The 236206-nt window shown below is 38.2% G+C and overlaps 1 protein-coding gene across 3 annotated transcripts; it reads left to right on the top strand.

Moving 5' to 3' along the window:
• Window positions 1–53845: 53845 nt before the first annotated feature.
• Window positions 53846–188011, top strand: pcdh11 (protocadherin 11). 3 transcript variants are annotated; one of them, XM_085170540.1, is made up of 7 exons: window positions 53847–54611; window positions 60791–61371; window positions 67432–69939; window positions 109227–109286; window positions 129280–129315; window positions 140112–140310; window positions 183648–188011. In XM_085170540.1, exons 2-7 carry the CDS (start codon window positions 60832–60834, stop codon window positions 184100–184102), a joined length of 3798 nt encoding a protein of 1265 aa, XP_085026666.1. In that variant the 5' UTR covers window positions 53847–54611; window positions 60791–60831; the 3' UTR covers window positions 184103–188011. The 3 variants fall into 3 exon arrangements, with proteins under 3 accessions (XP_085026673.1, XP_085026666.1, XP_085026680.1); XM_085170547.1 differs by lacking the exon at window positions 109227–109286 and having other exon boundaries at window positions 53846–54611; XM_085170554.1 differs by lacking the exons at window positions 109227–109286; window positions 129280–129315; window positions 140112–140310; window positions 183648–188011 and adding an exon at window positions 75299–76598 and having other exon boundaries at window positions 53849–54611.
• Window positions 188012–236206: the final 48195 nt, after the last annotated feature.

The raw sequence follows: 236206 nt of genomic DNA, 5'->3' as shown, positions 1-236206 counted from the left end.
ACACTCCCTGGGACTCTGTCTGCGCTTACTTTTCCTTCCAAATCAAAATCATCATATAATTATTAGTTATCAGTACAGACCTTAAGTTACAGTCCCACACAGTGACATAAATCCCCATCCTAATGACGAGAGACACACAGTCTTTCTTTTAGTGCTTAAGTAAGGTAATAATCGCCACTATGACGCTACTGCAGAAATATGCACAGGTATAAACGGAGGCCATAACTTGATTGATCAGCCCTGCCTTTTTACCTGTTGAAGATCACGCTCTGGCTGTTGGACCGGGGTTAGCATATGGTCAGCTTTAACATCGCTCCAGGTTCTTCTCTGGTATTGTGTTAGCATGCTGTCTGTGCAGATGTTTGCAAAGACCTGATGCTGTGTTAGCAGTTTCATGCAGTTTTTTTTTTTTTTTTTTGCTATCGTGCTCTTGTCCATTCATGCTGTAAAAATAAAAGTAATGACTGCATCTCCACTCCACAAAATTAGGAGACCTCTCCCTCGGTTTCCTTACCCCCTGCACACAAACTGAAATCAGCTGATTGCAGCACAAGTGGGGAGAGAAAACGGCATATTTGATGTTTTTTTTTTTCTTTCTGCCCACTTTCTGTGCAAAGAACTGAAGAACCGTTTCAACACAAGGGATTACTTAATTGTAAGTGTAATGTGATTACTGAGAACATTAATGCATTACATTAATGTGTTACAGAAGAATGCAATGTTATTATAGTAAGACAGTACTTTGGAATGCATTACGTCCACCACTCACCACAATGCATTCAGAATTGCGGTCAAATAGTTTTGTTTAGGAAGGTTCCTAACTGAGTGAAGTACTTACAAGGCAGCCATAATAAGATGCTTTTGTGTTTCCTTTAATATTTCATTTAGCATAAGTTACACTGAAGCATGTTTTATGAAAATAAAATGGATAGTTTCATCCCATAATTCAAAGTGTCGTACCATCGGATTGTTCATGAACATAACTAACAAGTGGCACAGATCACATCATTATTAATTATAAGTAATGCAAATGTTCCATAACTAAAACTGATCTATGACAATAATGCTATTGTATAATATGTTCTTTTAACTATGTGAACATTTGTTTACATTTTATTAAAGTTCACTATATTTCAGTTTGCTTTACATATATCTATTTTATGTTGCCAACCTTTAGGATTATCATTAATTAATTTTACTATAGAGGATCCAAGTACCAAGCTTTTCCTCAGTGCTCAGAAAGTACCCTTTAGACTTTTGCTTGACCTCATGACATCTGGAAAAGGAAAATTGATTTGAAAAAGAGTTACAAGGTAATAGGAAATAAAAAGAGTGAAAAGTTTTGCAATATGTTTTACTTTGATCTGGTAGAAATTTATCTTGTAAGCTACAGAAAGACTGAATATCACAGAGGTCTGTGAAATATGGTTAGCTAGAAGCTGCCTGAAAGTTTAGTTGCAAGAGTTGGTTCATAAATTAAAGAAGTTAAATCTTTAAAGTTAGGGAATGTGAGGCCATACCATTGTTATTCACTGTAAGAAATGTAGCCTTGGACAAATAGTCAGTTCAAAAGACTGAAATGCCTGTTTATATAGATATATGCATTCAAGAACAAGTATGAGAAATATAAAAAAACAAAAACCTCAAAAATCTTAGTTTTCTTTTTTTTTTAAATAGGTCTTTCTGTGTCTATTCCCTGAGGCTGGCCGCACAATTATCCCCTCTCAGACCACTTCTAAATGTCATTTTGAAAATCGGGACCAACAAGATTAGGTCTGTTTCAGCTGGGCTCCGTTAGTGTCATTTTGTTTCTTAAGAACCAACCAGTGTGAAAAGATTTTTCAAAAAAGTATTAGTATTTATCAGGGGCACTGTTGCCAGGGATACAACAGTAAACAGAGAGAGAAGCAGACACGAAGTACATGAAATAACTGAAAAGGAAGAAAAGTTTTTGCAACAGATGAATGGCTGCGTTGCACAACACTGAAGATATAGCACGGCGAAACTGAAAAAGGAGCCTGGCTACAGTTGCTGAACCTTTGCATAAACTGCATAAACAAATAAGGATGCAGAGACAGAGGCACTGTTTTTAGATACTATCATTCCTCTCCAACATTTTGCAAATCAGACATGTTATATGATTTACATGTCACATGACTGTAGCTGCTGTATAGTATGAAAAGTAACTTATTGTTTTCACGTCATGAAACTTTACAGCATTATGAGATCCATGGATGAGTATGTATTTATTTATCATTCAGGCACAGTATTAAACCAGTGACAAATAAATAGCATCTGCCATGTCATCATCATCATCATCAGCATCATCATGTAATGTTCTGCTGCAAAACCTTGGCTCCTAGAACTCATTGTTACTGTGACATGCACTCCTGACAACTAAACATTGTTGAAGACCAAACACAGAAATGACAGAGGCCTCTGCCAGCAGAACAATGCTTGGCACACCACAAAAGCTTATCAGAAGCAGCATGATCAAAACAACAAAGAGCTTTATGTGAGCTCTATGTTTTGAATAATCCTCCAAACATCCCAGGTCCTAATCTGATCAAATGTCCGCACGCACCCTGCAAGTCACAGTAACCAAATGAGCCACTGTCACTACTGCCAGTTAGTCCAGACTTCCCATGTACTTGTCCCCACAGATGAGAGATGTTTTAAATGCAGGAGGGGACCTGGCCAATAAAGTGGGCGCTTTTAATGTTCTTACAAGCTGGTGTATGCAGTGTTTGCAGATGAAGGTGATGACCTAAAACAAATGTACCCAACTCTGTTGGAGAAAACAGCATTTAGCTTGCTTGGTGTATTTTCTGAGTAGTGAACCTATTTGAGAAGAAATACATAAAAAAAAGAGGTGTTGCCACTGTGTGGTTGGAGTAACAGCTCGGTAAACAGGTTAAAAATCCATTGAGAAATATGTGCTTTTGATTATGAATAGAGGCTATATAAATATTGTGTAGGATGTAAGAAAACCTTAAACGTGGCAGGCTCAAAGATAGAGACTTGATAGTGAAGGAAGGCAGGTGAAAAGATGCGTAACGCTGTGAAAGAGACCAGAGAGGCATTGATTTTTACAGTATGTGGTGTATCATGCAATAAACAAGTGCAAAGTTACTAAGCCTGTCACATTTCATTTGCAATAGAAGTGTGCTTATAGGAATCTGTAAGACAAACACGATAGCACTTCAAAAATTGCTGCAGTTGTCCTTGAATAACATTTTAAACTCACATTTTTAGTTGCAGGGGTGAAATTAGGACTAGCTCCTTTAGGAACTAAGGAGAAATATAGCAGGCTGCAAAATCCAAGACTGAGTTGATTGAGCAGCCAAGTATCTTGTATTCTTTGGATTTTCTCAAAATCCACACATTTTCATGCACACTTACAAGGTATTAATGGTAAAAATATTATTTGATTACTTTACCACAAATGACAAAACAGAAATAGAAACTTAAGTTTTGTATCATTATTTTTTGAGACATTTAAGAAAGAGCTTAGTGGGAAAGTCCATCACCACCCACACCTTTGCCTGTTCTGCTCTAAGGCTGCTTTATCTCTAATTTATGTCTTCATATGGTCTAGCTTTTTGAATTCATAGTAGTATTCTGAACTTTTCTTTGTAGCATAATCCATCAATTAAAAAATCTTTGAGAATGAGGAGCCAGATGACAACCCTCTTGATCAAGATAAGTTTTTTCCACTCATTCTGAATATATAAAGCTTGTGCGTCCTCCTATTTAAGACATTTAAATATGCTTGAAAAAGAAACAAAACGACAAAGGCAAATTTTTTATTTTATGAGATTTTTGCAGTTCTGTAAAAAACAAAGCAAACTGCATTATTCAGTAGTTTCTAGAAACATCTGTAGCAGCAATAACTTTAATGTTTTCTGTATGACTTTATCAGGCTCTCATATCATTGTCATTGAAACATTGTTCCAATTCATTTAGATCTTGACACAGCATTTTGGTCAAGCTGGGGTCTGGACTTTGGCTGAGCCACTACAACAACTTAATTCCTTTCTTTTTCAGCCATGCTGTTGTGCATTTGCTGCTGTGTGTGAAACCACTGCTGTGTTTTTGATGCAATTTTGGACAATAATTGCTGTACAGATGTCCTTATATTTGCCACTAGAAAGCTTCAGTTTTAAGAAGAGTTCATGGTTAACTCAAGGACTGCAAGGTGCCTGGGTTCTGTGGTTGCAAAACAAGCCTAAATCATTACCCCTCCACCAGTGTACTTGACACAGTAGTTGAATTACTGGTGTTAGTTTTCGCTAACGTTGCCAAATGATACCATGCATTATGGCCAAACATATCCACTTCGGTCAGGTCTATCCTAAAGATAATGCTCCAGAATTTTTTTTTCAGATGTAATTTTTTGTAGTCTGTAAAATCTGCGGAATATATCTGAGCATTGCATTGCACAGTCTGAACTAGAGATGAATTTGCTCAGATGTCCACTCCTGGGACACTGACACTTATAATCACATAATCAAGTGCATTTGATGCAAAGCTGTTGAAGCAGTTTCAGCAAGCTGAAAAGGAAAAAAGAATATGAATAAGAGCAGGATTTTATTATTATGTTTTTTACCAGTAGTAACACTGAACCTAACCAAATTCAAAACCAGTGAAAAAAACTGTCAGGACAGAGACGAGGAAAGATGCCAGCCTGGCTTAGATATTATTGTGATGTTGTGGAAGCGCTAAAAAAAATCATGTAGACCACTCACGTTTGATCCTGAAGCTTGCTTTTTATTTTACTTTAAACAGTATGACATTTCCCAATTGACCTTTTCAATGCAATGTCATTGATTGTTGCTGAATGACACTAATTCTTTCTCAGTTTCCATTCTTCAAAAAGTTCCACTTAACTGGTAACCTTAACTTAATCAGCCCGCTCAGCAGGGACTTCATTTGGTTGAAATTATGCTTTCATAATGTTACTTCTTACACACTTCCTAAAACATTGGAACAACATCGCAATGAAGCGACTTCAACATAATCAAGTTATCTTTCAATTAAATGGATTTATTGAATGGTGATATGTATTTGGCATCTTTGACTTCATTAAAAATGACAATTTGGAGTTGGTCGAACAAAAAACTTGAAAACTTGAAAAGGTACAAAAAAAAAAGTGTACAGCCTAGCAAACAGAAATCTTGATGACATTCCTGTAAGTTTTATCACAAGTGTTCACAAATAATTGTAGGTAGGCATCAAATGTAGAAGATAAAAAATGGTTTTCTCTCATATATTTGTGCAAGTATGGCATAACTAAAGGATGCACTAACTTCATCAAGGCCACAGTTAACTAAAGAATACATCAAAAGGCCAGTGTTAGTTATTGCACTGCTGTACGGAGGGCCATTATATGTAACTGTGGTTTTGAAAATATTGAGTTTTCTTCAGCTTTCAACTGGCGCCGTCTCTCACAATGATCAATATGAATTCACAAGTCAAAAACACAACAGATGAAAACATGAAAGAGCAAAAATTGTTTATATTTATTTAACTTTTAACTCTTTCTTCTTCTTTTTTTAAGTGAAAAGAAAACTGAGTTTGTTTGCTGGCGAGCATTAAGCCCAGTAAATATCTACATTTTCATTGCTACCAAGTGATTATTTTTCTAATAAGCATGTCACATCAACTGTTTTTTATTGTCACCAGAGCAGCAAATTGATTTTAATTAGTACAGCCATTTTACAGGTAGTGCAACTGATGACTTTTAAAGAAGCTCTTTTGTTTTTAACTGCAAAATTAATGTGGACATGATGTAGTACACAAACAACTGTATATGTGTCTTGCAGTTCTGATTTTGTGTAAATACTCTGGGTAGATATTGTGCTAAAATTGCCTGAGTGGAGATGAATAGACACATTAGTGCTGGGACTCTTTAACGATTTGTCAAAGGAAATTAGAGCGACTGCTCTTTATGATGGTGCTGCATAGGAAAGTAACTGGGGGAGAATAATTCAGTCTCAATTCATTTTATGCTGAAGGCAGGTCAGGGTTGAATTGCACCATTTGGCTTTCAAAACTAATGTCCATGCATATCTTGATTGCCTGTGCAAAAGCTCAGGGTGGCCTTTATGGATCCTGGACGACGGGTGTGGGGAGGGCTCAGCCTGTAATGCTCATTGCTGGAGATGATCACTGACAGCTATAACCTTAAGGCACTATTACCACCAGCAGCAACCATCATTTGGTTATTACATTCAACAATCTAGTTTAATGGGTTTGCCATCATAGCTGTGCTACAGTATGCTTCCTCACCAGGGTTGGCAATTGCTGACAATTAACAGTTTGGTAGTCTTTTATATTTTTGTGGCAGAGGAAGCGGTTGTTCTTCCTCTGTTTTTCAGACACAAAAATTAGATGTAAAAAAAAAAAAAATCAGCTTATTTAAAATATAACATTTAAAAAAATACAGTATCACTTTTCCTGTAAAAAATATATTTCTGAAATTCTGGCTCAAATTCCTCAACAGTAACGCCTCTAGGACCAGATGCAACATGGGACAGTGTCTGTTAAAGTGGGTGTGGGTGGCAGATAAAGATGCGCTAAGGCAGGACTGTTTTTACTCATTTATTGGCCTTTATTTTTATTCCATGATGGTTTGTTTTTGGCCAAGACGTGTAAAACAAAGACCTCCTTAAAGTGATCATGATGCAACAGAATCTAATACCGACATTCTGTTGGTTCACTGAGTTTCACATTTTGTCTTTAATTATCAGCCACTTGATGAATTTGCAGTATAGCAACTGCAGCATACAGTTGGACATTTTCTATTATACTGATTACTCTAAGTGCTTCCAGGTCTTTTAGTGTTGCTAAGTAGTGCATTTCCTCTTTTTAAAAACGTAGCAGATTGTTGATTTGACCACTCGTAACATTTTTGCAATCGTTCCAATAGGGGCAATTTGGTTTTTCAGCCGAATGATGGTGTCCTTCATTTGCGTTGACATCTCTATTGAATTCCAGTGAAAAGATACCAAATGCGAATTCAAACCCAGATCTTTCATGTGCTTAGTTTATCAGGGAACCAGCCTCACCTGGCCATGAAACTGCATGTCAGTCAATTGTTTAATTATTTTTGTATATAAATATCTCACAGTTAATATAATAATTTTGTTAGCCCCCTTGAATCAAAGATTAAAGTCTATACTTTAGTGTCATGTTGACTTATTTAACTTAAACTTTAACTAAAAATAGCCAAAATTGACCTAACAGTATCACTGAAGAAAAATAATTTTATTAATGTCTTTTCAAAAGAGTCCAAAATTCCCTTTTTACTAATTCCCTTAAGTATAAGCTGCAGTAAAGGCCCAGCAGAGCCTCTCAGGGGAGGAAATAGCATTTGGTAGTCCTTGGATTCTACACTTCAGGGAGTCTTTGACAGCAAAGAATTTGATCCAAATATTAAAAACTATGCCAGATGTGCTAGTTTTTCCAATTAATTTTGAGCCTCTGAAAATGGGGCACATTGTATAAAAATGGCTTTAATTCCTAGAGAGTTAGTGCCACCCCTTAAATTAAAGCTGAAACCCTGCTCTTTGAAGAACATCTCAGTGTTTTGACTTAAAATGACCAAAAGAAAATCTGTAACTGTCCAAAGATTACAGACTTAACTGTATATCTATTGCTTACATTTTGATTTCACACCTAGCCTGTTTGGTTGGGTTCATTTAGGCTGGTGTGAAAGCTGTTAATCAAACTATAGTGCAGACCTAACAACTGAGACAGCTTGAAAAGGTGGGTGGTTTGTTTGTGGTGTGAAAGCAAGCTAGGATTTTCTGCAGATATGTGATTTCAAAAGCTAAGCTACTAATAAGTCCATCTGCTGATTGTGAAATCTGTTTAGGAAGCAATCTCATACATGATCTAATGCAACACATAAACACATAATTTTAGGATTCTTTTCAGGCTGTAGCTGTATTTGAGAGGCTGAAATGTTCTTACAACTGATTCTACAACTTCAGCAAAAAATTGACACCTGATTTAATTTTGGTCCCTTAATATAAATGTAATTATTTGTTATTTGACATTTTTATTATTGTTGTAAGCGATTTCTAGTTGTTGGCATAATTTCCTTTTACAGTAAACTATTCATATTACAAATGCCACTGAGATATTAAACGTTGCCCCATGCTTTAGAATCCAAACATTCTGTATTAGTTCAGTGGATACTCTAAAGCATTTTAAAAGCAATCAGCATTCTCGTTCTTTCTGCTTCAACACTTTTTATCTGGAAAATGAGCCATCCCTTAGAGGACCAGTGCACCCAATGCAGCCTCCGATTAGAGTTCACTCTTCACATGATACAGAACAGGGTGATATTGACTGCTTCCACTTCACTGGAGTTATCTGAGATTGACATATAATGAAAGCGCAGCAGGGAAGCGAAAACAAGGAGAAAAGTATATATGCTTCCAAACAGTCTCTCTTTACTATTAGCTGCAAATTAAAAAAAAGAGCATATGATTGTACTTTCAGAAGTATCCATTTCTCCCATTTCGGCTGATAAACAGCTCATTAATATTTCTGCTTTCTGATTGTTGATGAATAATAGGTTATCTTGTACCCAAAGAAACATCTACACAGACTCATAAGATCATAAACAGGCTTTTAATTGACTTGGAAAAAATGGGTCTTTAGCATCCATTCACTTTAAAGCAGGTGTGAGACAACAGTCTTACACTAAAAATGGCCACCTCTATCACTCCTATCAAAAAGGGACATGGAACAGTTGGTGCTACAGCTCTTGGATGGCTTGTATACATGAGGCAGATGTAACCAAGTTATTGCAATGAAACAGCACACATGAGAGCGTGTATGTAGATTACTACTATGAAATCATAAAAAAAGTTAGCAGATTCTTGATGAATATAAACAAGAAGAGTACAAAGACAGGTATAATTAAGCAAGAGAAGTGACTAAGCACAGGCAATAGAGTTCATCCCACTATACAAAGCTCATATCAGCACATTACAGCCCACTGTAGAGCATAAGATTATTTAGAAATCTATTATTGTCTTTATCACGCTACCCCTAGAAAGAAACCTGTGGAATATTTGTATGTTTTTCATATTCACCTTACAATGTTCAAGTCATAAATCTTTCTTCTAAACGCTGCCCAAAGTCCCACACACACAGATGTAAAGCGCGGCGTTAAGCCAAATAAGGAAGTTCTTACATTTTCAATGGGTGGAGGAGAGTCAAATTGCCTGAAACCCACTTCAAGGTCATCGTCTTCTAAAGGAACTAGAGAGACAGCTGGATGTTGCCAACAAGCACAGTTTGCAAAGATCCAGGGAGCTTTACATCATCATTATGCCTTATTAAAAAATATATATTTCTACTGCTGCAGTGGTTGAATTTACAGAAATACCCTGCATTCAAGAGAGGAATGATGTACAGTACAGACTGCAGGATTAAACCTTCAATATAGTTTATGTAACAGTTTTCTATAGAATATGTGAGGTGTATCAACAACAGATATTTTGGACTGCAATCCATTAAATCATTGTACACTATTAAAAGAAGAATTTCAGCTATAGGTTATATTCATATCTCTAACAAAGAATAATCAGACTAATGCGACAAAATAATTATTCCCTTAATTTAAACAACTTATAATTAATGGGACTGGAAGTCTTAAAAGAGCTAATATTTCATTAATGTGTTATTACTGTATCAGGCAACTGACCTGCTGTCTTAAATTACTGCAGATGACACAGTCTGAGGTGTAATTAAAAAACAATTAGGGAAATATTGCAGGCTAAGAGCACCTTCACCTCCCCTCAGCTAAACGAGGGAAGTAAGCATGTTGGATATGACGTTTACAGATTATACAGGTGTGTTTAGGCAGTATTTGCAACAGCTCGACGAGGAGCGTCTTAACTTTAAGATGCCAAACTGTAAAATCATCTTACATGGATTCTGTTTTGATAAAGATACAGTAAGTAGAATATATTTGTCTTGAAGGTCTCTAAATTCTGTATTTTTTTATAGTATCAAAGTGAAAAGTTCAGCTTTGTAGACTAAAACTAAAAGCTGTGGACAAATATTAGTTATAATGATAATCCTGCCAGAGAGTCACTGTAAGTCTCTAACAATGTAAGGTATGCTTCTTCTACATATTACTGTCATTGTTCATTTTTAAAATAAGTTTTCTTTTCTTTTTTACAATTGAACTCATGTTGTGTTCACATTTTTATTGAAAATTCATGTCCATCCACTTATACAAGACATTTTCATAACGGTGCTGGAGCCTATTCCAGCTGATATCTGGGGAGAAGCAGGGTACTCCCAAGGCGCAACCACTGGAGTGGAAAAGTGAAGGCAATGCGAAAGTGCCAAAAAACTGTAGTTTCTCTACATCCCATTTGACTCCAAAAGGGAGTAAAGACCCATAAAGTCTAAAATTATAATGCTCAACTTTACCTTTAGCCTGGCAAAAACTTTTTGGTCACTATGGTTGGTTTTCTTCTTCATAGCAACTCTGAGTGTGGTGATTTTTTTTATAACCTACTGATTGAATGGTGTCTTTATACATACAGTTGTAGCCAATCAGCTCTTGCTGGCCTTGTCCACTTTTTCAAGTCATTAAACAGAACCTATTTACTGTGTGTATGCTGTTGGAGGCTTTTGGAACATCCTTTGGTTTTGGAGAGTAAAGGGTTTGGTTTTTGGTTTTTTAGTCCATTTCTTAGTACTGACATATGTGTCTCAGCCAGTGTTGGGGAGTAACGGAATACATGTACCGCCGTTACGTATTTAAAATACAAAATATGAGTAACTGTATTCCGTTACAGTTACCGTTTAAAAATGTGGTATTTAGAATACAGTTACTTTGTTGAAATAAAGGATTACACGGCGGTACTTTCCTGTTTCATATTGTGGCGGGTCAGGCCTGTTTGGGTTTTGTTTGACAGCTACGTTCTGTTGTTCCAGGTGGCAGCGTTACGGTTGCCATGGTTACAGGGTGATGCTCTCTCTCTGCGTGTTTCCTGGGTGAGAGAGGCCTTTTTGTTGTTGTTGTGCTAAGCTAATAGGCAGAATGCTACCGGTATAACTCTAAAGAATGTAGCATCATAGGCAGTGTAGTCCGTGCTGCAGGGAGAATGGACTGCCATACCCGTTATGTGTCTGTGAGCGAGGGAGGGAGAAAAAGGAAATGTAGAGCTGTCATCGAGCAAAAACGGGAGCTGGAAGTATGTAAATATAATAATAACCACTGCAGCCAAGAAGAGAGCCTGACGAGCCCAGTTGTAAGTAAGCTATTAAGACTCGACTGTACACCGTGTTCGTGTTCTCCTCCAAAAACAATAAGTTCCGTTGAAGCAGCCTTTCAATGCCTCTCTCTGTCTGTCGCTAGCAAAGTTGACCCAGACAACAAAGTAAAGCTAGTTTTCGGCTACGAGCCCATACAGAACCCACCGTATTAGCCAGAGGTCCCTTTACTACGGTTCGGAGCCCCGGACATTCAGTAACAGTAATAAATCACAGCAATAGTACATTCATGTAGTTGTAAACAGCATGATAATATATTAAGTAATTCAAAGTATTCAGAATACGTTACTCTCATTGAGTAACGTAACGGAATACATTACAGAATACATTTTGGGGCATGTATTCTGTATTCTGTAATGGAATACATTTTAAAAGTAACCTTCCCAACACTGGTCTCAGCATTGTAAACATGCAGATGTAGGTTGCTAACCAAGCTTTTCAGCTTAAGCTCCTAACTTAGTACACCGTCCTTTTATCCATACTTCAGGCTTGAAACAACAATGAAAACATCATGGTGGCAGCCAAAAAAATGATGCTGAAGCTTTAAACGTGGAGTCCAGACACAATGGCTGATGTCACAGTGGCTACATCCATCTTTTATATGTTCTATGGGTATTCCCAGGATAGGTCAGCAGACTATCACATTTGTAATACAGAGAGACAGATAACCAATCATATTCAGTCACCCAGGGAGAACTCTCAAATTCCACTAGAAATCCAGCCAGCTGGCAGGTTTGAACCCAGAACCTTATTGTTGTAACTGTGCTAACCACTGAACTGCTCAAAAGGCTCTAGTACCCTCAACGTCATGATTTGCAGGTTTTCTTTCATTGCTTGTTAACTCTTATTTGATTTTGGGTCAGGTCATGATGAATTTCACTCAGTCACTTTGATTTAATAATGTTAGTTTGACTTTTGTCTGAGATTAATCCATTTTCAGGGTTTTTACTTTTTGACTTTGATCTTTGTTAATCACAGTTTCTGACAAATAATTCACAAAAATTACAAAATCGGAGGAGACGTTAAAGGGATTTGAAGGTACAATTCATCTAAAAGTTTACCACTGTTACCTGCTGGTATTTCAATATAATATGCTTCTTTTTATAACTTTAGACAATAAAAAGCAGCTAAAAATATAAAAGAACATTTATATTACTAGTCATATTCATTCATTGCTCAGAGGCATTTTAAGAAATCTTTAGAGACTTTCTGTTGAAACCAGCTTCCTTATTGCCCTCCTTGTTTAATTTTTCAACCAAAGGAAATGAAGAGGAAAGTTTTTTTTTTTCTAGTGTCTGCTCTTTTTGTTGCTGTCTTCATACCCTCCAGCATCGGTAAAGTCCATGATTTCAGTGGCGTATCACATAGACTTCTCATTTTATTGGCAGTTTTTTTTAAATTAAAAGTCACAATCTGACTGTCAAGCAATTGTTTGTGCCTGGTAGCAGTGAAGTCATCAGCTATTTAAGTGAAGATGCATGCTGTTTGTTCTCTACATGAATAACTGTCAATTGTAAATTCATATCCTTTTGCATTAACAAGACTGGAGCGCAAATTGGCTTTAAATCGGTGCTCAATTCCTTCCTGTACTTTCCAGTCTATTTTTCTTTCATTTTTTTTGTTATGTAGTATACAACTGTCAAACACAAGCTTGTCTGGCTTTAGGTTGGGTCACAGTTCACAAGTTTTGACAGTGATCTGTGCATGCCCTTTAAGCCAATGTCCATCTTCACATGTGACCTACAGTACACTGACATTGCTGGTGTTTCACAGCAGGACAAGTCATATCATCAGTCTTTTTTCTGTGAAACTTACCCTGTAATGGTGCATGACTTCATTTGGTTTCAGGGTTTTTGTTTTGTTTTGCAAAATCTGTGAAAATGAAAATAAAAATCACGTGCCTCCTTAAAATAGCATTGCTGCACAGCTAACAGTATACTTGGACAGATTTACATTACAGTAAAATTTAAACATATCTAGGTACTGTGTGGCTAAGCAGAATGACCGTTACTGTCAGCATGTACTTCACAGCTGCTGGAAACATGTGGAGTCACATGACCTGCACTCACTGCCCATTTTTAAATTGCTCATTAACAGATGATATTTATACAGCCAATCGCGTGACAGTAACTTAGTGAATTTAAGCATGTAGTCATGGTCAAGAATAACTGCTTAAGTTCATACCAAGCATTAGAGGAATATGGCTCTACTGCTTCAGGCTGGTAGAAAAGAACTTCAAACCTTGAAGCAGATGGGTTACAACAAGAGCAGTCCATTACCACATGCAGTGCTTGTCAATTAAGAACAGGAAACTGAGGCCACAGTTTATGCCAGCCCACCAAAACTGGACAGCAGAAGTCTTGATTTTTGCCGCAACATTTCGATGACAGTGTCCGAATTTGGCATAAACAAGATAAAGGCATGAATACATGGTGCCTTGTGTCAGCCGTTCAGGCTGCTGGTTGTAGTGTGGGAGATATTGTTTTGGCATTTTACATTACAGGGTACAAGTCATATCCATACAAATCCACATTATCTCACCATAATTGCACCATATTTGGATAATTTCCATTCCAAATTGTCTTTGAAGATACAAACAATCTTTTTTTTTTTAGTTTATTTATCAGGGGGGGAAAAGCTTTAGTGTACTAATAAATATACATTAGTGTGTAACTACGTCTTTCAACAAATTGCTATATTGCCCTGACATCTTGAATACAGTGACTGAGACAAACATCTTTGTTCCACCTAACTGTATTTATCTATGTAGCTGAAGACTCGCCGCATATGTAGTATGCCAAAGGTGAAGGACAAGTAAGTTCTGTACTTCTTTTGAGAAAAGTATGTACAGTACTGTACTCAGACTCAAGATATGAAATATTATACACATGTCTTATTATCTAAGAAGCAGTCCCCCTCCTCTCCAAAAAAGCAAAAATGCAAATAAAAGAGACCAGGATCTAGATAAAATGTTATCCTCTTCATCTGCACCTAATTATATTAGAGCCCTGAAGTGAAGACAGGGACCTGACACATGAAAACATGCATCAACATGCTCATTTATTCCTGATTCCTTATATTGCCATAATTACTTTTTGTCATCATATTGGACATGGGACACTTCCAACTCTGGACAGCTGACATGGAGCTTACTAAACAAACTGCTGAGTATATGCTAACGTTACACAATCCTTCTAAAAAAAAAAAAAAAAAACCCTTTCTACAGATTGATTACATTCTCACGTCTAGTGAGAGTCCAATGTGAGATCCACTTCAAACAATGTTTCACTAACACCAGCTAACAGAGTCTACCAGTGGCAAATAATGCTGCACTTACCAATAGAAAAGTTCAGGATATCTCCAACAACTCACCTTAGTCTCTTCCAGAGTAAACAAATGTGGACACACTGGCAGCTGAGGTAAAAAAAAAAAAACAACAACAACAAAAGACTGACATCCTACAGTCCCTATAGCTGAACAGCAGCAAGGGTTGTTTGTTCTACAGTGGTCACCATAGCCAGGATTGTAGACTTAAATTGTTAGGGTTTAATAAAACAAAATTTAGTCTACCAAAATCTACTGATTTCAAGTAGTGAGATTTTCATATTGTAACTTTAAGCCACTAAACATTACTGTTTCAGAGTAAAAAATACAAATAATTCAATAAAAATACAACAACCAGATTTGGACCGTCAGGAAATTTACAAAATAAATAAATAAAAAAATCCTAGAATTACCTGATCCTTCACATCATAATTCTCTAAAACTGAACTCTTTCAGTTTCTTCTTTCAACATATGGGTTTGCAGAGCATTCAGGTCTGCCATCTATGACATCCTACAGTTATGAAGGGCATCTGTGAAGAAATTACATGCATGGTTTGTTGGCTTTGCGAGTAATGGTGCAGCTGCCATGAAAGGCTGACAGTGGGAAGCAGCACTACTCCTGAGTGAAAAGATCAACTCCAAACTGAGTATCATTCCCTGCATCATTCACAGGTTAGAACATACAATATTCTGATGCTGCAGAGCACATTACAGACCAGAGGTATGTTCACATATGTATTACATTAACCCTTAAACTCAGAATTTCTGGTGTAAATGTAACAGAGTTTCTTCCTTCTCTATATTGACACTTGCCAATGTCGGTAAAGGAGGGTGGCAGACTTCACAGTAAAGCAGAAATATCTGAAAATAAAAGTAGACTGTTTTCTTGGAAATCTAGCATAGAGGAATATGCATATATATTACTATTCATTGTCTTCACTCAGCACATGGATAAAATGTTTGTTTATAGGTAGAAAGGACTTTTTTAGTCACCCACTATAAAATGCCGGTATCTTTTAGTGGAAACAGCCACTGTCTGTTCTTTCGACAGAATTTTGGCTTTTTAAAGCTTTATTTTCTTCAATAAAAAATATTGTGTCTGTAATGGTGGATTTTCATCCCAGTCATGGAACACTGGACCAGTTCTTTACCCTTTCGAGGATACTTGAGGGTGCATTCAAATTTGCCCAACCTGTCTACATGTATTTTGTGGACCGCATTCAACCATTTCCCTCGGAGTATTCTGTGGGAGGTGCTTCGGGAGTATGGAGTGTCTGGCCCGTTGTTATGCGCCATTTGATCCTTGTGCAACGGTTGCAAGAGCTTGGTCCACATAGCTAGCAATAAGTCAGACTCATTCCCGATGGGTATTGGACTCCGCCAGGCTGGCCTTTGTCACCGATTCTGGTTATAATTTTTATGGAGGTGTAGCCAAGTGGCGGGAGGCTTTCACTTCGTTGGTTTCAGTATCTCATCAATGCTGGTTCATCAGTTGGTAACCTGCAGCTGGTACTGGAGTGGTTTGCAGCCAAGTGTGAATGCCATTGTCCTCAGCCAGCAAAAGGTGGAGTGCCCACTCTGGGTCAGGGACAAGTTACTGCTCCGAGTGGAGATATCTCAGCATCTTGTTCATGAGTAACAGGAGCCAAGTGTGAAGCATCTTGTTCATGAGTAACAGGAGAGGAGATCGGGAGATTTACAGACAGATTGGTGCTGTGGCTGCAGTGATGTGGTTGCTGTACTGGTCTGTTGTGGTGAAGAGAGAAGATCTCGATTTACCGCTCGACCTACATCCCTACCCTCAGCTTTGGTCACTAGCGTTGGGTAGTGACTGAAAGAATGAGATCGCGGATACAAGTGGCAGAAATGAGCTTCATCTGAAGAATGGCTGACCTCTTGCTTAGAGATAGGATGAGGAGTTTGGACATACAGGAGGAGCTCAGAGTGGAGCTGTTACTCCTCCACATTGAAAGGAGACAGTTGAGCGGTTCGGGCATCTGACAAGGATCCCTCCTGGGCGGCTTCTGGGTGAGAAGATTTTGTAAGCAATGTTGCTGAAAATTTGAAGCACAGACATACTTATAACAGAATGCAAATTAATTGTAATTAATATGCATACTTTATGCTTGTGTGTAATTAGCAGTGTCATGCAATCAACACACCCGTGGCACAAGAGTTTGTATTTCTATCTGCTGCAACTAAACTTTTTCTGAAAATGTGTTTGTATGCAGTTTCAATCGAAGGACAATTTCACTGCTACCATTATTGGTGTGTCACTGCTCTTTCATATATATATTTAAAAAAAAAACGGAAGTAATTTGATTGAAAACATTAACGTAGTGCTGTACAGTATTCATTAAAAACTGGCTGAAAAAAGTACAAATTGTTTTGATGAGCTGAGACATTCAGATATGAAGTGTTTCAGCACAATAAGAAATATCTTTTGCAGTGAAGTATGCACAGAAACTATGCACAAACACAAATAGAAATTGCTAACACTGGTGAGGAAATGACTGATTTGAGAACTGCATTAAGAGTAGTGAAAATGATGTTTCTGATATGAGAACTGCATTAAAGTGATTTAGGAAAAACTGTTATCCGGAAAATGAGGTAGAAGGCCACTATAAGGTCTCCTCAGCAGTAGTTGTTGTTCTTTGGCTTTACTCTTTCACAGTAAGTGATTTTATCAATGTATATGTCAGGTTGAATGGTGATGTTTGAGGTTATATGCAGTGTTGGGGAGTAACGGAATACATGTACCGCCGTTACGTATTTAAAATACAAAATATGAGTAACTGTATTCTGTTACAGTTACCGTTTAAAAAGGTGGTATTTAGAATACAGTTACTTTGTTGAAATAAATGGATTACACGGCGGTACTTCCCTGTTTCATATTGTCGGGGGTCAGGCCTGTTTGGGTTTTGTTTGACAGCTGTTCTGTTGTTCCAGGTGGCAGCGTTATGGTTGCCATGGTTACAGAGTGACGCTCTCTCTCTGCATGTTTCCTGGGTGAGAGAGCTTTTTGTTGTTGTTGTTGTGCTAAGCTAATAGGCAGAATGCTACAGGTATAGCTCTAAAGAATGTAGCATCATAGGCAGTGTAGTCGGTGCTGCAGGGAGAATGGACTGCCATACACGTTATGTGTCTGTGAGCGTGAGGAGGGAGAAAAAGTTGACCCAGACAACAAAGTAAAGCTAGTTTTCGGCTATGAGCCCGACACGAACCCGCCATATTAGTCAGAGGTCCCTTTACTACGGGTTCGGAGCTGCGGACCTTCAGTAACAGTAATAAATCACAGCAATAGTACAGTCACGTAGTTGTAAAAAGCATGATAATATATTAAGTAATCCAAAGTATTCAGAATACGTTACTCTCATTGAGTAACATTACGGAATACGTTACAGAATACATTTTGGGACATGTATTCTGTATTCTGTAACGGAATACATTTTAAAAGTAACTTTCCCAACACTGGTTATAAGGTTATATAGTAAGTACATATCAAACTGCTATGAATTAAAATTTAAGAAACTTTCTTTAATGCATGCAAAGAATTAAAGACCAAGCAAACAGAAGCAGTGCAAAAGTGGGTAGGTACAAAAAAAAGCCTGGTATTCGATCTTATCTTGCTTGTATGTAATACATTACAGCAGCATGAAAAGACAGAAAAGGATGCGTTAGAGGACATTTAACTGATACTAAAGACTGTCTTGAGTGTTATGAGTTATGGTAATTCATTTAAGATGTTTTTACCTTAAATCTGCTTCTAACGAAAACTTACAACAAGAGAAACAATACAATGCAATATTTTTCATGTTATTCAGCCTACAGCCTGTATAGGAACTTTGACTTTCTTAAGGTAACACAGTATTTTATTACTAACAAAGAAACCAATGTCTTTGTTATTCTATATTTTTCAATTACCATTTTAGTAAATGTTCAAAAATGCTTTAGAATGATGGTAACTTTAAAAGCCATTACTCTGCAACTGAGTATCTCGCTATCAAAGACAATATTTTGCTGTGTGTGCTTTTAATTCCCCCAAAATGTATCATAGACTTACCATGTTAATGTACAAATTGGGTTATCCTTCTTTCAAGGTCTCCAGCCTTAAATTAATATGACATCTTTGGCAAGGAAACTGGAATGGCTTTTAGAAGAATTTAATAAAAAGCATCACTGATGAAATTAGCTAATGCCCATTGACATTTTATCCAGAGCATTAAAAGAATAACTGGTTCCAGTGATCATATTTCCCGTGGTTTCTGATGTTGCTGTCTAATCTATATTTCAAAATGTAAGCGAAGAAATCGTTTTAAGCTCAGGAGTGGCACCGGTGTTTACTATGAGCCAAGAAAAAAAAATGTACATTACATTTTTTCTTAGTTATTTGTAGTTCCAAAACATTGGCAGTAAAACATTTAGTAGAAGAATTTTCTAGCTTAACTTGGAGATACAACTACCACAAAAGAGTATCAGGCAATAAAGATTTGTGCACATTTGTATGCACAAAGACTGCTCGCAGCAAACAGCAATTATAAATCCAGGTCCCCTACCAACAGTCATATTCTTTCCATGCTGGACAAAATCTACTATGAATCACTTTACTTTTTTTGAATCACATGTCAGTTATAATGATGGAGACCCACACAGAGCATTCAGCAGACAAAAACAGCAGCAACTGCATGTCCACGGTAAATCCCATGAGAGCAGCTGCATGTGAACAAAGCAGCCTTCAAATTTGTCATTTTCTCTGCGGTTGTTGGTATAGTTGCAATGATTTGCCATTAAAATGTCAGCAAGAACCACAGTTTTTGAACTTTTCAAGCTATCTGAAGAGTTCTAGTTGGAGTTTAAAGCTAGTGGTTGTCTTCACATGCAGAGCTGTTTTAAAAAAAAAAAAAGCAAAGGAAAGTAAACTTTCTTCATTTCTTCCATTATTTGTACATTAAAACATGATGTATTTACAGTTTCTTTAGTCATTTTTATAATTAAACATGAATGATTTAATATCATATCACATGATATGTTTGATAACTGTAATTCAAGGCGCTTGCATTTCGTAAGGCATTCTGTCTCGATGAAATATGGGGTGTGATGTCACACTTTTAATGTCAGTGTAGGATTGTTGCCTCCTTGCCTGTATACCCAAACTTTTTTGACACTTGATGCTGACACATGCATACAAATGACTTATCATCTAACACAACTCTAATTTACATTTGCAATTATCTTTTGAAATGGCTGTGAGTCATATGCTGACAGTGTTATGAAACTAATAGTTTTTTTTTCAAACTCAGAGAAAGAGCTACACTTTTCTCTTTTTGTAATAGTCTTCAAGGATACCTTATTAAACCATGCTTCAGCCATGGTTTGCTGACTTTGAGCTATCATATCAAAGATTTTGACAAGTTCTCTTTAAACGTGATTCTAAAGTGCAGTCACTGCCTCACTGAGAGCCCAATTAGTATGGGGAAAAGAATACCAGAGCTATAGTCAAAAATAAGTATTATAAAACATTTAAGAGTAATAATCTGCATCTAAGTCATAACTCCTTTTTAAAAACTGTTTCATTTACTTTACAAACTTACTGACATCAGTCTAATATTTCTATATTATATTCTATATTTTAAAACATTTTATAGCAAATTTTAATTAGCTGTAAAATAGGTAGCTCAACTATATGTGTGTAGAATTTGCAAAATATGAGATTGATGAGTATATGAGTGTAGGAGTAGATAATGAATAGGTAGCGTATGAAGCAAAACACTCATTCTTTAAGTTCACTTAAAGAACAGAAGAAATGCTGGAGAAAGCCAATGAGTCAGCACTCAGTCTGCCTGTGAAATGAGAACAAAACATATAACTGTCATTTTTTTTATTGTTATTTATTATGAAATTATAAATGGCACATGCTTTTTTTAAGTTTACCAAAACATTATATAATTAATCTAAACTATATAATGGTTCAATTCAAATAACATCCTCCAGCTTTTGTAATTAATTTTTGAAGGAAAAGAAACTCTGCCTTGTTAGTAGATGTAACATAAATGTTGATGCATGAAATAACACAATAGATGCGATCAAAAATGTCTTAATGTTTTTGTTTTTCTATTTTGGGGTGCTGGTTATGTTTACACAAACTGATTTTTGAAATAAACCAATGGATTAGCATTGTAGACCAAATAAATTGCACAATTTCTGCTATCAAACTCATTGATTTAATAACACAGCTGTGCTAAACCATTAATACAGCTCACTACTTTGCCTGCTTTACACACAGAAAAGTGGCAATACTACCTCTTTTTAGTTTTCCTGTTAAGGATGGCACTTTCTTTCCATCCACCTTGTGTCATTTCTATTTTCTGTATAAAATTATCGATATATAAGTTGTAGTGGCTTTTCAGCCTGTTATTGTGTACACTGACAAGCCACAATATGAAAACAGGCGAGGCGAATGGCATGGCTCATTTCTGCACAGTTCAAAATTCTGCCCAAAAATTGTATTCAAGCTGACATTACTTTAACAATCAAGAGAATGTTGCACACCAGGAAAATCCAACACCCCGCACTACAGTGGCATTTTTTTTCCAATATCAGTGCCACCCACCCACACCGCAAAAACCTGAAGGGTTTAAGGCATTTACCTGGCCTCCAAAGTCCCAAGATCCTAATCCAATTGAGCATCCGGGGAATGCACTAGATCAAGCCTTATCCGTGAAGGCCCCACTCAGCAACCCACAAGGCCCAAAGGATCCACTGCCAATGCCCGATACCAGAAACTGCAGCACACCCCCAGAGGTCCCGATGGGTCAGTGCTGTTTTGCTTATAAGAGAGACCTACACAGTGTTAGGCAAGTGTTAATAATATATCCACCTCTTCGATGACAAATTCCTGTAGAGTCTGTAAAGCTTATTTTAAACTTTGTAAAGCCTATAGTGTAACCTGTGTAAGTGGTCGACATCATTGTCATTATTTATGCTTATATGTGAATTACCTTGTGGTCATGTCTCTGTAATTAACATAAACCTTATATGCAGTGTCAGCTGATAGAAACACATACTTTTTTCTCCCTTCTTGGTCCCCACTCTTTGTTCTGGACAGTTTTCTTTATTTTTTTATTTTCCAGGGACAAACATATTTTCCCCTCAAGTTTTTTTCATTTCTTTGCATATTCCCACATGTCCATTCTCGTGGTTTTATCTTATCTTTAATCTTTCCGGGAATTTGCTGATATTTGTGAGTCCTTACATTAATGCTATGATTACCGTTTCTTAAATTGAAACAATGACTGCAGTTCAAAAACTGCAGGGAAAAAATAGCCAAACTTTTACAGGTGTAGTCAGCTATATTGAATAGGCTAATCTCAATAGTTTCAGGCTGAATGAATAATGTTACATTCATAGGGAGTTGCACATTAGGTTATGCCGTAGGTCACGTTGTAGGGGTTTGCTGTTACAATGTAGCTATGGCATAGATTGTAGCTACATATATTGGGGTGGCTATAGCTCTGGAGGAAGACCTGGTCATCTGCTAATTGGAAGCTTGGTGGTTTGATCTCTGGCTGATCCAGTCTGCATGCCCAGTATCTTCTTTGGGCAGGACACTGACCACTAGTTCCTCTGTGATGCATCGATTTAAGTATGAATGCGTGTGAATGTTAGGTGGGAAGCACTTCATAGACCTAGAGATGTTTATGTAGCCAAGACATGTAATCTGTCCTTGGGCTGCACAAGGGTCTTATCCTCATTTTTACATTCTACTATATATGTAACAGATTTAATACAAGTAAAAGCAGAGACGTGCACACATGCGCTGCTGAGGAAAATAAGCAGAGGCGCTATAGTTTTCATTGCTCACCCCTTGTAGGTGCCCAGATGTCTTTCTTGTCAGATGCCAGAACCTCCTCAAGTGGCTCCTTTTGATGTGAAGGATTAGTAGCTCTATTCTACCCCCCCCCCCCCCCCCCCAAACAACTAAACTCCTCACCTTTCCTTTAAGGGAGACCCTAAACAACCTCAAGAGAAAGCTCATTTTCATTACTTGTGTCCGTAGTTGCAATCTTACAGTCTCTACTCCCTTTCCTACTCTTATCAATTTCTTTACCATAAAAAAAGGGTCTGCATTATTCCAAACGCTGCAGAAACCCATGTGTCAGTATCCTCCCTAACTCTCCCCATACCCCAGGATACTTAAATTCTTCCACTTGGAGCGGTGGAGTTGCTTTTTTTAAAAACTTGTATCTTTAAAATAATAAATACTAGAATTCTTGTCATGGAATTCTTAACCTCACTTTGGTGCTACATGTTAAGTACATTTCAGTAAAGATCCACTGTGTCATCAAAATACCATTGTTTTTTATGGCTAGAAATATCAGGGCTAAACTATAACCATTCAAAGTGAAGAATCGGTGATGAGTCAGAGGTAGGGTGATCTGATCTCATAAAAGAAATTTGGGGCACAGGAGTAAGATATAACCTCAAAAGTTGATGTTCATGGCACTGGTCACATAAAAGATGTCTACTGATTAATTTCTTTACCAGCTTTCATAGCCTGAAAATACACAAGTAAACTGTCAAAATGTCACGGGGTGCCGAGGCAGGCCGTGTGTGAATATAAACGGACCGAAGATACAGACTGCGTAGTAGTGAGCGAGCTTTATTAACACAAGGGTGAAGTACAACACAAACAAAAGGGTGGCGAGGAACAGAACTGAAAATACTCTAAACTGGGAAAACTAAAACTTAAACAACAAAACCAGAACACGAATGAGAGTACCTTGCAGGGAGAAAGTCCAGGAAGACGGAGGAACATACACAGAATGACGGAGGGGAAGAACACAGACGAACCAGCAACGAGGACGGGTGAACACACACTATAAATACACACACCAGTAATCAGGGGATGGGGAACAGGAGGGAAACACACCTGGGAGACATAACAGCTGACGAGGCAGGGGAAACGTAAAGAGAACACACTGACATAAGAATTTCCTGTTTTACCTTCAAAGTAAAACAGGAAACACATATACGTAATGACACAGACTCAGAGACGCGGACTAAACACAGAGACCTACTACACTAAGGGGATACACAAGCAGGGAAGACACCAAACAGAGGGACCACAACTAAACCCTAGGAAACCCAAAACAACAGTCATAATACAAAACTATCAAAAGTAAAAGTAGGGGAGACCGGGGATAGTTGTAACATTTTTGACATTTCTGTCTGTAAATTGGAGCTCTTTTAAGGTAGTGGATTCAAAATGTAATGCAAAGTATTTACATGTCTCTGCTATTAAATAGTGCAGCTATTTTCTCTGCAGAACAATTACCCATTGCATGGTATGGTCTCAAACACAAAGAGTGAAATGTTACAATTAACCCCATAGTCTGGGTTAGTTGTAACATATCCTGGGGTAAAATGTAACACAATGAAATAAGGGTACTAACAAAACATTAACATGTAATCTTTATTTATTCAACACATGAATGCACTTAGAGCCATTTATGTAACTGTGTGTGTGTGTGTGACAGAATGCAGAAATCTAGCTTTTGAACATATTCCAACCCCCCCAAAAAGGCAAATTATGGAATTTTCTGCAACTGAATATTTCATTAATTTTGGTTGGTCTTCCTTGAGTTTGGCCTCATTGGCTCAGTGGGCATTATAACCCACAACTCTTGCACCAATTTTGAACATAACAATGAAGCTGTAAAAATGTAGTTGTTCACCAGCATCGCAATTCCATTACTTTTTATCATGGCTTACCTCTGTGTGGTTTGCAAAGTGCTTCAGAAAGATGAGGAAATCTGTTTCTTGCACCCATCCTGATCTATTTCCACTACTTCCTACTGGTCCATCTCTGACACAGTGGTCTGCATAATGTATGTGTGGGAACACAAACAGTGGAGGAATTGTGTTGCCAATGGCATTAACCGCATATACAAAAGCGACCAATGAACCTATCTCTGCTGATGTCGTTGCCCCAACTTGTTTAATATAAGTTAAAGTAATAGTGTGGTAAGTTGTAACATCTGCATTATTGTTACAACTAACCCAGACTGTTGCTGTTACAACCAGTGTTGGGACTAACGCGTTATTAAGTAACGCGTTACAGTAACTACGTTATTATTGTGGTAACGAGCACGGTAACTAGTTATTATGCCAAAATCAGGAACGCGTTAGTCGTTACTGGGATTTAGATAGGGTCGTTACTCGTTACTTCGTGTGGTGGCTATCGCGGAGCTTCCACAGATTCTGTAACATTAGCAAGTGGTGGAGGCCAGCAGGTGGATGAGGGAAAGGGGACGCAGAAGGAAAAGAGACCCGAGGCGGCCGCCGGTCCAAGTGTGAACTGAACTTCAGGTAAGAAGTTATGACCTGCAGTCTATCTGGGTCAGATATAAACCAAGTTTAGGTGGAGTTTATTTTCGTTATTCTGACTTTTTCCGTACTGCGTACTAGCTAGCATGACGGCGTTTCTATACAGTTGGGTGGGTGCTATGAAGTTAATGATGTTGAACTTTATTTTGTTCATAAGTTATTAGAGTTGCCAACCGTCCCGTCTGGTATTCAGAGAAATATTACGCGTTTCTTATTGAGGTGAAAAGGAACAGTTTGTCCTGGACCTACAATGAAAAAGACACAAAGCTGGAGTTATTCTGTGTCTTTGCTGCACAGCTGCCTCTTCTTCTTTCATTCTCCCCCCTCCCTCTCCCATTTCTACTTCAATCATGAAAACTGATCAATGATCAGCTGATCGGCTTTTCTCTCTTGTTTGTTTATCGCCCACTTTGCGCCAGAAAGAAACCAGCCGATGTCGCGTTAAACAACAGCAGCACGTTTAAGCTTGATCAGCTGTTGTTAAAATTTATTTAATATTAATTTCTAGTATCAGCTGATGTTTGCTGGAGCCACAGCTGCAAAAAAGCTGCTGGTCATGATATCGGTTTGGTTATCTGGTGAGAGGGAAACATGAAGATGAAACCAGGAGATGTCCTTACTGAATCATCAGAGCTGAACAGGTGATGGAGAAACAGGTTTACCTTTTAGGTGACATGAATGAGTTGAAGGGAAGTTATGAACTGTTTCTGAGAGACAGATAACCCCAGGATCCTTTTTAGGTAGCTGACAGCTGGTAACTGTGCAGGTGCGGGTCTAGCAAAGTTTCGCCAGGGGGGCAGGTAGGGCATTAACAGGAAGAGGGGGGCACAAAGAAATACTTTCCTTTCTTATTCTCATTTAAAATGTCTTGCTTTTAAAAAATAATTATCTGAATCTTACAACAAACGATTGATAGATTGATGCATATATACCATCAAAACAATGTACATCACTGTCACAACAGCGTTTGTTTTCATTCAAAGGCTTTATGATTTTTCCTATAATGGTGGGCCGGTCTCTAGTCAAAATGCCCGGGCCGATTTTTTGTCCCAGTCCAGCCCTGTGTGCAGCTCATCTGCAGTCTGGTGTTACCTACATCTTCCTATTCAGGAGGCAGAATTTCCAAGTTCTGAGTATAATCAAAGCACCACGATTGCAGTTTTTGTGTTGGATGTAAAAGGCGCACATGACGCTGTGACGTAGGCTAGAATTATGGCAGCAGTCAACGACGGTCCAGGCGTGGGATTTCTCTCGTGGAAATATGCACATTATATTTTCCTTTCTATTGGTAGGTGGCACAGTGCACTTGTGGCAAGTAAGCAAGCTAGAAGACTGGCAAAGTTATGGAAGCAACACATTAACAAGATAATTCTGAGTAAAACCAAAGTTACTTTCCCTAGTAACTAGTTACTTTGAAAGTAACGAGTAACTTGAAGTAACTGAGTTACTTTTGATAGAAGTAACTAGTAATGTACCTAAGTTACTATTTTAAAGTAACTTACCCAACACTGGTTACAACTGACCCAGACTCCTATAGCCATGAACTAGCTAACATTACAGCCAACGGCTAAAACATTAGCACTAAAGACCTACGCAGAATATATCCCCATAGACATATAAATAACATAATTTAAGTTTGATGAGTTTAACTGCAAAGCAGATAATGCTATTAGAAATTGAAATAAAGTAGAAAAACTTACTTTTTGGCATACAAATTACTTTTTTTCATGTTAAATTGTCTGTGTTTGAAAAAATGTGCGGATTTTTCACATGTGATAGCAGAACTGAATTGGGCATGCACAGGATGAGTCACATCATTTGAAACTTAGCCCTGATTGGAGAAATTGGAAGTGTTACAACTGACCCACGTTACAACTATCCCCGGTCTCCCCTACATAACCAAAAACACTGGGTCACCAACCCAGGACCATGACACATAATATACCAGTGGTAGTAGAAAGGTCTCTGTTTTCACTTTCTTTGATATTTTCACATTTGAATATCGCCATAGCATTTGTTGTTGTATTTACAAGGAATATAGTCAGGGCACTCATGAGATTGTGTCAATATTGACTTTGCAGAAATATTCCCCAAAATGCCAAAATAATATTGCAAAAAAACCAGATCTATTGTTAGATTTTGTCTGGTGCTGTCAGCGTTAATCTCGTTAAAATGACGTTGCGTTATAACTGCATTAATGCGGCAAATCTCCATTAGCGAGTTAGCGTGGATCGCCCCGTGCGAGGGCTGCACAGTTAGCTCATTAACGCGTTAGTGCCGCACGCAAGGGGTGATCCGCGCTAACTCGCTAACGGAGATTTGCCGCGTTAATGCGGTTATGGCGTTAACGTCATTTTAATGAGATTAACGTTGACAGCATTAATTTTGCACTTGTGCCAATTTCCAGAAAAAGGCTTCCAGTGATCTAAAAATACCAAATAATGGCAACATGGAACTTGGAAACAGTCAAGGACAGTTCATAAAGGAATTTCTGCAAAAATACAAATCTGGCATAGTTTAGAATTTTAAGAACATAATCCCTTAATGTTGTAAATGCATCTTTCCGTGTTTACATCTATTCTCACAGTTTTCCGTTCTTCTGAAAAGGTACAATACTCGATAGATGAAGTGCACAGAAATAGCAGTGATGGTGATATTGCCAGCAAACGACTCACGTGCTGTTTAACTGGTTTGGAGATTTATTTAGTTTAGCTTATGTATACTTAAGCAGTCCTTCTAAAAGTAGGACACCAGCAAAGATTTTTTTTTTTATCTCTGTGTTTGTGTTTTTGTTTGTTTTTTTGTTTTTTTTAATATGCATATTGTTTATTCATTTCCTCTTCTTTGCAAAATGCAGAAGGCAAGAAAACTAAAACCAAATGTAGAGTATTCATCATCACTAAAGCTGAGGTCATCGTTCACTGTGCTCATCTTGCCTTGGCTTCCATTGAAAGCAGATGCTTTCAGAATCTATAAAAGACCACGTGTAAAAGTAGTGGTAGATTCTAGAACATAAAATACAAGAGAGGTATAAAAAAAAGAAAAAAGAAAAATGCCTCTGGGCAAATGTCTGTTTTACACAGGCTGAGCCTCTGGGTCGCTGCTGGCAAGATACTCGACAAATGACAGCACTTGGTTGGTTGTTTCGAGGCCATTTGCCTTCATGTGACAGGTTGTGTATCTTTAACTACACTCAAAAAGGAACTGGTTATAAGCTTGTTTTAACATTAGCAGAGGATAAGATGACATTTTGTACTTTTCCCTCTGTTTTCCTCATTTTGTGTTCCTTTTTTGCTGTCATTAGGTTAGCTACAGGCCTACAGAACGGCTATGGTATTTGATAGATACCTTTCATGACATAAATTTTCAGTTGTACTAGTAGAGAATACAGCTCCATTAACTGTGCCAGCAAGCAATGACAGTAACCCAGCATGTACAATATCAGGTCCTCCCCTAAGGCTAATGCAGTTATCTTTTAATATGCCTGTGTTTTCCCCATGATTACGTGTCAGAAATCTAAACATCACACTTTACATCGCATTACATTTCTATCTGTACCTTTTTAAACATAAGAAACATTCTGAACACAAACACAGCACCTATGATGGCATAAAGAATCAAACGTGATGCATTAGACCACATGCTCAAATAGACAAATGCTTGAAAACACCATAGAAAGACAATAGCAGCTCTTAAATTGAAAAATCTAGGCAACAACAGTGACTATCCACAAGCAAAAAATGGAATCAGAAAGCCATTGTTCCTCAGAGAAACTCGTTCTGCTCCCATGGTTCTGGCTTGCTTAGGACAAACACTAGATTTTATGACCTGGCAAAGATTCTGTCTTCTCTCCAGTGACTCATTTTCACCCATAGTATCTGCAATAAACAGGACGAAAAACATCCTGGTGCTGTATGGTAATATTTTCAGTAATATAGTATCCCCTTTGTGGTTACCTGCAAGACTCATAAAAAGGTTTTCGGTTCTACATATTGTAAGAATGATTTCCTACTTTAGACTTTTTTTCTAGACGACTTATTGTTTAAAGAAATAGCTGCATTGCTACAGTATATTGTATTAAAATTGAAGCCATAATGTCCATAACATCTATAAATATTTTCATTGCCTGTTGGAGATTTCAGAAAGCTTACAGAGGTTACATAGAGGTTTACAGAAAGTTACGTTATTAAAGTTACAGAAAGTACATATTCACTACTTATTAGCGATCTAACGTGTAAAAATTTTGTTCCTTCTAAACAAAATTTTACAAATTTCATTTTGAGTTTTATAATCATTCATTTCTGAAGGCAAGGAAGGCTCATTTTTTGCAGACACTTTACACAGAGTTTGGAGTTTGATGGTTGTGGTGAAACAGACAATGTGGTGTAGATAAAGATATATCAATATAGGGCTTTTATTTTGAAAATCCAACACCTTAAAATATGCTGGTAAATTCCTGTAACTAACTGACTTAGATATTTTGAAAACGTGTGCAAATACTGGATGGTCCAGGCACCCTACAAGGATGAACACATTTTCATGAAAAACAAGCAGCAACTGGTAGAACTTGTTTTACAAATTTGCTAAAAATAAACATTGCATAATATGTCAGTTAGTTTATGTTTCATATACAACTTCAACAACGGTGAAAAAATTCAGAGAGTACAAGAAAATATACCAATATACCAGACAAAAATAGGAAAAGGTTAAACTGACCTAAATATATGCAAAAATAGCATTGTGGTCAATGTATACTATTATAGTATAATAATAAGATTATATAGCTGCTCAATTGTAGCTCAAGTCTATACTTAGGCAATCACCAATCTGCAGCCACCTGCTACTCAGAGTAAGACAGTGCACTCAGAGGATGATGTACACTCTTGATTTTCCTAGCTCGTCGCATTTCTGGACTCCTAAATGCAGATTATATGAGTAAAACTTGGGCATGCGCAAGTGCACGGACAAGCTCTTGCACATCTGCATATAAAGAAGCAAAGAAAGACTAAAATTTGTTGATGAGGCAGATGCACTGTAGCCACTGTCACAGCTGTACACCAAGTCCCTTAGGGAGCACTTTGCCAGCCACCCTGTAAAAAAACTGCTACAGCACATCTGGGTCACAGCAGGTGCTGTGTAGTCTCATGATAGAGTGCTGTTTGTTGCAAAACCTTTGGACTGGTGTCCTTGTGCGTCATATATGGAGCTTATGTTCAGTTTGCAATACCCTTCAAATATTGCAGTAAGATATAAAACTGAAGATAAGTTAAAGTACAGTACATAGACTACCTGTAAATAACACGTACCAAGAGTAAGATACAATGTATTATCCAAGAAAAAGAACAACCATTCTTGGAGACAACAACAGTTGTGATTGTGATGTCGCTGACACAATTCCTGCAGGCAAAATGTCAATCCTATTCAATCCTATTACAACAGTATTCTATCACATATTGTGAGATTTTTCTTTTTTGTTCTTTACACAGTTAAATATGACAAGTTGTCTCCTAAAAAAACATCAGTGTAAATTACAGGAGTGTTGCGTCAGTAGTTCTCAGTGTTTTAGGATAAACTGTAAATATTGTTTATTTTTTTACTGACGAGGGTGAAGGACAAAACAAGGATAGCCAAATGTCTGATCATGATTCTGTGGCGTCAGAGATAAGCAAGTGCAGTGTAATTAAAAAGATAACTTTCATTTCATCAAGCTCTGTTACTTGTCTGTGGCTCTTGATTGTAGATGTTCCCTTCACAAAGTAACTGACCTTCGCATCCCCTTTATCAAGCAAACCATCAAAAAGATCTTGATATCTGTGAGCAGCAGTGATAAATGATTGATTAGTGTGTCACAAGGTCTAATTATGTTCTATAAATATAAGGGAACAAGCTTTGGGGTCACAAGCCAGAAAATGTGTTGATTAACTAAGGCTTACAAGATATCAAATTATCTTAAGTCATTTTTTGTTATATGTGCTTTCTGATAATTGTCTCCTATATGTGAGTCTCATAGCTGACAGTGATGCTGAAATTAAAAATTTCCAATATACATAATATAGTTAAAAGAAATTAATCAAATATCGCAGTGAAACCGTTTTATGCCACTTCAGGATTCACCCTTGGTAGAGCTTGAAAGTAATGACTAGTACAGCCAGAGCTTCCAGCTTCTTTCATGCACTTGCCTGTCATCAAACATGTTTATAAAAGACATTAAAATGGCTGTCATCAAGTTGACACATGAAAAAGGAAGAAAAAATCCGTACGCTTAAAAGAAAATGTTGATAAGTGAAATGACAACGTTTGGAAAATTGTACTTCTGGCAGATGATTTTTCAGTCATGAAAGACAAAAGTCAACAATAGTGTAGGTGTTTGATTTAAATACTGCAGCGATCATTGGCATCGGTGCTGCTGATCAACTCCAGCAAAAATCCCCTATGGCAAGCTGTAGTGTTTTACTATGACTCTGGTGGCAGTGGGGTGAACGTGGGATAATATAGGATTTATAATATCCCACGTTCACCAGGATTTATGCCAATGATGGCGTCAAACTTCTGGAAATTACAATAAGATTATATTAAAGAATAGAGCCCTCAAAAATATCCTTAACGATACATAAAGGTAATCATCAAACTCCGATCCGAACTTGATAAAAATACATCTGACAAAATAATAATCTTAACAAACAGAAAACAAAAATGTTAAGGTTTTTTTCCTTTGTTTGTTTTTCTTGTTTTGTTGATCTGTGAAAGAAATATTTCCTAATAAAAGGCGTCAACTCTCTGACATGCTAAGCGACGATGCCTTAAAATACCATGGTTATTTAAAAAACTGTCTTTGCTTGAAAATCTTGAAACAATAATATTTTTGTTTTCTTTGAAGGGAGTACAAATTTGTAAATGCCTTTGCTGTTAACCTTGCAGGTTTACATAAGCGGGTCAGTTACGGGCGAGAACTTTCCAGTTTGGGGCATAGCTGTTGTAAAAAACAGCGAGAGCTGGCCCACGTTTAACAACAGCTAAGTGGAATTTGATTTGAACTCCGCTCTTCCACCTCCAGGTCTTAGAAAAACACAACGCATGTTTGTGCATCTGAATCCTCACCCCTTCAACTTGTCTGGGCTTTGATTTCTTGACATACTCCCTTGCGGCCTTCTTGCTTCAATGCTCAGTGCACTGTGTTGTCTCCCATCCTCTTGTATCCGTCTCCTATCTCATTCCACATGTGCTTGGCTCACAGTCTGCTTTCCATAAAGATAACATTGCTGAGTTAAACAGATGGGGTGTAAATGTTCTCTCAGTGATAAGTATCTGCGTCGACCAATGAGATAGAAAAAGATTTTTCAAGCGACTTAAATTTTCAAAAAATATATAGCACTCGGGGGTTTAGACAAGTGTAGAATGCATATCGATATGCAGGTTTCTTGTGATGAATGGGACTGTACATTAATAATGGAGAATTATGTCTCTCTGAAATGTGTTTTTCATCACGAGCTGTCCCTTTTGTGAAGCTAAGAGCCTTGAAAAACATGACTCTGATTTGTGATCGGCATGTCCCTGGCAAGAAACTTGCTAATTGTTTAAACAAGAGAACAAAAAATTTAACTAGTCTGCTGGTCTAAAAGACAGAAAACCCCCAGAAGACAGTTAAACTGAGCACACTTTAAATATATGAAGGTAAACACTATTTCAAGTGAATTTTAGGAGCTATATGAAACCATTAATCATGTTACTCATTCATCATATCATCTTTTAAATCTCCCTGAAATGAGTCATGAGGTTGCACAAACACACACAGTGTTTCTTCTATGGTAGTGTCCACATCCTGGTGCAGAATACGCTTGGTTGCATTCAATTTTATCCTGACAAAGCCTACATACGACTGCTTATTTTTTACATAAAAATACTGCAGAATTCTCTGTCAGGGCTGCATCTCCAGGTAGTGACCAGCAGTCACGAACCAGTATTTACTGTGGTACATCAATACAATAACAATAACACCTACTAGTATCTCTGTAGTCGATTAGCAAATATTTTTTTATTATTAAATATTTATTCAACTCGTCACGCACATCCCTAACTTCTGATGTTTTGCCAATGCATCTATGGAACCTACTTCTAGTTTAAGATTAGGAGTAGTGGAACGTCTTTCCAACAGTTGCGTGCACTTTCTATCAGAAAAAATTCAACTCAGAATAGACCAAAACAGAAACAGTATCGAAATTTAACAATGTAGGAACTATTTGAGTCCATGTAAAACTAAACCTTCATGTTTCTTACCATCCTGATCATTTAATCAAGATTAGATAGAATGTTGCTTCACAGATTTCACCTCAGATAAAACAGGCACAGGCATATGTATTAAATATGTACAGTCTGTACAGAGACGACTGACCCAGCTGTCCATTCCTAAATCTGTGCTGTAGTGGCATTTTTATTCCACCCTAGTCACTGCAACTTAATCCTAAGTGTTACTGAACTCCCTGTCAAACATTTTGTGTTGATAAATCTCCTAGTTATTCTTCAATCAATATAAGGGCAAGGTGGTGGGTGAAAAACCTTTATAATCCTTGCCCTCAGCAAGCCATTGCACACAGGCCAATTTCAGTCTGGTTTTATCATTTGAGCCTGACAGTTTGCTGTATGTTGAGTGGATCCAATCCATATTGTTTGATACCACTCTTGGCTCACACCCATAAAGTATTCCAATGAAAGTAGCAGCAATGTGTTTTTAGTGTCAGTGGAAAAACTTGTTTGTTTATGCAGTTGTAAGATTTTCAGATAGAATATCAATGTGGGAGGCAATTGAGCAAGTGCTAATCAATTTCAACTACCATGAAAAATGTTGCAGTGGCCTACTTAACAGTAACAGTAAATGTGGCCTAATTCACATTGGTTTATTTTAATTAATTGTGAGACATAATGCAAAGACGCTAAAATAAGAATAATATATGTGACCGATCGATGATTAGATAAACTATGCAAATAACCTGTATATGATTTTAACCACCCAGGAGCACAGCCAAAAGCATGTTCATTTCAACACCAATTTTTTTTTAAACATAATTCTAGCACATAGTGCATTCAAGTATGATGTATTTAAATGATGTATATTTAAATTCATGGTCCTGATGCTTTAAGTGATATTTGGATATTATCTCTGCTATTTCCACAAGTTATATGAATTATTCATAAATATATTGACATTTGTGCATTTGCTACCAACTAAATCATATTAAAAGTAATGAACAAATCTTGGTGTCTCATTGTTAAGAAGTAGACTGCAATAGCACTTGACTTGCAGGAATAAAAGCTTCTTTTACCAAACCACCCTTTATTTCCATCCTGTTGTTTTTGTATAAAAAAATATGAAATATGGTTTAAAGGGTGGGTTGTTCTGACTTTATCCACAGTAATACCAAACTTATAGGCAAAGAAATACGTATGTTTCCACCGCAAGAAAAAATATGATCAAACAATTGATATGTGAAGGATTAAAAGGGGTCTTACATATTTCATGGGTCTGACAGAAGGCAATTAGTTGATCTACAGCAAGACAAAAGCTCTCTTGGTTAAGCAAATTGAACATGTCAAAATAGTGGGGGGGGTGGAGGTTTTCACATTTCAAATACTGATTCGTGGTCAGTAAATCGAGTATATCACAGTGTATTGTGATACCCTTCTTATATTATCAACCTCTGATTTAAACCCTGTCATCGCTTCAGACTGGAAAACATATACAGAAGTATACAGATGGGGAATGCACTAAGAAAAGGTAATGCACTAAGCGCTTTGGAGATCCAAAAAACATTTACAGCACAAACCACATTACGTGACAAACAAGACAGCGCTATCTTGCGAGATGTCAAAACGGGGAAATACTCCATCTCTTTTGTCTGATGCGCATTATTTGCAATTTGGCCGAGCAGGTTTGCATGTCTTCGAGATGTTGTACAGTACATCAATAGGACACCTTGTTAGCATTTTTTCCAGCTGAGGCCCATCTCACAGGTTGTAAAAGACAGAAACAATCTTAAAAAGCTTCTGCTAGGCCGTGAGAAGCAACGTCAAATGAGTGAAGGGTCAGCACACCAACAGTTAGAGGGAAGCCTCGGGGACATGTATAAAATTGGATCTGCCATTTTCTGAAAAATGTGCTGTTGATTTGATACTTTTCGGGTCTGGGTTTTGTTCCTGAGGATGTCCATAACAGTTGATGAAGACAAATTACAGGTGCTTCCCTCTAAAGGAAAAGAAAGGAAAGGAAAGCAGAGGAAAGAAAAGGAGATTGCCCATACTGTACACAGACTGCTGGTCCATGGAAGAATAGACCAAGTAAAATGGCTTATTAAAAGGTAATGACAGACTCTTTAAGTATTTATAGATCATTTCAGTGTCCCAGGACATTTTGTGTGATGTCTCCGGACTTGCATCAGTCTTTCCTAAAGCTACACATCAGAGGCAGAACCTCTGAATTTGTGATGTCACTGCTGTGTAAAATTGGGGCCTGCTGATTTGCCAATGCTTACACTTTCTAAGTTCACAGTACAATGAATTAAAATTCTAGCTCCGTGAAGCATATTATAAACCTCAATGAGAGTGCAAGTCGTTGGCATCCCAGTCAAAGTCAGCTTTTAACAAACTGTCCAAGGGCGAAAATTAATAAATAAAAAATATTAAATGAAAAATAACGTAACATATCATTTGAGAAGTTCAAAAACGTTTTTAATTCCCCTTAGAAAATCAAAACCCTAAAATTAGTTTGTTAGCTGCCGCGTGCAGTTGAAAGGAGCCATAGTTTCTTTAAACTAGCCCAGTGAAAGTTAAAGAGAGATAATGCCTTTATGATACTGTAAGCTAAGACTGGGTTCTTCTTCAGAAAATGATGTGTAGACTGAGCGCTCAGAAGTAAAAGCATATTTTTCTACTTGCGGGTTGTGTCGTTTTCAGCACTGATGTGTTTCAGTGAAAGTCTGTGTTGTGTTGCAGTGCTGGCAAACAGCCTTATTTGAATTTTCTATAGTGGTTTCTATGAGCTTACTCTATTAGAATCACAGAGATTTTCCATCTAGTCAGCAGCAGCCTGCATGCAAAAGAAGTGTCCCTGGAGCCTCTGTTTACCAACCAAGTCGGATTTGCTGCTCTCTAACACAGCCAGGCTAAAGCTCAGCTACCCAGCAACCCCCCCTCCATACCCCCCACTCCCTCACCCTTCTGCTTGCCCTCACCACAAACAACCTCCCACCCCTGCCCCACACCACCCTACACAAACACACACACACACACATACACACCGCCCCCACCTTCGCTACCACCCGCTGGTCCTCGAGGCTTTCATTTTGTCGCTCATCCTTAGGCTACTTTTCGCCAGAATCTGTGCAAACTTTTCAGACTGCGAGCTGTTTATGTAAATCTAGCGGCACATAAAAAAAAAAAAACATTGTGAAGCCATGGTTACAAGCCATCCTTAAAAAACAAAAAACGAGACACTTCAAAGAAAATTGTTTAAGCCTCCAAATAAGAAAATTGAAGGAGAATTGTACTCCTGCTTTGACAAAATAGAGGGAGGGACTTCAAGAGCTTTTTAATAAACATTGAACACAAGCCCTTTTGCCTCCGTAAAAAATGTCTTCAATCTGTTTTTAAGGCAGAACAGAAAATAGTTGTTGTTGTTTTTTTATTTTATTCTTCACTTCTTAGAGGAGTTTCAGCATCAGGCAAGTTTAGTTATGTGATTTCAAGACATTCAGAATTTTTGGTTTTGGCACTTTGATAACCCTCTTTCTCAGTAGGGGAGTGTGAAATAAACTGTCTGTAAGAATTGTCTCTTGGTGTTAAAGAAAGCAATCCAGAAATGCGCCTGTACGGGAGGGGGTCTTTCTCATCTTCACATTTCTTCAGGGGAACAACTTCTCAAAGTTGATGAAGTTAGTTAACAACTTTAGCTTCTCGTGATGGGAGGATGGCATATGTTAGTTGTTAGTCTTTCGCAAACACGCTGCATGTGCTTGTGAGGATGTCATCAGATTTTTTTTTCTTCACTTTTTTAACCCTCAACAACCCTCTGTAGAACCATCTTAGTCTGAGTCAGAGCATTAGCCTGAAGTAGCTGTTTTCTGCTAGATTTATCAGTCTCTCCCAACACGTTCTCACTCCCAAAGCGTAACATTTTACGCTAGGTGACAAATCGTCAACATATTACGTTTTTGGCTACCCACCACGTTCCTAAATGACGACCTCGGAAAAATGAGGAAATATGACAACCGTTTGGACTCAATCTACACATGTGCGCTCTTTTTCTTCAAATCGCTTAGAAACACGCTATTTAACGTCATTAAAGTCCTGCTTAAGGTCACGAATAAGGTTAGGTTTAGGGCTGGAATACAGGGCTGGAACGTCTATTACCGCGGGACCGTCATTGCACTGGATTTCAGCCATAACCCGCCGCGGTCCATAAGAACGCCGAAGGTCTCCTTTTGCGTTCCACAGGAACGCAGCGGGACGTGACAAAACGTCGCCATGTTACGCCTTGGGAGTGAGAACGGGCTGGTCTCTCATATGGTTGTGCAGTAATTTTGAGCCAATCTTCTTTGCACATCATTGTTTCAGTACATTGAGTTTTGTTGACATTTGCTCATCCACAGCTCTCTTAAGGTCCCGCAACAAGATTTCAATCAGGTTGAGGTGTGGGCCATTCCAACGCTTTAATTCTTTTCTTTCTCGGCCAGTCTGCTTTAGATTTGCTGGTGTATTTGGGACCATTGTCCTGCTGCAAAACCCAGTTTGGACCAAGCTTTAGCTGTCAGACAGATGGCCTCTCATTTGACTCTCCAATGCTCTGATATATACAGAGGAGTTTGTGGTTAACTCAATAACTGCAGGATGCCCAGGTCTTGTTCATTCAAACTTTGCAAACCTAAGCTTTTCTGCCATGTTCGCTTTTAAGAGAGAAAAGTTGATCTTCTAGAAAACCGATCAAACAAGCCACTTTTTGTTTGCGTAACCAATTTATTATTTTATGTGTTTTTCAACCTACTTATTCTGCCTTTATCTGTTTCACCAGTTGTCTTTTATTTGTTTATTTGTTTATTTATTCATTCAGACTATTTTTTTCTATCCATTTATTCATTTATATATTCATATATTGTTTGTTCATTTTTAATATGGCCCTATAAGAGCTGGGTTAGGCTCCACTCATTTATTTAGTCTTTTTTTGTTTTTTGAATTTGCGAGTCCCATCCTCCATAAGCATCATGATATAGAAAATTACTTTTCTGAGAAAGCGTTATCATTTCTTTTTGGCAGCAAATATTTTGCATTTAACTTCAAAACACAATCTTGGCTCTCTGTTTATACATTCTGGCTTCCCCATTTGCCCTCATTATAAAAGTTTGACCTGCCAAAACACAAAAAACAATAAAAAGTAAATATCAACAGTCAGTAAGCAACATGGATGGCAGAATACCAAGCACAAAAGAACGGGACAAAACTGATACTACCATTTTCATTATTCTTAGCTTTTTTTGCAATTACTTGGCAAGAAGATTAATTTGAATTTACACAGAGCTGCTGTCTTGGCATCAGCAGTTGGCAAACTGCCACAAACTTGGCATAATGCTGTCATTCTTCTTATCAGAAATAACATAGTTATGAGTTCACCAATGCTACGCTACTTGGCACCTATTGCTTGCATGACATTGTCAAGAAGAAATTATTTTCTGTCTTTACAATAAACATCTGCTTGATAGTTTCTTCCTGCACCTTCAAAGCTGTTTCTCTTTTAGCTTTTGTCTGTCACCAGAACAGAGCTGAGTCACTGACTGTCACTTCCAGCTGCAGCTTGTAGAATCTCCAGACATGAAATCAATACAACATTTTCCTTTTGATGGACACATACTGGGGACAGACAAATTCACCTTACCAAGACTGCACTTGATTGAGCTCCAGTTAGATTGTGAATGTAATTGATGGACTGACACAGACAGCTCTACAGGAAGTTACTATTCACTGACAGCAAGGAGATGTATTTGAATAATGTTAAATTTTTTGCTTTTCCACTCCCTACAGTTTATTGTTTTATTTTTTTACACCTGTCCACACCACGGGGCAGCAGATGCTTTGATTTGAAATCACGTGACGTGCACAGCACTGTATTTGTAAGGGGAAGATTTAGCTTTGTCTAACTAGTAATGACTAATGACGAAACCACTGCACAAAAACACAAGTATTTGCTTGAAGAGAGTCTAAAATATATTGTTTAAAGCTCTCATCCAGCGTGACATGAGGCTCTCGCAATCATATTGAAAGATGATATGTTTAACAGTTTGCTGCTGTTACAAATATGTATGAACAGAACAGCAGAATAAAGATACTAGATAGATAATGTGTTCCCTTCATTACCAGAACACAGCTACAGTGAATAAAAGGGTTCTTTAGCTTAATATTTTGTTTCAAGTGTGGCTTTTTGTTGTTTTGTTTTTTTCTTTTTGGTTACAGGCCAGTAGTCTGCATATTTTGCAAAAAATGAAAAAAAAACAACAACAACAACATTACAGTCCTTTGTCAGTTAAAAGCAGCTTGTTGTTTTTAATTATTTTAAAGGTTAACCAAAACCACTGCTGCAATTTTGTTTTGCACTTTCCATCCCAACAGAGACCGAACAAGCCTAGTGTTAAAATCATACTGCAAGAAATTACTGTTTTAAGTCATTTTAAAAACAGCATACTAACAATGACTTACCAGGTCTTAGAATGCCAAAAAAAGTAGGTTAAAAATTCACAAGCTCTATAATGAACAAGATTTTTTTTATTACTTCCAGGGTTACATCATGTATTCCACCTGGCGATTGGATGGTGCGAGGTTTAATCTCACACAAACTTTTACAAGAAAAAAAAAGACCATGGGAGCTATAGTTTCTATAGTCTGCTTCGTCAAAGGAGATTGCAAAGAAAAGCATCTGGACTTCTTCAAGTAACTTAAAGAAGTCCAGATGCTTTTCTTTGCAAGCTCCTTTGACTACGATGACCTGGATGACTGAGAACCTTCACAGACATCTAGTCTGCTTCCTTATAATGACCCAATTCTTCTGACTGATTCATAGTTTATGTCAAATTTCACATATAAATAAGCATTTTTTCTCACCTTACATGTTCTGAATGACAAGTTTGCCTCTGCTTTCCTGGAAAATGATCGTCACATACTGAATACTGAAGAACACATGACAGTGTAATACTTACAAAGTTAAGAACATTATTGGTGCAGGTCACCGGGCTTACGTAATATTTAATTAGTATATATATTCTTAGTGCCATTTCACACTACATTTCATTTTGCTCTGAAACTTTAATTACAGGGCATACCACCACCTCCTACAAATAAAAGCAATACAATACAGAAAGCAGAAGTGGCCCTGAAACAAGATGTTGTCTCACACAATAACAATCTATAAATGCCATTGGTGCACACAGATTTTATTCATTTACTCATCAATGTCCTTTCAATGGCATTCAGGGTGCTGCCCTTCCTCTATTCTGTCACCATTCACTCCTCTCCCACTTCTCTTCTGTTACCTCCCTGCCATTATATCATGGCAAACTAATGTTGATAGCTTTAAAAAAAATCCCTTTTAGGCTATATCTATTCACACAGATTACATTAAACAACAAGGTCTAAGGATCAAGCTCAGTCATTCCAGTTTGACTTGTTTAACATATCCAACCTATTATAATTTTAGTCGCAATTACATTACAAGAAAGACATCTCAAGTGAGGCATCTATAATATATCTGGCATGGCAGTAATTTGGCAAAACACAGATCTTTCAAAATGAAAGTGTTATGAAACACACAGAAGGGCAATAACAAAGACAAATTGCCAGAATGGAGATAAATAGTGCAAGGAAAAATAGAATCAACCATGTTCTTTTTCACCAAGACTATACCATCTGTTAAGCTCCACGGCCTTAATCACTCTGCTGTGTGGAGAAGAGGTTGTAACTTTGCTAATAAAAAAAATACTTTCTTTTTTTTTTTTTTAAAGCTCAACCAATGGACACTCTTAAGGTTTCAGGTGATTCTTATCTAACCTGCAAGATTTCTATATTTGCCTCCTGTTCAGCCAGTTGAGCTGTTTAAGATTGCAAATGTCTTACTTTATTGTAACCCACATAAAAAATATGTGGGCATTAGAAAGTTAACTCTCTGCAAAAAAGAGACTATTTTATCGTTTGATATTATGTCTGCCTACCACTGCTGGTACCAGACACCACAAAAGGAAAGAGAGTAAACATATGTTGGTATCATTTTGCAGTGCGCAGGGTAGTCTTATAGGATCATTAGGAGCCTCCAACATCTGAGATAGATGCCATAAGACTTCAACAACTGTTCCTATTACTATAAAGTGTAACCGTAGGAAATGCTGGAAAAGCTCATTGCAAATGGTAAAACTTTGCCTTTTAATGTCCTTAAAATTCTGAAATAGAAAATATATCACCAGAAACAAAAGAATAAAACCAGCGGTCCTAGATAAAGCTCTGGATGCGTTCTACAGGGATGTCATATAATTGTGACACCAATCCCTTCACCTAACATGTTGCTTTTAATCTTTAAACATCTTAGAAATTGCAGCTAAAGTAGAGGTTCCCAAAGTGTGGGGCGAGCCATTGCAAGGGGGTGTGGTATGAATAAAAAATAAATAAATAAAAATGCTTGGACACTGCTAGCATAATGGACAGGTTTTTGACGGGGCTCCCACACAAACGCAAAGCAGAACCTGCTTCACCTGCACAAGTGCGAAGGTAGGTCTCCCCTGCAGAATTAGTTTCCCCTGCGTCAGGAGCAGGGGCTGGGCTGTCCAAATCACGGACAAACAGTCTCCCACATTCTGGATTTTTAGTTCACAAGCACTTCTTGTAATGACTAACTACTCCTGACATTTTGGAGATGTTAGCTCTTTATACAGTAAAGTTACTGTATAAAAGACCCTGTATAATGTTACTGTTAGTTAGAAACAGAACTAGGAAAAACATGTTTGGGAACCACTGAGCTAAAGAGATTTGTATGTCTGAAAATGACATTAATGAGTTGCTCTTGGTTTTGAATATCCCAACAAAGGGTTGCTGACCAGCTAGGCATGTGTGATGCATTGAGGAAAAACATCAAACTGACTTTATTCATTGATATGCACAGGATTCTACTGCCATGTTTACAATTTCCTCCTAGCATTTCAATAACAGAAATGATGCCAGAAGCTAAAAAAAAAAAACAGCTTTCTGGTGAAGATTTTACAGTGTATTTGTGTCTAGGACTCAACAGAGCTACAGTATAGGTTCCCAGAGAATGCTAACAAAATGGGGTCAGTGTTTAGAGTAGGAAAGTTGTCAGAGTTGTTGTGCACCATCTGCTTGTTCATTAGTCAGACCAGGGAAAAGGTGGAAGTGGATGGCCATTGTGGAATGGTGTTTTCTTTAAAATGACCATGCTAGTTATATTCCTTCCACCACTGAGGCCTGCTAGGCAGCTTACGGGGAAAAAGGAAATTCTGCTGTAACTCAGTCTGTGCCCACACACACAAAACCAAGAGAGTGGTAAGAGGGGCAGGATTAAGCGCAGTTTTGGCTTGAAAGCTTTTGGTTATCCAGTTTTGATTAGGACTTATAAAGCTTGGAGTCCTTGTGGCGTTAACAGAGAAATGTATATAGAAGGAAATGTCTCTGCTTGTTTGGGTTTTTACATTATAAAATATATATGCAGTAAGAAAATAAACAAACCAACACACACACACACACACACACACACAAAGATGCAATAAAACTGAATTTAATTTTTACCTATGGCAATTTTACGATCTGTCGATCATGTTGACATCTTATAAATCGCTCTTATATGATTGATATTCCCTTTATTTGATTTCATTTGTTTGCTTTTTATTCTTTGTCTCTGTCTGCATTGTGTTTAACTTTTGTTGTGTAACACAATGCATATATAAAAAGTAGTATGTCATTCATTTCTTTCTTTCTTTCACCTTTAGTGACCACACCAAGACATATTTAAGATCTAGACTGAAATGTGCTGATTTTAGCATGCTGAGCCCAGATGGTGACTGGCCAGTTAGTCTTACATTTGAGCTGGTGGCCTATTTTAAGGATAGGCAACACAGGCACCAGCAAATAGCTGTCGCAGTCACATGCTATCATGTTGTTAGCGTGCAGCTGTGGCAGTTAGCAAGTTTTTTACTGTGAGTGAGGGCGATTCAAAACAAGCCAAAGTAAACAGTGGTGGAACCACCACAAAAATATCTGTAACAACAAACCAAATAACACATTTAAATCACTATTGACCAACTGAGAATACCCAGACTGGAGAAAAGGGAAAGTGGCTAAAGCTAAAGCTAGCCAGAGTGTAGAGCCAGCTGCCTCAGTATGAACAACACATTGCATTGTGTAAAAACACAATGCAATTACTAACAAAATTATGGAGAGAAGTAAATATAAGAGGGAATACTAGAAACGGACATTTGTTTGGTTATATAAAGCTGTTGCACCTGCTGTTATTTGGTAAGCTAAAACAGACAAAGGTGTGTGTACAGCGCATCATTTTCAGTTAATTATTTATACCTCCTTCCAGTACCATAGCACTTTATTTTCAGAGTTGTTCAGCCGAAAGAACATCCTGTAAGTACAGTTGGGGAGAATTGTAAAGTTTAACGATTTCATTTATTAATAAAATAAAACTCAGCACTGAAGAAAAGTTTGTTCTTTTTGTATATGTCGGTATATGCTGTCAATTATAGCGCTTAGAAAGAAAATAGAAAACATAAAAATCAGTATCTCGGCATCCACCACATAGTTAATTGGTTCCCAGTTACCTAGTCTTGTGATTTCGTTAATTCTTGAGTGTGCGCTACAGCAGCTAGTTTTGTTGTACATGACTATGCACCTGATATTTGCAGTCATGCTCCATCAATTCTGTACTACATGATATCCATGGTCCATAAGGACATACATTTTATTACTTAATAAAAACAACCAAACAAGCTAAAAACAACAAGAAGATTATTTTACAAGGATGGCTATTAAACAAAGAAGAAGCTATTTAGTTAGTTAAAACAATAGTATCTGAAGTTGAATTTACAAAATGTACCCTTTTCGAAGTGTTCCCTTTGAAGAAAAGGCCTGGGCTGCAACCAAGACAGTGAATTCTGTGTCTCCTGAGACATAAAGGAAAGAAAAGGCTTGACATTAAAGTTAATGTGAAAAAGAATACCAAACCAGCAGAAAAAGGAGGAAGCAAGTGGAGGACAAGGACTACATGCACTGACAGCCCAAAGATGAGAGAATCATAAGTGCAACAGGGTACATGACAATGACAGTGATCACATTAGTCAAGAATGAAAGGGCTTAATTTGGTGGTTATTTAATACGTTAGGTCAATGCATTGCTAAATTAACTATTTTCATTTTTATTCACCATTAAATCTTTTAATAAATGCAGTTGTAATACTCTCGATTAAAGAATATCTTTATATAAAATAATATATATAATACATTTATATTTTTAAAAAATTCTTAAATGTTGTATGACAGAGTCTTTATCATTTCTGCTTACAAATTGTCTGGGGCAGTTTTAAAGGTATCCACAAATGAAAAATCCAACAAAGAAAATATTCACATTACATTTGTGCATACAGTTTATATACATATATAAAAACCTACCATTAGAGCAGCTTATTTATCTATGTCTAAGATCACTGATCACCTCTGTGATTCTTTTCCTTTTGAACTTCACGGAAATTAGTCTATTGGATTTACAAGGCAGGTAATTTTAGGTTATTAGGCACTAATCACTTATATATTTGTTCTGTTGTTAATTAACTTTTATATGTTGTCTGTTATTCAGTCAAATATTATCATATGTCTTGCCATCATTATAAAAAGAGTTTGTGTGACAAAAATCTTAGTAAACTATAGATTGCATTCTTTGCTTTAAATATTTATTATGAAACCAACTTTGTTTGTATTTGCATTTACAGTAAGTTTGCATGTTTGCAGTGGTGCAAACCCAGAAGAATAAAGCACTAGTGATTTATCTTCATAGATACAAGTGAATATCCTAGGTTAGGTGAGATGATGGATGCAAGAACACCTTGGGATTATATTATAGTATCACAATCCTCTAGAGCTGTGTTGGGCAATTAATTTTCCCAGTGGGCCACATGAGAAAATGGGACTGTTGTAGAGGGCCACACCAATAACATGAACTCAGTTCTGCTCAGTATTCATTTTATTTATTATTACTGCTATTATTATTAGATTTTTAATCAATATGACCCCAGATGTTAAGACAAGAAGCAGTTTTCCCATAGACTTCCTTTACAACCACAACTGTTCCTGTTCCTGTGGCCCAGTCGAAGTTTTGAGCTACTTGGCTGAAGTGCTGGGATGAGGCCTTAGGAGAACACCGGATAAAGTCCTCAAAATTAAATTTATTGAAGCAACTCTGTAAAGAAGAATGAGCCAAGAATCTTCCCCAATAATATGAGAGACTGATAAAGTCATACAGGAAATATTTACTTTAAGTCATTGCTATTATAGATACAAGCTATTGTATCTACAAACTACTCAATCATGGGCTACACATTTTTACACATTTTCCATATGCACCACTTCCATAGTGTTTTCATCCCTGATCTAGCCGTGTAGCTGTGTAGCCACTGAGTGAGAGCTCCCGATCATGTTTGTGAGTCAAGCCTCAGTCAAGCAGAAAAGAACCCACTTATTAGCTATCATCATTTTGCAGACTTAGTTACAATGTACAATGACCATGAACAAACTCACAATAGAAGTTCATGACACATACAGTATTATTATTACATATATACATGCATACAGACAGTCATGCGTCTGCATAGACTACACACAGTATTGAGGACAAAAGAATCACTTGGAACTTTAATTTGTTTTGTTTTTTCACCTTTAACTGCTTATTTACCAAGACGAGTGCAGAAATGTGGTTGATGTGATAAATAATAAATTTTATGTTCTGTTTTATGAGATTTTATACAGGCATTTTATGAAGAGTTTGAACCATTTTATAACATATTTTCCTGTTAAACACAGATTACTCCTATATTACGTCAAACTGAAAATCACATATACTCTAGCTCACCTTGAAATTTTGATTAGGCTGATAACTGTGCAATACATTTTACCTAGTACAATTCTGCACCAAGGTCACTTAAAGTAAACAGTGTGCATTCAGTAAAATCTTGTCTTGCTGAACGACATGATGAAAAGATGTTACTGCTTATGATTAAACACACTGATTCCCTCCTTGCCAGGATCCTAAAAAAAACTCAGCTGTTGGCTCTTTCAGTCCTCTTGAAGAAAAGTCTACACTGTAAATAAGCACGCTTTCATGTCTATGTGACCTGGAGCAGATATAGCAATGTAACTGTACTTAAAAATGTGATATTTTTGTGTGAGTACTATTTTATTTTACAAATTTACAGATTGTCATTTCAGAAATGTTGTTTTCCATTGATTACATTTTTATCAACTCAACCAGAACCTACAAACATAAACACCATATGCTCATGCAGATTTTCAAACGTATTAAGGGAAAGGCTTCTGGAATGGAAGTACATGGTTAGAATAGCAACTTACTGTATTATATATCAAACTCAAAAATAGGCTAAAATACATTTAAACAAATATACAGTTATAGCATAGTATGACCTAGGTCACTTTGTTTTGATTTGGTTCCTTATTTATTTGTTTAGGCTGTCCTGAATGACTTGAGGTATTATCCCCTTTGCCACTACATCGATTTTATGTGTACTTTTCTGTGTTGGAGTCGTATGTTAAAGTTACATTTTGGCCAGAAATTATTAAAGCTGTTGGAGTCTGGTACTTTAGTGTAGGACAGTGTGCCCAGAATTTTAAGTTCAGCTGTGGTCTTGAGAATCAGTATATTGGTAATGTTTGGATCAATATGTTTGCTTTTTGCAGATGATGCTGTCTTTCTGACTTTAGTGGAATTTTTTATTGAAGCATTTCGGAGCTCAGTATGATGAACTTGGAGTGAATGCCAGATCCTTGGGAATTTTTAAGCTATCTGCAGACCTTTGCTTCCATTCACCCATAAGAGCATAAAGCCCTGGCTTGCAATTGGTGTTCAAGCAAATCCACATATGTCTTGTACAGTTGCAGTGAGACTCTAAAGACATCAGTGAAGCTCACATTGGACTTCCCTGTGTGCACTGAGGTAGCCTACTTTAATGTCAAGAGAAAAGGGCTTTGTTTCTACAAATTTGAGGACACTAAATTATTAAGGTGTTATCTTATTAAATTTTGCCTCAGAACTAGACCACTAGCATTCAGAAGTATTGAGCTGAGAACCCCACTGTAGAAAAAGGTGACTTTTCCAAAACGATCCAAGTAGATGTATTCTGTCTACATTTGGTTAACCAAAGTCTCAATGGGCTTCTTGGTCCTTGATGGATTTATGAATGGATGGAGTTAAGTAGTTGGAAGCTTATTGATGGTGACTATTATTTAAGTTTGTGTTTTTAAAAACACTCAGTTTTATGAAGATTTCATTCCAATTTGATTACATTTACTAAAGGAAATCAAAAAGGCGTAATAAATTTCTATTTTGTGGCACTCGAAGACTTGGCCGTTACAGATTAATAAACATGTTTTCTGTCAAATACGATTGTTTGTGAACTGCAAGGACTCTCAAAATAGCAGATATAGATATCCCTCAGAAAATGTTGATGTTCCTGGAGTCTTAATTATTATTTGGTTGATGATGAGAAGTGTTTATCAAGTGCAACTATCAAGAGCTATAACACATTTTACACTTTCCAAAACAAAAAATTTCTATTTTTGTTACAGTACTTTTTATTTTTATTTTTTATTGCTTCTCTTAAGCTTCGAACTAAGGAGCGTAAAGTCTCAAGAGTGCAAAAGAGATGTCTGCACACATTGTCTTTGCAGTGCCATGTCTTTGGCAAGGGGGCATCCACAGTTTACAAGGCTTGCCTTCAATTTTACTCATCAAACAATGGTTGTGTACACAGCCCATTCAAGGCAGGGAAAATGCAACAGAACGTGACAAGAACATCAAGCATTTGGCCATCTGGGGAGGAAGATTGCCAAATAATCGCTCCTTAGTGATCATGGAACAGTTATTCTTATTCGTGCCTGTCACACCTTAAAAATAGTGGATGAAAGAGAAATATGTGTGAGCACTGATCTCACCATGTGTTTCGATGACACTGGTAGGAATCTCGCGTTGGGAAACATGCAATGTTCAATAGCTTTCAATATTGTTCAATATTGAAAAAGCTATAAATTGAAAGAAGCTGATTTTTAAACTCCTCCTCCAAGCCTTTAATTACATCCATACAATTTATTTTTCACTTCCTTTTGTTGCCACCAAGGCCAGTCTTTTTTGTGACCTTACAAAGATTCAGCATTAACCCTGAAATCTCTAAAAATGTATTTGAAATCAATTCAGTGACCTTCACAATGCAAAGGCAAACATGATGTCAAGCCCATCCCAATGTCAGATGATGTGCTAAACAAATGTTGCATATCTTTATTAATGAGTCCTCAGTGAGTACTACAGAAGAGGTTAACATTTCAACATGTTAATCTTTAGTTATTTTTATAAAAAGTTATCTTTTTCTTGCAGTTGTATCATCATCAACACTGTGCACTTTTTTTCAATCAAGGATTTTTCACAATTAGTGTGCAAAGAAATTAATGACTGCACAAATGTGCATGAATTTACACTGGGACTGCATACTGCCGACTGTACAGTATACAGCCAAGCAAACCACTCTCGTCTGACAGCGTTGCCCCGGGCTCTGTTTCACAGTAGACAGATGGAAGGAAACATCACCACAGCATGTACAATCGCCTTCATCAAACACACAAAGGGTGTTTTAACAGTCAGTTACTTCTTGAGAAAGGGAAAGCTTTCCAGGAAGCGGGAATTATATAGTTTATGCATCCATCTTAAAACGAGAAACATTTTCATACTGATCTGTTGACGTTCTGCAGGTGCTGTTGAGCATTTGTAATTGGTGTGTTTATTTTCAGCAAAAAATTGACAGCTGAAAGTGAATAGGTGAAACGTGTTGCGCTACAAATTGATCTAGCACCATACTATGAAAAAAAGCAGACGTATGATGTTGAAACAAAGCAGAGGTGCGAAACACTAGGAGTCTTTCATTAATAATGTAAACGCAAAGTCATGTCAGTGTATGTTGTCATTAACTGACACACTTCCCACCTGTTCTTTATCATATGATAAGCCCTTTTAGTTAAATCTATTTATAACCTGGAATACAGATCTTATTACCGCCGTGTGGTAAATAGGTGGCTCATAAATAATAAATAAGCACGACAAATTTCCTGTTAAAAAGCTTCTTTTTTTTATTTCCAATCCTGTCAGTACCTCTTTGTGAAAATATGGCTATTCTTCTAAACATAACAACATTCTGATAAGAGTACTCTTACTTGTTAGGTTGTCAAAAGCAATTAACAGTTCAGCTGCTGTCAAGGACAAACTTGACATGATACATTCACGGAGAAGTCAGCCTAATCACTACAGTGCTTGTATGCAGTTAGTTTAATGCACAACATTAACTAAGATTTGTATCATCACTCACACACATAAACACACACACATACATATATTAATTTGCCTGTGGAACATTAGGTGAGGACATGTAAATTGACAATAATCTGGTTCAAAGACTTTAGTCTAATTGGTGCATTCCAACTACATGCCACTCAGCGTTAGACCCCTCATTAGTTTTGAGAGTTCTTTGCTTAATGAATTCGGTCCTATTCTGTTATAACCATGCTTCAAACTTATCTGACAGGATGTTAGTGACATGAGTTGCCTCCACAATAGACTTTTCTATTTGGTATTAGGCTGACTGTTTTAATCAAACCAAATGCAAGAGTTTTTATAAATAAAATTCTGCTTGCTAATCTCATAAGCACTCTTTTGCTTATATGCATGGGAAATTGTTTAGACTTTTGATCATTTATGATTTTAATTCAGATCTTTTTAACCATCAGTTGATGGGCCAAAATGCATGTTTTAGCTCCAGTTGGGCCCCAGTTACCTGTGCCTAGAGACCATGCGGCAACCACTTTACACAAGGAAAAAAAATGTATATTCATTCTACAACTGGTTGGTGAGTGGTTGTTGGAGGTTGCTGTAGGAGAAATTGGTTGCAAGTTGTCAAACTTTCTAAAAAACTTTTAAAGAAATGTGGTGTAGACCGGAAATTCACCTTAAATGCAAACTTCATCTTTGCACTTTTCAGAGTTGGTGTGTTTCATGCAAACCACAGGCAACACCTGAATCTGCTACTAACCAAAGCAGTCACAAGACGGTTTTCTGTGCAGCACCATGTAGCTTTTTGTAACCACTTTCATCACTGCAACTGTCAGCAACCGCCTGCAAAACGTTTGCCAACCAGTCAGAGATTGCACATTTTGCCCTTGTGACTCGTGGTTTCCAGGTTGTTGCCAGCTGGTCTTTAGGTCTGCATGTCAGGGTTCCTCCCTGTTGGTCAGTATGATTTACTGTTGGTGTCTTGCTGCAAACACCCCTAAACTGCAGAGTCTGGTGTGTGTGTGTGTAGGAAACACACAAGCACACACAGTGCTATATCACTGAGCTTTAAGGGCACAATACTATTAAAGCAAAATCAGAAAACAAAGAGAAAGGACTTTAATTTAATGGTCAGTGTAAGTGAATTTCCATTTCTTCCTAAATCTCATCACCACTATGATAGCATTTGCAGTCTGAAGCAAATTCTGGAAAGTAAACTAAAATGCTAAGCAAACATAAAGTATGTGGCAAATACATTATGCTGTTTAAAATGATGATTTTTGCCATCATTCTTTTTGTTACAAAGAGCAAAGGCACAAAGTATAAAAGGCTGAAATGCAAGCAAATTTATTTTCATCTAATGTAGACAGATAATTCAGATTTTGTGTATGAATGCTAATATTCAGAAGTCTCAGGTGGACCCACTGCTTCCTCATAATATTTTCTCTTTGGTTTTAGCAATAATGTCACAGACATAGTCTTTTTCTATGTCTACTGCTCATTCATGCTGCATATTCATGCCCTATGGAACAGTTCAAATATTATTTCTTTCAGAGATTCTTTGTGTCTGTCCTGTGTTTCAACACTTTTAAAATTCTCTCTCGGTTGCCAATAAGGTAAAAGCAAATATTGAATTGTCCTCACTTCGTCCACTCCATCTTTCTCAAATCTTTTTCTTTCTCCAGAGATCCTTGAGAAAGTGGGAGAGAAAGACACAGGCAGGAAGAAATGAGGCAATAGCGATAGTTTCAACTCTTTGTGGTAAATCTCAGTGGTTCTTGAAAGTTGCCATGGATACAAACCCAGCCTGTATGGATGTGGAAAAAAAAATGTTTTGTCAGGATGTATCAAACTCTTCAAAAATATCTTCTGTATTTCTACAGACTACGCTTTAGACATATTTGCACTGCTTTCTTTGTGAGTGACATGCTGTGGGGTACTTTTTTCCTACCAGAAAAACATACGGTGTTAACAATTTAAGCTCAAATGTGCAAATGCAAAGGTTTTGTTTTTGTGTTTTTTTTTATATATCCATGGCAACTTGTAGAGTGGTGAACAAAGACAATAGCATAGCACAAACTCCATTGCTGTGTCTTTGGACAAGTTATGCTGTTTAAGCTGAAAGGATAATACAAAACCACAGAACATTATTGAATCAAGTATGGTCGGCAAAACCGCTGTCGTCTCTCAGCACCTCTGAATGTTAACGCACGACGACCTTGCTATTTAGCTCTGCAACCCATTCCTTCACCCATCCCTTTGCCCAGCTGTACCACACTGATAAGGTATATTAGTGAGTGTGCTCCTTCCATTTCTGCTACATGTGAGCATAACAAGTCATGGATTCACTGCGAGTATGATTAAAAGCAATGATGGGTAGAGTGTCAATTTGATCATATCTATAAAAAAAACAGAAAAGCAAGTTTTGCTATTTGAAAAATGTAAAGAAATTGTAGTTATAAGATTGTTGGAAATGACTGCAAAGTTCTATCTATCTATGTAGATACGCACACACACATATATATATATCTGTCTATCTAGATAGCTCTAGATCTAGACAACACTTTAGTTAGTATTTTGTGTTAATACTTGTTTATTACTCAGTAATAAAGTTGCATTCACATTAACATGCACAGTCCACAACTTCCCTGTCACAACACTACCTCTCCTAGTTAAGGAAAGACAAAAAAGATTAGGAAAAAACACATTGGGGTTTGGGTGATTTGACATTACTCTGAACAAAAACCTAACAAAAAAAACTGTGGAGTGGACATTTAAGATAATCAGCTTTGGTTAAGCTGCTGCAACATTATAACTGAGGATTTCTTTTTGTGCCAAGAATAATCAAGAAGGTTAAACAGAAATATGAACCAGTGTCAAATAAGTTTTACACCCATGGCTGTATTTCACGTTGAATTATATTATTGTGGGGATTCATCTTATAAAATTTGACATGAGGAATTATGTGCCGTCTGACAGATAATATTGCTTTTTGGCGTTCAGATACTGCAAATGCGTTCTTCAGAAATCCTCAGAGACAGTTAAATTAAGAAAACACATTGTGTATTAGACAGTGTTTTCTCAATAGGAAGAAAATAAATCACCCCTCGTTTCATAGTAAATTAAGAAAAAACAGCAGCCTGTGGTTTTTTTTATCCGCTGCTAAAAACAAGTATTATTTGGTCTAAACTTACAGTGGAATCATCTGGTGAAGTCCCTGTCTTCGGGGATGAAGAGCACAACAACATCCTTAGAAGGGAAACAGTGAACAGGTGAGGGAAAAGCACATAAAATCATGCCAGAGGCTAAACTTGTTAAAATGCAACAGCCATTTGTTGTATGAGGTGATGTCAGAGGGACAAAGGTAATTGGCAGTAACATGATGTTGGTCATGATGATTTGACCCTCTGCAACCATAACCCTTTTTGACCCCTGTAAAAGAATCTGTTAGAATCTACTGGAAGCTATTTAGGGACAGAAAACCCATCCATTTCACCACAGCAGGAAAGTAATAGCTTGGCAGTATGTGATTAGTAATTGGTAACATTACACGGATCCCCATCTGACAATGAGACTTGCACCTGCAACTGTATTTGCTGATATTTTGGTTCTAAAGTTAAAGAAATGGCATTGCTTTGCTAATACCAAATAAATGCTCCGTATTGTTTAAATGAGGTATACTTTTAGACAAGGCATTGGCATTTTTTAACTTTGTTCATTGTCATCTTGTTATTTCTTACATCTCAAGCATTCAAGCTATTCATGCTACTAAGATGGTCTTTTAATACTCATAGCCCATAGTAATTATTTCTGTATTTATAAATAGAAGTTGTGAAAAAATGTAAGCAAATTCGTAACCCTACTTTTCTTTCCGGAGTATGTCTCAGCTTTTATATGCTGACATCTCAGGAATGTCTGAAAAGAATTCAAATCTCAGATCATTACACAAATGTGCCATTGTTACAGTAGTCCCTTACTCTAGGCTTTGTATAAACGCGAACAGTGCCCCCCTCTTGCTTTCAGGTGGATTCCTGGAGCACTCTGTCTACAGCAAACAGCAGAGGCATCTGTGGTCCACGTATACCCCAACATCCACCTACTGTACATCTCAGTGCGAACATCTCTCCAACGCAGTGCGGCTTTAAGAGAACCGGGGCTCTTAAATCTGAGCTTGGCTCCTCCTACCTCCATGATGTCAGTCGGAGGGAGAGCGAGAGGGAGAGAGGTGAGCAGCATTGAGGAACTGAGTTCATACAATACTACTGAGACATCTACAGCTTAGCAGACAGATACGGTGAACCGCCTATCCCGGCTCCTGTAAGTGATGCTGCACTGAGGCACACTTTGATCCAACTCCACTGGGGGGGCGATGCGCTCTCTGCATCCCGCATTTAAGAGTTTTTTTTGGTGGAGAGCGCGTACAGCCTTGAATCAGTCAAAACAAGTGGTTATAACATTAAAATAGGTTTAAGCTTTCACTTTTTCATCAGAAGTCTCTCTCTGTTTTTTTTCGCCCTCTTGGATTTAAGTTTGATGTGCGGTTTAAGAGGCTTTTAACGCACACATGTGCAAGTTTGCTGCCAGCTGGCGAAAATAGGAATTTCAAGGCAAATTAGGCTAGAGAGACAAAGTTTATGTAAAACAAGCGTGGATCACTGCGTATCTCCGCCTGTGGGATTGTGAGCCCAATACATCCGAAGAGGAATTACAGCGTCCTTTAAGTTGATCGCTGTGCATGCCCTTTTTCTCTTGCACGCGAGGACCACATTTTTTTAGCACATGGATAAGTTTTTGTAGTGGATAACATTTTTTCTACGCTTCTTACCGATTTTGATGAGGATCCTTTCTGCCCGTTTCCCCCACTTCACATTAATTCATGGCACTTCTTTTTTGTGAATCAGTGATGTCTCTGCGCGACGGTACTCACGGTTGATTTTTTTCATCGTATTCGAACGGAAAGGTAAGCTTCGCTCTTATATACTACTTTACTGTTAAAAACAAAATGCATTTTACTTTAGCGCTCATTGAATGTAGGCGCATATGACCGCTCTATCCCGTGTGCGTATTTGGAGAGCTCCATACCCTAATTTATTTACTCTGTACGTACTGAAATCTCGGTAAGGGTGAAGACATGAAGTATATATATATAAAATGAAGGACAACAACATAAACTGGGCGAAAATCGGGGACTGTAAAGCCTAAAAGGTAGTTCGATAGTGTTGCGACAGTGGGTCATTTTGACGCTGAGTGGGTTTACCTAGAGCTGGTCCAAAGATATAATAGGCGTCCCCGCGAACCGAGTGTAAATACAAATTATCCATTTACACGGTGCATCGTGGAGCATCTAAGCGGAGTTGTCGCATTATGAATGTGTACCGCGTGGCCGGTCACGACTTCGGGCTTTATTTAGTCTTGCTCGTTGCTGATCGCTAGATAGATAGGCCCACTTTCCAAGAGCATCCAACAACAGGGACTTTTCAGCGCAGGTTTCTCAACAGCTTGGCCGCTGAGCTCGGTGCGTGGGTGCGCGGCAACAGCGCGCTCCTGGTCAAGCGGTTTAGCTGTCACAGACCATAACCTCAGGGGCTTTCATCCTGTTCACACTCCGACTCGGGGGGAGAGGGGGGGAAAGCAAACACGGAGTGAATTTGTTCGAGGAATAATAGTTCAAATAGTCAATATAAATTCCACTTCTTCCTAGAATTAACCACCACGGTGGGCTTTTGTGGATAATTTGCTATACCTGACCCGCATGTATATTATTATTGTGGCTGTTTTGAGAGGCCTGTTAAACTCAGTATTTCCTGGAGAATAACTTCAAACGGTAATGTGAAGCTCCCGAGATGTGCCAGATATTTTGGCATTATCCTCGGCGGTTTATATTAAAAGGGGAGTCAGTGGATGATGGAAGCAAGGTATATACTTTATTTGCAAAACACAAACAACTATTTTATCATTCACATCCACATTTTAAAATCGCCAAACGCAACTGAAACTGACTGTAGTCTTTAATATCCTTGCATGACATGCTCCAAATTTGTTTTATGGCTCTTAGAGGTTGAACTACAGCACTACCGAGTGCTGAGTTTTGGGAGTCATTAACTTGCTCAGGGACACACTATGTGTTCTGAAGAGCTAATACAGTAAGTAACTGCGGTGTCAGGGATTCTTACCAGGAATGGTGTCTTTCTGTATTTGCTTCAAACTCTTTCCACAGTTATAATTAGTTTATATAATACAGTTAATTAAGAATTTCTCCACAATTTAAGTTCATTTTAGTTCCTCTCTTGGGTAACTTTCTGATGACACACTGTAGCAGATAGCAGGAGGTGTCCTTTTCATTCTTCATCAACTATGACTTATTAAATTTGACTACCTGTATAAAATGTATCTTTTCTGAAATGATTTCAGAATCCACAATGGAAAACTTTTGAAACATTTTGGCACAATTCCACACCATTAAGAGAGACATTTATATTTTAGCACTTATTCATAATAGTGAATTTTTTCACAAGTTTTTCATAAGTTTTATTATTTTTGATGGTTTCTCTGACTATTTAGGATTGAATTTAGGATTAGTCAACCCAGACCCATAAATAAAAATTTAATACGATTTTAAAATGTACTTACAAGTTAAATTTAACTTGTGAGATGACTTAAAACTGCACCAATCGAATCGATCACTGATTTAGCTTTTGGATTTCCATGTATGGACTGCCCTCTTGAGGTCCATGATTACAGCACTGATATTTAGCTTGTCATCTTGGAAATAGCGGCGGTCATTTGTTTACCTGTGTAGTAAAAGTCTTCTTATGCTAGTTAATGTAAGTATTAAATTGATTCAGACGTGAATATGCAGTGGCTCAGTCAGCCAAACAGCATTGCTTGAATCTAGTTAAACATTATGCTAGATATTATGAATCAGAACTTTTTTTTATGTAGTAGGTAACCCTCTTTTTTAGTTGAACTTCACTCTACATACATTGCTGGTATTGTTTCCATATCGAGGATATTTTTTCTTGCAGTATATTACCTCGCACTATTGCATTGCCTAAGCACTACAGCTTAGGCAATATAGACATTGCTGAAGTTTCCCAAGAGAAAACAACTTTTGTTCCACCACCATGTGAAGAGAATTGGTCCAGCGGTGTGCACTAAAAAAGAACTGACTGATCATGACAGAAACCTGGTCTGTCAGACTGTCAGCGATCCTTAAAGCTGTTAAAAGGGAAAATGCTCATGACAATCAAACGTATTCCATCTACCGGTGCCCTCTCTTTAAAATCTCTTTGGATCCACAGCCAATATTGATATACAACTGTGGTAAAAACCTGGCTTTGACAGTTAAAGGACTCCAAATGTCAGAGTAACTACACTGAAAGTTTCCAATAAGGGTATCTTTTAGGGGTGAAGGTAGGAGGTGGCAGTAGATGTATGTCTCCTCTCCCGCTGCTCCCTTCAGCGGTTGCAAACCACAGGAAGACCTGTCCATCACACTGTCGTGGAAAGTGATCTCGGGCCAGCCTGCTCCTCTTCGCTGTGTTTCCCAAGAGGGAGGCTTGAGTTTGCCTACTGGATTCAACCTGCTGTCTGGGGCTCAAAATAGCATTTCAGCAGACTAGTGAAATGTAAGCAAAGGAGACACTCTGACTGACACCTAGAATCCCCCTCCTCTTACTTTTCCCCCCTCCAGCACAATTCCTTTCTCACCTAGCTTATCCCTTATGGACAGGTTTTTAAAGAAGTGTGACAAGTGAAAATCACTGCACTTGTTGGAAAATCATGGTTCAGAGAAAAGATCCCACATCAAATTAATAGAATACCAGGAGTAAATATGTTCAAGGGCAAGGTGTACCTCTCACGTGTTAAATAGTTAATATTTTAACTTCATTAGTTAAATAGCTACAAATGTATATTTATCCTGATGTATATGTATATCTGAAATAGAAAAAAGAGCGCATTTGCAACACCCATTAGCGATGCAAGGGTGTCTTGCTTATTACTACATTTGTACTCCTCCATGTACTGAATGAAAAACATACTACACGCCTTCATCCTGCAGCACATTATTGTCACTTACCAGAAAGAGGAGATCTAGATCATGCTTTGATCTTTTCTGTTTTTTTCACTTCAGCGAATCACATCCCATTTAAGGATGTAATTTAAACTTCATTTTGCGTCGTGCGAGCTCAGCCTTGCACTGCCTGGCGATCATCACAGTAAAGCAATTGCTGCTCACTCTAAGAAAGATGCACACTTCAAAGTAAAGTGTGTCACGGTTACTAATAGGATATATCTCATCGATATTTTGACGCGACAGTACAGCACTGCTAATATTGCACGTGTAGAATGAGTAACCCTCACACAGATCAATGTCATCTCGCTCTTTTTTTCCTGTTCAACTGTTCTTTAATGAGTCTCGTGCGACTGCTTTGTGAAATGTGGGAAGTCTGTGTCTACACATTTCATGAATGCCTTGCAATTGTTGGAGATTCAAAACCAGCTTAATTAAATTCTTATTTTTAATCAATTCCCCTTTGTCAGCGGGCAGAAAGCTTCAATAGCTATGAACGCTGTTGCCTTGCCAATTTAGAGGACCCCTGTAGTGCAGTTTAGGTAGTCATACTTTTTCTACAGAATACTGTCTCAAATGGATGGAAATTTTATAAAGTAGTTAATATTATACCTGGATACCAACAAGTCAGGTATGCATACAAATTTAAAGCAGAATCTGTAAACTGTGTCGTGGCTGTCATACACATTTGCCATCCTTCGAAGCTAATGTGTGTTTTATTTCAAGGCAGCCGCCTTGTGAATACAAATCGATATCTTGGGGATATTCATATAAGGTTAACAAACACTCACTGGGAAAGTTATTAGCTGTTAATTGTGCTGCAATGCAGATGGGTGGTTGTGGCTGTGGGGTGGGGGTATGCTTATAAGACTTTACCCTTACATGTGGATTAAAAACAGACCAGTAATATAATATTCCTGCCCCCAACCCCCCCCCTGAAAAAAAAAAAATTAGCAAAGAAGGATGCACTTTTGTAATAAGACTTAACTTCTGCCTATTAATGCACATGTGGCAAAAGCTCAGTGGAGACCAGCGCAGCTGTGGGTGACACTACGGAATACAGTCTCTTGAGTAAATCCAAGAACGTTAAATGAATGAACTCATAGAAAATGCTAGCTAGCAAATCACATCACACACAGAGTAACTCACTTAATAACAGGTGAGGGTTCAGGGGGCAACATGTATTTGGTGTCACTGGGCAAACAAATTAATAATAACCGTGTGGTATATTCAATTAAAATGCTCTCACAGAGATCTAGTCTCCTTCTCCTCTCCTATCCTCTTTCTAGGTTTTCAAACAATAGAAAATTTAGCCTGTGACTGCAGACTTTAGTACGTTAGTAACCTTATTGGACCAAATCAGGTGAGCTGTACAAATTAGTATAGAGAATGGAAAAGCCAAGATAGGAGGTATAACACAGTGGCGTAATGTGATAAGCAGGAGTAAACAGGGTTTGAGTTTTTGTAGCATATTGACATATTTTTAGCTTGTAGTATGTGCATATGTCCATGTGCTCAGAACTGAAAGGGGGGAGCTGCAGGAGGGCTGCCATTTTTAAAATCTGGCTTTTTTTTTTTCCCTGCAACCTTTTCTCACTTTTTGCCTACTGCAGCTTTAACCAGTGGAAAGCAGTCAATATTTATGCTACAATATGTGCTGAATTGTAAGGTATTAGTCAGGATCGTCGTCCGGTGAGCTACCTGGATTTTAGCAATCGAGGATCTTGCGCTTTGGCAAGCTTTTGTACTTGTACAAAAGAAAAATGTATAACAGACTCAAACGAATTGGGTCTCTGTGCTTGAAAAGTTGTCAGTGAATATTGTTAACTTATGTGAAATCAGCCTCACTGTGTTTTAAACATTTTTGCCTTGCAAACAGCAAACTGTGTGCAGTTTAAATTTAATGCTAGAGATAAAACATTTGCTAGCATGTAATGAAGGTCAGATTAAATTTCTCTAATTTGGCTAATGGTGGCTCTCGCAATAAATCATTTCACGTTGTTGTTTCCTTCCACTGCTCTTACTTAAAACAATGCTTTCATCATACTGTGCTAGTTTACGCACACGCGGATGTTCATGAAATATTTGAGAGCTCGATTATTTACATTCCAAACAAATGATGCTCTCCATTAATAGCTGCTGTCAAGCGGTACAACTCCAAGTGTCTGTGTGTGTGTGTGTGTGTGTGCGTTCATGCATGGAAGCAACAGTGCTTAAGGCTCATTTCTGCTTTTTCCAAATGAGCCAAAGCCTGCGTGTGGATGCGCTTTATAAGGACACTACTGTAGCATATTGACTTAGACCGACTCATATATGATGGCGAAACAGCAGAACGGTGGTTAGTACTGCCTCAAAGCAAAAGGGCGCCTGCGTGGGTTCTCTCTTTGTACTCTGGCTTCCTCCCACAGTCCAGAGACATACAAGTTAGTTAAATTGGTGATTCCAAATTGGCTGTAGGTGTGAATGTGAGCATGAGTGGTTGTCTGTCTGTCTCTCTGTGTTAGCCTGTGATAGATTGGCGACCTGTCCAGCGTGTACTCTGCTTTTGCCCTATGACAGCTGGGCTCCGACCCCCCACAGCAACTCTCAAATGGACAAGCGGTTAGGGAAATAGATGGATATAAAAGGAGCTTTTATCCATTTTTTTGGTTCTTTTTTTTCAGGCAAAGTAGTTTGTTAACAAGCTTTGAAAGCAAACTATTTCATTGTAACACTGAACCTAATTGCTTTCATATTTCTCAATAAAAATATTAAATGGTACATTACGGTGATGAAATGGATTGATGGAATGCATGAACTACTAACCTTTACGTGTTCGCTTGCTCAACGGATGTCATCAAAGGTTAATTGTGTAAAACTGCCATTAATTTGCTCTCAAAGACATGGGAAGGATGTTGGCTCATAACTAGTTAAGATGAAGAGGTCAAGTTGAAAACTCTCCATGAGGGAAAATAATACTAATTACAGCAGAACTTGAATACCGTGTAATTTTCTGCACTGACATTGTGCGTTCTGTCTTTCTCTCTTCTTCCCCTCCCCCCACCTTGGCTCGTCTGTCATGACAGATTTGCTGCAGTGAAAGTGAGGCTCCCATCTACTCTTGAGTATGGACTTAGCAAGTCAGGCTCATGTGCTGGTGGTCTTGCTCACCTGTGTGGTCTTACAATGCCAGGCCCAGGAGAGGGACTACACAGTGAAGGAGGAGCAACCAGAGAACGTCCGAATTGGGAATCTGCGCAAGGACCTGGACCTGAACCTAGACCCCAGCATCAGGCTATCCTCGCCGTTGCAGTTCAAGCCTGTGTATAAAACGGGCGATGTGCCTTTGGTGAGGGTGGAGGCTAACACAGGGGAGATCTTTACCACCAATCACAGAATTGACCGGGAGAAGCTGTGCTCCGGGGTCTTCAACGAGAAACGCTGCTATTACGAGATTGAGGTGGCAGTGTTGCCGGATGAGATCTTCAGATTGGTCAAGATCCGCTTCCTGATTGAGGATGTGAATGACAACGCACCCCTTTTCCAGTCCACTGTAATAAACATCTCCATCCCAGAGAACACAGCGATTAACACACGATACCCGGTGCCCTCAGCATTTGACCCTGATGTTGGGATCAATGGGATCCAACATTATGAACTAGTCAAGGTGAGCATTAAGCCTGTTTCATTATTGATATATAAAAAGAGAAAAAAAAAGGTATTTGAAATCATAATAATGTTAAAATGGAAAATCGAGTAAGGCAGTATTTCCTTATACATTAGTGAATTTTCAAAAGATTATTGGAAGTATTGGAAGAATCAAGTTTTTTAAATATCTGGTTCAAAGTGGATTTTGTAATGAGCTTTTTCATTAATGAACCTGAAATGTTTAACAGACCTCCGATGGATCTAATGCTTTTTGTTGGTTCTTCCAATTTCGGAAGTTGTATTTGATTCTTTTACGAATTATGATTTTGTTTCAAAATCACTGTGTCTGAGTCCCTAGCACTAATGTATCCCTGTTTTGTTTGATATGTGCTGAACTCTCAACTGTAACAAATTCATTAATAATCAAACACATCCAGGTAGCAGAAAAGAATTTCCACGTAAAGACTTCTTAAAATATCTACTTCACTATAATACTCCATGCTGGCAGCCTAAACTAAATGCTGTTTCTTCCAAATTAAATGTAGAGTAGTAAGTGACTGAAAGAATATAGCCCGAAGCACTGTGTTACTGGAACAGCGTTCAAGGTACACGTTTGCTGAAAGGACTAAATAAAATAAATATACTTTAATTGTCTGTTAGGTATGTAACTTTCCGAGCAGTTACAGCCACACATTTGAGAGATTGAAAACGATTGTAGTAATTTGTTTTGGAGAAACACTTTTAAAGAACAAACACACAATAGAAAGTATGAAATTAATTGTCTGACTTTCTTCGAAGCAAGCACAATATTCAGTGCTCACATTATTGATTAAGCTGTAACAAACTCTTATGCCTGCAACATGCCACCTGTGTACATCAGGTCTGAATAGCTGACTATTTGTTAATTAATGAGCTCTTACATCCTTTTTCTTTGTCTTTGTCTTTTTTTTTTGTAGACTTCATTTAATATGACTCAGATTCTGCATTAGCTGATTCTTTAAACCCTTTATAGTGCTGTAGAGTGTAGTTCTATAGTGTATATATGCATACTGCAAATGAATTCACAATTTGCATTGAAAATATGACCTACTTTTTCATACAGTGCAATATATTGGAGAGTCTAAAAGATTATATACCAGCCATTAATATCTCCATATCTTTTTCATTAGTAGAGAAGGCTGTAAAAAGGGTATGTTTTCACTGTGTATTAACAGAGAACATGTAGCAGAAAGTGCAGACACAGCATAAACTGCATGTCCAATTTCCAGCAACAGGTTACATATGCTAAATATAGCGCATTAAAGCAGGTGTAAAGGAATAAACTGTATTGTTGTAATATGCATCCAGTACAGGACTAGGAAAAGCCTTTTTTCTGCACTGTAATATTCTTTGTTACCTAATGAAGTCAGCTCCAAGTTGAGGATATTATCATGTGTTCTTCAATTACAGTCTAGACAACACTTTGCAGATAAGTAGTGAAGATTACATGATCACATAAAACTAAATTATATAACTGTAATAATTGTTGTACTAAAAGTTGTTGTACTTAAGGGAACGGTGTGAGGCAGCATGACAAGTCCACCGTGGAGTCTCAGATGACGTTAACATTGTGTAGGAATGAACAGAATCATTGCTGTCTGTGTCTGCCTTGAATACCAATTTGCATTTTTAAAGAGTCTCCCCACTGCCAAGACCTCTCCAGCGCAATGTCCTGAATTGTTCATGCCTGGAAAATCACCAACCAAATGTTCTGCTCATTACGATGATCATTTGCAATAATTTTCTTTACCCTTCCCACAATATGGAGCTTTCTAAAAACTGTACCTAGGCTGTGGTTGTGTTATCTTTTCCAGGAAAGTCTTCTTGCAGCATCCTTGGCTCCACAGCCCCATTTCGGTACTTCTCATTATATTCTCATTGTATTCAAGATTAATTTGCTTGTATCCCAGGTTCCATATGAGTAAAACAATGTAGGGTGAAGCATTAAAGTGAGTTGGATGCACTTTCAGCCTTTGGTATGTTTTATTTCTGTGGCGAAGTAGAAAGCCAGGGGTTTAGGGGGGAAGGAATGTGTAAGCAATTCCTAGAATAGCTCTTGGCCGCTAAGCCACCCTTGGACTATCTTTGTATGGTCCTGTGAGATTTGTCTCAGAAGCTCCCTCAGAATGATAGTTTGCCCAGTTTTTTTTCTCGTGTTGTACAGGGCACAGTGCTAAAATTGCTTCCATTGTGTAGCACAATGAGCCATACTCAGTGGTGTGTCACTCCACATGTAACTTGCCTGAGTTGTCAATATACAGAAGAAATGAAAGAAACATGGTGGCCTTTTTTGTGCAACTTTCTTCTTTTTCAAAGCCAAGAGGGACAACGGGTAATTTCGTCCTACACAGTGCTCCAGCTCCACATATAATGGTTGGTAATCATACTTTGAGCAAAACTCCACCATCAGTGCAGCGGTGTGTTACGTCACCTGAATTGAATAGAAGTTGTCCTAAGAAATGGTCAAGGTCAGAGAAAGTAATCACATGCATGACTGGAGAAGAATCCCCCACGAAGGGAGATTTGATCAATACATATTCACAGGATAAGTCGGGTCAACACAGAACGGTACTCAGGACTAAATGAGATTTTAGCGTTTGTTTTCCTCTCGCTTTTTACAATTTCAAAAGTTGGCACCGTTCTTTATTCCGGGGCTTGGTGCTTGACGCGTCCTTGCATTCATGTCAGCATCTTTCAGTAAATTTAAAACAGAATATATTTTGTTTAAATTTGATTCTGTCACTAGCTTGACTATGTTCCACTAATAAAACAATGTCTGTATTTAGGGCATTTATGCTTAACCTTATTCCAACAACACATTTTGTCTGAAGTTATTTCCAAGGCCAATCCACTATTATTATTTTTTTTACATTTCTAACTGAAATATACCTTAGATTTTGAAGTGGACTAGTCTTTTTTTTTCTGGTACTCTGAGTCTGAGCCTGACCAAATTCATTCCCAAACTGATTTGAAGATGCAAAATTTATTCAAGCTTCATTCCCATGTAGCAAGAAAAATGTGATTAATTCATTGCATGGTGCCTATAGGCATTGAATATTTGGGTGGAGAACTCACTCTCAAGCATTTCTACTTTTCATTAGCATCCTATTTTGACACATTTTCTTCTTCTAGGGGTTGACGAAAAGAGGCAAACACTTCCTAGGTTCCTTTGTCTTAATTATATGCATGAGATCATGGCCAGGGGCAAAAGGGGGTTGAGGGATAGAGAGAAAGAATGAGGAAGAGAGAGAGAGAGAGAGAGAGAGAGAGAGAGAGAGTTTCTATCAGCATTATAAAGAGGTGCTATAGCTTGTGATGAATACCTCTGCCTATTTAGTCCCATCCATGGGCATCACCGTGACTAGAGTCTTCCTGATATATTCACAGCCCAATCTGAGTCTCCTCTGAGTTTTAATAAGGTCATCAAATTGAGTGAAAGATGCATCTACTGATAATCTGAGGCACTGTCGGCAAAATGGGGTTCAGATTCATCCTTCCCTCATCATCTGCCACCTCTGCTTCTGTCAGTGTCCCTCAATCATTTTCATTTAAATTAGCCAACTCTGATTAGATTTTGTACTTCACAAACCTCACATATATGGTGCTCTAATCCCCCCCTCCCCCTTGGCTTCCAGAGAACCTGTGGCCCTGTAATGTGGGATGAAAGGCAAGTCATCAAAGTTCAAGAAGACATGTACCTGTACGGAATATGTGAGGTGGCAGAGCGAGGCATGGTCTAATGTGCACACTTGACCGTTTAGAGAGCTTTGTCCTTCTCACTCAGCCTTAAGGTTTCCAGTGAGTGATTCATGCTAGTATTTGGCCTTTTCTTAGCCTGCCCTAGATCTTATCACAATCCACCAGACTAATTCTGCATTCAGGAGGATGCACAGCCTGAGAGATAGCTCTCCCCGAGTTATTGAAATGCGGTGAGTGCTGCCTTGTCAGTTGTAAAATTGTGTGGAAAAAAGACAAAAGCATAGAGGAAACGCCGGCTTATAAATCATTGTGCAGCATTCCCTTTGACACATGCTAACTCAACATCCTACTATTAACATCGGGCTTTGCAAAAATATCAGCGTGCAGCTATACTGTGCCGAATCTGCAAACTATTCAAACGACTGAGGATTGAGGAGATCTGTATAGCTCGAGTAGTGCTTAACAATACAGCCCCTAGAATGTTGTCTTGGACTTTTCAGTTAGAAATACTTCTGCTGGGTACATAAAGATTCAGCAGAGTTTATCCATAAGGCAATTTTTTTTTCTACAGTTCCACGCAGAGTTTTATATGCAATGTCTGCTTATCCCTATATGACTTTTGCTTGCCAGAAGGATGACAAAATAAGGTCTGAAAGATCATTGCTGCAGTGTTGGCTGTTTTAAGTAGTTCTGTCAATCACTGACATGTTGACAACATTCCCTCTGCAAGCAATTTTTCAGAGTACACAATAATTTACATGCTGCAGCTGCACGTTTTCTTGTGTCGGCTACAAAGCTATGTTGGCACAAGGACAGTTCTAGATTTTGAAACCTACTGAGGACTCTTGTGCTCACAATTTGGTTGAAGTGTTTCTCCCTTGAATAAGCAGAATGTATATATCTTAATCTCATTTGATAGCTGTGCCTAGACAGAGTAATCTCTTCCAACATTATGTGCAGCATGAAGCTTATCTCTTTAAAGAGGATGCTTTTTCTTGTTTTACCATGAAACTGCTTCTGACTGAAAGAGCTTCAAAGGGCTTCTTTGTTTCATAATGTGCATGCAGCTCATTCATGGGCTTGATCGTCTTCTTATTTCCTCCCCCTACTCTCTCTCTCTCACACTCTCTGTTTTTTTCCCTCTCTCTCTCATACTAGTATGCTATGGTATGGATCCATACCATGTATTTGTCAGGACTACGAAAATAGTGAACATTAGTGCTAGTTTTTTAGGGGGGTGGAAGGCAATTACTCTTAACATTGAGTGCCAGGTCCTCAGGTTTATCATGTGGATTATTCATGTATTTGTTTTTATTATCCTCCAGATTTACTTTTGCCTAGATTTAGCTCCTCCTGAGTGAAAAGCATGTCTAATATGCAGAATTTTTAACTGTCTTTCTTTTTATGTATAGAGATTTCTTGAGGCGTGTGCAAGTGCTTTATTAGTGTGTCTCCATTCTTGGCTGTCTCTCACTCCTATGTCAAAGTTTAAATGTTTATAAAGTCAGCTGTTTCATTTTAACTTGAGACTGTACAGAAAGGTTGAGTGAAGTCTGATTTTATTGATAGTAGCAGAAACTGGATGATGAGGATAAAAAGGTAAACAAATCTCTTAGAGTAGTAGTTAGTCAAAACAGATCATTTACTAAAAAATGGACAAAGGATTTATAACCAAGTATTTCATATATTTTTTGGGATGTGTTTAGAAAGTGTCAGAAATGAACAAAAGCCTGAAAAAAAGCTGATGATTAGCATGTTTGCACATTTGCAGGGACCCAACTGAGATGAGCAGAGCAGAGCAAAGAGCCAGCTGCCTTTGTTGAAGAATTTCCCAGGCTGTTTAACTTGACATTCATCAGGATGCATAAGAAGGGCTACAAAGGAACCTGAATAACCTAAGGAGAAACCTCAACAAGATGTTTGTTGTTATAAGATAATTGAAAAATTTGTAATTTAAGAACAAAAATGCCCAAGGATGCCTTGGAATTGTTATCACATATTTCTTTGTTATTACCCAAGTCAAAATGTGATGTTCTTAGTTATGGTATTAATATATCAGTTGAGTCTGGTTTTATTGAAGTGGCATAGCAATTTTTGCACCAAATGAAACTCACACTGTCTTGTGCCAGACAGTATAAAGGGGAAAGCCCCTAAAAAACAAACAAAGAAACACAAACTTAAGGATAAAATCCTGTGAGAAATGTCATTTGAAGTTAAAAACAATGAGTGGACAAGTAAAATGCTATTTAACACTAACAAGCTGGTTTCATTTTGTTTCCATTATTCAAATAGGTATATAAAATCAACACCTACAATTAAATATATTGTCCTATCTTTGCAGAGTGTCAGTGAGTTTGGCTTAGACATCATTGAGACGCCCGAAGGTGACAAGTGGCCGCAGCTTATCGTTCAGCAGAACCTGGATCGTGAACAGAAGGATACCTTTGTCATGAAGATAAAGGTGGAGGATGGTGGCAACCCTCCCAAATCCAGCACAGCCATTCTCCAAGTCACCATTTCTGACGTCAATGACAATCGCCCCGTTTTCAAGGACAGTGAGCTGGAAGTCACAGTACCAGAAAACGCACCAGTGGGAACATCGGTCGCTCAGCTTCATGCCACGGATGCAGACTTGGGTTCCAATGCGCAGATCCACTTTGCCTTCAGCAACCAGATCTCTTCCTCGACCAAACGTCACTTTGCCATCAACAGCTCTACTGGACTTATCACTGTGAAGCAGCCACTGGACAGGGAGGTAACTCCTGTTCATAAACTCATTGTCCTGGCCAGTGATGGCAGCTCCACCCCTTCCAGAGCCACAGTGACTGTTAATGTAACAGACATTAATGACAATGTTCCCTCTATAGACACTCGCTACATTATCAACCTGGTTAATGGAACTGTTCTGCTGTCTGAGAATGCACCTCTGAACACCAAAATAGCCCTAATTACTGTTACTGACAAGGATGCAGATCTTTATGGCAAAGTAGCTTGCTACACTGACCATGATGTTCCTTTTCGATTGAAGCCTGTCTTTAATGATCAGTTTTTACTCGAGACAGCTGCTCCTCTAGATTATGAGACGACTCGAGAATATGCAATTAAGATAGTGGCCTCGGATAGGGGGACACCTCCTTTGAACACTTCAGCTATGGTCTTAATTAAAATCAAGGATGAGAACGACAATGCGCCCATCTTTCCCCAGCCAGAAATCCAGCTTTCCATACCGGAGAACAATGACCCCTCTACACAGTTAATAAAAATAAGCGCCACTGACGCAGACAGTGGACATAATGCAGAGATTATTTATACTCTCAGCCCTGATGCGCCTGATGGGTTTAACATTGATAGACGGTCAGGAATTCTCTCTGTTGGCAAACGACTGGACAGAGAGAAGCAGGAGAGGTACTCATTCACTGTCATAGCGAGGGACAATGGCTCTACATCCCTGCAGAGCAATGTCACTGTCAAGCTAATTGTCCAGGACCTTAATGACAACAGCCCAACTTTCACACACCCTGAGTACAACTTCTATGTGCCTGAAAACCTGCCTCTCTATGGAACTGTTGGCTTAATCACAGTAACGGATGCAGATGCAGGAGATAATGCTGTTGTAACTTTGTCCATTTTGAATGGGAAAGACAATTTTATCATTGACCCCCAAACTGGCGTGATCAAACCCAATATTACCTTTGATAGGGAACAGCAAAGCTCCTACACATTTATGGTAAAGGCAGTTGATGGAGGACAACCTCCAAGCTCCTCCTATGCCAAGGTCACTATCAATGTAGTCGATGTGAATGACAATCGCCCCGTGTTCGTCATTCCGTCCTCCAATTACTCATATGACCTAGTGCGAACCACCACCACCCCTGGTGCTGTGGTCACCAGAGTGTTTGCCATTGACAATGACACTGGTATGAATGCTGAGCTGCAATACAGTCTTATTAGCAGCATCATCATTACATCTAGGGTCTCCCCTCGAGGTCTCTTTGCCATCGACAGAACAACGGGTAACATAACACTGCAGGAGAAAATAGTTTCCGCTGATCAGGGGCTGCACAGGCTGGTAGTCAAAGTCAAAGATTTAGGCCAGCCGGAGTCATTACATGCTATTGCACTCGTTCACTTGTTTGTAAATGACTCTGTGTCAAATGCTACCTTTATACAAGAGCAACTGCGAAAAAGTATGGAGACACCATTGGATCGCAACATAGGGGACAGTGAGGTAGCGCCTCAAGCTAACGGATATGTGATTGTCGTCATAGCTATCATAGCAGGGACCATGACTGTCATCTTGGTGATATTTGTGACCGCTTTAGTGCGCTGCCGACAGACACCCAGACATAAAGTAGTGCAGAAGGGCAAGCAAAGTGGAGAGTGGGTGTCACCTAACCAAGAAAACCGTCAGATCAAGAAAAAGAAGAAGAGAAAGAAGCGATCTCCTAAGAGCCTCCTCCTGAACTTTGTGACCATAGATGAATCCAAGCCTGACGACCCCACACACGAGCATGTTAATGGTACTCTGGATCTCCCTGTGGAGCTAGAGGAGCAAACCATGGGGAAGTACAACTGGGCAACCACGCCGACCACCTTCAAACCTGACAGCCCCGATTTAGCCAAGCATTACAAATCTGCATCCCCTCAGCCTACGTTTCAAATCAAACCCGAAACACCAGTGGCCCCAAAGAAACACCACGTGATCCAGGAGCTCCCCTTGGACAACACATTTGTGGTGGGATGTGACTCACTCTCCAAATGCTCATCGACTAGCTCCGACCCATACAGTGTCTCAGAGTGCAGCTGTCAGGGGGGATTCAAGACTGCGGGGCAAAGCACCAACCGACAGGTAATTCATGACTTCCTTTTTAAACCCACCCACACTAGTCCCCACTCACGCTCCCCTTGCTGTCCTCTGGTAGGTGATGTTAAAGGGGGTGGGTGGGAGCATGAAGGAAGGGGATTTACCTACACAGACCATGACCATGTCTTCATGAATGTCATTTCCACCTAAAAATGGGAAGAAATGAAACAAACAAAAAATGAAAGAAAACGCAATTTGTTGCAATTAATGCAGCAAACCTTCCACTGTACTGTTGTTAATCCACCCTGTTTTCATTTTGACCATTTAAATGCAACCATAACTGTACAATCATTTACCATAAAACATGCTCAGCTTTCAAAATCCCATCTTTGAGCAATGGAAGCAGAACAACTACAGTGGCTAGCTGTTTTAAAATGGACAGGGAGTAGTTGCTGGCGGTGCAAACTGGGATATGCAGCAACTCTGAATTTGAGTTATTAGGATGAATGAAGCTGTGACTATTTGGCTAACATTGTCAAAGGCACAAGTGTGAAAGTAAAAGTGCGAAAAAATTTTAAAAAAAATGTGCTAAAACAACTTGATAAAGAAATCCCATATTTTTGTGGCTTCAGTCGTGAAAATATTAAGTCCTAGCTTAACTGTGCCAGTGATGCTTTGTGGGAGTGAAACTCATCTGAATGCCAAGGTATAGCAAAGGGCTTATGATTCCCTAAGAGATATTTGCCAAATGTGAAGTGCCCCAATAAATAAAAACTGGCAAAGGGAAATAAATGTAAATCAGAAGTAAGGAGAGGTGGCCTTGCTCTGTGCTGACAGCCAGAGCAGAGCGCTGTGGGAAAGACTGAGTACTGTTTGGGGAGGGGGGGTCACAGGGATCAAGGTGACGCAGAGCCTTGAGAACAGTATACTTAAACACCAAGGGAGCAGTCAAATAAAAAAGCCAGCCAGGCCAGTGTTGCATTTAGCCCATAAATGTCCTACTTTAATGACCCCAATTATTGTTATAAATGGCATATGTTGATTCAAATACTTTACATTTTTTAAATGGTCTCACATTAGAGAGGATCACAACAAAGGTTTGCCACACTGATTTGTTGCAGTTTGTGTTCGACAGGGTGATGTTGTTGTATTTCTAATACATGACAAAGTAATATCATGTTGATATTTGACCTGCTATCACTCCGACGATAGAATTAATGAAGGCTGATTGGTCTGTGCGTGGGGTTGTAATTTATTCATACCGATCTGTGTGTGTTGCCATAGTTTTCCCTTAGTGTCAAACATCCAGTTGATTTTTCTGGCTTTTCCAATCATTTCCTTGTGTTTCGTTTTGCTTTTTTTAAGATTTTTGATGATTCCCATTGTTGCTTGGTTGCACTGGCTTTCGTTTTTGTTACTGTTTTGATCATGACTTTCACAACTGTCATTCATGCAATTCTGGGTCAATTTCATGATATTGCATCAATAATTGATTTTGTTTGATGAGGTGCTTGCTTTTCTTTGTGTCTAGCATCATATTGCACACAGTTTCTCGATCTTTGGTTCACGTCTTTCTTTTTGCTCTCACTATGCTTCTATTTGAGATCTAGCAAGCTTTAAAATTCATCATAGCTTAGTTGTGGCAAATGACTGTTGATCCTGTGAAGTATTGTACTTAGGCTAATTTATGAAGACACCCACACAGACTTGATAGTCATTCCCTTCATCCACCTTTTATTTGAACCCCTAGTTAAAAGCTATGCTCTGCCATGGTACATTATACATAAGCCTGCTACATGCCCCTGCTACCAAAGATTTCATCCATAATGTGTTTATATGACACACTGACGAGTTGTCAGAATGATTTTCCCCTCTTACAAGTAGTGGCTGCCCTGAAATATGCAGAAATATTCAGCCTGTGTTCAAGCACCCTAAGTTATTATCCGTTATGAATTTTATGCATCAAGGATTGAAATTGATTTCCACTCATGTTACTGATCAGAGTGAAGAATTGTTATTTTTATTTTTATTTTTGCAAATAATTTCAAATCAATGAATATTTAATTAGTAAACATTCTGCCAAATCTCTTCGGCTATGGTTCTATCTGATTATTTCTAAGGTATATTTATCCACTCTTCTAATAGAACATGGGTTTAATATTCTCATATTCTCGTATTATATCCAACTAATATTTCAATATTAGCAAAAAAAAAATTGTTCTCATTGGTTTTCCTCAGCGATCCATCTTTAGTGATGTTAAGCTGGCAATATATCTATTTTTTTCTCTCTGTCCCCTTGAGCAATTGGCAAGTGATTCCTCCCACTTTACACATTAGATTTCCCACAAGTTTAAAGTGTGCTTATTTAAAGCCTATGTCATAGAAAAAAATAGCATGAAGCTTTGCCTGATGAGAATCATTGGCTGCAAAGGTTAATTAAATGCACCAAAGGGTTAATCACTCGTAATACAGTATGATTAAAATCACTCTAATTGGTTTGAGAAAGAGGCTGATAAGAAAGAAGAAAAAGGCAGCTGTCCTTTAAGATTATCAGGAGTACCATAAACTAGCCTTGAGTGAGTCCTGTCCTCAGGATCCAAAGCGATATGACAATAGATGCCTAGCAGCCCTGTTTGCTAAAGGGCTATTAAAATTGAATCTGTTTGAGTTTATCTTTACGCTTCTTCAAAGAAACTACGTTTTCAAAGTTTTAAATAGCACTTATAAACAACACTTCAAAATGTGTATGATTCTTGATCTGATGTGGTATAAACATAATGTTTGAGGACTTGTAGAGATCATTTGTAGTGTTGCTCTTAAAAGAAAAACTACATTTGGTCTGTAAGTGGCAGCTATTCACTCTCAGTTCAGCTTAACTTAATAAAAAAAACCTCCAAACGCAAAGATCATAGGTAGTTTTCCCTGTTCTTCATCAAAGTGACGCAGTTCTTTTGTGCATTAAAGTAATATCTAATTGTCACAGAAGAAGGTGAAAATGAAACCTAGACAAAAAGCCGAGCCATTGAATAACAATAGAGAGGGAATGCGGGAGGAGATAATTATGGTTGAAGGTCAACAAAACGTTTCCAGGGACTTTACAGATGTAGCTGATAAAGACTAAAGCTTGTAAAAATACTTCAGAGACTACAGATTTGTGCCACCATATGGCTTCATTATACAGTAAACGCAAATCTCCTCTTTTCCCTCCCTTCTCTTCCTATTTTTTATGCATCTCATCATTTTCTTTTAACCCCTACCCCCTTGATATTAGAGGTCAATCTGCCTCCAGTGATGAGGAGCACTTGTGAGCGTATGTGATTTAGAGGAATCAGATCAAATGACTACCACCCTGCTTAAGTGATCTCAGACATCATGATGAATAGGTTGGCTAATATTTTCTTATGTTTGGCCCATAATTCTACGCCCACAGTGCAGGAATTGAGATTAACATTTTGTTAGTGTCTTCTGGTACCACTTCACACAGTACTGTGCAAAGGTATTGAGCTCTCCTTGATTTCTTGATTTTTTTCATTCCAAGAAGCCAGACATTGTTCTCGATTTTAAAGTTGTCCTACGGAATAGTTCTCCAGGCTTCCGGAAGGTCTTTCAAAGTTTTTCTTTGGACATTGGCTGCTTTTTTTCTCTCTTTTTCAGTCAAATCCCTCTACCTGACCAGTTTTAGAGGAATGTTTTATTATTATAGCATAAAAAACACATAACTCAAGGGATAAGCCAGTGATGCCTCTACAATATAGGCCCTGTTTTGCTTAAATGTGACACAAAAACATGGTGCCAGTGGTCAATGGACAAATACTGAGGTATGTCAAATTACACAAAAACTGGATTGAAACTCAGTGGCGACAGGTCTGATGAATTAATTAAGCCAAATGTAACTTTTTTGTTTCAAATCATTGTCAGTATGTATGTAAAACATGGTGGAGGCTTTGTCATGGTTTTGGGATCCATTTTAACCAGTGGTTCTGGGAACCTTGTCAAAATTGATTACTAACATCAAAAAGTGTCATCAAATTTTGATCCACCATGCAATACCTTCTGGAAAGCATCTAAATAGCAATGGCTTCATTTTCCAGCATGACAATGATCCCAAACACACTGTCAATAATGTAAAAATAAACCTGGGTGGAAAAGCACAGAGTGGAACACTCGGTCATGGATTGGCTTCTCCAGAGTCTGGACCTGTGTGGGATCATCATGACAAAGAACAGAACAAAAGGCAGCCGACATCCAAAGAAGAGCTTTGAATGTCCTTCAAGAAGCCTGGAGAACTATTCATGGAGACGATTTAAAGAAATTACAAGAATGCTTAAGACAGTTCAGGCTGTCTTAGAGATTAAAGTTGGTCATACCAAATATTGACTTTGAAGCTGGTCAGAATTGTATAAGCATTGTTTTTGCCTTACGTGGATACTGTATTCCCATGTATCTTTGCACATTTTTTAATAAATTTCCAAAAATATAGCAAAATATCAAGAAATTGGATGACCACAGTACTGGACATTGAATAAATAAAGGTATTTTATAGATGTATTGGATAACAAAGGCAATATTAAACCTTATTTGTGCAAACATCTTTTATTTATGCGGGGGAAGGAATGGACCAGTCACACTTGCCACCTATAGTTTGATGTTTGATTGCAGGATGTTTGTGCTTAATGGTAGTGGGTGCACAGACGGGCATTAAAGCTATGATTTCACAAGGTGATCAGTTTCAAATCCTTGCAACTGATTATGGTTTTGTTTGTAGTAGGGTTTTTTGGTCATTTTTTGCATTTTATTATTATTATTTGTTTATTTCTGTTGAGTCATTGTTGAGTCATTGCATCTGTAATCACTGTGCTTTGTTAATGTGAGCACTATCAAGACAGATTCTTCCCAATCGCAGATATGTTGGTACCTTTGTGAGGAACAGCAAAATGTAATATTCTGTACATATCAGAGGACCCACTGGCAAGGGTCCGAAATAAAGACTGGGCCTAAATTGATCCAAATATATTTTTTTTCTTTTTTGAGGGGAAATGGAGAGTGCTGCACTAGTGTGGTGGGAGAGAAAAAAAAAGATAAATTGGGAGTGGTAATTGGATGAGATTGCATGCTCTGATAAGTACAGGAAAATGCACAAATGTGTGACACCTGTAGCATTCTTCAAGGAAACCTGACACCATAATGACTTGATTGCCAGCCGTACCTTGAAGAATGCTTTATTTTTTTATTTTTTTTATTTATTTTTTTAAATATCATCCACACTCTTTTTGGAGTTTTCTTTAATCAGTGTTCAACGTAGCCTCACACGGCTACGTTGATAAGGCTACAGCATAGGCTGCTCAGAGCTCAATGATATTGTAACTACAATCTCCCTATATCTGTCTGTCTCTCTATATTTCAGGAGATGGCACTGAAACCACCACACTATGGCACACTCTGTGGCACAGGTACAGCTCGCTCCCACAGGATTAAAATCAATCTCTAGCTCCCAAAAGAGAGAAAAGAAAGAAAAAAGAGAGAGTGAGAGGGCAGAGGGAGGAAAGGAGGAAGGCAAGAACTGAAGAGGTGAAAACAAGTACTTTACTGCCTCTACAGCCTCAAACCACACCTCTTCACACAATTGAGCGAAAAGATGAATTTAGAGGGGGTGGGGGGGAAGGGGAAGGGGAGTCTCAGAAAAGAACAGACAATGCTTCATGTTGCTGCCTGAAACTTGACAAAACCCTTCATGTGAATCTGTTGGAAGTTGGAAATGCTTTACTGAGTCCTCTGCTATTATTTACCTTATGTCAGTGGGGATGATATTGTATGCCCCATACCCTCCTCAAAAAATGTCCCACTCCAGCACCCACTCTGTAAAATAGGTGTCAAATACAGTCAGTAGATCTGTAAAGTATGTTTATATGTATGTATGTATATCTATCACAGAGTTGATGGTGTTTATATTTATTGATTGCCTTTTATTTGCTTTGTTTTCAAAACTGCCTGGTGGCCATTTTTATTTTCCTACTTTCTATTTTTTGTATCATTTGATGTTGCTCTATCTGGGCTTGCTCATGGAACTAATGACTTTTAATATATTTATGCTGCAAAGCCTATGATCTGTAGGCTTCCATTAGTATTGAGTCCGCTCACAGTGTATCATGTCTGTCACCCTTTGCCTCGTTTATTTCCACTTTTGCAGCTGATTACATTGTTGGTGACAAGTGTGGCTGATGTTGCAGATGCATGCATGGCCCTACAATACCAACAGATTCGCAGTGCTTTTTAGCTGTGCTACCGTTCGCCATGCTGTTATTACACTGGTAGAAATGGTAGGACAAGTTTAATACTTTGAGCTAAGCCACAATCACAAAGGACTAACTGCTGGGGTTATAATCAAAAGCTGTTTATGTAGGGCAGATTTGAAGAGCACTAAGCCTAACCTTTTGTGTGTCGCTTACTATTTCGAAGTCAGAACTGATTTAACTGTTGGGACCCATATTAAAATGACTCCAGATGGTTGGGGAAAAAAAATCGTAATTATAATCCTCTGGCAGTCATTAATATTTCTTGGGTTCAAGCAAAAAGTGCTTCACTTTGTACACTTATTTACACTGAAAAAAAGAGAAACGTATTTTCTGATGAGAACAACACTGAACACCAAAATAAATAGGTACTCCAGGATTGAGTTTAAAAACAAGCAATAAGTTAAGATTTGATTTAAAAAAAAATCCACTATGATGCACTTAATATTCAGAGCAACGCTTTTTTCTACTTTTTCTCCACTCATAGGACCATCATGACACATTATGTCTTATTGAATCATTTCTACCATGCACACCAGTAACTGGCTCGATGGATTTGCAGCGTTATTGTTCAATAATCCTGTTAATTGGTAAGCTAAACGTCTTTAATAGGTAAGGCCTAAAAGGCAACTTCAGTACAGAAATATAAACATAGAATTAGAGTAATTAAAATGGACAAAGTCTGTGTAGTCAGTTAGAGATGTGCGGCTTGACTTGGGTAGGTGCTGTTTTCCCTCCTATATATAGTTAAATGAAATGACTGCACAGACAAGATGCCTTTTTTTCATTTTGTTCCAGTCTTTGATCTGTCATGGTTGTACAGGCTGTGTCCATTTTAAAGCTTTTAATTTTATGTGTGTCACCTCTTTGTAAGGCAGGTTGTTATTATTTAAGGAGGTATATTCATGTAATTATGGTATCAAATGTATTCACTACTGCGTAGGAGCCACAGTATGAAATATACATAGCATCCTAGCACTGTGTAATAATTAGATTTGCCTGATCTTTGGGGAAAAGACAAAAAAAAAAAAAACATGCAGGGGAAAGCTTTTGTCCTTGTAAGGGAGACAGAAACCTCACTTTTATTCAATGTGAAGTACAATATGCACCTTACATGATCTTTGTAATTGACTTTGATTTGCCAGTGTGGAGAAAACTGTAAATGTTTTGTTTATGTATGTGTGCGCTTCTGAAATTTATTAAAGTCTTTTGCATTGTATTGCATATTTCGATGACTCTTCTTATTCATTGTTTTAAGCATCCAATATTAGTTTACATCACACAGTTTTCTGCACACGATGCCGTGTCTGCCTGATGAGAACAGTAAGACTATAATGAGGCCAGCACATGTTGTAGAATAATTTGTTGTTTTTCTCATATACACTTAGTTGGTGACATTAAGTATTGGTAAAACAGGCTGTGGCCTGTAAAAAATATATGTAGTTGTGTTGGTTGAGGCAGCATTAATAGTTCAATTTCAGCCACAGAAAAACACCCATACATTTCTTCTACATTTTGCAACAGTATAGCATTTAAATAGGCAAAAGAAACAAAAAACAATGATTTACATCGCTAATTAGGAACAGATTACAGATAAAAAAGTTATGGAAATTTCAAGAAGAACGTATCCTTTGAAGTGCAGAGACAGAAAACAGCCAAACAGGAGCTTTTTTTGGACCGACACGTTTTTTTTTTTATTTATCTTCCTTCCATGAGAGCTGATAATGATCATTCGATAAAGATAACTCTGCTGTTATGATGTACAGTAGGGCACGAAAACAGGGGTTTACACATCTGAGAGAGACTGATGCTAGAAAGTACAATAACCACTGCTCAAACATTGTGTTATGTGGTGTTTATGCGGATTTGATCCAAAAATACAGACTTGAAAGACATAAAACAAAGTCTGAGTCGAGACAACAGAAAATGTTTAATTGCTTATCAGAGTTACTTCATAGTTTGAAACCAAGCGAGCTAATCAGTTCCCGTGGGGAAAGTGTCCTTGGTGATTTGAGAAAGTGGTGCACACTCAAGAAAAGCGTTCTCCAATGGAGAGTGCATAAATGTCAACTTTCTATTAATAGATAAATGTAAACCTGATAAATGCATCGTCTCGGCATAAAAACAGAGAGCGTAGATAGATAATAAGGTAGATGTATCTCTTTGAGGAACAAAAATTCAGCTTGATTTTTTTCTTTCATATATAATTAGGCAATACATGTTTTCAGATGAACCATAAATAAATTTAACAGCCAACTATTAATGAGTATTGACATTTGTTCATGAGTGGTATGTGTTAGATGGAGTTTTTTCCAGCGTCTTGGTGCAAAGTCCAAATTAAGAAGGAAGAAAGAAACAAAAAAAGGAAATTTATTCAGTGGATGCTGGGTTCTAGCTCTGTCTGTGAATCACTGTTTTTCTTTGTTTGTTTTTTTCATTTTTTGGTTGTTAGAAAAGGCACACAAAATCCAGTACTTCTATCTTTTTATATGGCTATTAAAGCTCGCCCCATAGCTACATTACAGCGTGTCACTGAGCAAAGCATTAGCAGAGTTTCTTTGTTGACATATTGATTCATGATTTATGAGACGGCAGTGTTCAATTTCATTTACCAGGCCAGGAAGCAAGTTATATGTATTAAGTTTGATTACTTATTGTATAATGCAATGATACGTCTGCAGCTGGAGCATCATATATATGGACCAACATGCTGGGCTTTACACAGACGCACATGCGGCCAGTGGTTATGTTCGTGGAGAGGCTTGCTAAATGCCCTTCATTAAATTATATGGATATGTTTCTTTTTCCACTTTGTTTGCTTCATCATTTAGACAGTGGCTTCTTGTTTTCCTGTAATGTCAGCTATTCACTTCGTTATTTAAGATTGCATCCTAATAACTAGTTGGGAATACTTCACAATACTCAGAAAGTATGTGTGAAGTTTGTTATACCAGACAAAGACTGCATAGCTGGCCCAGTGACTTTCCTCAACCTTGAGAATGCATGGAATCAGTGCAATCAGTACATCAGCCCTGTTATCAGTTCTTTGCCTCTAATAAATGTAACATAAAACTAAAGCATGTCTGTTATTTATGTGGTTTAGATTGCAAAGGAGTAACTGAGTAGGCAAAAACCATTACACATTGATTTTACAAGTCACTCACGTTCTCTTCTGGGATCATTGATATAGGCTGTAGACGGTATAAAATTACAATTCAAGATTACAGATTTTTAAACCAAATGATTGCCGTAGTTGCTTTGTAAGTTCACTTTTTAAACGCATGGTGAATTCTGAGGATGGTATTGCATATATTTGATGTCTTTTTATGTTATAGAGAATAACAGAGGTTAAAGTGAAGGCATTTAATAGTTTGGTTGTCTTTGGGGAGGTGTAGGTCAATTTAACAAGCAGCAAGCATGCTCAGGGTATGATGTGAAGTTGTCCTGAAGCAATACTGACTGTGTAAGCAGAGGCTATTTATGCATGTGCTGTGCAGTGGTGCAGGAAACAAGAAGATGCTGTGTGTTTTTTTTCTGTTGCACTCCACTCAAGGCAACACTCCACACAATTGCTGCCAAATCTCTGCCAAACTGAATAATTCAATCATCCCCCATAGCTGCAGTGGTCTATCTACCTTTGTGTGTGCAACAATCAAATCAGTGTGGAAGCCTGCCGTGTGGTTCTTTCTGAGACACTGAGTAGCTCTACAGCCCGGAGATTGTTTTCATTGAAAACAATTGTGTTGATTAAACGAGGTGTGACTGTGGAGCAGGCATCTGAAGAACATCGATTGCTTGTACAATTGTTTGTTCCTTGTTAAAAGTGTGATCTAAAACAGTGGACACCGTTAGTGTGCAAGGAGCATATGGTTGGCTGGTGTGCCCTTAAGACAGTTAGTGTGCCTCTGTATTTCCAAAAATATCCCAGGTAAAGAAATCCATTGTGATCGCTTGTGTGGGCTTAATAATGCCTTTTGATTAATGACCACATAAAATTCTTAAATCACAGTTTCGGGTGGGTTAGCATGGCTTTATCAGGACCTGATTTATATTATTATATTTTATTGCATTTTATCTTTTGTGAATGTACATTACTTCATACAGATAAATGATCTTTACAACATTTTTCAGCAGATAGCAGCCTTCCCATTTCCCTTATCCCACAATTCTTTGAGGTACTCGTGTGGATTCAAGCTTTGCTTCGCCCATGTCCACTTAGCTCTAATTCCCCTGTAAAAAAAAAAAGAGAGTACTGTAAAGATTAGGCAAAATGTAAAATTGCTATTCTGTTTTATATTTTTGGCATAGCTGGACTGGCCATCGGGCATATCTATTTATTTTTATAACAGTATAAACAATGAGAGGTGATGGATTGGCCAGATGCTGGCAGATGTGTAAAAATAACTCAGTTGTTTGGTGGTGGCTATGGCGGAGCTGCCACAAGAGGCCAGGTGGATGAGGGAAAGGTGAGGCAGCAGGAGGAGAGACCCGAGGCGGCCACCGGTCAGAGTGTCAGGTGAACTGAACTTCAGGTAAGAAGTTATGACCTGCAGTCTATCTGGGTCGAATATAAACCAAGTTTAGGTGGAGTTTATTTTCGTTGTGCTGACTTTTTACAGTTACAATAACTCGTACTGCGCGCTAGCTAGCATGATGGAGTTTCTACAGCTGGGTGGGTGCTATGATGTTACTGATAGTGAAGTTTATTTTATTCATAAGGTTAGTTTGTAGAGTTGCCAACCGTCCCCTAAAAAACAATTTCTCTGAATTGTCTCGTATTCAGAGAAAATATTACGTGTTTTGTATTGAGGTGAAAAGGAACACAGTTTGTCCTGTACTTCAGCTACAATGGAAAAAGACACATAGCTGGAGTTTTTCTCTGTCTTTACGCTGTCAGCTGTCTCTTCTTCTCTCATTCAATCGTGAAACTGCTCAATGATCAGCTGATTGGCTTTTCTCTCTTGTTTGTTTATCGCCCACTTTGCACGGGAAAGAGGAAACCAGCGGTTGCCGTGCTAAACAACAGCAGCACGTTTAAGCTTGATCAGCTGTTGTTAGAATTTATTTAATATTAATTTCTAGTATCAGCTGATGTTTGCTGGAGCCACAGCTGTAAAAGCTGCTGGTCATTATGTCGGTTTGGTTATCTGGTGAGAGGGAAACATGAAGATGAAACCAGGCGATGTCCTTACTGAATCATCAGAGCTGAACAGGTGATGGAGAAACAGGTTTACCTTTTAGGTGACATGGATAAGTTGAAGGGAAGTTATGAACTGTTTCTGAGAGACAAATAACACCAGGATCCTTTCTGTGTAGCTGACAGCTGGTAACTGTGCAGGGGCGGGTCTAGCAAAGCTTTGCCAGGGGGGCAGGTGGGGCATTAGCGGGGAGAGGGGGGCACAAAGAAATACTTTTCTTTCTTATTCTCATTTAAAATATCTAGCTTTTATTAAATAATTATCTGAATCTTACAACCAAAGTTTTTATCTGATGTACAACGTATAGAAATCATACATAGACCAACAAGACAGTGTACATCACTGTCACAACAGCGTCTGTTTTCATTCAAAGGCTTTATGATTTTTCCTATAATACCTGATGGGCCGGTCTCTAGTCAAAATGCCCGGGCCGATTTTTTGTCCCAGTCCAGCCCTGATGTTTGGGTTTTTTTCTTTATCAGTTTTCGCTACCTGGGCATTAATGGTGCAATAACATGTCGTGGACATCTGCAAAAAAAAAAAAAACAAAACACTTACATAAAGGCTGTTTGAGTTTAAATTAGTTCCTCATTACCAGCCACAGCAGTGTGCTGATACAGAGTAAAATCAAGTGCTGGAGTCATTTCATCTCATTTGGTGTAATTTAACTACAAGAAAGTTATTCCTCAAAACGATTTGGAGTCAAATGTCATATTCTGCAAGTAACTTCACACAGTACTGTTTTTAGAAGACGTAAAATATGATTCGCAGCAGTGAGTGGATTTTTTCCTGCATCCTCAGAGGATTTTATCTGTGGACAAAGGTTTAAATAAATTGGGTTCTAATTTGCCACTGATATTATCTGGTGAAGGGTCATTAGTGTTACTGTTCTTTAACTACTTTTAGTGTTCATTGTAGTTTACTGTTGCTGTTGTATTTTTTTTCCTGTTAATTCAATAATGTCAGGGCATGCAGTCTGGGAAGTGTGTAGCTGTGATGGAGCGGGTGTGATCATTGGTCCCATTGTGAGAGAATTAATAGTTTTACTTTTTTTAAAGCATACAGTAGAATACCTGCATGGCAACCTATTGTGCTATTTCATTGCCACTTCCCACTATGGATCACTGTTTAATACTATGTGATGCTGTCAAAATTGTGCGAAGCAGATATTCTTTTCTGAAATGTAGCTGGGTTGCTTGACTGATGGCATGTAATGACTGGTGATATGCAAATCAGGGTTCAGCTGTCTGGATCTGAACACTACTCTTTTTGAAAGAGGCTAACAATACTTCGTGTGACAAAAACAACCACTCCTAGGAATAATGTCTTCGCTCAAGAGAATTAGTCAGTGTTAAGGATGTTGTCATGACAAGATGCATGAATTTTTGCAAGCTGAAGGTGGCCAGACTAGAAGGCGGCAACTTAAAGACAATGTCCAAGGAAGGCTATGTCTGTGCTCCCCTTAATCCTGGTAATCCTCCTGCAGAATTCTTGATTTGCTTTTGTAAAAGAGATTGGGAGATGATAAGATGCTCGTCCGCCTCCTTAGAATAGCTGATAATCTGGTTTGAACAGAGGAATCAGGGGGTATTTAGCTTGCCTTAACATTTGCCCAAGCAGATGGCGCTGACGGGGGAAGGCACAACCTTAACCTTCATCCCCCTCCCTCTCTGCTTGGTCTACTTTGAGGGGGAAAAAAAGAACAGTGGGATGATAATCAATGTTGTTTATTTTGCTGCTTGACTCTTTAAGTACTTTCAGCCAGATTATAGGCTTTTGCAGGGGATAATCAGGAGACCGCAGACAATTGCTTTTTTCCCATCCTCACAGTATCCCCCCACGAATGCGTAAAGAAGGCGATTTAAAGTAGATGCCAACTCTTAATTCCTGATTAGTCCCATTGCAAACCCTGTTAAAATTAACTGGACACTGCGCTAATCACTGCATTTTGAACACTTGCTGTTCTGGTGCAGTGGACATACCGTATCCAGTGAGTAAGACGACTTCCCACAAGTGATATATCCATTAACACTCCCTTTTGAGGCTTTTTCCTCAGTGTGGTTACACACAAACACACTACAAACCCCCAAAAAGTTCTTGAGGGTAATTGTAACACTTCAGGACTGAACCTCTAGTGGGCTGACGTATTATAAAAAGAGACAGAGACAAGCCAAGTTCCCATCAAAGTTTTAAGGTAATTAAAGAAAAGCCAGTAAACAGCCAATATTAAAAATTAATACATGTTAAGACTCTCTTCTCCCTGAAAATTGTAAGTATACAATTTAACTGTCAAAAAAAGGAGCAACAGTAACTTTTTTTGGTTTTTGGACTGCAATATCTTCAGTAGCATTTATGTAAGCTGTAAGCATGACGGCATGTAATCCATTAAGTCATTTATATTGGTTCCCTAAGTCTACCTCTCTAAACTTAATACCTCCGGCAATCTTCTCAGCTTGGACTGGACACCTGCAACAAAAGCATTTGAAGAAATGAGATCAGCCCATTGACTAATTAGAACTGTGCACGGCATATGCGAGCGGAAGGACTATTTAACTAAAGCATTTGTTGCATCCATTTTTTTCTTTGTCTCTGCAGTTGTGTGCTATAACAGGATATTGTGCATAGCTGTCAGGCTCAGTCTGGTGTAGAAGCACAAAAGACAAGCAGCCCAGAATCCATCCTACTCAAACATGTACACGGTGCAAAGTTAATCCACATATACACAATGACATGCTGATTGTCTTTGTGCGCTCTCACTTCATCCAGACACAAGCAAAAGAGTCAAGCGCTCTCGAACAAGCCTTTTGAGGGGAACGGTCATTTTCGAAACAATTTGCATGAGACGCACAAACATTATACATTGTAATTGCACCTATCAGCACAGCTTGATATCTTTGTGTGATACTTGCTGTAATTGATGCAGTTATTGCATTTGTTTCTTCTCGTCTGTGCTGTGCTATTTAAGTGCTTCCTCGTAATAAAATTTTATTCAATGTGATGTGCTTGAAAGCTGATGTCAGCAAGGAGGTATGTACAGAACCATTAACAGAGAATATTAGATGGTGAACCACATAAAGCTAATGCTAGGCTGTGGTAACACGCATCATGCAGCTCATACTAATTGCTTGGACCTTTCCTTGTACCAGAGTTAAGACGTCGCTGGCTCTTTGAGGTTCACAAAAACAAAACAGAACACATCAGTGCCTTTAACTTAGCTTTTTGACACCATGCCTTCAGAAACGGCTTTTATTATGCAGCAGCTAGCACTGAAAACTTTAGCTCCAGTGCTTGGAAACATATGCCACAATAAGAAAAGGAAAGAGACCAAGATCTTGAAATGCAAAAGGATAATAGAATCAAGGAAAAGTCTTCTTTAGTAATGTGTGAGAAAGTCATAGATTGGCACACAGAATTTCAATGCATACAGTATTCGAAAACAGCAGCAAGCCATTCCCAAGATCAGTCATACTATTTTATAGTATTCTGACAGTGTCTGTATTTTTTGAATGGCAAGAGACTCTTTATAAAATGATAAGGCTTCATGTCAGACACTTGTGCTTAACACTCACCTTTTAAGATAAAACTGCTGTTAAGACTGCATTATAATTGTGTTATGACTGTGTTATAAACTAAAAACATAAGTATAACAGAACGCTTTTACTCTATTTGCATTTTGTGCTGGTAAGATAATTCTGTTTCTCTTTAGCTAATGAAACCAAAAGGTAGGAGTTTGTACACATAGATTTGAACATCTTAGTGTCATACAGTACTGATCTTACAGAATGTCCACAATATATCTTTTTATATACACTTTTCGGCAAAAGAAATGGAATGGCACAACTTAGATTACCTGTAATCCACACATATAGATATGCACTCCCTGTGATGGAGCAGACATGTGTTCCAACCCAGAAATAATGGACAACACTTCAATGACTTCAGTGAATTGTGCCGACCTTTTTGTATTGTGTGGATGATTGTGTGATGCTCCCTCAGATAATGACTGTGCCCTACTTTGACTTTGAGGCAATGACCTGAAATAAGGCACACAAGTGAAATCTGAGTCTCGATGAACCTGGAAGTGATTAAGGTCACCCAGACACACCACATTTGTTTGCCGACTCACATCAGCCGATGTCTGCAAATCATTTGGGAGTGCATTGTGGAAATACTTTCCGATGCAAACAGTGACCAGCATGCTTAGGAAGACTTTCAGAATGATTGGTACTCCTGTATAAGTTTGAAGCAAGTCCATTCTGAGTTCAACTCTATAGATATGCAAGTTTGTTTTTTTTGTTTGTTGTCAGAGCACCACTTTCTGAATGGTTTTTCCTGAAAACTATAGTTTGTGACATACTTCTTAGACTGTCCAACAATATTAGCAATATGATGAGAGTGCAAAGCATCAAAACATGCAGTGACTCATGAGAATACTATTGCTATGCATTAGCTCTGGACACTGACTAAACAAAGGGAGACTTACTTACTCACAAACGTTAAGAAAGGGCTCTATTAGCGCAAGTGCACAGCAAAGTACAGTGGCAGTGAGTCAATGAAAGTTTTTTTTAGGAATATAAAGATTCATCCAAGTACTTAAGTATGCATCACATATAGGGAAGTAAAACATCAAGCAAATGAAGACATCACAAACGATGATGCATTACTGAATCTTGCATTCATCTCAACTTAACTCTATTCAGCACTTTGATACATTATTTAACAAAGTGACTGAAAAGGCTGAGTTCCAGACTCTGAGTCTCACTGACATGATGCACATATGACTTTGGGGAAAACATGGATAACATGAGATCATGTCTACCTCTTGAGGGAAGGGTGCACTGAGTGGATCTCTGGCTTGTTTTTGTGCCTTGCTATTCTGCTGGGGATCAGTAAACAGATTCTTGCAACAGCCATGGTAAAAAAAAAAACAAAAAACAAAACTACTCTTCCTCTGCTGTGTATGTAAATCAGAGTAGGGGGATGTAATGAAACAATGAATTCTCCCTAATTTATTTTTTATTTTTTTTACAAGAGGGACTTATGGGACTCACTATATTTAGATACAACAAAGAGATTGCCAGGGGTGTCCAGTCTCTCTAGTTAAGTTGTGGAGTCTTAGCCAACTTGTCAATGAAGAACTGCTTACTTCAATGCTTAAAGACATGCTGGGTAAAAATGGAGCTCTGTGTCTCCCTCCAGACAATTTCAATTAAGCCTCTGTGGGGCTCAAAGAATGGATGTGTCAATAGATGGTAATTTTTTCACCTTAATAGATTACGGATGTGATCAGTAAGATCACTGGAGTTGATTCTGAGTTATGTGCAGTGTGTATTGTATTGGCTACATGCATAGCAAGCCTGTAAGATGACCCGCCCTGCCAGCAAGAATTGCTTTGTCACTCAGACAAATACGGCAGATGAATGCTCAGCATGATGCTGGGTTATTTGTCATCTGGTGTTCTCTTTCTAATGGGTTTACTGTTTATGATCCAGGTCAGAGAAGGACAAAGCACTCCACACCAGAAGTTACAACATATTCTTAATAAAGATCACTCGAAAGAGCCTAAATTCTCCACTTTTTAAACTGTTTTATTATTCCCACTCTACTTCTCAACTTAACCTCCAGCAAAATATAATCATTTTGCTTTTTATACTCATTCTAAACTGCTTGGGGTTTTCTCTTCAGTAAGTGGGGTCTTTACCTTAAAATATATAATATTTTAAGGTAAATATTATAAACACCCAGCTTGCCCCTGCGGGCGGTTTATCCTTCAAGCTCGGGTCCTCTACCAGAGGCCTGGGAGCTTGAGGGTCCTGCGCAGTATCTTAGCTGTTCCTAGGACCGCGCTTTTCTGGACAGAGATCTCCGATGTTGTTCCTGCTGGAGCCACTCGCCTAGCTTGGGAGTCACCGCACCTAGTGCTCCGATTACCACTGGGACCACCGTTACCTTCACCCTCCACATCCTCTCGAGCTCTTCTCTGAGCCCTTGGTATTTCTCGAGCTTCTCGTGTTCCTTCTTCCTGATGTTGCTGTCATTCGGAACCGCTACATCGATCATTGCGGCCGTCTTCTTCTGTTTGTCTACCACCACTATGTCTGGTTGGTTAGCCACCACCATTTTGTCCGTCTGTATCTGGAAGTCCCACAGGATCTTAGCTCGGTCATTCTCCATAACCCTTGCGGGCGTCTCCCATTTTGACCTCGGGACTTCCAGGCCATATTTGGCACAGATGTTTCTTTATACTATGTCGGCCACTTGGTTATGGCGTTCCATGTATGCCCTGCCTGCTAGCATCTTACACCCTGCTGGATTGTCTCAGGGGCATGCACCAGCCTGCACCTGGGGTCTTGCCTGGTGTGATAGACCCCAGCCTCTATGGATCTTGTACTCAGAGCTTGTTCTTGTTCTGCCATGATTAGTGCCTCTGTGCTGTCTTTCAGTCGAGCTTTGTCCAGCCACTGGTAGGATTTCTGGATATCAGCCACCTGCTCTATCTGCCGGTGGTACATTCCGTGCAGGGGCCTGTCCTTCCATGATGGTTCCTCGTCTCCCTCCTTTTTCTTGGGTTTCTGCTGCCTGAGGTATTCACTGAGCACTCGGTCAGTTGGGGCCATCTTCCTAATGTATTCTGCTTAGCGTACAGCCTCAGGGTGCTGGACTTGGGGTGATACCCTCCATGCATGGTAAGGAGCTTTCTTGTCTTTATGTCAGTGGCTTCTATCTCCTCCTTTGGCCAACTTATTATACCAGCTGAGTACCTGATCATGGGCATATATATATATATATATATATATATATATATATATATATATATATATATATATATATGCAGGACATTCAATTCAATTCAGTTCAATTTTCATTTATAGAGCGCCAAATCAAAACAACAGTCGCCTCAAGGCGCTTTATACTGTAAGGTGGACCCTGCAATAATACATACTAGCTTAGGACGGTGTATTTTGTAGTCACTAAGAACTGCTTAACCATGATTTTATTTGACCGAAACTCTGTTAGGGATATGGGTTTATCCCCGTCATTTACTGTAACACCATCATCTCACATATTTTTAATATAACATTTAACCTTGAAAATATGATACTGCAGATGCAGAGAGACAGAATCTTTGCAAAGTCAGATATTTTCATCCTTACCAAGTAGGAAGGGGGAGTAATGCTGCCATGTTTGCCTTTTGGAGATAACACCTCAGAGGTCATTTGAATGACAAGTTGTAATGTGGGTCACATCAAACACACCAGGAAACCAACTTCCTGACATGTGAGATTTTTACTCTTTTGCATTTTTTTTTTTTTTTTTTACTATCGTTATATTATTATATAGCTGTGACTGGTGGAGTTCAATGCCACACATATGGGGCTGGGTGATAACACAAGAGGCTTTACACATCAGGTTTGCTCAATATTAAAGTTATAGAGACTTCCCGTTATCCCTCCATTAGATTTCTCATAAAAAAAAAAAAATATGTTACAGAAATGGAGCCCATAATCATATCCTTAACATTCAGGATTAGAATTCCTCCAAAACGAACTGTCCTTGACTACTTTAAAGGAAAACATGAAAGGCGGTGCATGTCAAGACACACATTCCCCAGCAACGTGAAGATTCTTGGCTCTTATCTGTTTGATTTTGCACTTAGGGATTTTTTCTTCATCTTTTCTCTTCAAACATCAAGTGCCAAAGTCATTTACATGTGCTAGGGGCAACCAGAGTTAAAACACAGACATACAACTTACTGCTGTCTAGAGGCGGTGTATGAAGAAAATAAGGAAGTTGTAAGGGATAGGTAAAATAAGGCAGCAGAGGAAGAGTAAAATGAAAGGAAGGCGAGGAGGAAGGGAGGAGAAAGAGAATGAGAGAAATGAGGACAGTAGGAGGTGAGTGCAGTGAAACACAGAGAGGGTAATTCAATTTGACTAAAACTCTGTCGCTTCATACAACAGGGGATTGGCCTAACCACCAAAATGAATTAAAATTCATGAACTTTTGAAGAGAGAGCTGCCAGCAGGAAGTGGAGAGGATAAGACACAGTTAAAGCAGATATTATTTTTTTCTAATTACAAATAAATGAAGCTATTAGTTTACCTTAAATTAAAAGCAGAAGGGTTCCCTAAGAGATATGCGATCCCATGTGTAAGTCATTTAAGACTGATTGGGCCCCTATTGAGCTATATACGTCTCTGTCAAAGATCTGTCTATGTGAAAAAATACATTTTGGCTATAAAGAAGTGAAACTGTTAGCCTGTTAGCAATTCCATCCTCTATGTAATATAATCATATACAGAGTCGTACATGTCTGCACGTGGAATTTGGCATAGACAGAACACACGCAGCCGATTATTTGTAATGCTTCCCAAACCAGACAATCAAAAGAAAATCCAGTGTTTGACTTTGATCCATGCACAATATAAATAACTAATTTATCAATTGTGCTTAAAGAGGCATACAATGGGCAGAACAGAGAACATTGTGTAGCCGGGATAATCCCTTAGAAGATTTATCCTGACGTTGCCTTGAGGGGAATAGTGGGAGCAAGAAGCAGATCCTATTCCCTCACTCTCTGTCTCTCTATCTCTGTGTCTCTGGATACATAGCCACTATCTCAGCTCCTGATCAGCCCTATTTAGTTATATTGCATTGTGTTCTTTGATATTCCAGTTAATCCGTCAAGTGAAGAGATTTAAGCTAAGATTACAATGATTCAATGAACTTTTGATTACTTGTGTCTGTAGCCCTATGGCATTTTCTTGATGCGCTGTATGTGCGTTCATATGCATTTGTTTGCCCGTATGTGTTAAGTGTGGGTGACTTTGACTGTTCCGCGTTAGAGTAGCAAGAGGATTGGAGTGATGTATCGATGGTCTGAAGCTAGACGGCTTCTCTCAGGGTACTCTGGGGCTATAGTAGGTGGTTCTAAATGTGAATAGTAGAGCAGATACATATTGTCCGAGAGTTTAATTTAGCCTAAGAGTTGTTGTTTGTTTTTATTCTAATCATTGTTTTTATTCCAATTGTCTCGATGTAAAGATGAAATCACAGGCTTCCACTTTACGTCTGCCCGGGCTCCCCAAATTTAGTATGCGAGCTTTAATCCAAGGTGAGCTCTCATGCCTGGGAACCACACAAACAAGCCAGCATAGATTTGGATAACATCTGTTTTCAGTTTTCTATCAGTTGGAGCATTCTGTATGTGCAATTACTTGAACCAATCACATGCAAAAGCTTTTTCAATCTGGCTCCTTGAGTGCTGTCACTAGTTATTACAGTGTGTGCTGTTTAGCAAAAGTGCTTTTGCAGTTTGAAGAGCATCCCAAGATATTAGTGGCATCTAATTGCATTACCTGGAGGAGACTGATGGCGCCAGTTAAAATGGCTGGAACCTTCTCAGACTGTGTTGAGGGCAAATGCTTCTTTACAACTTATACTACATGTTTCTGACTGGAATCTTTTGTCGACTAAGTGATATTCTGACAGCTTTAAGCCTCCACTCGCCTCACCAAATACCCTTATTCCCTCAGCAATCATATATCTTACCATTAATCCACTTTCATCCATGTGAAACTAAAACAATGACAGAATGATAATGGCAGCTAATGTGGCCAAATTTTGATTGCGCAAGTCAGTTTTGTTCTCATTAACTTATTCTGAATTGATTCATGCATTCATGCTTGTTTACCTAGCAATAGTGTAAAATATCCCTGCAGTGCAATCCATATTCAAGCAGGCCAGCTGTGAGGCTTGCTGCAGCACTTGTCCATTTAAGCTCCAAAAAAGCCAGATTGTTTTCTTGGTTTTTCATCGTTCAATTGCTTCTAAATAACCCTTGATCAAATCTTTACATCTTTTCAACAATCCATTACACTGCTGACATTTTTTCATGCATAATGTGCATAATAGAGATCTCTAAGTGGCTTCTCTTTGGCAAGGTGACAAAAATGCCTTTTTAAAATGTAGACTTTCCATAAGAATACAAAAAAAAAGTCATCTTGTGGGCAGCTCAACATCATTTTCCAAAGAAGCCACAGGCAAATTTTTATGACTGAGAAGACAATAAGGTGAAAACTGCCGAGTGACCCTCATGGGATGTGTCTCTAGCCCCTTCTGTCTTCCACTTCTAGATTTAGAAGGGACTGGAGGGGTTTTTAATGCACAGTCCTCACACAGTCCAGTGGGACTCTCATCTTGGGAATAGCATGCCAGTTTTATAGAGCAGGGAGTGGCAGTGGAGAGAGACAAGGGTCCTTAGAGACGCCTGGATGTTTTCCATATTAAACTGAAGAGAACACGACTTAAGATCTCACTAGTGAAATGACTCATTTTCAATGTGAAAATGCCAGTTAAATGATATGGAAATTAGCATAATTATGGAAACTGTGACATATCTAGGTCTGTTGTTGGGCTGAGATTTTATCCTACTTATACTATCCTACTCCCTCTTAGTCTCTTTTTTCACTTCCACGCCACCTACACGTTCCTCTAATCATTTCCCACCCTCACTTTTCCCCTGGACCCTTTTTGCACCACCACCCTTCTCACTAATTCCCCAACCTCTAACTCCCCGTTTTCTCTCACTCACTTCCTACAGAGAGTAAAATATCCATGGGCAGTTTAATCAAATTAATATGAGCAAAGGATGTGAGGTAATAAATCGCTTCTTTCTCTCAATGAGCTATAAGAGGTGGTGATAAAAACAACTTTTCTGTTGTTGTGCGGTTTTGCCTTGCAATGTGAAAAGAAGCTGTGTTTGAAGTTCAGATTAGTCTTCAGGGAGTCCCACCTATTGGGACTGTTAACCTTTAGCCATTCAGCCATAAAACAAGTGAGTTCCATTAAAATACATAATGCATGAAGTGCCGAGATTGCATGCCATTGATCAGCACTTGAATAAATTGAGTTGAAATCCTATTAACATAACCAGTTACACATAAAGTGAGATGAATAAAGTGCACTATAACACCTGCAAAAATTAGCTACCATCAGCCACAGTTTGTGATGGTTGAGGTGGTCAGGCTAACTGAAGCTAATTTAAAACTAAATTGTAATGAGCTATAATTCCAGCTATTTGTGCAGTGAGATGCTGGCGTTTTAGTCACAGTTTGTTTTGCTTTTTTTTTTTAACATATTAGTCTGGATTGAAATGCCCTTTTTCTATACAGTACACACTCAGAGATCAGGCTGTGACCCTTTCTTCGATTTAATTCTGGACAATGATTCCTCTGTATCACGACAGCAGAAGTTCACTTCGAGCAAGTAACACCGTTACATTCTTTTTCACCTTTTACTCTCTGTGTAACTAGAAATTGTTAATGTTTCGTTGTTGTTTATTGTTGGTTCTTTTGGCTGGGTTTGAAAAGTTGCCATGAGATATGCACACGAGCTGTTTAGCACGGTGCAGCGTGGCCTCCGAGGCAGCTTTGACTCATGGCGCCTGGCTGCTTCAGATGTGGTAACAGAGATTGCTTCCCCCTCCTCCCCCGACAACCACACGACACTCTTTAAAGCATGAGCATGTTCCTCCTTTTAACGCAATTAAGAGATGGCTTGTCATCTTGACAGGTTGCCTTCATCTCCTTAAATGCGTGCATGCTACAGCAATAAGTCTTTACGGTACTGAAACGCCACATGACTTTTTTTTTTCACCATTTTTGTTTTCATGTCTCAGACTCCCTGTCTCTCTTGTATTAGGAATAATTGGGGCAATTAATTCAGGTGGATGCCCATTACGCCATATGTGTTTTCAGATTAAGTGCAGAAAAGGCTCTGTCGCCCGACCCCATGCAGACTTGGAGATGACCCAAATTGAAGCATGTTTCCTCCCACCCAAAGCTCCCCCTTCCCTCCCAGATTTCCCCTCCGACACCCGACATCCCGACGTCCCCACCCCCCTTCCGGTCCCATGCCAGCATCTCAACAACAATGCCAGAGAACGTCTGCCAATGGTGGCAGCTCCTTAATGAAATAGTAATTGTGACTGTGACTTGCATGCATCAGTTGCTTTCCTGTTCTGTTCTGTTTCATTGCACAATACAGACAGGAGTCTACTGAGTTCCAGCTTTGTAATTTCATTAATGCTCAGTGTAGCACCTCTGCGCATGGTTTGTTTTCATTACTACTTTACATTAGCCGTGATTGCATTGCCTTATTGTTTGCAGACGTAATATTTTAAGACATGCAGTTTATACATAAAGTCTACCGCAGAGTCTACAACATGTATCTGTCGTAGAGTGACAAATAAAGTGGGGTATGCAAGAAGCAAGATTGAATATTGCCTAAAAATTGGCACAGCGAGTTTTTCGTGGTATGGTGGTGGTAACAGCTGTTCAGAGAGACACGGGAGCATGGAAATATTTAAGATCAATATATCTTTGATTTCACTGGGAGTCTATAACGGGCCTCCAATTGTACGCTTCATTACTGGACACAGGGGCCTAGAGTGCTGACCAATCCCACCTAATGAAAACAAATGTACTTGCAACCTGAAGAAAAGAAACACACTACACTGCCGTTAACATTCCACTGTCATTTTGTATGAGAACTGTGGCCGTAGTATATCCTGAACGGCAGACCTAGCAACTCAAGTGTGTCATTATGTGTGGGCAGGGAGAAGGAAAGCCAAAAAGTGCTCTAATTGCAGACTTCTGCTGGAACTAAAAAACAGATTCTATCTATCTATCTATCTATCTATCTATCTATCTATCTATCTATCTATCTATCTATCTATCTATCTATCTATCTATCTATCTATCTATCTATCTATCTATCTATCTATCTATCGTTGCAGATAGATAGATTATGCAGATGTTCATAAATGGTAGTGTCGTTGATCAGAGCACAAATGAGATCAGGACTATTATTTCCAAAGTGCCCATGCTGATCTAACATCAGTTTTAGCTTCAGATCATGTTGAAAATGGAAGAAAAACAAGGACATATTTAGTGATCCTAGATCAGCGTACTTTCTCTGAGGTGTTTGATGAGAGCAGCTCCAGATTAGATTAGAGGCCTTACCCTGATGAAGGTAATCCATCATCTTGTAAGCAGGAAAAAAATTATGACAATTTAGTTCCAGCAAGTCTGTCAGAAGCTCTTAGCTTTTAGTTTCTAGCGTTGCGTAACTACAAACAGAATAAAGAAGTACAAATGAAGGCTGGTGGCTCGACATGTTTTATAAAACTTGGGGGATTTTGATTTGTGACCATGACAGAGATTGAAAATACATCATACGCTGAAAGTACTTCTTTTCTATTTCCTGCTTTTTGTTTCTCTGTTTCACCTTTTGCCTTACCACTGCAGGCAAAACAAAATGCGTCCCGCTTCCATTTCATCTGCTAAACTTGGAGATAAAACACGTATAAAACTGGATGTTTTTTGAATGTTTCACCACTTTATATCAGTTTGTGAGACGACAACGTCTTTGAACTTGATTTTCCCCCCAACGGTGCAAGTGCTGTGTAGCCCATGAAGTAAGCCTTCTTACTGGGCACTGAGGGAACGAGCCGATCAGCCTCTCAACACAAATCTTTTGTTTTTGTTATTCATGTCATATTTCTGTCAGGTGTGGCAGCTCATCAAGCTGAAATAATGAGGCCACATTCCATGATTAGTGACAGACTCTTTAGATATTTATGTGACAGTAAACTGTTTCCTTTGTCAGACAGTTGGTTCTTGTCATTATTTCACCAAAGATCCTATTTTCTTTTTTTAATTATTATTATTCTTATTATTTGTGTTGCTCACAAGCAGTGGCATTTCTCACCACAGCGCTCCTTTTGCTTTTGTAGAAATACAATACCCCCTCTCCCATAAATAATTAAATAAATAAATAAATGTATACTGTCGGTTGAAGTCATAAATCCAGAAACCACTTTATAAGTGGGCGTATTAATTTAATTGAGGCAGAATCTGTTTTGTGACATGAAAGATTAATGTGGGTGGAGAGTTTTAGCAGCTTAGGAGTTTAAATGTTTATGCATTTTTTGGTTTTATAATTCCTAATACCCATTAAGTGACATTAAATAATGTAATTTGAATAGCAATTTAAGTATTCCAGGATGACGTTTTACTTTTCTCCCGCGGCACGTTCGTAGCATAAGGTGTTTATTGCTTGAAAAACAATACCTGTATATTTCTGACACAGCACCATTATTACGCTTCACACTGTTCTCAATTAGACTGAAAGTATGATACTGATAAAGGTGATTAGTGAGTGTCTCAAACATATCACGAATGGTGTGGTAAGAAAAGCCAAGCCACATATTTATTCAAGTGAATCCAAAAAAAGTGCAGGTTTTGGATGAACTCTTTGTATGCTGCCTGCACAGACAACAGCTTGACAGTTGGTTTCAAAGAACATCTCAGCACCTGAAGGGAGGTGTGCAAGGAAGGGGAGAATCACAAAAGTGGTTCAGTCATGCACATCACACTGTTCTTGTTTTTATTAATTCCCACTGTACATCTCTGCAGCACTTAAAACAGACTTTAGCGAGCACCCTCTAACTCGCATCAAAGTCAGCACTTGTTTATTGTGTCAGCTTTAGTAATAGACATTTGCCCAAACAACTGACAGTAACATTCCTTATGCAAAATAGGCAAGAGTGAATTTCCATTGTTCTCGCTGTAGGGTGGTACTGGTTTCGCATCAATTTACAGGTGAAAGAAAGGAGATTATAAAATTTCAAATCTGAAAACGGTAAATGTTATAGAAGAAAACCCGTTGTGTCCACACAGATGTTTGCTTGGATAGATTTTCTCTAGTTCTAATAATTTGCTTTGCTGTTTTACAACACTTTGCACCCAGGAATTTTCTTTATGGTGACAACTCCTGTTTCAATAATAGCTTATTTGAAGCTGATCCCTTCATTTTGGCGCACATGACACATTAAAACTTAATTAACTCTCCGTCCGCCATAATGAGGAGTGTGATGTGTGAGTTGAGTGCCAATAAGGCGCAGTGGGGAGAGCCCGGCAAAGAAAAAAAAAAAAAAAAAAAAAAATCACACTAATTTAAATAATTGACATTATACATGCTGTGTTGAATAAATAATTAAATAAATAAATAACACCTCTGGATCATAGCTTGGGTTTCTCATTAGAAGGCAAACTGTGCAACTCCGTGCTCAGGAATGAAAGTCAAGTGAAGCAATTGCAATAATTACAGCAGCAAGAAAAGTCTGTGCCTGTTGGGAAGGGTATAGGGGCTTCATGGAAGGCAATGAGGAGGGAGGCGCCGGCTGTCTACAGGTGCCTCTGATTAAGGGTAATCTGGCTAGCCCTCCCCTTTTTTATCTCTGCAACAAGCCCTGCTGCTTCTGGGTGCCTTGAGCTCCGTAGCTGCCTGGCGTAATGAGCTCCAAAGCCACACAGTAGATGCCCTGCAGGACAGTCCCTACAGAGCTATAATGAGCACTCCAGTGTACCAATTCGTGCTCCCCACCAAGGGGCCCTAGAAGCCAGCCTTCATTCAGACATGGGTGGGCATGGCTTGTTCACCAAACCTTCAATAGCCACCTTTCACTTCAACTCCCTTTCCGAGGTAATGGCATCCCATCTGGACTTAGTGTGATGCCGTTGCGTGTGTGGTATGAGGAATGGCAACATCGAGATCGGAGTGTAAGTCAGAGGCGGCGATAGAGATTGAGCTGCTGCAAAAATAAAGAGGAGGCAGGACATCAGAATAGAGTGCCAGGTAAAGAGTGAGGACAGCTGAAGTAGCTGGGGATAGAAAAAAAAGGTAAATGAAGGTAGAGGGATAGAGAGTACTATAACTGACAGATAGAGTGAGCATAAGAGAAGGAGCGGAAGGTGAATTGTAAAATGAGGGAGCTGCCCAGTTAGATGGGAGACAGAGGGGTGGAGAGAAAGAGAGAGGAGTATCCTGGTATAATGAGGTCTATGGAGGAGGGTGGGTAAAGAGAGGAGGGGTTGTCAGAGTCCAAGGTGAGATAGTGGAGGAGCAGGAGAGTGAGAGAGACTGAAAGAGAAAGAGAGGCTCTTTTGCCAAACAGCGGTCCCTCTGTTGGTGCTGGGGTGTATCTGTGTGTTTAAGAAACTGCACTGCTGTGCTTTTGCTCTCTTAAACAACCAGGAGGTGGGTGAGAGGATCGACGGGCCTGACCACAGAGCAGGGCTTTGAAGCTGCCTCACGCTGCGAGAAACTGTATTGGATTTAGAGAGACTGCCTTTCAAAATGAAAAAGCGGAGAATGAAAGACAAAAGAAATGGAAAACTAAAATAGAGAAAATATTATAAGAGAATAAAAAGAAATATGCATTATGCATGAAGTATTCCTCATACATGCACTTTCTGCAGTTATCACTAAAAGATTAGCATAACAATTAACATTTTATAATGGCCTACATGCCAATAGCAAGATGGGGATGATGAACATGATGTGGGATTATTCGCCATCATTATGTGTCCATAAACAATTTTCAGGGCTAGGAAAGATTCTGTTTATTTTTCAAATTAGTTGTCTTTTGCATCAAAGCCTTGTATTTTCCTGCATTTTTGCATTTGTGGATGCGTTTCTCTGCGTGAACGCCTGCGCGCGCGCGTGTGTTCTAAGATGTTTGTGAAGTCCACAAGTAAAAAGGCCCTCATCATCTTTCATCTGTGCTGCATTTATTCTACAGTAGCAGTGCAGCAGCTGTTGCAGCTATATTTTTTTCTCCTTTTTTCCCCCTTCACACGTATTTTGTATTGCGTATAAAATCTTGTGCATCTTCAAATAGCACGTTGTCAGATCACCAGTTGTACCTACTGGCAACTGAAAAGAATACGTTATCATTGTCTGAAGAAATACGCTTGGGAGGAGAGTAAGTGTACGGCATTGTACACGGATACACAATAGACACCGTCAAATGAGTAACTTTTTATACTCCAACAGCTACATCTGTATCAGAAAGGATTAGCATGGCGGGAAGGATTGGACAGTGTGTCTTATTTTAATTGCTGTGTATTTTAAATAAATTCCCAATGCTTTTCTTTTTGAATAGAACCTCTGTGGGGACCGAAACTGTCTTTTCTGAATATGGTTCCATATGGGAATAGGGATTACATTATTATTATTATCTTGTGAGGGATTAAGGATTTGTCTCATTTTGTCCCAGTGAGTAGTGTTGCCCTGCAAAATACAACTAAATCACAACACAGTGTAACAAAATACATATACTTTGTTTTCTTTTTTTTAATAACAGCATCTCATGCATGGAAAACCAGTAACATTTTTCTAAAAAAAGATACTGAAATTAAAAATGACATTTGGGCTCAGATTTCAATCCATCATAGAGGACAGATCAGTAAAATTTCCTGTTATCTAAATGCCCAGCTTGACATTTTATTTTTGCTGTCATATTCTTCTGTGTTACATCAATGTCATCCTATTGTTGGGAACACGTGATGAAGAGCAATGCCAAGCAGTAGATGTGTCTATATGAGAACTATGCAACACGTTTTAGCTTAAGAATGGAAAGAGTGTTCGCTTTCTACTGCACATCTAAAATGTACACAAATTGGTATCATTACTTGTTTCACATGGGTCACTTGGCTCCAGTGCAGTATTAACCGAGAGGACACCAGAACAAAGCGCCGCCCACAGCCACAATTGACCTTTGGGGTTCTGATCTCTTAATGTGTTTCTCTGTGTTGGTGCTGATAAAGCTTTTCTTTGCCTCTGTCCAAATCTATAAAGGTTTTTTTTTTTCAAAGATGCTGGCAATGCAAAGTGGGAGACACAAATACCCTCTCCATTCCACGGTCATAATCTCTGCCTCTGCCATCGATAGCTCTAATAGGTGTTTAGAAGGCCTTGTATGTGTCTCCATTTGATAGCCTGCTAATGGTTCGACATGTCATTCAGAGAAAATGTTTTGTTGTGTTGAGTGGGCGGGATGGAAGCAAGATCAGAATTCACAACAGGAGGCCTTGGCTGAACAACTGAAACATGTAATCAAAAGCCCCCCAATAAACCCCAAAATCTTGTAAAACAGAGTATTTTCACTAAGTTAATCTATATTCCCACCTGAAAGAGATGAAAAGATGTGCATTCATGCTCAAAACACCCAACTTATTTTGTCATGGCTATCTGGTAATTGACAGGGCAGCCTCTTTTAAGAAAGTCCCTTTTAAATGATTGAATCTGCCAAACGATTCACTGCTACATTTAGTCACTGTAATTATGAACTCACCGCCCCAGCATAATGCTGTGTTTTTGTGTATTTGACAAGCCATGTGTGATTCAAAAAAGGTTAAAGCCAGTTCTCAAATGTACACTTTGTACCATGTTAGATCTAAAAAGAGAGACGTTGGTGTCGGCGATGTGATTAGCTTCAGTCCCAGTTGGGCTGCAGAGAATGGAATACATTAGTTGACTAGTAGATATGTGAATTATATAATATTAGATTGATGTGTCCAATTGGATTTAAATGACAGTTATATTGTGTCTAAATCATATTTAAAACTGAGTGTCATATTGGATTCACAAGAGCAGACAGTCTCCCATTGGAGTACCTGCCAAAAAATAGATGAATCTATGAGTTAATTCTTAATCATTGCTAAAATGGATTTTTTAAGATATCTGAAGTCTCGTCCTGCAATTTTTTAACATTTTTCATTTCTTCGGTTGTTCATTCATTAAGAATTGTTAGATATATTTTGTCCTATAATAGTCACATTACATTTTACAGCGAGAATTAGTTCGGCGGAGCACAGCAAACAATGTATATAAATATAAACTGTAAAAACAATATGACTTTTTGACATTCAACACCACCATGGATTAATTATATCCTCTTTCCCAGAAAGAAATCCATTCATAATACTTTCTGACTTAACTCTGCCTTTTACACCAGGCTTCAGCAGCCTGCTGCTGCTACTTGGCCACAGAAGTTCTCCACTGAGGTTTAATGCAACCAATGAGATTATTTATGCTTGCATAGCAGCTCTGTGTCTGAAAAAAAACATGTTTGTATTGCTAAAACCCCAATCTGCCTACAAGTCCTGGTTCATGTGTGGCCGTGACTCCCCAGACTGAAGGTTTGGTCGAGGTCTCTCTTTCTGCTAGTAGTGTGGAACACATGCCTGGCACGACCAGTGCCATGGGGGGAATGGCACACAGCTGGTTTGATTGGACTCTGGCCTTAATCGCCCATGTCTCTGCCATCAGCGCTCAAGGAGCAGTAACACACATGTTAACTGTGCTCATACAAGGGAAACTGATTGGAGCCTTGTAGATTTATTCCTAATCAAATACTGAATTGTGCCCAGACAGATAAAATGCTGGTGTCGCTTTCCAAGTCTGGTATCAGTGTCTAACGAGAAAGTTTGGGCTAGGTGTTCAACAAGCTACTTTGCGATCTCAATTTTTCAGCAAATGAAGGGGACTGTTGTCAGAGAGCTGATTGTAGGGTGCAAAATACTGGGTGACAATCTGCGTGTCAAGATAAATACAGCTGCTCCTGAGGAAATGCCATTAGCCATGCATATTTTAATCCTAAATAACTGTTATAAAAGGTTGCAAAACAAAAACACAAGGATCTAAAAGGTCAGTATTGAGCAGCTTAAACAAGAGGAGACTGCTCATCTAAACGAGAGCATCTCGCCTGTAACTGATGAGAAGTACAAGTTGGAGACTTTTTCTTTAATTCTCGTTCCTCGGATGTACTGTTATACATTCATCATTCTGACCTCTTTTGTCAAACAGCAGTCAAATCAGAATGCTTTTTTTTAATAACACATGCACTGAATAATATAACTTGCTAAGATGTTAAATATTGTCATTTATCAAAAAAAGCCATTGCCTGACCATGAGAAGAAGTCAATAACAATGTGTAGCTAATGTAATTTTGAATACACTTAATGCTCTGCTTAGCCGACTAGAGAGGGGACTGCAGTAATAAATCGGTTGACTGTTACTGATAAGCTTAACAGCAAAGCAGCATCCAAGCATTTGAATGAGGGCATTAATGGTTGTTTAAAACAGGAATAATGAAGTGACAACAGCAGTGTTGTGTTGCCTCTTGCTCTTGAGAGGAACGTCTGCCAGTGGAGGAAAATGGTGACTTGCTTACTTCTAAAGGACATCAGCAGAGAAGTAGTACTTCCAGTTATCAGAATTTGGCGAATTCTATAACTGCAAATGACAAAAACAAACAAACAAACAAAAACAAAACAACGTGGCCTCATTTCAGCGTTTCATTTCATTTGTGTCAACAGCTTCTCGTGCATGCGCACAAACTTAAAAGCGTATGCACAGGGAGACCACTCTTAATCTTTTTGACGCACACATGTGCACTCTCATGCACGTTTGCTCGCGAAATACACATAGAAGCTCATATGCAGTGCACAAACACAAAGCAAATGTCCTCACAAAGTAGTTGAGCTCCATTCTGTGTCGAATCGAAAGCATCTGCAAAGCCAGTTGCTCTCGGCCGTGGAGGCGTGCATCAGCCGGCAGAGGCGCCTGCTTGGTGTCCCAGGGTGGCTCGCGTAACACTTGGCCTGCTCCCTAGCCACTGCCGGGATCAGAAAGGCCCACTGCTATCATCCGGGCGCTGGCAACAGTGAGGCTAGGCTTAGAATGACAAATTGGTTTGAGGGAGTGAGTGAGGAAGAGAGCAAGCCAAGAAATATACTTTGAAGAGAGAAATGCATTCCGGGTTTCGACAAGCATGCCATATTATATGGTCAAGTGTACAAGTCTGACTCCTGCCACGCGGATTGATCGAGATCCCAAAGACACTTAAATGAGGCGAGGGTCTTTCATCGTGACAATGCCAAAGAATTTATCTTAGAAAGTCACCCAAAATATGACTGGATTAGAGAGCTTTTCAGCATGCGGTCTCTCGTCTCGTGGCCTCAATTTTCATTGAACCGTCCTTTTATTTTTAGCAACAATAATTTATCCAAAGAAACCCGAATTATCGTGTAAATCAGGATGTTTACATACAGAAATGCATTTGAGATAATTGCAGAAATAATCTGAAAAAAATATATGTTGTGTAATACATGCTAATGTAATTTTCTCTGATGGATTATTGATTCAGAATGTATTACTTGCTTCATATTTCAACAAACTCATCATTGCCACCATCATCAGTGATTACAGCCAGTGAATAATGCTCTGTGTTTATGGTTTGGGAGAGTTATTCTTTTCAAATGAAACACGCAGGGAAAAATGGTGGTTAGTGAAACGTTATCTTTATTTTGGACTGAAGTAGAGCATGAATTGATATTTGGCCACTAAATATTGCATATATAATATGTGGCATGTATAGCATGTCACTATTACAAGTATCAGCTTAAAAAATTGTGTGTCTGTTTTCTGTATGAAGGTTCTGAAAACAAAATCTCCTAATGCAAAGTCAGAGCAATAAAAACAATATTAAGCTTCTTCGGCATATTTTAGATTATCGGAAACCCACATTCGGTGAAATCCGACTGTTGTTAATCCACAACAAAACTGCATTTGTAAAAAAATAAATAAAAATAAAAATCCATTTTACCAGAGACTGTTCAAAATTATAGGGGCAAGAAAATTCCAAAATAAATGGGGAACGGTGCAACTATTGACACTGGCAAGCTGTTTAATGTTGGAGGTGCACAGCATTCTGCTCGGCTCGAGGAGGAGACTGCGTACGAACGCTTTGCATATTCAAACAGGAAATACTTTCTTTAATCGCGTGCAATCAAATCTACAATTGACTGTATAAGGGATAATCTAATTAAACATTACCACAATTATCGGTCTTGGCCAATTGGATAACTGACTTATTAACTAGTGTTGTGTTCTGCTGTTTTAAGCAATAGCTTGTTTTAAACAAGCAGCTTTGTAGGTTGTAATTACATTTTCTGCAGGCTTGTTGGCACCTTGGTCAAAGGCAACCTCCTGTGTGGACTCCCTCATGTAAATAAGAGCCCCTTTCCTTGCCAAAGCAATCATGACATTGCACTGGTGTAATGCTAGGCCTGCAAATAAGCCATGTCAGAAGCATACGCACAAGACACCGGATGTAGCCCTCTTGAATTCCCTCTCTCAGCAAACTGCAGAGACGCACCATTTGGCATCTCTGGAATTTGGTTTTAGGTTGCAAAGTATTTTACTTTTGTTGTCAAATTGCTTTGCAAATGAGGCCCACTCTGGCACGATTTCAAAGAGCTTGTGCTATATGTGCAGCTTCCTTCAGGCACTAGTTTCGGAACCTTCATCATTCTCTATGCATATGCACAGTACTGCACTAAGCTCACATGGAAGGCTAGATAAACATGCCAGGCTGGGAGGAAGATGGAAGGCAGTATGCTTATGTCTTGTCAGCCTGTCTGTATGTTGATTTTGTGTTGTTCAGCTTGACTGGCATGGTCTATCTAATAACATGGCAGGTAGACAGTACGAAAGCCTCGTAGGTTTCTACCCATTAAAATGATATTCAATCATTTTTTGATGCGCTTTTTTTTTTCGCCCCAAACCACGCCTTATAATGATTCAAGGTTCGAGCGCCATTCACATTGAAATGTTGTGTTGCTTGAAGCCACATCAAAATAATTGTTTTGATATGTTCCGTTTTTGACTTGGCAATGACATTAATAGGAGGTGATTGTACAATGAGGATAAAAAGCATTTTTTGAGGTATGTTGACTAAATTTCAGCCATGGATCCCCTGGCTCACAATTATACGTTTTTAGTCTGGGCATCATGGAACAGCCATTGCTTTGAGATACAAGTGTTGCACATATTGCGTGTCCTTTTGATTGCATGTCCAAGTCAGCCACTAAATAATAATGCAGGGATTGAAACACTGCAAAATAGCCCAAGGCTCAGAAATTGCTAATGAACATCACCAGGGTGCAGCTGGGGTTGCACTGTGTGATAAAGGCATTGGAACCTTACTTCATGTTTCAAAGGCAAATAATCTGTGGTCGATTTCTCTATACTCCAAACATCTGTGTCACTGCCTTAAAAGTGGCGGGAGACAATAAATGTGCACTAAGGAAAACCACAGATGACTCGCTAAAACGAGATATATATTCCAACGTGTCATAGTTTCAAGCGTTAACATCAGCACTGGACATCTTTATGGCATATGTTTCTGTGGACTGATAAGCAGTGGAAGCATGATCTCTGTCATCACAATATTACAAATATGTGTTTTATACTTGTTACATTTTCTCCTTTCACTGCTTGTCAAGAGCTATTCTCACTTTGCAGAGAACCGGCAAGCAACGGGAAATCCGTGGAGAGGCAAAGAGACAGAAGGCAAGAAAAAGAGAATATATTTGGGGCTATGTGCCGCAGATCAAAAACATGGCAGTCACATGATCAAAGGCATTTGATAATCCTTGAACTACAATGCTCCTTTAATCCTAGCGAGAGAACTATATTTTATTGGGGGAGGAGGGTTGAAACAATGTTGGGGTGACAAACAGAGCTGAAGAAGCAGTAACTAGCTGGTAGAAATACAGTTTACTAAATGTGGCACAGTACTTTTGTGGGAGCTGGGGAAGAAAATAGTATAAAGCCTCCTTGTGTGGGGAGAAAATGGAGGCTGAGTTGATGGGACTAGAAACACAAATGTGCCACAAGTCAGTGTCCACTCAGCACTGAATAGTGCTCTTGTTTTTTTTCACTATACTTGTTGGGGAAGTTGGCTCAGTGAATGTGACTAGACTGCCTTATACTACATCTGCCACACAGAAACAGAGTGCAAGCTACACAGGGTTTGGGCTACGACTTCTCCCAGTCAAGTTGAGTTTCTGGCTAGTTAATTTTCCTGAAGATTCTTTTATACATACATATATATGTTTAAAGAATTGGATGGTTTACAAAAATACGCTATATAATCAAATGGCAGAACAACAACATACCAAATTGTGTTTATTATTTATTTATTTTAATTCATTGTGAATTTACATATGATATATTACACTTTTTAAAAAACGATGTAATTGTTGAACTGCAATATTTCATGTTGGGTGTAAAAGCAGCACCATCCCTATAGAGCCTGTAGGTTTTCACAACTTGCAAAAAACACTTGTCCACAAAACATTGTAAAGAAAGTTGAGATTTTGTTCAGGACTTAAAGTAAAGGCGTCCAAAGAATTGGACAACTCTGTGCACAAAGGATCAGGCAAAAAACACATATTGAATAGATGTGATCGGTGAGTTATCAGGCACAACTGCTTTAAAACAGATATATTATACAGCAGCAAAGCTGAGAGTAGAAAAGCTTTTTTAAAACCTAAAGTGACATCCACACAGATAGCGATTCACTCATCCATATTACTTTGAAGTTAATGTAGGTGCAGACTGGTTGCCTAGGTAACCCTATAATGCCTTCACTACCAGGTCATAAGTCAATCAACAGTATCCTGCACTCTTAGAAAGAAAGAATCCCCGTGAGGAAATTCCTCTCAATTTAACCCATTCACTCAGTGAAGCAGTGGGCAGCCATTGGGTGCCCGGGGAGCAGTGTGTAGCGACGGTACCTTGCTCAGGGGTACCTCAGGGTAGCTGTTCAGGAGAATCGAACCCCGACCTTCCGATCATGGGGCCACCACTCTACCTACTGAAATGTTACCACGAGCAGGATTTGAACCTGGCCCTCCTGGTCTTAAGGCAGCTAGTCATCTCACTGAGCCAAGCTGTAGTTGCTTCAGTTGCTCACCTCAAATCTGAGAAACGTTGACTTGTTGAGGTGTATATGTCTGATGAGTGGAGTTTTTTATACCTTACAATGCAAAATAAATAAAAGAAACATATATATTTTTTTAAAAAACTTACCCATTTTCTCAGAAAGTGGCTTATCAAAACTAAGCCACTAAAAAACAAGTTTTTCTTTCTTTCTTTTTTTTTTTTTTGCAAGAGCATGATCCCGGAGCCAAAGAGAAGACAGAACATTTTGATCACCTCACACCTGAAAAGTTTTACTGAAGCTTTTCTTGTGTTCAGTGATGCACATCTTCTCTTAAATGTTTTTTTCTAATATCACACAAGATTAATAGAGACAGAAAACATGTAAATGACAAATAGTTATTTATGAAGTCTTTTACGACAAAAGATTTTTATTATTATATCTTAACAGGCACATAAAAGCGCATTTTTAACATTCACCTTCTGTAGTTCTGTAGTTTTTTTTTTTATTCAGATGAAAGTAAAAAACAAGAAAACTTTCATCTGAAACTCTTCAAAGTATGCTTGTTCTGAAGACATTTAAGATTCCGTGTGGGAAACTTTCAACAGAGAAGCTCACAACTCACAGGTCCTCAGCTGGCACTGTCATTACTATAACCTATAACTCCTCTGTGAAAGGAGTAGCACACAATGTACATTTTTTGGCAGATTCCCACATGGAATATCTTTAAAAGAAATACTCCAGTGACTTTCAGAAGGCAGTCAGTCAAATTTTTCAAGAACGATAGAACAACTCTCTGTCCCATGCAGCTTTTTACGCACATGTTGGTAAAGTGAAATTTAAAAAAACAGCATATATTTATAGCAAAAACAAAAAACCCTTTTAAATAACAAGTTTAAATATTTTGCATATTTTTGTTTTCATTTGTCTTTTATGCAGACTTTTAGCGGGAAAACTGTGCGACATTTATTAAAGTACACAATTAAGACTTACACAGTTTGTGAGCTGCTGAGTGAGGCTCCTAATTTATACGATGAGAGTAAAGACGGCGAGATAGAAATAGAGCTCATTCTTAGATTTTATCAAAACATTTCCAAGAAATCAGAAAGATAAAATTGTCTTGTATTTTCTTCAGAAACTGTAATATATATATGTGTAACATGTGCTCTCTGGGCCTCATCCTATTACAATAACCAGCCCATGCATGGTGAAAAGACAAAAAACATCAATATGTGGCGTAATCCAAATCCCTCTGTTGCAACCATTGTCAATAGTCTTCATTATCCGATGCAAAATGTCCCAGACAAAGGTGAGTTGAAAAATGACAGTCGTTTTTACTTCCATATGTTTTCCCTTATCACCTCTCTACTCTACTGTCTCTCCTGTAACTGTGCGGAGATGAGCTATGAGCTGTTTGTCAGAAAAGCTGTACAGTTTCCACGCTGATGAAACACTAACGATTATTAATTCGATTTAACGGGTGAGTTAAACTAGGAATTTATAAGAAATGGCATGAGTGAAAAGTGGTGGTTAGCTTTACTGTCATCCTTGTTTTGTTTGTTTTTTTTTTCCTTTTTTGCATTTGATAATGTCTCTTCTTTAACAGTATTTGTACTTCCAAATGAAAGTAGTTGTTAATTTGGATCACATATTGTTTTGTACAAATTCAACAAAACAAATAAATAACTAAATGCTTTTGCATAAACATCACATTGTGTGTTCAATAGTTTTAGCATATTTGGTATCTGATTTTATAAACTGGTAACACAGAAATAACACAAATAATGTTTGTTTTTTCCTTGTTACTTTCATATACGACAGTAGAATAACTAGAAGTGGTAAAGGGAATATTTTCCTGAATGCTTTGTGTGAAGTTTTTGCAAGTCATGCCTTGATTAACCGCCAGTATTGATGGAGTGCCGAGTTATCTGTACATTGCAAACACTGCGGTTCACATTATAATTGATTGGACTTTCTTTTTTTCTTTTTCTTTTTTGTCACTCTCCTCCTAACTCTACAATATCCTGTAGATTCACAATTTTGGAGGCAGTGTTCAGAATCAAGGTCATTCATTTTCCCCCACTGGGAACACGCAGAAGCAAACTCCATTTCCTGCTCCTACCCACAAAGAAAATAATTCATGTTTATTTGTCACATCAATTAAGATATCATGGTTATATTGCCTACTCAATCTGTAGGGAAAATTTTGTCTACTAATTCCATCGTCCCAGCAAGGCCCATTTATTCATTTATATTTCATGACCTGGTGTTTACGCTACAGTGAATGCCTGCCTGATTTTTTTTCTCCGCTCTCTTAGTTGCCTTGTCCAGAGAGGTGTTCTCCTTCTACGTTGTGATGAAATATAGATGTTAAGAGTCTGGAGAGTCGAGCGTCTCATCTGTCCTAGAGAAACCATAAGGCAGCCATTAATAGTGTCACAGAGCATCAGACGTACCACAGGCGCATAATTGGAAATGAGGACATAACTGAAAGCACCTGCTTGAAAATCAACAGTGCCTTCCCACGAGGCAAGCCCTCGGTAGATTCCAAAAGAAGTTTTCCGAGCCCCTGCGCTTCCCTGCTGGTTCTGTGTCACCCATTGCTCTTTTTTTTTTCATTTCTCACTGAGGTCAGCTCAAGATGGCTTATTGTTTTTTCTTTTTTTTTAAATGATGGCATTGTGAGTATGCAAATACTTTGGATCTTTGCATAATCACAAGCAGCGGGACCATCTGTTGTTGGCTTGTTGACTTACCTTGTGTCTGCTTTTAATGGTGTTTTCTTGTATCTGAGTGATGTATTGGTGTATTAACAATGTGATAATCATTTAACCTCAAAAAATGCAGTCGGGCGTGTACGAAAAACCCGAACATATGTTCAGTGAAATCTTCTGACAAAGAAGGATTTATAATCTTTGAGCAGGGATAGAAATAAGGGAAAACACAAAAACAAATAACAAAAAAAAAAATCACTCCGCTCACGTTATGTCAGATAAGACGACGCTGTCAAGATAGAGATTTAAAATGTGACGCTTGACAAACGTTGTGATCTTGGCTTAGTGGGTAGTAAAGAGTGGGAGTTAACCCCCACTTAAAAACGCAGCAAAAATACTAATAGCAAGGAATAGTAAATAAGATGAAACTTTTGGCAAGGATATGCCTCCAATGAAACATGTCCCTGATAATGTTTTTTTTTTCTACTAGAACCAGAGCCAGACACCAGAGAAGTCTTTTAACTCACCGCCTCCCATTTGTCCTCATAAGGTAAGCTCCAGTTTGCTTTCAGGCAAGGAATAAACAGCATTATGTGAAATAATTACAGATATTTTAAGGATGCGATGTTCTTATTAAGCTGTGTTTCTGTGTCTATTTGCATTTTGCATTTGTAAATTAACTGCATAATATGTCAAGACCCTTTTCATCTTCTCACATATCTGATGTTCCATTCACCATATCATTGCAAGACTCTTTGCCAAATGGTGTGCAAAATGAATTTGTTTATCATGGGTTCTTAAAGAAACTATTTTTATTTCCAAGACAACAGATTCGTCTGTTTTCTGTTCTTCCTCTGTGCGTTCTGCTAATCGTTCGGGATTTATTTAACATGAAGTGAGAAGGGCAAATTTATTCAATGCTAATTAGTCTTGTACATGCACAGTCAAAGTCATCACTTCACTGTGATGGTCTCAAGTCGTCACCACACACTGACTGAAGTCACTCTTCCCTTCAACCTCTACTCCTGATGCGTGACTCTTGCAAATGTGATAATGTGCCATGCAGTGAAATTCGCGCAATTTCAGTTCACTTAGCACCAAACGTGTCAAAAATGCCTGTGTCCTTTTCTGGATGAATGGGCGTTATGGCTGAGAGTGGCTTATTGCAAGAGTGGACCTTGGTAAAAGGAGCCCAATAGATGGAAGCTGTCTGACAGGCTGTCATCAACTGTTCAAAGCCTAACACCGCTCTACATCCCTAATGCACAGCTAGCTGTCTGAAATGACTTTTGTGGCATTAAAATATGCAGACAGTGGTCGGACAGTAAATAATAACAAAATATGATACCCGTTTCTCTGCTCTGTCACTGGAAAATCACTGGAAAAAGTAAATTAACTGCATATCTATCATTGCAGAATAACAACGCACATCCATGTAAGGCCTGAACTTTTCAAATTTGGGTTGCTTTTGGTGAGAAATTACAGCGTGCCGTAGCTTTAACGGGGTGTTACAGATGCTTTAATGTAAGAAGACATCACTTTGGATTGCTCCGCATACTATGTCTACGTCTTGTTTCCTCTGGACCCCATACTTCTCTCTCTTTCACTCTTTCCATTTTTACCCAGCTGATCAGGGCTGATGTAATGGGGGAACACTGTGGGTTTGCGGATAGTGTTATTCACGTTTTAGCTGTTAGCAGCTGAACATAATCTCCCTCTAGTCAGCTCACATTAGTCTCCATGATCCACACCAGCCCAATATGTGCAGCGAATGCATTGGGCCAGCTGGGGTAATTTAGTATGTCAGTCAGTTCAGGAGGCTGGTAAAATGAGTAAATGGCTGGATATGATTTATATGTAAAGAATATTCTGATTATAATGGCTCTCAGAATAGAATATCCACTGGCTTTTTAAACTTCTCTTCATCTGCATTGTGTGCATCCCCCAGATAGATAGCGAAATGAACAGAGGGCTTTTAAACTGACTACTCTGTGATTATATTAAGAATGTGAGAGTGAGAGAGCGAGGAGAGGGAGGAGAGGGAGGAGATCGGGTGCCCGAGCACTAAGTATATATAATTGCTTCTTGACACATTGGCCAAATTCTGCAGTGCCAGGATCTGAGCAAAGATGATTAACGGCTGTCCAAGTGGGTGGGCACTGCAGGTCATTCAGGGCCTTTGGTTTCCATAGTGATTCTAGTCTAAAGGCCATATATTGCATAGTGAATATCCCAGAGGTCCACACATTGTTAAACTACAATTATAACTCACATCAAGAGCATTGTCTGTCCACCGCAAACTCTCTTATTCACCCAGCAAGTGTCTTGCTGCGTTTTCCCTCTGCTCATCATTTATTTTCTCTTCTTATTTTCTTAAATTGTCTCCCCTAGCTGGCGAGAAGATAAAGAGTAAAAATTTTGCATTATGTGAATAATTGATGTGTGGGCTCACCTCAGAGCATCATCACACTACGGCAGTCGGGGTAAGAGGTGAGGGTAAGATCATATTTCTGACATGAGGCTTCGGGCTGTAGAAAATTGTTTCACAAGGGTTTTCACAAGGTTTTCCTGTGAATCGACAGCGTGAATAACAACTTCTCATTATAGCACAACAGGGTAGTAATAAAATGTGAATAGGGATGCACATGCTTGGTTCTGTACATAAAGTCATGTGCGTCTGACAAGCTATAACATACAAGTAGTTCATTATAATACGGTTCTTGGTATCTGAGGTGGCCGTGTATAATAATGTGTGTGTAAGCATGCCAAAGTATGTGTATGTCTTTGTGAACACCACAATTTAAATAGGTGACAGATGGAGAGGACAAGGGATGGGGGTGGGGATCAAGCACCTCTGACAATATGGGGCCTGCACTGCACCTTGTTCTTGCCAACTCTGAAATAGCTACGGTAAACTAAAGCCGTGTGACTCCGGGATGCCATTTCACAGTTTTGTTTTCCTCGCGTTTCACAGTTTTTATTTCCACAAAAGACAAACTCTCTTGTGAAATGTCACCTAACAATGTAAAAGTTGAGCGATGAGCATGCTAGAGAAACACCTTGCTTCTTGAAGGGTTAGACTTTATTCTGTGAAGTTCGACAAAGACATGAATGTAAATGCGCTGAGTGTTACAGATAAAATTCTTAAGACATACAGTGTGCAGGAGCTTTTTAAAGCCAAGGAAAGGCCAGCAAATAAACACATTTCAATGGTGATTCACTCTGTATAATAAAAGGAAATCCCTCAGGCGTCCAAACAAAAGGCCTGTCGTGCAGCAATTAAGCTTTGTTATTTGCGTCAAGCAGACTATGGATAAGTAATGTATCTTCCTAAACATGTACGTCCACATCCTCGCACATGCAAGTGCACGGCCAAACACAGTCAGTCACTCAACCCCAATTCATTTGAGGTAAATGTAATCTCAGAAGACAAGCAGCAACAACCCACGGCTCCATCAAGGTGCCCGGGGTCGCATTGGTGGCCATCGTCAAATAAATAATGCTTTGTGACTGAAAAAAAGACAATCCAAAAGGTCATCTGTGACCTCTGGGACCAGTGCTGTGCAGCATCTGTCACTAGCAAGCACCGCATGTCTGTGTCAAATGGCAAAAGGTATGTGGTGCAGCCAGCCTGCCATGTAACGAAGGGAGTAGGCCTCTATATACATAACATCACAGTCACAATTGTATTAAGAGGGCTCCACAGTATCCTGGCTCATCTGCAGGACATCTTCTACGCACCATAGTATAAATGACAGAATGGAAAATTATCTACAATATTATTAAATAAATACACTTTTCGAGATCATACCTGGCATATGTTCTTTGGAAATCTAACTGAAAAAAAGGATAAAAAAGTATTTGACATCCCCTTAATCCCTTTAATCGGTAATGAGGTTTAGGTAACTTTCAGGAGGATAAGTGAACAATGGCTATCCTCTTTGATGATATTTCACTTGTCACATAATTTCCGTAACCGCGGTTAATGGTATCAAATATTCAGGGTAAAATGATGAAGAAATATATAATCGATGCTTTCCTTTCAGCCAACTTACAATTCTCATATATCTGCATCAGACCACACCTCCGTGTGGAACAAATCAATAATGTTCCATTTCTAACCAAATTCTTCTTTTTGTATGGTGAAATCCGATCTTTATGGACACAGTAACAAATTGGATATCCCCACAGTCACATTGGAAAAAGAAACACAAACACAGAGACAACATGGGTTGCTCTGTAAAAAATGTACCATGCATATTGTTTGACGAAATTGCGTACCACACAAATTTCATTCTGAATTCTCTCAAAGTGCAAATGAGGCTCACTTCTGTTAGTATATTTCCCAGATCCCCTGCACTGTACTCTCTCACACGCTGGCTGTCCTTTCCTCTCACTCGCCACGTATCTCCCTCCCCACATCCAGCTAAACCAATCAGGGATTTGAGGGCCTCGCCTCCAATCAATTACGACCCAAATCAGTGCAGAGGCCTTTGATATAGAATCATTTGTCAAATCAGTGCAGATGGCTGGGGGCAGGTACCCTTGTGCTATAGGCCATATCCATGTGGAAATCTCTGCTCAGGGTGGGCTCTCTTGATGCTCCCCAACCTATTAATGGAAAGTCATTTTGTGCGCCAGGACTGCAGTCCAGCTGCCTGGTCTCCTAGATTGCTAGTGTTTAAGCATCTTAGTCAAACAGCGGATAATAGCAAATGATTTGAACTTTTTAGGCAAACGGAATATGAATCTCATGGATCCTACTTAAAGTTTTCAAATGGACTATACAACGACTACAAGCTTGCCAAAACTCACCTCCTAAAAAAGTCTTCAACCTTTAGCCTTTTCTTTATACTCTTATATAAAGAGACCTTGGGTTTCAGCAAATTCAGCAATAATACATATAACGAAATAATTATTATCTTTTATTGTTTTTGTTTTGAAAACCCAATATATTTTTAGAGCCTCTGTAAAGCTCCCTATAACTTCTTATAGTGATTTATCATAGCCTTCAGAGTTTCAAACCAAGTTGCTTCTTCTTACAGTATCTCATGTAGACTCTTGTCTCAAGCGATGACATAGTGAGCTCCTTTAAATACCTAGGAGTTTTCATTTTTACGATCTAGCACATTTCTAATAAGATATTGGCAGACGTTAAACACGGCATCACAGGAAGCTATGATGGATGGTCATTGCGAGATTGGATCAGAACTGCCATCTAAACCAATCCTCCAACCTACCACCACCTACTCTTTGTGTCTAATGTAACACTGAGCATGATAGATGGTTCTGGAAGCCCTTTTACAATGTGTAAAAAGCAATATACATGTAAGTATATCTACACATTTTTACTTATATCATGTTACAGAATGAATTTCTGTTTTCTTTCAAATGAAACATGATTGCAATAAATAAAAACTCAAAAGAATAAAGATAAGATAATACAACCCTAGTCTGGTCATTGTCATCATCATCATCAGTGACATTTTATTCTCTTATGTTTTGTGTTCCCACCGTTTTTTTCTTTTTTCCTAGGCATGATTAAAAACTCTCTAAAATGCACAGAAATGTTTTTTAAGGTCTTGAGGTTTTGAGCTATTTTACAAGCAGTAGTTTTCTTGGAAACCATTTGCAGAGTTCATGCAATATTCTCTGCACTGTGAACATCAGTGAAACAACAGTTTCCAAGGATTCCTTGTGCCAAGCCAAGAGCACTCAACTGTTTTTCAAGGCAGTTTAAATACTAGATTTTATTTGGCATCATTATTTAAGGATACTTGTAGCTCTTTCTATACTTTCTAACAACTGCTGCAGATGTGTTTGAGGTTTTAAGTCCTTAATATGCAGGACTATGTAGCAACAGTCAAAAATGCGAAGCTCCAGCTGTATTTGCGGTCACGTCTTTTCCTTGGTAACCGTGTCTTTACAGTTAATCTTGAATTTGAAATTAGATGTCCAATCATTTGTATGGCAGTAGAAATATATGTGATCTCACCCAATTGTAAATTTGCTGTGTAGTCTCTGGTTTTACACTTTCACTTAAAAACAGTGCAAATACTGTAAGATTATGCAATAATGTATATTTTTTAAATAACTGGGCAATTTCACAGGGTGTAGTTTTTTTGTTTATTGTAACAGCAATACTGAAACAAGACATTGTCACAAATTGTCATTAGGCAAAAGCTGTGTTGTTAGGCTTTCGTGTTTAATGACTTAAAAACAGCATTATAGGCTTCATTAGTTAGCACGTCGGTGCAAGCTAGATTATCTAGGAATAGATTTGAAAAGTTAAAGCAAACATAACTTGTGTCCTTAGGTTATCTGACTTGTCAGAAAAGGCTTTAAATAATAAATGATTAAAAGAACATAAATAAATGTAAAAAAAAAGAAGAAAATCCTCAAAATCCAGCATGTTTAATTTATAGCTGAACATTAATCACAAAATGCTCAGCATTCAGCATTCGCGGGTGAGGTTTAAGTTATATAAAAAAGCTTCTTTTAATGATTTTATTCATGAGAAAAGTATTATTCAATGCCTTCATGTTTCAGCGATGTATCCTTGCTAAGATGTATCCTCCCTAAGATTATAAATCAGTGCAGTGCAGTGGGATGTCATGGATGCCAGCCCTCAGTTCTCTGTGCAAGAATACGACGAGTTCCCTCTAGTATTTGATGCACATTGAATATGTCTTCAGATCAACACAGCACAACTGTTTCCCTGGCAGACAGAACAAAGATCACAGAAATCTGAAATGCAAAGTAAACGTTAAAAAAAAAAGAAGCACAAAAGCAAAACAGCCTTACCCTAAAAGTGGGAGTTTTGAGCACTGTGCACACATTTTAACCCAAAACTGCTCCTGCAGCAATCAGCATAATCATCAGCCTGCTGCAACCTCAGATAAGATAGTGGGTGCATTATCGGTCCTCCAGTTTCACAATTTTACTCATCATACAAGCAACACTTTCACTGTAGGTGGCAATCAAGCTTCATTCTTAATTGATGTTAATATGTCGATTGTTCTTGGCATGTCCACACTTATTTATTTTATGAAGTAATTATATTACTTGGAATTTACACACTACTAGTAAACACACACACAAAATGTTCAATTAAGAAGTGTTTTGTCAAAAATATCCCATCATACTGTGGGAGATGTATTCCTCTGTCTCTTTGGCTTTTGTTTTAATACACGCTAGTTTTGTGCACCATTGCCAACCGTGTGCACCACTTTGTTTCCACAAAGTGAAAGCCAGCTTTTGTTTTCTCTACAATTGTAAAGGAGATATGTGCGTGTGTATTTATATTATGACACTGATTTCATGATCTCTGAAATGCTTGATATTACTTAAGACAGAAGAGAATAAAAGCCAACAAATGAAAGAGGAAATTGCAGTTAGGAAATGATTACAAGCATGTAAGCTCTCTAGGCAAGAACAAGCTGCATTGCTCGGGATATTTTTCTCACCCTCTGCCTTTGCATATTTCACACTGGCATAGTCTTTCGAGATGTAAGTCATACTGAGAGATTTGACTCTGCATGCTAAAAAGGCATAAATACAGGGGAAAAAACATAACCAGCAGATGACCTTATTACACTCAGTATGTAACATGCAGTAGCAATATTGCCTTTATTTGTCATTATTACCACCCGCAATTACTGTGAGTAGGAGGAATATTAAATTGACAAAGAGGACCTCTGACTAAATGTTAAGGAGCCCTCCTGTCATGTGAGACACATTCCTACTGTTCTGAGTGGGCTGGTATGGCTGTGTTTTACTACTTATGGATATTCAATGGAAGAGCACAGAGCGGGTCTTGCTGTAATAAGGCATTTACCAATGCAGAGTAGCACTGTGCGCTGTGAGAACATATGTTAATGCACTTGGCTGTGGCCAGAGAAACAGCGAGAGGTTTGGAAAAAAAAACACATGGGACTGGCCTCCTGGAGCACACATAGCCTTCTACAAAGATATTAATATGAGTCAGTGGTGGAAGAGGAGGAAAAATGACCCTGGCAGTGAGGAGAAGTTTGTTTTCATGATGGTGATGGACCCCAATTGAGTAAAGCAGGCTGGAGAAGAGAGGATACTCTGTATTGGATGGCTTTTGAATTGCATCAGTGGCACACCTCTAACTGGCTCCTTTGCCAGAGAAGCTGACATCAATGTATTTGGGGAGTATATGCATGAAGGAAATGGGAATAAGTTTATGAAAATAGCCTCTAATTTATCGAGACTGTTCTGCTAAGATTTTTGTTTGTTTTCAAGAAGAGATCTTGTAGGCTGTAAGTAGATGTAGGATTCAAACCTAATTCAAATTCTGTTATTTGAGTGTAATTTGGCTGTCCTTTATCACAAGCAATGTCAAGCTGCCATGTTAATTTATCCTAATAACACACGTGGCAGTACACTTGCATCGTTTGTGTTGAAGTGCTTTTGGCTTGTTTTTTTTATCTGACTTTGAACAACATGTAAAAACATAATGATAAGAAAAAAGGAATTAATACAGTTCACAATAACTGCTGTGAAATAACTGGCGTTTCTCTTTTTCCTGCAACCTACTAGTTTAAGCAGTTTACAATGTTTTATTTTTTTCTTTGCTAAATCCTATGCAAATTTCCGCTCACAGAGTTTGCATTTTACTTTTCAAGATTCTCTAAAAGTTTCAAATGTTGGTGTATTTCTACTCCAGCCTGGCTCGTTAGCTGCTAACCTTTATTGTTCGGGCCAGCTCTACTGTGATGAGGGGGAGGCAAAAAGACACCATCATAACGTTGCATGATTTGTTTCCTTTTTCATAGGGCAGTGCACATGGCACAAACATTTAGATAACTGTTACACCAAAAACTTAGCCACATACAACTATTGTTTGACTCTTTGTGCACTGTGTCCTAGTTACAAGCTCACTTGCTCGCAATGTGTTGCTCGCGCTCTCAACATTTCTGCCCATGTGCGCTCAACTCTTTCTCTACACCGTTATATTTGTGCCACAAAACCAGCCAATCACAGACTTGGATGCAAAAAAAATCTGATTGGCTGTTTTGGTCTCCAATCAGCTCGAAATGACAAAATGTAATATCCCAGAATCCATTTCGTCCAAAACTCAAACGAGGCAGTGGCGGAGGAACACAGAGTGACGGAGTTTGAAATATTTCTCTGTCTGGGTCACAAAATAAACTTTTAAGATATTTTCATGAGAGAATGGTGCTGTGTGAACTTAAAATATTTGCTCGATTCATCAAGACATCACATATTTGCATAAATGCTCTAACGTTTTCGGAGATGCCTGTTACCCACCAGCTGACCGGGTGGTCACTCGGGTTAAACATAATATATGAGGCTGAACTGACAAAAAATCACCCACTACACCACCAGGTATTATAGGAAAAACCATAAAGCCTTTGAACTAAAACAAACGCTGTTGTGACATTGTGAATTTTGTTCACTCAAATTTAGCTTTTCTTCGCTCAAAATAAATTTCTCCTCAAAATGCAACACTTGCACCTGCAATTTCTTTTTGCGTGCGCTCAGAATAGTGGCACAAAAATAAGCATTAGCATACTAATGTTGCTAATAACTACATGCTGTATTTAGGCCTAGACTTTACTGTAATAAAAAAGTAAAGGGCAATTGTCTTTGTTGGCTTTCATATTCATCATTATTGCCTAAAATGGAAAAATGCACTAAAAATGGAAGTTAAAATGTAATTAATTTTATAAACAAATTTTTTATGTGGTTCAATAAACTCTCCATTTTCAAAAAAATTGAATTTACTGGTAATTATTTCATGTTTCAGGCTTTGAAGGGTTATGCTTTAATTAAGTTTCCTTCCTGGGTATATAGTCCCCTACTCCAAAAATATGTAGAGTGACCTGTCTGTTCTTTAGCTTCCATTACCTTTTCACTAGGAAAAGGGAAAAGAAAACACAGTCCGTATGTCTTTTATGACACAGAGACAGCAGGCGTTTATTAAAATCATCATCTCTACAGATTTCATCCATAGTAACAAGCTAATGTTGAAAAAGATGAATACATTAATGGAAAAAAATATACTTACTGTATCAATACTCAGAACTTACCTTTTAAGTTTTACAGTTACTGGACTATTATAACTACAGTCTTTTGGTTATATTAAACCTATATGAGCTGTTTGTTTTTAAAAAAAGAACAAAACTTTTCACCATTGAGTAATGAAAACACACCTGTTACCAATGCGGAAAAAAACTATTCTGGAATATAGAAAGACAATCAGAATCAATTTCTTGGAGATGAACCCTCACTGTTGGTTATAAACACAGATATAAGCCAATTTTAGCTGCACAGAAACATTATCCTCATGCTAAATGTGATCGCTTAAGATATAAATTGATTTGTGTGTAGGGAACAGATTACATATAACTGGAATAGAAAAAAAGACGTATTTCTGAAATGAGACCTGTCAACATTTCAGCGAGAGGGCCATTATTCTCACGGAGATTAATAAAGTATTATCACTTCTTGTTGTGGGGTTTTCACTGAAATTTATAACAAGGCCGCTGTCAGCTAATGTTTCACGAGCTTCGTTGTCTAATCCTTACGCCTGTTGTAATATGTGAAGAATGACATTGAATGTATTTTGAAACTAAATAACATTATAGCTACCATTTGGCAAATGGCAGTGTGTTAGACAGAAGCATTGCTAGACAGTGGTAGACAGAAGCATCTACCACTTTTAGGAGATCAGTACCATAGATTTAGTGACAATGATTAATCAGTATCATAACTGTGTTTCATGTTCATCAGAGAATGACAGTGATTCAGGCTCTTTTCTCCACACTTGTGATTCACTACGTATTTGCACATCACAGTCTTTGGATAATGCTTCCATAAGTGTCAATGAGGAAAACTGTCAAATGTTTCAGTAGGAGAGCGATCAAATTGGTGAACAACTCATATTAGAACAGGATCTTGATAAACTGAGGTATGACACATTAGCGGGTCTTTCCATTCTCTTTTTTTCGTGTTTCCTCCTTGACAGTGCACTTTATTAGATAAACCTCACTGTTAATGCTGCTCAAGCTCTTGTGACTCACTATGGAGGCAGGCATGCAGACAGGGCTGAACAGTTCAATTATTAGCCATTTAAACGTGTAGCGTCTGCTCTTGTGTCACTAACATTTACAGTATATTTAACTTCTTTCCTGTCAAATTCTGCATCAGTTTTTAAATTGGTATAAAAATCACTGGACAAAACTCTGAACTGGATATCACTGTAGAACCTTTAGCAGACATGGTGAATAAAACCGAGTTTCTAAAAAGTGGGCAAATTTTGACAATTCTTTAGACCATGACAACCTTAACATCCTGCCACTGGCTAGTAAAAGAAAATGGCTCTCAATACATATAACATGAGTTTTTTCCGCAACAATATTACAGTTAATAGCACACTAGGGTCTTATGACTAGTGTTGCTAAAACACTTAACCTTTTTTTCCCTGTCTGTCCTTTCATATTGTGGTTTAGCCAGCAGCAAAATCTTCATTTTCTTGTAGCAAATAATATTGTAATAATGCAGAGACTGCGGGGCGGATATAAAGCCCTGGATGTTATTATGCATTAGTAAGATTGTTATCATCCATTGTGACAGCACCAGCTGACATGCTATCACCAAACAGGGGGAAAACTAAGTGTAGACAAGGTGGAAATCAGCAAGGGGCACGAGTATCTTCTCTCACTTACACACTATCTCAGTCAGTGTGGCTGTGTGGAATATATATATATATATATATATATATATATATATGTATATATATTTCAATCAGGGCAAACAAACTAGGCAGTGCTTGTTCTGTCCCTCTGCAAGTCAATCCACAACACTGCCATTAACCAGTGTAAAAATATCTAGGGCCTGACTTCAAGTGTTGGTGGTACTGTAAGAAAGAGCAAGGTATGTCTTCTGTGCTATAGCTACTTGATATTGGAAGGAACCAAATTGAAGATTGAGTGAAAACAGAAAAACAGTGTTTGGTATTTTCATCATATTATTGCTTCCATAAATATATCTAACATTACTGCTTACCACTCTGTCTAATTCTGTTTTTTTTTTTAAGAAGGAAGTTTTCTTGCAAGAAAATGTGTCATTGTCTCAAGATGGTTCCAGGAAATTACTTTACTTTACTCCAGTGGTCTGTACAGTCCCCAGATCACAACCTAATAAAACACTTTTATGGTGAGGTGAAGTGGGATGTTCATAGCATCTGTAACAATGAAAAACTGCAAAAACTTTGCAGTAAAGTCAGAATAGATCAAAATCGTAATGTAACATCTTTAGCAACTTACTGAATCATACTTTTTATAAAAGGGGGCAACTCTGGAGGTCAAAAGAGGACCCTATTACTTAAGTGTACTTAGAATTGTCAATGGAAGTATTTACAATAGTAGTAAAAGACTCAACTTCAGTTAGAGACCTCAGGCTGAAATATTCGTTCCGTTCCTTGACTTCTTAGCATAGACACCATGACATCCTAAATTTGCATAGCAGTAAAGATCAATGTAGCTCTTGGAGGCTGGTGTGACACTTATTCAAAACAGCTCCTCTTTTTTCCCTAGTGTAGTCTGGAGCAAAAGGAGGTGAGAAGGCATTGAGTGATGTGGTTAAAGAAAGCCAGACACTTCCTCAACTGTAGTCAACCTCAAAGAGCATTTTGTCATGTATCTTCACTTGGTAAAGTACCTGCTACCCTCTTCACATCACTACTGAATCACGTTGTGCTTCACATGGTTTGATACTGTTTGATGGCAGTTGAAATTTGGAAAAAGTAATGGCAAAGTAAGAATGTTTTATTTCTTTTTCTCTAAAACTGGCATAGCATTTTTTTTTTTTGCCTTTTAAGCACATGAATGATTTTTGGTAAGTGGTAATTATTAAGTTAGATGTCACTGCATTATGAAGGATGTCCTTCAAGCTGTACCTGATTTCAAGGGACAGCTTGACAAAGCTCACTTTGAATTTGGTTGAAAGCATGTCTAATTGAATTTTGATACGTAATTAAATCAAGCAATAAATCAGCGCAGATCCCACTGCAACCGACAATTCAACACTCCTGAGCACCACAAGCTAATTATGATGAAGTTATTATCTCAGCCAAAGGGAGTTCTCTGAATGGCTCCTTCTGCATCATGTAGAATCTTTTCAACTAGAATGTACTCAACCTTGAGAAAAGGGCATCTTTCCTAATGGCTCCAAAAGATCCTATAAATTTTACTTGCTCTCTTGGTAATGTATCCATGTTGCAAAATTGTCCCACTTAAAGCTTGATGATTTCTTAGAGCAGTCATAACAGTGGGATGTTTTTGACTCACTTGTGCACGTTCACACATTAATACACCAAGTTAGAAATTATCCGATGTACCCGAGCGATTGCGGCTGGTAGTAATTTCTGTCAATAATCCCTTGATGTGTAGGAAGTGGCTATATCGATTTAACATGGATTTAGAGCATCATCCTCATCATCTGTTTCCCGCCCTCATATGGTTAATCAATTATATCCCCTGAGATTTAAGTATGCTTTAGATGCCATGCACCACGCATGTAATCTCATGACATAAGGTATTAAATGAAGTCTAATTATAACTTTGCAGCTATGTGTCATACCGCACTCTTTTAATATCTTCCCTAAGAAGACTAATTGGTGTGTGCTGGATTTTGATTTAGTGAAAAACAAAATCTTAGGACCATCACATGATCCTGGTAAATAAAATGGGTTTTAATCACCAATCGGCTCGACTCTACAATAACTTTGACACGAGCCCAAAGATGTGAAAAAAGGACAAAATTCTCCAACTCCCAAGACAACCATACTAGTTCTAGCTCATATGGTTTTCATAAATGAATCCTCTGCCACAATTACCGGAGTAGCCTCCTTCTGCATAATTTGATGAGCAAAGAGAACATTGATGAACTTTTTTAATTATTATGCCGCTTGGGATTCTGACACAAACGCCACAGAAAGGGAGGGGGTCCACCAGCATAGCTGCCAAGGAGCTTTTTTCCCCCCTTTCTCTCTTTTCCTCTTCCCACATCACCTTTTTTAATTCGCCCAATTTGTTGGCCCAAATGAAACAGCAAAAGGTTAGAGTGTGGAGTAATTAACAGCAGCTAGCTTAATGAAATCAGGAGGGGCTGGTACACTGGGAGGATCAATACCTCGCTAAGAGTGAAGCAAGAAGGAGGATTGTCCAGGGGAAACACACACATATACAGACCACTTAATAATAATAAGCTGATTAAAAGGCAACATGGTGTCCACTTGTAAATCAAAACTGGTTCGAACATATGGTGACATTATTGCTGTTTAGTAATTGTGTTAAAGGAATGTTGCTCCTTATGCACACTCAAGAAGTTTACAGGATTTACACCGCTCTCTGTGGTTTGCTGAGAGGGTTTCCCTTTAATGAATGTCAATAAGTACATCAATACACTTTGGACAACTGAACACCAGTGCAGAGGGAAATGGTTATTCTATTTATCTAAGGCTACACTTAAGTATATTGAAGACTTTATTAGCCTCTTTCGATGAGGAGGTGTTTTGTTTTGCAACCGTTTTATTATGCTGTCTAAGGCATGCTGTGTTTGCCAGATATATAAGAGATGTAAACTTGAACTCTGCTCACTTTGTCTTGGCTGAGACATCCATGTCTCTCGAGTCTGCGCGCATTAGCAGATGGCATGCACATCCAAGTTTTCCGTGGTGAATAGTTATGTGTGCATATGTATGCATGTGTCTCATTGTTTTGAGGCTACCTGACAGTTGACAATTTGCTCCTTTTGATAAATTCGGACGCATCCATCTCTTCCTCTGGGAAAGCAGCTGATAGCGGGCCATGTGCTTTTCTCTCACCGTCTCCAAAAAGCTCAAGTAATAGACCACGGCATGTTTTTTTTTTTCAAATACTCCAATCTTGTCAAAGTGCTGCCTGACCATTATTTTCACAGACTTCATGCAGTAAGACTAACTGAATTGCAGAAGACCCGAGTTTCCCCCAAGAACCCTAAGTTGCAGTCAAAACAAATGCGAAATATACAAGTTAAGAGACCGTGGCCAACTAGAAAGGTTCTCGTCTCTCTGGTTTGCTCTGTGCTTCTCCCTACCTTCAAAGGTATTTACACTATGAAATAAACTGTTATGTGGGAGGCTGTAAAGACGGGAGCAGCAGATCTCATTAGTGTTAAACTATTAGGAGCATGAGGACCCCAGGGATGAGGGGTTTTAAGGCTTTCACTGTAGCTTGAAGTTATCACATCATATGCTCTTTAAAAATGTTTTCACAAACTGCAGTGAGGAAGGTTTTTTTTCTTTTACTTTGAAGTTATTGCTAATGGAACTTACTCAGCAAAGCTTGTTATTGTGATACTTATATCTTAATTGCTGACATATTAGAGCGGTCATAATTGAGCATGGACCTTTGTGCCATGATGTTAACAGAGATCAAGAAAAAGTCACAAAAATGATGGAATAACAGGAGTCAGTGATTTGATTGGCATTGTGTTAATGGATGCCTGTGGAAATTACTGGATTATAAATGTGTTATATGTTTGTGATGTGTGGTAATTTAACTATTTTGGCTCCCAGCTGTGTTTCTGTGGTTTTAAAGTGCACTCGAATGTGTTTAGAGCTTGATGAAGTTAAAATTGGACCCTATTGTGGCTACTAAATGTCATTAGAGTGTGGTGTAATTTAATATCAATGTTTGTTGTCCTTCTCTGGTGACATATGTTTACAAATAAGTCTCTGTTTGTAATGTCCTTTGGACTACAAACATATCTGTAAGTAAATACAAGTCTGGGGTGTTCTGAACACCTAAACAATTTATTGAAGTTAAAAAAAGATAGATGTAGCTTTGAAGAGTTCAAAATTGAAGCCAAGTGTTTTAAACCTGCATTCTTTCCTCTGGCCAGTAGTGGACAGCTCAACAAAACAAAAGTTTGATTGATCGTGCAGTCTATGAAAAAATAAGGTTACTGTTCTCCTGTTAGATGATCTCAGTAACCAGTTCCTAAATGAGTTTGTGATCTATGGTTTATGGTCTTAGGTGTTAATTTTAAATCTTGTTTTGGACAACATGATCTTGTAAATCATGTTCCCCCTTTAGTGTCAAAAAGACAGCATAGCATTGGAGTACCTCATGATTGTCAATAGCTACCCAGGGGCAACCTCTATAGCTGAAAGACAATGCAATTGGAAAAAAAAAAAGTTCCCGTAGGCACCGCTTGAAGCTCACTTCAAATCGGAGTCAAAGCCGCCCCCCCGTAGACAATCATGCTAAAATGTGTGGTACAGACTGACAACAGCTTTTTGTGAGTAAAATTGTAAGCTTTTAGAATTCAATTTCTTTGCACCTTTTAGAAGATATGTACGGAGCCTCGTAGTTAGTTATTTTTGCAAGATCCCGCAAAAGTCCATGCACTTCCAGGTCAGTACTGAGCTCTTGGGAACAATCATAGCGATGGAAGACACAATCGCATCAATAATGGAGCTAACTAGTTAGCTGATAAATAAGCACCATCTTTCTTATCAGGCATAATTTTTTTGATAATTTTAATGATGAAAATTAACCTTTAGCAGCATCGCAAAATTTCTATTTTTCAGACATTCAACTAATAAACACCAGTCAGCATTGGAGCAATTGTAGGTATTGACTTATCAGTTCAAACACTTGATTTAATTAGTTTTGTAGATCAATTAGTTGTGCTTGGGTTTAGTTTTAATATGCTACCTTATCTCTGCACATAAAACACGATCTCTGTGAGGCCTTTCATGTTATTTCATTAGGAAATGTAAGGCAACCATTCTTTAGACTGATCACTTTTCACCTTTGTCTCATGCAAAGAGTCCAATAAATATGCTAAAATAACAGGAATAATGAGGTGAAACCTGACAGTGAAGAACATGCGGTAATCAGAATATGTTTCGAAAAAATGATCACTGTGATCATGAAGCACTACGGCTGAACAGGCATACACATGTTGATTTAGTTACTCATACAAACGTGGTAATGGATTTATTCAATGAATAAGTGGGCCCAGTGAGACTCTGCATGGGGTCCAGAATTTGTACTTCGCCACAGGCCAAGTATTATAAGTTGGAACAGGAATAAATTTTGATTACCTTGGACCCATTTTTTATACCCAATATGCAAATGTATATGTACTTAGGGAGACTTCAATACTGGCCCATATATAAGCGTAAGATGAAGGAAAATAGCCTTTTTAATATCCCTAATATACACATATATATAGTGTTCATGTTGCGCTTCTCTTGCATACTGCGTGCACAGTTTCCACTGTAGATGGAATATTAGCTACCCTCCTGTCACCTACGCTCAGCTGGAAAGCACTCATTTCTGTCTTCTGTCTGTGACTTTTGATTTGTTTTTTCTCGGTTTCTCTACCACTGTACTAGCTCGGCACGCCAGAATTCAGACCATTACTTGTGAAGAAGGTTTGTCATAGGACTTCAACCTGCCTTCAGTTCATACTGGAACTCAGTCAGTAACTCAGTCCTCTAGTCAGTTCACTATCAAGTCTCATTACTAGCAAATATTTTGCAAAACATGCCCTCCGAAGCAACAATATGTCCTATATGTCCCTTTTATTCCTATGTACAGTGTACCCACAGTGTCTCAAAATTAGGATACATTTGGATACAGAAACAGAGCACAATAAGGTCTGGTGTTTTTAATCAATTATTTATCCAATATTTTAATGATCAGAGTGCCTGGGGTGATCAAAGGCGAGGTTTGAGCTCCACTGCCTTTGCTCGCTAAGACATCCCTCTGTACTTTGATGTGGTTCACCAACAAATGCACTTATCTTAAGCATAACTCTCTCCCAGGCTTGCATATGAGTGCTTTGAAACTGCTAGTTTGAGAGGCGTAAATCCAGAGAGAGGGTCACTGACCAAACCATACTGAGGAGAGAAAAAAAGAGAAAACTCATACATTTATGGTCTCTGACAGTCAGATGTACAACTACTGCTTTGAATGTCATCTAAATATAAAACAACCACAGGTCACTTTCTCAGGTCCCTTATGTGCATTATCATATATTTAATTGGTTGGCAAGGTCTCTAACTTGAAGTATGTGTCACAAGATGTTGAATAAAACATTACTTGAAGAAGAAACAACTGCCCGGTGGCAGCCCTAAGTAAAATTCTGCTTTAAATGACCAGTCATTAGATGCAAATGAGTAAATCTTCAGACAGACTTGACTGGTGTTGTTAGTCTCAAATGTGCAGACAAAATACATAAATAATAAAATAAACATGTACTTCTCATTTGCGTAAACAGTAAAGGTACATTTAAAGAAAGACACCGATATATGCCTTTATAATATTTTTGTATTCCTTATAATCTGATTATGAGTGCTTAGTAGCTATTTAGGGCATAATGTGATGATGAAATGATAAGTGGAGTGTTAATTCTAATTACAAGCTTATGTAATCTACTTTGATATGAGTGACAGTGTCTCCATATGTAGAAGAGATTGTTAAGAGTGCATCTACAGTTGCAGTTCTTGAACAGGATACTTTTGAAATTGATGTGCTGCTGGTTTCATAGTAATTACAGTGATTCATATGCCAAGCAAGTATTGTGACAGTGTTAGAAAGATCTTAATCATATTTTTACCTCGCAGAAAATTTAGATATGGAGGAAAAAAACATAGAAATAAAAGAAATGCTTTGAAATCTGCCCCATTTGCAATCATACCGAAGACGACACAATGTAAAAATCCTCGCAGGCAGCAGGATTTATGAGCGCAAACAAAACGAAAGGACATTTCCCATCCTTCTTTTCCACTAAGCTATTGGCATTGATAACATACCTCCTAATTCATTTGTTTAAATCTATTGCCACAAGGTGCCAGCAGCAGCATTATAGTGCAATAGTAGTGAAACAGCAATACATCCAGTGACACAGCATAAGTCAAGTGTAAGCACAAAAGTAGACCTAGGCAAGGTTTTACATTTTAAATTTGCCCACTTGAGTCATTTGTTTACTAATGGGTTACACACTGCCAGCTTTTAGTACATGCTCCTTGTGTGCCTTCTTACATACACTGGTTGTACTGGATGGTCTGTTTTTGATTCGAGTTGTGAAACTTGTCGTTTCTATTTTTGTCAAGAAAAGTATTCTTTTGTATTGTGCTCAGAGGTCTGACTTCTTCTAGCCAAGAAGTTCAATAGTATTGAAGTGGCTTCTTTTCTAGGTACTAAATTGTCATCAGAGGCCATCATGTTGTGCTACTTTCAGGCAACTTTAGGTTTATGTCACTGTTGTCCATGCTGGGGAATTTATGATCAATAATATTGCAAATGAACTTTCATAAACAGTTTATGCAACATAAATTTGTTGCTAAAGTCATCTTTTTCTCTATGCACATCATACTCTAAAGCCAATATTAACATATATTAACTCCATATATTTAGACTCCAGCTTTTGAGGGAAACACTGCTAAATGATATGCTTATCAGCTAACCGCTAGCTTTGCTTGTCTGCCTTTTGGTGTTGGCTTTATCAGAGCTTGTGTGCTATAAATGCAACAGTAGGGTGTTCTGTGCACAGTGGATGATGATGAGAGGTGAGATGGAGCCAAACCGTAAATGTATGGGCTGTAAAACTATAACAATGAGTTGAAAGATACTAAAACCCTTTATGGATTCTTATTTTTTTCTTTTTAATTTAGTGCGGCTGGCCACCACGAAGAACCATTTTGTTTTTAGTGAATATCTTGGGGCGTACTCCTCTATCGCTCAGTCAGTAACAGCATCCCTTGGCGAATAATTACGGAGGGATAATCTGTTGACATGAACTTGTTTCCTGTTCATTGTTTTACCGTTCCACCCCAGTAGTCCTCTCAGCTTCTCCCCTGTCTAAGTGGCACTTCACTGCCACATTTCTTCTATTTTCTTTGCAAATAAAGTCACGTATTCAGATTATTATACACAGTACAAAGAAAACAAAATTGGTGATTAAAAATTAAATACTCTTATCTCTCTGTGAGTTATCTCAGTCCCCAGAGAGAGGATGCTATTTTGCAGGCTTGCGGGTGTCTTTTGTTCCCAATTTAGAAGCTTGTCGCTGTTTATTGTTAATTTTTGATGCTTCATTTGATATTCTGTTCACTTTCCTCCCTGACATGTGGAGAAAACATCTTTATCAAAGTGTCAGTTGTAGGGCTTCTGTTGTCAGGATGTCAGGTTTGCCCTATTCTTTACTTTTCCGGGGAGCGGGTGTGTACTCTGCAGCCTGGTTTGCTGCCGAGTCAACTGGGCACGGGTTTGCATTCGAGCAAGAAATCAATATGTATCCTTATTCTCAATTCCAACTTTAAAAAACTCTCAAATCTATGTGTTTCTCGATTGTGAACTCTGATTGACTCTAAGAACACCAGAAAGTTCCCTGTGCACTTTCCTTTGCTGAGTTCAAATATCAGTTTCAATTGTAAATTCTCTATAGAGTTACAGTCAGACAGCAATGTAAAAATTTGTCATCTTTCCTTGCAGGAGGCCTGTCAATTGGGGAAGATCACCTCTGTGAATGTGAGTGCTAAACATTTTTTCTGCTCTTTCTTGCATGTTCACATCTATCAGCATGAATGTTGCCTGATAAAGCACTTGTTTGGACTGCTATTATATTTTACAGCAAACAAATTAACACTGTCAGCTAATGTTAATACTTGGGTGAACATTACAGATGTCAAGAACTGTTGTCTTTTTCAACACAATAATTATTTACTCTGTGCAATTAGAGTCAAACACACCTCACTAACGAATGTTTGACGCTCACTGTCAGATGCACATTCCTCCACAATATTATTGTTTAACTGCACTGTGCCATTATATTAATACTGTATGGTTTAAATATGGTTACATGCAATTGAGCACTAGTTTCAGACTTTAAATGCTTTTTGTCTCGAGCGTAACACATTTTTTGTTTCGCTTAAAAAACATGTAGTTTCTCACTAAAAATAGCAAATAATAAACGGTTCTGCTTATGCCGTTGGTTGAATCTCAAACAAAAAACACAGACGAAAGTCCATTGCTGGATTTGATTCTAAAAATTCTGGAAATGTAAGGTTTACAACTAACAGAAATGGCAAATCTTCTTATTGTGATGGCCTTTTCCGTTTGTTATAATCATGTTCTAGTATGAATACGACTAACGAGAGTTAGAGCTATAAAGCCCTCCTGGCCACATGGTAACGTGTGACCAAACGACCAATAACTTGTGTCCATAATAAGACATGTGAATGAGATAATTAAGTAGTATTCACAAGTTAATAAGACATGGGAATTAGATATTAAATCGTGGCCACAACTTCATTATAAAGTGTCCATGACTTCGAATATGAGATAAACAAGATCAGAAAGCTGCAAGGTGTCTGATCTTTTAATTGTTGCCTGAAGCGCATGGAGCTTTGTTCACGTCTGGGCTCAACCATCAAGTCAGATGCTTGTAATTTTTGCCCTCTCAAGATCTATACGTGTACAAAAATAGTATAAACAACAAAATTACAAACTATTTTTGCTGTTGTTTCAGAGCAGGCTGTTGTTTTTAGGTGCCAGGCTGTGTTTAAACAGAACACAGGTTATCAACACATCCGTCATGTCACGTATTTTGATTTCTTAGCCGCTACTCAGTTTTCCTCAATTATATAATTCCTTACACAGAAGAAAACAACAGACATGTAACAGGACTGAGAGAGCGAGAGCTGGTTCAGGGCCCCTCCCACTGCTGATAATGCAAGATATTATTATAACTCATCCCAAGGTTAAAATAAAACAAAATTAAATCAAATTTATAGATGCTTCATGTGCGATAATTTCCCTAAAGAGCTCGCCTGATGCTGTCAGTAAACAACAGATTCTGTATCTTGTGGCCAGGCATTAATAAGACATGGCAACAATTTAGTTATCATATCTGTATTCCTAACTGCCTCTTAGCCACAAGTTATTGATCTTGTGATCACAAATAACTAACTTGTTGCCATGCAGTAATATTTTGTCCTCCAGTGTCCCCATCAGGCTCCATAAATGGCTGAAATATGTTGTCAAATTTCATGTTGACAACAGTATAATGTCATAAGTAGGGATGGGTATCGAAAACCGGTTCTTGTTGAGAACCGGTTCCCACTGTTTCAATTCCTTTGAATTGTTTGCCATTTTTGCAAACGATTCCCTTATCGATTCCAGTCGCCCCGAATGACGTCACCACGTTGCGGAGCGTCATTTACCTGGCAGGAAACATGGCGGCTCAAACGCTAAAAAGTTTGGTTATACTTTACGAGAACGGATGACAACAGGGCAACTTGCAATACTTGCAAAGTAGATATTTCATTTAAGGGAGGAAACACTACGAATATGCAAAAGCATTTGCTCACAAAACACGCGATGACCTTAAATGAATGTCGTGTTTTTAATTCCGCTCCGGACTCGTGAATCTCAACCCAGCAGCAGCGGTAACGTTTGCACGTCCTCTCCCGTTAATGCGGCAGGTAAATAATCAACTAACAGTGCATATTATGTTAGCGCGATCTGCCTTATTACAAACCTGCCATTACTGTGCATTTAGATGACCATGATGAGAGAGACAGACAGAGTCTGGCTCAGATGCTGGCAGTTCTTGCTACAGTCTACCGGTAGCGTCTCCTTTCAGGCCAGGATAGACGAATGTCACCGAGCAGTGACTAAGTTTGTGGTAAAAGGCTTGCACCCATTTGCCACAGCAGATGCCCCCGATTTTCGGTAAGTGAATGTGTTTAATTGTAGGCAGGGACATTACTGGATATTCTTGTGTAATTGCTACAGAAGAATATTTATTTTATTATTTTACATTCACAATTTTTTTTCCTGGGGACCCTGTGACACCCCATTGAAGAGCCGTAGGTTGGATCTGTTAAGATCTCACTGTTGGGTTTGTAAGGCCATGTTACTCTTAAATTTCTATCTTGTTCAAAGAGAAGATATAAAACAAAGATCTAAGCTAATTGACCTTAGTGTTCTCCTTTTTTAAAAAAAAAATAATCGATAAGAGAATCGATAAAGAATCGAATCGTTAAACAGAATCGAAAATGGAATCGGAATCGTGAAAATCTTATCAATACCCATCCCTAGTCATAAGTATTGAAAAGCATCGTCTTATTACTTGAAAAGTTGTTTGTTGGATACATGACAGAGTGAAATGTTTATTCATTTATCACTAAATCCCATCCAGTATATGTTCATAATGCTTCACTGTAAGGTTTATGCCACAGCTGACCTAAATTAAGACTATTGGTAATAACAATACAATGTAATGGTAAATGTATCATCAAATGCAATAATAAATGCAAAAATATAATAACTGTTGTAATCCATGAATTTTCAAATTTGCTGTTTTATAAAACAGCTGAAAAAAGTAAAGCACATTATTATTATTTTTTGATTAAGGTGCCAATTATTTACTTGCATTCCTGAACAGAAAAATTAGTTTTAGTGGTTGATTGTTATGCTTGATTCAGTTTGTTATTTGCCTAATAAATAACAATATAAAACACACATCTGATTTCAGTTGTTTTATGACTGGTAGTCTAATAGATTTGTATTATGTCTGTAAGCATCCTGAGAGATGAGGAGCGTTTGGCGAATCACAACAGGACTGTTAAAGTTCTTCCTTACTGTTTGCACAATAACTCGCAACCCAACTTTTCTGCAGCTTCAGCATAATGTTAAGCGGCAGAAAATGCTTGTGTTAAACTCTCGCATTAGTTTTTTGACTACACAGTCAGAATTCTTGATAACATCTGTTGCTTATTCATACTGAAGTCATCATGTTGGTGACATTTCACATTTCAGTGTGAGACCACAGTTTGCCAGGACTGGAGATATTATATGTTTTGTCATAACAGTGTCACACAAAGAATATCAGAATTATCAGTGTATAACAGCAGATGACTCAAAGACTGATGACAGTCAAAAAAACCACCCAGTAGTCTCTCAGCCCACTTGCTAGAATCACCTCCTTCTTGTGTGTTCCTGCTAACTCATCATCTCACAAGCAGAGGCCTATCACCTTACACATAATAGGCAGAACTGGAACAGCATGTACAAAAAATATCAAGGAAAGGACTAAAGAAATACCTAAAACCACATTGGTTTTTATTTATTTATTGCCAGTGTTGCACCACCTTCACATCAAGCAACACTGGGACATGCAGGACACTGCTTTTTGGATCTTGCCATTGCTGTATAGCTGCTTTTTTCACTCTACATAAGACACGTGTGACATGACAAATCGCCATCTCCTCTGAACAGATTTATGCAGGTCTAGGTGTGCCCGCGAGCTGATCCTTATCTGAAATGGCGGAGCCAATCTCCCCTGATTCACTCCTAAGTGGTCTCTGTTTATCACTCAGTAAGGTGGTTGTCAGCCAAGTCCCTCTCTGTGCACCGCTGACTTCTTTGCTATTTTGAGAGAACGGCAGTTGGGTTGGGCAGTATATGTAATAATAAAAGCCATAGAGCTGCAGACTACCAGAGAACAAGGTGGCAACCACTTGGCCTCCCCTCTTCTCTATCTAAATATAGCCGACTTATAATCCAGTAACCCGTGAATTCATCCCTGCCAAGGTGGTTACTAGAGGGCTGGTTTTGGATTTTCGAGCTTGTTATATGGTAGAACTTGGCATGCACGTCTCCTGTTCGTTTATCTCTGTGTACATACTTCTCAAGGCAGTGTTTTATCTGGCTGAACGGGCTTTGTTTGGTCTTGATATCTCTTACAGCAGCTTGTCTTTGCTTTATGGATTTCTGGCAGCTTCTTTAAATAAGTGATTATGCTTAGCAAAACACTCACCTTGACTCCTTGGTGAATGTTTGTTTTTGTTTGTGGTGTTTGTTTTTCGACATTAATGTTTTATTCGCATTAGTCATTACCTCTGGGAGCAAAACTTTTATTTATTTAAGACCTATTAATGGTATTTAATTGTAATTAATATTGTAGCTCCGAGTGACTTTGTAGCGAGGGCACCATGAAATCGAATTAGGCTTTTCTTAACATCTGGCATCAACTTGAAGGAGCCTGAATAAACAACAGTCTAAAAAAGAAGACACTCCCTCATGCAAAATGATTATGTCCTAATTGTCACGGGCAGCTGTTTGTTCTAATAGATTCTGGGAGCCATTGTTGAAGCAAGTTTTCAGTAATTAGAATCATGTGGAGAGAAAGCGTGCTTTTTTGTAAAGCTGCCAACCATCCGTAAGTGGGCTTTTTCTTTTGCTGGAACCTGGACATTGCGTTTGCGTGCATCCTCCAGTAATTTGAGAAACAGCTGCCAACGCTGTTTGAGAACAAGTAGATATTTAGACCACTTGAAAGCGTGGGCAAACATGGCACACAGAACTATATAATTTTGCCAGCAAGGTATTTCTTCTTCTGCTCTGTCTTAGAAAATGAATAAAACCATGAGAGAAAAAAAAAGGCTATGTGCTGTAGAATATATGCCACCAGAGAATCTCCCGCCACGTGCAATAAAAACAAGATTGATTTTAGTCCTACGTCTTGTGTTTTTATGTATTTGAGAAATGAATGCAGCGCATGTGAACAAATACATTATTCCTCCAACAAAACGCTTTTGTTTCAGAGTTTTTATGTCAGACAATAGTTGACGGCTATGTGTGTTTGGCTGTTTGTTTCTTTGACTGCATGCCCCCTTTTTTCTGTCTTTTCTTCTTATTTCTCATCTGTCTTTTTAAGGGCATACGCACACTCAAACTCTCACACACACTCGCACAAACGGAGAGCAGGATTTGAGGCCTCGGGTTCCAGATGAATCAAGAAAGAGAGAAAAAAAAAGAGTATTTAACAAACTGCTTGAACATCACAGTATTGAAACCACTCAGTTTGTGCTTTCAGGGTGCTAATTGTGAGGATTTAGGTTAGGCAGCCCACTCTAATAATTTTTAAATGAAGCTTTTTGGTGCACTTTGTTTTTGGCAGCTTGTCCTTCTTTAGAGCCAGACTTTAGTTCGCTCTCCATCTCTCCTCTGTTTCCTTTGCCTTATTTAGACTTTTCAAACAACAATAAGTGCTTCATCTATACACTGTGGTGACTATGGGAAAATATGTGTGCGTAGCTTCTCCTGAGCTTAAAGGCGCAAGTGTTAATGATGTTTTTAATTCAGGACATGCATATTGCTTTTGTTGCTATAGCAATGGAAAATCAAGATAGTCATTTGTGCCAGTTGTATTTGCTCTCGGAAAAAAAAAATCTTATCAGTTTGAATAATGGGATGAATAAAATTCGCCGCAATAACCGAAGCTGAGGGCGTAATTATATTTTATACGTTTTATGCCTCTATACAGCGTGATGCAGTATGATGTTACTGAGGGAATCATGTGTAGACATAAATTCAAGCTGCAGTCTATATTACAGAGACTGCACTGTGTTTCACCACGGCTGCATCAAACTCAGATATCCTCATTTCTGATTTTGTCTTTGTAAAGGAAACAGTTTTTTATGAAAGTAAAAATATAAAAGTCTGTGGAGTCTAAAGATTGCCCACAATATAAAGGACTGTAACCATGTAGTTTTCTTTCTGTTAGATTAGCAAACATGTTAACGGAGATACTGTATAGAGTGTGTTTCTTTGTTAGCTTCAAAGAAAGGTCACAACATAAACTTCTGTAAACCTCCAGAGAAATCAAAGAGGCCTGTACTGTTGAGAAGAAAATGCCCACACTCCTGTGATCCCCAAGACTTTACAAATCAAAGTCTCAGCCTCCACACACGTTTCCACTTCTTTTGTGTCTAAATTGGGTGAGAGGGAAAACTAGGACAAACAGTATTTCAACCTGTTAATACACATCCCATATACCACAGGACCTGTACTGCACAAGTCTCAATTACAAGTTTTACAGATACCCTATATAGGAAAAGTAATTTAATTATGGTGTTATTTTTGTGCCACTATTCTGAGCGCACGTAAAAAAAAAATTGAGCGCACGTAAAAAAAGTTTGCAGGTGCAAGTGTTGTATTTTGAGGAGAAATTTATTTTGAGTGAAGAAAAGGTGAATTTGAGTGAACAAAATTCATTCCTGCGTGCAAAAAATGTATTTCAGTGTTTGCTATTATCCACACACACAAACAATAGCAGCCCCTGTCGTTCAGTTTTTGCATTTGCGCTCGCTCGCAATGTGTTGCTCGCGCTCTCAACATTTCTGCCTGTGCGCGCTCAACTCTTTCTCTACACCGTTATATTTGTGCGTCAAAACCAGCCAATCACAGACTTGCATCTCCGAAAACGTTAGAGCACTTATGCAAATATGTGATGTCTTGATGAATCGAGCAGATATTTTACGTTTACACAGCACCATTCTCGCATGAAAATATCTTTAAAGTTTATTTTGTGACCCAGACAGAGAAATATTTCAAACTCCACCACTCTGTGTTCCTCCGCCACTGCCTCGTTTGAGTTTTGGACGAAATGCATTCTGGGATATTGCATTTAGTCATTTCGAGCTGATTGGAGACCAGAACAGCCAATCAGATTTTTTTGCATCCAAGTCTGTGATTGGCTGGTTTTGTGGCACAAATATAATGGTGTAGAGAAAGAGTTGAGCGCGCACGGGCAGAAATGTTGAGAGCGCGAGCAACACATTGCTCAGAATAGTGGCACAAAAATAACGCCATATTTAATAGGCCTGAGACACCCAAAACATTTTGCCAATATAAGGTCACTGTCTCAGTTATTCAGTTTAAAGATGGATACACTATGGAGTTACTGTAAAAGAAGATAAACACTAGATATGCCCAACAAGTCATGAAAACCATTTAGGCATGGACTTCCCTTGGAAATGTCATCTCACTATACTCATTCGTCTATGAGTAAGTGTTGCTGTCACTTCTTCCTGGGTGTTAATATTCTGTATTTGTCATTGGTGGTGTCCTTAGAGCAGGGATGTGAAACACATTTTACATTGTGGGCCGCATACAGCCCACTTCGATGTGAAGTGGGTCGCACCAGTGAAACACAATAAACATGTAACATTACAGAAGACATTGATCATTGTGCCTGTAATTATAAATTTAGACTATAGAGTTTTCAATAGTTAAAAGAAAATGCTTCGGAAAACAAATGTACATATGCTGCTATTGTTCAGAAACCGATGGGGACAGCATACATCTTGAACATAAACATGTGTTCATGTCTACTCTTATATGCTATATGCTGAACTATATGAACGACAGAAAAAAAAAACTTTGCATGGAAGATGGCGGCTAGTGCCGCTGGCTTGACTTGTTGTTACGAAAGACAGTAGAAGTCGGGGATGGAAGTATTTTGCATTGTTATGCTGAAATACCGTACCTTAAACCTGTATTTTAAGATGACAATAGCTGTGGTGCACAAAGAATTCTGGGGCTATAGAGGTCTGTAGAAAAAACAGGTTTCTGTTTTGACCTCGACAAACACTTTCCTGCTGACTTCATGGCCTCAATCGCTCATTTTAGGTCACACTGAATAAAAACGAATTATTGTAAATCTTTGTTATACATGGTGTCTCAGAAAGAATAATCTGATTTTGAAAGGCTATATATTATTAAAGTGATGGAAGTTTCAATTTTAAAATACAGCACATGTCTGAATAGAGTTTCACATATAAAACAATGTTCACAAGTGCTCAGTGTGTTTATTCATTTTATACTTAATATTAAATCCCATCCAGTATATGTTCATAATGTGTAATATAGTGCTTAACACATTTATTAGACCACCCAGTGTAAGGTTTATGCCATAGCTGATCTAGATTAACAGTATTGGTAATTACCAAAAATCATTGTTTATTTTTCTGTAATGGTTAATCTACCAGTACACACAAGTTATTTAATCCAAATATTTTAAAATGCAAAAATATAATAACTGTTTTAATCCATGAATGTTCAAATTTGCTGTTTTGTAAAACAGCTGAATAAAACTAAAGCACATTATTATTATTTTTTGATTAAGGTGCCAAATTACAATTATTTACTTGCATTCCTGAACAGAAAAATTAGTTTTAATGGTTGATTGTTATGCTTGATTAATTTCTGCCGTCTCACAGAATTCCAGTGTGCCGGCTCAAATGTGTGAATAAAAGCACAAATTCAGTTTGTTATTTGCTTAATAAATAACAATATCATTTCAAACACATTTTTGACTGATTTCAGATTTCTATTTGTGTTTTCATTTGTTAAACACTGTGTTATGTGCTCAATGTCTGTACGCATACGGAGAGATGAGGAGTGTTTAGGGAATCACAACAGGACTGTTAAAAGTTCCTCCTGATTGTAGTTTGCACTGTAACTCGCAACCCAACCTCTCTGCAGTTTCAGCATAATGTTAAGCTTAAAATGCAAAAGTGTTCAGTGCGTCCCTCTTCTGGACGCATATATCTACACGATAGTCAAACCCATACTTTTGTGAGCCAATGTAGCTCAATGCTCTGGAGTCAGTGTAGCCACTGCTACTGTTATTCTACCAGCAATCATGTAAAATTCACAAACTGCTCTTTCTAACAGTACGTGTTTTGCTCACTCTTTACTATGTTTCAAAATAGATAATTGTCTACGATATGAAACTGCATGTTAGCTAACGACTTTTAACTGATGAGTCATTCAACAATTTACAGTGTCACTGTAGCTAAAGCCATCTTTTATACTGTTTATATAAAATACACACTACCTTTTTATTTGGAATTGGAATTATGATATCAGTTATGTCCCATAGGCTATAATGTTTGCAATGGCTAAAAAGATAAATAAATGAATGAATGAGCTAACATATTGGAGCTAATGATTAGCAGGCTACCTTACCAACCATTTCATTCACCCTTTTCGTCTTATAAACAAAGTACCATGTTAACGTTTTAAGTAACAAGTTTGTCACCACCTTGTTGGTGTCTTTAAATTAATTTATAACAAAAGATTTTATGTTTAAGTAGTGATGTGAGGTTTTTTTTTTCAATAGTTGGAAAAAATGGCTACTGAGTATTGTGTAATTTTACTCGTACTGGAACAAACTAGTCTCTGATACTGTAAAATATCTATGACCTAAAGCCTACAGTGTAAATGATAATTAGTTAAACACCAAGCTCACCCATGAACCTTACCCGTATGTTAAGGTTAAGTTGTAAAGGTTAAGGTTAATTGAATCAACATCTCGATATGAAATGGTCTGGTCTGTATTTGTATAGAAGAAATAGAAATAGAAGAAACAGGACTCAACAATCACAGTTTCAATTGATGATAACACTGGTTTAGTGAATCACTAAAGCCTTTTATTCTGTTTGCCCCTTCAGTCAAAGAAGAAAAAAAAATCTCAAGTAAGTGTTGCGGTTATAGTTTTGAGATTTCTGCCCTCACCCCAGCACAATGGCTGTGAGAAGAATTTTGATTGTGGTGCTCAAAGCTTTGATATATTTTAAAAGATTAAACAGTGTTTTTCTGTAGAAGAAATGTCCTTGTTTTTCCAGACAGATCTCACTTTGAAGTATTCATAGGAACTCCTCACTGCTGAATAAAACAGTCTTTAAAAAAAGAAAACAGTTCACTCTGTTCTATGGATTATAAAGAGTACCTTTAACACTACTTCTAGAATGAAGCGTTGCTGCCAATATTTCAATGTAATTTCTCCACTCTGTAGTCTCTCTATAGTCAAAACAAAAACTGAGATTTCATTCATCCCTGCAATGGGGTGAAGGTAGAAATCTTAGAGGTGGATATTTCAAAACCTGGACCGATACAGTGGGTTTTATTCATTCAGCAATCAGCCCGTTGTTTACGACCACTCACAGGTGAAACAATCATATAGGTTATCTCCTAACAGCAGCACATGTCAGGATCTGGGATTTATGCGATTTAAGTAAAGAGTGAGCTGTTGTCGTCAAAATGCGGGACCGGGGAGAATGAGCGAGCGTAAGGACCTGAGACGCTTTGACAAAGGCCAGATTGTTTGAGCCAGACGACTGGGTCTAATAACAAGGGCTGTTTGTGTTAAGCTGTGATGAGTGAGAGGAGAACCATAAAATGGTGACAGGGTGTTTGTTGCTGAGGAATGTGGAGCAAGTCTGATCCAGGATAGATGCCTTGCGTCTTACCCGACTTAAAAGATCTGCTGTCTAGGTCTGTCTTTAGTATAAGAGTATCTACAAATTTAAAAAAAATGTTCACCCCTTACCTCTTAAACTGCTTACAGTCACTATAATAATGTAGGTTTCTGTATTATTATTAGTAGTAGTAGTATGATGATCATGATGTTCATATTAACAGGGCAGAAGCGTTTCTCATATAAACATTTCTTATCTTCTGGTGTGCCTCAGACCCAGCGCCGTGTGACGTTCCATCTTCCAGACGGTTCCCAGGAGAGTTGCAGTGACAGCGGACTTGGAGACCCGGAGCCTAGCATCACTGCCAGTACCACCCAGCCTCTTCCCCTTAGCTTCCCCCAAGAGGAGTACTATGAGCAAACATCACCTAACAGCCGGACCGAGGGAGATGGAAACTCAGACCCTGAATCCAGTGAGTAGTATATTTTTACTAGATCTCACAGCAGGCAAATCCTTTCTTTTATGTTTTTCATTTTTATTATTATTTGTGCTTTCTGAGGCTGACAGCATAATTTACAAGTGGCCATCTGTGTTTTAAAACAGTACAATTATTTACTGAGATTACAGCTGTGATTGTAATTGTAACAACACAGCTTTGCAAACACTAAACCAGCGGCCATTTTTAACAAAAAAAACAAAAAAACAACTAGCTATGCATGTTGTTTTTGTGAGTTCATTCTTTAAGCAAGCAAAAAAAAATCCAATATTTCGCTACGTACTCATTCTTAGTGTGTTATATTTGACAGTTTTCTTTATACAGATTAAACCAAACACCATCTCAGTCATTTTAAAATATGCAAGTAAATTGGTTTCATTAAAAAAAAGAAAAACACAAGCAGTGATTCTGTCATGGGAAAGCAGAATAAAATAAAAAGGATGTCATTTGCACAATAATGTGTTTGCTACTTAAAATTTATTTTGTAAGGTTAATTTTTTTTTAACTGTTGTCCAGTGTTAAGCTGTACAACGTAATGGGAATTATTCCTCTGAAGTTTTAACTGTGTTGCCAACTTGTATTTTAATGATTCACAAGACAGCTGTCACTCCATGGCTTACTGCCCACTGCTGTTTTCCATAAAGCAAGCCTTTTTAAACACAGGGATACACAACTCCTTCCTCATGCATATACATTTTAATAGTTGCTCAAACAAGTTCCAGATGGAAAAAGTCCTTAAGACAGTGTAGAAAAAACCCAAAACAAAACAAAAAAACTCCGGGTTTTTTCATCAGTGTCAGTGTAGATCAAAAGTCTTTACACAAGCAGCATACCGGAGATGCTGCTGAAATGATTTAGCCATATATGACAAGACGGCATGCACAAGGCTATTGTGGGTCCCAGTGAATCCAGGTGAATCAGATTTTATTTTCTGGATGTAACCCTCCATCGTATATTTCGGACAGGACTGGTGCTCGGACTGGTGTAGATCTTCACTCTGTTGATTTTCACTTTTCTGTCAAAATGTGAGACTGTTTTTTTCTTTTTCCTATGAAGCATATAAAATCCAAAGAACACTGGAAAATAGATTGCTTTGTATACACCTACATGCAGTAAAGCCATTGTGTCATTGTTGTAAGTGAGACAAGAGTCCCTGATGCCTCCCCAGCATCTGGGCTGACAGGTTTGGGGCCTGGGTGTCAGTGTGAGTGTGATTGTGAACGCTTGTGTTAGGTATTAAACAAAGTGGGCGACATTGTGGTGATGGCCTTCTGTTCATGGCAAGATTGTGAAGTTATAACAAGACATTTTTGTACATTTAAAAAAAAACAGTTTTCACACATCTGTACACATGCATGTTTATAAATGCATGCAGCACATCTCCTTCCCCAGCTGTTCTCTATAATGTATTCACCATGTTGACAGTAGTGATTCATATGTGATTCATTCGAATAGTGAGGCAATTGCTCATGATTCCATTAATATACAGAGACATAAACATCTCATACTTCATAAACTTGCTCAAATACTCCACTTATTACCCACTTTCCCTCTGGGGTAATATTTGTTGAAGTGTCTTAGCTTTAGACAGAAGACCATACTAATGTAATAAATGCATGTGTACTTTTACAAATTGCTGCATGAAAAATCCTAGTGAGTGCTGTATCGGAGTCTAATATAAGTAGTTGGATATTAGAAAAGCTATTTCTAGTTATTTGACCACAAAGCCACGCGTAATACTGTATTAAAATCAATATAGTTCTAACAGATAAATAGTAAAGGCAGGTAAGAGGAGAATGGATCCTTTTCAAAGCTAATGTGCAAGCCATATAAAGCGATTTGATTAATATACATCTTGTGTAATTTAGCAGAACCTTGATGAGTTTACAGGCTCGAGGAAATTACAGGAAAATCTCATTTTAATTCCTATAAAATAGATCTTTCATAAACCATGCATTTCCACCTAAAACCAAGAGTCTTTTTCATTTGCTTTTGGATGCTACCGATTCAACACACAACACACTTGCACATCATTTCAAGGCAGAGTGAAATTCACCTGACTCATCGAGCTCCATTTTCTTCTTTCAGAAGTTAAGTCAGATAAACTCTGACTCTGTGCAGCTCAGTTCAAAAAGAGAGATGGATCCTGCGCACGTTGACTGTCTCAGAGATGAGTGTGTTGGTGACAGAGGGGGGCCTAAGATGGATTAGATATGGTTTTATCAATGAGCACCAGGCTGGCATGGCAGTGGCAATCTCTTATCGTGTCGTCTCAATTTGTAAAGCAGAAAGAACAAGGAAAAGTGTAAAGAGGAGAGAGGAGATGGAATGACTCCAAGTGAAAAGTGAGAAACAGAGCTGAGAGATTGAAAGACCCGAGCAACAGTAGAACGAGAGAATTTCGAGAGTCAAAAGCAGTGTTGTTTCTTAAAGGTGCTTCAGCTAGAACCTGAATGTCAACTTGCTCTGAATAATTGTCTGTGCCAAAGGCAAGCCATGTGGCCTTCTTATGACAATGAATTTCTCAACTCCTCTTTAAACCTGCATCTTTATTAGACCACCCTCTCTTGATATAAAGTTCATATGACATTTTATGTTTCTATTATTTATGAGTAAGGCGGCTGTTCATTTTATGGGTTCTTGCCTCCCCCTCCAGGCTTATTTCACCACCCCGCCATCAGTCTTAAGCTGTCGCCTCTCTTGTCACACATTATTTCGAAGATTTTGTTAGTTCTTCTTCTGTCTTGACAAATATATAAAAAGTCCTAATTAACATCATTTGCACGTACGTTTTTATGTCAGAGCTGTATACGTCAAACAGCTGGCAAGTGCGAAACTATACAAGCAGAACAATTAAACATGGTGAATAGTTCAAAATGGGACATACATGTAATTCTTTGCTTTGGGATCTACACCACTGTTTCAGTCGACATTCCCTCTAGTGACTTTGAGCGTTCCGGTACAAATCTACCCACGTTCACTCAGACGGTGTCTTGGTGTTTGAAACTGGAATACTAAAAGTATCCACTTGATGAAAAATGTAACCCACCTTGGCAATGACATTGTGATGTGGATTTGTTTGTGGGTAGCGTGAGCATACTCTTGATCTGTCAACCTGCGTGGACACTGAAATATTTCAATCCTGTGTTAATTTTTAACCTCACTTTTTATCCGCTTCGCTTTTTTTTTTGTGGTAACCTGTGCAGTTAAGCAGATGTCGTACTAATGATGGCCTGAAAGGCTTTTGAAGAATGATGGGAATCGTCATGTCGCGAGCAGCGATCAGTGCTAAGCCCTCAGACAAAGTGGGGCAAAGTGGGAGCAAATCCCTGAGTCTAAATCCCTCACATTTTTCAAACAATACACAATTTTGTTCTCTGGACGATTTGTAATATACTTATTTCTTTCTCCTGTTGTTGGAGTTGAGGGATTTAGGAGCTTGTACTTTTGCCCACTTACAAGCAGCTCAGCAAAGGCAGTTCCGACGAAGTGCATTAGTCTCTGGAAGGAACATGAAATATCTGCACAGCACAGTGCCGTATCTTAATCTGTGGCATATGGCTTTCAAATGACCAGCTTACACCTTGTCTGTCTAAGATCTAAATCTGCTATTAAAATAAGCCAATCCTTTTTAAATACTGCAAATGTAATAAGATTACAGTTCTGAATGCGCTGCAATGCATTTTGTATAAATCTAAAAAAAAAAAAAAAAAGGTAATTACTCATCAAATCAGAGATTTCAATCATTATTTTTTTTGTGTGATGTTTACTTTAACATTTTTTGGGGGGTCTTTTATGGCACATTCTATAATTCCTGATACTAGCAGACAAATAATCTGATTAAAGGCTTGCAAAGTTCATACTTTCTGGGGGTTACATTCTCAACTCTTTGATTTCTGTTGGTCCAAAATTTTCATAATGGCTCTCAGACTGAGTTTCCAGTTGGCTGATTTACAACTGCCCTTTTCTTGTCTTTGGAAAAGGCCACTTGACTTGATCTAGTGTGCCAAACACGTTGGTACCACTTGAATTTTTAATACTTCTCTAACCTCCAACTCTACTCAGTATGTCTGGCCGCCCATTCGCTTGTGCTGAGATTGGAATTCAGCTGTCTAGACACAATCTGCCAGCAAATAAAGGGATTTAATGAGGAAAAAAATAAGTTTGTGGGTGATTGGGACTGTGCATTACAAAAAAGTATAACACTACAGTTTATCATTAAAAGCAATAGTTTAGCACATCATTATGTGACAGAAGCAACATTACAGGGTTCAGTACAGTTAGCTGCATTAATTATTCATATGAGCCGGATCTCAGTTTCACTTTGAGGGTTCTCATATGCAATTAGAAGTAATGAATGTGCTTCTTAATTACATTCATTTGTGCAAATTTCCATTCCCCATTGAATTTTTTTCTGTGGAAACATTGTGACACTGACCAATGGCATATCATTTGCAATGTGACTAAATCCATTCAGCATAGAACAATTAGCTGTAATTAGTGTTACAATGTCATGAGCGACCAGGGGGAAAGACTAAGCTGACATGCAAGGGAGAAGAGGACCCTTGTTCAGAGAGTTAAAAGTCCAATATTGTAGCAAGAGCCAGATAATTGGCTGACCACAGGTTAGAAAGATGATGAACTGTTGTAAGAGTAGTTTTTTTTCCCAGCTTTTATGTGCAAGGTTGGCTGAGCAGGCATTCTCTTTGATAGCAATGCCGCACTTACTTTAGCTGCCAATGCAACCTTTTACTTTTGCCGGCCCATCTCATCATCTGCTGCTGACAAATGAGCAGCTTCACAGGAGTAATTAAGAACCAAGTGCCTTGCTTAAGGGTACATCGCTGGTGGTTGAAGGATGGGAAGAAGGATTACCTTACATATTGTCATGTTATCTGACTTATTCTGGCAGCAGTGTGTATATTTAATTCATACCGCACATAAAATGGTAATGCAGCCTATTCCTTCTCTTGCAGTTATCCCACAATCTGCAAGATAACTTCTTCAGACTAGTTTTTCTTTCACATCATTTGCACCAGTTTGCTTCCTGCTATATATTTCTCCACGATATAAATAAATAAAAGCCTTTGTGCCTTCTGGCTCCCAGAACTTTTTTACAGCTGCCCCAGTGGGCCTGTAACAGAGCTAAATGAAGCAACCGAGAATATTAACCTACATAGATTGGACCTTTCCTTTCAAGATGATTTTAGGTGCTTTTTTCTGCATTTTCTGATCACTGGGGGTCTAGAACTGAGTCGGAAAGGGGATTTAAATGGACTCATCTGTATCCTTCTCATCCAACTGGGATTTGGTGGAAGTGCTCAGTTGTCAGAGGTGAGGTGGAGGGGAACCCTTGTTTTATCTGGTTCAAATGCCACACCAGTTGTCTTGGAGAGAGAAAGAGACGAGCTATTGATCTGGAGGAGTCAACTCAGCTCACAGAAATCTCTCTCCACCCTCCTTCAAACAGCTGAAAAGTGTCATGTTAGAAACCTCCTTTTCCACAGTATTAGGGCCTTGTCTTTGTTGGCCTGCCAAAGTCTTCTGTGAAGTTGAGACAGGAGCTTTCTCGTGCAATCAGACAGATCTTACCATGAAAGATCTCGAGAGTGGCAGTTGTAGATTTAAGACATTTTAACAGCTCTACATATTGAAAGTTGAGCATGTTATTAGAGCTGAGAGCTGCAAGCTAACTGCATATTATCCACAAGATATTAGGTAGATATATTTTTAGTACACCTCCTAACTATTATGTGCTTTATGTGGATAAATTTACTTTTTTCAACTATTGTAGGGGATTATATTTCTGTTTTAAATGAGAAAATGCTTGTGTTATTATTGGATCCTTTGATACTTTTATTTCAGCATCTGTGAAAAAAGCAATAGGCAGCTCATTTATTTTTTTAAAATATTTAATTTCACTATGAAATAAATGCTAATTGCACAATGTAGTGGCTATAGAATCATGAGACCATCCCCTTTTAGGTTGGTTCCCCATAAGCCTTTTTTCCACTATGCTATTCTGTCTGCCACTATGTATCAACATACCCAGGGAAAATGTGAGGCACAGTTGTGCAACCCAAATAGGTAGAGGAGAGTGGATTTTTTCCCCCAGTACCTATTGGTAGCTTTCCCCAGGTAGCTGAAATGGTGGATGGTGAAGCAAAAGGAGTTACTGTGGAAACTCTACCTTGAAAAATAAAACCAGCCTGGTTGTCAGGGGAGGAAGGCAAAGAGGGAGAGTGATATAAAGCGAAAGTAAAACAAAAGTGATCATGACTGGTTTACACTCATTGAGCTCCAGGGCTTTGGAGCGGTTCAGAACCAACATACACTTAGCATTTTTTTTTAACTAGATCACCAAATAAAAAGAAACAAACAAAGAAAAAGAACATTATCTTTGTCACAGTGACACAAGGAACGCTCGTCTTTTTGCACATTTATGCACGAGCGTCCTCAGAATGAAATTTTTGAGAGAAGAATAAAAACACTGGCATGATACAGTGTCTGACTGTCCAAAAGCTCCTGTTTCAAACTGACTCAGCAGCACTGTGACACGAGTGGGTTTTTGAAAGACCTGCACAATTAAAATACGTATTTGAAAGTTCTCAACATGTTCAGTATGTCTTATGTCTGATTTGAGAAGGAATCAATAGCTGCCAAGTTTGATCGTATCTCTGGACAATGTATTCTGAACTCAGCAGGGCTGGAGAGAGACTTCAAACAAGGATAGCCGCTCAAAGGCCCCAGCCAGCAATCCACTTTGTTCCATTTCACTGACTCTGTGATTCCCAAACTGGAATATGGCTCAGGCTGCATATAAAACCTGTAAAATATTGTGTTTGAAAGAGGTGAGCGTTGTGAGTCCTCAATTCCATAGCTGATTCGGTCTCAGTATTATCAAACATGAATCATCAAAAGCAAAAACAACACACTTGAAGTAAAAAATCTGCGAGCTATGTATTTGATGATAATGGTGTCTGGCATATGCATGGTGCGATTAGCTGTAGGTTTTTAGAGTCATATATTTTAGTCTGGTTGGAAATAAATAACCACTAAGCCTTGTCTCTGGTCAGAGCTCCTCAGACAATAACCAAGATGAATTTTTAAATTCGGAAAAAAACCTCATCACACGTTTGCTCCAAAGCTCCAAACATTTCCTAAGATCTCTCCTTAAAGTATGATGACCTGAGGTTACACCTGACTGTAGAGCAAGAACCTCTGAGTCCCTACAGAAGCAAGAGGAAAACATGGGAAGCTATAAAATATGGATTTGCTAATATTTTATTCAATTTAATTACAGATAGCTTTCACAAAAATCCCAAATGTAGAAGACGTTTAAAAAAAAAAGGGAAAGATGTAAAAGTGAAAAATACTATCACCTCTGCACCAACCTGCAGCATTGGATTGTGCAACCAACACTACATTCAGTTCATATTGGCATGCTGGCTGCACTGTTTTAGCACCTCTGCTTTGACTACAGAAAATAATATTGACATATCCAGTCACTAAAACCTAGGTAAGCAGTGTCTGGCCAGTGAAATTTAACTTCTTGGGTCAAAACAGTGTTCTGTCTGATGAAAAACTAACTAAATAAATAAATAAATCAAACAAAGCAAGATGGATTAGCTACTGCTCTTTGATGGGAAACTGATAGGAAGACCAGAACTGTCCCAGCAAACATCGTTGAAATATTTGACGTCATTTCTATGGTCAAAATCACAGATCAGATCAGACCTTGTCTTACAAAGTGAGAAATACTGCAAGGAAGAAATGACATGTTTTAGCCTTTGTTTTATTTATTTATTTATATTTTTAAACAACAGCTAATAGGGTTAGTACTACAAACTGGTTGCAGTTTAGAATCTTTTAATATTATTTTAATAAAAATAAACAATAATTTTATGTCATTTATAGTTTTTTACATATAAATTCTATTTCATTTGTTGCACAGTAATTAAAAGCAACTCTTATGATTAGCCCCTCTCTGTCCATAATGTCAGAAAACAAAAGCAGGATAAGCTCAGGATTGCTATTATTGAAACACAAAGAGCTCATTGGAAAAGTGCTGAACCCAATAACAAGAGTGTTCACGTTCGACTTACACTTTTGCAGTTGTGTTTTCTCTTTTTCCTTCTCATCGATTCTACCAAGTTTTTGTTTCTTTTCATTTTAGCAATTTAGTTTTAGTATTGTTCACAAAAAAATCTGAAGATCCCATTTCTGTTCTGGAAGGAAAGACAAATCCCTTTGAGTTTGGAAGGTCATGCCTTAAAAATCTGCTAAATCTAAAAGCTCGATTAATCGAATTTTAATCACGATTACGATCTGGGCTTTCAACGATCATTAAAAATGACTGAGCCGATTATTAGCCCCTTTACTCTCGCGCTGCTCCGTGTGGCAAATCGAGCGCACCTCTCTGCATTTCGAACACGTGTCACAACAATTAAGAGCAGCGGTCCCCAACCTTTTTTGCGCCACGGACCGGTTTATGCCCGACAATATTTTCATGGACCGGCCTTTAAGGTGTCGCGGATAAATACAACAAAATAAAACTAGTACCGGTACCGAAAAAAAGAAAATTTATTCATAACACACATGAAAAGACCAAGGAAAACCGAGTAAATGATAAATACGATAACAAAATAACGCTGAAAACTGATAAAAACCCTGAAAACTATACATTTCACACCTGAGCCTCAACTCTCGCGGCCCGGTACCAAACGACTCACGGACCGGTACCGGTCCAAGGCCCGGGGGTTGGGGACCGCTGATTAAGAGGACCCGAGGGAAGCTCGGAAAGCTAAGCAGAAGTTATTTGGAGAGGAGAGTGACTGCTGTTGGTTGAAAAGAGAGGTAAAAAAAAACTTCAGTGGTGTGGAAACATTATGGGTTCGCGGAGTCAGACGTGGATCAAGTAGACACAGTGTGTAAACTTTGCTACAGTGTCGTAGCTTCACCACAGAGCAACACTGCAAAGTTCGCTAAACATAGACGTTTACATATTTCATTTATTTTTTATATTGCAAACATTTGCACTGTTATCAGTATTTGCACACTATTTTATATTATTTTTTGACAATCTTTAAAGTCATTATTCAATACATTGTTATTGTTAAATAAATATCGTCAAATAATCGAGATCTCAATTTCAGTGAAAATAATCGTGATTATCATTTTTGTCATAATCGAGCAGCCCTATGCTGTGGTGACCCCTTGTGAATAAGAGACCAGCCAAAAGTAACCTTTATTCTAGTGATTAAAGATATAGTAGGAAAAACAAATTTGAACACAGAATTCCTTAGGAGCTTTCATTTTTGAACTATTTTTCAACCATGATTAGACGCCAAGAAAAGACCACCAGCCGACAGTTATTTAGCATTGAAATTTGGGTGAGGGGTCGTGCCCTTGGCTCACCTTTTACCACTCTTAAATCACTTACGATGTGCAAATTATTTTACACATGTACAGATGCATGTGGAGATACTTAGCAGTAGGAAAGAAGTTAGCAAATTACTCTGTGATTTATCATCTCGATAGATAAGTTGTATGTTGCTAATCACCTTGGCAAAGTGTGGTGCCGCACACAAGCACGATCACCATTCTCATTGAAATTACAATGAATAATTGTGGGTGTTGCTTCCCCTGTGAAAAGCACATGGCATTTTTTCTTTTCCCACACAGCACACCTCTCCTTCTCTCTCCGCGTCCCTTCCTTTAAGATATTGCGCCATATTAAAATGCATGGTCTCATCCCATTCTCATTTTTCACATGCAGTCGGTCTCAAGGATAAGGATGGCCTCTGCTCAGAAGGACTTATTGACCAAAATAACTGTGCATCAATATGTCTCCTGAAGGCTGAGCAGACCACAGCATCACATGAGTTGTATTTTCACCAACTCTCTCAGCCTTTAATGTCATTGACCTGGGTTGTCCAGATATTCTGCAGTACACCAATAGCGGGCTAGAAGCATATGGCAAAGACGTCTTAAAGCTTCATTGTCCTAAAAAGAGCACAATTATTTACGCATCAGGGGAAGCTGAATAATAGAAGTGTTCTGACGGATGAGAAAAATGAACATTAAGCAGATATTTACTTGAAGAACAGCCTGCTGTGACTAAAGTAAAATTATATTGCGGCTTTTCTCTGCCTTATTTTCCAATACGAAAGCGCTACGAGATTAACTGCAGTTTTGATTAGATTCAATTTACAGTGATAGCTTCAGCATTGCCGCAATGACATCAATGATATGATGACAGACGGCTACAACTATGATGCCATCTGTCTATATTTCACGTATTAGCATATTTCTGCTAAAATGTGTCATTCACAAGAAATGCAATATTTTTCTGTGAAATTGTTAATTTCACAAGCACAAGCATAAAACTGCAATAAATTTCATGCTTAACAGTACTCATACACATACATACCCAACTGATTTCTGATGAAGTTACCAGCTTTTAATCCAGTTGGTTGAAATATAATAAAAATATATTTCTATATGGTAAAGAATACAGGTTACAGTATGTTTTGAAATTGTATTCTGAATTAACACAATCATTTAATCCAGGTGTTGAATGCACAAGCATGCTTGGGATTACTCCACTCTGCATTATATGGAACCTAACCACGCTCAATCAATGTATACACTGACTGGTTGATAAATTGGTATTCATGGAGATGTGGAAGCCCTCACATGCTGGTAATACTGATGCATGGAGTCAGAGCGTGGTGAGAAACGACGGAAGAAGTTGTACTGAACGAGTGCAAGAAAAAAGAGAGAAGAAAGAGAGCGAGGCTTTCCGATAGGACAAGGGGGTTGATCTTCAGCTAGGCCCTCCAGGACATGTTCGGCCTAACAGAAAATGACAGTGGAGTTCAAGGAGGCTTGACACTGAACACATAAACCTGATTGTTGTATACTCTATGCTGCAAGAAAGCTGAGGCATTCATCACATCCACCATCACAAGTTTGTGCCGCACTTCTGCCCGTGCTCTTTGTGAGGCATCTGTGGGGACCTCAAGGCAATGTAGCACTCGTGAGCAGTCTGCCACTCCATGCATGCAGAAGCAGACCTGGTGCACAAAATACTTGCCAGAAGCTCCTGCGAGCAAGCAGACAGACTGTGTGCTGTTGTCCCCATTTCCCCCTGACACCTGCATGATTGCATTGATTTGTCCTTATTCTATTCAGCCAGATGTCCCACTGGATTTCAAGCGACAAGCATCTGTCATACTGACTAATTCAAAAAGAAAAAATAATATTGACAATTTCCAGGATTTTGTGGAAATTGTACTACTTCTCTGGATATTCAGGCTAAAACAGCAAAACATAACACCAGTGGTTGCTGGAAAAAAAAGACACCCTTTTATTTGTTTTTCCATTTAGACATCTCAACACTCTTCAAAGTTCTAAAATATTCTTTTACTGTAAACAGCATATCCGAAGTATTTACTGACATAAATGTGGTTCTTTGGATGTATCCCTCGGTGTTCATTTCAGACAGAATGGTAAGAGAGAGAAGAAAATACTGGGTGAAAGAAAGGCAACGTTAGAGAGAGTGAGTTCATAGTATTAGCAGAAATAGACTGAAACATCTCCTGAAGCTAGTTACAGGCACTAGCAGCAGCAGCAATGTCTTTGTTATGATAAAATCGGGGACCTCTGCAAGTGTGCCCTTGATTCTTCAGTTGGCTTAACTCGGCAGGTCACCAAGGGGAGGCAGATGCTGTCTTGAGGCATGTCCCACTGCCTCCACGAGGGCTATTGCTGGTGTTGCTGAGCTTGTAGAGGGGATGGGGGGTTGGAGGTGCATTAAGCCTCAGCTTAGCCACCACAGGCCAGCACTGTTGGAATGAGCAGAAATGCTTATTTTGATCCAGTGAGGTATAATAATTGATGATCAGTCCTGCTGTCGCATCTGGGACCCACTGGTCCGTGCTATAATACACCCTTAATGCAACACATGGTGGTGTGGACAGAGGTGCCATGGGGTCTCATGCTGACTTTCATTTCATGTGGTATAATGGATGATTGAGCGAATACAGTTCCATATAATGCACCATGGAAAGCCCTCTCTTGCAACTTAACTTCTTGTACGTGTTGAATAAAAGGCAGAATTCATCCCTGAAGAACTTGAGACATTTGATCACTAAAAGCCCTCTCTTAAGCTGTTGTTGCCTTGAAGCGTCTAATTATAGTTACACTTTTCTAAACATAATGCAGAAGAAAAGCACAAACACTAAAATGTTCGAGATGAAGGCAAGTAAACACGAAGAGTAAAAGCAAAAGGTAGTCAGCAACTGTCAATTTGGGAACATTTTAGTCGTACAGAAAATGAAAGTGCAGTTTAGTGGCCTTGGAATTTTGTTAAGAAGATCTTTGAGACCACGCAAGACAATATTTCTCAATTCTTCAAGTTAATGAATTGGCAGAGAGTAAAAGAGAAAGTCCTGTGAGGAAGGACATCTGCTCTTTTCTGAAGTTCAGCTTCATCACTCTTGAGGCTTAAAAAAATAAAAATAAAATAAAATAAATAAATAAATAAAAATAAACATCTTATTTGTTGTTTTGTTTCCTTATTAATCACCCTTGTTGTCCGGAGAGACACAGCGCATGCAGACCCTTTACATCCCAAGCATATATATAAAGCATTCCTACAGAAGCACATACAGAATACACCTTGATCGGCATCTAGCTGAACAAACCTCCCACGTTGCACAACTACAGTTAAGAACAGAGAGGTCGAACACAAAGCACTAGCATCGACAACCTAAGGGTCTTTGAAAACCTCCCTTGTAGATCTTTCTTCAGTGTGATTCTCCTGCTGCAGGAGATCAAACAAAAAGCAGAGCTGCCCAACACGAGATCAGTCCAAAACTCGAGCAAAACAAAAAGTCCCCCAGCCTCCCCTCCACACAAAACAGGTCTCACGTAACGTCACGGTTTCTTTTAAAAATTAACGTGAACCGCTTAGAAAGTTCGAGTTTCAGCCTAAATGCCAAAAGCGATCGATAGGTTGCCATTATCCTGGTCACAGTGGACAAAATTTAAACCACTGAGCAGCTTTGTCTGTTCAAAAAAGGAGCTCTGTTTCATGTTTGTTGTCATTGTTGGTCGTCAGTGATCCGATCACATTTTAATCACAGTACTCGGCCTCATTGATTTCAGTTTACCACAGATTGTGCAGAATGAAATATTGGTCTTTTTTTTTTTCTCCATCAGTGGCAATTATCCAACAATAGATGCTTGATATTGCAGCATATTAGAAGGCATGGTGTTTGTGAAACACTGGGTTTGGGCGACTTGTGTGCAGCAGCCAGGATTTGAATATAACAAGCACACACACACACATTCACATGTGCAGCAGACACATGCCTGTGTGCTCTCGAGCAGGCGCTGATATACACCCACAGGCCCACTTATACTGTCAACAAATGCAGACAAGAAAGACAACTGGACACATAATTAGTGAAGGGATGCCTTTTCTTGCCTTATCCCTTATCACTGATTTTTCAGAACAGCATATGTATGTTTGTTACACTTTGTACTCACAGTTTCAGACAAACCAAAGCCAACACGTTACACTTCCATACAGGTTTCTTGCCCTGTCTTTTACAAGTTGTGTTTTTAAGTTTATAAAGTTCTGGCTGCTGGTTATTCAAAAAATGTTCTTGGCTTTAACTATATTTTACTTGGCCCATACTATTAATGGCCATATTTGCAAGGGTCTGTCTGAATAGTTTGGCATATGTTATTTTAAATAGAGGACATTTAAAGTTTCTTTCCTCATCATTTCAAACTAGACATTGCAGTTATTACTGTTAATTTTCTCCCAAGTGAAAAATGCGCATACTGCCATAGAACCCTGGCAAAATCCATCTGTCTTACCTTTGGAGCATCTGCCATTGCTTACAGGGCCGTCCACCTCACGAGTCACGGGGACTTAGCGACATCTGTCCCAACAGATAGAAAATCAGGATAGGGCCATCCATTCTGTTAACGCTCCACTGAACTCTGTGTTATGTTCACCATAATTTGCTTTTGGTTGCTGCAGCATCCCGGAATATTGCTTTGCAGCAGCTCAGACAAAGTCGACTGGTTGTAATGTGTCCCTTTTCGGCCATTCTGCAAGCAGATAATTTGATAAACCTCCAGACTTAATGGCTATGCTGCATCCTGATAAATGTGGTTAATATGACAGGGGACAGAGGATTTCCCTAACAATTTCTGAAGAGAAATTTGGCTATTAGGATGATTTGATATTTTCCGGAGAGAGTACATTTGATCTGAAGGGAATGCATTTTGCTGACATTCAGTGTATTACTGTATGACTTTTTTTTTTTTTTTTTCACTTACGGGAACCGATTCGTACACTGTTTATTTTGTTTCCCATCTTGTTCACGAATGTGGATGTAAATGCTGGATTTGGACCTCTTCAGGCAACATTTAATTTTAAACTGTTTTTCGGAGCGTCACATACCAAACTCATATTGCGGAGAAAACAAAATAGTAGCGTTACAAAAACAAACTATTACTCAGTTTCCTATTTTTCGTTCCGGCTCCATATGCTCTTTCGCTTTTCCCGAGCAAGAACGCTCTCCACTGCACACATACAATATTATTCACAATACATTACCCTTTTATATATTCTTGAAAACACAAATCAGAATAAAGTTAGTGAAACTGACCATGCAGTGACCCAAAAGCTCTCTCTGGTCTGCCTCTCTCATGCTTTGTCTCAATCTTTTGAGGGTAAATGCGTCAGCTATTGCTCATATGGTAAAATATGCAATCTGTGCCTGCCAGTCTATGAGCGAGTTTTGGGTTAATCCTCATGAATACGTGACTTTGTCTGCATGAATAAATAAAAACCTGCTCACTGGGTAATTGAGGTGCTGTGCCACTAACAAACGAGGACACAATTTGTAAATGAGATTTTTTTTTTCCTTCACCAATCTAGACCTGTGGTGATTTATATGAAATGAAAATGCTTACTAAAAAAGAAGAAATCATATTGATTCAAAAAATAATAGAGATGTGACAGCGAAATTCACACCTGAGGACTCTTGTTTTGCTTTTTATTTTTTTCTGTCAATTTTGGAGAAGCTTAAGGGTATGAATGCCCCATTGTGTTAATGGTGGGTGAGAATACATGAACAGTAAATTTCAAGCACAGAACATTTATAGCGCACTGCTGAAGGTGGGGGGAAAGGAGAGACAGAGACAGACCCTGGAAAGTGTTCTATTTTGTATTCTGAAAGAGCCCCAATTTCAGTCAGTTTTGTGCTGTGTGTGTAACAGATTCCATATGTTGATTCCCTTTATAGATAAAAGCTACCTGTTTTAGGGCTACTGTTTTGACAGAGCACTTTCGGATTCACCGCAGCAACATCCCAGATAATGGGAGCCAACAGCCTAAAAAGGTTTCAGCGTGTCAAAAAAGAAATAAAAACAACAGTGAGGTTACTTAAACTCAGATACCTAGAGCAGTTCAGAGAACTGAACATTGCTGCATGTGTACCACAAAACTGTACGTTTCAATTTGGACCTTTAATCTGGTTCAAATTTGCACCGATCTAGCTTATGTTCACGTGTGCTAAGCATACACTCCAGAATTTTGACTTTTTGAGTTCAGAAAACTAGTCAGCAGTTCCGGTACTTAAAGCCTTTCAACCTGGAGTAGTCCGTATACATAAAAATCAAAAGCTTCTATTTTATTTACAGCCTGATTTTATTGCAAACATTACTCGGCTAACTCCATTCCCCTGAGTCAGTCGTGGGCTCACCTCAGCTACGACGTCTCAGCCTGTAAACATCTTTTCTTTATGGCAAACCATGTTCATCAAAGGCTTCTTAAAAACCTTAAAATAATCAAAACAGATTTCATTTTGATAACATTAATGGGATTATATTGCTCTAAAATGTAAGGGCTTTGACTCTTATTAGCTTTAATTTTTATTTGATTCAGTTTGAAATCATGAAATGATTATTTCTTCTCTCCAAATATGTAGAATAGAAAGAGAATTTGAATTGTTGAATATTGACAAATCCGTCAGATAACATGTTGACCTTGTAAAACATGTTTTTTTGAATTCCATTGATTGTTTTTATTTGTATATTCTTAGATATAATATTATAATATTATTTCTTTTAATAAAAACTGATCAGCTCAGCTCCTAACTCACTAATGGGCACGTATCTTGCCAAGTTTTCTCTGAAAGACCAATTTTCATTAATACAAATCTGAAATGTGTCAAATTAGAATGTGGAAATGCAAATGTATGAAGGTTAAGGTCAAATGTTAAAACTGTATTGGTTTTTGTGAGTATTGTTTGTTTGCCATTTGTATTTGAATGTCCCTGTAAATGCTGTGAAGGCCGGTTCGTGTTTGCTCAGGGACTGACAGAAACAATTAGCTTCTTTAACACCAGGATGCCCGTGAAGTATCATTGCTTCTATCTCAGGAGACAAGTGTTATAATGGCTACCAATTTGGGTAGCATTTACTGTAACAGCAAAAATACACAACTATTATGATACTTATCTCGCAAGATATGATGACGACGAATACCTTGGGAACGAGATAATCAAACTCAGATAGGGCACCTACAGCTTTTAGCCCATCGTTTACCACCACAGTACACTTTTCTGGTGTTCGATATCCCACCAAAGCAAGCCTTGAGATGTGCATTGATTTCACTGGTGTCCTCTTTGCCAATCCTGCCCCTCACGCCTAGTGCTTGACCCACTTATTTTCTCATCTTTCCCTGTTTTCTCATGAGAGTTTTGCTTGCACACTGCTTTTCCCATTACAACGTGAGTGGATGCAGGCCAAGTATGATTGCATTGCATAGGCTGTCTCTCTCATTCTCGCTTGCTCTCTCTCATTCTTTTTCCCACTGTGACTCACGCACACACATACACACTCTGTCTACCTGAATGAGTTAGGTGATACCAGGCCAGTCAGCCAACAAATAAATCACCAGACAAATTGACATATATGCCACAAGAGAGACCGTCATTAAAGGAGTCGTTGAACACTGCGTGCGCTATAAGGATTTCAGCAATGATGGATATTGACAAAGCAGTGTGTTTAAACTAAACTAAAACCCATACTGACCAAGTAAATCCACAAATTACTGATAATACAGGGCAAGACAGTGCTCTTCCCTTTCTGTTAGAATTATGGACTAGTGATTAAAATGAAATATTTAGACTTGCCATGTTTTTATTATCTTTCAGTGAATGCTTTATATCTACATGGGAGTGAGTTCTCTTCCAAGAGACCACCATGTGGACTCCCTCTGTCCTTCCATGTTTTACAGAAGTTAGTTTTTTCTTCTTTAACTTAGCCACTAAATCCAATACACTTATTATATTATATTATATTATATTATATTATATTATATTATATTATATTATATTATATTATATTATATTATATTATATTATATTAGCTGGCTGGTGATCCCCCTGGCACCAACTAGTCCTGTGTGGAAAATGCGTATTCTCAAATCAGTTGGTGAGTGGTTGCTGGAGGTGGCTGGCTGTTACTAGATGAAAAAGCTTTCAAAAAAAACTTCCTTGTGGTCACCATAGCTCATAGTTTCATAGATAATGCCATTTTTATGCAATTTAGATGGGAGTCAAAATAAGGTTGCGTGTGTGGCAGACCACGTATTATAGCAGATATTCATACCAGATATTCAAATTAATAAATTTACGATTTATTCATGTAGAAATACTGCACATCACAGGCCTTCGAGTACCCATAAGGTCGTACATTTTTAAGACAACTTAAAAAAGGATGCACATAAACTTTTAAGACAATTTAATGCAACTTGTTGTTATCCCGCAAAAAAATTCACAGTCGACTGTAAATGAAGTGCACATCCAGTGGATCTCTCAATAGTAAGATTGTTAGATTAGATTATTATTAGAAATATTCATGCGGGGTGACAACTCGTGGCAGTTTCTACACTATGCCACATTGGCACCACCCCTGGTTATCTGCAAAACACTCTGAGTATAAACTGTTTCCTACATGTATTTTAGCAGTCCCACCGTTTGCCTGTGGCACAATTACAGTCGATATAAAGCTGAAAGGCATGCAACCAAATCTCTTCTATGTGCTGTTTTAGGATTTGGTTTGTTTGTGTAGTAAATGTGTGATTGTAGTTTCAAATTTTTCTAGGTTCATCCAGATGCAGAGCAACTCTTGTAAAATCTTTTAAATATTTGCACTTAATCAGGCATCCTGTGTTTAAAGTGGAGACTTTTTGTGTTATACTAACACCATTGTATTTTTAATAGCAGAATACATACAGTAACATAAAAAAGACATTCGAATACTTATTTAAAAAAATGTGGAAACAGTACTGTACAAAAGGCCTGAGCCAGCATTCATTTATTTATATTTTGCTTCGAGGGAGCCAGATTGTCTTGCAATTTTAAATGGGCTTTAACAATAGTTCTTTTTAAAGGTCTTGAAAGTTTGTTGGATATTGCCTATCTTGCAAGATAGGTCTCATGGTGTGAAAAATCCATATTTAAATGTTTGGTTCAAATTATTGTCAGCATATACAGAGGAGGTCAGGAGAGAGGTACAACAGTGAGTTTCTGCAGCCGTCTGTAAAATACTGTGTAGGCACCGCAAGACAGTCACAGTTTTAAGGCTGCATTTCAGCTAGCAGTTTCAGGGATGTTGTTAAAATTGATGGGATTATGAATGCAGAAAAGTACCATCAGATTTTGATCCACCATGCAATACCATCTGGAAAGCATCTGATTGGCAATGGCTTCATTTTTCAGCATGACAGTGATCCCAAACACACTACCAATGCAGTAAAAGCATACACGAGTAGAAAAACAAATAGTAGAACACTATCAGTCACGGATTGGCCTCTCCAACGCACAGATGCCAACATCTTGACAGAAAACGGAACAAAAAAGGGAGCCAGTATCCAAAGCAGAACTTTGGAATGTCCTTCAAGAAGCCTGGATAACTATTTCTGAAGACTACTTAAAGAAATTACAAGAACACTGCTAAAGAGAGGTCAAGCTGTGTTGAAGAATAAAGGTAATCATAGTAAATTTTGACTTTCAAGTTCATCCGAATTGTCCAAACTCTGTTTTTTTTTATATGTATTTCTGTATTTTGGTGTATGTTTCAAAATAAGAAAGGGTGTCTGAAAACGTTTGAATATTTGAAAATCGGTCGCACACCCACAAAAAACATTTCTTATTATCTGGTATTTTACAGGTACTTACATTTTTGTTCCAACACTTGTTTGTCAGAAAGAATAAAGGAGGAAACGTGTGCAAGAGGCAGAGTGAGGCTGGTTTCTTTGGAAGGATGCATAATATTTCTTAATAGTTTTGGAAGCAGGCTTGAGGCAGGTCTGTGGAGATCCTCCCTTCCTTCCCTGGATTATCATTTTTAAGCAGCTTTCTTGGGAGCAACTAGAATCAGCATTATAAAAGCCAAGGATGAAAAAAAAAATGGACCCAACCATTTAGGTTATTTCACAAGTGTATTTTCCTCCATATGTTTTGCTCCTGTTACTGCTCACACTGATCCAAGTGTGTTTCGAGTGTGGTTTTACCTCAAAAGCAACAGCACTGTGTGAGCTTCACTTTCTTAGGCCAGCTAGTGTTGTAATTTGAACTCATTTAGTTTTAGGCATGTGACACATTTAGCATACTGCTGTTATATCATCAGAATAATGCTGAGAGAGCCCTTTGTTCTTGATTTTTGTTCTTAGTTGTTGTTGTTGTTGTTGTTGTTTTTAAGTAGTCATGGAGTAGTAATATTTTGTTATCCAATCTTGTGGCAATGCAGTGTTTCTACATTTCTTTTATATAATTCATGCAAACCTTAGCTTAAACTCCAAAATATCAATTGTGGTCTCGGGATGGTACAGGGAAGACTTTTTGTTCTAAAACACTGTCAATATATCCATGGATTCCACAAATATTAGACAAAGGCTTTTTTATATATATATATATACAGTTATTATCCTTTCAGCAGTACATATGCACCACGGCAAATCCTTGGGAGCAAGTTGCAATTTTATTTTGAAACAAATGGTGAAGTTACAAATCAGTATTACTATTGATTTTTATTGGAAGGTGAATTACAAAGGATCCATCATGTGAATTGGCTAAACACACAGCCTCGGTTATGCATGTAAGACAAAGCCAATTTTTATTAAGTGGAAAATCTGAACTTCTTCAGGTAGCTTACCTAGTTTCTGATTTTCCTTTCACAGCAGTAGCATTTGCATTTTTCAACAGAGGCAGGATTTGAGCAAAGACTGTGATTGCTCTCTTTGCTAGTTAAATGTTTAAAGAAGACATGCAATTTGAATTGCTGCAGAGCTCATCAATATGAAATTGGACTAGTGGAGGGAAACAGAATGTAAGGAGGCAGCCCAGCAGCTGGTATGCCAAGATCCACACTCCGATACTCAATTTTCCACCACAAAAAAAAATTGCATTCATCCTTGATATCAATGGCACATATATTTGGGTTACGTATTAGCACATTTGTGGTTACAATCTGGGACAGAATAGCTTCTAAGGAAAAGAATGAATGATAAATATTTGATACATACAAAGAAAAACAGTTATTGATTCAGCAAACACAATGAAAATAGTGTGGATAATCAATTTTATTTCCACATTTTCACTGTTTTTAATGACAAGAATAAACATATCTGTTAACTGGCACAAAGCAGACTATATTCATCTAGGGAGAACTTCCCTGGGCCTCCAAGCTTGTTATCTGTCACTCAAAAAATGATCCAATAGCATCCATAATGCTTCTAAAGCCCTCCCGTTGTCTTCTGCCCCTGAATCCTGCTGTGCTTGAAGATGTGTCGGCAGCAGCAAATTATTAAATTGTATTTTCCATTCTCAAGGGTTGTCAGCAGCCTTGCAACAAATAGAATTTCCCAATATAATTATCGTTACTAGGGGGAAGGTGAAAAAGAAGAGCCAAGCAGGGATACTACTGGCAAACAATGAGACTCGGGGTTCTGACAAGTATTACCTACTTAGCTCTTATTATTATTCTCAGGCCCAAATTTGACTGATAATCTAGCACTATCCTAATACAAATGTTTGTCAAAGGAACAAAATAATGTGTGTGGAGAGACAGTCAGAGTTCAATAGAGTTTCTGTCACTGACTCTTTCTGCTGATAAAATGCACTAGGCAGCAGGGTGAAAGGGAGCCATTTGTAGAGTTGACAGATTCCATCATGAATGACTTTAGCATACCTGAGAGCTGCTCTTTCCCTGCCTTCAGCATGCCCTCTGCAAGTGATAGGGGTGATGAATCAGGCTTTATGGGCCTTCAGAATGCCGGCGAGGCCAATCTGTGCGAATGGCTGTTAAAATCTGACATAACTTGACCAGGCCCCTTTAACAAGCTTGAAGTCATACTACACTCACAGTCCAGGCACATTTGTATGATTCTCTAATAATGCTTGGTCCTCATAAGGTGCTCGCTGACTTTCTGAATACCAAAGTCAAAAGGGAAAACAAATATTTTTTCTTTGCAGTAAGGCTCGTGATCTTCCTTGACTTCTTCCCTGGCTTTTCACTGCTGCTGGCAGTGATGGAAGATCAACCGTGGTTGAGTGGGTGCTAGTAAACTGCCCTTGAACTGAATTATTCCTTCTAACAAAAGAGTGCTAAAAAAATAAAAAATTAGAAATGGCATTGAAAGACAGCTAGCGAGACAAAAACATAATGAAATCACTCTATGTGTTCTTTTCTGATTTCTAATACAGTGGCTGTGAAAGGAAAAGAAAACAATGTGCTACCTCATTGTTTCATTATTATCCAAAGCTGATGAGTTAATCTCTTTGAAGTTATTTCCCTTTCATTATTTAAAACCCCCTCCAAAGCACCACAGGCAATCAAAATATATACAGGCTCAAATCACAAAGTTGGAGAAAATTTAAAAAATCACAAAAAACTGTAACTTATCAAGATGAGTTATTCTGACAAGTGCAGCAGAGTACAATGCATGTCATGTAAGATAAACAGATGGAATTTGTGTGGCGTTTTCTCGAGTTTCATCAGACACTCAGATATTCCCTTCCTCTACAAGACACAATCACACAAAGCTAAACATAGAGTTCATTTTTTGTCACACACACACCAGTGACATAAGTGCAATTTTTGGCTTTTGTATAATGCCCAAGGACACTTCAATATGCAAAGTGGATGAGCTGCGGATTGAATCACCATACCTGGTGGACAAAGCACTTTTTTTTTCTTCACCTGAGCCAAAGCCGCTCTTAATTGAAAAGTTGAAATGTAGCTTTTCCAGCAGAAATTGAAGTTGAGTGGTTTTTTTAGCATTGCCAAATGGAGCTGAGTTTTATCAATGAGCACAGTTCACTCCAGTGTAAAGCATAAATCCTGAATTTTACAGTAAGTACACCTGTGTTTGTTTTTGCATGGGACAGTCAAATTAATGTTGTATGCTAGCTTGTATCAAAAGGTTTCTGATTCCTCAAAATTGTATTGTTCTATTTCCTTTTGAAACAACACACTGAATCTATTAATCTGTCTCCATACTCCAGTTGTTCTCTGTTTGATTTTACAGTGACCTCTTTTTCTGAGCTTCATATCGAGAAGTTTTTTTTTAGCTGCAAAAGCCTCTTAATTTTGTTTTTTTGTTGTTGTTGTTGTTTTGTTTTTTTTATCTATCATGTTGCCTTGAAAACAGATTTAGCTAATCCGTAGTGCATGGGCCACAACTGTTGGGCCATAGAGAAGAGCAGAATGGTGCACAAAAATGGTAATATCACCTGGACTTGGATGTGTGATGTCTCTGCACTCTGATCTTCCCTCTGAATATTTTGTTGATGTTTTGGAGTCACATTTTCACACAGTGATGCCATGTGCACATCTATGTGTGTTTGTGTGTTTGTGTGTGTGTGTGTGTGTGTGTGTGTGTGTGTGTGTGTGTGTGTATGTGTTTGCACATTTTGCCAGTGGTCTGGCAATCATAGGGAATAACACAGCTCCATGATTGCACACTGCCCTTGAAAAAAAATCTATTCCCAGTTGAACTCAAAACAGCCCAAAGCCTTTCTCACCAAACTCAATATTTTTCCTGTATACATTCTGCTATAGGTGGATAAAAAAACATAAAGAAACAGTGGTATTTGTGGCAACGAATTATAGCAGGACTCTAAAGTGTAACATACAGTCTGCCCACACATAAAGTCAATGTTATTATTTCTAATATAAGTCATTATTATTCTCTAGAGATAATTATTTCCATTCCACTAAATAATTAGAAGCTTATAGCACTAAATAAAAATAGTATGGGATCACAACTTAGCACAAGCTTTGTTTACACTGAACAAATACATTGTAGCACTTCCAGAGTTAAGCATTATTTTCATCCACATGCCAGTCGGGTTTTTTTCAGGCTCTGACTTGCTTTTTCTTCTTGCTAAATGTCAGTAACAGGTTTTGACATCAAAACTTAAGTTAGCAGTATCCATCCTGTCATACTGCATTTGTAAACAGCTTACGTTTCCTTCTATGAGCTTAGCAAAGGAGGTGAAGCCTGACAGCAGACAAGGGTTTTTAACAAACATCCTCAGATGCATACATAATGCCTCATTTCAAAAAACGAGGAAGTTTGCCGCTCCATTTCATACATAGCATTTCTCTGAGCGCCCAGGGGATACCTTCTGTCCACAACTTCTATGGGCTGCATGCACTATACTTAGCAACCCTGCATCATACTGTATGGTTTCACAGTTCACCACTCCCTCTATCTATGCATCAAGGGAATGAGTGATTTAGTGTAAAAAGATTATGCCTCCTGAGGAATTTATGTGTCTGTGCAGAGTCAAAGTTTCCCAGTATAATCCATCTGATGATGAATTACCTTGAGTTTTTGCAGGATTAACTTTGGTTTGCTGGACAAACTTAGAACGTCGTGCATCAGCAGCAACATGCTGTGCCCATGTTGTGTAGTTATTGATTGATGTAGCTAAGAAGTACGATTGCTGTCCTACACAGCAGCAGACAAGGCCAATGAAAATCCTGTGGATTTCTGTGGCTCAAGCAGATTTAACTCATCAGCAGAATAGGAATCACTTGGATCCTCGGGGAGTTGTGCTGGGGATACATCAAGGGCAGGTGTGAGGAGGCAGGTGACCCATGACCTTTGGCTCCCAGTAACTGACCTTAGAATGAGAGATCTGTATCGGAGCTGAGGCTTAAATCTTCGTTATTGGATCAATTTGATGATGTATAGAATGTTATACAGAAAGCTTAGGATAAGAGCTCAATGTTTAAGTATAAAGACACCCTTGGGACACAGTGTATCTGTTAAGTCACTGCTCTGTTTTCTGCTTAGATCAAGAGTTAACTCAAAAACGAGGCAAAAAAACTCAACTTAGAATCCATACATTCTTGTTAGTATTATATTGGGGGAAGGGGGGTCATTGTTAATGGAGTGCGTGTGTTTACTTCCTTTTATAGGTTTTGAATTTTCAGAAAACCTCAAAAAGAGGAAAGAAATACTTGTACCAATCAGAATACACAGAGATTTTAAGGGCAAACAGTATTCGGTCAACTTACATTTCAGAGTTACTTTATTGAAAACAAGTGTCATATTTATTACATGTAATTGGCAGTAGTCACAAGGTGGCCTGATGGCTAAAACATCAACCAGGTGGGAGTTTGAAATTTCTCACCTTTGGAAGGAGCAAAAGTAAGCAGATGGCAGGCCTTTAGGGTCCATAGCACATTGTCGACAACGAATTACAGTCCAGAGGGGAATGGGATGGCTGATAACCTCCATCCCATGGTTCCATCTGCTGAATCCTAAGCAAGGACAGTGCATGCAGACATGCAAAGACATTTTGCAAATATGATGTAGAACTGTACAAAAGGTGAATGTGGTGCCTTTTTTTAAACACAATTTTTGTAGAATGTGTAGCCTTCCTGGAAAAAGTAAATTATGATGTGTAATAATGTATCATTACAATGTAGCAACAGAACATTTTGTTAAAGAAAACTTGTGTTTTTCTGTAATATAACAGCTGAATAACAGCTCATGATTACTGGTGGTTTAACAAACCAGATTAGATGGTCATTCAAAAGGTTTCAACCTGGCCTTCCGTGCAAAGCGAACTCTAAACTGTTTCCATCTAGTCAAAGCTCCTCTGCATGCCCCTTTAGGGTGATCTAGAAAGAAAAGAGTTAGAAATAGCAAGCAGACTGTAGCAGAAAGCACATGCCAAGGCCAAGTCTCTCTTTTGTCTTCTAAAACAAAGTGGTTCGTCATGTTGCATACATTCACTAGGTTTGAAAATAGGCTTTTATTACAATGGGACTATCTCAATCCTATTGTTACAGAACAAGGCAATGTTCTCAGAATGAAACAGAAAAGGAATAATGTTGTATATAATCGCAGGCCTTTCACTATATTCTCTGACTAGGTTTAGTCTAGCTCCATTCATGCCTATGCTAATCACAACATAGCCTGAGCAGGAGAATTAGCGCCAAACATAACTGAGGCTGTTATAATTGCACAACAGGAATTGGCATGAATGCTCAAAGCCATCAGTATGAACCAAATAAACCGAATTACTAGTTTTCACATATGCCTCAGATATCTCAGTCTCAGTATGTTGGGACCAGAGGAAGAATGACTACATCGAAAAGTCCTTCTCTATTGAAATTGCAACCAGTGATGCAGCCACTTGCTCCGTAAACCCTGCTGCCCCACAATATTGTTCAGCCTATTTGTATGTGACAGGGGTCCCTTCTCCCGCCACAGTTCTATGTGGAGCAGCTACAGTAAGAAATCACAGCCTCTGCCGAAACAACAGCTGTTTGTACTTATGTAATGGCTGCAGGATGACTGTTCATATCCTGGCTCGTTGAAGCTGTCACAAATCATTAATCTTGGGCCTGTCTGTGGGGCCATGCTGTCAAGTTGCCTTTGGACAACTGTGGCTAGACAGGAGCAGGACATATCATTTAGGCAGGTGCCTCATACCTTCATAATATTACAAGATCGCTTATAATAATCTAACCTTACCCGCGGCGCTTGCCTTGAAGTGGGTGGATAAGCTACACGGTGAACGCAATTTACACAAAAGAATCATGCAACATGCAATGTAATCTGTTCTTTTTATGTGTACACTTTTTCTGTTTGAGCATAACTAAAAAAACACAAACAACAGCAATTGCACATTTCTTGATCCCAGAGAGAATTTATGTCTATTTCGTTGCCTTGTGCAGTGTTACATAGATGCATCTTGTAAGCATGCATTGTTGGTACCACTCTGCAACACAGGCACCAGATCATATAGCACATCAGAGGGCTTAGCAGCGGCATTAAGGGTCTCAAGTAACTTCTTAACACAGCAAGACATTGAAATGACTCACTGAGCGAGACTACAGCGTATGCCCTCTTCTGGCAGTTAAATGCAGAGACTTCCTCGGATGCTTCCATGCATCCCATATTGTGCTTAAAATAAGTGTTTTACTAACTTCATATTTTACAAATACAGGGTTAGTCATTAAGCCAAATATTAAACCATCTGCATATTAGCGAATAACAAATTACATTTATTTTTCTTTTTTTGCCATATCGATGCATGTTGTGTGAATGTTTGATTGCAGTTGTACACATTGCAGATCCAAACGCGATGACTAAATTTAATTAATACTAGGTTAGACTCTAAAAGAAACATTTGATTTTTAATGGAACATGGACCCTGTGGCACACTGTAGAGGAAAAATGAAAGTGATTTTTTTTAATTATTTGGTTTTTTGGTCTGCTTATTGCTGACATTTTGCAAATTAGAACAAATAAATTCTAACATTATTGAACCATTAAAGTGAGATGTAGAGCTTGGCCCAGCTCATAATTGCTTTTTCAAAGACTAGCCTTGGAAGTAATTAGAGGTCAGAGTAAAAACACTAACCGCTCAGATAATCAGCCTGCCATCAACACCTTAGGGGTTGTATTGTGCTATCAGCTTGACCCTGCTTGGAAAACACACTCGCTCTGCCTTATTTGCAGACTTTACTCTTTAGACACAAAGCGTTAGAGGACTGATTAGTGCAAAGGTCGCCATGTAATACTCCCAGCATATTTGTGGCCCAGGAAGCTATTGACTAAATAAAATGGATTGCATCATACTTTTCCGAAAGACTGCTGTTTAGCTGTCCCATTTTGAGCAGAGTAAACTAATTAGGCAGTGCCTTTTTTTCCCCCTCTGCAAACAAAATCTCCTTTTATTGCTTGACCTTTTCGCTGACAAACTTGTGATTGAGTGCAGATTTCATTAAGGAGAGGAACTCATCTTTATTGATCAAATTAAAAGACAGGTTTTAGGAGATTGTAAAATGCTGAAAGGTGGATTCTGATGAATATAATCCTAATCATAAGGCTCCAAACCACCCCTTCTACTTGGCGACCTCTTTTTTTAATGTTTTTATTTTTTAGTTTGTCCTGTTTTGATTAATCTCCCGCATAGATTTCAAATAATATGGTTACATCGAAATACAATGTTTCATTTGAATCAGACCCACGTATTGTTGTTCCCTTAACGTAGTGTCCGTGATCATTTGGCAACAGGTATGATTTGCAAATAGCTGTGAATAATATATGCTGGCCTTCACATGCCAGTGTCTTGACAGGTTTAAAGAAAAACAATACTGGGCTTTCACTAGGAAGTCATGCTGGTTTATTTATGGTTAATTTAATTTATTTACAGTATTTCAGCTTCAATAATTGATGTAGCATCCATGGATCATTCTTTTCACTAGGAGGGAAGACAGCATCCTATTTAATTTTGTTATTTTCCCATTAAAACCTGAGAAAACATCAAAGGCAGAATGATTTAATTAACAATGTGGAGAGTCTGTGTACAGCCGTCTGCATTTTGCAAATTACTCTTTGCTGAAAATAAGAGACTTATCAGGTCCATACAGACATCGCTGCACACCTCAAAAGAAGTTGTGTTGACACAAGGAAGGGGAAAATACATGTCTCCCCCAGACAGAATTATCCACTTCACAGGTATTTTCAGTTTACAGTTTCCAGGTTGAAAAATTAATATCCTTTCTTCTTCTGCCAGTACAGTTTACAGTTCTTTGTTGTGTTTGCAAAGTGCAGACGGAATGAAGAGCGGAGGGAGAGAAGGTGTCAGAAACGGAACATCATTGTGATTCACATTCTTATAGCATTTGAATCCTTGATAATTGTTTTTGACGGGTCAGGGCTTCAAGGAAGCTGCTTCTTAATGATTATTTCCCATATTGCCACTCGGGTTTGCCAGCTTTAGGTTTGTTTACCGGTACTTGAAGCGAAGATGTGCAATATAGCCAGCCAACTCCAACGAGGGCTCTCAACATGTTTGATAATGACAATGAATAATAGTTTTGATGAAAATGGAAAGAAATGCCAGCTGGGGCATGTTAACCACTTTAAATGATAATTGGGCAACCTTGCTCTTTATAAGCACATATGAATGAAAGGGCGACTGGAATCAAGGGGATGCGAGCCCACATCACTTGCAGTCTCAAAGCACTGTGCAGGCAGCTTGTTTTAATCTCTAACAATATTATAGAATGCTGTGTATTCGTTTTGCTTCTTAAAGAAACAAACTTTTGGTAAATGGTAAAATAATAAGTGTGAATAAATTTCCATACTGAATTTCAAATTAGACATTATTTGGATGACATGCTTGCAAATTAGTAAAGCGTTGAGTTTGTTATATTTTATATTGGATGGTGTTGACTGAAAGGTACCACAAAAAGTCAGCGTTGGAGAGAACTGAAAGAAAGAAATGCAAGAATTGTTCCTTACTATAGTAGATCATGTTTGGATGAGGTTGAGCATAAGATATATTTTTAGACTGTATCCAGACGAGCACGGAAAGTTGCCTTTTCCAAAGCGTGATTTAATAAATCAGACTACCTGAAATTGTCCCGACAATAAACTGCAAGAAGAAGGCAGAGAAGCGCAAATAGCACAAAATCGAGACAGACAGACAGAGTAGAGACAAAGACCGTAGAACAGTGAGAGAATCACTTTATGTTCTTTCTAGGGGTGACAGTCCTGACCAATTCCATTTCATACCTATGTTTTGTTGCAATGTTCCTCCTTCTGCTTGACATTTCTGGGTTAGAAAGTGCCTATTACAGGCTCCTATCGTCATGTTTCACACAAATTCACATTAAATAGAAATTATCTTTTTCTCTGTCGAGGAGTGGCCTTGTTCTATTATTCTAGTCATGAGCAAGTCACCACAGGTGAAGGCAAAAGGAGTGCAAGGTAGAGTGTTATGATGATAGAAATGTCACATTTGATAGAATCACTTTAATTGCATGTGTGTACTAAGTCGTTCTTCAGCGTCTGCACATTGTGTTGGCTAATGCCATTCTTTTGGTGGCATTTGAATTCACGGTATTTCATTGGAAAATGAGGAGAAAGCACCCGGTGTTTCGTCTTTTGTTTTAATAATCTTTATAATTATAGCTTGAATTAATCATAGATGACCTTTTGTAAATATTCGCCGAGGAACCCATTTCTGGAAAAAAAGCAACAATAAAGTCATTAAAATGGGGGGGGGTAGTTGGGTAGAGTATTAATTAAAACAAGACTTATTTCACTACGTCTATACTTTTATCTCAATACTACTTGATTATTATTATTATTATTATTATTATTATTATTATCATTATTATCATTATTATCATTATTATTGTTATTATTATTATTATTATTATTATTATTGTTAGCCTTACTGTTTATTACAGATGAGAGCCGGGTATGCTGGGGAGTTGGTTTAAGGGATTGAGTGTCATCAATCAGCATTAACCGTCAGCTCTGAGGTATCGACTGATGATTCACTACGCCAGAATCTCCTCTGACTCTAAAATGAAAGGCAGCAGTAGCCGCAATAACACGACACAGAGACACTCAGTTGATTGGCACCTCATTGAGTCTGGCAGGGGAGCGTTTGATTGCACTAGCTGTCAATATCACGTAATTGTTTTTCTTACATACATGGTGCCCTCCGTTTAGTCTCTGTTTTTCATTTCTTTCTTTTTTCTCAGCAGGCTCTACAACTGCATGTAGCTATTTTTGCATATTTAAAATTAATTACATTTCTTTTCAATAATACATATATACTGTATATATTTCAGTTAGTATGAGTTTGATGCAAGTGACCATTCTGTTGGTAAACCTACATTTACATTCTTGCTAATACTGTGAGCATAAACTACCATGTCATGTATGTCATCTTAACATCGGTGCATTAAGATTCATACCCCTTACTAGACAGCTAGATTAGCAGCGTATGGCGGTAAATCTGTCCTTGCTAGCTGCCCCAGGGTGTGTTGGAGTAGCCAGTTATGCCTTGAAGCTTTAATTGGGTCCCTCTCGATTATCACATTAAGTGTGTTACTGGAATACATATACTGACCACACTTCTGTCTCACTGTGTGTTCATTGAAGTCAAGCTCAAATTGAATTTAAATCTTAAATGACACCCATAACTTCCAGAGGAACTATTCAGGGCTGCGAGTGCAACCCTGTTTTCCACTCCAAGGTCAACGGAGAAGATGAGATTTAATTGAAAATGAAGCTGTCTACCTGATAGTTTGAAATAATTAGCAATGTCAGAGTGGAGAGAGGACAAGTCAGGGATGAAGACAAATAAAAAGGACATCAGCGCTAGATAAAAATGGCAAGTCATCAATTCTAGTGAATTGAATGTCACTGTGATTGACTGGACTTGCCTCTGGATGTCGCACATGAAACTTAACCAGGGAATGTAAACACCACAAATGATACCGAAACTTTGTGAAAGATTTATAGAGACAACTGGGCAGTTTCATTTTTTTTTTTTCTTTTGAAAAAGCATGTGTACTTTTGGAACTGCTACACTTTCGCTCAAGGTATCATGTAGATTCGAGAGGCCACTAAATGTTCAGTGAAGACTAAAATTCTGTCTGGCAGATACACTATTATGTATGCTGGACCCCTAAGATCAACCACCCTGTATGAGCAGCTTTCTCTTCCCAGCCGTAAAACAAACTCGACCACCCTACAGCCCCGAAAGACTTCAGAAGTCACTTCTGCTGGGTCCAACATTTCCGCACCAGTTAATAAAGGGGAAATGAATTGTATCAGTGTTGCTGTCTTTGCTCATAGTGAATAGGAAATTATCATAGAGATAGGTATTGGTGCCTTCACACACTGAATTACAAAGAGAGAGCCTGTTTCTGTTTCGCTCTCACACATGCACAGATACGTGCATGCCCACAAGCAGACACAGTATCTTAGAATAAAGCCCCAAATAGAGCCGGCTATAGTGATGTCAGTGTAGCCGGGGTGACTGTATCAATGAGCCGGGGGTTGCTGGCAATTACTTTAATAATTCCATAAACATACGGACATGTTAGTGACATCCAAGACTTTAGACTTTCTGTGGCAAACTACCTGTACTTTCAATCTAATTCTTTAAGTGTGCTAACACATGTAAACGATATAGCAGATACAGAATGCAGGGTAGAGCCGACATAACGTACTTGCATTACCATTTTTTCTACCCTCTTTATGGACATTTTTTAATACAAAGAGGATGGTGTCCTGAGTGAATGAAAAATCAAAGGTGTGGCGTATAATATGTTCAAGTTAGCACACAGGACTAAACAATATAAAAGACAGCGAGGTCAATGGGATGTTGGCAGTCTGTAGCGAAAAGGAGTCACATGGCTGTTAACTGTCTTCTGCTCTGTGGAAAGCTGTAGCCACTGGAGGACTTCCTTCATCATTGCAGACAGAATACAATCAGTGAACCTACTTTACATAAGGCATAGGGCCTGTACTACTCTAAAGAGCTTTAAAGTCAATATCTAGTGTGATCACCTTTATCCCTCACAGCCCGAATTCTCTTAGGCACGCTTTCTTATAATTTCTTTAAGAAGTCTTCGGGAACAGTTCTCTGGGCTTCTTGGAGGACATTGCTTTCTGACTTTTGTTTCATTCTCTGTCTGCTTACAGTAATGTGGAGGGCAATTCATAGATTGGTAGTGTTCCCAGAGGCGCCACGTGCCATCAAGTAAGGCACACATCTTTCTAGAGTCTCCGGCCAGTTGGAAGCCCCCCAAGGGCTCACAAACCTTAAACTTTAGCAGTGGCAATGTGCAAAGTTTGTAATGAAAGTCAGAGAGACCTGAACTGTCTGATTCTAAGTTATACTATTGCAGTTGTATCCATTTGTGGAGATATTTGCCTACAGAAGGTCTATAATCTATCACCACTAATGTGATCCCCTGCAGTCCACTAAAACCCCAAATGCACAGTGCTCAACAAGGATGACACTATGCGTCAGTTGAATGCTGATTGGTTGACATGTGCATGTGGGACAGAAAGGAAGTGATGGCAGAGTTCGCCAGGAATGGGAGAAGCACAAAAAACATCAAAGATAAAAAACCAAATACAATATGAAAAGTACAGCTTTTTGAAATTATGTAATTTGACTCTTCTCCGTGACTGGTTGATGGACCAGCAACAGCACAAGTACAAGCAGCCCACAAACCTGTGGTACCACATATTTTTCTCTCTGCTCCCATCAGGCAACAGACGTTCTCTGCAGGTAGACAGGCAGTCTAAAGCTCCCCACAGACTGGCAATGGATTGCCCGTGTGCTGCCACTGCTAAACCAAAATTTCTCCATAAGGGGGCCCCACCTGACTGCACTCACTCCCATTACAAATGATGCCAATCAATGAAAAGGATTGGCATCATTACCCTGCTAGGAGTGAAAAAAGGAAAAAGTAAAGAGGAAAGCGAGAATTAAAGCAAGTCTGCGGTGAGCTGATAATATCAATTAAATGCAATGCTACAAAACTAAATGCTGCTTATCTGTAACATTATATTGTAATAGCATCATATTATTGTTTCTGTTTACTTTGATGTTATCTTAGTTAACTTAGCTTGCAGAGCAGCCTGACGTGTCCATCTCTGCTGAATGTCAGAATAAGTGAAAAAGCATCCATCTGCAGAACTATTGCATAAGAACAGTTAAAGGAAATACAACAAAGCACGGCTCCTTGAAAGCGAGATATAAAGAAAGGATAGCTCAAGACTTTTGCACACTGCTATATGTTGACTCCAACTATACACTGTTATTATGTGCTATAGTTAATTTGTGTCAGTAGCAACTTATAATACCTTTAATTGTGTCTCTAATGTCAATTAATTGAAACACTTTCTTTTATGGTTATTTGATCTGACAGTGAGACTGTAATGAATAGTTTAGCAACAAAATTAAGCATTTTTCTATCCTGGAGTAATAAAGTCACGACAGAAACAGTTATTTTAAGTATCAAAAGTATTTTAGGTTGTTCTTTTTTTTCAGGTTTTGAAGTCATGTTCTAGTTTTTATTGAATTATTTATGGACTTAACTTTACACCTCTTTTGCTTGTGTTTCAGCAACTGCCATTTTCCACGCGCTCTGCCCCTCCGCATGTCTATCTGTGGCTGTCGCTCTCTCTGTTGTGAGTGTTAGTTGACAATGTCTGCACTCAGCACACCCCAAATAAAGTGCGTTGTGACAGAAACATTAACACAAGCCACTGAGTACCTCTGTGATTTTAGCGAGAGCATATCTGTCAGCCAGGGCCTGGAGGAGTAAAAAGCATATATCTGAACTTTCAGCGACTGGTGTTTGGGTGGAGGATTGTGACAGTCAACATCAAAACAGTAAAAGTAAAGCCGTGATTTATTGAATGTGCCGTTTGTGTCTGCTTTCATGTTTGCCAGTGATACATTATATGACTTTTCTCCTGCTTTCAAGAACATGGCGATGCGGATGAATTAAACATGTTAAGCAGGAACAGGTCTTTCTCTGAAAGCCTTACCCTTTTCATGATAACCCCTTTTTAGACATTCAGTGGACTTATCACAGCGTATAAATAGGACAGAATTCATTATTCAGGGGAGGTTCCAGTGAAAAATTAATAGTTGTCCCCGGAGGAGGGTCTGTGGTGCTTCGGAAAAGGAAAACCTTTAAAGTGTACATGCTCAGGGGGATTTGGGGAGAGTCTGCCCTTCATATTAAAACCGTTACCATGCTACCATACACACTGATACTGCAAATGCAAGTTTGCTCATCACTAATGACTGTCGCTAACGCTGTATACAGCCTCCATTCATGCTTAAGCTGTCTGCAAAATATTTTAAAGCTGGGGAGTGAAAAGGCAGGAGAAAAGGGCAGCATGAGTGTCTGCCTCTGATACTGACACCTTAAACAGATTACACATTTTCAGTATTGCCTATTAGGACAAAACACCAGGATTTTGGCTGCTGACTCCTGAAGAGAGACTCATTTTTGATAACAGAGTGAATGATTTCCCCTCAAAAATACCTCACTGTACAATAAACCGACATCCTGGCAGAGCACAACAAAAACATCAGGTCCTCCTCCTCTCACCTTTGTCATATAAGAGATTACAATTTTCAGCATGTCCAGATTACTCAAGCACTGAAAACATGCAGCCCGTGGTGCTGAGTGGTTTTCAGCCTGCCAGTTATCAGTTGAAAGATGGGCTTCACAATGTCTTTGTATCCGCTTCCTATCTGCTCGGCCATGAAGGCAATAACCGTAATGTATGGCTAAGGGAAAACAGAGCTAATCATCAATGACTGCAAGATATATAGCATATACAGTTGCACCGTGTTTATTACCCTTTCTTCTCCTGTCGTTGAATCCATCGGCTATACAGACAGGCTACTGGACTGGAGAGCTTCTTCAATGTTAATTTGATTCATTCTTGTTTTCCATAATAATTGGGGGCAATGGGTCAGTGTGATGAATTTGCTTGTTACACGACACAGGAGGTAGCACGTCGGTGGCTGCTGTACAGTTTGTCTGTCTAGTCGGGTTTTTTTGTTTTGTTTTTTTCCATCATGTGAATCAGGGGTCTCATAGTTATTAGCTATTTTCAGAAAATATCCAGTTCTTACATAAGAGATTTGATTCTGAGGATCTGCTTATGCTTCAAATCAGCTTCTGATTTGATTTTAAAACGAAAGCTAAGAGTGTCATGAGTGGCATTTTCATTTTTAGATCAAAGTAATTTCCTAAAAATCATGATTGTTTAGATAGTATTCCTGCTGGAACAATCCAATCTTTTTGCAAATATCAGAGTGCTTTGTTATGTCCCACTTAATCAGCCTGTTTTTCTTTCTGTCTTAATTCTCCAGTAATGTTTTTTTTTTACTTCCTTTTCATTTTACACGCTTTATTTCCACTTCCCAGTTCTCAAATTATCTCCACAATATGGAAATGTTCAGACATTCATCCACGAGCAATGAATTTTAAGGTAGATCCAATTTTTTTAGTCTTATAAATATACATTTATGTATTGCTTTTTTGTTGGTAACAGCACACCTGTACAGTATATCTGCACTTTCCTCCAGTGCCTTCGCAGCATAGAGGTTTACAAAAAAAAAGAAAAAGAAAATGAATTGCTACCCTTGTAGAAGATTTTCAAATGAAAGCATCAGAGTGTGTGTGTGTACCTACATCAGCATGTCTTGTGTTTCTACCCCCCATAGAAACTCTGTGCCTCCACCTCTGTGTGTCATTGTGTTGATGAGCGCTGATTGCAGATTGTTATGGTGTTTGCACCTCTCATCTATCTGGCCCATGCTGAGTATTTGGCCAGGCCTGATTGTGTTGATGGTGACACCGGCATCTTGTCCTCGGGTGGGAAGGCCCAATAGTGGTCCAGACATAATGAAGGAGATGTAATCAACCAATGTCACACACAAAAAGTCAAGTGAAAGAAAACTGTTTCTGTGTTCTACCTTCCCGACTGTGCTCTCTGTTGATGGAAATCACACAGTCGTGGTTGTTGATGTCGGGGCTTGCTTTTTTAGCAAACGCTTTATGCTGGGCGAAATAGAAAATGTGAGGGTTTTTCTTGTTCTTCGCAACAAAGGTGACTTGGAGATAAAGGAATTTGCATTAAATTAAGTCTGTACATTCTCTCTGTTTTGTACGTTCTCAGTGGAGAAATGGGTGTTTCTACCTACAACATACTTTTAATCAATGGCAACAAAAAGAAAGAAGCAAGTGTTTGGCACTTGGTTGTTCAAGAGATCCTTTCTCTCTTTGTGCACTTTGTCCTCTCTCTGTGCTTTGTTATTTGTTTTGGTGTTCTAATCTCTGCCAAGTCAATAATATTCTTTGTTGTCTGAAATTGTGTGTCGGGAACAAAAAGGCCTCCTCCTTTTGTTGCAAGTACCTGTCTGTGACTTTTCACTCTCTCTCTCAGACTCCCAGATAAAGTAATCATTAGATGTTGTTTTCTGCCTGCAATTACTTTCAGTTACAATGGGTCAAACACTAGGAAAGCAAAAGGGGTCGAGAGAAGACAAGGCTAGATGGATTACAGGCAAGGAACTGTATAGGTCCCACAAGTGCTGATAAATACGTATGTGGCTCAGAGACTCACCGTTGTCAGGAATGTCTCCGTAAATGCATCAAAAGTAATTAGTCTAGAGTATATATGGACAACCTTGCTCCCTTCTTATCTGCATCACATTGTCTCCTTTACAAAAAAGGCCATTCATTACATCTGGCACTATTTGTTTTAAGAAGTAAAAAGGGGCAACAATTACTCTGCCACTTCTTATATCTGGCTTTGTATCTTTTGCAACAGAGAATTGCCCTAAATAATGTATTTTAGTGGAAAAATCCACACTGAGCTTGTCACACAAGTCAAAGTTCTCAGGGGTTCTAATGCCTGTTGAGGGTGACCAAACAAGGCAGGTGCTAATCCCAATGTGTGTTTTAACATAATACCATAAATCCATGTTTAAATTAATTCCAAAGAGCCCCCTACAAACTGTTTACCTCAGCGTAGCATTTTTTACACGACAGAAGTAGCTGGATTGGAGAGCCTCTTCAGAGTTAATTTGGACAAACTCTCAAGTTCAAAACACGTCATTTTTCTAGTGCCACAAAGGAATGCTTTAATTACTTCTACAGCCATCCCTTTGGCTGCAAGGACAGTCTGTTTATCAGTTCATGAAATAATGATGTATCAGCCCTATTTCCAAAACGTGGGCCTTTGGGGGGGCCAAAGTAATCAATCAGTGGTCAAACTTGCCAGAGAAAACCCTCGGCATGTCCCAGATATTAAATATTTAAACTTTTGGGCCAACTAACATGTGAGGAGGACATTAAGAATCAAGACTTTGCAAGTAATTCAAACCACAGTCCAACGTGTTAATTACTAACCTCATGTTGTGGATGGGCTAATCTTGAGTTCTACATTTTCCTTGTACTCATGCGTTTGTATAAGCATAATCATAGCACTGTAGCTAGCCACCACATGGCAGGTTATTATGCGTCAGGTAGCTCGACTTCATTAACACTCTAAACCTCAGTGCTACTTAGCCTTCTGTCTTTTCTATGCCCAAAGCTATTGCACTGCTGTGTGTTTATTTTTTTCAGAAATACTTTAGTCACATTGTGATATGTCATCTTTAGAGGGAAACTAGCAAGCTAACTTCTTGCTAAACTCTAGCTGCGCTAAACATTCTTTATTCTCTTTGGGGATGGATCCCTGTAAAAAAAAAAACACGTTATTGTAATATTGGGATCATTTTATTGGTCAAAATATTTTGACTATTTTGGTGCATGAATTTTGGAAATCGAAAATATTTAGTGTAGAAAATGCGTAACAATGTCATCTTCACCAGGGATTTTAATGTATCTCCTCCTGATAAAAGTAGAAAAAAATCAAACAGCATTTGAAGCTTACAAAGTTCATTTTCAGACTGATTCAGATAAATGTTGGCCCTTTCCAGTGAAGTCACAGATGTTGTCATATCATTTCCATCTCTTCAGAAATCAGTCTCAGCTTAAAGCTTTTGAGTACAACAGGAGTTCACACATCAGTAGACATCATCAAACTATAAGACGAGCATCAAAAATGTAAGCCCTGAGAAAGGAAGGAGGATGTTGAAATGCTGTCTTGTTTTTGTGATGCTGTGAAAATTAGACAGTTGTCTCTCCTTCAAATGACGATTGCCAGAGCTGCGATGAAAGTAATGGCATCCCTCTTTTCAGTGCAACACCAAGGGGTTTTAATAGCGCTATTATTATTAATGACCATCCATTTGCTTATCCAGATTGTACATTTGGAGTGGGCACAAGGCCGAGTGAAGTGATAAAGTCTTAGTAATTACAAACCCAATTATTTCTACTGAGATTCTATTTGTTTGAAATAATCTTTCATATTCTTCTATTTCTGTGTATTGGTCTCCCTCCAGAGACAAGACACGTGCTTGTACAGAGTGTATCTTGTTTCTTTTCTTTTCCCAGTTTCTTTCTCATTTCCTATCTAACAAACACGAACATATAATGTATAATAACACTCAGTCTGCACTCTTGATAACTGTATTACCTGGTTTGATAACTTTTGATAAAAGTCGCAGACTTCATTTTAAAAGGCTCTTGCATCTTTTGGCACTGTTATTCCTGTTGGTGTCAAATTGACTAAAGCTGTTGTAACTCTACATAAATGCAGATGAAAAATGAAATGTCAGTGAGGTTAAATTAGTATCAGCGAATCCATAGCTACAGTGGCATTTTTTGACTATAAATATAACACTGGCAATATCTTTTACACGTTTTGGATGGAATCGTATTCAACTCTATTATATGGAAGGGCAGAGATGTTGAAAATGGAGAAAATTGCGACTGTGCAGCAAGACAGACAGATCCTAAACACATGGTGCAAATTAATATGTTGTTATATACTTTGAAATTATTGCTCCTGAAAGTGTGACCTTAAGCTGTTTTTTCTGAAATATCTGAAAATTGTGGCCAGGTAGTGATTTATGCTTTTAAAAGCAATAAAATATTAGTGGAAGACTGTGAGCCCGGGGGCTGTTTTGTGCATCATGGGAATTTAAAAGCTTAGCTTAAAGGTGTGGTATAAATGAACCAAGAATATAGATGGGTTGGATAACAATTTAACAGTTTTTTTGAGGATTTATGTATATTTGATAAAAAGCACAACAACACGGCTTGTTGAAAATAAGATCCTCAGTCAATGCAGTACAGGCCTGGAGTGTGAAATAGTGCTATGAGCATCGATACATCACCATTTAATAATCAGATTGTTTGAGGTGGAGAAAGATGTGTTTATATTAAATAATTTTTATGAATGTTTCTACATTAATAAAGTTTTGTACTATAAATAACTTCTATAGTCTTTCTGTTAAAAATAATTTTACTAAATGACACATGCATTATTTCAAAAATATATAATATGGCTTTCATTTGAGAGTAAATGCGTTTGATGCATAGATGCATGCAAGTTTCTTGCAAAAGAATTGCAAAGACTGAACCAATTAACTCTGTAGGATGAGTCACGGGCCTAGTCCACCTTCTTGATGGCTGTTGGAAGAATTTAATGTCCTAGATGCATGCAATTATCCTTTTAATTAGCAATAATGAGTTTGTGCATGCTGAAATAATGAGTTGAATCGTGATATGTGTGCAGACCTTAATGTGAAGCTCATCAAGATGTAACAAGCTTTGTCGGTAAATATCATCAACTGTCATGTTAAATATCTCATGCTATTGTACTGAAAAGGCCCAATAAGCTGCTTAAGTTCATCCTAGCTATGTATGCGTGTGTCCATTTGTGTTTCTGCCTGTTAGAACATGCATGTTCCGATGAAGTTTATGGTCATGAAAAAAAATGAAGTGAATCTGAATGCAATCCGAAGCACTAAGCCCTCATCAACTTAAATGGCATCCTGTGTCACCAGCTGTAGTGCGTGAGTGTAAGTTCAAGAGGGCTGCCTGAATTCTTCTAGGCTCTTGGATTGCAGAGTGGGCGAAAGGCAGTTGTGAAATTACCAATTTATTTGAGTTTGCCAAACAACATCATTAAGCAAAAAAAATGAAAGTAATGATTAACGAATAAGCACACTCTGACTGGTCAGCTGGTCCAGTGAAAATAACTAATGCTGGGTACATGCCAACAGAAAGGATTTGCCCACAGTAATTTAAGAGTTAGAGTTAGCAGAAGCTGTTCTATTCATTACATAAAAATGGCAAAATGTGAGTTGGCTGCTCATTTTTTATGAGAGCATATGCCAAACTGGCCGTTAGCCAAGCATTATGTGGTATGAACTGACATGTGATGTGAAAAGTGATGTGGGAATAGCCTGGATAAAACTACACTTAAAGGAAGATTATTATCAGCGTGTCACCTGAACCCCAGATGACTAGAATAATATAAAATGTCTTTTAACAGAGGCTGTACAAAATAAGATGACCATATGTATGCTATAACACAGTTAGACACTTTGTTATGTCTGCCTCCAAAATGGGTTTATGCAGCTTTTAATTGCTTTTGTTGGTGTACTGGACCAAGCAGAAACATCTTCATGTGATATCAGTGCTGATGTTATTTTTTTCAGCTAACAAAACATAAATTATACAACTTAAAAGTCTGAGCAAACATAGTATACCTCACAAAGTTGTGTAAAGTTATTGGACCAAGTTGTAAAATGCTGCACACATTCCAGGCATTGTCTTCAACCCCATTATATTTTTAATTAAAAGATTGCAAGTACTCCCATTAGTGAGAGGCATTCGCATTATATCAACCCCACCTTGTTTAAAGTCAAATTGCGAGATGTTATTTGTTCTATATTTTCATTCAGCACCCAGAAAAACATTTTGGGAATGGCTTGCACACCATCCAGCATCCTCACACCTTTCTCTTACACATGTTCAATATTTATACAAGCTGTAAATGTTTGACCACACCAAATGGAAGGTCAGCTGAAGGTGAATGCAGCAGTTTTCGATCTGTGGCTGGCCACAGGATGTGTTGATGTTGCAGAACAAGAATGCTGAAAGGTACCGCTGGTATGCATATTCCCGAAAGTGTGACACACTGTCTAAAAATGCAGAATAGATCACCTAGACCATCAAACAGGCCATAAAGCGAACAGTATTTAATTTGGGAAGGAAACAATTATTTACAGTAATTGCTTTTATTAAATGTTAAATTAACAGAATAAACAGTTATCAGAGTTATTTTTCAAGCGCATGCTACTCAGTAAAAATAAATCATCTTAAACGAGAACACTACGTCTGATCTCACTTCTATTACAACTCATTGTTTGCTATTATCCCCACTTGTCTGCCATTCAAATTTCCTTGAAGGGAATGTAGAAAAGTATGTTCACAGCATCAGGGGATCTGTGGCATCAGTGATGTGTGATTTCTCCCAAAAGCTCCGTGGGGTACAATTGTTCCCCCTGAATACAAAAGACAGCGGCATCACAAGCAGGCTGCGGCATACCTCTAGCTGACGAAGGCAGCAAGAGCTGTCAGCGACATCACTCATACCGTGTGCCCACCCTCCCGAACCCGCCACCGCCTATCCAAACTACCCCACCGGAATAGAAAATAGTACAAGCCCATGTCGTTGAGAGAGGCGGGTCGGTAAATATTTCATATAAAATTTGTAGGCATTGAAGGCTGTTGACATAGAAATGCGATGAGTTCAGTCTGTGTAAAGTCATAGAGGGAAAACGTACCTTTCATTTGTAAAAGCGTCACCTTTAAATAGAATCTGAGGAGGAAGGAAAAATATCCAGGACAAGGCAACATTTTCTGTGTGTCTGTGTGGGTAATAGGGCATTTATGCTAATTACATTACCTAATCAAAAACATCAGCAACCTAAAAAGGCATTACCAACAGGAGAAAACACTTGGAGAAAGATTGAATCAGCGCGCGGCCGAGACTTGGCTTGGCCCCATTGTCCTAGCTCAGAGAATGAGAAAGCAGCATCCATTTTTCCCTTAATGAAGTTAGTGACCCTTTGAAAGGTGACACATTTACCGCCCAGGGGATTTATACACTCCCGCTTCACGGCTTCAGTTCAATATGGAGAGGACAGATTTGACTCCACGTGGATACTCCAAATATATCCTTACAATTTATACCAGGTGATTCATTTTCAGTCGCTACTCTTATAATTAAAGTTGACGTCGTGGTATTCAGTGTAGGGTAGCAACGATATACAAAAATCATGTTCGCCGTGCCGTTACGCAGCAATCAAGACAATTCGTATTACTACTAGACGGTAATCATGATATTCACTTTCATTCATAAAAAGCCATAAAACAATAAACAAGGTGATAGGGAGATGTCTGGGAAAGAGACTCACATAGACTATGTAGAATTGCGCGTGGAAGAAATAGTCTTTCAAGCATACTAGGGCCTAAGACGCCTTAATTATTTAAAGCATTCTTACTTATGCAAATACACTAAATAATTTCTACATGACAGCTTGAAGCTGAGGCCTAGAGGAGAGATGTGATGTCTGAATGAGGACCCCTCTTGCCTTTGCATGGCCTAGGAACCATAACACTGCAGGCTTCTGGTTGCCTTGGTGCATACTGTTTTACATTCTAATTATCTGGCATGACAGACTTTATTGCAGAGGCTCAATTCTGAGGTCTCATCCCAGACTCATTCCACATGTGATGTCAGTTCTGGGATAATAAGATGAGATAGTCTGAGTGCTTAGCCTTGCCCGTTTGCCTCTTCATTGAGTTTTCAGGTTTTTTGTTTTTTTTTTCCCCCTAATTTTTCCAAGCGTGCAGCCTAATTCTTGGCACAACGAGCATAAATTTTACCTGAATAAGATTCTGGAATGATTCGTATCTTTTTCACAGCTTATTTGACCAGATTTATTTTGGATTCTAAAAGATCAAAGGAGTCTAAGGAGTGGCACATTGACAGTGATTAAAATAAACAGTATTTTGTTAAGATGTTCATTAAAAATTGAATACAGTAAAGCCAATCCAAGACACAAACAGCAAGACATTTTTTTCTAACTAATTAAGCTACAGGGAATTCAGTGCATATTGTAGGTAAACAGACAGAGTCGTGGGAATACCAATGGAAATTAAATGCTCTGCTGGTGTTTTTCTCATTACAAGATGAAATAAAACATTTATCACTGACTTTCATTTCACTAAAAGGCTGACATTTTGTGGGTCAACCACTGATAAGTGGACAACTTTCCTTTATTTGCATTATGATTCATGAGTTCATTCAGCCCTTTTACATCACCACAGTAAAATTGTTGTTTTCCAGTTCTCTGTATGTTCTGACCTGTTGTTTTAACTTTGTTTTGTTTTGTTTTCCCCTTCTTTCTTTGTCTGCTTTTTTACAGCCATCGAGGTAAACCTGCAGAAAGCCTTGGCTGAGGCCTCTGAGACCTGTACCCAGGAGTGTCTAATACTAGGCCACTCTGACAGCTGCTGGATGCCCCCAGCCCTGGCCCAGTTCCAGGGTCCTGGCAGCAACAGCCCCATCTCCACCCCTACCACTACTGCCATCACTGCTGCCCTCCCCTCTTTTGGTTTCCAGCAGAGCTGTGCCCGGGGAATAAAAGCTAACATGGGCAGCATGGGGGTCATGGATGGCCGCCATACGTTGGGCAGGTCTGTGCCCAGAAAAGATGAACTGGACAAAGGGATCAATCGTCCACAGTTCTACAACACCCTGGATAGACACTGCAGTAAGAAGGAGGACCCCATCAAGGTCATTCCCCTGGCAAGCTTCTCCTCTCCCGGGCAGCAGACTGGTGGGGGGGGCAGCTCTTTCTTACATGAGAACCAGTTGTAATAGTAAAAGACGGATCTTCATTGGCTTAGCATACACGTGACTCCATCCAAAGATGGCCTACAACTATTAGATTAGTATGTATGCGTATTTGTGGGGTATGCATAATTGGAATAACTTGACCAGCTCAATGACCAGCTCAAGCTCAGTTTCACTAATTAAGATATCTGAGAATGGATTGGAGATAATTATGATGGTGTTAAAAAAAGAAATCATGTGAAACCAGTCTGACAAGCGAGGAAGGAGCAAGCAAGTCGTAACATAGAAGACACATGTATAATAAATAAATGGTTATATGCCAAAGTAGATCCATCACAAAAAAAGGATAATTTTGCTTTCTGTTTGGTGAAGTTTGCTTAGCGATAAAAAAGGCCAGTGTACACCTTCAGCTCCTTGGGTTTAGCTTTGTGTAAGTGCATTCCAAAAGACAATTTCCCTGCACAGAAGCAAAAGCAAATGCAGTACTTTGTGTTTTGTGAGCTAAATTGGGCTAAATGCTAATTACAAACTCTTGAGTGGATGTTTTTTTTTTGTTTTTGTTTTTTTCTGTTGATGTTCTAGTGAAGTATTGCTTTGTAAAGCACATGGCACAAACCTTTTTGGTGGTGGAATATGTTTCTTTTGTCTTGTCTGGACATGTTTTAGAAGACTATTTCGGTCAAGGGGCTGCAGAAGGATAAAAAATGTCTACAAAGCATAACTGGGCCAATAGTAGACAGTGCTGCATCTTCGTCTTTTGCATTCTACATTCTCACCCTGGACCAATGCATTAAAAAAAACCACAAACACAAAGCCTTGCACATACGCATACGTTTTTTGTTTTGTTTTTTTCACATGTGGTGATTGCTCTATGCCTGCCAACTCTATTAAGAAAATGTTCACACTTAGCATTGTCGCAGTAGCTTAGCCTTGAAAGGAGCAGACAGATGCGCTTTGGAAATGTCGTCTCTGTTTTCTTCCTTTTTGTTTCTATTTCTCTCATTTTGCTGCTGAGAAACATTCAAATGGTAACAGCTCTGGAGCCAATTATGAAATTCTCAGTCTAATTACTTTGATGTGTGATCTCTGTAGTGACCCTCATTGTGGTTTGGAGGTTTGGATTAAATCTATTGCTTTTCCTAAAACATGCTCTGCGTGTGCAGACGAAGTGTAAAGGTGACAATAACACAGCAAAAGCAGCTTAACACTTCCTTTATTCCCACTGTATTTTAACACTTGTGTTCCTGCTATTAATTACTACTTTGTTTTCATTTCACTAAGTTACACTGCAAAGTTTCTATTATCAGTTTTTACAATGTGTTGACACTGGAATAATAGACCAGGGAGCAAAAATTTCTTCAGGGCTTTGAGTCTAGCTGAATTATTGATGTTAATGTTATTTTGGCAGTTATCATAAGAATAGGCATCGGTACTATTTGAAAGGCCCTCCCTGCAGGCTGTCACTCACAAGGTTCGATAAACACACTACATCACTGCCGGTATGTGCAAATTGTACTGATGATAATAACTACTTCAGACTAACTTCCTGCTGTAACAGATTGGGTGCAGTATAATCTATTGCTACAGCAATAAGTGACTTTGCTGATATCCATTTTTCTTGCCTGTAACATCCAAGCCAGGTGTCTACATCATCAGGTATATGATTCATGTGATTCATTTTGCAGCACCACCTTGCAAATTGGGAACAGGCCTAACTCTATAATGCAACACGGTATTCTCAAGGGAGGGTGCAAGGCAAATTGTGTTAGTATGCTATTAGTTGCCACACCTATTCTCTCAGATCAGAGCTCTTATCCTTATAAAGGGGATTTATCAGAGACTTTGTGAAACGATCACTTAAAGGAACGGCGTCAAGGACTAAAAATAAAAAAAGAAGGGACAATTCAATTTCACCTTAGTCAATTATGAAAATGAATCAAATTCAAAAGTTAAATCCTCCTATAAATATCCACTGATGGAAATTGCCCTGTTTGGGAATTCAATTTCGACCTATTTACTAATACTTTCATTTTCTTTTCTCTATCATTTTCATTTCATATGATTCCACTGGTGTTGGTGTAGGAGTGCGGGAGGGGGGGGGGCATCACACAATGATATGAACAATGCATTTTTAATCAAAAGGAGCACATATCAAAAGGAACATACATCATGATGTCACTGAAAATTGGAATTTTATCTCTGCCAAATACAGATCCAGCACTTCGTATCTGCCATCACAGCGTGTAATCCAAAACCTGTCACAAAATCATTAAAAGTCTTTTCAAGTTCTGTCTACAGCTATGTGAAGGGTAAAAAAAAAAATCTTAGTAAAATTTTTCCAAAATAAGAATTAGGTTTTTAAGAAATGTACCCATTAATTAATTCAATAAGTGTAGGTAATATCAGCTTGTTTCTAAATATGGTAATCTGCACTGTTCTCATATCATGAAAAGAGTGTATCTAAGAGAACATGTATGAGTTAACACACTGTTACACTGTAATAAAAATGTGATTGTTTAAAATACACTGCCCAGTCACACATGCAACGTGAGCACGATACTACCTGTACCCTGTGTTTTGACTTACTCTGCCTACATAACTCCTATGTACTGTAATATTGCAGCAGATCCATTAAAGGCTACATGAAATACTACTTTTAGAGGGAATACTATAGCAACTGCATGAATGTACACCAGCGGGATGTTGCTTTTGGCAAAAATATGATTTTCTTTTATTATTGTTGTGTGCCTGCATTCATTTTGTTATATCTTATGTCCTCTCACGGGTCAAAGTGGTGTTTTATTTATTTTCAGAACAAAGTGCATACCATATGAATGTCCTGTTTTTTTTTAAAGTAAGTACTCTCTCTGTGTCAAAAATTTTCATCCGTTAAAAAACATCAAGTGGAAAGACTAAATGTCGACTTTGCATGATTCTGCTCTCACTATTACTTTTGAGTTTTTTAAATTTCTTACGCCCTAACAATAGATGTAGAGACGACGCTATACATAAAGATGAGGATTCCTTTTTATTTTAAGACTATTTCTATTCGAAATGTGTTTCATGATTAACATGTCAAGCTGTGTCATAAACTGCATGAACTGTTTGAACTTCCACAAGGCCTTTTGACACTTGACTACGTGGTTCATGCATCAGTCATTAGAATTGATGTCAGTATTGATGTTTACTGCTTTACACGTTTGTCTGTCTTATGGAACAAACCAATGTTACACCGTGTACATGGTCAATCCTTGTGACGTGTGCATACCACTTACGCCTACGTGCACACAAATCTATCTATACATCTATACTGTCAGGTAAACCGGAATTTAAGCTGTACATAGCAGTACCCCTAAGAACTAGTAATAATGGTCACAAACTGGAAAGACACACATGGTAAATACTAAAGCCTACTTCAATACTACAAATCACTGTTCATAAAAACTGCAAAAGGGAAAAAAGTGAGAACTGAGGAGATGACAATCTCAGTTGTGATGTAAATTGATATATAATATCAATGAGGGTGTGTTTGAAAGTGTTAACAGGTGATGTTGTACGTGTGTAAATGAGAGAGCGTGTATTTCCTTGCATGTATGCGTGGGTGGGTGTGTATACTGGCATGTACATTGCCAGAGTATTTTATGTACACTAATGTATCTTGTAAAAAAACTATATCAAAATACGATATAAGACTTAAGTATATGCTTGTAAATTAGTCATCAGTGAGTCAGGTCAAGTTTGCGTTGAGAGAAGGCTTCAGTGCTTGCCAGCGAATCTGTATTTCTTAGTTAAAGCTATACAGTCTGTGTTGTTATGCCTTTGTAAGATATCCCACTTAAATCTATGAAAAAAAATTAACTTACATGGTGAAATGATTTTTCCTGTCATTGAATTTTACTTGAGCCATTAAATATTGAGTCCTTGAAGAATTAATGGATCATGTTTGTCCTTCACTGTTAATTATTGTTTGATAAGGTTTTCTAAGAGCAGTGGTGTATCAGCGAAGCAACGTGAGAGCATACTGTCATCATATTCCAATTATGACAAATACAAGCTAATGATATACGATCGACCAAATGGGAAGTGACATGTCCCCTTTTTTTTTCACTTCTGCAAATTAGCACTTCTGAGGAAATAATTCAACTTATGACACACGAAGAGTAGACAGGTAGAGAAGACATGCAATGATTTGGTTTTGACAGTAAAAACACAACAGATACTTGCTAAAGTAGCATTAGTGTAAAAGACCTGTGTTATTATTTTACATAAATAGCTTTGTTCTCTGAAAAGAGTTCACACCTCAGCATGCCGTCTGAGAAGATGATTCACCTAAATCTAAACTGCACTGTCAAGGTGCCAAGGTGTCGCCTAAAAAAGCAAAATCACCTAAATTTCAATGCAACAAGACTTTTTTCCATTTTGCTGCCTAATTTACAGACAAACAGACAGAGAGACTTTGAAACCAGTGGAAACAATTCCAATAGTTCAGCTGTTGTTGATCACTTGCAAATCTGCAGTTCAGACTGTACAAGTTGGCAGAATAAGACCCAATGCAACTGTCGGATTGTATCTTTTATTTGTTTTTTATCTAATTTCTAATTTTTGATTTCAGTTTAGTTTAAGTTAGTTTGTGGTTTTTGGTAAGTTTTAAATAGTTTTGTTGTTTTTGTTTTTTACTTTGATATTATAAAGGGTTGTCAGAGGCCAATTTTAAGAAGATTAGAATAAGCATTGTAACAATAATGCATGCATAATTTGTGAGTGACTCAGAAAGATCTAGACACAAAATTTGAAGAATTTCTCTATCAATCAATCTATTACGGAAGAGAATTCTGACTTTAATCTCAGAATTCTGAGAAAACCTAATTTTTTCTTATTTTCCAGAATTCTGAGAAAAAAGTCAGAAATCTGAGATTAAAGCAAAAAAAAAATTTTTTTCTCAGAATTCTGAGAAAAAATAATTCTGATGAAAAAAAGTCAGCATTCTGAGAAAAAAGTCAGAATGCTGACTTTCAGAATGCTGAAAGTCAGAATTTCTCAGAATTCTGACTTTTTTCATCAGAATTATTTTTTTTCTCAGAATTCAGACTTTTTTCTCAGAATTCTGGAAAAGAAGAAAAAAAAAGACATGCCCAGTTTTTGTTTTTGTTTTTTCCCCAGTGGCCCTAATCGTCTTCCGTAATCTATCTTGTTAATCAGTTGTTGAACAATATCTTGACAATGACCATAGGACACAGGAAAAGTTGCAATCCCATTGCATCTATTTAAGACTGTATTTCCACCAGGCATGCATTCCACCCCATGACACATAAAATACAAAGTTTAACAAAGTTTGCTGAAACTGCATATAGAAGATGAAGAAAACAGTAAATAAGACAGCAGAAAAAACTACTATTTCCAAATAGTCCTCTTGTGAAACACCAAAGTATGATTTGAAACCATTTGAAGACAACAACAGGACTGTGTCGTGAACACACGAGTAGTTAATTTAGGTTTAGGATAAATGAATAAAATGTATTATTGTTGTTGTTGTTGCTTTTAATACAACTTTACCGGGTGTATCTGTCTTCCATGCATCTGACCGTCCCTGTCATCCATCAGCCAAGTACTCATCTCTCAATCTATCCATCCATGAGAACTTTGATGCCTCAAAGGCAAACTGTAAAACAGCCTCAACAATCCCCTTGGGCTATGAATTCTACCTGAGGCCCTTCTGGCTTAATGTTTTATCCACTATACTTTCATGAATGCACAAGACCTCAGAGGGGGAACCTCAGTCATACAGTACACTATTGATGCTCACAACAACAGGACATGACAGGATCTCTTGGCACTGACTCCTAACTTGTGTGACACAAAGAGTCATGTCATGTAGCTTGTAAGACTTCAAAGCCTTTCTGGACTGTGTCATCTCATAGCATCTTCAGCATATGCTCAGTCCCCAATCTCCTTAAGAGAGCTGGCTTTGACCTGCCCCATTAGTTTTCCATGGTAATTGGTTAATAATGAGACAGTGAAAGTCCCAAGGATGTCTGCACTGTCAAAACACATACCCAACTACACAAATCTGCATTTCCAGTAATTACTTCATATTTGAACAGAAAGAACTTTGTGATCCTTACAGTGACTTGAATGCTTGCCATGCACACACACATACACACACACACATACACCCCACACCCTCATTCCCATCTGCTAACAAGCACCAACTTATTGTAAGCCTACTTAGTTCTCAAGGTGTCATCTGTTGAAGTGTCAGGAGAACATATAGAGATTGTCAAACAGTACACTCATTTCAAATTGTAATTAAACTGGCCATCAGGTACCTAGAGGCTGTTTAGTCAACAGCAGGGTACTAATTACTATAAGATGACCTTTGGAATAATATCTGGTGAATTATTCATAGTTGAGAAAATTGCTTCGGAGACATGCCAACGACATCCAAGGGGCGTCTGAGTGTACACATACTCGAAGATTTCAGGATGGCTATAAAATAAGGTCACTAGCTGGATAAAACAAGAACTTTTTCCTCCGTGAAAAAGAGGTGTCTGGAATAAAAGTATAAGGACAAAATCCAACTTTTGAAAAGAGAAATGTTGGAGAGAAAATCCACTGGCTTATGTAAAGGTAATGTAAAGGATTTCGAAGAGAAAAGATGTCTGTCTTGGGACGCCTTACGAATATTAACAGCAACAACAAAAGCAGTGTGCTTAAAAACAGTATTTGTTATTTTCTACCTATGATGATCTCCAGCAGAGACATGAGGTAATTAATTTAAGCGAAAGAAATCAACAATTGTACATTTAAATTAAGAAATAAAATTAGAGACAAAAAGCAAAGCACTGTTAACATATTTCAACAGATGCATCTGCCTACGTGACAAAACCATTAAAAGCATCTCTATCATGCTGGAAATGTTTCTGTGAAGTATTCTGCACTGAGCAGATAGAGGTCTAAGATAGTTTCTTTCCCATCTCTGTTTAACCTTTAGGGACACTTTGCTGAAATTACTGCTAGGATCTCATACAGAACCCTTCACTTTATTTCCAGGTGGCATAAGTAGATAGCTCTGAATCTACAGTAAATGATTAGAAATCTGTGGTCCCTTTCTTTTCTCCTGTAACAGGGAAAAAAAGAAATGAATTGTGTTTTCACATGGCTAGTTCATTTTTACAGTCTCTCTATTAGTAAAGCAGAAAAAGTCACCCATGAGCACCATGACACTTTTCCTAACTTTATGGGGAAGTTCTCTGAATATCTAAATTCAATATGATCTCAGTCGGCTATTTGTGCGATGCTTTGAAAGAAGGTCAGAAACATGACTCTTTATCACCATCGCAGAGGATTCAAATGATTAGCCAAAATTTGTGGTAATTGGTAGTAATTAACAAGGACCTTGTTCTCTTGGACATTGGAGAGCTGCCGCGATGCCAGATCCCACCCTCTCCACCTGCCATTAGAGAGCAATTACTGATAGGAATCAGAACACATTAGAGCAAGATAAAATGTCTGCAGCTGCCTGTGTGTCTTTATTTAAAATACTTGGCTCAAAAAACTTGGTCACATCTGAGAACCCACTGTCATGAGATCTAGCATTAGCATAGTTTTACAAGTTAATCCACCTATAACAATTTATTAGGAATGTACCAAAATTTGACATTTATTATTAATATTTGATATTTATTTATTCATTCATTTATTACATGTCACCCAGACTGTGCAAAATAATTTCTTTGACATCCATAGCTATATTACAAATAACACCTATAGGCCTATATTCTTCTCATAAAGGTACCCTTACCATGTAAAAAGAAATTACATCGACAACAGATAACCAACAATATTCTCACACGTAACCTGCAAAAACATATTTGTAGAGCCTTCCTTTGAAGATCACAAACAATTGCACTTTTTGATGCACGTATCAGCATCGGTCCACAATTTAACCCAAACAACAGAAATACATGCATCCATTCGCTTATCCTTTTCAGGGTCGCGGGGGGCGCTGGAGCCTATCCCAGCTGTCATAGGGCAAGAGGCAGGGTACACCCTGGATAGGTCACCAGTCTGTCGCAGGGCCAACACACAGGGACAGACAACCATTCGCACTCACACCTAGTGGCAATTTGGATTATCCAATTAACCTATCCCCACAAGCTGCATGTCTTTGGACGGTGAGAGGAAGCCGGAGTACCCGGAGAGAACCCACGCAAACATGGGGAGAACATGCAAACTCCATACAGAAAGACTCCGGCCTGATGGTGGAATTGAACTCAGGACCTTCTTGCTGTGCTGCAACAGTGCTAACCACCTTGCCACCATGCTGCCGAACAGAAATACATCTTTTTTAATCTCTTTTTAGTTCTTCTTATTAAGTTAAAATATAAAAATCTCTCAAATGACTTACTTACGCTCCTGTACTGAGAAAAATCCTAAATAACTTTGATTTAGTGTTAAACATTATTTGCATTGTTTTAAAATAAACCAAATCATTAAAGTTCTTTATATGGGAGCTTAGAGACAGTGGTTCAGGGTGATCATAATAACCAGCCTTGTTAATGACCCGTGATATAAATACTGGATTTATTATTGTTTTAAAAGTCAGTCCCCCCAATTCCACACAGTAAGAAAATAAGAAAGTATAAGTGAACAATAAATTATATGGAGGGCATTATAATCCACTACATACTTAATTCTAACGTACTGTGGCCTCTTCTTCCTTGGGGCAGCATAGCTTAAATGAATGACTTTTTTCAGTGCCTGGTACTCTGTTTATTTCTGCAGAGAAACACTTTATCTGAACCCGGTATGCTTAGCATGTTATAGGGTTACCATTTAAGTTTACCCACTCGACATGCCAATAATTCCTAGTTAGTATGAAGCACAAACTGCAGCTGCTGATGATAGGAATGTAATTTGTTGGTTAAGTATTTAGCAATGCGCCTACTGAGTTATATAAAATTCTGACCCCCTCGTAGGAGAGACGGGAATAAACGGAGGATTATTAGAATCAAAAGTCATCAGAGATCCAGGGACAAATGTGTTAAACTCTGGCTGTACAAATTTAATGGAAAGACTTGTGAAAAGGTTTGAGGTTTTTAGTTTGGAGTAAAGCGTTTCAGATCATGCAGACCACACAGCGAATACATCCACAGCTTGACTAAGCTTTTAAACTTAGTTAAAAAAATAAATTGTGTTTTTTTTCCCTTAAATTGATTAATAACATCTATCACCAGCGCTGCTTTTCTCAGGGTTGTGGCACCTAGCAGAAAAAAGATGTTTGAAGGGTTGGCTCGCCTGATAAGTAATGAAAAGAAACCAAGTTCACACTGTGCCCCCTTCGCAGTGAGGAAGTACTTTAGTGAAACTGCTTTTACTGCGAGTTCTTTGTGCGCATCTAAAGACAGTATCACAGGGCAGCCTGACAAGCCTGTTCGTGTTCCGCACACATGCAGCTTTCCTGCAGTTGAGGCAGCAAGTCCCTGAAGCTCTTCCTCCATGGAGTTTATTGTCAGGGTCTATCCGATGGTAGGATGCCTCTCCCTCCTCTTTGAAATCCGGAAGATCAAACAAAACAACAATGTTAACGCAGGGTGTGTTTGAGGTTTGAATATATAATCAGTTTCCAGGGTTAGATGTTTTATTTGTTGTTGCATTGCTACTGTATTACTAAACTGATAGTGAAAGCATTAATAGATTGTTATGTCTCTTTACTTTGTGTTGTATCTATCCATCTATCTATGTACAGAAGTGTAATGGACTTAAAAAAAATAAAAATACCACAGTGGGCTTGTGAAAACAGATTGCAGTAACACTAAATGTGTGTGGTATGTCGTAATTAGGGCCAAATATGCAAAAGCAATGATACAGTTTGTCCTTCCAAAACAGTATTATACTTGGCAATCAACCTTTACTTTCAAAAACATCTTTGGCACAATGGCAAGTGAAAGCATGGCGGGATGAAAAGAAAGAAGCAACAAGGAAAATCAATATAGCAATTATGCGTGCAGATAATGGACACCAAGGTGTTATTTCGAGAACCCAAAAAGGAGAGGTGACATAAAGCCGATTCGAATAGTGCAAACAATTCATTTTCTCAAATCTGGTGCTTCTGGCATATATTTAGTGTCACCTGGCTGCAAAAACCCAAATTGTATTTTTTGTTGTTTTGCCATGGCTGAAATAGCACTGTTCAGCACTATCTAATCACTAGGTTGTTCTTTATGTTTGTACACAATCACCAGCCTCTGTTAAAACTCAGTTTCCCATTATTCTTTTACTGGTTACGAAAAGCCTAAAAACACAAGCAGCAAACCTGGTGATTAGATAATTGAGATTGTCGACAAAACAGTCACTCACACACAACGTGCAAAGAGAGATTGGCATAGGGCAAGCGTAAAAGGAAGGACAGGGAAACCAGATAAACACACACATTTATACACCTCCGCCACTCCATGCTTTTACCTGCTCGAAAGAGGTCACCTCCAGCTCTGTCAAGCTTCGCAGGTGGGTCAGAGATCTGGATTTGATAACTGGAGGGAGTTTAGAGAGCAGACATTTAACAAGCATGACAATGCTCTGACAGCCCTCATTGCGCAATGATTAATGACTGACATCCTTGTCGCCTGTCTCATACAGAATGCAAATGCAGCACTGTGAGAAAATTAGCCTAATATGTCCTATAATTGGATGCAGGATGTATCACATAAAGCAAGAACAGGGCAGCTTCTTCTTCTTCTTTTTTTTTTTTTTTTTTGCTCCTGAAACAAGGCTTTATTATTGAGAACACTATAAAGTAGGTGAGAGATGCTGCAGGATGATCGAAAATGACCGCCAGCAAATCCTTCTCATTTGTAGCAATTCATTGACATAGCAGTTAGTCCAGGGATGAGCAGATGCAATGTTTTGGATCTAGGCTTGAGAAGTCACTCCTGGCTCTCTCATTTCATGCATTTAATTCCCCCTGGCTGTTTGGTCAGAATTTTGCTTAGTTACAGCAAATTTATAGATTGTAACATATACTATAAATCTGTGGTGTGCAGTGATTTTTACATAAAGGCAGACAGAGACGATTTGCTACATTTAAGAATTTAACAAGGCAAACTGCATCAGATCAAAGCACACCCTTTGTGCCGCTTGTCTGCGCTTTACATGGACGTCCTTCCTGGCTGAAGAATTGTAAAATTTTATTTCTGCAAATTACCAAAACGTATTTACTATTAGGTGACAATAGCAAATGCTGAAGGAATTTATTTGTTTTATTATATTTATTTATCTGCTTATTTTAGCAGTAGAAGTAGTAAAACTTTAAGTATATAGTTAGACTATATTAGTGGGAAATTGTGCATGATGTATCAAAAGTCAAAATACGCACGTTTGTAGTGGTTGTGCTGTGAGGACCACAAATCTCTTGATTTTTAAGTATAATAAAATGTGTTAATGACATCAAATCAGCTGAATTAAAAGGCTTGAGCAGTGTGTGACAAGATTAACTTTTAACATCTATAGGAGGATTAAAATATTCATGAAAAATTATGGTGGAGTGTTAGCAAAACAGCTGGTTAAACATATTACATTCAGTCAACCAAGTGATTTCTTATAGATGCTTACATGAAAGTGCTGCCTGAGCCTGCACCTGGTCAACTCGCCTGTTTTATAAGAGCAGACACGGTGAGAGTGGCCCTCCGGTCTTTTGAATTTTAAGCATTTTAATAATACATTTATACCACAATCACATTAGAGGTAAAACACAACAGTAATATTTTAATGGATGATAATGGATTGCATTTATATAGTGCTTTTCAGGGCCCTCAAAGCGCTTTACAATTCCACTATTCATTCACTCTCACATTCAAACACTGGAAATCGAAGGCATTTTCAAAATATTCTTTGTATGTAATGGCGAGCTATTTACCCACTACAGGCTAAATTCAACCCATGAAATCAATTAGCCAAAGAACTTGGTGAGCGCTGAAGAAGAAATACTTTGAAAGCAGTCCTTGCATTTTGCTATATTGTTAGTCCAGTGTTACAGTAACTTATTACCATTCTAATTTTTTTCATCAGTTCAGTTTTATTTATATAGTGCCATTTCACAACAACAGTCACCTTGAAGCACTTTAAATTGTAAGATCAAGACCCTACAATATTCAAAAGAAACACCAACAATCACACAACCCCCTATGAGCAAGAACTCAGTGACAGTGGCAAAGAAAAACTCCCTTTTAACAGGAAGAAACTTCCTGTAGAACCAGGGTGAGCCCAGGGCATCCATCTGCTGTGACCAACTGGGGGTCAGGGGAAAGAGGAGCAGGGAAAGAGAGACAGGACGAAAAACACATTGTGGGACAAGAGCCAGAGTTTAATAATCACTAATTATTAAAAGGAGTAGTGGTGTATAAGAGAGGGATTTTAAATTCAATTCTCTATTTAACAGAGAGCTAGTGAAGAGAAGCTAATATGGGAGAAACGGGGAAATATGGGAGTCTTTTTTTCTAGTCCCTGTCACCTCAAAAAAAATCCACTGACATTTGATTGGGAGAATCGTCTGTAATATTGAGATATTCAAAGCTGCGACTGAATGAAAAACATAGTCTTGCAGAAAACGGAATAGTCACAAAATCTGTTAAATCATCTTAACAGCCTCAATTCTTTTCCTTTTTTTCACACGCGCACATACATCAGTATTCTGCAATGAATACAATTTCTTTTCAATTCTTTAAAAACTCAGGAAATAGTATCCATTAATTTGCTTTGATGGTTTACAATCTGGTGGAACAAAAAACTGGAAAGGCAGAAGATGATGGTGGTGGTGTAAGTTAATTATTGTTCACTCATGCCCCAGTCACGTGGCCCTAGATATTTTCGGTGACCACCTAACAACCACCAGTCAGAGTATACATATTTTTTACTAGTGGCTGGTGGTTGCTGGAGACGGTCGCAGCTATTGTGAAACTGAGTGCTCATTCACCATTTACTAAGGCCCAGACCAGTTAATGACCACCTCCTAACCCAGGAAGTGTTGGTCACTAGATACAAATGTTAATTCTGCGACAGGTTAATAAGTGGATGAGTAATGAGTGAGTGGATCTTTCATGCAAACAGTGGGGAAACTGCTGCATGGCAATTTGCTAGCAACCAAAGCAAGGAGGGTTTTTTTTTTCCATGCAGCATTCTTTCTGAGACAGCAACAGCCAGCAACCTCCAACATGAAATAAAGACTTTTCCTATCAGTTACCGGAGGGTTGGTATTTAACTGAATATCTATAAAAAAAAGGGTTTGATTAAGAGATTAACAGTGAGTGTGTGCATGTGTGTGAATGTGCTTGTATAAATAACAAGGTTCATTAACTTATATAAACGAATACAATCACACATAAAGTCCAGGGTTCTTCAGTAAAGCTGATTCATTCCGACTTTGCCTCATACCACACTTAAAAATTAGTGGTATGTGTTCAAAGTTACAATAAAAAACAACTTTAATTATCCACATTAAATTAACCATATTGTGGCAGATGTTAATTTCAAATGAAACTCTCCCTGTAATTTGGAAGATCAGAATTAGACATTAAATTGCAATCTGTGGTACCACATTTTTACTTTATATGAAGGTGAAAACAAAAGTTACTGTACTCTTTTATTACCACTGTTGATTTTGTAGTTTACTTCTTCTTTACTTCAATTGTGCTGTTTAGTGTTCATATTTCTGAAGAGACACCAAATCAGGAGAGGCACAATATGACTCACCTATGCTAACAAACAAAGCGAAAACCACTCACTCATTTGGAGATGGGCGGACACATATTGGTTAACTCCTTTTGTAAATTCCTAAAATGCACCTCAATAAATAAATAGCATATATTAACATTATTTAGCAATCAAGCCATTTCAAAACAAAAATCGTTCTTTTTTAAAATATCGTTATAATCTTACTGATGTTTTGAAGGAAATTCAATTCGAAGGAAATTCTTTTGAAGAGCAGTTGCAATGCTGAGGACGGAACCAAGTGAATACATTTTCCAAGTGAACCGTACTCACGTCACATAAAACGAAAAATGCCAAAAGTATTAGCATTTTTGTAAAGGCCTGACATTGAGTAGGTGCTCTAGGTGCTCCTTTCCAACAGCTGGCTTCAGAGTTTAATGAATATGCATATCCATGAGTTTTGTCATTGAGTGTTTTGACGGGAAGTGCAAGTTCACTCTCCCTACTGAGGGTCACTGAGTTGTGATGCAGAGGCTTCAGACAAAAGAAAGTTCACTTCAAATAAAATGTGACTATTCAGAAACAAAAATGAAAGCTATACAGTAATCCCCTTGTTGAATGCTTTACATCAAGTGAGAAAGTGCTTTAATATAAGAACTGAATCAAAAGCACAGCTACAGTACACTTTTCAGTCACTGCCAATCAAGTGCCACAAACACAAATCAAACCTGACATCAGAGGATGTTATTTTATACTAGAGATGGCACGATACCACTTTTTTATGTCCGATACCGATATCATAAATTTGGATATCTGCCGATACCAATATGAATCGGATATTGTGTGTTTTTTAATCAATAAAAATGTTTTTTTTAATATCTTGCTGCTTTTTGTATAAGTTCATACTCAAGTTACAAAAAAACAAACACTAAAGCTATTCTGTTATACCCGTATGCAAAAAATATACTGCACCCAAAATATTTCATAGTTCAGCAATACTGATCAATCTAATAAGCTTAAACCTACTCCATCCTCCCTATTCTGGTATTTTAAAGAGTAAGCAACCTAACCAATAGGGTTCTAAAACTCCCAGCAAAAAAAAAAAAAAAAAAATAGGGAACCACCCCCCACCTTCCACCTCATGATGCTTCAAGAATAATTAAATAGATTCAACATCTTTCTTCAACAGAATTGCAGACTGCACAGATGGAAAAAGGACTATAGCTTACCTAGGGTATATTAGACTTAATAGTTACTATATACAGTAATGGACTTCTATACATTTTTCATCAGATTAAAACTTTGGGTGTAAGATTCGGATAATTATTTATTAAAAGCTAGACATTTTAAATGAGAATAAGAAATAAAAGTATGTCTGTGTGCCCCCCTTTTCCCTGTTAATGCCCTATCGGTCCCCCTGGCTAAACTTTGCTAGATCCGCCCCTGCACAGTTACCAGCCGTCAGCTGGTGTAGAAAGTAATATTAAATAAATTCTAACAACAGCTTATCGAGCTTAAACGTGCTGCTGTTGTTCAGCCGCTGGTTTCCTCTTTCTGGCGCGAAGTGGGCCAAAAACAAAGAAGAGAGACGGACTCGCCACAGAAAATCAGCTGATCATTGATCAGTTTCATGATTGAAGCAGCAGCAGGAGAGGGAGAGAGAAGAGGCAGTCGCTTTATATATCGGTTGTTAAGCTTAAGGCGGGAATGCTTTACAAACATTCAGAGATGGACTTACACACTTGCTTTACTTCTCTCGGGGATAACTTTGTCGGAGATGAAATGCCGGATTGGTAGCAAAGCTCCAAATGCTCAACCAGACCACCTACAGGTCTCGCACGCCACGGCCGCTCTATCACGTGACGCATACTGCTCCTACGTGCTAAGGTTATGAGGCGAGTTACGGCATGTGAGGTGCTTTTTTGATATTTAAAAAAGCACCTCGTCGATTAAATTTTTTATTTCTCTCTGATATCTGATCCAGTAATTTAGGTCAGTATCGGACCACCGATAGGTAATATCGGATCGGTCCATCTCCATTTTATACACAAGGTATTTTTATGTTCAAAACAGAAAATCTAGCATTAATGTTTTGACAGTCATATTTTAAAAAGATTCTCAAAATATTTTCCTCGGTGAAGTCGGCATTAATAATATTCTGAATGGATTATTGACGTAAGGCAATTAAGGACACCAAACAATGCCAAAAAGGCAACAGACAGAACACCATCGCTGCGACCTTCAATCATAATCTCTCTTTGATCGTTTTGTTTGCAATTACAGAACAAACTCCAATGAGGGGGGAAATAATTGTCACGCTGTGACCTGATAATGCTTTTGGGGGAGAAGGTGGGGAAACCATGGCACCCCTCTTCTGACAGAAAATTTATTGAAAAAAAAAAACAAAACAAAAAAAGAGCTGTTTTGGAAGACAAAAACAATTAAAAAGACTAAGAAAAAAACAGATATGTACTGTAATGAGTTGGAAACTCCTCTATATGTGATTCCTAAAATCAGGCAAAAATGAGTTTCTCTTGTGAAGCTCCTCATTATCCTGATTGTATAATAGATATAATCAAGCAACAGTGTCCAATTAGTAGTCTATAGGCTTGCCTCCATCTAAAAAATGGAAGCCATAAATGAACAATTGACACTCTAAATGTGTTTCTCCAAAACTCTGGGGTTGCTCCCTAATCAACGAGTTATTGATGAATCCGAGGGTTTAAAAGAAAAAAAGGGGCTTTGACATATATCTGTGATATGATGGAGGTTGTGGGATGTGAACAAACAGTCTTTTCCAGGTAGTTTGAGTGATTGCCTAATCCCCTGTAGCTAGATGATTGCAGAGCAAGGTCAGTTTGAAGGCTCAGACTGATTGAGTGCTGTCTATAGATGGAGGCTCGCTCAAGTCTCTGATGTCTTTAGATGGACAGCGGTTGAAGATTCACTCTGGAGTTTTTTAGCTCTTGAACCAAAACTGTCCAAACTGAATGACACTGTGTGCCAGTAGTACTCAGAACATACTAACAATAAGAATATTATGAGTGTTTAATCGTTAATTTGAGGAAGCAGACTAACTTGTGACTTGTAACTTATGAACAGACTCAGTAGCAGTGCATTTTTTAATGTATTTCAAATCACATTGTTGCACTCCAACCTATCTAGAGTAGTAGCTTATAGAAAAATACTCGATAACCATGCTGTCAACCTTCACTCCCATATTTTACTCTTGCCTATAATCCGTTTATAGGTGATGATTTTTAAAATTAGTCCTGTTGCCAGCATTGTCAAGATGCATTTTGTGCATCATCGATACCAATTTATATCTCAAGCTGTCATTTTGTTACTAAACTGGGTTTTTGGTAAAATTCGACACTTCCTGGGGCTGCAATTGGATCACCCCCTACTGCTATGTACATTCAAAATACCGAGGGAAAGCGCTGTTCTGTGTATCAAACTCCACTAGTCTGCAGCAGAAATCCTTTGTGCGGACATCTCTGTGACAGCTCCTTGGCAACTTGTGCGCCTGTGTGCCACAAGCTCCCTAAGCTGACTGTTTGGATCAAGTGGGAAGAGGCAGCAATCCCAAAGAGAACAAAATAGCAGATCCCAGCAGCTTTCACAGCCGATGCTATGAGATTTACTAGACTAGAGAGGAGGGTGTGGAAGGATGAGTTGGTGTGTGCATCAGAGAGAAAAGGAGAGAACGAGGGGGAGGGAAGTAGATGTACTTTGAAATTATTTGAAATGTCAGACAAATAAGATTCACAAGAGGCATTATGTTTCCATAACGATGATGTGGTGAAGCTTAGGTGTGGTGTCAACATGCAAATGCATAAGATAATAAAGTGGTGACATTTTTTTTTTCTTTTAAAAGGCTTAGGAAATGGATGAAAGAATGTTTTTTCTCTCCTTTACCATGTGCACTTTGAAGTGTCAATCTTGTGAATTGTGGCAAATTATGAACACATCTGTGCTCAAAGCAAATATCCACAATAAAAAAAAGTATAAAAGGTAAAGGAATACAGTATGTAAATGCAGTGAAAGTACTTGATTAGGTCAACTTAGCAACTATTTCCTTTAAAAGTTCAATTCAGTGTGTAATTAAAACTGCCTTTTTTCTTCTTTTACAAAAAATGAACAGTATTTTGAGATAGTCTATGATAGCTAATCTTTTATGACGGCCTGCCGTGGAGGCTGAGACGCAACATGAAAAACTTCCATCTTCCGACAAAAAACAATAACAAATAAACATCCAGATATTTAACACCACTTTACCAAATACAGGAGCATAAACTGACGTACAAATGAGCCAATACTAAGCGACAGACATAAAGAAGTCTATAGAGTCGTATTTGGTTCACTTCAGGCTTTACTTTTTACCAAGCTATATCCCTGTGGTTACATATACTATAGACCTAAGTAAAGACCAACAAATATGAAATCATCATCTTCTACTGACCAATCAAGTCTTTGGAAAATAATGTCACAATTCCTAGAAAGTCCCCCGGATGTCTGTGTGTGAATAATAGGAAGTTCTAAAGTATTTTGTACTTTGTTTGTGCCTACAAATTTTATCTTTCTTTATCTTTTTTAAACATTGTGATCCTAAAATAGAGTACGTACATATTCTTTTTTTTTTCATCTTTTTTATATTCATTCTATATTTGCTTTCAGACTGTTAAAGACCACCAGTGCTGCAACCCAAAAATAAAAGCTGCACATCTAAACATTAAGTTAATTAAAAACAATTATTATTCACCATATTTTCCTGTTTCTTAATGATAGAGGTCTTATAATGATAAGTCTGTTTGAATAGCAGTGAGTATTTCTGTTTGCTTTTCTTCTTGATTTCAAATAGACTGAATATTATTAATATGGTAGGTCTTTTCCGGTCTTATTGAAAAAACTGCTTAACGTTCACACACATATAGGCAGCTTTAATACTCTTCATTTTGACACACACTCACACCACTGCTTTGGCTGAGGTAGCTTTGTGGCTTTCAGCCTGTGTTATGTAGAATTATGTATAATTCTTCCTATTTTGTAATATTATAGATGTATCTTTCTTTGCAAAAGCAGCAACCCTGCTGTCAGTAGACGTCTCCATGTTTCCGGTTATAAACTGTAAATGCCATCCCGTCATGTAAACACACTTGTGACTAGGTTGGGAAAGCAGACTGTAGTTTAACTTGTTGAGCTGTTGATCACCTTTGCATGTCAATTTAGCTTAATTGCCTATATTAGACAAGATGAACCCAGATCGTGGAAATGTATCCAGGGTGAGGTTATGAGTATGTTTTCACCAACAAGGTGTTTTCCAATGAACTACATATGGAGTGTGATATTAAACATTTTGAGGACACTGCACAAAAGCGCAGGGTAAGGCCTAAACAACTATGGTGCATGAATAGTATCTGAAAGTCATGTCCTGAAGAAATAGGTAAGGAAAAAAACAAATACACCTGAGAGCTGCATCGGGCCCTTCAGCTGATCCATATACTGTTTCATTGAAGCCAATTCAGAAATGCAAGACTGGCTACCAGGAAGCAATTTTTAGGCAAGGGATAAGGCTGCAATATGTTGAATTACACAAGAAGTGTACTAAAATCAGTGGTTGCAGTTCTTATGGAGTGATGAATCCAAATTTAAAAAATTTGATTAAAATCGTTATCAATATGTATGGAGGAGGTCAGGAGAAAAGTACAACAGTGAGTGTCTACACCTATCTGTTAAACACAACGGAGGCCCTGTCATGGTTAGGGGCTGGATTTCAGGCAGTGGTGTTGGAGATCTTGTCAAAACAGTTTGAACTGTGAATGCAGACGAGTACTGTCAGAGTTTGAGCCACCATCTGGAAAGTGTCTGATTGGCAACAGCTTCGTTTTTCAGCACGGCATTGATCCCAAATATATTGTCAGTGCAGTAAAAGAATACCTACATAGAAAAATGCACAATGAAACACTTCCAGTCGTAGTCTTGCTTCCCCAGAGAATGGGCCTCAATGTTATTGAAGCAGTGGACAATCATCTTGGGAAAGAACAGAATAAAAGGCAGCCCCCATTGAAAAAAAAGTTTTGAATGACCTTCAAGAAGCCTGAAGAACTATTTGTGAAGTCTACTTAAAGAAATTACAAGTAACTTTGCCTCAGAGAATTCAGTGGTCAAACTAAATATTGACTTCTAAGTTAGTTAAATTATAAAAGCTCAATTTTAGCCTTTCTGTGTATGTTTGCACATCCCAAAAAAAAACTGCATCAACTTCCCACTTCCTGAGCAAAATGAATAAAGAAATGAGTGTTGTACAGCATGGTTGAACTTGCATTGTAGTGCAGGACTCAAAACCTTAGTGAAACAAACAAACCAAAATACAACAACTAAACTCTGAAAGTAACCCAAACAAACCTGTTCAAAATAAAAGGCAGCATGGGTGGTTGTAAGGTGGAGAAGTTTATGAATCCTCTATCCAGATGGCAGCCCTATGTTGCCTTGGCTCCCTATGAAGCTTGCAGCAAATCATGTCTGAGCTGTGGAGTGCTGCTCCGATCAAAGCACCGGTTATACTGTCCCTCACTCCTTAGTAAAACACACTGTGCAGACCTTATAAAAAGAAAGAGAAATACATCAGCACCACATAACTGCACAGAAATTCAACAGCAGTCACAACACTAAACATTTTTTGCCATTTGACCCCCAAATTCACATTTTAAATAAAATATTATGTTTTTAGCTCACGCAGCTTCATTTACATGTTTTAAAAATCATAAGCATAATCACACCCCAAACCTCCTTCAGGTATAAGCTCTCTTACACTGATTCTTAGGCAACCGAGCCTTAAAGAAACGGGCAAAATTGGTTCCAGTTGGCCGGATACTACACATCATTTAATATATTCCAGTCTATTACCACTTTTGTTCTGACACCTCATTCTTTTCCACCAATATATGAGAGGGTCATTCAATAGCTGACACCTCTCTTCCATACCGTAGTCACATCTCTGTTGCTTTTTGAGCATGTGTCACAGCTGAGAGGCTTGAATTTCAAGAGATAGATTTGCTGACAGAGACATACCATCACTCCTTGCAGTGAGGCTAGCACAGGAAATGCTTCACTGTAGAGGTGCAGTAGCCTTGTCACTTTAATCTGAGGTAATTGATCACGGCAGACAACAGCTGATGTGTGCAAGTCAATTGTAAGGGGCAAAAGGATGCTGCTTATTCAGATAAAAGATCTCTAGCATTTCACCAGTCATTCCCATTGATAGGTTGATAGCATGATTGACAGCAAATCAACCTGGCAGAAAATACATTTAAATGTTGGACAAACATAATCGTGGATATCGTGCATCATTTGTGACTGCATAACATTTCCTCATTAAAGCATGCAATCCCTAACCAGACACTAGACAGCCTTTGGAGAGTCATTTAACTGTCAGAGTGCAGGTGCACAGGGAAAACCATTCAGAATTTTTAAAAAAAACAACAACACACATACCCTGGGACTTCTCAAATGCCACTTAGCATTCAAGGACTTTGTGATTCATTAGTAGCAGCAGACTGGTTAGATAGAAGCATCTGTTATCTGGTTCCAGTCCTTATGCCATCAATGTCACAAATAATCACATACAACAGGCGGCTTGCAGCAACAGGTCTTTCAACATCCAGTAGCCTTGTGCATTGCATTATACTATTCTGGACTGTTTTTATACAGACCTTATTGGTGTTTATTTAAATGACAGTATTACATTTTCCTCTCTGTTATTTTTTTATTTTATTTTTAGCTTTAATTTTTAAAGCTAAATATATAAGTACACCTATTAGAAGGAAATTTGTTTCACTTCTCATTGGACCGCAACTCAAACTGTCACTGACAAAGTTGCCATCAGTTAATCAAGATCTGTTCTACACTTAATTAGCTGGTGGATGTTTGCTGAACATGACCAGCCGTTATACATTAGTCACTTTAGGTTTCAAAAGAAGATTTAACCAATAACTGCTCAATACAACAAAAGGAAAAGAAAGAAAAGGAAATGAGAGCTGCATTATTTGTGTCCCTCAAACCCCCAGTGCTATTGGAGGGGAACAATAGCAAAAAGAAAAATGAGAAAATTGTGAGCAAAAAATAGCATAAAACATCAAGTCAGAGTTTGGAAAATTAATAAGAGGCTTTTATTTTGCTAGGTTAAAAACATTAAAAATAGACCAAAGTGTATCAGCTTGCACCTTTTTCGGGGTGTAGAGAACCCTGTAGAGAATACTGGAGGTGCAAACTCACTCAAAAAAAAAGCCCAGTTAAAAAAGGCCTTTTATTACCTTTTCTGGCTGGTGTTGAATATTTCTGTGTGCTTTTTTGGTGATAATCCTCATACTTTTTCTTCATGAAATTATATTTTAGTAGCTGTCTTTTAATTAATGATTAGATACAATCTGTGTATGCAAACCCTTAAAAACTAGATGTAACATTACAACTTTGTCTTTTTTGAGCTTCTATCTCTGTTGGAAGTATTTGCCTCAATACACAGCATGTTACACAACACCACGTCTGACACTGATAACACTAGAATTTGCAGAATTACAACCAAATATAATATGAATCCACACATTGCTGCTCATTCTCCATGACAACCAATTATGTATTGGACTAGAAACTACAAATTAGGATATGGCAACGTGTTTTGAACAGCCTGTTTATTGGTTATTGATTCCTCGAAATCTATGTGGACGGTAGGGTAAAACAGGAGGTGGGGGGTTTCTGACCCATTTCAACATGCCTTTTTTCACTGAGAAGAAACACCATAATTACCAGAGGCTGTGAACTTGACAGTTGTTCTGTTTGAATTGTGGAAATGATGGAAGTGAGGATGGAAGAGCAAAGCCTCCTGTGGACATAATCACACTCTTGTAACTTAAAAATTATTGTGAGAACACACAACGGGCAACATGTGGTGAGGAATGGACAGCTCTTCTAAAATGGGAAGTAGGATTCTATTTTTACATAAGAGGATCATCATTATTGCTGAAGCCTTTTAGCCACTTTCTCTTCTGCACAAAAGAAAGGACAATGCTTTGGGGTAATCTCTAAAATTGATTCAATTTAAATTAAATGTTGAAATATTCTGTTAACTTTATTTTTAAAAAAGAGGACCGTTTTTTTTTTTTTCTTAGTTTCCAATTAATCTTTTTTTTTTTTTCAGATCTCATCCTCTTATTCTTGTACTACTTCAACTGTGTTTACAACGGCTAACTGCCATGTCAGTCAAGAAGCAAACTGTTCCACTTCACAGACACCCCCTCATCAGTCATAATTCGTGATATCAGAATTAAACATCTGGTGGTCCGCCCATCCAAGCTGTTTTCAGTGTTTTTGATGTTTCGCTTCAAGTATCTTGTATCATGTACGCAGCTTAGACACACCTTACCAGCTGATGCTTCTCTCAGAAACTCTTTGTTTTCCTTTTTTCCCCCCTCTGATCCATGTAGTTACAATACAACTGGAATTTACTGACACATATAATTTCCTTATCATTGTTGTAGTTTAATTTTTTTGATATTTGCTTTATCCTGATATTACTGTAAATCTCGACAGGAGAGATGCTCATTTGTTTGTGGGTTTTATCTTCCTTGTTTTCTCACTCATTTTTAAATATGAACCAAAAAAATAATCAGAAGTATTATAAATCCTACTTTCTGCAGGAGAATGAAGACAATGAACATAACTGCACAAAAAGACACATTAAAGGCTATGGGGCAAGATCTGATTTCCCAGATTTAAATTGCCATGGACACAATAGCAATTTCATGGTTGTTCAAGTTGAGACGATGCAAGAGATCTCTCAGGCTTGTCGACCTTTATCTCAGCAAACATCAGAATCCCTATACAAAAAAGCAGAAAATGAGCTATTGATTTTCCTTTTTTCTTTTGCCCCCTCACTTTCTCATCCCCCTCCGGTATTGTCATTCAATTCTCTAAATGAAGGTCAACATTGGTTTCCTTGTCACTGCCACAGAGACGTGGCAGAAATATAGCAATCTGTGTTTTTTGAAAGAAAAGGGTCTTTCAAAATAGGAAGGGGTTGCTTTTGTCTGTAGGGTTTAATTGGCTCAATAAAACTTCTCTTTAGAGAAGAAGAAGTCACTGAAGACAAAATAAAGGTTTAGATTCATGATTAATCTAAAGAAATAATGTCTGGCAATGTCAAAGCTGGAAACAGTCAAATCATTTTGTACACTGGTGTTAATTAGTCAGGCTATTTTCTATAGACTATCTCTCTTAAATCTATGTCTTTGGAAATGCCTTTATATACGAAACTGCCCCAGGAAATACGGATGACACTAAAAATCAATTATAAACCTCTATATTCATAAGCCATTACGTGTATCTGGAGTTACTCTCCCAGCAGAGGCTCTGTAAGATGAAACCCTTGTTACCTGTCTTGTGTCATGTTGTGCATGTAATCATCTTAGCATCTTTGCTATCTAATATCACTTGAAAGAAAAGAACAAAATCTGATGTTTTCTTACACTTGTTCGTACCCACAGAAGCCAAACCACAACATCCTGTTTCATTTTACCCGAGATTGTTTTTTTTGTCATCTGATAGGCGGTGGCAAGTGCTCCTGTCATGTTGTTAGGTACATCAGTGGGATCAAATGCTTCCTTAAATCTGCAGTGACATCAGTGCATTTGACTTGGCATGCCTCTCTCATCTCAATTCATCACCTCCCCAAGGTGAACGCGCTATCTTGCCAACTCCAACTCAGCGTACAGTACAGAAGCCTTTTTTGCATATTCCTCACACTTGTTTATGGTTTAGTGAGCAGGTCACTTCCCCTGCTTGCTTGAACAGCTGCTTCAGTGATGACCTCCCTCTTCCGAACAGGGCTTGGAAGACTACTTGTGTGCTGCTCCCTGTCAAGTTCTCCTTTGCTTGTGAGGCCTGCAGGTGACCTCACGCACAGCATTTACTAGGGCCATATGAATAATTTATCCTCTGAATTTAGCCCAACTCTGACATTTCGATGTTTGATGCCCACAGGCTTTGGCTTTAACAATATAGATAGTGCTCCTTTCCTCTGCGCACCATCAGATAGAGTCTCAAAGCACAGCCAGTGCGCTCTGTATCAAAACCATGGATATCAGGCTTGCTGCATGTTCCACACTCTGGATTCCTCTATTATATTAACTCTTACTGCAGTATCTCTCTCTATACAATGGAATTCTGTATAGGATTCAAACATTTGGAGTGAAAATATTGTGCCTTATCTGTGGGAAGACAAGATAAGACCGATGTTTTATAATTACCATAGGGCAACTTTAAAAGAACCAAAAAGCAAAATAACACATCTAAGAGGAATATTGATAAAAAAAAAAAAAAATACAAATACAAATAGAGCAAAGCAGATAATTTAAACATCAGGTACACAAAAAAAGCAAAACAGACTCTAAAGAACTGACTCTGGGTAGGTATGTATAACTTCTCTGAATCTGAGTCTGGCTAAATATGCAATAAGAGAAGAAAGAGCAGCGGTAGTTAAAGCAGAAATAAATCAAGAATTAAGAAGGAGCTGTCTGAGGTGGAAAGGTGGGTGGCTGTGGCTCAGCTAGTAGACTGTTTGTTGGTGATTCAGTTCAGCTCCTCCCAATCCTCATGCTCAAGTGTCCTTGAGCAAGACACTGAATCCAAAGTTGATCCTGATGAGCACCAAGCACCACACAGGACAGCTGTGTGTAAGTAGGAGGTAAAAACTTCTATTTCTTTCAATGCAGTCTTTATTTAAACCGCTCAGCCCGTCTTTACAGCCGTGAACGGAAGTGCCCTGGGCTCAGTCGCTGGATTAAACATGAAGAGTAGTCTGTTCCATATACAGTAGCTCTCTTTTAAACTGCACTGCCCTCAGTCATACAATGTCTCTTTTTTGTTGACTCAGACTCGTATGGTGGTGTACACACACAGGTACTCGTTGGTCTGCAGCATCTTCACTTCTTCACCCTGAATGATGACATGTGTCAGTAGCTTCTCGGTCTGTCGGAAATCCACCACCAACCCCTTGATCTTACTGACATTTAGCTGCAGATGGTTCTCCTTACTCCACCAGACACCCACTATAACAAAATCATCAAAGAATTGCCGGAGGCTGCAAGATTCAGAACTGAACCTGAAGTCGAAAGTGCAACTAGAAAATCGTGAAGGAAAGTGACCCTTTTATATTTATGTGGGTAGTATTTGTTTCCTCGATGATCTCTACAGCTAAATGCAAATAAGACTGCCAATTAAAGTGCAACAGTCCACTGCAGATATTGCACTGTAAATTACCAATCTTTCTATCTTCATCACAAAACTGCATTACTAATAATTTTTCAGTTATGTTCTTAATGTTTCAGACATTACTATGGGAATAGTAACAAATAAAAAATATTTTTTTATGATGAATGATTAAATTCATCTGAAGATGGATAAATAAGATTCTCCAACAACAAGTGTACACGCTGCTTTTATTTGAAGTGGCAGAATGAAACACATTTTCATCAAAATTATAAAGTCTTGCAGTATATACTTTTCTACTCCCAAGTCTAGCTCTGCATAAATATAGAAGAGACACCCTTAAATTTGTTTACATTCAAATAGTTGTGCATGCTGTAGTACTCATCAGGCCTGTCAGCAACAAGAACAGCAATGAAAAATTAGATTTCAACCATCCGTCTAATAGTTTGACTACTCTCGTTATGCGCAAACAATATACAATGTGATCTATAGTGCCACATTATATGGACAAAGGTAGTGGATCACCCACACACTACATCTATAGGAGCTGTTCGGACGTGGAAACCATGCTATAAAGCTCCTGGTGAACAATTTGAATGCCAGTGCAGACTCAATTGCAGATTATTGGTGATTTTTACACACCATGCAACTTTATAACATTACAGAGTCTGCTCTTTTATGGCTGAGTTTCTGTGTTCCTAAACATGACCCCTTTATTGCTATCAATATCACTTACAGTTGATCATGAAATATCTAGGAGGGAAGAAATTTAACAAATTGACTTGTTGCAATTGTGGGATCCTAATACAACACCATGCTCCGATGCAGTATGATCAAGACATTCTTTCACAAATCTTTATAAAGACCTACTATATTGCTAGGTGCTTCATTTTACACATCTATCGTAATGGGACCTAAAACTCCTGAACCAGATGTGGCCCAATACTTTTGTCCGTATAGTGTGTCTGTAAAGTGTAAAATTAATCGTAAATTAACTATTATTTTCAGAAAGATAATCACAGATTACAATTATTCATTGTGCTTCTACCAAAACAGTCTCACTGATTATTATACATTACTTGTACCCTTATTTCTTTCTATTTTTCTTCCAAGGCACCAAGGTAGAATAATTACAATGTTATTGTAAGAAATTGCCATCTTTGAAACACTGTTGAGTTTCTGTCATGGTTTGTGGTTTCAGCCAGTGGTGTTGAGGATCTTGTCATGGATCCAGAAAAGTACTGCCAGATTTTAATCCACCACGCAATACTATCTGTAAAGTATCTTATTGGCACCAGCTTAATTTTTCGGCATGGCAGTGATCCAAAACACATTGCAGTAAAAGCATACCTGCATAGAAAACCACACATAGACTGGCTTCCCTAGAGCCCAGACCCCAACATCAATGTGGGAGAGAGGAAAACAAAAGTTGCCAACATCCAAAGAAAGATTTTGGAATGTCCTTCAAGAAGCCTGGAGAATTTACAAGAAATTACAAGAAAGCTTGCCAAAGAGAGTTCAAGCTATGTTGAAGAATAATTGTGGTCATACAAAATATTAACTTTCAAGCTTGTTGCAGTTTTAGAAATTCTGCTTTTGGCTTATGTGTTGTATTTCCGGGGCAGGGATAGCTCAGTAGGTAGAGTGGTGGCCCCATGATCGGAAGGGATCGGAAGGTCGGGGGTTCGACTCCACTGAACGGCTACCCTGAGGTACCCCTGAGCAAGGTACCGTCCCTACACACTGCTCCCCGGGCGCTGCATTGGTGGCTGCATTGGTGGCTGCCCACTGCTTCATTGGGTGAATGGGTTAAATGCAGAGGAGCAATTTCCCTATGGGGACTAACACATGGGCAGAGCAGGTCAGCCACTAATCAGAAGGTTGGTGGTTCGATCCCAGGCTGCCTCCTGGCTGCATGCCAAATATCCTTGGGCAAGATACTAACCCCATGTTTGCCTACAGGTGGTGGTCAGAGGGCCCGGTGGCGCCTGTGTCTGGCAGCCTCGCCTCTGTCAGTGCGCCCCAGGGCAGCTGTGGCTACAATGTAGCTTGCCATCGCCAGTGTGTGAATGGGTGAAAGACTGAATGTAGTGTAAAGCGCTTTGGGGACCTTAAGGACTAGAAAAGCGCTATACAAATGCAGGCCATTTACCATTTTACCATTTTGTGTTTGTGTATGTTTCAATTAATTGCTGTACCTTTTTTCCATTACCACTTCTTGTCTGCTTTTGCAGACGACATCAGATCTTAAATTCTGTTTTCTGTGCGCTTTGTACATCCATCTTTTCAAAGTTTGAATGTAGCTTGGTTCAAAAAACATGTGACTGAATACTTCAACCAAAATATGGCAGAAATAAACACACTTCATTACTAGTCTTTTTTTTTTTTTTACATGTACTTCACCTTGCAAAACTAGATGATTTTTATCAATCAAAAATTCCCATTACATACCCAATCTACCCTCTCATACAAAGATAGAATTTGATCGACTGCTTGCCACCTCTTAAACTAGCAGGCAATTGGGTGATAAAATGAAGTTCAGTTTGCTTCAAGTATCTGCCTTACATCAATAGCAGGCGGCCCCTGACAGGCTCACATGGATTCTTTTCTTCTGTGTTCTTTATATCTAATAAAACTCCCCCTCAGTTTACTTTCTGAAAAGACTTTGAGGGACATTTTCGAAAATGTTGGGCTCTGGCATTTTCTCAGATCCCCCACCACCACTATCTCCCGGCCCCCCCCAAGGACGTCTTCTCCTGCTGCCAGGACCTGTCAGGCAGGAGCATCTCAAAGTAAAAGGGTGAGAGGACACCAATTAGAAAGCCATCCTCAGCCAAGAGAGCCAGTGGCACAGCTTGCCACAGGAAGTGGGATGTCTGACTTCCTGCATGGGGTCACAGCTGTTTGTGGGGAGGTTACCGCTACAAGCCAATATGCGGTACAGTTTAGTGTCTGATGAGGCAGCCCTCATTTGAATAGCAAAGAACCATCTCAATGTCACCAATAAATTTACATGATTTCTGTCTTGCTACAGCTGGGATCAGAGTGGTAACTTTGCTGAAATTAGGAGAGCATGACAATGTCAAAAGAGCGGGACCAGTTCATTTCAAGTTGGCTAGTTTTGAGGTAAGGATTAATATGTCGTTTATATATAGTGTATAGTAACACAAAAATGCAATTACTATTGTTTCAACACAAGAATAGCATGTTGTGTACCTACTGAGTATCTATTATACCTGTAAAGCGGGAAATATATAACATAAAAAGCATTTACATGGAGTAGAGAGAATGGGAAGGAGGAGATGGTGTCCAGAGAATTAATGGTAATTTTGCAGTAACATGGTATATGCACTCTTTTGTGAGGAAATTTTTTCCATATAAGCAACAAATAGGTGCTTCTATTAATGCAGCTTATTTAAAGTAAATTCAAGTGCTTGAAAAGAAGCTCTTTTTGGTATGTGAAGATGTTTCACCTCTCATCCACAGGGTTTCTTCACTTTTAAAATGACCAACAGAGAGTCCCAGGTATTTAACCCCTTATGAGGGTTGCCCCCTTGGAGGTGGTCCTGAGAGTTGCTGACCTACTATTAGCCATGTAAGCTGTCACATGATTCAAGTTTATCTGAAACCCACACACATACCAGTACTTACTCTTTAATGCCCACCACCCACGACACAAATTCGGGGCGATCATGACCTAGCACCACCGGACAGAGACCACCAGGACCTGGGTGACTGAGAATCTGAATAGTCATATTTAAAGTACATACATGTACTGGAAATATTGTACACTGATGCTGCAAACATTATAAAACTTCCTCTAAAATATTATTTGTGTGAGTAGTTCTTTATAGTGGTAATAATCCCAGTGATTCTATTTCACAGCAGAAGAGAAGTTTCTAAAATAACAGATGGTTAATTTTAGAAAGAACCTCCTTCAACATGAGAGTAATCAGAATCACAGTCTCAAGGCGGCTTCTCTACAGCATAAGAGAATCTCTTATCTTTACCTGAGTTGGTGAACAACTGGAAGCGTGGCAGAGATGAGATCCTGTGATTGGCTCCTGCTATGAGCAGCTGTCTAGAATGCCCATATTTGGTCTCAACCCAATTACATCCTCTGATCCCCAGTCACTGGGCTGATGCAGTCAGAACCATTAATCTCCCTGGCTGAGTACCACGCCATGTGTTAACAGCCAAGAAAACCCCAACCTCCATTTCATTGCCAAGCCCCACCACCAAGGTTGAAAGTCATGCCAGTCATATTGACTTTTCTGACTCTTATATTCCCTTGGGCTACACCCATGATGACTGTAAAAAAAAACATAATGTACAGTACAAAGAAAACATTTCATTCAGCCCTGTCAGCCTTATATTAACGGACCAAAGTTCAAACAGGGGTCACAGCATGTGCTCTCAGAGTGTAGCAGGTGATCTGTGATGGAGAAGGAAGAAGGGAAAAACAAACACTTTTGAATCTGGGATGTTAACAACAAAATACCTTGGAGCTGTGTCAGAAACCAATTCCAGCAAATCATTTTCAAAAGGGACAGTAGTAAACAGTAGGCAGTTTTTTGCAACTGCCTATTTCAGAGAAACGAAAGGCACCTTTAGCTCATGGTCTACAAATGGCTCTCTGGACAAAGAGAAAAAAGAACATTTGCTTCTACAAATCTTCTATTTCAAACACTAAGAAAACCTCTGGTTTTAGCTTTTGGCTGTCTGTATCTAAAGCAACCAATAAAAACAAATCTATCAGATTCATTGTTTTGACCACTGATTGGTTTGTATAACTGTGATTAACGGTCTTAATGAGGGACTAGAAAGTAAGGCTAATGTAAAATTAGAAGAAGTGGTTTAATCAGGGTCTGAATTACATGGACTCTGAGTTCCAGTTTGGTGAGCTCTTTTTGTTCACAAAGATTAAGGGAGGAGTCGGGCAGGCCCCCATTGTTCCTTTGAGAAAAGAAACTCATTTGCTTTCAAAGATAAATGTCTTTCAAGCATAAATCATGTCTCCTAATCCCTTTACCAATGACACATAATACAAACTGTGTCTCATTCACAGATGAGACAAAAGAGACGCAGAGTTTGTAGCACTGTGCTTCCTGCTGAGGACATTCCCCTAAGATTGTAAGATTAACATTGATTACATCATGTATATTCATCTATCCGCATGCTGAATAGACATCTATTCAGCATAAACATTTAAGAAGTGAGGGAAATAGGAATCCTGATTTTTTTTTTCCTATTCTATTCATATTTCTCATGGGACACTTAGAACTCATTTTATTTTTACAATGAAATTTAAATTATTTTATTTTGTTTTGTAATTTATTGAATAAGAATAGATCACTTTTGGCCAAATGTTAGTGTGACACATTTTAATAGGCCATCTACCACCAACTTTAACTTTGGTCCAATGTGGGTCTATTAAACACCTTTCTATTCCAGTCTTCAAACACCATATGAATCAGTTACCCAAGGGAGGCAGTTGACATTTAGTTCTGTGCATGAGTGTGCTCCATTTCTATTCCCATGACAATGGTGACTTTAGAAAACATGCAAGCATCTGAATTTCTAAATGAAAACAGATATCAGCAAGGAATAAAAAAAAGATCCCTTGTGAGCTTCTTCTTCAGTAGGAAGAAGCTCTTAGATTTATCTGGTTTTTAGAGCATCATTGTGTGTGGTGTGTTATTTCAAAAGCACCACAAACAAACAAGTGGTTATGTTTAGGTTACGAAACGGCTTGGTTAGGGTTGGTTTAAATATGCCCTTTCATAACATATGTAATGAATCAATATTTTAACCATAGTGTGATCCCAGTGGATACGGTCTAAGCTGGGAAAACAGAGCTCTGTACTCTAAAACAATCTCTACATGCCCATGGTATCTTTGCATTATTTGGATTCACTTATCGTAACATCAGGACAAACGATCAGTTTGAGAACAGACTTAGTCTTCCAACAAAAAAGACTAAACTATACTATATGAATAGGTTAAACATATCATATAGACAGAAAGCAATACAGCTGCTGCAGACAAGGCAGCATCATGAGTGTGTGAGAGGATAAGCACTGTACTGTAGTTTAGTATTAAAAGCGCTGTATGCCCCTTGTTCCTTGGTAAGACTGGACATACTGATGAAGTCTAGCCTATTTGAAGCCAGGAAAGAAAGCTGGTAAAAGGTCAACTGTGTAAATTCACAACTCTATCATTAAGACATGAGAAAATCAGATGGATTATAATCAAATATTAATTGAAATAAATATTTAAAAGACTGTTTTAGTTTTTATTATTTCAACTGCAGCCTTGGTGGTGTTTAAGGGTGTGAGAGAAAGTAAAGAATAAATATGATGCTTAGACACTACAAAGAAATTTGACTCCATTAAAAAAACTTTAGACTCTCCTAATATATCCATAGATGTCCATGGGGTGTTCAGAGAACCAATTGGTGATCTCATACCTGTTGAGCTCTAATCTGGAACCTGTTCCAGAGAAGGTTAGGTTAGCAACATGGCAGTAACAATGGCAGTATACCCCAGTAACAAGTGAATGGCCTTCATAGTTGAGAAACCTTGGGTTAACCCTGAAGTTATCTGGATAAGTAGAAATTTTGCTTTGTCAGACAGACCTCTGGTCTGGTGTCACACGGAAGTGAAATTTTCCTCTTTGAAGCTGTGTTAAAGATCAGGTCAGCGAACAAACTGTTTTCCGTCATGAATAATGCCGACCAACCTCTGCACCTCTGACAGACTGATTTAGCTTCCCTACCAGAGAGAAAAATACAGGAAATCTTCCATGCCTCAAACAATAACTGCATAACAGTGTGACCCATCTGTCAAGGAGAGAATCAGCTAGAGTTTCATTTTAACATTTTATTTCCAGTTTATATTCAGTTTTGCATTTTTGATTTTGAAAATGCTACTTAAATTATTATTATTATATTATTATTATTACAGTACATGTCCTTGCTATTCTATTATTTGGTCTGTTCATAGTGTTGGCAAATTGCTTTACTTAATCACACTGAGAAAACTAAAAAGAACCATGGGAGTGGTAGATGCTGTTTACATAAATAAACACATCAATATGGGAGTCATTGTTAGTTTACGTACCACAAAATGTACTTACATCTGTGTATGGTAAAAAGACTACATTGTTTAAAAAATAATTGTACTTCTACACTCATCAGCCAGAGACTGTCCACCCCCATCAAGTATATAACAAAGAACTGTTATGTAATATTTTTTAATCTAATCTAGTAAAACAGCATTTCACAACTTAACTTTCATTATGACTGCATATCTAAATGTGTTATGGTTGTCCTGTACATATAAGTAACTGACACTTAACACCTGGTGGGAAAGAAATATGTATATATATATACATAAACACAGTCAAATTAACTCCATAATTAATCTCGCAAATGATGTAATGTATTATTGTTACATATTATCTGATATTAAAATTTGGAGATATGAAACATGGCTCAAATCCTACTGAAATAGAAACGACAATGTGTTCCAGGTACATACAGCAAATGCTGCAGATGAGTCATTTTAGCTAGTTAATAGTGGTTGCTGGGCAACATAATGTCATCATAATATGTGATATAGAAAAGAACCTTCAGCAGTCTAACATGTACCTGTGTACCACCATTGGTTGCTCAGCTCATGTAGGAGGGGTTCACGGGCAAACAAACAGACACAATTTTAAAATATATATATATTTATTTAAATTTATTTCAGTTTTATTTACATAGCACCAAATCACAATAGCAGTTGCCTCAAGGCACTTATTTATTTATTTATATATTTTTTCATAATAGCTGCAGTAAAAATCTTTGATTTTTCTTTAATGCACTGCAGTGGGATAAAGAGAATATATCTTATTTATTTCAGTAGGAAAAGCTGTAAATTCAAATGTGAAGGTGAAATTAGGACCTGAGGGAAGTATTCAGCACCAAAATGTCTTTAATTAATCATATTTAAGCAGATGAAATATCAAATATGAAAAATTTAATGATTTTTAAAATTGCATACTGTTAGTTTGAGATTTTTCTTTAAACAAACAAACAAAAACAAAAATATGATACCATCAAAATAAGGATTAATTGTGATGTGGCGACTATAGATACATTATTTCTTATAACAGCACCTGGATGCTTGTCTGGATGTTTTCATGTGAGCCCTCCATCTTTTGCTCCAGACTTAAACAATGACAATAAGACCTCAGAATATAAAATCAGTGTTCAATATATATTTACTCAATAGGAAATTACTGTCTGTAACCTGGCATGACCTTAGCTGTCACACTAAAATAAACACCACAAGGTACAGTGATTTTATTGAAAGCTTTTTGCAATGTTATGTCTTTTCTGCTATAATGGAGCAAGCAAGTTTTTTGTAATATATTAACATTAGTGTGTGTTAGTGTGACTTTGATATCTGTTTGTGTCTGTGTGCACTTAGTTAGTTCTGAAGGATCACATTGTTTTCAAAGGACCCTGTGTGTGGTGACAACATCTGCTTTGAGCGGGTGATCCATCTCCGCTTAGCTGCCATATAACAAGTCACGAGGGATTTTATTTAGTGAATGCCCAACACAGGGGGCTCCATCATAAAATTTACTGTCTCACAAGGGCATTGTAGAGGTTGTGCTTTTTACCTTCTAGTGCTCAGCGGTATTACAACTTTTTTAAGTAATTGATGCAAAAAATACAGCAAATATTTTCCATCTTGAGCATAAACTGTTTGTTTTTTTGTTAAATTTTGTACATTGTAAAAGCTGCATTTTTTTCCCTTACAAATAAGATATTCTCTGTAGTATGTGGTAATAGCAAAATATCTCCTGCTGGTTATTGTCATTAGTGTCAGCTGGTGTACATTTCAGCATGTTTGCACAGAACATAATAACAGTGTCAGAATTGCACTTTCAACAGTGGTAGCATAGCAGGAGTTAAAAGTAAGCTTTCATCCCTTCTCTGGAAAGAAGACTGTTTTTTAAATGCCCCTGGCTGTCTTCCAAGTTTCTAGCCTCAAGCCCATGGGTCTAACAAGCATGATGCTTTGAGGATTGACTTGTGATTCAACCCAAATTTACAAACTGATTACTATGCAGACACTGAGACAAGTCGAGTACAAAAATGTGCTCCTTATTTTTACCAACAATCTTTTAGATGTCCAGAGAATGAAATGGCGTGGATGTGTGTTTGTATGACTGCGTGTGTATTTAATGGGCACCAGCTGAAACTTTGATGTAATTGATAAAAGAAGCTGTTCTCCTAATCCTAATGGCACAATTCCTTATGATCCTTTATGCACTGACTTGCAGAAGATCAAAGAAACAGAGTTTTGCCCCAGGCAATAAAATATGTATTAAAGATGGGTTTGAAGGATATATTAACAGGATATAAATCATGCAATTTATTCAATTGATAAGTTTTGCATTGCCTGTAGTTCATGAGTTATTTTCCTCACACACACACATACACCATAATTCTCCAATAACAAATAACCCAACTGCTCTTTGTTATACCCAGGAATATACACTTTTCTCTGCCTCTAATGAGATGTTTTTCAAAGTAAAAGCCACTGTAGGCGTAGGTCCATTACATCATTTGTCAAATGTTCTCAACTGCATGATATTTCTGGAATCCATATAAACTACATGTCAGCATAATTTGGCAACACTTTCTGAATGTGGTGTTTTTTGTCACCTAGACAAAGCGCAACATCAGACATGAACCGTAACCAATGATAAAGTTCTCAGCAAAGTTGGAATCTTCTCCCCAGTTAGGATCCATAACAAAATAGAAGCGTCAAGAAAATCTAAATGTGTCCAGATAAGTGCAAATATAAGGACAAAATCCCCCCAAATGCAATTATGAAAGACAACTGTAACTGTAAACAAATTACTTGTTTGGGTGAAAGATTATCCATCCTCTGATTAAAGAACATAAAATTAGATGGGGTCATGTGGCTTCACTTCAAATGAAACTTGTGAATAAGGAAGTAGCAAATGAGTTAGAGGTCACTTAATATTCCTATATAAACACAATCTGATTATCAAGACACAAAAGTTGCCCACTGATACTATCCCCTACACATGCGAACGCACACTACACAGGGAAGAGGCTTCTTCTTCCATTTTATCAGTGCTTCACTCAGACCATCCCACTTAAAACTCATTGATTCCCATGCAGCTATGACTGGGTTTAGAATAGAAAATGCAGCAAGAGACTGACAGTAAAAGATTTAGAGCTTTGCTGAAAACACTCAGGATTTAAGCCCTGTAAGCCCGACCCTGGCATCACCCATGCTGTATCCACAAAAAAGTAGCTTCCATTAGAACTAAACTGTGTGTGAGGGTGAAAATCACGAAGTCACACAAAAGGCCCGAGTTGCAGTTTTGTCTTTGGTAGAGTGATTCTTGTGGCTGAGGAATAGAGTGAGACAACTCCTGGTGAAATAGGGTGCTGCTCCCTCACAGGTGATCTATAGTTTGTCAGCACCAATCAGCCCGGAATGGGAGAACAGTCCATTCATCTGCTCATGGCTTATTGAAGAGGGTGGGCTGCTTTTGAATGCCTCAAGCTCACTGCTCCTTCCAGAGGCATTATTGGATTGAGCCTATTTATCTTCCTCTTTATCACTTGAGAATGCACTTTTTGATTTATACGTCCATATGATTCTTTTCAATGTGAAGAATTCGCCCATATGCAGCCCTTGGGCTAGAGCTCCTGATCATGACAAACAGTTGCAATGAATATGTCTTGCTAAATATCAACAGGAGGTCTCCACAAAACAGATGTAGATGGCATCACCTGAGCAGTTGTTCCAGACTTCTGTGTTTAAGATATGGAAGACTTTATGCTAGGGAAAAAATCATTTTTCTTAGATGCTCTGATATGGAAACATATCTATATTACTTAGATTTGCATTAACACAAAGGTTTCAAGGTCAGCTGAAAAATCTGGTATAACACAGCGATAATAACCAGAGCTGCAGAGTGGTGTTAGAGTAGGTTTATTGTACCTATACCCCAAGATGCTTTAGATTACATGAGTCCTAGTTTTATTCTCTCAAATCCAGCTGTTCGCCTCTTTGCCTGAATGAACCAAAGCATGTCACCCATCTACATGTTCAGTCAAATAAAGCAACACCTTTCACCACGGGCAGAGTGAAAAAGACGTTAATACAACTTGAATTTTGCTGACTCATAATTGGTGGTTAACACACTGTTAAATAATGTGTAGTTTGGGCCAAGCAATTTGGTCAAAGATGTGCTCCGGTTGAGCCGATAATTCCCATAAAACACAGTTAAGCCATGCTTTATTGGTTTCCATGGCAATTCTTGTGGAAACCAGAGAGGATGTTTCTGTGGTCCTGTTTTTATATTATTAGTATGTGCTATCCTTCAAAGAAAGCCTTTGACATGGATGTGTTTTGACCCTCTGCATTAGTCACATAACTATTTGTTATAGAATAGTAGGATTTTTCTCAGTCTGTATGTAAGCCTGATTTTGATTCCAATTTAGATATTCAATTTTCAAGAGCAACCTGCTTTTAGATTTCAAAGCAAACACTCAGATTCAGTTAAATGTAGGTAAGTTCCCAGTTAAATCAGCATGCGTAACAACACGTAATACCCTCATGTAATAATGATTACACTTTTAATATAAAATTTGCTAATTCTAAATGTAAGCGTGTTTGTCTGCATACATCAACATGTATTTTTAATGCACAGTACATGGGTGGACTGAACAATAGACAGCAGTAGTAAATTAGTGTTCAATATTACTGTTTAACTTTGATTTAATAAGTAATTTATTCACTGGGATTTATGATTCTTTCATAATGTGTCTCTAGAAGAATAATCGAGAGAAAACAAACCAGAGATGCTAAATAAATAAAATGAAATATAATAATTATAATAAAAGAAGACAAAGAGATTTATGTTAAAGTTAATATTCTGGTCAAATACATATTTTCTGACAGTTGAATTAAAACGGAGTCACTGTACTGCATCTTTCTGTTTTCGATGTTTTCTTTCCATCCTAATAGTAAGTTGTCTAAACCACCTATAAACCTCTAAAATGAAACCAACAGAAATGCCAAAACTGCAGTTCACAGTCAATCCCCTCAAATTTCCATGTTAAAATGCCTAAAGCAGAGGCGAATTATTTATTTATTTATTTTGGGGAGACTCATTTAAACTCTATTAAGTCTCAAAGTTATGCATTATTAGAGATGTGGCTGCTCTAACTAGCAGGTGGATGCTGACACAGGCTATTTTGGCCATGCAGTCGCTATCTGCTCGGCTTCATCACTATGGTTGTGCTATCTTTTGGAATCTTGTATGGCAGTTTTGGGAAACTAACTGTGAGATCCACATTGTTGTTAAACAAATTAGAAGTTATCTATGTGTGTGCAATCAACTTTGTATGGATGTACTTTGCAAACCAACCAAGCTGGCATTAGCTGAAAGCTAAGCATACTGCTGTCACTTCAGGCTCCAAAGAAAGGGGGGGAAAAACATAGAAATCTATCTTTTATTTACAGTCTGTACGTGTTAATCATAATTAAGCACACACACACACACACACACACACACACACAGCTGTTAAGAGTGGTCTCTCATCTATTAACTGATTACTATTTATAGTCTTGCTATCTTCCACATTTGGAATGCGTTCATTTATGATGTTAGCTAAACTGTCGTCAGTCCTCAGCGGGCATTTTCAATCCTGAGCCACACCATGGCAACTTTCATATTCCACGTGTGCTTGCTAGAGGTTGTTTCTAGGCAGAGAAAGACAACCAGTGTGTTTTGTCCATGTCATTGTCAAGTAGTCGTGGTAAAAGCATGTTCTTAAATTCAATTCAGCTGCTTTTCTGCTGTTGCAGATTTCAGTTAAATAAATTCCACTCTGCCATAGTTAACAATTACATTCTGTGAACCTGTTATTTAACCACTTCTCACTACACCACATATTTATTTTAGCATATTCCTTTTGTGCAATTCAGCACCAACTTTTCAAAGTAATTTCAGATTCCATCTTAAAAGAGTGGAATTTACTGCAGTGCCATAAAAGCAAGCACTACCACAGAAGCACAATGCATGTTCAATAAAACAATATGAGATCATAAAGAGTGAGCATTAATGCATCTCGGAGGCAGATTAAATGAAAATCATGGAATCAATAAGGCTTGTAATAATGTACTCTGACAGGCTGGCTCTAAAATGTGGCAGGCACTTTTACATTTCAGCAAGGCATACCATGTGTTCTCAAGAAATAAACCATACAACTGACCTGACTTTAGATACAACAGTTAGCAAAGAGATGTGTTTGTAAAATAACAGCAGTCTGATAAGGAAGTGTTTTCAGGTTTTTTTTTTTTTTTATTCCTTTTTGACAGGACACAAATCTAAGTAAATGTTACCAATATCAAGTTACTTGCAACAGGACAAAGGTTATATTTTTCTAGTAACGCAATTCAGAGACTACAGAGAAAGCCGATGGCCAAGGCCTTAGTAGGGCATTATGTTTGCAGTACATACAGAACTTTCAGTAAAATATAATTACACAGATGACAAAAAAATGTTTAACTTTATATTCAACAGGTTTGAAGGTTTCTTTGTGGATGACAGGAATTTAAATAGCCACTCTTTTCTCAAGGTGCAGAGCTGAGATAGAAATCCACAAAGTCTTTCTAAATCTTCATCATCTGATGCCAAGAGTTATCAAAGCCCTTTTTTCCGTTGTCATGGAAACCTTTTACCCTTTACATTTCCTATTGTCGCTTGTGTTTTTGCCCTTGTCCATCTGAATGAGGCAGAGTTCTGCTGGTATTCACCATGAAACTCTTACAACATGTTTGTAAGAGTTAATGAAGTCTTAGACATACAAGTGGACCTTGGATAATCTATCTATCTATCTATCTATCTATCTATCTATCTATCTATCTATCTATCTATCTATCTATCTATCTATCTATCTATCTATCTATCTATCTATCTATCTATCTATCTATCTTTCACAACTCTCAAAAAGCAAGAAGGTGCCAGGTACTTTAACATATATTTGTAAAATAACAGCAGCCTGATAAGAAAGGGTTTTTTTTCTCTTTTATTCATTTTTGACAGAGCACATGTATGGGCCAGGAATTTAACGTATAGAAATCTAAGTATATGGTACCAGGCACTGTTTTAAAAGAATTATCCAGTTACTTGTATCATGACAAAGTTTGTTTTTCCAATAACACAATTCAGAAACTACAGAGAAAGCCAATGGCCAAGGCCTTAGTAGGGCATTATGTTTGCAGTACATACAGAACTTTCAGTAAAATATAATTACTCAGATGAAAAAAAATTATTAACTTTACATTCAACGGGTTTGAAGGTTTCTTTGTGATTGACAGGAATTTAAATGGCCGCTATTTTCTCAAGGTGCATAGTTGAGATAGAAATCCACAAAGTCTTTCTAAATCTTCATCCTCTGATGTGAAGAGTTATTAAAGCTTTTTTCTGTTGTCATAGAAACCTTTAACTCTTTACATTTCCTATTGTCGCTTGTGTTTTAGCCCTTGTCTATTAACTGAGGCAGAGTTCTGCTGGCATTCAACATGAAACTCTGGCAACATGAGTTGATGAAGTCTTAGACATACAAGTGGGACCTTGGCTTAGGTATCTATTTATCTGTCCAGCTATTTATCTATCTAGCTATCACAACTCAAAAAGCAAAAATATGTTTTGTTGAACATTTGTATTGGCATTTCTCTGCCTTGGAAAGAAAAAAAACTCTGGGGTTCAAAAATCTATGATCACAATGACATGAACAATAGTTAAGCTGAAAGACAAATGTAACAATGATTACATTTTTTGGGAGTAATGAGCTAATGCTATGATTAATGGCACGTCGCGTGGAGATACATTTGCATCTCACACTGTCTGAATGGTGTTAGCTGCCTCAGTTGAGAGGAGGTTATGACTGAACACAGAATGGCTGCTATGTATTATATGGACATCAACACCCAAATTGGACCAGACAGCTTTTATCTATTCACTGAGATGTCATGTATAAACTCACACTGTGTGCTAAAGTGGGAAAAAAAAAAAAGATTTTTGACATTAGTTTGCAGACCAGTGTGTTTAATGCTGAATTTACAGGTTTCCAGAAAGAAGGCTAATGAGACATCCACTTAAGCTCCAATGACAGTAAAAACTAAAGCCTCATTGATGTCCATTTGTTTTTCAGGCCTACCTGCCCTTCTGGTCAGTAATTTTCCACACAGTTTTGTCAAACTTGACACCTCTTGGTCTACTTGAGCAGATTGTTATGAATGCTGATGACAAGCAGTGGAACTGTAAGATCTGCACAGTGTTGATTTGCCACTGCAATCAGTGCTCTCCCAATTAAAGCAACAATCCCTTGTTTTAAATGTGGATTTAAGTTAGAGGAAGGGTAAATTAGATCATTTTAATGAAGGTATGGCAGAAGTAAAACATGGGGATAAGGGATGTTTCAGGATAAGAAGCACGTTTTTTTTTTCAACATTTCTAAAAAGACTTACCTTTACATAGACATTATCCATGCTATGGATTATTTTTAAATAGAGTAACGGAGAAAAGCAAACTCTAAAATAATTAGTTCATTAAAATCGCTTCTATATTATATACAGTGAAATATATAAGAAATAAAGAACTATTACATGTGTTTGCGTTTTTTAATTCAAATCATCTATATCTTAAAAGCGCACAAGGACAAGCATGGATTTTTCTATAATACCAGCTTTCTCGCCAAATGCACAGCGAGACAAAATGCACATGAGGGATCCTTTGGTCTCAACAATGCTGATTTATATCTGTTCTCTGCAAAGGAGACACATGCTGGTAACAGGTGGATACAATGCACTGGTGACCTAGTTTTCTCCTAAGAAGGGGGGGAAAAAGTCAACATTAAAAAATTCCACAGTAATAGGAATTGGTTACTTTGGTCTTCATCTCAAAGCTTTCTGTGGCTGCACCTTTTGTTCTATTCCACCCACTACATTTTAAAACTGCTCTACCAAAAGAAAAGAAAAGAAAAGAAAAGAAAAGAAAAGAAAAGAAAAGAAAAGAAGAAGATATTGTCAAAAAAGGCTGTTTTTATGTTGACTTTATAAACTGAATGATTGTACTCAGAGCTTACCAGACAGTGACATTTACTATAACACATACTAGAAATGCTACAACAAAAGCTACATATTGCTTTGTCAGTATAAAGCTTTGGATGTGAAAATTATAGCAGATACTGCATTTGTAACTTAGTCCCACTACAATAGGAGACTGGACAGTAAAAAGTAATATAAAACTCACAGCAGTACCACTGAATTCAATCCAAAAAACTTTTCTTGTAAAGCCTTTGTGCACATGGGCTGAACGCTTTATCCAAGTGTGTGAATGGAAGACTCTTGTAAAATAACATAAAGGTCTAATCAACATTCTAATTTATGATGTTAGACTGGATCCTGGTGCTAATTTTCCATTTTGTGCAAATCAAAGTTGATCATGTTACAGATTTACAAGTCACAGTTTTAATCTTAACCAATTTTTGCTAGATTCTGTTCATTGCTTCGTCTGTGAGATAGAAAAAGAAGGTGACTATAGAAATTGGGTACAGGAAAAGCTTTGGAGAACTCAGCTCAAGGGTAGATGCAGACCTGGAGATAGTTGCAGGCAGGGGGTCTATTAACACTTAGGGGAACCAAGCTTGACAGCTCCTTACTCATCTGGGCCCCACAGGGAAGCTTGTTCTCGCCACAGCACTGTTGTGATGGTCAATACCAGTGCTTCCAGGGACACCTGGATGCTCGGTCACTGTTATGATTCCGCTCCATCTGGGATTTGAACCAGTACAGGAGCAGCACATTATTTTGGTTTTTCTTTGTTTCTTTCGTGTATATTTATTTGATGAGTTCAGACAAGTAAAGGAATCAGCCTTTTGATATAACACCACCAACAATGCATGTAGATTTATGTTTGGCTTAAATGAAGCCTGTGCAAAGTAATATGCAGTAATTATTAGATCATCAAGAAGATTGTCCTCATTGTGCAGATACTGCTGGGGGCTATCACACTATCAATGCAATAATGTCAGTGTATGCTAACTCAATTTGCTCATTTTGCCCTGTATATTACATATGTGAATGGAGAACAATGAGGTAAGTTCTTGTTGCTTGTTACTGTACAAAGCAATGCAGCCCTAATGAAGAAGGATTGATTCTTGAAACATCTTAGCATGAGTTTGTTTTTGTTGCTTGCTCATGTTTGTCCAACTTTGTTAAACTTTTTTTATTCAGATTTCCCACAATGCATTTTTTAAAATATTTATGTTAGTGTCGGTTTTTGTAGTTTGATTAGCTAACATAAATTCTGAATTAGCCAGCTTGGTGCCAATGGATGGTGAGAACCGACAGTGCAGTTTAAAACAATAGTTAAGGTTCTCTAAAAACAATTGGGGTGCTTTGGTGTAAGACAGCAGACTTTAATCCACACATAGCATCTTTGTGTTTTACTATTTCTACTTACTTTTGCTTTCCCTTGCAGCTCTACTGGGTTTCGCCACTGCAAATCACTTGGTTAGGTTTATGAAGTCATTATGGACTGGCAAATAACACCAGTTTATAATGTTAACCCTGCATGTTGTAACATATTGCTTAAGGGTACCAGTGCTTTAAATGTCAGATCAAGAGATCCTTGCCAAGTGTCCATATGCGATAGATTGGCTGTCAGACTAGTCTATTGCCAGTGCATCAAAACACCAATGCCAAAGGACACCTTGTGTGTACTCTGTTGTGGTACTGTGTAGTGGCAAATGTGTGATGGTAGGACATGGTGCCATGCAGAATTCTGGATGTATGTCATTTGGGGATACTGGAGAAATATATGAAATAATCAAAGATGAAGACTTTACTTGGTCACATTTATATTTTAACTTTGCCTGTGTGTGACAGAAGCTATAAAATACAAAAATGTCTTTGTAGTGGAGTGAAACCCAGTGATATATATAATAAACTATTAAAACTGCCTGCTGCAGCCATGCTTTGTGCTTCCCATCTGTCTTTTATCCTGGTTGTTTTTGGTGCTTCTTCCATTTCAGTGGGGGACTCTGCATTGTTCATTTCATTTTCTCATTTTTAACCAGTTGCTAACAGAGTGCAGACGACCACTGGACTGCTGGCTTGTTGGAGAACGTCTCAGTAACTTTGCAATGTTTGAATTCCCATGAAATATCTTTCTGTATAGATGGAAAATTACCCCCACTGACAACAAATCAAGTTTAAGATGACAATAGGTTTGACAAAATCTGAGTATTTGATGACTGACATGACATATTTTCATGTATATGCAAATTACATGAAAGGGGTCCTAATCAATACTGTTGTTGCATGGCTACATTACCATTAACTTGATCATAGGACATATTCAGTAGTATACTTTTGGCATGTAAAAAAATTTTGTGTAGTGACAAATGATCAAAATTCAGTGTGCTGCCAGGAATACATACCCTTCTACAAATAAATAAATCACCAAGGTCATGATAAAATCAGTTTAGGCATGGGTCCAAGAAACTTTTTCTCATGTCTTGGGAGATGAGGGTATGAAATTCAGACACTTAGATGGCATTTTGGAGGTGGTACCTATGAAGACAGTTTGCCAGACCCATGGCATGAAAGGTGCGTGCCAAGTTTCATCGCTTTAAAGTATAAACACAAAGTACTGATGCCATTAAAACCGTAGGAGTAGATTGAAAAATTACAACCCGTAGAAACTGCAAAAATGGCACTAAAATCACCAATAAATTACAAAATGTGGACTTCCTGTTTAGTTTAGGGCATGGCTCCAAGGTTTTTGTTATAGCATCTTGTTATGTTTCACATGTGAACCAAATTTCATGACACAAAAATACAGCAGTGGGGTTCGTCTTTTGCAACTTTCATAGGGGTGCTAGAGCCGTTTTGCTCCATCCATGTGCGAGACCCATAAAATACTGAAATTTACAACAGACCTGGATTGAGTGTAAAAAAGGTTTAATCCTTCAGATAAGCAACAAATTTTTGTAAATAATAATTAGAGATGAGATAGCCTTTATTTGTCAGTTGCGGGTCTTTTGCCCACAACCGAGATGAGCAGTGCAGATTCCTTTCCAACTGTCAGTGCTCAGACCCTGAATAGCCAAGGTATCAGCTAGCCATATTTTTTTCTACTTTGTCTCATTGTAAAGATAAGTTTCTCTCTCTCTGTGTGTGTGTGTGTGTGTGTGTGTGTGTGTGTGTGTGTGTGTGTGTGTGTGTGTGTTTTTCTAGACATGTATGATATTCAAGCGCATATACGTGTGGGCGATATTTTACCTTGAGCCACTGTTGCAGTTCACAGTCCCACAATGGATTCGAAAGGGAGTTCATCCTAGTGTCATTCCAATCTATCTCACCAAGCTGCTCCAGGAAAACTGATATGCCGATGAATATTTGCTCCCATCCTTATGTAGATGGGTCTTAATGGACCCTGACAGCTGTGTGGCCATTATTGATGTCTTTGTGAAGCATAATGAAAGTGAAATCACTCCTCAACAATAGGTCGCAGCTAAATGGTGAAAACATTCACCCACACTGACAGGTTAACATGTATAAAAAAATTACCCCACCATACCTGGGCTGGAATCATTAGTGAACTCGGAGCATCAAACTCATTTTATCTGAGGCGCCTTATGGAGATATCAATCTCATATGTGCAATGAGAAAGAAGATTTTTTTTGTTGTCCGGGAGGATTCTTAATGGCAAATTCCTGCACAGACCTTTGTAGCTGAATCTTGCACTGAACTAAACAATAATGCTCATTTGTAAATTTCCTCCATATTTCACTGGAATGCTGGTAGCAGCATTGAAATTCTGGACACCTCCTAGCTATGGTCATTGTTAATTAAGGCGGCTGTGTTCTGACTTATTGACCCCCTGTAGCTCAGGGGATTTTGATGGGTTATGGAAGAGCTCATGGAATCTGGCCCGTGGCCCAAGTTCTTTCCGTTTTGGTCAGCGGCAGTGTTTGATGCATGGCAATTTAAATCCTCTCATCTAATTAAATGTGATCTGCACTTGTGCTAAATGACTTTTTTTTCCACTCGCTGAGAGATATCAGCTGCCTCTCACACAAGGTGACATTCCACTTTTCCATTATGCAGGATTATAACAGGTAGGTAGGACTTGGAGGATATAGTGTATGTAGAGAGCCGCTACCACACTGGAAGCCCCGTTTTTATTTCTGGTGAATAAGTAATGGTGATGAGCAGACTGCCAGGCAGGGATTTGGGGCTTAATTCAAAGCTTAGCTTCCCCATCTCTCGTGTCAGCACAATGCAAAGTTCAATGAAAAATCATTAATAAAATAATGCCATCAGTCAGTCAACAGTCAACTTAGAAAAGCGGAATTCTAATACCTTTTCCGGTCAATATTTGAACTTCAAGACCCAGCAGAGAAAACAGAAGTGTCAGTGTTAGTGACAAATGTCTGTATCAATATAAAGAAGTTATTTATTTATTTTAGAAATAAACTGCTCTAATTTTTACAAAACCACAACATTCACATAATACCCACATTAGATTCAATTGCCTATGTTAACTATTAAAATAAAAAGCAGCAACCATTATCGATTAAAATTTGGCTGATCTCCCTTTCATGGTATAAACCATGCCTACCTCTCAAGAGTTTCCTGTTGTCTTTCTGCCTTTCTATTCTCCCTTCTTACTTGCACTTGAAATTCATGGGAGACCGCATTCAAAATTGGTTACTATCAAACTTGAATTTCATCTTTGAGAAGAAGACAAATTCATGGGGAGCCAAATCTGGTGAGAAGGGCAGGTAATGAGGGATGATTAGATTGGTAGAGATTGGAAAGATTAGGTTGGACCTTCCACAGATGTCTCAGGACATTATAGTAGAACTCTGCTTGTGTAACGTCCTGGGAGACAAATTTACCATACGCCACACTGTAATCAATGTTGAAAAAAAAACTGACAATGCTCATATTCACAGTCCTGACCCGATTCCCCACATTTGATTTTTTCATTGAATTTATTTTATTGATTTTATTGAAGACTGCTTTTTTGGCCACGGCGCTCTAGCGACACTTTATTGGTTGACCGATGTGTTGTGTCTTGTGTGGCTTGGGGTGGCTGTAACTCAGGAGGTAGTGCAGGTCATCTACTAATCAGAAGGTTGGTGATTTGATCCATGGCTGCTCGAGTATGTATGCCAAATATCCTTGGGCAAGATGTTAACCCCAAGTAGCTTTCCGATGCTCCACTGGAGTATGAATGTGTGTAAATGTTAGATAGAAAGTACCTACATAGAAAAAGCGTAGAAAAAAATGCTTGTGTGAATGAGGCAAGTTGTATAAAGTTCTTTGAGTGCTCAGATAGAGTAAAAAAGTGCTATATAAGAATCAGTCTATTGATATATATGTGGCTTTATATGGTCAATTACTAATTAAAAGCTTGATTTTATGAAATAGCACACAGTTATGACCTAGAGGGTCTAGGGGCAGAGGAGGCATCATATAATTAGCAACGTAGAAAATAACCGGGGGTTGAAAGAATGAGTCGGAAGCCAAGGTTAATGTAAACAACAACAAAAAAACTTGGTTTATCTCAGTCTTTCAAACTAACTGGAAACTGAAGACGGGTCCCTTCTCGGGAAAACTGAAAGAAGACGGTGAAGGCAAGCAAACTCTGAAAGAAAGCAAAAAAAAAAAAAAAAAAGTAACAGTCGAACTACCGCCGAGCATGTGTTGCACTATCACGATGACGAGCATCACTCTTCTTGCATCCAAGCGCAGCACGTACGGTTGAACCTCAAATGGTTCAACCGTGTTTGCTCTCTCCTCTTTTAAGTTTCTCTTAACTATAATTAATATAATTAATTATAGTTAAGATATATTAACTATAATTAATTATATTAATTAATATAATTAATTATAGTTAATGCGGACAGAGGGAGGAAAATAAATCCTGCAAAGAAAGAGGCAAGATAGAAAACCAAACAAACACACTACTGGTGTAAAAAGTTTGCTTTCTCAGATTGAGTTTGGGAGATTTGGAGTCAACCATCGGCGGAGCGGGGGTGGGTGGCTTACTGGGCTTAAGCCCGGGTCATTTTTTCAGAAGCCGGGGTCTTTTGGAGTGTAATTTGTTTCATAGTTAGATGCCTGACTGACAACTGTATAAAACAAAAACTACACACAATATTCGAAGCACATAGCGCACAGTCGTAAATTCCCCTAATTTTGGTATGATCCGAGCTCAGGCTCTAGGCGACTGAGCGCAGCACTGAGCGAGGGGGGAGAAACTGCTGCCTGCGAGTTTGCTGCAGCCAGAGGAGAGGTTAAGTTTGACCAGGTACCAAAGCAAATCATTCATACTGTACAAATAATGTAAATATAACGTTGTATCACAAAGGATTGATATCAAACTGACCACTTGACCCATATTAAGTTACTTGCTCTTCGAGTGAATCAACAAATGGCGAAACGAAAAGCCGAACAACAATGCTGTTTTTTTTTTTTAGAGAGTCTTAGCTTACATATGTGTTTATTTCATATTTTCAGTTGTTATCCTCCACTAAACAAAGCACTCTTTATATCATTACATTCAGTAATGTACTGATATACAAGAATGGCCATAAGGAGCTTCTTTCAAAGAAAAAACTCAGGTAGATGTTATTTTATATATTATGCTTTGTATGTTGTACAGTATATTTCTATGCAAAACAAGAGGAATACACAGCAGTATATTCACAGTTGAAACCAGATATTTACATAAACTTTAGGGAAAAAACATAAAAACTTTTCTTTTTTTTTTACTGTTAAACATCAATTTAGAGTAAACATGTTTTGTTTTAGATAAATAAATATTGAAATATCTTTTGAATTAGTTAAATGTCAGAATAAAGAGAGAGAGGGAGTTGTCTATTTTTCATCACTTTCATCAAATTTTAAGTTTATTGTTAATTAATAAGGAAACTCCAGACGATTCCATTCTGAGCTTAAGAAGCTTCTGATAGTTTTGTAGGCTGTGTCCCAATTAAGAGACCACACGCTTGAAGTAAGCATTTTGAGTGCGATTACGTCACCGCCACACGACGACGGCTGTCCTAATTCGAAGAGTACTTCAAATGATACTCCAAATGCGTCGTCGATTTCCCCAAATATCAAGCTGGTCCGGTGCACGCTTCGTGGTCCAAAATATCCCACAATCCATAGCGCGGCGGTGGGTGTGGATAATTTTGCCGCAAAATCCGGCAGAAGGGAGCGGCCGAAGAGTGAACTGTCAAAAGTAAGTACTGAATATGATGTCACTTATTTATGTGCCAATGTTTAATGAAGAACATTAAAACGTTACTGTTGGCCAAATGTCTGCAAAGTTACGTGACATTAGTGATGTTTGTACTTTCAGCGTTAACTTGGTTTTAAAACCTCTACTTCAAATTATATATATAGTTGACCTTAATCTTACAGAGAATGTGATGATATAATGGATAATTAAAGTCAGTCATATATCCACAAACACAACAAGCTGAAAGTCAGTGATGCTGCTTGGTTTGCAGTCCTGAATATCACGGCACAAGCAGGATTCACTGCACTGTTAATGTTAACTATGTTATATTGCTGCCTCTGTTCGGTGGTGTCGAGCCAAACGGACTTTAACATGTGTTTGAACGAGCTGACGGTTCACTCGTTAAGCTGAAAGAAAGATGCTTTAATCACAGCAGTCACACATGTGTCCACTGTCCTATCTGGGAACTCTTCTTGTTTAGCACTCGTAATAACACAAACACTAAATCCTCCTGTTTGTAGCAGTGTATACACCTGAGACTGTCACCTGTCTGTCTGTCCTGCACTCTCTCTCATTTTCTTTCTCTCTGATTGTGGAATAAAAGTATGAACATGTGTTTATAAGTTACACTTGTGTTTGAATCCTGCAGCTTATCACACATTTGATTTCCATGTGTGACAACTGCAAGTGTCCAGAGTGAGGACAGACTGAGGGACCCACTGCTGCACATCATCTGTGAGGCTTTGCAGGCTTTGTGAGGAAGAGCCACCAGCAGCTGACAGATGGAGAGAATAGACAGACTGTTCCCTGTTTGTGAAGGACCGCTAGAAAAGTTTAAAATAACTAATTGTCTGTCCTGAATCAGTCTTATTAGGTAATGTTCAAATAATATTATCATTCCAGTGTTTTCAGTGTGGGAGAAAGTACTCAAGGCCTTCAAGTTACACACTATGAAAGGCAGCAACAAGTTAATGTTCAGAAACCTAAAGTATGTATCAGCAGCAGAATGGAGCTAAAAATAAATGTTTGTTTCAGTTTTATGAAGCTTTGAGTATTTTAGATTAGTAGCACTGCTGTGTTTGTTGCATCATATTGCTGTAATTGTTTATATGCTTTATATTCTGAGGTAAGTTGATCTATAGTGTTACATCATATTCTATAAGGATGTTATGTGTTTGTGTACTTTCTGCCCAGTTTGACCCATTTAGCAGAAGTCAGCCAGTTTAAGGCTCTGATATCTATTCTGTATGACTTAAAGCAGTTATGACATGGTCTGATTTTCTCACCCAATAAAGGATTATTTAATATATCAGTCTACTCTTCATTCTATCAGACACAGTTATCACTGCTCGTACATTTTGTTTTTACACATATATGTAAGCATTGAACCAAATTTAGTAATGCCAACATATTAAAAGAACAATATTTGTCTCTCATATATAATACATCTGCATATGCACTGTCAAAGATACTTGTCTTTGAGTGAAGATTTAAGGTGATAGGATATTTAAATAAATGCAACTTGAATCTTTGACCCAGAGTTATAGCTCACTGCTGTAATATATTCTGTAATATATATATATATATATATAGTACAGAAATGAAGCCCAACTATCATGTTTTACAGTCCCGTGGTCTCAGCCTCAGATATTCAACTAATCAAAGTGATGTCATGACAAAAATGAATGACCAACAAAACATTTTTTCTCCTTCATTTATGTCACACAATGCTGTATGAAACATTTCTCGTGGTTAGTATCATGGTTGCTAGGCAACCTGAACAGCACGACGAAGGCTAGCCCATCCCATTTCACAAGCCTCTCACTTCCGCACTTCTCGTACTTATAGTGCGCACCGTACGTAGTACGCGTAGTGCGTGTACTTCAAGCCTGCAGACCCTGAATTGGGACACAGCCGTAGAGTCCATTTAAGTAAATTGGTGGCACAGCTGTGGATGCATATAAGGCACCCCCAAAACAGAGCCTGTTTCTGTTACATGGGAAAATCAAGAGATGTCAACCAAAACACCAGGAAAAGAATTGTGGAGCTCCATAAGTGTGGCTCAATTTTGAATACAGTTTGGTGCCATTTGCAATTAAGAAATACAGATAGTTTCTCTCTTTACTCTTAAATGTAACAAATATGTTTTTTATATTTCTCAATCTAAAAAAAATAAACATTTAGTCTGATTTGATGTTACAATTAAAAAAGTGTTTGTGTTTTTATCTGAAGAGTGTGCAAATATCTGGTTTCCACTGTATATTTAATGATGTTGGTGTTTGGCTTGATTGTCAGCACAAAGAGGGAGAGAGAGGAGCAGAGAGGGAGATGGAGAATGAGGACAGAACAGAGATGGAACAAGATCAGGTGAGACACACATGTTAGTCAAATGGTTGTTTGCCAAAACTCATCAGAACATGTATCTAGTACCTAATGTATCTTTTCAGATACCATTTGTTACTTTTCAAATTCTATATTTATTAAGTTATGCAGGCCTGTTTGCACAACAAGGCTAAATAGTTATATAAACTTTTCTGAATCTAAATAGTGTACTTTGGTAGAATTAAAAAATAAGTGTAGTGCAGGTCTATGATGATTTTTAGTGCTACTATCATTTAGTTTTGATTCTGGTTCTGTTTGGGTTAAGTCCTAAGTAGTTCTGATTTTGAACTGTTGTAGTCCTGTTTTAATTCCGGATCAGTTCTGGGTCTGGTTGAATTGGGGTTTAGTCCGCGTGTCCTGATTTTGTTGTGCCTTGCTGCTTAATTAAAAAACTAGTTTAAGGTG

The sequence above is a fragment of the Neolamprologus multifasciatus genome, chromosome 2 (assembly GCF_963576455.1).
Source record: "Neolamprologus multifasciatus chromosome 2, fNeoMul1.2, whole genome shotgun sequence".
NCBI lineage: Eukaryota > Metazoa > Chordata > Actinopteri > Cichliformes > Cichlidae > Neolamprologus > Neolamprologus multifasciatus.
This window is presented reverse-complemented; position numbering and strand designations above follow the sequence as displayed.

Coding starts and splice junctions, on each gene's coding strand:
- pcdh11 (XM_085170540.1), top strand. CDS start 60,832: ATGGACTTAGCAAGTCAGGCTCATGTGCTGGTGGTCTTGCTCACCTGT. Junction 109,287..129,279: donor CTCCCATTTGTCCTCATAAG/GTAAGCTCCAGT, acceptor CTTTCCTTGCAG/GAGGCCTGTCAATTGGGGAA. Junction 129,316..140,111: donor GGAAGATCACCTCTGTGAAT/GTGAGTGCTAAA, acceptor GGTGTGCCTCAG/ACCCAGCGCCGTGTGACGTT.